This window comes from Phaethon aethereus (assembly GCF_964289735.1).
Source record: "Phaethon aethereus genome assembly, chromosome: 12".
NCBI lineage: Eukaryota > Metazoa > Chordata > Aves > Phaethontiformes > Phaethontidae > Phaethon > Phaethon aethereus.
In genome coordinates this window covers 18,860,908-19,149,265 of record NC_138588.1, presented here as the reverse complement: position 1 = coordinate 19,149,265, position 288,358 = coordinate 18,860,908, and the positions used below count along the sequence as shown (strand labels likewise).

The 288,358-nt window shown below is 38.9% G+C and overlaps 2 protein-coding genes across 2 annotated transcripts; both read left to right on the top strand.

Annotated features, from left to right (window-relative positions):
* Positions 1-92,429: 92,429 nt before the first annotated feature.
* LOC309409116 (C2 calcium-dependent domain-containing protein 4C-like) lies at positions 92,430-93,849 on the top strand (the record flags this gene model as incomplete). Its single annotated transcript, XM_082005179.1, has 1 exon — positions 92,430-93,849. The coding sequence occupies one exon, from the start codon at positions 92,430-92,432 to the stop codon at positions 93,738-93,740; it is 1,311 nt and encodes a 436-aa protein (XP_081861305.1). The 3' UTR covers positions 93,741-93,849.
* A 42,763-nt stretch (positions 93,850-136,612) lies between these two features.
* Positions 136,613-228,861, top strand: VPS13C (vacuolar protein sorting 13 homolog C; the record flags this gene model as incomplete). The annotated part of the gene is made up of 85 exons (XM_082005262.1): positions 136,613-136,712; positions 138,414-138,457; positions 142,455-142,497; positions 143,269-143,364; positions 144,135-144,236; positions 146,657-146,719; positions 148,892-148,957; positions 151,055-151,164; positions 152,023-152,082; positions 152,609-152,668; positions 153,380-153,460; positions 155,979-156,036; positions 156,367-156,494; positions 157,249-157,355; positions 158,014-158,185; positions 158,636-158,698; positions 159,912-160,047; positions 160,646-160,740; positions 162,542-162,684; positions 163,736-163,928; positions 164,077-164,191; positions 164,523-164,659; positions 165,376-165,502; positions 166,146-166,263; positions 166,611-166,740; positions 167,402-167,480; positions 168,472-168,611; positions 169,226-169,379; positions 169,803-169,879; positions 170,039-170,098; positions 170,753-170,906; positions 172,235-172,351; positions 173,678-173,781; positions 174,089-174,256; positions 175,060-175,364; positions 175,674-175,821; positions 176,622-176,730; positions 177,175-177,308; positions 178,397-178,553; positions 179,307-179,386; positions 180,227-180,286; positions 181,204-181,369; positions 182,362-182,478; positions 183,010-183,113; positions 183,573-183,740; positions 184,174-184,478; positions 184,872-185,016; positions 186,191-186,347; positions 187,205-187,335; positions 188,405-188,574; positions 189,119-189,357; positions 190,702-190,931; positions 191,696-191,788; positions 192,809-193,174; positions 194,464-194,553; positions 194,977-195,132; positions 196,174-196,438; positions 197,273-197,433; positions 197,943-198,064; positions 198,309-198,603; positions 200,025-200,414; positions 201,421-201,525; positions 202,260-202,424; positions 202,776-202,904; positions 203,368-203,501; positions 203,892-204,018; positions 205,437-205,672; positions 206,010-206,160; positions 207,195-207,335; positions 208,428-208,509; positions 208,613-208,682; positions 209,535-209,646; positions 210,642-210,755; positions 211,582-211,718; positions 211,954-212,035; positions 212,469-212,582; positions 212,827-212,902; positions 213,536-213,699; positions 214,949-214,994; positions 216,060-216,183; positions 216,930-217,044; positions 223,969-224,060; positions 225,370-225,493; positions 225,746-225,829; positions 228,760-228,861. 85 exons carry the CDS (start codon positions 136,613-136,615, stop codon positions 228,859-228,861), a joined length of 11,289 nt encoding a protein of 3,762 aa, XP_081861388.1.
* Positions 228,862-288,358: the final 59,497 nt, after the last annotated feature.

Here is a 288,358-nt window from a genome sequence, read left to right as displayed (position 1 = left end):
AATAAACAACAGTACACTTGCATCATCTTTATGAAAAAGTGTGAATTCAGCGGTCATAAGCAACTACTATATGAAAAAAAAATATGGGAGCTTCTACTTTCTCTTTACTGTTAAGTCATGAATCACTCAGGCCTCAAACACTTCTCCTAAGAAGCACCTTATACAGTAGGTTCACATTTCCTTTCAGACTTCTCAGCCAAGAAAGGTGTATCAGTGCATGATATAACACTGGAACACTGGTCCTGCTCCCAATCCCCAGTCAAGCTTTCTTCTTCAAGAAAACATACTTAACCTTCATTTGCATGCAAAGAAAAAATTAGCCTAGGCTTACAGTTGGATCAAAGAGGAATTCACAGCATAAGGCAATTAAGAAAAAATCCAAAGTCTTAGGCAATTAAGCCTATTACAATGGCTACCATTATGTTTCTTCTGAAAAAGTTAAAGAATATACATTAACAAGAACATTTTAAATAGCTTGACTATGTGCATGGTAGATTTTAACCCCATGTAAAATAAAACTATCACCAGATTGTGGTCTTACATTAAAATCCCTGCAGGAAGGGTAACAAAGGTGGCTGCTCCCAAGCACTGACAGTTAAGGCAACTGAAACAAAAAATCTAGTGTATTGCCAATATTAATCTAAATATGTCACTTTTAAAAGATACTACAAGGTTATAATCAAACTATGAGATTGTCTGTAATGTGAACAGTTCCATCCTGAATGATGACATGAAATTCATATAAAATTTTGGCTAACTACCCACAAATAATGTAATTAGCAAAATTAGTATTAGTTTTAGGAGTTGAGATTTCATGTCTAGGGTTGGTGCATGAGCTGAATAAGTAATAAAATAATAAAATTAATATTTCAATGGGCAGGTAAAAGGAAAAAAAAAAACCCATACCACCACAAGGTTTTCGTTGTTGGTACACTTTCTTCACAGTATGTTACCAAGACAGGACACCTGGCATTTTAATGATGTAATTCTGAAGCTGTCTATATTTAGCATAAAGTTTGCCAGCTAAATCTGTTCACAACAGAACTACAGTCCATTTACACTGTAGCAGACAAAGCACACAATTTACCTCTTTGGCATGACTAACAGGAAGTTTGCCAACTTTCCAAACATATTCCTCGAAAGCTGGGCTGCTCTACATTTGCATCCAAAGGGTTAGTATAGTAATGGTTCAGAGACTACAGATACAAAGTGTTGGAAATCCAACTTAAGTAGAAATAAAACTTGGCTTTTTCGTTTTTTTATTATCCTCACTGTTTAACTAGACTGAAGAGATTCTTTGTGAAGAATCTTTTGCTTATAAAATTTCCTTATTTTCAGAGCAAGTTAAGCAACACATTAACTATCCTGACAGTAAGAAAGGTACTGAATCACAAATATACTAAATATCTAAAGGTCATGTTAGCATATAAGTTTTTAATATTTGGAAAGAGAAGTTATTTTGAACTCAAACCAGAATGATCCAAACTCACCAAAACAAAAGAAACTTAAATTCCACCCAATCTTTTTGCTGGTATGCCAACAAACCTTTGATGCATCATCTTGTCCAGGTCTGTGTGCATTACAGAGATTCTCTCTATTTTCTATTGCATTTAAGGTAAACTCCAGCTTGAAAATCCAATCAGCAGTTAGGAAAAGACACAACTCTGGAACACCTTTCTTAAGGCCCAAAGAGAACATGGAGAATATCCAGTGAACCATTCCTGGGGGAGGTAAGTCTTTACAGTACTCAGCAGAAGGTGTACCTACTGTTTCTCCTATTTCAAAACAAACAGTTTAAGTTGGTTTTGCCAATGGTTGTAATTTCTCCCCTTCATATTATAAAGCAGGGAGTTAAAAGTCTCACTGTATTTTGAATTATATGCACTGTAAAAATACTCCAAGGTCTATGCATACAATTTAGATATTTCTAGAACAGAAGTCAGTCATAATGTTAGCTCCTTCTTACTAGAATACTGTGTTCATGTATTTTCCTATATATGGAAATATATACATATTATATACATATATATACACACATAATACATACATACATATACTGTGCCTAGGAAATTCAGCAGTTAAAATTCCATGGACATAATTCTAGCTATCATTCAGCTGCTAAAACTGCGTGTATTTCTAAAGACCTGGCAGTACACAGACCTATGTTGACAAATTCAGAGTGCTGAAGGAGGGAAAATGTGGAGTCAAACACAGTACTGGATTTTGTAGTACTGGGGAAAAACTTATGTCAAGATATACCAGCCTGCTAACCAACTCCACAGAGGTGCCCAAATTCAAGTAATGACTACAAAATGGATGCATTCCTCTATTCCATTCTTGTGCTCCAAAAAGCTATTCTTAAAATAGTAATTCCTTTAGAGAAAATAAAAAATTACATACCATACCTGATCTTTAGACTTCACAGCTTCTGATAATTTTTTTTTTAGGAGAAAATGGTATCTCAGCGAAAAGCCATTAATTTATCAAGACATCTTGAAAGTATTCTTACAATTTGCTTTCATATTGCACAAAAGAAAACTGTCTTCTGACAGACCACACAAGCAGAAGGCTGTCCAGAGCAATCAGGTACCAAAATGCAGTTCTGGAAAGCAAGTTACAACTTTCTCTGTATGTTTACTATTATAGCTTTATAACTTACAGTATGACATCTTAACACTAGTTATTTGTAATTGTTGTGACTACTTAAAAGTCTTGGAATTGACATTATTTCCCTCATAAAAAAAAGTTTTATTTTCAAAATTCAGTGGTAAATACAGTTCTGTCTCTCAATCTCTTCCTATAAAAGCAATCTTTGCAGATAAAGTTATCTACTTCTAGAGATGAAACTAATACCTAATATACCCCAAAGAATTAGGGGGCACACTACGATATCATTTAAGGTCAGAGTTTCACATCACTTTAGAACTAGAAGAGCTAAATTTCAGGAAGTCTCCACACTTACTTCTGCTACACAAACTATGCAGGTGTTCCCTATCTTAGTATTATATGTCTTTTCTCTCTATACATTTGACTAACCACATACAGAAACAAAGCTCAAACTTTCACCCCCAGGAAATAATTTCCATAAGTTTATTCTAGTAAGATGACAAAAGAAACATTATGTACTTGAAAATTAATTTGTTTTAGTCTGCTACTACCTCAGTAATCAGTAATGAAAAAGTAAACCCAAAACTGTTTTCTATAAAGAGTGACTGTTAATTCAACTAGTGTAATAGCTGTCAGGAGTCCAAAACGCAATCATAAGCAGCCACCTGAGGCCCATGGACATCTTCCATCAATGGAGGTTGTCACTCCAGTCAAGCTCTTAAGATTGTAGAAGCTGACATCAAAAACAACTGGCATTAAAAATTACACAGAGTGAATGCAGTTGACTAGAACTGAAATGAAGCACTTCCTGACCCACTGACGCTATTCTCCTACCTCAGAGTGAGCCCACAACCATCAGCAATTGTTCTAGATCTCTCCAAAGGAAGAAATGTGCTCCTCAGAGCAGATCACCAGTAATGAAGTTTTGTGAGAATTTCCAAGGTAGTACTTCTTCATTTTTTTGTGTGCTTGAAGCTCTTCTTCCCAGCACAATTACTTGATATAAAGTTTCCTATACAGTATTTCAACTTTATCAATCTATGATTTTTAAATTACTTTCCATGCACTTTCCTCTCCGAATAATAGCCATTTATGCAAGTGAGTGAATCCACATCAAACAGGTTAAGAAGCTGAGTGGCTATATCCTGAATTAAGGAGTTGTTTTCTTGTAGCAGGTATAAGTTTTTTTTATATGGCTGAAGGGGGAGGAATTTAAGAGGCACCTTTAATCATTACTACTTATTAGAATTCTCAGTGGTTGAAAATTTAGTAGTTCTACATAGCATACACATAACTATTGTACACTATACCAGATAAGCATAAAACAGTTCTCTTTCTGCCTGATTTGTCTTGGAGGACATTGAGTTAACATTTCAGAAAAAACAGCATATTTTTAACTATGCAGCTGCCAAATCAATTCTTTCTGATTAAAATATACTTTGAATTTCAAAAGGTCTTCCCACAGACACAAATCTTTCAGTCCCAATCACTTCCTGTCATTTTAATTGCTTCACTACAAGTTCCCCAAAGAACAAAAGTGATGCTTTGCAGTGTTCACAGACAGGTTGAACAGCACTCATTGTGTCTCGTGGGAGAACACTGTCTGAAATGCCTATTTAAATGGGGGAAGAAGGAGAAACAATGCTGAAAAACAGATACATAAGAAATACATGCTGTTTATACTCTTTATTGAAATCAAACATATCAGAGGCTCAACCTCCTCTTCACTCCCCCCTCTCAGTAAAAGGAAGAGAGATGTCTTCTCTTGACAGGACTAAGCTTTCCAAGCACGTGTTTCTGGACTGGGGCAATGTCCGAGATATGTAGGAGAATGTGAAACAGCGCTTTTCAAGATGCTTTCACTACTTCTATCTATGTAGTCTTAGACCATTTTATTTTTATATACATAATTATTTATTCAATAGGGTAAGGAACAAGTAAAACTCCATTACACTTCTACACTGAAACTGTCTTGAACCAAATCAGCCCTCCAATTGTGTACATGGGTTGTCTAACCCCAAGTACTACCCTTTTCAATCACTCCCCATACTGCAGCTGCTTCAATTTCAAATCTCCCTACCTCATTATGGTTCACCTTTGAAGTCAGCTCTCCTAAATTTCCTCTACATAGCAGCCCAAACTTCCATAATCTGTCAAGAAACTTAAATCAGGTCACCCTGAGGTATTTTGCTAGAGAAAAAGCATTGTTTGCTTTTGCTCTCAAATAAGCTACTTAAACACTGCAAAAACTTGAAGTACTCGATAATCCTAGTCACTCAGAGCTGGTTTCAGTTGTTTAACATGATTGTAGATCTGCAACACTGCTGCTGCAGATACAGACAATGCCCTTTACCTGCCACTGAGAAGTGCAGTTAGCATGGCTGCCACTGTACAGCTGCAGGGCGGCATGACTAAAAGCAAACCAAAGCAAACCAAACGCAGGAAACACCATGAAAAAAACCTACATTTCAGCAACAAGTCAAGCTTTTTTTATGGAAAAGTGGACTGACTCCTAATGCTTTCAGTAACAGAGACCCCAGAAAGATATATTTTCACTGATTTTTCCATTAATCGTCCTGGAGTCGAAGCCAAAACGTCCAAGTAAATCATGAAATTTTCTTATCTGATCTTTTTGAAACAGGTCACTGTGACACCGATCTGCACAGAACTAAGGCTTTAGAAAGGAAGAGGAAAAACATTGCATTTTTTAGCTCTAGCATGCATATAGCATTTCGGCAGAATATCATAGAGTTGATATCCAAAGTGAATTCCAAAGGTTTTTTTCATGCACTGTCTGCCCAAGGGATTGGTTCCTCTGCATTCAGAAAGCACATCTGAAGTGTTTATTGCTTCCAGATTTTGAAAGGAGAAATTACTGTTATAATTCAGCTAGGTTGTCTTAACAGCTCTGCTAAAGCCTCTCTGGTTTTCATCCCAGAGTCTCACTTCAGAATAAACACGTTTCCTGTGTACTAGTTCTACAAGTATACAAAGCTTGTATTCAAGGTTTAGGCAGAACAATCCATTAAACAAGGAAGGAGAACACAAAACAAAACTTACATTGCAGGCTGCCTGAAACACGTGCAAAGTATTTGGGAACTTGAGTTACTGCATATAATACTCCCTAACCTTTTTGCCATTCTCTGCCAAAAATCTGAAGAACTACATTCAGAATTTGCACTGAAAGCAAACTTTGAAAATCACGACCTACGTCCAATTCTGCACTTAATGGTTTTATTGGATCAAGTTAGCACTTAGGTGAATTATGTTATGTAACAAGAGCAACAGCTAACACAGGTCGACTCAAGTTAATGATAAATTAAGCTGATGTATAACATGCAGATCTCAAGGTCTAGCAATATAATAGCCCAGCTACCAGCTGGACCCTAGTAATCAGAGAACAGACACTAGTCATAGGTGCAGAAAGTCTGAAACTTTTACCCAGACAGCTTTTGCTCTCAGAAGTCACAGACTTAGAATTAAAATACAAGAGCAGTCTAAGAATACAACTGATCATTGAATGCAATAACTAAAATACCTGCTTAGGAACATTCATTTCGTTCACAGACCACAGGAATGTAAGAGGCAGCATTAAGTAAATGATTACCACAAAGCTATCCATAAGCCATCATAGAATCTTTGGGTTAGAAAGGACCTTTCAAGGTCACCCAGTCCATGACCCCTGCAATGAGCAGGGACATCTTCAACTAGACCAGGTTGCTCAGAGCCCCACCCAACCTGACCTTGAAAGTGTCCAGGAAAGGGGCGTCTACCACCTCTCTGGTCAACCTGTGCCTGTGCTTTGCCACCCTCCTTGGGAAAAATTTCTTCCTCATGTCTAGTCTAAATCTACCCGCTTTTACTTTAAAACCATTACCCCTTGGTCCTACTGCTACAGGCCCTGCTAAAAAGTCTGTCCCCATCTTTCTTATAAGCCCCCTTTAAGTACCAGAAGGCTGCAATAAGGTCTCCCTGGAGCCTTCTCTTCTCCAGGCTGAACAGCCCCAACTCTCTCAGCCTGTCCTCACAGGACAGGGCTTCTATGCCTCTGATCATTTCGTGACCTTCTTGATGATGAACAGAGAAGATGAGCATGTCCATGAAAACCAGTGATATAATGCAACTGTATTTTGGTAGGTAGCATTTAGCAGGTCAATGGGCCAAATAACACTGTCAGAATTCAACTTCCATCTTTATTGCTATGTTTCTTAATCTCCATTACATGGATTTTACCATGAAGACCTTTAAGTGCTCCTCATTATGCTTTTAAGTGATAGAATGTACTTCTGTCATAGTATACTTTAGAAGCAAAGCTCCTGACTTTTCTAAAAACTCAGAGCAGCCCAACTCAGGGTTACAGTGCATACAACTGGAGAAGCTAGCAATAATTCTGAGCTATTACTGAGCTGGGTATTAGACAATAATTATCTGCCAGGTAAACCACAACTAACAAGGTCATTTAAATGGTATGCAAGCTTTTTTGAGCTACTACCTTGAAAGCAAGCACTTTAAAGAGACATAAGCATTTCCAGAAATTAACTACCTTTTTATCAATTTAATCCAAAAGGAAGACAACTGCAAAATACCCTTTATCATCAAATTTTAGTTTGAGATAATTCAGATCTGTTTTCTGGATTGACTTTCACTCCAGCTGCTCTCACGAATGATTAACACTCAAGTCTCCTACAATTATGTGTTACTGGCTCCTTGGACAGCACTTAGCTGTATAAACAGATGGACAGCAAGCTTTTGGAAGCAATTCTAGCCAAGAACATCCAAGCCAAACCCTCTTTTTTTACTGGCATGGGGAGGGGAATGGGAGAACCACCACACTTCTGGTTGACATATTTACCACTTGGCATGTTGCCCTGAACTTGCAACTGGCAAGCATTTAGGAGAAGCAACTTTCTTTTTGGTGAGAAAGTGACAGGGAACACATCAGTCTGCTGAGGGTATGGAAGACAACAGACCAAGTCTTATACTTGGAAGTATCACTCTAGGATTAAACAGAAGACTAAATGCAGTGTGACCTTAGCGTAGCTTAAAGAAACACACACAATAGGTAAAGGAACAAAGTTTTATCAATGGAAAATAATAACGTCCAGGATATCCAATTCTTCTGAAACATTTCTCAATTGTTGGGGTGGTGGAATCTGACTGTCTGTCTCAGGGAAAAGACAAAGGATACAGTATTTTAAGTCTGAAGAAAACTCCAAAATTGCCTAGAACTTCCCCAGTACAATTGAGAAAAGGCTGACCTATCTTGGCACTGTGTTCTACTTCCTCGTATCTTTACAGCTGCACAAATTCTGCGAAGATAGAGAGTAGTTTCCTCTGATTGCAGAAGTCCGTAGGGACATGGATCCAGAAATGAAGGCTTAAGAAATGTGAGCAACAGAAAAGATTTTTCACAGCAACCAGATAGCTGGGAAGCAAGTAAAAAGCCCTGTGATGGACAGTCTGTGCCTCTCAGCTTTTACATCTATCCAAAGGACACACATGACTGAAGTGACTGAATTACTTTAATTAAACTATGATATTGAAATTCTAGCCACAGGGAAAGCAGTAAAAAAAGATGGAAGAAAAACAGCAAATTGAAGGTTTCACTTTTTTCCTCAATGATTATTCCCTAGACATATAAGTATAGATGTGTATATTCTTTACAATCTTAACCTGTTTGTGACACAGGCAGCAGAGAGGACATTCAACAAATGAAAAAAAAAAGTCATCTGACAAGTAATACTGACACAGTAAAAATGAAAGTTTAAAGGAAATGCTTCTGTACAAAGGAAGTGTGTATAAGGGTGCCATACAACTATGACCAAGTAGATTTGTAAAACAAATAGGATGCCGTTTACAACAAAATCAAGATTTCATAGAACACATGACATTAATAGCTATATCTGCAGAGAAATGCATCTGAAGAACTTTCTGCCTTGACAACTGTGGTTCAATTGAACTGACAGGTCACTTGCTGCTAGAATCCTTCACACAAATCAGGCTTCAGGGAACAAAGGGATACCTACCCATGCTCACCTGTCCAGCGGTTTTAATTCTGGGACAATAAAAGAGATCTTAATATTACAGAGATGGAGGGAAATGACACATGCAATACACTGAGCTACAAAGAGGGCCAGTGCAAAAAAACAGGACCTTGGCAATTTTAAGGTTTTTTCACTACAAGGGGGACAAATGTACCCTTGCAAATGTAACGCAGTAGCTCTCTTCAAGGTCATGAGGTGGCTTATCATTCTCCCAGAGACTTCTATGTCGCCTCTCTCCTGGAAGTCCAGTTTCCCTCCTCAGCTTGCAAAGGGATTTTTTTCCTCCCTCTAACTTCCATTTCCAGCAGCAACTGCTCCACAGTAACTTTCCAATTCCACACACCAGGCCCTCCTTTTAAACAACCAAGTCTCAAGGTCTCTCTCTCACTCTCCACAGGGATTTACAAGAACTCCCAGCTTTACCACTGGTCCAAGAAATAAGCAGTTGTTTCTGTCATATGGTCCATTTTTACTGCTTCCTGCAAGCAGTCATCCCTCCGAGGACTACAATTAGTAAGCTGTCAGCCTTTAAAAGTGCCGACAGTTACAGCTGAGATGCCCTGGCCCTAAACTACCCTTTGAAGAAGACAGCATATTTGCAACCAAGCAATACTACCTACTGCAGAATAAGGCTAAGCACTGACAATAAGTGACACCAGCAAAAAAATTACTGAAGTTACATTCTACCTTCATGTCTTCCTCTGTGTTTATAAAAGCTCTGCTTTAATCCAGTTCTCCTGAACAAACTTGCACTATAATTCCAAAGCTTTATTTCACAGAAGGAGATGCGCACAGCAATACGAGCTTGAGAATGAGAAGACATTGTCAACAACCAAAGCACCTTTCTGCCACATGGTCAAATTCCAGCTGTGACCTTAATCCAGTACACTGCAGTGGGGTGATATAAGCTAACACAAAACTTGAATTTAGCTCATAGAAGAAAATACATGTTTCTGTGGCTATTATCTCTAAAATTCAAAATTTTCAAAGGTCCCATACTCCTAATTAAATATTGCAGCAACAAGGAACCTCCAATAGTGAAACAGTTTGCAGAACAGTTCAGAAGACTACATGATCAGTCTCCCAAGGAATTCCTCCTCTCACACAAGCTGGAAGTTTGAACAATATTCAAAATAGTTGTTATTCTAGAATTTCTGCAACTAAAACTAAAAGTTGTAGACAATACTTAAGTCAGAATGTTCTTTAACAAATAGTCAAATTTACAAACAAAACTAAGTTTTAAAAACAAAAGTAGCAACTGCATGATAATTACTTACTGTGCTCCTTGATACCAGCTAAAGATAACTGGAAACTTAACTCCTTTTACTAAACAACCAGGCATCCTGCTCTCTCTCTCAAATTTATTTCTTAGGAATCTACGATGTTAGATTAGAACAAAGGCTGACCTAAGAAGTCCTCCATTGAAAAACTGTTTGTGAGGGTTTCTTTGCTGTTAGTTTTTGAAGGGGTTTGTTTCATTTCTTTTTCTTAAATAAAACGGTGATGAAAGATATTTCTTTCTTAGAAAAATACTTCTGAAAAAACAGGGTATTTTGAATCAGAAAATACAGTGTTGTTCACTTAACAGCTTAAGTCTAGATGCACCATGCAAGCATGGTAGTTTGTGTGCATGCTCAGAGAGTTAACTGTAGATAACCTGATTTAGCTTGGCCCACAATGTCCAAGAAGGGCATCAGAACTCCACCCTCTGACTATACAGCAGCTCTGCACTGTTAGCTGCATTTTCTACTTAAGTGTACATGTTTCTGGTCAAACAATGTTTTCATGCGGGGTTGGGCGGGAACCCTAAACTGGCATGCTCTATCAAAGATTAATGTAATTTTTTGTGCCTTTTAATATACTGTGCATGCTTTGTTATCATATTTTCAGATTCACTAGCAGGTAATTTGACAGCTGTATTGTTTAAAGCCACAGTTTAATCACTTCTGACTCCAGCGTGGTTTGATTTGCCCAGTTGCAGACTGAGCATCACGTGTTTGAGGTGAGGGAAAGTCAGTGGAACCCTCAGTAGATTTAATAAGGCTCATGTTTGTGCTTGTCCCTTACCACTACACTGAGCCACTATTTCAGCTAGCTTTTTAAAAAGTGCCTTAAAAACAGTTTCGACATAAACCCTGCCTGCAGTCTTAAACAGAAAAACAACTCTTCCACACTCTAGGAAGCTTTTGTACTTAATCAAAGGCTGGGATCAAAAGGTGCCATTGTTTTACATCTTTTAAGATTGAATTATGCATTGCAGAAACTCCTGTGTTACATAACAGGTCATCACAGGCCTCAACAATGGACTCCTGTGGCCTTTCTAAAAAAACAAAATATAAATGGAAGAGGACAGGTAGCATGCTAGACTTACCTACTGCCTTTTTGAACAAAATCCTTTTGGGTCATATCTTGCAATTTTTTCCTTTGATTGCACACACAACTGCACAGGCAATTACGAGCCTGCTTTTGTTGACCATCAATGCTGACCATCAAGACAAACCACCTCTGAAAACATACAACTGCTTTGGACTGCTAATTATTCTCAGCATCACAACCCATTTTGAAACCTTTCCAACAATGGCCACAGATTCCTCCATATATACTCTGGCACCTAATGTTTTACCTTGCCACATCTTTCAGTCCCATGTGCCCAGGGTAAGTTTCTCACAAGGCTTCCCATCAGCTTGCTTGATGCAGCTTAGGAAGAGCCTACAGAACTGGAATTACCAAAGTGAACAGGAGAAAGGTGAGTATCTACATTTTTAGCACTATTATCCAAGAGACCACTCCTTGGGCATACTTTCTTATTGTGTAAGTGATGGCCTAGCCAAGCAAATGGAAAGGTAGAACAGAATCAAAATGAGGACAGCACTGACAGTTGTTAGTATGATGAAAAGGCAGACAAGCACTAAAACCTAGACCATGAATACCACCTTATTTACATGCACAGGATTTCTGGAAAGGCATATGCTCTTGGAAAACAAAAGAGTTTACAGTTAATGAATCAAAAATCACCGATTCTTTCCTAGCATCCTCAAAAAGAAAAGGCAGTACTTTCAAACCACATGAACAACCAGTAAGCAAAAGACTCAACCAATATGGCTTTATATGATGCTCTCCATACGGTCAGTTTTCCAAATCTGACACCCATTTACTACTTCTAGTTGTCCTTAGCCAGAGAAATCTTGCTAAATGTTCTTAGCAACATTCAACTGTTTATCTGCATAATTTCTAACCTACCTGATAAACAACCTTGACTGCAAATAGCTTTATTCAAAATTATTTCTTTGAGTGGAAAACCAAAAACAACTTACACATGTCACAAGAGGAAGCTGGCATCCTATTCCTTTCCTATTTGCTGCCTCACAGAGATTACATCATTTCTGTACCAGCCCACTATTTCTTATAAACATCTGTAACTTTGCTAGAACTGCCTAGAAAAATGCTTGGCATCCAGGCCCATTTTTGGGATGTTGGTTTGCAACAGACAATATATAAGGGCATCTGCAATGCAGAAAAATCCAATAAAATGTAAAGTTTGCTGTCCAACCATCTAAAGTCATTTATGTTAATAACATGCTCAAATGGGCCTCATCTGTAAAATGCAGTTTGCAAAACTGCTTCTTGCTTTCTGGTTGTGTATCTCTCCTCAGTACAACATGTAACATGCTCAGAGTCAGGAGAATCCTACATGAAAACTGATACAGTTTAAAATCCAAGCACAATCCAGCTAACTAAGTCAGGTAATTTTCTTACCTCTGGAATACACCACCAGTTCAACTGTAGAATGATAATAGTGAAAACTTCAACAAAGAGAAGAGGCCAAACACCAATGTTTTTCATTTCCGCATTTAGGTATAAAATGCGCAAAATTCAATTGGGACCACTCAGGCTTTCTTAGGAGATTGCTTTTCCCCCATTCCACGTTTCTTATGACTAGACAAAATTGAACTGCTTCATTAGCATGTGACCCTTCATGCAATAATTATACAGAAATCCACACTGACCACGCATTTCCCCATTAACTTTCCACTAACACATTCCACTACAGAAGCTTCAATACAATTTCAACCATTTCTGCCATCAAATGGAATAGATTTTTTTTTTTAATTTTGCGTGTCTAGTGGCATTACATGACAAATGTGTCAGCCACCTACAGCTAGCTCAACTCTGACACCTTATTACTTAAGCATTTACATAGCCCCTGCAAACTAAACATTACCGTTTAGGCTAAAATTTATTTGCTTCACATTAACTTTATTATACCAACACCTATGTACCTAACAGTATCTCAGGAGAGCACATGAATAAATTAAAATTAAATTACACTACCACATGACAAATAACTGTTTACTTGGTGTAGCTATAAAAATATCAAACTCCTCCTTATTTGCAAAAACTAATTTCTGAATGCTGGACTTCTGGGCTATGCTGTAAGGATAAATTTAGCTGCTGGACTATAGCTCTCATCTCAGATTACACTACTATTTAAGTCTGAAAAGCAACACATGTGTTCATGAGAACCATTAAGTGTAAACATGCAAGTCCTCATGGAAAGTTCATGTGGACTAGGTTAAGCCACACAGGGATATAAAATTTAGGCATTATATGGGAGGACTCAGACATCTTGTTTGTCACACTTTTTAGCTCTCAAAGGTACCTGCACTAATTCCTCATTTGACGATGGGAATAGATTAATTGCTTTCCCTATTAACTGAGAAGAGCCTTTCCAAACCAGACTGAGATGGAAATAGGGACACCATACTCTCAACAAGTTCCAGATCACAGCTTACCCCTGTGGTTTCCAAGCCCTTTACCCTTGAAAGGGCAACAGGCCACACAAACCGCAAAAGGAAGAGGATCAGAACTGAGTGTTACTTTTGTGTGCCCAAGCTAAGAAATCTTTCACAGCCTAACACAGCTACTCAAGAGTTTGAGATTGGTTTAGCTGCCTCCGTTCTCTGGATGTGGAGAGGCACAACAGTGCCCTCTCCAAAGCAAACATACAACCTTTAAAAGGACCAGTAATAAACATGTAACCTGGAGGCCAAAGGGTACAAAACAGCAGGCTGAAGGGGAAAGACACAGGAATGAGTCTGGCAGCAATTCCTCCTTCTGTATAGTGCTTTTGAAAAGACTGTGGCATCCACATTTGGTGATAAGAATCTTGAGAACAACCACAGGAGGCTGAACAACTAGCAAACCACAGTTTGTGGCGGTCAAAACAATTGCCTTATGCAAGTCAATCCACCACAGAGCTATAGCTTTTGCTGCCTTATCACCAGAGCCCCTGCCCAGTTCTTTAATATACAGAAAAGTCACCAATTTGCTGACCCATGCTAAGAGGTCAGATTCTTGGTTGAGCCAACTTCATTTTGATGCAATGGGAAGAAATAAGGCACCTCACTTGTAGTTAAATGAATGTTAGCAGTACTAAGCAAACCCTACCTATGTTTAGCTCCCAAAAGAAAAATCAACCAAAACCAACATGTGACATTTAATCACTACCAACTCTAAGTAACAACAGGAAAAGTACTCTGAGCGTAGAAAACAGCTTACCAGATTTGAAAATGGAAAAGAGGAAAAAAATACTTAACAAAAAATTACAGAGTTGTCGTAGTAAAGAAGCTTGACATTTATGAAGTTGTTCCCTCAGAAGACTTCCTATAGCAAGCAGACAAAAAGTCAAGTCAGGCCATGCAGGCTGCAAAAAAGAAAAAGCTGACAGCACACAGGTGATGAACAAGCTAAGTGTGCTACATGTGGAAGCAGTAGTGGCTGCTGAAGACAACATCCAGGGTGACAATAGTTGCAGTGTTTATAAAGCAAAAGGTTGTATAGGCATCTGTAGCATTAACAGAATGAAAGCATCAGATCAAATCTGAGACACCTCAGCATCTCTTGTTCCAGTTAACTCCATTCACCTCAAACAAAACAAAATTCTTGTTCAAATGTGATCCAGGTATGGACGTCAACAATTAAAGAATTTGACATTAAAGCAACAATGGCAATGGAAATGCAGAGGTTGTTTTCTCTGCAGAAATGGAAGCCTGGCTGAACTTCCTGCCAAAATAAACAGAAGCACACAGTAATGAAATCAAGCCTCAGTTGCAGTCTGACAGTGACAAATCCCTATGGACTAGCTTCCAGACACCTTCCTTTAAACCATCTTCTCTGGGGGAAGAAAGAGTCTGAATAGGATCCCCAAAAGCTTGGAGAGAGTCCAAGTGAACAATTAAGGGGACGGCCTCTCACTGAACATAAACTGAATGAATGTAAAACTTAGTAAGTTTTCTCTCTGGTGAAGACTGGATTAGCTAGATCCCTCAGTACTTCTAATAGAGAAGAAAGGCTGCAGACACTTGCTTCTTCCTACTTTTCCACACTCAGCTCAACCACTGACAGGCATGCATCAGTGTTGGACCTTCAGTCCAACAGACCTTTACAGTCTTATCTTCATATGCTATACATCACCATGTTAGTTATCTTGACAGTAGCACAAGTCTAACAGCAAAGCTCAAGTTTTAGAAACATTGGGAGAAGTGCTACAGGCAGTGAAATTTGATTACAGAATTCTTACACTGTCAATGCAAAACTCACTTGTCAGAAATGGTATCTATTGGTTTTCCACACTAACATATCTGTGCTTTTTTACCCATTTCCTTCCTTGACCACTTCTAAATGAGTATGCATCACCCTGCTAACACCACTCACATAAACTTTTAATCATTTGATCAACTTTAATATAAGGTGAAGCAACAGCAGCATGCTTTGAAGTAGTTCAATTCACAGAAAAATGACCTAAATGCCCAAGAGAGTACCCTAGCTCATACTCCTGTTTCCTATGGAATCCACAAACAATTTTCATTTGAGTTCACTCACTCATTCTAATCACTTGCTAGAACTCTAAGGAGTCTTCATCCTGTCCCATGGCCATGCAATAAAAACACATAAGACAGTATGTACAGCACCTGGAGCAAGGAAATGCATATAGACACAAGGAAGTTACAGTGTTAGATAACCCAGAGAGCTTGAACTGCAATGGGCAGACCAAGGGATTAGCAGGACTGGGCAGGAGATGCAGCAGACCTTTCATCTGCTTCCCATAAATCCCCCATCTGTTTGGGCAATGACCACACAGTCACAAATTTTCAGAAGCTAAAAGCAACAACTCATTCACTTCTGAAGAAAAATCAACCTAAAAGCAGTAGTAGCGATGTGAGTTTAAGCAAAGCAAGCACTTTAAAGCTTCCTAGTTGCAACAAGCTCAAGACATAAAAGCAACAACAGATGAGGAAGTTACACTGCTGGATAAGCATTTGTTTCTTATCAACGCTTTTCTCAACTCAAAGACTTACACCTCCTGGATTTTTACTCTATACAGGCTACCTCATGCTACTTCTTTAACACAATACTGCTCTATGCTTTGTAATCAGTTTCCTGAACATGCTAGGGATTGGCATTGCCACTACAACTCAAGGAATTTACAGAAGGTCAACAGAAATGGCATACCTCTGGAAAACCAGTAATGTTCCCTTGCAGACTATGGTACAGTTTATATTAGTTTTAGTACTTGTCTAGAGCAGTATGCGAGGTCTTCCACATTTTGTCACTCACAACATTTACAAGACACTACACATCTAAAAGCATAGGATGAAGAAATTAGTTACTCAAGGCAACAGGCTGTTTATGAAACAGCATTTATAGTTAGTAAGTTCTTTACTGTGTTCTGCACAGGAGGATAGTTTCCAGAGGAACTTAGTTTACAGTAGTGATCTTACACTTCTTCACAAGCTGTAATTCAACAGACTTTGTAGCTTATTGCTCCCCAGAGTTTTTAGTCTTACACTCCAACAAAGTCATATCATCATTTTTGTATCATCTTTTTAGCTTTCCCTAGTAAACTGATACTTCTTTTATTCTGCCAGAGTAGCTCTCCTCAGCTCCCAAACAAAAGTAGGGGGGAGGAATTTTGTTTCAGATATTCTGGCAACAGGGAATGCTAACAGTATTGCAGACGAAAGATAAAGAGGACACCAATGTACATTCCAGTTATGAAAGCAGCTTCTGGAACTAGACCCTCTTAAGTCTACACATGCAATTCAAATTCAGTCTGGTATTTTATAGTCCTGTTCAAAATGAGAGATATCTAATCATTTAGTGAAAGCACAATAATTAAAATAAACTCATCACACAACACCTGCACACATCACTACTTAATAGGATACTTTCTTTGTTTTGCATAATTGCTTGTTAAATTGTATACTGGATTTTTGAGGTGGTGGCATCTTTAAATGCTTGACTGAAAATAAAATTAAGATTCACAAGTATCCAAAGGCAATCTGTTCCTCAATTTACACTGAGCTTCCTTGCAAGAACTTTACAAAAGTATATACTAGTTTGTTTAGCCAGGCAGGGAATGCATTTTTCTGATGACCAACAACATCCGTGGCCGCAATGCAGACTCTTGTAGAAAACTTTAAACGTGTAAGTTTCCAAAGATCTTGTAAGAATCTGATCACAGCAGCTCTTTATGAAGTTCCCACCCATCAAAGGAACAGTTGCATACACACTGAAAAAATCTTAAGCTGCAGAGCCCACTTCCAGAGCTTTTGCCCTTTTCAGCCAGCTGCCTCATATGCAAAGCAACAAGTCATTGACCTTGCAAAAGGATAAGAAACAGACTAGTTCTTGGACAGCAATCTAATCTGTGGTTGAAAAAGGGGGCAAAACGGCCTTTGCTACAGAGCTCTTTTGCACATGGTAAAGTTTGTTCTATAAATCTAAAAGGGAATATGCATAAAGTACTCCCATTTCTTGAAAATCTTTGAAGTTCTGAGTATTAAACTCCACTAATAGCTTCTTTATCTTACATAACTTCAGACAAAAGCCTATTTATATGATGTTGAACACTGAGTCAAGAAAGCACAATTTTAACTCTGTTCCTTTCTCTTATCTAAAGAAGATCTTTCTTTAAAGGACCCCTGATAAAAATGCCCTAAAATCATAGGTGCATGTGAGTAGTTCCTTTCTACCATTTCAAATATCACAGCCAATGACCTGAGTACTGGAAGCTGTTGTAAGTTTCCTCCTGTTAGCTTTGTTTCTAGTTCCTGTACACTTCAGATTCCAGGAAAAGAACTATGTTGTTATGGGAGTAGATGCAGTGACGATATAAAAAGAAATTTTTATTACACACTACGTATAATAATTTGGTACTGTAGTGCCAGCATACTTGGTGGGTCAGTGGCTCATGCACTTAAATAGCAGACTAAATTCCCATACAATTTTAATATTCCTGAAGGGGTAGATTAATTTAAAATGCAATTCAAGTTGCACTTTAAAATAAGATAATTTTTCTCCATCACAAAAATAAAATTCGACATAGAAGTTATCCATCTTGGAAGCATCAGGATATCATGCCTTTGGATTATATTATTCATTGCCACTACAATGTTTAAGTTTTCCTTCTGTCTCCTCTTAGCCATAAAATGCACCTTGTTAATTTATTTAACTTTGTCAAAGCAACTGTTTTCATCTCAATATTTCTTCATGCATTTTCAAAAGATAACTAACTTCTTATCTGCTTATGAAGATAACAGCTTCTGGCACATCCTGAAATTAACCTACCAGAAGTGCTTGTCTATTTATTTGAAGTATGGAAAGCATATACAAGGAAAAAATATTTAGTAGAACAAAATATTTAAACTGAAGTTCTCTCACAACTTAACAAAGTGAAATAAACACACTCTTTCCTATCTCTCAAAAAACAGCTTTTCTCCATAAGCCAGATCTCAGAATCATAAACATTTCTAGGAGAACATACAAATCTAAACCACTTGAACTGCTCTCCACTTAAAGTGGAAATCAGTGAGTCATTTAATGAACCATTAGCAAGCCCATCAACAGTTTAAACACAAGGTATATGCCCGGAAAGCTATCAGAATAAGCAGCCTGGACCTGCCGCAGAAAGTGTTGGAAGCCCACCCTATAAGGGGAAAAAAGAAGAAAGGGGAAAGTAATGGAGAAAGCCATCAGCTCAGAAAAACCACCACACCACCACCACAAAAAAAAAAAAAAAAAAAAAAAAACACCACACAGCAAAAACCATACCACACCAAACCAAGCAACAAATATTCTTTGCTGCGGCTGCCTCAGGAAGTAAGGGCCCTCTGGGACTGAACTCAAAAGCTGCTCTGAAGCAGTTTGTTACAGGGATTTTTGGTAAGGAGAAAGCAGGGAGAGACGGGGATACAAGCAGAATGCTAAGGCTATATTGAGCTATATAAAGATATATGTAAGTCTTCCGGCGGTTCTAGAACACACAAAAAATTACATCAGCAGTTTGCAAACTGCCCTCACCTTTGTGACACTGAGGTAAAAGCTGTACTGAAGAAACTGTTGATTTTGAGCAGTAAGACTAGCAAATGCGGTTTCCTGCAGACATAATACATTTCTCCTAACACTTCTCTCCCCCAATAATTATAATTCCTTCACACACCACTCTCCCCCCAATAAGGCTAATTCCTTCAGACCCTACACGCCTGTGACATCTTCCTCCTACTCCAACCAAATGCTTGGGAAGTGCTTCGAATAAGCTAAAGCTCCACATAGCATGATTAACCAGCTACAAATCATTTCAGATAATACACAAGAGTGAAAAGAAAATTTGCGATAATATCAACAACACTCAATAGATGGCACATGTCAAGACAAAAGAAAAAAGTGGCATTCAAACAAAATGAAAGGTATTTCCAGTTGCTTTCTCTAACAGAACTAAGAAAACATCAGAAAATTCTCCCGGTATTGCTATAATAATAATGAAGATGACTGATAAGCCAGATGCCCTGATTGCCAAGTCTCACAAAAAAGTCCAATATCCATTTCAAAGCCATATAAACTGGATTGGTTTTCTTTGAGAACACTGCACAGAGAAATCTAAGGGGAAAAAAGCAGAGGTAGACAACTCTGGAATAACAGAATAATGGGAATAGGAATAAGACCTCTGTTAAAATTTGGACAGATACAAAAGAAGTGTCAGGCCTTCCTAATTAAAAGTATATGAAGAACTAAGATGTTCAGAGAATGTGAACCTGTGTGCACACAGGTTAATTAAAAGGCATACTATTTAATACATGATTTACCTGTAATTATTATTTTTTTTTAATTAAAAAAAAGCAATACCTTGGCTTTAACTTCAGGACAAATAGTTCAGGGCCTATTCTGAGGGGTCTTTCTCCACTGACAGAAAAGGTAAAGGAAGACCCATTCAGCTTTACAACAGTCTGCACAATTTCTTACAAGCTTTACATTTCCTCAAGCATGAATTGATACGACTTCCTAAAACTCAGTCATAGTACTGAAGTTTTCTTTATCATGCTCTATAAACTGGCTTTGCATCTCAGAGTGCAATTTATTACAGCAACACTGAGCAGTTCTCACAAAAGTCCAATATGGCTTACAAAAACAACCTTTAGAATCATCATTGAACTACAGACCCCTTTTAACACACTTCATTATGATAGTCAACACAAAAATATTAACAAAAAGTTGCACATTTTCTAGTCATAACATCCAGCCAACTACTGTACTTGCAACAAGCTATGCTTGTCAGCAGTACACAAATACATAACCTGAGGCTATAGCAAGTTTTTGAAGAAGCTGAACAACAAAATATTGGCAACTTTCCTAGAATTAAATTTAAACAGAAATCAAGGGCACTTTGGCACCACTGCGGGATTAGTGATATAGCGCAAGGCCCACCTATAATGAAGAACGCAACTTGAACTTTGCTTATGATCAGTCTTTACAAGCCAAAAAGCCAAGTAACTTGTGAAGCTCTGCCTGAACAGCAACTTTATTGTTGGACTGATGCAGGTTGGCTAACTTTGGGGATGAACATTGCCTCCTCTCTGGGAGAGGCCATTTTGTAACTCTCTCCTCCTCCCTAAAAGTGGTTTTGTTTTCTTCAAGAACACCCACACCACAATGCAATAGAAAGTTAGCATGTAATTAAGACTTGTTACAGCCTAGTTAAAGAAATTAAAACTAGGGGCTTGTTAGAGTTAATCTACAAATAGTCACAGTGAGAGAAGGAAAGAAAGTAAACAGAGCAAGTAGAAGACACCATTTTCATTCTTTTGCAGTATTTTCATTGCCTTCAAATCTGGAAAATTTCAGCGTTTCTCTCAGTGTTCAGAGCATTTAAGAGTTTTAATCCATGGTTTCAACTTAATTTAAGGCTCACACTGCCAGTTATTTCCTATTTGCACAATAAATATAAACACCTGAAGATAATTTAGTGTCCATCTGCAAACTGAGCAGTGAGGCAGTTCAATCAAATAAGCCACTGACTTCACAGTCCAGTAGGAAGAAAAACTGAAGTTTTGAGTTCAGATACACAGCATGGGACATAGTAATTCACAAAAAAGGGATAACATGGCAACTATAACGTTCATTAGAAGCAAGTCAAAACTCACTATTTAACTGCTTCACTATCCAACATGAAGCATTTTTAAACACGTGTTTACATTCCCCGGAATAGAAGAGTCAAACCTTCCTTGCAATATCTGTGATCATTGACATATAAATAGTAACAGCCCCAAACATGAGGAATAAGTATCAGCAGGGCAGTAAGCGGCTAAGGCAATCTTTAGCAATTTTTTCTGGACATTCCAGACAAGTCTGAGTGTTCGTAATACAAAATCAGGTCAGTATCAACATCAAGTTAGTATTCAAACAATTAAACATAACTGACACTAAGAATCAACTGTATTGACACAAGAAAGCCAGGTCAATGGAGACAGGAATGTCAGTGGGAGAAAAAGGTGAATTTTATTCACACCTGAACTTTCTTGTGCCTAGAAATAGCCTTAAACAAAACACTGGGAAAGCTAGGTTACCATGACACTCTTCATTAAAAAGAAAAAAAAAAAAAAGGAAAGAAAAGAAAAGAGTCAAAATGCTTGTCACATGATGAAGAAATGCTTTTTTTCAGAGCAGGATAACTGATGAAGACATCAACAGATTCTCTCAAAGGCAGAAGTGCGGTTTCCAGTCACAACATTTGAACCACATTTTGACGGAAGTGTTTTCATCTTTCTGCCTCCACTCATAGTAAATTGAGTTGATGATAAAAAATAATCTAGCATTTCCCATTTTTGAACTGTCACAGTATGAAATCCTTGCAACAAAACCAGTTTTTCCTGTTCAGTTGTTTCTCTAGAACCCAATTATTCCTGGATGACAGGTGTAGTGTCTAGTATGGCATTGCCAGTTAGGAGCACCTGATGAACTGCGTTCAAGACAAACACTTTTTTCTTTTCCAGTTCTTGATAGAACATTTATTTCAGTAACCATTATCCTAATTTTCCTTTCCTCCACAGATAACACCATTTCCTCCAGAGTATTTGTTCAAATATGACATTCCATGTCTAGTCTTATCCATTGCTTTGCAATAACAAAGCAACACAAAGCAGCAAAGGCACCCAACTAGTCCCCAGAAGCTGCTCTTATTAGGGACCCAAACTAAGTTTTCTGAATAAGAGACATGAAACATTACAGCCAGCTGTTCGTTGAAGAAAATGCACTTTGAAGATTACACACTTTGTATACACCTAAACTAGAAAGGCCTTTTAGCATGCCTGCTAAAGCTCCAACAACAGAGGCAGTCAGGAGGGGAACCAGACAAGAATAAAGGCAACAGAACTTGCTGAGCATGAGATCAGTGAAGAAACCAAGTCAGCTGCTACAGTTCCTGAAGCCAGCCCAGGCATCTCGGCAGAAATACTTCATCTAATGGGGCAGTCCCTGGCCATTTAGAAAGAATGCTGCTTGGACAGCAAGACTTGTTTCCAAACTAAGCAAATGCAACAAAATCAACTACAAAGCAAATCTTTCTATACATTTACCATGTACCAGTATACTAATAACTTGACCAAATAATTCACATGCTGAGAACACTGACATGAGGTTAAACAACATATATACTACATGATGTCCTGTCAAAGATGAAAGCTCCTAGTAGCAAACTCCAGACTGTCGTCAAATCAAATCGTACCGTATTCAGTTATTTTGAATGCTTCCATGTATTTTCCCTCCTCCCATTGATACAATTTTATAGGTTATGCATTCAAATACTTTCCCTAAGATTGTAAGACTAAAATAACAACAGCCATTGAAGAGGCATACATTTTACCAGAATTTTCTCCTATCTTTTTTACATTTAATGTTTTCCTTAAGAGATAAAGATGTAAAATGCAGTTCTAAGACAGCAGCACCTGAACTTTGAATATTGATCAGCTGCATGTACTAATCACTAAGGGCAAAGTGGTATAAAAGAAATGCTGCGACTAACCACCTGTTTTGCAACGCTTCTTAAAGCACACACAACATCACACTAACTACTACTAGCTATCTTTGTGGTATGTAAAACTTTAAATGACAGTAAAATATCCCCCCATACCATTGTACTTACTGGTTCCTTCCTGCCAGTCTGGGATCTTAGAATACTGGAACAGGTCAACAGGACAGTCCAGCAGCAAGCAAGCAAGCCCTAGATGTTAACAAACAGCAGAGTGCCATTGCGGGGGAGGAAAAAAAAAAAAAGGCATGGGGAGAAAAAAACATTTTAAATATTCTACCTAAGCAAAGAATTTAGAGAAAGCAACAACATGTTATGACACTGCTCTTCAGAATGAGACACACCAAGCCAAATAACAAAAAAACCCCAACAACCTGAAATGTGGCAGAAAAGTGACACATACTCCAGTCCTTCAGAGTGAAGTTAGTAACAAACCGGGGTGGCTCATATTGCAGAATTCAGCTGGGGTGACCTGACAGCAGCAACTGCTATCCAATCATACATGAGCTACGGCAAATCTACACTGTTTGATCAATACTCCCAAGTATGTACATATTGGAGATGTGTAGAGAAAAAGGAAATTCTTGACAGGTTATTTTAAGATTTGCAGTGTCACTATTTCTATGACCCAACAGTTGTTTGTAGACAAACTACGGTTACTTGCATGATAATAACTGTGGTAAAATACTATGGCAAATCAGTGACTCCTCAGGCACCTAAAAGTTGTTTGTAAATCCAGTTTCTCTTTAAATGCCAGTCATTTGTCCCCACCGACATCTATGAATCTGAAGGTCACAGTCTGAGACTGTCAAAAACTACAATATTTTGGCCAAATAATAACAGAGTACCTTTAAGAAATGCAGAATTTTACACACCTTTTAAAAATCCCATATTTTATTCTCATGCAACTCATCCATTTAACATTGACACCTTTGGGCTAAAACTTCACATAGCAAACTAAGTAAAAAAAGTTACACTAGAACCAGTAAAGCAGTAAATGTTGCAATAAAAAGAAAAATTTTCAGTCTACATGAATGTTAGAACACTGATGCTAAGAGGTTCATTTGAGGAGAAATGCACCATCTACAACTAAAGTGCTTCTTCTTGGACCTCATCTTCCTTTCAAATAGCTGAAATTCAGAATACATGGGTCTAAGAAATAACTTTTCTTATTTTAATACTTGCCTTTGGAACTTGGAACATGCTCACCAAGTTTTTAAAAATTACTCGCAGTGTTTAAATAGAACTCAGAAGCTGCTGATGGCATTACCCAGTGATGCAAATACACATGCAACCATATATGTGCATGCAGGTATACAAGATACACAGCACACCTTTTACTCCTGACGGGTTTCATTACTCCCAAACTCAGTAATGAACATGCCACTACAATATGCTGTTTGAGGTTCCAAGCACTATTTTACAAGTGGTTATCTTTTCACACAAAAAAAATATTAAAATGTAGGAAATGAAGTAATTAGTTGGTCTTGAAACTATAGCAGCCATCATTACCATTCATTTTAGCACTGTTGCGCTTCTATGTAGTAAAGCTGGACATTTCAAAAGACATCAGTTATTCGCAGCTTGGGCTTGCCCTCCAATACAGAAGGGTATGAAAGTCAACTATTCTACAACTACCTAGGGTAACCTACAAAACTTATGAAAGCAATGTAAAATATTAGCTTTTTGCCTTTGATTAAAAAAATCTAAAGTGTATTAATAGCTTTTCTTCCATTCTAAGGCTCAGCAGAATTAGGTACTTCATAGACATGGACAGATTAATTTAAAGCCATTTCATCTCAAGAGCTTACTGATAAGGGCAATGATAATTTTATCTAAGAAAACTGAAAGCATGCCAGAAATAATTGGGGATTTAAAACAAATGGTCCCAGTGGGGTCCCCAGGGATCAATATTGGGCCCAATGGTGTTTAATATCTTCGTAAGTATCCGGATGATGGTATGAAGTATACTGTGATTAAGTTTGCTGATGATACCAAACTGAGTGGGGAAGTGGACACTTTGGAAGGGAGAGCCACCCTGCAGGGAAGACCTGGATAGGCTGGAAGAGTGGGCTAACTAAGAACCTTATGAAGCTCAACACGGACAAGTATACGGTCTTGTACCTGGGAAAACACAATCCAGGAGTGCAGCACAGCTGGGGAGCAGCTCTGTGGAAAGGGACATGGGGGTCCTGGTGGACAAGCAGCTCAACTTGAGTGAACAGTGTGCTGCTGCAGCAAAGAAAGCCAACAGGATGCTGGATGGCATCAACAAGGACATCACCAGCAGATATAAAGAACTCATTATCCCACTCTACTCAGCACTTGTCAGGCCACACTTGCAATACTGCATTCAGTTTTGGTCCCCACCATACAAAAAAAAAAAAAAAAAAAAAAAAAAGGATGTGGACAGGCTGGAAAGGGTCCAGAGAAGGGCCACAAAGATGGTTAAAGGATTGGGAAGCCTGCCATATGAGGAAAGGCTGAGAGAACTGTGTTTGTTCAGCCTTGAAAAAAAGAAGGCTTAGGGGAGACCTTATCACCATGTTCCAGTATTTAAAGGGTGGCTACAAAGAAGACAGAGACTCCCTTTTTACGAGGAGTTCCATGGAAAAGACAAGGAGTAATGAATAGAAGTTACTTTTGGGGAGTTCCTATCAGACACAAGAGGAAAATTGTTCACAGTGAGAACAATCAGCTTTTGGAATAATCTCCCCAGGGAAGTGATGGATTCCCTTTTAAGATTCAGCTGGACAGGGTGCTGGGCCATCTTGTCTAGATCTTGCTTTTGCCAAGAAAGGTTGGACCAGATGATCCCTGAGGTCCCTTCCAACCTAGTATTCTATGATTTTATGAACTATCTTACCTTTAGTCCTTACCGGAACCATCATATGCCGGATGACACCAGACAGCAACCTTACTTTATATCTTCTTGTATAAATTTCTCTGTTACATGGTTTAGAAACACAAATATGGGGTGGCACAAAGAAAGCCTAAACTAATCCTAAAAAATTGACTCTTATATACCAAATAAATATCTGCAATTGTAACCGAAAATTGCATGCGATTTGTCTACTAGAGTAATGCTAACTAGAGTTCAACCTACAGCTCATTGATTTGACATTTAGTATTATTTCCTCATGCATCCACAAAGACATTACACATCTTTTGATGACTTAAATGTTTAAGACAGACTGGATCATCCCTCACTTCTATACTCAACTCATGCAAATATTGAGCCAGTGCTCTAAATCCTTCTCTGCAACTGGGTTGATTATATAGATCAGCAGAAGCAGATCTCTCCTAGACGCATCGTCACTTATTTAGTTTCTGTTCTGGAGGAATAAATAATGATATGTTCTGAAGATATTTTTGGCACTACAAATCTGTACCATCCTAGAGCCCCAAAGGGAAATTGTCAGTGCATCCATTCTGTTAATATGACTGGGAATGAGAGAAGCTGTGGCATGGGGCACAGTCTAAAACAGACCGGAATGCCCAGACCCCCACATAAAGTGGCTCGACAGGAAGCTTGTCATTTAAAGGATGTTAAAGGTTAAGCCAACCCAATCATAGTTTGCCCTATATCTGCAATTACCTCCCTATTTTACTAAAATGAAATTGTTTTCTTTGAGTAACTCAACTACTAGTAAACTCCCCCTGAGCAGCCGAAAGTATTGTAAGGATTATCTTCCACTCTCACTGTGCTTTCATTTTCAGCATTTCACTGGTGCAGACAAAGGTCGCCAAGAAATGTCACAGCAGCAGTTGGTGCTGCTTCTCCTTTGCTCAGCCACACAGAGTAAAAGCTAACCACTCAAACTGAGCTGTACCACAGCTTCCCCCCTGGCCCCCTTGCCCTCAGCAGCCCACATATTCACATACATAATTGGTTCACACTAAAAAACATTTCTGCACCCGCTTGATCTTGACGTTGCCTTTCAGACCAGTCCGCTAATAACAAGTTAGGTGAAATTTTCAGTGCAACTTCTGAAGGGACTTTAACAGGGTATGTCACACTGAGATATCCCTTTTATCAATGCGAAATAAACTTTACATCTCCGTGTCACAAACAACAACATTATTCCAGGCACAGGAAATACATTTCTGTCATCTTCCAGGACTAGAATTCACGGCTTCACGTTTACTTAAAAAGAAAATGCTAAGTGATGAACTAATAAGGTTTTTTCCCCCCTAATGTGACAGCTAACAGCACAAATTACTGGCTTTTCTACTGCAGCAGAATCTTCTAGACTGCCAATAGCCAATCCTGAACACCTGCCTTGCAGGTTATTTGCTCAGACTGACAGCAGTAGGCACACCCACTTGAAAAACCTGCTGTAAATGTTCAATGCTCCAAAGACATTCCAGTCCAACCCTGGAGTTAGTCTATCTTTCCCCTGCCAAAAAATGCTTAGAGAAACAGCAGCTGCCATTTCCATCATCAACAGAGAAGACTCACAGTAACACCTCTGAGAAACTTTTCTGTAACATTCAGCTTGCAAATTTGGCCAGTTTGAATTCAAAATGTTAACAACAACATTCCAAAACCATGCTATTTGAGTTTGTCACTACCTTTAGCTACAGCTCAGGTAAATACTGCTGACCTGTCAGATACTGGTGAAATAGTACCTCAGAGCATCAAATGCCATGTTGAATTCTGAGGTCTCAGCACTACAACTGTAAGACTCCAAAAATCCACTGGATGAGAAAGTTGGATAATACAACACTGGCAGCACTGTTGCAGATTTGGGTGAACTCACTGCACTCTTGCGGAATTCTTACAAGACTGGTTACTCACAAAATGGGAAACCATGTATTTTTAAGATACAGGATGTACTGTTACACTACAAAATCCCACAATGAACATTCAGAGGTGCCGCCTTCTGTGTATGTAGTGCCCATCACAGATCAGGGAACAGTAAGGACTTGTAGTCTTTCTCTGCTTAGATGCTAGCAGCAGGCTGTAAATAGTACTGAAAGAATATTCAGATTCTTCTCTACGACAGCTGGGTTGTATTTAAAGATGCTCCAGTTTCTGCATGTCAAAGTCCTTGCAGTGTTGAGTAAAAACTACTGCTCAGACCCAGCTTTCAAACGGTTACACATTCAGAGCAAGAAAACATTGCCAAGGTACTGAATATCAATAAGCTAGTCACTCAAAAAATAATTAGATTCATCTTAGTGAAGTACAAAACTGATCACATTTACATGCAGTTCAGCTAGTTAATTATATTACACAAATCTTCCCAGACTGATATTTATACAAATAGTCCGATCTGTTTGCCATGTTCATCAATAACAAAAAAAATAGCTGATGATTGTTACTACTTCTAAATCTGATAACCCTAAATTACCCCAAAATTAATCTTGCCTCAAGAGATAGTTGATGCTCTGTCAAGATAATTATACATTACTAATGGGCCTACAATCTCCTGCAGTTTCACATAGGATGCATTAATCCTTGAAATACACAAATTATGCATGGTACATGTAAGCAATGGCCTTGGCTGCAACAGAATAGCTATACAAAGAAGAGATGAAGTTGAGTAGCTTCCTTCATGTATTTTAGAGACCACTGCTGAGCACTGAAAAACACATACAACTGTAGTTATTTCTTAATCTCAACAACCAAAAGTAGAAATATTCCTCTCCCCTTCACATCAGACAACAACCTTCTATCAGTGTAATGGATTTGACTTTCACGTGAGTCCAAGATTTTCTAGGACAGTCAAATGAAATCTCATGGCCAACTACCATGGTCAGCATTGCTGGAACACAATACAATAGAACACAAAGCTTCTGGGCTGTATGGGAACTTTAAAGAAACCTGCAAGCTGTAAGAGATGCTTTAGTTAGATTTCCTGCTATCATTTCAACCCTTCTCCCATGGCATCCAAGAATAACAACAAGGCCGGTAAGTGCACACCAGGAAAAGTAGGCAAGACTTTACATCCCTAGATACATGCACATACACATTTAAAGATGTAGTTGGCAAGCTGTTATCCAGCGATTTTAGGTTTATTAATATGCACTTCAAAGCACAATAGGTACTAGCATTAATGACACTGACTGTAAAGCACTTGCATATTATCTTCTTAGCCTCTAGTGGATTAGGTGTGTTAAAATAATGTGTCACAACACTGATCAATAGTGGATGACTTGTTTATTCTATTGACCTAAGGCTTGTACTAAAAGTATGTGTGTGAAATAGATATAAAAATAAATCATTGTTACTTTTTAAACAAAACTGGCCCTCAAGTACAGGAAATAATGCTTAACTAACTTTTAAATTACAAAGTTTAATTAGTACACTGGATGTTTCCAAATAACTTCAACAGAACAAAAGTCATTCTATATTTGCATGGCCTGATATATTGAAGTAGGTTGCACAGTAATTGTAGTTATTCAAGTTATTAAACACCTACTAGACACTTCAAAAGAATGCTACATGAAAGTTAAATTAGGTAGAAAATTCTGCCCATGAATGTGTGTCAACTGAGGTAACAAAACTCAATTTAAAAAAAAAAGCTAACTACTTGGAACTTTGATTGCATCAACAAATTTGCAGCCACTCAAATTCTGATGCACAATGCCAGTTGCAAAACCCTGCAGCAGTATCATTTGATCCTACCAAGTATGTCATACACAATTAACTAACTGCAAGACTATCAGCGAACTGGTACCTGGGATTGGTACTTAAACTATCATTTCTAACCTTGCCCAAATCAGAAGGCTAAGTTGTAATTGGTACCGTAACACTACCATCAGTATATACAGTAATCCATCGAGGTAGATCTTAAAACGCTCAGACAACTTCCCTGACAGTGGCCAGTATGAGTCCAGGCAACTAAATGCTCTTCAGAAGCATCAGCTCTTCAGGAGCAGACATTGGGTGACTGTCACAAGAAGATCCAGGGAACAAACTTTCAAATACAGAGTGCCCTGAGGCAGATACTTTAATAGCGATCTTCCTGTACAGCATAACTTTGAGGACCCAGAAACTCCAAACATAGCAATAAAGCTACTGTTACTGTGACACAAATCTTTTACACTCCCATGGGCAAGGTCTGCAGAATAAAATACAAGACTTGCTATTACTTCTACATGTTCTACTAACATCAAAGATCAGTAGGCTTCAAACAAACTCTTACAGTTCTCAGTGCTTCTTGCAGTTTCACTTCATACCCTTCTGCAGTTCTGCACATCTAATTGGCATTACCCTGCTCGTTTCTCTCAGTAGATAGTTTCTCTCTTCAGCACATAATAATACAACTTTTCAAAAACAGCACCATGCTTTTCACATCGATTTGGCTATGACTCAAAGAAAGCCCTTAAAACACATACAGGGTCGTTTGCTTGCTTCATGCCCATTTTCCTTTACGTGCATCAAGTGAACTCAGACAAGATAACAGCTCAACCAGTGCCTCAGTTAACAAGTCAGCCGATGGTATTTAAAAATTAATTCCATCAAAATCATTATTGTGGAAACTGTGGTGTAACAATGACTGCTAAGTCCCTTCCATTTATATTAGCACTCAAAACAGGTGCCTGAAGTCCACTCTTCCCACCTTCTCCTCTGCCTCTGTCTCTAGATGTGATAGAAGTGAAAAGCACAGAGATCCTCAGAGTTGCACTCAGAGCAGCAGCAGTCTGCCATCTCTATAGTTTTATGTAGGGTTACAAAAAACCCCAAACAATTTTTGTTTATTTCTCAGACACATGTCTAGTACTTTGTGATGATAACATTCATCACTGTTACAATGCCCATACAACTCAGCACAGGTCAGCAAGCTAGTGGAAGAAGGCTTACTCACAGTAAAGGATGACATTTGAAAGTTGTTTGTTATTCTCTTATTCAAATTGGCCAAGACAACAAAACAGATATGATACAATCTTCAAATCTTTGAAAGAGACAGCTTTTCTTCAGCTGAAAACAGATTTACCTTTTTGTAGGTAAAGGACCCTGTCCTTTCCAATGTTTACTGGGAGAGAGTCACGAAAAGAGGAAAAAAAAGCAATACTACAGAAATCAAGTGAAACAACCACTGATTCAGAAAGTCTAGTAATTATTTAAAAAAAGCCCACAAATTTATACAAGATACAAGGATGGCTAAGAAAGAAATAAATCTTTTCCCAATAAATTTGCTCCCACATGGGGTTTTTACTCCCCTTTAAATCTATCCACTCTCCCTTTCAACTTTTACTTGCTCAAGTTTTAGGAGAGATGCAAATGAATACCAGGAAACACATTAAAAGGAAACTATCTGTTATAGTGTTTAATTGCATATTACAACTTAGTTTAAAACAATCACACACGAAACTGAAGCATGTAAACTGAACTCTGCTCAAATAACTATTTCTCTCCCAGAGGTCCACTGCAACAAGCAAGACAGCCATACTAATAACCTGCATGGAAAACAAGAGTTGACTGATGCCAGCTGCAGTCAAGCAATGCTGCGTAACTTGAGCTCACTCAAAGGCAGTAAAGCAAATTTGGCATCCATAATTGCACTCCAGAAGAAAGCTTTTTAAGCAACCCAAACTAGAAGCTCATAATGTTGGGGGACATTAACAATCTCGCCCCTAGCAAGTGGACCACTTCTACTAAAAGAACTAGGCTCCCTGGGGTTGCAGTCCCATCTCAGTCAGCATTGCCACAATCCCATCCTTCCCTTTACCCCACTATCCAGGTTTTCCCATTCCTACCTTACACTGGTACTCAGCCTTGCCCATAGCAAGTAGGTGCAAGGAGCTAAACTATCCAACTTTGTCTCCCTCCCCACCCCCCTTCTCCACAATATTAGTTTTCAACTAGGCTGAAATTTCCAGTCTAGCTCTCTGCACAGTCAGGCCAATGCTAAGGTTGACCCAAGGGAAGAAGGGAAGAAGAGCAGGGCAGCACTAACTTTGGTTCAATCTAAACCAACCCACCTTGGAATTGCACCCTCAGAGAAGTGTTTCTACATCAGTAAACATTTATTATATACACTGTAGGCTTCCTTCCACACACAGTGCTTATCAGGACACAAGTTAGACCTGAGTGACTCATAACAGAAAAGGCAAAGGTGTTCTCTTCATAGCAGTCACAGTACCTGTTTCAACCACCAAGACAACATGGCCTAAATACAGGATGTCAACAGAAAAGCCAAACTTCTCTTTCTCTAGATGAGAGAGGAAGAGCATACCAGAATAGATTTTGCAGTCTAAGGGTAAAGGTACCAGGAAGGCCTGCACTGCTGGTCTAGCCTTTTAAATCCTTTATGAAAAGAAAATACCCAAGTACAGATGCTCCATAAATAGCAAGAAACAGTTCAAAAACGTTCTCCATCAGATTCAGTTACTGTTAAGAGTATATCAAGAATGAAGAAGTTCAAAGTTAGGCTATCTCTTTTGCTGTTTTCACTGTACTAGAAAAGGACAACTCTCATATGCATGTAATTTTGCACATGAACGAGCTTTGTCAGACAAAGATTTATGCAAATCTGCCTAATAAATAGGTTTCATTATCATAGCTTTTACAGCACAGCCAGCATTCAGTTTATGTTCCAAGTTAAGAACAACATTTATGACAACTTCTGTCGAAGGCAGATGGCACAAGGTTATGGCCTTTTTAAAGCAAATTATCATGCTTATTTACTCCCAAAATTCACTCATTTCACCCATTTCAGCACAAACCGTTTACACTGCATAGCTAATGGGATGAGAGGGTTAACATTTAATAATTAATTTATCTCAAGATTTCAGATACTTCATTGCAATGCTTGTAGGAGACTACAAGACACATGGAATGGAGTGTTTTAACAACATCAGGTTGGATATGACGGTCACCTCCACTTTCTACATTTGTGCCCAAGAATAATATTCCACAGCTAGGGAGACTGCATTTTATTTGTCAGCTGTAGAGCTGTAACCAAAGATAACCCTTCTATATTAGTGGCTAAAGCAGCTCTCTAAAATGTAGGGTAGCAAACGTTTCTCCACCCTGTCCTTAGAACATTTACTACGAAACATGTTCCCAGCATTGAAACAACTCTAATTTCCCAACTAGCTCAAGTTTGACTAAAAATTGGATTTATCATGTCTTACCAAGATGCTTTCTCATAGCTGAAAGAGCACTGAATATTCAGGTTCCCTACAAACACATGCACTATCTTCTAGTTTCACAGATGCTACAGATGTCAAAGCTCCTTGTGAACATAAGTTTGTAGTGCACGGTACAGTTCAACAGCACAGGCCTTCACAAACACAAGGAAACAAACAGCCTGGCTCATAACAAAACCAGCAATTTTTGCAAGTTACATTGTACTGGAATGATAGCTGGCTGTGTCCCACTCCCAATTCTCATTTAAGCCTTTACTCTTAATAAAGGCCATAGATATTGCAGCCTACTTTATTTAGCCACCATTCATTTTGAATGAATAGAGGCTTTATTTACAAGTTTGAAATACAGAAAGAAGGCCTACCCTACACACTTGACAAACAAGCAGTCTGGAATGCAACAGCACAAAGGTCTTCAACCATTAGTGACTTCACATTTACAAGATAGGAGTTTGTCAAGGAGCTGTCAAAGCTGAAGAGTTAATATATTAGCAGTTCTCCACCTTAAGTACTAGATATACCACAAATGTAGCACTAGCAGCATATAACAGATACTTTTAGTCTACCTGACTGTCAGATCAGACTGTCTTGCAGCCCAAAAAGCCAACTGTGTCCTGGGCAGCATAAAAAGAAGCACGGCCAAAATCGAGGGAGGTGATTCTCACCCTCTGCTCTGCACTCATGAGAGTGCCTGCAGTACTGAGCCCACCTCTGGGGTCCCCAGTACAAGACAAAGATAGACCTGTTAGAGCAGGTCCAGAGGAGGGCCACAAAAATGGTAAGAGAGCTGGAACAACACTCCTATGAAGAAAAGCTGAGAGTGTTGTTCAGCCTGGAGAAGTGAAGGCTCTGAAGAGCTGTTAGTGTGGCCTTTCAATACTTAAAGGGGGTGTATAAGAAAGACAGACAGAGACTTTTTACCGAGGCCTGCAGGGGCCACCGGACACAGGGCAACCATTTTAAACTAAAAAGAGGTTAAGTTTAGATTGGACATAAGTTTTTTGGGTTTTTTTTGTTTGTTTGTTTGTTTTTCACGATGAGGGTGGTGATACACTGGAACAGCTTGTCCAGAGAAGTTGTGGAAGTTTGAAAGACGGGTGGGGCTTTGAGCAACCTGATCTAGTGAAAGATGTCTCTGCCTATGGCAGGGGTGTTGGACTAGATCATCTTTAAAGGTGCCTTCCAACCCAAATCATTCTATGATTCTATAATTATTATTAATAGGCATGTTGAGACCAGCAACTTGCACTGCACTGCAAAGAATCAGAAAAGCATGAATACCTAAAATGTTGCATCATCTCCTGGTTTTTCCATGTTATTCTGATTACATCATAAGATTTAAAGGTTTTAGTCGTGTTTCCTCTGACCATCTCAAAATTCCCTCTAATAGTTCCTTAAGGAATTTATTTTCTGCAAAAAGTATAATTGAAAAAGACTATAGTTCAAATCTGAATCAAGCACACTTACCTGAAGTATGAAAGGCATCTCACTGCAGTACTCCAAATAACAAGAAGTGATCTGTTCCATTAATGCCAGCTCAATTTATTAGAGTGTTGCAGGTGAAATTCCCAAATACAAAGTCTGAAGAACCAACAGCCTCAATTTTTACAGAACTGCCACATTCAAACATATGTCACCAAAGAGGAGATAATGACTTTTGACCTTTTCTTATTTTCCTCACACAAGATATATGGGTTCAGGGTTTCTTTATCAAGTCATTTTACACTCACATTTGTTGTTCTCCTTTCTTTAATGGAAAATGTCAGTAGAAATAAGCTGAAAGTAGGGCAGAGATCACCAACAGAGATGGGAGAAGAGCAACAAGGTGAGCAACACAGCAGTTCATTTCCTTAATTAATATTTGCACTGAGCACTGCAGAAAGCCATCCCATCATGCTGAGCTAATACCACCTGCAGCACCACCACTTCACCAATCACGTTGTTTTGAATTACAGCTTATCTTAAGCTTAGGTCTATGATTTCAAAAACCACTTAGAAGGTGGTAAAATGTAATCAATGGAATTGTAGCTGTATGAAGCTGGAACAGCTGCTCTGCTGTCCAACTTGTAGCAACTAACCTGCGCTCCCCACGCACTATCTTTTGCCGTTAAGGCACTTGCTCTTCTTCAACCAAGAAACACACCTGGATTCTTGTGCCAGCACCACAGGGTAAACACCCTCATCTTCATCTACATAATACCTTTAAAATCCATAACCCTTTCTTGGAAAGATGAAGAGCCAAGATTTCATTGGGGAGAGCAAAGAATTGGCTTAGGAGAAGAGTGAAAAGAAAAGAACAGATTAGTTTCATTCAGCAAGTAACAGAGCTGCAAAGTGGCAAGTTAAAATAACAGTCCTGGCTTATTGGGAAACATCTATGTAAACACAGGCTCCACATGTTAACAGAAAAAAGTGAGGAGAATTTGACCTTGAAAGAGAATTTTGAGTGTCTGACAATCTTTCTGTTGAGGGCTATGTGGGTAATTCAAATTTCTGTAATACTTTTTGAAAACAGAGGCTGCTATTCAACTGAAAAAAAAACTTAGATGACTGAAATATTAAACATGGGTTAAGTCCACAAGTAAATCCAAAAAAGTTCATAACCACAAGACAAATTTATATTAATGTCATCCATTTGTCTGCATTTTGACCACATTCCAAGTGTTTAAACCTGAGGTGACAATTCAGGTGAAACAGACATTGGACGTCATCTTCCACCAGTGACCTGTGCATCAAAACCAAAGACTAATTGATAAGACTGCTATCTGGCACTGGCTAATACTGGGACCTGGCCCATCAATAGCTCTGACCAAAAATATTAAACATTTCCAGAGATCATTCTGCTGATTCTCTAGCTTTACTAGTGGGTATAAAAGTTGGCCTGACATCTGCCACCATAATCCCGGCTCATTATTTAGAGAGCATCATCTCTCCCTAGAAGTCCATTCCTTGTCAGTGCTTTAGACTTCTCATTTAACAGGCCCATTCACCTCACACTGCATGTAATTTTCTCACATCGTTCCCCTCTCATCTCTCAGACAGGGACGTCTGAGCAACCTCTCTTCTCATCACAGTCCTACCACAGATGGCTTCTGCACTGTGGTTCATACCTCACCTATGGTAGGTAGGAATCCAAGTGCATGCAAGGAGGAAAATGTAAACCTCCACTTTTGAGGTAACTTTTGCCAAGAGCAGCAGCTTCCTTTTTATTACACAACACCACTGACTTGATTCCTTACATTTCTGTCTTTAGGACACAAAAAACACCCAAACACAAACTTCTCCTGTTACATAGCTCTGAAGTATACAGTGTTTCCACCTTCATTCACACACTCAAGAAACACTTGTCAAGAAGATAAATCCATAGCTACCATATCAGTGCCAAGCTTGAGTTAGCGTATTACACTGACCATCCTGACATCATCCAGGGAGCCTGGTAGTGCCCGGAGAAGAAACAGAAGGAGCAAGTAGGTCCAGTTTGTCAAACTAACCTAGCTCTTTCACAGGGATTTCTGCAATTACAGCCTACAACTGCAGAGTAACAGCAGTCAGAGGATGCAGCAATTGCTTATTAGAGACAAGGTGTGTGCATGCACACGTATGTAAGGGAAAATTGTAAACACGTCTCTTCTGACCTTAAGGATCAGAAAAATAGGGACATGGGACTTTTCAAGCCACTTGAACTAACGTTTTCCCATTACATTTTCAAATATGCAGCAAGGGCTTCCCATCCAAGGAAAATTATTCAGTCTTCAAACCAATGGCTGATGCACAAAGAAGCTTAAGTTCTTCAAACTGATTGTATTGCAGGTGCATTACACATGACCGTGGACACAGGACCAGAACTGGCACAAGTTATTCTAGAAGAGAACAGCCAACAACAAAACCCCTCTTCCATGTTTCCGACACTCGAAATTGAGTTGATAACAAGTTAACTAAAGCATTAGCAGAATTTTAACAGCATGTTGCCTAGCAAGTTACAAAATAATGCCCACAGAGATATTCAAAGCTAAAGCTATTAAGTAGTGTATGGTTTCTGAGCAGGTCTATTCAGGTCCTAACGAGAAAGATTCTACAGTTTGCTTAGATCTACCATCGGCAAGTGTTTGGAAGGTTTTTTTAATTAAAAGCAGCACACATTCTCTAGGATGCATTCCTTAAAAATCAACTAGTTGTAAACTCCTTAGGGTTATTTTGGTTTTTAAAGGAGTGACACTGGTCAAGCAGCTGCCTGCATGAGGCATTACTGATTCATGAAGACTACATACAGTTGGAGTAAAATCCAAGGAACAATGACAGGAAAGATTCAAGGCTCCTGTTAACTGGAGTTTCTCCACTGAGAACCTTATTACTACAAATCATGTTTCACAAACCATACATGTATAGTAAAACCTGCAGAGATACTACTGCCTGCCTCACTACCCTAAAAATAACTTTGTTTAGGAAAGTCATCAGAACATCATACGTTATGCTAGATACTCACTTCCAGTACATACCCCCAGTTTTTCCCACACAAACCGAACTGAAGCCAAGTGGCAAACTTAATGAGAACTCACATCTGCTCAAAACTGAAGATATGCTCATTAACAAGACCTGAAAAATGAAAATTCTAGTTCTTGCCACACTAATACCTTTTTATGTGCTGAAGTTCTTTTGAAGCTGGCTGCACCAGCTTAGGGCTCCACTGAAAAAATGACATTCCCTCAGTATTACTCTCAAAATACAAGAAAAATGAGTTAAACTATTGAACAGAACAACAAGAACAGACAAAAAAAAAGCCATGTTTTAAGTCTAATAAACTGATAGAATTATCTCACTACTAGGAGGCAGTTTTCTCACTTGAAACAGAAATAGAGAGGTAACTTATTTTGAGCAAGGGTTGTCCCCTAGAAACAGAACCACCACCAGAAGTTACTGCCAGCACACCTTTGGGTAAAAATTATTATTGCTAGTTATCACTGACAGCATGAAAACCTAGAAACTATTTTGCAGGTAGAGTCACAGAATGAGAATAGACTACTTCAGTTGGAAGGGACCTACAGTCATGATCGAGTCCAACTGCCTGACCAATTCAGGGCTGACCAAAAGTTAATTCATGTCATTAAGGGCATTGTCCAAGTGCCTTTTAAACACTGGCAGGCTTGAGACATCAACCAACCTCACTAGGAAGCCTGTTCCAGTGTTTGACCACCTTCTCGGTACAGAAATGCTTCCTAATGTCCAGTCTGAACGTCACCTGGTGCAGCTTTCAACCACTCCCACTGGATACCAGGAAGAAGAGCTCAGCACCTCCCTCTCCACTTTCCCTCCTCAGGAAGCTGGAGAGAGCAATGAGATTGTCCTTCAACCTCCTTTTCTCCAAACTAGACAAACCCAAAGTCCTCAGCCACTCCTCACAGGACAGTCCTTCCAGCCCTTTCACCAGCTTTGTTGCCTTCCTCCGCACACATTCAAGGACCTTCACATCCTTCTTAAATTGTGGGGCCTAGAACTGCATACAACACTCCAGGTGAGGCCACACCAATGCTGAATACAGCAGGATAATCACCTCTTTTAACCAGCTGGTTATGCTGTGTTTAATGCACCCCATGATAACATTTGTCCTCTTGGCTACCAGGACATACTGCTGGCACATGGCCAACCAGCACCCCAGATCCCTTTCTGCAGAGCTGTTCTCCAGCCACTCCTCTCCCAGTTTATACTTGTGCTTGCCAACATTTGTTGCCAGGCTCAAGCATAAATTGGGAGAGGAGTGGCTGTTGTTGAATGAGTACTGAAGACAGTGGAAAGGAAGACATGAAACGAGGAACACATGTGAAAGACTGGTTCATCATTAGCTGTTTCAGTAGTCTTAGCTCCAGCATTTTGAATTAAATGACAAACGTCACAAAAATCCAAAGCTGTTAAATTATAAAAAGCCCAATCTCTAAAAAATAATTACAATACAATGAACAAATGGGCAGGGGAGGAACACAAGTGAGAGACATGCTGTGAAGAAACAATCAGCACTCATAACCTACTTGTGTCAATCACGGAAAGGCTGAACCAGACAAATGTGGTTTTGGTTTGTCCGATGGGAACAAAAGGCTGGAAGACGATTGACATGAGCCTATCTGCAGCTCATGCTTTTCATCCTAATTCTACATTCTCCCACAGTTTTGCTGTCCTGATTTGGGCAGTGACATAAAACTAATACTAATGTCAAATCAATTTAACTAGCGCTTCTATTAAGTCAGAAGCCAAGTTTAACTTAATTTTCCCTTTAAAACTACAGTGATGGACAAAATAATGGTATACCACTAATTCTGCACCTCACAGACACAGAGCATTTTACACTGTATTACAGGAGTTGAGTGTTTTTCATTCGATACACTAGAAATCACCGAATTAGGAATCACATTGTCCCAGCGGCATTACTTTCAAAATCAAGTATCAATCATAGAATCACATTTTAAGTAATCAGCTGCTCCCTCCCAACACACCAACACTTACTGCAAAGTCTTAGATATTAACAGTATGACTTGAAGGTGAGGTGTAAACTGAATGCCAGTACTAACCTACATTTGGCCAAGGATGTATTTTAGTAAGACAGTTGTTCAGCTAGTCAGCCACACAATATATGTAATTAAATGACTAAGAACAGTTAGCCCTACCAATATTTAATTACCTTAAGGGAATATTTTTACTAATGCTTCATATAACAATTTTTTTTTAAAAGAGGTTTAAATATGTCGTCTTAAAGAAAGAACACACACCAAAACATTACTAAGTTATTTTACCACTTATTTCAAGTGCTTAGCTTCCATAACAGCTACAGTCCCATAAGAGAAAGCCATATGAACAAAGAAAAAGTGTTGTCCTTTCGAGCTATCATATACACAAAATTTATTTTCTTCAAATTTCAGGCACAGTAGTGTTTCACCATTAACGGTTTCTTAACTGATAATTCAACATAGCTCAGATCAATGCATGAAGCACACAAAATAGCACATGGCGGTGAATATCAAAAGGGCATTGTTCCAGTAAATGTTGTGGCATCTGTAAATCTAACTCCCAGACAAAAAAAAGAAATAACCCACACTCATATCACAGCAACTTTACTTGCTCATGACCTCAAGTACATACTTGTTTGAATACAAGCAAATTCGTTGCAGCATGTTGAGGACTGGAAGTCAAAGTGTACTGTAAGACACGGTTTGAACTGAAACAGAAGGCCATGAATGGGGGTTGGCAGCAGGGGAATCCCCTTCCTTCTTGCTGCTATTTATAACTGAAGGCAAGTAAGGTCATATCCAATTTAACACTCAGTTCTCAAAGCAACTTTTTCTGCAGGGGACTGAAAAAGAAATGAAAGGAACAAGTATTTCAAACACAACATTCTAAGGCAATGACTGGAAAGCTTCATAAGCCAGCAAGACACACTTTCACCATTTCTACAATGTGAACGAGTCAAAGTGAACATTTAGTGTACTGCGTATAACATTTATTTTAATGCCAAATGCATTGAACTTGGACATATCTGGCATTGAAATGAGGAGCAAATAAGGAAAACTAATTCTAGCTTTGCTACAGCTTTTCAGCTGTAGGAAAGAATAGATTCTGCATTGATTGGGCTCTGATGAAAATTTGGTATGTCTGCAAGTCTCCTTTATAAAGCAGACTTCAATCTTTGGAAACAACTTCTTTCAAAGGGAATCTCCAGCTTCTAGCTCAGCCCAGAAACAGCAACATGAAATACATCATTATATGTCTCTCCACAACAAAAATATCAAAGCACACAGTTGATCAAGACTTCTGCCCTACTGTCAGGCAGAATCTGTCCTAACACTGTCACACTATTTTAAATTTTAAATTATGAACACAAGAATGCTTTTAATTTTGAAGGCTGAGGAGAGGAATCAATTTGCCAGGCACACTAAGTCATCTGTCAATACACTGCTCAAATATTTTTCTGCCCCATCTACATGAGGAAGCTAGGTATTGTACTACAGACCATGTATGCTACTAATTTCTTGAAAAACTGAATGGTGGCCAGCAATGTAGCTAATCACATCAGGAAGCTGGTTTGTAGATGCTTCTGCACAAAAGAGACTGTAAATCAGTTTGTTGCATTGTTGGAAGGGTCAAGAATTCTTCACAATCACTATATAATCAGCGGAGAGTTCTGCATTCTCTTTGATCACCTGAAGTAGGAAATAGGCTTTGGAACCTTGTTTAGCAGAGTGCTTAATATAGAACACTGATCAGAATTCTGTTCTTCAACATTGGCACAAGAAGTTTCACACCTCCTGATAAGCCGCTATCACAAACTGGTACCAACAGCAAACCAATATAACTTTCCTTGAAATTAAACAAAAGGGCTTCCAGAGAAAAACATGCATGAAATTATACTAAGCGTTGATGAGGTCCGCTTCAAAACATAGCTCAAAAAGTAGAATCCAGATTAAAGTACCATGAAGATTTACACTGGTTGAATCAACATCCTCCTGTGTGGATTTAACATGCTCAAAGTCTTTCAAAAACTGTATTTGAGAAAAAGATGACAAGTCACAGCCATTCACGTAATATAAACATCTCCAGCTTCACTCTACTTCCTGTGTGCACTACAGCAATGTGTTACCTCCACAGCAAGGTTAGAGTCCTCACTAGTTTGCAAACAACTATTGCATGCCGAAATCCCACACCTTAATACGATGATTTGACAGCAGCATTTCTGCAAGATTCAATACACGTCAATCCATTAATAAGATCCCTATCTTTACATAGAATATAGCAAACTGAGAAGAAAATGGTATTAACAACAATTTTTCAGTATGGATGGTGCACCTCTATGATGCTGGAATAACTTGGTAACAAGCATTTCTTACAAAGACTTGGAATGGGATATTCGTTGCTGAATCTAGCACGTAAAAACAAGTGTTAGCACCAGGCAACTGGAAGAGATCTTCCCTATTAAGAGTGGCTAAGGAAGAACCAAGGAAGAGCAAGTGTCTGTCCTGTGATCTGTCAATCCTTCAAAGAAAGAACTACTTCTTAAAGAGAAGAAGTGGTCTATCCTTGGTAACTGGACACAGGAAATTATTTTCATGGCATTCATCTGAAGTATTGAAGCCCAAACCTAGTTAGAGACACATTTTTCCTAAGTCTTAGCTTTAATAAAATAGGATTGGCTCTTTCCAAAATAGAAACATAGGATACCAATTCTATCAATGCATAGAACAATGAGTGCTTGTTATCTTACAGGGAATGTCCCCTTTATTGTCATAGGCTGCACTCCAATACACAGCTACTAAGTATTTCAGCAGTGCTTACCACAACAGCAGTTTGGGGGAAAAAAATTGCCCAAAAACCTGGGGAAGGGGGCACAAATTTAAAGAACCAAAATCCAAGAAGCTTATTTTCGAGTTTTGGGATAAAGAGTAACAGAGGGTAACTGAGAACGGATCCACTTTTACCTTAGGTATACATAATATTTACAGCGCATCAAAAATGGGCTGCTCACATTTGAGGTGCAAGTCAAGGTTGGCAAGATCTTACCAGTTCCTCTATTTTGCCGTTAGAAACAAGCAAGAAAGTTAAAAGCACACAATTAACAGTTCATCTTAATTTTAACCAAACTTGCAACATAAAAAATCCTAAACAAGGCACAACTAGAGAGCAAGTCAGATGCAAAAATCCTCCTTTACAAGTTCCTCAGCCAAAGTGGCACTAATGTTCAGGAAGCTGGAATAAACTATAAATTACATGTCACTGCAAGATGGGGTCAGTTCCATCACTGAGTACAAAGAGCAAAATATATCCTCAGGCAAAATGGATCAAGCACTTTTAACCTTTTCTGAATTGATGACTATCTCAAGACAAAATACCATTAGGTATGTAACCTAGCTCAAAAACATTAGGTTTGGTTGTTAATATTCACTTGTAAGAGATCGCAATTCACTCAAGGACAAAAAGTGCACTTTCATTATTAAAAATAACTGAATTTGTTGCTATACTTTATTGTCCAAAAAATACTGAAATAAGTGTTTTCAGAAGCGGTTTTCAGACTATGATGCCAGTACATTGGATATCCAAGCTTATAATAGAAGGACATGCTTCACATGTTCTTATCCTAAAACACAAACAGTGTTAAATACAAAAGCCTCACTCATCTACGCTGTTCGTTCATTTTTAATCTGCTAACTAATAGTTTTAGCAAAAAATGTTGCTACATTTTAATCATAAATGTTGGCAATTCCTGTTCAGTGATACTGTAAACAACACTGAATTCCAACTATGAGCTGTACATGAAACAAAATCCCTACAACAATAAGGTTAGGCATGTCATTTGTTGACTGCACTTGAAGTAGCATCTATCGATCAACCAGACTTCCAATAGGCCACCCCTGGAAGCTGCCTTTTTTTTTTTTTTTAAAGGTTTTTGTTTTTTTTTTTAATAATGCAACAATTTGAATATATTAGGTTTCCTGAAAAAGTTCATACTTTTTCAAATTAGGAAAAAATTTTTAACACTATTAACACTGATGAGAAACTCAGAGAGTAGATTTTGCACAAGTATCATCAGAATACAGCAATTCAGATTTGTTATTTCCATCATGCTCAGCACGTATATGAAAGATTACTGGAGAATGGGATAGGAAAGAAAGGATAATGGGATGCAAGTTTAATAAAGCTTCAGACTCAAGCTATAGGTCAAAATATGCCTGCCAAGTCAGTATTTCAATTTCTATTTTCAAATCCAAACCTGACATTTGGGCTCGGGAACTCAACTTGTTATGACACACATAGTTACTTCCCCCTTGCCCATCAAGGTCTCTGTCTTCACCTTTGACAGAGCAATTACATGCCTGTAATGCTTCTGAGAAGGGTAAAATCCTGATAACTCAGCCAACCTTGTAATATGCAATGCAAGGAAAAAAAGTGTTCCCCCTAGGCTCTCAACATAAATTGTGCTGTTTGTGGCTGAAGTTGAGGACCTCTATTGTAGCATGCATAACCACATCAGTCCTCCCCATATGGCTACCCAGCTACGACCCCCAAAAGTGTCACAGTCCACAGATTTGCTACGTGCTGTGTGAAGAGAATGAAGTATCAGATGACAGAACTTGGCCTTAAACTATCAAACGCACTTTTCTCTTAAGAGAGAAGGCAGAAACCAAAAATGGATGCCAGTAATTCACTGATACAGGGTACAGTACATCATCATTCTATGTAAGAGAATGCTGCAAAAATAGTTCCAGATTTCTATTCATGTCTAGACACTTTGGCAGCATAAGCACAAAGACTGGTCCTTGTCTCTGACTTACAATAACCATGTTAAAGCATGCAAAATTAATACCATGTACTCCTGAGTCTTTCTATTTATCCTTGAGAAGTCAAGGGAATCATCTTAAAGTTACATTATTTCCATTCTTCAAAATAAATAATATAGTTCTTTCTGGTCATCAACACTAATTACGTGGATTTATTCTGATGTGTAGGTTGAAATAGCATAAAGTAGTCAACTGCCAAGGCCACAGGCTGTATTGGTGCCCATTTAGACAGATTCAACACATCATATACATGTTTATTTTACACAAACATTCCCTCAGGGCCATTAGTCTCATGTACACATATTTCCATAGTGCTTCAAAGGCTTTGACTTGTGCCTCTGCGTATAATTGAAAATTTGTGTTTGGTAGATTAGAATATATCAAGTACATGCAATGGGAAGCACAACTTTCCCATCTCATTAATGACTTACGTTGTCTTCAAGTGCAGTAACTGTCATACAGCAAGGTTATTCATTTGACATTTGATGGAGACAGCCCAAACTACTATGCTTTTGGAGTAATTTATAAAGTGTAATTAATCTCTATAAACTTCCTCAAAAAACAGAAAACCTTTCTTTACTTGAACACTACCACAGTCCCTCTCTCTTTAGAAAACTGTGTTTGACATTTTTTATTGTATGTACAGTTTTCTACATTGCCTGAAGCAACTTTTCTAAGTTGTAAACCTAAACCCACAGGGCCTAGGCATAACCTAGGGCCCTAGGGAGTCAAATATATTTTCCGTAATTTTCAGGATCCTGTGATCACCTTGGAGATCTAAACAATAACTATCCCTATTTTGCATTTCCAGCTTATATGATTGTTAACACCTTAAAAAACACTATGTGTAGTCAAAGCAGTTGCATAGGTATCTCAGTGGGACAAGAATTTGAAACAGCATCTCAGAAGATGCAACCACACAGTTCAATGTGAGAAAGTACCAACATTAACACACACTTTGTATAGATCTAGAAGTGTGTAAACCTCTTCCTGTCTACACTTTGTTTTATGTAGGACTAAATGTAAGTTTCTATGTATATAGAATCATTAAACAGCAGACACTAAAGCAGGACAACAGAATGTGCATGGGAAAAGGAAAGCACATGTGGGAAAACAACATTTGTTCCGATTCAAGGATTTCAACGCTGAGTTACCGGGAAGTTCCTTTTCTCCACTACCTAGTAAGCACTGCCTATTGCCTATATATTATTTTTTTCTCAAAGACTCAAGAAACACTGCTTCATTGTTCAGTTGCAGAAGACAACTATTGCAAGACTTGCCCCCAAACAAGCCAAGAACATTCAGAAACCACTAGCTACCAGTATAAACAAACTGAAATTAAGGTTTATTATATTTGTAAGTTGCAGCACCCTGCAGACTTTTCCAGAGAATCTCAGAACAGCTTAACACATCAGCTTATTTCTTCCAGCTCAAAAATCAGACTCTTCTAAAGTAAATACTTGAAACAAGTGCTTTAGTTGTTTATTCATTCCACTAGGAAGATACAGCACTGTATCATTCATTTTGCAGTATAACATCTGGGTTAGAGAACCTTAAGCACACTCTGTCTTTATCCCCCTTGAGTGGAGATAGCAGCCAATGTCCACTGTGTATTGGACAGATAATTTAAAGCTTTGAATAACAGAGAAGTCTTCTTCGACAAAGCAGCTATTATTGTCAAAACCCTCCTAAGGGTATCCTCTTTACACAAAGAATCTTGATAGGTAGCTTTAGAGCACCATACCGATTCATCTATTCCACTGCAAAAGAGATAGGAAGCTTTTCCCTTGTGTGCCAAAAAAGCCTTTCAAAGTAGGTATACCCAAATACGTAGCAACAAAGCACCTTAACCTCTACATATCCAGCCACCTAAGCTGCAGTCTTGGAGCCATCCATGTCCCCTGACACCAGACTTAACTCCGAGGGTCAATGCTGCTCGATGGTGTCTTTGATCCCTACTTTGTTTCTTGAATAAGTAAACAAGCCTTCAATGGAAACAAAGGGACACTGGAAATGCACATTTTCAGTCTTCTAAGTTCTGCTCTAAGTCCACTCTTTAGTTAACTATTAGTTAGGATTTCTGTCTTGCACATGACACTAAAGCTTTTTTGCACGCCACTTGAGTTTCATTTTATTGTTCCCAAGACACCCATTACTGAACCAGAGTATGCCTAACAATAGCCCAGATCCACCCATTCCCATTCTTCACCAATTCTCATATTTTTGAATTTTTTCTGCAAACACTTCAGTTTTGCCCTATTTTGCATCAGTTGCATTCTGGAGAACCGAGCTGGTTTCACGCAAGCATTCCATAACTGTAGACACCAAGAAGCATTAGAGAGAAGCAAAGGCTAGCCTCTGTCCTACTTGCTGCAGCTCCTCTATCCTATGTGCAGTTGTTTCCCTAGCTAATGGTCACTGATACACTCACACTGATCAAAATATGAGATTGTTAACCACCACTGCCAAAAGACAGCATTCCACCAGCTACTAACATGACAGTCATAGTCCTCAAGCAAGCTTGATTATACAAATACTAGGTTTTCATTAGCTTATTACTTATGAAGAAGCATTTTCCTACTGCTTAGTTGAATATCCCCTGAATGTTGTCAGAAGAAAGCTTTTTTATTCTAAGCTACTTGGAGATATCTTAATTATGAATTGCTTAAATTTCAAATGGCAAGTTCCCAACAAGCACAACTATTTCAAACATCTATAGATTCACCAGGAAGAAAGAAAACAACTGACTTCTATTGAACACTAGAGGCCCAAAAGGAAGATAAATTTCACTTGCACAAGTCTCCAGCGTCCCAATTCACTTGTCATGTGTCATGGGAGAGTTAGGTCACACAGAATAAATGTAAAGAAAAGTGTTCCAAATAAAAGAAAGCTCAGCTGGAGACTCTTCCTACAGAATAACTTAATTCAAGAAGAAAAGGGGAAAAAAAAAACTATTAAACACATCAGAAATAATGTTGCTGCCAAATACAACTGTTCTAGAAAGTCTGTTTCTGTGAAGAGATGGCTTCTTTCTCTACCTGATCATGGTAGTACAAAGACTATTTCACAGGTAGTAATGCCATTTTAGTTTAAATAATGAAAAGTACACCATAAGCAAGAAATTTGAAACAGGTATATAGTCCAGAAACAAACAAACAAACAATTGGTCAATACCATGCTACTGCAACTCTTCAGTCTTTACAAAGCTAAAACTACAGTTTAAAAAAAAAAAAAAAAGCTTTTCTCATTTTTCTTTTTATTCTTTTATTGTCCATCTTCATTCTGTATTTTTTGCTTTGGTTTTAAGAAGTGTCTTGTAAACAATTTTCAAAAAACAACTCCCTGCTTTATCTTCCCTTTTTACCCAAAGGACTGTTATCTGCAATCCCACCTTGCTTTTGCATCTTCTTCAGGGGCTAAAGTTGTACTTAATTCCTTACAACTCACATGACAGCTACAGGAAACTGAGCTGTACATAAAGAGATACACTTATTGGGTGAGTACCAACACAGTACTGGTGCCTGATAGCAGATGTTTAGCTTGAAATTCATCTTTAAGGGAAGACACTGTAGCCTCAAGCAGGATGAGAACTACATTGTGTTTGTTGCTAAACAAACTGCATAAGAATTGCTGTCCCTTCTTAGAAGTCCCAGACAGAAGAAACACCCAACCAACTAAAACTCAAATAATTTAGAAATACTTATTTCTAAAAGTTTAACTAGCATGACCTAAGGCCACAATTCACAAAGGCATACTCAAAAATTTGCATGCTGTCACAACTCACGTGGGTCACATTATTAAATACCAAGTTTTAAAGCAGAATGTGAGCCAAGTGATGGCAAGGAATTATAACCAGGGAAATACACAAATGGTTTAGAGCCCTCTACAGTTGCAATCTTGCTCAAATAACCTCTGACCCTGAAGACTCTCAAGTGTTGTGTCAGATACACAGATGCCATGACAGTGCTTTTGCTTCAAAACCCATGTGCGTCAACTGATCTCCTACTCCCGGTACAAGCTCCTTCTCAGATTATAAGGTAAAATTAACAATCTAATCAGATCTGACAAAAAGTTGGTCAAAAAAATTTGAAATTATGAAACTGAAATATGGATTTACATCTGTGATCATTAATGATGACCCTCACCCTAAGTGTACCTTGAGGTATTAGCTAATGATAGTATGAAGCCATCATGATTAACAAGACATTTAAAAACTAAGCACCAAGAACGTGAGAACAAATCTCTACAATTTCTTCAGCACTGGTTTCAAGTCACACGATACTCAATATAGTACTTTACTAAAGAAAAAAAATAATTAAAAATCACTGAACTTAATGATAAATCTTCAGAAACCTCTTTTAAGGTTTCTTACTTAATAGCAAAAGAAACAAAGCCACATATCATTGGGGAAGCATTTGGTCTTCCTGCTGCAGTAAAAAATGGCTGAAATAACATGGAAAACAACATGGCATTCCTTCGTCAGCAAATACTGCTGCAAGACACAGCAGTAGAAGAAAACAGCCAAGATTTGAAGGAACAAGTATTAGAACAAATTATGCAGTGTGGGAGGTTTGCTACACTGTTGGCTGAAGGTACAGATGTTTCTAACATGTCTCAGCTTACAGTATAGCTCCATTGTTTCAATGATGAAATACACTGGGAACTACTTTTTTGCGAGTCACTATGGGAAAGATGAGAGAAAACACATTCTCAGCAGTGATATTTTTTTCTTTAATAGAAACAACATTTTATGGAAAAAAAATCCACAAATATAGTCACTGATGGAGTGACTGCTTTGACTGGAATTAAAACAAAACAAAACAAAAAAAAAAGAGAGGATTCCAGTGTAAAAGTTACAGGTAGAACCACATGTGAAATTCTTTCACTACATCATTCATAGGGAAGCTATTGCAGCAAAGTTGGAGCCAGAAGTGCACAAAGTGCTACAGGATGTCATTGATATGGTTAAATTTATAAAAACAAGATCTTTAAACAGCAGAATTTTTATGATACCTTGTAATGAGAAAGTCAGTCCCACACTGAGGTTTGCTGGGTATCTCATGGCAGTACTTACAAGAGTTGTCAAACTTAAAGATTCATTACACACTTTTTCCACAAAGACAACTGTTCAAAATTTGCTGACTTTTTCTGTGTTGAAAAGTGGCTATCAGTAGTATGCTACCTAGCAGGTATTTTTTTAAAAAATACACACTTAACGTGTCTCTTCAAGGTGAAGTCGATGTTTTAATGGTGAGCAAGAAAGTAACAGCTTTTCAAAAGAAACTCACTCCACAGAGATTGTTTTGGAAACAGATGTTTGGAAATGCTTCCATTGTTAGGTGATTTTGTTGCTGAAAATGATGCATCACCTATAAATCTGAAATCTGTACACTTAAAAGACTTTGAAACAGAATTTCCTAACCTGTTCAAAAATATTCCAAAAGAAGAGTTTCAGCGGGTTTTGAATGCATTTGTTAAAAACAGAAGAATGCAACACTTTCCCATTAGTTTGCAAGAACAACTGACTGATATCAGGGAAACTGAATACATGAATTCCAAGAAAAACTTTTGCATACATAGGGTATGGGAATAGAAGATGAGTATCATGATTTAGTAAGCACAATCAACAATGCACTTCTTCCATTTGCATCTATGTATCTTTGTGAGGTGTCTTTTTCAGCTATGACAGCCATTAAAACCAAGTATTGAAGTAAACTGAACTTAGAACCAGACTTTCAAATAGCTGTATCAAAGTGTTAAATCAAGATTTAAAAAAAAAATAGTTAGTGAAGCATATTCAATCACATAGCTCGCACTAAAAGATTTTTTTTCAAATGAGAGGAAAAAGGGTTTTTGTTAAGAAATAAAGCAATTTTTTTAAATAGTGTTTATCTCATCCTTTTTTAATGTCTATTTTTGGTATATGGTTTATAATATACACACATACTACTTACTAATATTATGTACAATTTATAAATATACATATTTCGGGGGTGCATACTCACAAATCTACTGATAATGGCATGAGATCGAAAAATCTTTGGAAACCACTGCCTTAAATGACCTGGTAGGCTGGTAATACTATTCCAAAGAAATTAAGGTCATTTCTGATTGTAATAAGATCCACATGAAACACAGTGTTTTGTTTTTAATTTCTAGATTTCAGCCCAAAGTAACAGGAGTTTTTTTCCCTCACACGTGGATGGCATTTTTAACGTTTCAGACTGAATTTATCTTTGGAAAGGAATGATAATAGCATTAGGTAGGAACACATTTTTTCTGCACAGGTATTCACAGTCATTACTGAATCACTTTCATAGTCTGGCCTTAGAGTTGCTTCAGTAGCTGTCTGCTTGGTTCCTTGGGGCACACCTACCCTTCTAACTGGTTGCAGGCTTTGTTTATCCATGTTAAATAATCTCCAACAACTGCTGCATAAGTAGCTCACCTTAACCACACACTTGTACCACAATCAAGATTACTTTTCTGCGTCATCTCTTTGCCACTAAAGCCCTGCCTTTCTGCTGGAGTGTTCTTACAGTCAGCCACAGTTCTGACATGAAATCTTTAAGAATATCTTTTCTGCCCAGGCCCTCCCAATATTTTAATGTTTTTTCTTGTGGGATTCCTTACAGGAAAACAAGAGAATTGTGAAATTTAAATCCCATGGTTTCTTATTTCATACATCTTGTTTTTTGTTAGGCCGAATGGATTAGAATTTGGCTAGCACCTTGATCATCGCAGCAATTAATACAAAAAGGCTATCGAAAGCCTTTGCTATCTTGAAAGCCTTTGCTTTCAAGAAGTATGCAAGAAGTAAAGAACTAGAATTTTAAAAGTACTGTTCAAGAAGTCACCTGAGAACAAATAGCACTTCCCTAAATCTTCTCATGGAGCAATTTCACTCAAAAAATGTATGCACTAGAGCTCAGGCAACCATCGACTGTTGGGATGGATGGGTCTGTGCTGCAAACCAAGGAGCAGCAAAAAAGTTGTTAGAGTAGCAAAACTGACACTTCTTCCCCCTAAAAAATACTACCAAGAAATTTGCATATTCGGGCTTCCTAACTATACCGTGCCACTAGGTGGTCACCTACTGAACATAGCTGTTCTTTTGCTCAAGATTGTCAGGTTTCAAACGATTATTTTCCATGGTACTAGAAGGCTTTGTGTTGATGTTGGATGGTAGCTGTGACTGCTATAATGGGATTTTTTGAAACTGGACCATTTTCTCCAGGAACAACAGCATTGGCTAAGCATCTCCCTGTAAGAGGTAAGTATCTGCATGTTTTGGAATGAGGTGGCTATTTTCAACAAAACAACAGGCAGTATACAAAAGCAGTTACCCACAGCTAGTGCAATGGATGGGTAGCACCACTAACAGACTATCTTCCTGCTCCTGGGAAATGTTCATTTTGTTTAACCTGGCCCTTGCTTTCATGGCTCTCTAAGGACGAAAGAGGACAAAACGTCATGGACCCATACAGCACCTGTGAACCAATTTGAACTGACTCCTCACATACCCACATCCCCTACATACAAAGGCCTCAGACAAGGCCCATTACATCCACTTGAAACACACCCTCTCTTGTGCCTGGGTTTGTTCTGTACTTAATCCATAGTCTGGTCTGTCCAATCTCACCAGGAAAAGTTTAGTTAACTACCCTTTTTTCACAGGTCTTCTCCGCAGCTGCTTTTAAGTCCAGTTAGTATCACAGTGCAGCTGAACAGGCAATGCAGCTACAATCAGGCTGATCTGATCCTTACAGGCAACTCCAAACACAGCCACTGAAATTTTTTAAAGTTAAAAAGCAAAGAAATACTTTTCATGGTTGGTACATACTACAAGATCTTGGGTTCTCATTTGAGGTCTGTACATACTTAGCTGTTGCACATAACATTTCCAAAGAGTACTTTAAACATCACAACAGAGTGATCTCATTTCCCACAGCTTTTGCTTTTTTAAACTGAGGTTGAACATTTATCTCTTCCTCTCCGTAATAGTGCCTTTAGTGATACCCTGACCCAGGAGACATGCCACTGGTTCCTTCTTCTTGACCCTGCATTCCTGCTATGCAGTACTGGCTCCCGCTTGATCCTCTCCCCGGATAGCTCAGATACCTCCTTGCCAACAGGAGATGTTTCCTTATACTGCAACAAAAATTAACCTAAGAAAATCTTTTAGTCAAAAATGGGAAAATTACACGGATAAATTACAAAACTTGCAGGCTACAGGGAACTGTAGCATTCAAGTTCGGCTTCCCGATCTTATTTATTCATATATTCACTTGTAGCCCCATTGCTAAATTTTGACTTGTCCAGGCATTTCAACATTTTTATTGTGTCCAAGCATTATGTGCCTCAGTCCTACACTACCACCATGTTCCTGCCACAGTCCCTCCCATTAGATTACCATAGGTCTTTTTCTTCAACAGGAATTATAATTTCTGTCAGACATTCATAACCTGTCTTGGCTGCTCCCATTCTCTCTGCCAAGGCCACCTTGCTGCTTCCTGCTACACAGCATTTGGCATGTTTAAACCAAACAACCGTAAAAGGTACTTGCTATAAATGCCTTTAAGGCTAATTAAGGTTTCCACCTGTACAAATCTGAGCCTGATTTTCATGATTAGTAAGTTTTTGAAATATTTTATGCTCACATATTTATATCATCTATACCTCAACTTTAAATCTCACATTCCAGAAAAATCACAGCTTTCCCACTGGTGCATACCACCACTGTAAACAAAGCACAGTACAATCTAGACTTGAGGTAGAGGAAACAACAGGTTATTTACCATATGGCAGATATCAACTCCCAAGAAAGGTAAGAGAGATCATTATATGAAAATAAACAAGAATATGTAATAAGAAAAGCATTACACAACTCTGAAGGCTTTTCCAAGCTGAAGGCAATCCTATTGTTTAAGAGGTTCTCACACCACTATGCCAAACACTTCAGCAAAACACTAAATATTTTTATATACTACAGTAACAGATCTCTCTACCACAGCTGACAAATGTAAATTGTTATTCAACTTGAAAAACTAAACAGCCCATGATTCTTTATCATCTCAGTTGTTATTTGCTGTGATTTAGAAGAGCGAGAGCCTCCTGCTTATTCCTGCGTTACATGTCACTTTTTCATGGAAATAAGAAATCTCAGGCTTACAAAAGCTGACAGATAGAAAGACACAAGGTTCATTTACAATTCACTTCAGTTCACACTTTACTCCTGCTGCCCCAACACAGAAAGATGAGCTACCTACTGAGAATGCAAGGAAGGCAGTTTCTAGTGCCAGCCTGACCCATCTTGGCAGAAATTCAACTGGTTGCTGCCAAGTAAAGGGACTACAAGTAAAAAGTCAGCACTGTAGTACTGTAAAGATATTTTAAGAGAAGACTTACTGTTGTATGGTTACCCTCACCTTGTTAAGTCAGTCAGTGCGTTTTCTAGCTTTATGAAGATGCTTAGGTAAAAAGGCGCTGGAGTTTTGAGAATTGAGGGGGTGGGTCTCTGGGGATGGAATCCCAGCTTGCAACTGGAAGCAGAAAATATCAAAATGTTATCACAATTGCTTCAAGTACGCAGGCTAATTCAAACTCAATTCCAAGATAAGCATGTGTGCACACAACACACCCAGGGAAATGGTTCTCCAACAGTACTGTGAAATGTCTTTTCACTAAATGTGAAATATTTTCAGCCACATTAGCAGGGACAGAAACCTAGAAAATTCAGTGTTCACAGTTACAAGTCCGGCATCAAAACTAACCACAGGCTCCTTGCCACCTTCTCATCCCCAGGCATATCAGGCTCACTCAAAGGGCATGTCTTTACTGCACCCAGAGACAGAAGGCCACAATTCTCTCCATAGTGATCAGACCCAGGATTTCAGCATCTCACTTACACATGTAAGTAGCTTCGGTTACCTTCAAGGCAACCAGACAGTATTTTTGAAAAGGAATGTATTGTTTAATCACAACAATAAAAATAAGGCATGAAAGAGCTTAAGACACAACAAAATGTCTGTAATCATAACAAACTCATTTACAGAGTTGCAAAAGCCTGGATTATTTTGCTTAACATAGCCTCTGGAACTTGGGAGCCAGGCTACCCTGGAAAAAAAACCCTCTGCTTTATCATTTGCATCTCTGCTGCTCCCGAAAGTCCTTCAGTTCAATTTAATTTCTATTCTTATAACCACGTCTGGTCAAAAGCAGAACCCCAGAACCAAAACCTGCACTCCCCTTCAGGTACCAACAGACAGGAAGACTACCTGAAACTACAATTTCTAGCTATATACCAGTAACATTTGTCCTGACACACTAAAATCCAAAAGTGAACAAATGAAACCTAATATGCAACGTACCACCTATTAAGACAGCCTCCCCCTATTTGCAACAACACCCAACCATTTTGTTTGCTGTTCTCAATTTGCATCAGCATTCTATTGTGTGCAGAAACATGCATAAGCAGACTTGCCAAGTCTTTTAAAGATTCAAAATCAGGGGAAAAAAAGAAGAATTTTTGAAAGATGGATACAGTGGTCTGTAAACACATTCACACTTCTTTCCTAATTATGGTCTGGTGCAAAGGCTGCATCTGGATAAAAACTTCTTAGCAAGAAAATCTGCATATTTCAAAAAATATCAGGATGCCTACACATTTGGCAGTTTATTGAAAGCTCTGAGGTTCAGACAGGACTAGGAGCTGGGAATTACTTCAAATGGTGTTTTCAGTACTTTAATGCTAAAATTATGGATTGGAACAATGCTTCAGCAAATGGTATTGCTCACATTTCATGAACATACAACACTGATATCCTAACAGCTATCTGACACTACAATGCCACAAGAAGGAATGGAGGCGGATGTCTGTACTACCGTCTAGCTGTGGCGACTAATTAAGTACTGGCATTTTTGGAAGCTGCCCAGGCCTTGCATTTGCAGAGATTTTATAGCTATATATTCTATAGCTAAGCATTTAAAGTGACACAATCCAAATATTAATGCTTCAGAACATCCTTGTTGTGCAGAGTCAAATCTTTGTAGAAACAATACCAAATAAGAGGTTTTCACAGCAAAAATTTTAAGTCATCATGAAGATTATGCAGTTCAAGCTATGCCACAGCCAGATAGTTCTTTCAAGCCCACTCGTCCCTCTCCAAAACAAGAGACTTGAATCTACTGTCGTAGTGTTTTGTACTAATCAGTTGTATTTGTAACTACAGATGCGCTTTCTAATGTAAGTAGAATTCAGTGATTAGATTAGCTGGCAAATGATGAAAGAAATCGAAGTAAAACTGTACAACAAACCAAGCTCAGAGTAAAATGACTTAATCTTTCGCAGTTCAAATGCAAGTTCATCTTTCTAAACATCATTTACTGCTAACCAATCTATCCATCACACATACACCAAAAAACCTTTTGCCCTCTCAGGCACTACTACAGCACAATGGCAACAGTTCAAATCAACTTAAATTAGGCTGTGCTACATTCCATTACATGATACCATGTAACAGATGTTACTCTAAGAACACAGAGGACAATTATTCAGGGTAAACTGCTATAATTTGAATAGTAAAATGGATGGGTATCCTCTATGAAATTGCTCTGGTCTTTATCAAATTCCATACTGAGATTCAGAACATAAATATCGCCCAGGTTTGTCACAGTTAACCCAGACTAGACTGGCAACCAAAAACAAGAAGCATTCTTATCTTACTTAAGCTCAAAAATTTTGCCACCAACAGATAAACTAGATGAAAATCCCACATAACACTTTAGTTCTGCAGTGACCAGTGAGTTAAATTAGGTGTTATGAAGCTCACATGAAATGCACTTCTCAGAGGCAAGAGGTGTCCCCACCAGCTGTGTGGTAACCTTCAATCTCAAGGCAGTGCCTTGAAAATTTCATGTTTTGAAAATTAAAGTGGAAAAGGTCATAGTTCAACTAACTAATTCATAGTTAACTTAGCTAACAGCTGTACTGTTGGAAGAATGGCTGACCATTATCTCAAACACATAAGAAAGCTTTTCATATACTACAATTTGTAAGGTATTTATAACCAACACTGGCAGCTTGCACTCATACTTGCAACACACTGCCATGCCCATATGAGTAAGTGATTTTTTACAAACACGAGCAAATCTCTGAAACGTGTTCCTTGTTTGCTTTTTAATCATACGGACATTTTTCCATAGCTATTGGACTCTCTTGATGCTGCAGAACTCCCAACACCTTAAAGTAACATACTTTCAAACCCAGAACTAGCTTTCTGGTTTGAAACTTGAAGTGGTTCAAACCTGTCTCTGAAATATAGGTCTGCAAAATAAACTTTTAAAAGATTTGGAGGGAAAGCAGGCATTTGTTTAATCTGACAGCATTTTTTCAATTTTCTATGAACATTCCAATGATCTTTCTAACTAGACACTGCAGCAGCGTTTTAACACACAAAAAGTAGAGCCTAAATAAATTGAAGTGGCTGGTCAGCACAACAAAAGCACTACAGAAGGTGAGCACAAAGACAATAGAGGCCTCAGTTCCCAGACAGGTGTTCCCACGCAGTGGCACTGCGTCGGGGCCCTCTAGTCACCCGAAGGCAAGACGGTGTCCTGCACCCCACAGCCATCTGCTAGGGTGGCACGGAAGAAGGATAGGTGCCAGGAAACGCAGGGGAACCCCAGCCCACAGGGTGGACAGGACCGCCTGGCACCAAGGGCAGTTCTACGCTTTGGCCAGCCGCGGGCATCAAGCTCTGCTGCAACGGGGCAGGTCGCCCAGCGCCGCTGGCCTCTCGTACGCCCGCAGGCCGTCCCGGGGAATGGGGAGGCCGTGGAGCAGCGCGGCTTGCTCATCCGCCCGCCCGCCCACCCACCCTCGTCGGCGCTGCGCAGGGGCGGACGCGTCCTTCCCTCCACTGCGAGGTGGCCCTGCGGGACAGGCCCGCCGCACGCTTCCAACCCGAGCCGTCCCACTGGTCTGGTGGGAAGAGAAGGACATGTACGCAGAGAGATGGACACAGATACACACGTATACAGACGCGGCACGATCGTCCTTGGGAGGTCCTCGCTTCGCAACGGGTTGCGAAAAGGGTTTTTTTTCCTCCATCGCGGTCGCCAGTAGCGCCCAACGTCGAACAGTTCCGTCGCTCGGGAAAACCCACGCCCCAACCCTGGCACACGAAGCTCCCCCAGACAGGCTTCGAGGGGCCGGTCGCCCCAGCACCTCCCTCACCAACCCCATACGGCACAGAGGGGAAATCCCACAGGACAGCGGTTTCCCTCCCACCCGGCCCGGCTCCCGACGACGGGAAGATGAGCCGGGGCCGCTCTACCCTTCCCGGAGCTCAGCCCGCCCGGCGGCGGAGCCGCCTACCGGGCCGCCGCAACCCGGCTCCCCGCACGACATTGCGCCGGGCTATTGCTGTCCTCCCTGGAATCGGCAACTTGTTGGGCGGGCGGCGTGCCGGGCGGGCGAGGCTGTGCCGGACAGAGGGCAGCTCCCGCCTCCCGCCGCGGGACCGGCGACCGGCAGCTGCCGCCTGCCTGCCTTGCTAGGAGCAAGGCAGTATCTACACGCGAAACCCAGTGGCAGCTGAGTCGCCGCGGACACGGAGCGGCTCCGCGCTCCCGCCGCTCAGCACTGCGCGGAGTCTTCCCCCTCTCGGCAGCTCAGCACGGACCAGACACTCCATGCAACGTGCAACGGCAGGGCAGGGCAAAGGGGTCCTCACGGGCTCCTACCGGGAAAGGCGTTACGGTAGCATCGCAAAGCGCCTAAGCCCCGCCGTTCGCTCGCTTCCTTCCTTCCCCCCCGCTCGCCTGCTGCCCGCTCCCGCCTGCTCCGCCGCCGCCCGCAGCTGCCGCCGCTGCGGACGCCAGGCGCAGACCCCCGCCGGGGAGGGCAGGAAGCGCGTCATCACTCCGGGACCGCTCCACCGCCCTTCGCCCGGCACGGCCCGCTCCGCCGCCGCCGGGCCCACGGCGCGGGAAGCCCGGGACGCCCACCCGCCCAGCCCGAGCGACTCGCGGCTCCCGTCCGCCCAGCCCTTCGCTGCGCCCGCAGGCCGGCGGCAGAGGAAACCCGCCTACAACTGGCTCGCCGGGCCGAGGGTTACAGGGCCCCCCTTACCAGGGCGTGAGGGAGCGGCACCTCCGCCGGCCGCGGCCCTCCGCGAGGCGATGAGGTAGCGTCGCTCCCGCTCTGCCCGACTAGGACCGTCGTTACCGGGGGGGCGGCGGCACCTCAGGGAGGAGGAGGAGGAAGAAGGAGGCCGGGAGAGCCCAGCATTTTTTACCGCGAGAAGGAAAATAAAGCTGTAGGGCGCAGCGACCGCGGGAGGGGGGTGCCTACCGCCCGGGCGGCGGCCGCTGGCCGCGCAAGGGCTGCTGCGGAGGCGCGAGGCGCCCGCCAGCCCCCTGAGGCAGCAGCGCGCGCGCGGCCTCGCGCCTGCCGACGCGGCGCGGCGCAGCGCTGCAGCCCTTGGCGGGCTCCCTGTCGCGCGCGGCTCACGGCGAAACGCCCAGGCCTGGCACGCGCGCGTGGAGCAAACCTCGGCTCGCAGCCCCAAGCCGTGCCCCGGCGCGGGCGGTTTTCGCGCCCAAACACCTGGCGCGCGCCGATTTCCGCCAGGCCCTGTCAGAGCTCCCCGGGTGCTCGCACCTCCTGCTCCTTGACCGCGGGCTTGGAGCAAAGCTCTGCGGGCAGAGAGGCTTTCCAAGTCACAGCAGCAGAGCAAGGCAGTGGGCGCGCTGTGAAAGGCGCCGACCCGCGCCGCCCGTGGGTTTTGTTGTATTAAGCGTTTAGAAGTAACACCGGCAAGAAACCGACTGCCGCAGCAGCAAAGGAAAATCGGGGCTTTCCTTACACAGCCTGATTCGTGTTACGGTAGTGTAAATGGCTCCCGTGCCAATGTATGGCTATCGATATGAGAAAAGAAGTAGTTGTGCAAACTTAAGTCCCTTACGTGAATTACTTTCATATATACTGGGGCCTCTATCAGTAAAACGGCAACACTTAAAAATCGGGCGGTTGAAATAGTTGGATCTGATCTAGCTGAAGTACAACCATTAGTAAATATTTTTACTTGCAACCAGACTAAAAAGCCGCACCACTCTACAGCCGGTTTTGCCTTGAAGGCTAATTTTGCTCCCACAAACTAACCTTAAGACAGTGAACTCACGTACAGTTGCGCTGTGACACAAGCCAACATGGTTACGCTTGTGGCAACACACTTCTTGGTGGGCATGTTTAAGAGAGTTTGTAGTTGCAAAAACTAACCAGGTCATCTCACACACCCACGCTGCAGAATTAAAAGCATCACACTGTTAACATCCGTAATAGTCACTCTGAGTGGTGTCAGCTTCAGCAAGGCGACAAGAAGTGTCTGCCCTGTTGAAAATAGAGACTACACAGGGTTTGCTTTATAACTCGCAAATACCGGGCGACATACCTGTTTTACAAATGTTACTGTTATCACAGTTGTTACTGAAGAGGTACTACCATGTCTGTTATTAAAAGAAGCGATAACTAAAGCACTTCTTGTGTTTTAGAGGTCGTTTTGCAGTTGTAAGTTACCTGTGAACAGCCACAACATTTTGCATAAAGAGCAGCTTTTTTTTTTTTTCCCCTGGCCTTTTACTCACAGTCATGCTAAACTTCCAACAACGCATCTTTCCCTCTTCAGCGTACAACTTAAACTCTCCTCTTACAAAACATATAATGGTCACTTCATTCTCTTTGTGCGATATTATCCTATTTTCTGGCTGCAATACTCCTTCAAAAGAAACTTCCTCTACTCCATTGCTACACTTCATTGCATTAGCTTTTCCTGCCTTACAAACTTCACTTTTAAACCTTTTCCTAGCCTATGTATTCTCTCAGGTAACAACATGCAAGGCCACAACTTCAGTCTCTATTACTCTTACTATTTCTGTGTTTTCCTGTTTCCTCTCAGTTCACAGGAAGGCCGTCCAAACCTCCGTCCTGCATTGCCCTCCAAACAGCACCTTTGAAATCTCTTTATCATGATGTCAGCAGAAATACCCCCAGTCCCAAAGACACCAAATTTTACTACGAAACGGAGTGCAATGGCGAGACCAGGCTCCCCTGTATCATTTCTGTGTCTTGCTACTCCCAATGCGTCTGTGTGTCTGGACACATCTACTATCTCCCTTTGTACCCAGCTAGTGACTTGCTTCGGGGCACAAACCAGCTTTTTTTTTTACCTCTGTTTGCATCATACCAAATACAAGGGGGTCTGAGCACACACCTGGGTTCTGCAGTAACAAACCCTGGCAATACTACTACAGTAATAAGTGAGGTATCCTGTCAATCTGTCACTTGAGGATCCAGCTTTTCTTATTTCAGTAATGAGAGGTATCCATATTTTTGCTGCAGTGCAGTGGATATAGAGAAGTATAACTTCCTGGTTCCTTTACATTACTTCAACTTATCAAAATTTACAGGTCGGTGCATTTCCCTTGGAAAAAAAAAATAGTCACAGTATAGATAAACCTGAAATTTATGCTTACATCAATGTACTCGCATAATCCAAAACTTCTTCAGCGCTTCTGCAGTAGTTCTGGCCTTTCATTTCTTTCCTATTCAGTCTGCCACTGTTTTCCTGGAGTATTGTTAAACTGATTTTACCGGTCATAGCTGCGGAGTTTGAGATACTAGTATCTGCATGGCATAATAATCTCCTGAGATTAGATCAGACTCCAGCTGCAGTTACCAGCCGTGATAGGTAATGTTTATGATTTGTTGTGATTGAGTGGAAAAATAACATTTTTTAAAAAGGAATATAACATTTCTAGGCTTTATTTGTATTCAGAGAACATTTTAAAATTGAGACATTCAATCGGGCGTCTGACGTCACTTCTGAGGTTACGTTTTCCTTCCATCCCAGCTGTTCTAACACTTTATCTTTCCATCTCCTAATTACTAAACCCCAGTGCTTTCAGGGTAAGTGTGCTTTGTCAGAGCAAGAACTACAACAACCCGATGTGCTGCTACGAAGCAAAATGGGACTGGCACGTGGACATCAGGGATGCTCTCTAGCAGTGTGCCAGATGGAACAGTAAGGTTGGGGACTTTTTTTTTTTTTCAGCTTGGGAGGCAGATGTTAAGCAATCCCCCCAAAATAGAGGCAAAAAACATCTACACAACCTATCCATAAATGCTGCCTTATTTGCTCATAGCCCTCTGTTAATCCTTGTATTTAAATTGTTTTGTGACTCTGGCACTTAAAATAGCCTGTGGGTGACAGCAACACTGGCATATTTACTGAAGTTTCAGGTGAACTGGAACTTCGTCAGGAGTGTGTGCAGGGGCCTTCAATGAAGTATGCTATAAACAGTTTTCTCATCTGTCGTTTCAAATACATTTTAAATCACCGCCTCAGAACAGGTCCATTAAAATGCAGCACAGATCATACCCCTGCATGTAAACTAGATTCTCTGGGTGTGTGTGACCAGACTACTTTAACAGCTACGTTAGAAGGCTTTGAAAGATAAATTTAAAACACACAGTTACAAAAATGGCATTTATAATGAGTCTAACTTATCCTTGATGACTAATGTTAGGCAAAAGTCAGCACTGTCATTATGGCTTTAGCATCAGCGAGCAGTAACATTTTCCGTTTCCGAATGAACTAATAGCCCTTAATTGCCCTGACCAACCTCACCTGGGGCCTCCACCCACACTCTCTGCCCATGGGCCCAGGAGCTCCATATAAGCTCAGCCATGGGTGTTTAGCCTCTGTGTGGGCTGGGTTGTAAGACTGTGTGTTTTTAGTGATGGCCTCTGCTGCTTTAGCGCCTGATCTGCAGACTAAGCTCCTGGTCTGACTTGAAACCTGCCTTGTATATGGACCTGCTGTGGAGATGCCTAGACCATATGTGACCCTGCTCACCTTTGCTAGGTATTATTCTGGTCTGTGGGCTGATTTCCTGGCTGCACCTTGGGACTGCTTTACTTATGTGAGCCTCTCTAGTGATCTGGGTTCTTGGTTGAACCTGTCATCCCAACACCTGTCTTGTTGTTCTTGCTTGGGTACTGTAGGATGGCTTCTGCTCTGCTGGCTCTGTTATTGTATGTGGCTCCTGATGTCTCATCCTGTAGTAAACAGCTAGCCTCTTGCTGTTCCCTGGCAGATACAGGCTGAGATACAAACTAATTTCTCAAACTGTTATGGTACTTCTGTATTCCGTATTGTTCTAATAATCTTCTTGTTGTTTGTGTTAACACTGTTGAAGGAGGCCTAATTTTGCTAGGTGTTAAGCAAACATGGAATAAAAGCTCACTCCTTGCCCTGAAGAGCTTACTATGTAACTACACTGTAAGGAACAGCAGGCTGAGTGAGGCAGATGGGGAGTGCAAGTAAAATGTTAGAGGTCAGTATCACATGCTGCTGTTTCCATGCATCAGCAGCCTAAGCTATTGTCTGTTATTTTAAGTGCTGTAGTAAAGGAAAGTTTGAAGGAGATGCAAAGGAGACCAAGCAAATGCCCTCAGAGATATCTGAGGTATTCCTCATAACATGCAGGGTGATGATGTATTATACAGTCATAAAAACAGAGTTGAGAGAAATCCAAGAAACCAACTCTCTGCACAATGGTAAGGTGTGTAGGTCCTCCAGGACTGCTCTTTGCTTAACCTCTTTCCTAAAATCATCAGGCCAGGACATGCTGTAGCTTCTTTAGGTAGGTGGTTCTGGTGTTCCACCAGCCTTACAAAGAAGTTTCTTTGAGGACCCAGTCCAGATTTGTGGTGATGAAATCACCACAAATCATCTAATTCGGATGATTTTTTTTTACTGTACTCCTCTCTGTAGTCGTGGTAAACAAATGGATCATGGTTTTGACTTTATATTTTTTGAAGTTTTAACTTCAATAATTGGAAGAACCAACTTTTTTCTTTCTTCTGCTTGACTAACAGCTATTTAGGTGTTCCTGAAAAGATTTCTAATTTCTTTGGGATTCCTGCACTCTCCTTTGTATCATTACAACTTTATGTATGCCTTCCAAAGTCTGGTGCAGCCCTCTGTGTTGGCTTTTTAGCTTTCATTTGTCAATCAACTTAGCTCTCTAGACAATTTCTGCTATTCCAATACTGAGATGATTATTTTCTGATTGATATATGTACACGGGCCTGTTCTTTCCTCTTTGAACCTCTCTCTACTGACTGAGTTTCTTGACATTGGGCCATTTCTTCCATTTGTTCCAGTCATCCTGGATTCTTAAGACTCTTCGCCAGGAGTACTCATAGGTGTTTTAATCTGCAGAGGTTATTTCTGCTAGTTTGAAGAATGCACAAAGGGTGTCTTTTTGATACCGTAGTGCCTGGCATTGTAGGCAGTTCATGAGCTTTATGAAGACTACTTAGGTAGCTCTGCTACCTTGAGTCATGCTTCTGCCACTTGCCTTTATCAGAGTCACCACCTTCTCCCCACCTTCCCTGGGCAACATTCCGAGACCTCCCTGAGCTGAGAGGCAATGGCAGCAAAAGGCCCTTGTGCTGCAGGTGGAAATGGCATAGAGGAAGGGGGATGGTTCTGTTTTCCTTCCCCATTATTCACCTCTACTTGTAGATGCAAGGAATCCACCAGTGAGTGTAAGATAGCATATGCCCCATCTTGTGTTAAATACGTTCAGTTAAGAGCCAGATATGTCAGGGGAAAGTGGGATTTTGGGTAACAATTTTGCTGCTTGCTTTGTGTAAACACTGCTCCTGTGTTTTTCATTTAGCCTATGTTCACCTTCCTTACCTATTCAATACCACTGCACTATACAAAAAGCACAGCATTACTGTGTTACAGCACCTGTGTTCTTATTTTGCACCAGCTTTTTCATTCTTGTCACAACTGGACTTTCCAGCAAACTTCTCACGGGTCCCACTTAATGTATAGAGATCCAATTCTGTAAGGGAGTAAGTTATTCTAAAGAGGCATTATATAGCATTGCCGAATCTTATTCTTCAGATTTGCACAGTAACTTCCAGAAACTAATTTATTAGAAAAAAAGGCTTTGGATTGCTGCCCTTAAAGAAATTAAGTAACTGAAGGGGTCATCTCCCTCTCATCTTATACTAGCAGGCTTACAGCACTGAAGGTCATGCACAGAGCTGTAGCAATCTTGTCATGACCTTACCAATTTTTCCCAGCTCTGCTAATTTTAGTCAAAGTAAAGACAAGGCACTGGCTGATGTCTGTCAATGCAGGATCAGAAGATATTATCAAACTTTTTTTAGCTCTGTAGTTACATTAAAGTTTAAAATACAAATTGCCTTTGAGATTGTGATATCACTTGTGTGATAGTAGCTGTATCTGCAGAAAATCAATCAGCCATTTCTAAAGGAGAGAATGAGTTTAGAGTTAAACTTTTTGGTAAGGAGCACTCAAGACCAAGACTGCAAGAAACAAAGAAGTTTTGGTACCTAATCTTAAAGGGAACAGCAGTTTCAAGAGCTCAAAGAAAATGAAGTTTAGGGTTGTAATTCAGATCTGGTTCCCATAGAAAATGTCAGTCCCAGCAAAGTTAATGGGACACAGATTTGGCAATGTGGGAGGTCAGGAGACTAAGAACAAGAGCAGCATCCCTCTCAGTCAGATCCCACATAGTACCCAGAGTGGAAGGGTCATAAATTGATCCCCCAGTCAATCAGTCTGGCTGCCTTCAAGCATGGTATTTTTACCATCAGAGAAATTGTAACTCCTAAACAGCGGTGTTTTCTGTAATGCTGTTCCTCAGACAGCAACACAAGTTGCCTTTTGATTACAAGCCCCCTGTGGCCTCTGACAAACATATTTTAACATTAATGTTTGCAACTGAACTACATTCTGGTCTGATGAACACTTCCAGGTTTTCAAAACTGCTGTGGGAAGAATCAGAAAGTAAACATGAGGACTGTTGTCCCCAAACCCACACATGTCTAGCTAAGTGATAATTCTCAATGTGAACAGTAAGTAATACAGAGTCTTTGGGCTCCAGATACTCCTGAGCAGAAATGCACACACTTTTCCTGTTTTTTTTTAAAAGCACCTACTAAATGAGCATTTATTTGTTAACATTTGGACCTTTATTTAATTTTTTCTTGTCCATATCCAAAGACAGAACATAGTTTGCTACACAAACTACACATGGAAATACTGTATTGCAGTTTTGAAAATAGGATTTAGTCTTCTAAACTGCTTGGGTAATACGTAGAGTGATCCAAATCAGATGTGACTTGTATGGAATTATGTTGAACTTTTTGCTTTGTCTGAAATTCATATCATGCAGCAATAATGGTGTTTCTTCAATTGCCTGTATTTTAAGGATGCTGATAAAGCACTGGAGCAATGCCAGGTATTTTAGGAAAAGCATTGCTGTTTCCTTGGCTCCCCAGATGTTACAATACATTAAGTTTGTTGCTGGAATGAAGAGTAATTTTTACTGTATTACTTTAAAGATGGTGATTCAGTGTTATAGAAAAATCTTCATCTTTAAAATAAGAGATGTTGTTAGCACCTTGTCTTAAAACTAATCATTTAGATAACTTGCCCTATAATGTGTGTAACTGTTTCCTTTATCTTTTACAACCTCCTTCAATGACTGGCAACAGCTGTGCCTCATTTTTATCATGCGGTTTTATTGTTCAGAATTACTGATTATTTGTTATGATTTATAACAGCAAAAGTCTTTGATGCTTTAAAACAATGAGACACAGACTTGGATGTATTTAAATGAATCCAACAGATGCATTGTCTGACCTTGTGCGGTACCGAAGGAGAGAGCTATAGTTGACACAGGATTATTTCCTGCTGGAGGCTTGCCAAAGAAAAATTGGCGGCAGTCACACTATTCTTTATTGCAAGTCTCCTCTAATGTGTGCGTTTAATAAAGCACTAACATCTGGGCCCACAGGGTAAACTTTATGTGTACAAAAAGTATAACTCTTCAGAATTGATATTTACTTGCAAACTTTTCATGCAAGAAAAAGCATCCCAGAGTATCAGCTTTGGGGCCACGTGCTACTTGTGTACTACTTTGGGTTTGTGGAGCATAAGTATTAGATAAGCTTTGTTCCTTCCTTGGCCTCCTGTTCGATTGCTGTATTCTCCTTATGGCCACGCAGGGGTTTCTGTGGCACGGCCCCAGGCTTCTGCAGGCAGCCAGCACTGCTGCAATTATTGATCTCCACTGGGGAGCCAAGGGATGAAATCACAGGAAAATGGAGCTGTGTCTTGGGATGGTTACCTCTAAGGTAAGGCACGTGGTGGGGCAGAGCACAGGAAGACATCAGTCATCCTGGCTGACAGGAAGCTGCCTACATCCATTCATCAGTCCATTTCTCCCTTCCCTGTTTCTTTCCGTCATCCTTGTACCTTACTTGATGCGTAGCAATTTGTGTGGGTGCTGTAAGCGGCTGTAACTTGAGCATGGAGCTGTGAGCACGGGCAGGTGGGCTTGTATGTTCTGCAAAGGCTTGTGATTCTGGCTTTTTCCACAGCAAGAGAGAAGCCCTGCTGAGTGCTTACTTCTGCTGTACCAGCTTGCTGGCCTTTTGAAATAGCTCTTCCCATACCCTGTGAGAATCTGGTTAGATTTCTTCCTAGAGCTTTGGATTCCTGTTGTGTCTCTCGTTGGTTTGGTTTTTTAGTATGTGAAGCAAATCCTGAGGCCTCCTCAAACAGGAGAAGGGGGAAGGTTCTCTTCCTTTCTCTTCTTGTTAAGCAGTATACCTACATACAAACATAGGCTATTGTGTGGTAGAAATGTGCTGCTGTATTTGCTCAACTGTATCTTACTGTATTACTGACAAACTCACCTAGTGTCTGAGAAAAAAGGGGGGTAGAAGGTAAGGGAAGGTCTTCCTTGTGGTTGGTGCCAATGCTTTGAATAGGCTGAGGAGCTCTGAAAGAGATCCCAATATGTGGATGGAATTTTTCTCCATAAACAAAGTGACTGCATAGAACTAGACAATCAGTAACCTGGCGGGGCAAAAGGTGTTACTATAAAGAGGGCAGTAAATTCTTCGTAGTCTGTCTCCCACAATAATGTCTTAAGTCAGTTTATCCAACTCTGTCCAAATGGGTGAAGAATGCAATATCAGAAAAACCTGATGAAGTAGATCAGCTTGTAGAAGGACTGTGTGCGAAGAAAAGAGCCACTCCTGACATTGAGTGGGAGAGCGTAGTTATACATAACTCAACTTTTGCATCACGTATCTTAAGGGTAAATGTGCAAGTGGAGTCCTTGTCTATCAGTGCTGAGCAAGCAACCTCTACCTGTGTGCATGTTCTTTGTGCATGTTGGGATGGCCTGTGTTTAACTTTTTAAATGATGTCTAGATCTTGTGATATTCTTCTTTGCAGAGGCATTTTATAGGTACTTGTGCTAGGGCAGTTATTTCTGCTTCCTCCTCTAATCAGAGCACATCTTGTTGTTTGTGCATACCCAACCAGGCTTATAAGCCTAACATTCTCAACCAAGTAATTAATCATTTCCGATTATCAAATTCATACATAATCAACTTTTCACCCATGGGAATAGCAAATTAAATCTTCCCTCAGTAAAATGAAAAATGTACACTCTTCATATGAAATAACTGACAGCACGTAATTACTATAAAAATGTAAATTGCATGGAATAATTTCTAAAAAAAATAGACGAGTGCATCCTTTATCTTGTTTCCTATGTATCCTTATCTTAGGCTGCTTCAAAAGTAAGCTGCCTTTTCTGTGACTTCATCGGTAAATCTCTTGACTGTTATGGTCTCCTGTTGATGTATTAAGTCAATAATTATTTAACAGCTTTTTTAAATGATAACAGCAGTTATTAATGAGAACTCCTACTCCTGGCATGCCTGAGGTCTGGAGGGAACAGAAACATAATAGCCCTGACCCTCTGTTAATTTTATGCTCAGCTGCAAGACAGATTTGTACTTTCTGTTTTTTTGGGACATTTGCATGTTCAGGGTTAGCCTTGTTAACTGCAGTTAACAGTTCAGTTGCCCTACCTCCTGCTGGGTGGTGGGAAACCAAGGATGGCTGGCATTGCTCCTTCTCCCATCCTCTGTTTCAAGCACATGTGCCTTGCATTTATTTCTATAGGAAGCCACACTGCCAACCGCCTGCTGCACATCAAACCCCTTCTCGGGACATTAGTCCCTGAAAGGACCATTTCAATCCCTTTTCCGCTGCCTGTGTGATGCAAATGAAGTGGGGTGCCCTGGGGCAGCTAAAGTACGGAGGCCGGGGCCGGGAGGTGGGAATGTAACTACATGCAATAGAACGGGGCTAAACATTCTCTAATCTTTTCCATTTTAAAGATTTCATAACAGAAGAATCTATTAATTCTACTAATTGTAATCAGGACTTGTGGATTTGGCAGTTTTCCCTTACTCCCTAACCAGCTTTACTATTTCTGCCAAGCCACCCCTTCCTTTCCAGAGCTGACCCAGCACTTTGCAAGGCTGGACCTGAGACAGCATGTCCCAACTCTGGAAAACAGACACATGAATTTCTTTCCACAAATGTAATGAATTCTGCAAAACGGCTTGTTCTTCTTTGATTGTATTCATCACCTCAACGGCAAAATTCTGTTTCAGTGCAGACTTGCATTCCTTCCAGAATGAGTTACTCTTGCATTATGTGCTCTCCCTCCTCATCTTGCAGGAAGGGGGAATGAGAGCACAGCAAAAGCATCAGCTCTACAACTTCTGTATGGATAAATCCTTGATGCTTTCCTTGCTGGAATATATGCATATGAACTATTACACATTTTGTAGTCAGTTGCTAAGAAAAAAGGTATCCCACCAGCAGGGGAGCAGTACAAGTCTCTTATATCACACCAGCCTTGTGCTCAGGGAGTGTGAGGGATTTTAAGTATAGTAAACCTCTCTTAATCAGGAAGCATGAGCATTCACTTCCCATTAGGATACATGCCCCAGTGAACTTGGCACATACTTAGGCCCTTATATCATTTGACACCATGCATTGTGCATATCTGGCTTTATAGTTTGTATTTTCAAGTGCCCCTGCAACAATTTGATCATTCAAATAAAGCACAAAACAAGTATATTCCCTTTTGAATGGAGTAGGTGTCTGTGTCAACATGTGTGTACATGTACATGCCTACCTAATTTATTTATCAGGGAGAAGCAATTAATAGTAGTGACCTTGGCAATTTGGGCAGAGGGTTTTTTAACATAATGGTGTAGATTTCATTAAGAGTTAGAATTCAGACAAGGTAGAAACTGGCACATACTGTATATAAAGATGCACATAATTTTCTGTTTCAACCTTGCAGGCAAGATTATTGATATGTAACTAATTTCTAGCGAGATGAAGATACATACATAGGTAGGAAGTATAGGCAAGGTTGAGGTTGTGATTTTTCTTTACTTTTGGATGAGGCTAATCTCTTGGTGCTTGGCAGGGCTAGATCTAGGCACAGCCAAAGGAGGCAGCAACTGGGCCCTGAAGGGGCCAGAATGGGCCCTGGCAGAGCCCTGAAAACCAAACTGGCAGCTGCTGCTGCCAGGAGAGGGGATGAGAACGTATGAAACAGCAGCTACTTTGGGAAAACGGGGCACGTGAGCCTTCTCTGGATCCTGCTCACTTCTCTGTGACAGCAACAAGCCCACTCAGGGTATAACCTAGGTGCTCCATCCTCAGGGCAGCACAACTTCGTTTGCTTATGCTGATAAGTTTTGAGCCAGCTCTGGTGGTTAGCTTGCGTTCGCTGTGCCTTCCAAATAAAATGTGTACAATTACTTATTAGCCACTTTACATAAATCAGATACTGTTTTTTTAAAAAAAACACAGCCTTCAGATAAAACTATTTTATGAATGGTGGCAGACATTCACAGATGTTTACAAACAGATGAAATACTTAAACCTACATGAAAGATTACATGAAAGTAGGAAAGATTATCAGAACAACTGAGGACAGACTTGGCTGTTCCAGCAGAGCAGCAAGCTGTGCACTCTTAGGAGGTCTGAAGACAGAAGTGTCAAGATGGAGAAATACAGGAGAGATGTTCCAGATGTCTAAGTTGCAGAGAAGGTTCTCTTGTTACTGTGAAGCTTTGTGAAAGGACCTAGAAGCAGCCAATTCTGAATTGGTGGAGGAAATGAGGGACAAAGATAGTCTATGAATAATCATCTCATTAATAAGTGTTGCTTTTACTTTTCCACAGTTCTATCCAGAAAGAGCTGTAATAATGTCTCCAATTGTTGCCGAGTCCAGTGAATAAGTTTCTCCAGTGGCACACATCCAACCATTTCTGTCTTCCGGGCTTTGTGAGACGGAATACTCAGAAGCGTGATCTCTTCTGTGGCCACTAAGCTGGCCAGAGATCTGAATTTCTGCATAGCAGTCCAGACTGCAGATTCTTCTAAATATCTAAATAAATGCAACAGAAGCTTATTTGCCCAGTTTTAGGTGCAGCCACCTCTGAGACAAATATGGATGGATTTGGGAGGAATGTTGCCATGCTGGGGCTAAAAATAAGTCCTCCTTCACTACTGCACTTTGAGGAACGACACTGAAGTGCCACAATGTACAGCACTCGGCATCTGGGGATAACTCATCCATGCAATCAAATGGGTACCAATCTGATTGATTGATCCACATGTTGCAATGCTAAAAAAAAAATCCACTTTCTTAAATGTATTTCTGCCAGAGTTTCAGTAACTATTGGCACCTTTAGATCCCTTTCCTGCCTGTCACAATTTCTTTGCGCTGCCTCTTTCTTCTGCTCCGACAGAGCACGGTGTGTCATTCTTTTTCTATGCCCGGGTTCAGCAGCTAGCAACAGGGTTGAATGCCTCAGCAATAGCATCATAGTTGGGAGCTGTGAATGTGGCAATAACGAAGAGGTAAAATCAGTTAGGTCTATAGTGGCATCCTTTTTCTTGGAGGAAAAAAAACCAATTCAGTGGGCAAGGACCAGTTTTCTAAAGGTACCTGTATTCTAAAAGGGCTGATAGAACCTTGTTGCAATTTTTAAAATTGGCACAAGTCCTGCTAATCTGCACCTTTATCTGTGAAAAATCTATCCTTTAGTGATTATTTGCACCTGCTGAAGTTGATGGCACAAGTCCCGGGGCAGCATTAGGCCTTACCGCAGCTTGCTTATGAGCACTAGCATCATTGCTTTCCTGACAAGGAGAAAGTACGTGACAAAGTGATGAGGCACAGCCCTGTTTTGTGGCTAAGCAGGCACTTGGAGGTGTTGCTGAGTTAAGGCCAGGAGATGCACTAGTATCTGAACCCTGGCCTGCCAGGCATCAACTCTTTGTGCAAGTGCTCAGGGAATGTTAAAAATGGCTGGTATGGTGCTGAAGCAATAGCTACATCACAGGATTAAGTGTTCTGTTTTATCAGGTATTTTTTAGAGAGCTGGGAACTGCAACCCGCATGACACAATGTGCTGGGCTATTCCATTCACTGCTGCTGAGGCTGCCAGGATCACTTTATAGAGTCAGGCAGTTGCAGTATTGCAGCAAGTGGTACGAGTCAGTACTATTAAATGTAACTGTTCTGCCTTAGGGATAATTTCAGCATTCCTTCAATAATATGTAACAGTGCCAAACTAGAGATATCATACAAATTAGAAACACAGTTTGCCCAGAAATGTTTTGTATCCCTTAAATATTTAATTCAGTTTTATCCTAATATGAATTCACCCTAGCAGTTCTACTTGAATTTTACTTGGTGCTACTTCACACTCATAAAATTGAAAAAGTTAAATATTTCTTAACCACCTAGGGAGGAAAAAGTTTCCCTCCTGCAGCAACAGAACAGGCTCTGTAGCGTGCTTTCCACTGTCAGTGCCAGCCTTTGCCCTCAGAGGCTGGCATGCAAGCTTTGGAGGTATCTCAATCTTTCCTGAAGAAACACGACTTCAGTTTCTTGTCTATCATGCATGTTTGGGGGTAGGGAACAAGTAGAAAGGGAAAAACAGATCTTTTCCTTAAATCCCTAGTTGAAGGTAATGACTCACTAAAAATGTGAGATTTCTCTGCTGCTTAACCTGCCCAAACTGAACTTTTTCATCATCGTCTACTGCAGCCCAAGAATAACAGATGGGGGGGAAAGCATTTGTAACTGCATTTCATCTACAGGTTTAGGAACCTGGAATCCATTTGGTAAATATTTTGATACTGCAGTCACCTTCCACAGTTTTGTTAACATAATGTAGTCTTGTGCACTTCTGTTGCACAGGCTGATTTGACATGGGGAGTTGGGCAGGGGAGGGAGGAGGAGGGGAAGGCTGTGCAGTGCAGCTTTGCAGCTACAACGTGGAGTCATCTGTGCCATAGTGGTAACCACAGATCGTTGTGCCCTAGCCACACAGCAGAAGGGACATCTGCCCCTTTGCCTAGGAGAGAGCAAAAGGGACATCGCTGACACCCTGTGAATTGGACATGGTTGGGCAGCATCTGTTGCGTATGTTTGCGATGGTTCTACCTCCTTTTTATGAGGCAGATATTGGCCTCAAAGAATTTGCCAAAACCAGAAAATAGAAGTTTGTATTTGTTCTACCAGTTCATCTGAGTAACTGCAGGAGTAAGCTGATACAGACATGTCTCTTTCTGGAACCCAGTCTTAAGTAATTGAGCATGTTAGCTGTAAGTAGGAGCAGCCTTTTTGCGTTATGAGTTACAATATGAAATCATCTTACACTTGATATACACCCCTGCTTTCCTCTCTCTTTATGCATTGCTCTTTGGTAAGGCAGATTTCCATTTACTCAGCTGAAAGCTCTCCAAAGCTGATACTTCAGTCTGCTGCGAGCTAATAAGAGCGCCCAGGGTCTTGCACGATCACGGTGCCCTTGTGTTGAGGCACTGCTGCGTATAGGGAAAACAATTCCAAAGTATTGAAATAATGCTGCCCTCAGACAGCAGGGGCATACACACAGCTCTCAACTGAATGTTTTAATGAGTGTCAGAAAATTAAGAATGACATGCAGCAAGGGGTCAACCCAGGATGCAGCCTGCCTCATGAAAAAAGCAGGGATCACCATCGCTTTCCTGTTTGTAAGGTAGGTAGCATGCCCTCAGCACAGCCATCTTAAATGGTACCCTGCTTCATTCCCCATCCTACAGACCCAGGATGAACATGAGGCCTCCAACGTGACTTGCTTTTCAGTTCTCTGGGAAAGCAAAAATACAACATCGATAGGCCATAAGTCAGATTTCAAGCTCCAACCCAGGTGGAAAAAAATGCTTCTTTCCAGTGGAAAAAAAGGGGAAATGAAGGCCAAAATAAAAATGCAGCACTTCGTAAGTGCCTGAATAAAACCAAGATACCTCTTAATATGTGAAGGACTAGTGTTAGTGAGGAAATTGGATTCCAAGGTGTCATCCTGTTGCATGCGTTAGAACTAATGGAACTGAAATGACGAACATAAATCATTTAGTCTTGATCAATAGAATAATTTTTAATTTCACCCCGAAGTTTAATTTTAGTTCAGCTCTGTGATGTTCTGTGTCAGTAACTGGTTTTCTCACTGGAGTTTAAGGAAAAAACCTAACCCTGTAACACTAGCCATTTCAGCAGTAAAGCAAAAATCTTTGACAGGGATTGCCCCTTTCAGTCTCTTTTCAAGTCAGAGTCCATGCGTGTGAACACATAGCTGTATCATGAGGTCTCAAAGGTTGTGCTGCTCATATACCAAGGGGTCCAAGGCCTAGGTTCTGAGGATTTTGTGGCTTTCCATACTTCCTGGTCAACGGCTGGAACTGGCAGTAGCTCATCTGGGATGTTTTGGTATCTTTTCAGTAAGTACTGATGTTCGCATTACAATATTCAGAGATGGAGGAGCTTGGGTGAGGTGCAACTCTGTCTAGAAGTCAGGGGAAAGGGTTGGAGATAGCTGGCTATTTGACTAGATGTATCTGGGGGCATGGCGTATGACTGAAATTAGTGTATGCTTCGCTACAGATTTTAGTGAGACCTGAACTGTTGAGGGGCTGAATTCAGGAAGGCATGTAACTGCGTATGTAGATAGACTTAGGTAGCGTGGACTGTAAAAGCACCTGAGCTATAAGTGCAAGCAACATAATTTAGATGCTGTTTAAAATCTCATTTAAAGAGTCTCTGTCAGGTGCCTGTGCACATCGCTGAGTGCCTAAATCCCTATGCAACCCTGTCACTAGGCTCTCAGTTCCTTTGTACTTTGCCTCCCCGAAAACAACCATAAGCACTTTTTATTGAGCTATATGGCTTAAATCTTACTGAAGAAGAGCAGAAGTCCCAATCAGCTTAGAGTCCACTCAGGTGTCAGAACCTCACCCCCGGTGCCCACCAGGTTGTCCCACTGCAGGGAAGAGGTCCAGCACTGTAGCACAGGTACAGCCCAGCCCGTCACAAGGTGCTCTACAGTCGTATGTGACTGGGGATGTGCAACAGCAGTGAGTGCTGGGGAAAACAGCTATAAATCGGTTACAGTTTGAAATAGCAAAGATATTAGACAAGGGGAGAAAAGGGAAGGGAGAGCACGGCATTAGATTTTCTGTGCATTAGTGACTCTGGAGGGAGTCAGTTACAACTTCAGAGTTTTGCAAGGAAATTTATACTGCTTCAGAAAACTTGGCCGCAGGGCAACAGTGCCTGCCAGTCTCACAACTCAAAACCCCTTTCTGGTCTTGGACAGGTTTTGCAGATGTTTCTTGTGTGCTTAGTTGCTGCTTCTGCCCAGCAATTCAATGAGGGAATAGTAAGTATTCTCCTGCCCAGCACTAAAGTACAGCCCTTCTAACAGGGGAGCTATACTGATCACCAATTCTGGTTTTTTTAACATAGAATATTTGAGAGGAAAACAGTCACAAAATAAAACCAAACAAATCCCATGAAGTAAGATGCTTTCTGGTTATACTTACTAGTTGGAACCATGGCAACAGTGGCCAGCTCTCAAGTTTTTGTGGACATTTTAGTGCCATGGTGCAGGCTGGGTTCTGCTGCCACAGCCCAGTTTGTACACTTCAAGTAAGCCTGTGTATTTCAGCATGCCTCCCCAAGAGGAAAGAGCCATTACTTCAGGGAGCATGGCCAGCTCCAGGCTTTTGCAGTAGCACCATTCATTTCCCCCCAGACAACTCAGAACTGTTTGTCACAGCATCAATTAGTAGTAGGAAGTTACGACTCTTACCTGCGTTTTTACAGCTGACTTGACGAAAGATGTTGAAATTAAGTTGACATGCATAAATGCTTCTGAGAAAATTATGCCCTACTAGTGAAAAATTCAAGGGCTGACTTATGGGTCAGTGAATTGAAACATGTGGAAATGATGCACTGTATGCCTTTGTCTCCCTCACTTTTAAATGAGGTATTCAAGATGGAGCAATGAGATTTTTCCACCTCACCTTTTGGCAGGTTTTTGATGCATTGGTTACTTTATCATTTCATATCTTATCTGTTGGTTTATAGAACTTCCAGCTGTTTGGTTTATTTTGTGCATGTTAAAATGAGAAGGTTCAAAAAACCCCCCTAGGGACAAACAGATGTGGCTGTGGGCCTATGTCATTTTGGGGCCTCCTTAAGTAAACTCCTTAAATGTTTACCATTTCACTAGCTAAACTTATGTAAAATATTATAAGTACCTATGATCTTAAATTTTCTTCAGAGTTTGTTACATGCTCTGATACCCTGCAGAAGAATTAAAGCATCTGCAAAAAAAAAAATTCCCTCTTCTTCACTCCGAATTTGCAAAAAATGAAACCAACAGCTGCTCCACAGCCAAAAAGAAATAAAAAGCATGTAGCAGGTGGTACCATGCATGTATGTCTAATTGCAATCTAACAATCTGCTAGTCAGTTGCCAAACAGTGAGGAATTTGGTCATGATTCAGGCAAAGAAGGGGAGCAAAGAGAATGGGAAAGTGAGAGAAAAAGTTTTGGCCCAGGAGATGAGCATCTTTATAGAGGAGAGTAATGAGTGTAACTAGGAGCAGTGAGTCATGATGTTCTCTTTTGAAATGTGCTCTTCTTGATTAGTCATGACCTAGAGAAACTGGCTATAGATGCTGAGAATACTGGTGAAATGATGGCATGTCCAGTATAGGGCTCAGTATAAGTGAACCGATGGACTTTGTCAGGTGACGTACAGCTCATGGTTCAGAGACTCATGCAAAGCAGTGGGGTGTGTGCTTCTAGGGCTCCTCTGACACAGCGTGCATCTCGACGTCTCTGCTCACACCTACCCTTTGAAGGATCAGTGATGTGAACACAACTTTTCATTTGCAAAATCCTGATGGCAATTCATTTCAGCTGTGTGAGGTGACTGTTTCCACAGAGCTTTCTGCAGCCTCTGTCCAGAAAATACATTTATTTCGGTTTCTGTTGATGACCAAAATCGAAGTATTCTGCCTCTCCCCTAACATAGAGAAAACACACTGTGTGGGAGGATCTGGATGAGGGTAGAGAAACTTTGCTCCTTTAAGACAAGGAAAAAAGCACTGTCCTCCTTGAGGTCCGAAGCAAAAGAAACCAGAAGAAGTTCAGAGCTGCAAAATGCACTGTCTTGCAATTAGGAGCAAGAACAAAACTCTCTCTGCACCAAAATGTCAGCCATTTGGGGGAGTGGCTTGGGCGTAACAGTCAATCATGAGATCACCATGAGCAGTCCTGAAAAATACATGTATTAGGAGATCTGTTTCCCTCAGATACAAGGAATGTTCCTGCTCTTACACAAAGCACTAGCGAGCTCTCCTATCACGGGGAAGGATAGGACTATTGTCTTCTACAAGAGGAAGCTAAAAGACTGTGACATTTATCTGCAGAAAGGACAAAATAACTGTCCTCTGTAGCACACCAGAGGGTGAACACGGGTGAGAAGGAAGAAGGAAAAGAATTGTCCGAGGTTCAGGAAAACGTCGGCTTAAGGACAGATGAGCCTGGACTGGCCAGGAATAAATTTAGCCTGGAAGGATCGCAGCAGTGGTTGGGGTCTGGAACAGCTTTCCTCTGGGAAAAGTAGCACTGAAACCTGACTTCCTCTCATGGTGCAGCAGGATAAGACAATGGTGGGGAATTGGATAATGCAATGTTTGCAATAGAGAGGGACCATGCTCAGAGACTGAGGAGGCCTCTTCCAGCCCTGCATTCCTTGTCCAAAAATGGCATCATCTGCAGACTTGCCTTGCATGAATAGTCTGGGCTTCAGAGAGAAACTCCAATACCTACAGTAGTTGCTGGTAACAGGAGAGGGATCTCTAGATCAGTCATACACAGCCAAAGACTTATTTGGACTTGGCTGCTGCTTCACTTCAAACATCTGCAAGAATGGTTTTAGAAAATGGATTTGATACATTAAGGTGGATTTGGAGATGGCAAGAAACCTGATGGGCGCTTGACTTCTAGAAAAGGAGGAAAATGGGATGCTGGGGTAAAATGTACTCCACAACAGGACAAAAGATAAAGGATGAAACAAATTGGAATGAGGCAATGCTATCTACTAAATGTTTTAATAAGATTTTGAGATGTAAATGTTCCAAGTCTGCTAGATTAGCTTTCTTTGGCCAATATTTCATGGTGTTTCAATTGCATAGAAATGGGAGTGAGAAGAACTCTGATAAATGGCTTTATATTCTGACTAATACCAGTATAGACAGAGAAATAAAAGGGTGGCATGAGAATTGTGCTCTGTAAAAGGACCAGTATTGAAGTAAAAAAAAAACCAACCTAGTAAAAATGAAAAGGACATGCAATCTGCTTTGAGAGCTCTGAAGAAGGAAGATGTTACTGTTCTTGACATTACAGATTTTAAGTGAGATGTTGATTCAAAAGAAACATAAAATAAACGAACAAGAATATACCAGCAATTCCCTCATAAAAGAACTTTCTTAAAGCACTGTGGGTTTTTTGTGTGGAGCTCAAGTGCCCCAGTGAAAAAGATGTTCAGGATGGATAGGAATGTTAATGTTGGAAACTCTGGAGTCACAATTGTTAAGTTGGGTCAAAGCTAGCATGGCATATATTTGGCATGTGATTCTCTTATTTGTGCAGTGAAAGTCTGAAGTCAGCAGGATTACACAGAGGTAAAGCCAGCATGACTGAGAGGAGGGAGCACCAGCCCGTTCCCAGCTGCTCTGTCTCCAGGGTCTGACGGTGATTTATTTTAATGCTGAGCTTTTCACTGACCCCCCTAAAGGTACAATTTGTTTGCGTTTCCTGTGATCAAATCAATCTTCCATCTTATTGTCAGTCATTCACTGATAGCAATCTCAGTTAATACTTTCTTTTAATGCTATCTTACCATATAAATAAACCATAAAGAATTTCTTTTCCTGCAGGACATGAAGTGCTGCTAACTTAAACTGATTTATGAAATGCTTTCCAGAGTTTCACTGGGCAGCACACTGAAGACACTTTTCAAAAATATTTAAACTCAAAGCATTCATTACAATAGCACAAGCCCAAGAGTGCTCTTTTCCCTTGTTTGCCGCTCTTTTCAGTGGGTGGAATGTGCCCCTGTATAGTCCCAATCAGATCATGTACCACTGAAACCATCCTTGAAGGGTTTGTATCACTGTAACTGTCAAAAAAACCCCAAAAAACTACAAACCTGTAGTTCATTTTTGCAAGTTACCTTTAGAAAACTTGACTCAAGCCCAGGGTTGCTAGGGTTCTCTAGGTTGCCCTGCAAAGGGGCTTTAACTCAGGTCTAACAGAAAGCAGAAGAGATTTGAATTATATTCTTAGAGGAGGGCAAATTGTTGACAGGTGAAGCGGGGCAGTTGTTAATGACTTTCAGCCTGCCTGAAATGGCTGATCTTTGAATGGACAATGTGAGTTATGTATTTGGGGACTGAAGCTCCTCTGGCCTGACAATCACTTTAGCTGCTGTTGAAAGCTATCACTTCATTGCTTTTCGGGAAAGTTGCTGAGCAGTAAATCACTGAGTATGATGTTTTAATTACTTAAGTTCAGTTGTTCTTCCCAACTTCAGCTAATCACAGTAAATGGCAAATAACAGCGAAGAGTGCACAGAGTGAAGGTGCTGCTGCTGTGTAGCTCAATGCTAGGAACAGCGGAAGCCAGAGTACTGTGCTTATTAGTGTCTGTGCAGTTTGCTGGCCTTCAGTTTGCTGATGAGTTCTGCTTAATTAAAAGCAGCAGGAACAAGTTGATGGCTTTCTGATCCTGGCCCTACTGTCTGAGGAGTGCTGATGAGGCAGACATTGCCCTGGCACAGAAATGAAAAGCAATCTCTGTCCTGGAGGCCAGAGATGGGGTTTTCTCAGTAAAACTGAAACAGCAGCTTTCAGGTGGTTTTAGCCCCAGAGACACTTGGGAGGGGCTGGCCCCTGCTCTCCCTGTATTTCCATGACTGACTATCTGCCTGTAAATGGATGAGGGCTAGAACAAGACTGCTGCCCAGGAAATCTTTGTCATTTATTCTGATGGGAGGAAAATACAGAACCTGCTGGATCACCTGACTGGTTTCACACTCAGCTCTGAGGATGGTGCTGCTGATCATGAAGGAAAAGCTGTGTTTCCCACAGCTATGGCCTGGAAAAGATATTCCCCAATATCTCTGCTTTCTTCTCAATGACCTGTCCATGCAGGTCCTTGTAAGACTGGTGCTAGAAGAAGCATTTTCCAGAGCTTTCATTGTATTTGTTACTTTAATTGAGGTAAATTAAGTGGCAAAAGATATTTGTAAGTGCTAGAAAACAGAGGAGAGCATCTTTTACTTTACATGCATGGGTAGCAAAAACCCACAAGTGTCCCAAGAGCTGAAGTATTGGGTTCTGCCTCTCTTTCGGGTAGGTAGTGCAAAGCCTCAAGTGAAATGTGCTGCAAGTAAACTGCAGCCTGTTTTCTCTTAAGTGTTTGGGGTGGAGGAGGTTCCCAGCACACCAGTGCCATGTGTTCCACATTGCCTGCTCCAGTGGGAGGCTGCTGGCCCTGGGGGATGAGGGAGGGAGGCTGAGGCTGGATTCAAACTTAAAGTTTGCCTAAAGGAGTGAAAAAGGATGTGATAGCTAAACAATGAAGGGTTTAATTTGGTCCTCCCCACTTAAGCAAAGCTCCTCGTCGTGTAACAATTTTTACAAAGTGCCAGAGAATCTGTTAGGGTCACGTGAGCCTATTTCTACTTTTCCCAGTGGGAATATGTGCGTGACAGCAATAACTTCAAATTGTTTTTCTTTCTATAGTAATATCTGGCCATATGTTTAAACTCTTTGTGTTTGGGAGCAGTAGTTAAAGTGTTTGTTTTCCCATGCCTATGGATTCCCTGACTTGGAAGGAATTTTGTCAAAGAAAATCCTTGCCTTTCTCACACTCATCCTGCTTGCTGCTGTGAGCCAGTGTTGTTCTCCAAGCACTTTTAATCTAGTTTGCTACACTTCTTTGGTTGTAAACCATTAATGGCAGGTATTTAATGCTGAGGGGGCGATCCACAAAATCCCCCAAATCTGCTTTTTTATGCCAGGGCATAATCACAGTATCCTCTGACGTTTCTTCTACTTTTCTTTTAAATTAAATTTCAGACAATCAATTTCCTCCTGATAAAGCAGACACTGTCTGCTTTCACCCTTTCTCTCTGCTCCCCAAGACCAAAATGAGCACCTCCACAAAATCCTGAGCCTTTTCCCAAAGTTGCCTGAAGTCTACAGGGCTCTTCACATTGGCTCTTGGAATCAGACTCTTCTTACTTGTATCAGTTCCGTTAATGGATTGGGTTTTTTCCCCACGACTGATATTCTAAATGACTTTTGTTCTCTAAATATTCTCTGGGCATAAGGAGCTCTGAGATGAGGGAGGTAATCACAGATCCATCTGTCTGAAGCTTTGCAGTGTCAGGTCCATAGCAGGCCGTGTTTTTTAAACGGAAAGTAAAAATGGGGAATGCTTTCTTATTTCAGAAAATACTTCTGCAGAAACACAACAGCTTAGTAGACAGAAAACTACAGCCTAGCTACTGAAATGCTGGGTCCTTCTAAAATGAAATTTTAGAAAGAACTGTCCCTCTTCTGCACGTAGAAATGCTCGGGACAGTGTCTATGGATGATGAGCCTAGCTTTGAGCTTTGCTTCAAATGTTGTACTTCAGTGTACCAAAAGCAACATCTGTTTCTTAATCAGGTGCTGCTGATTAGTGATATCACTCTGAAATGTATTCCACTTAAAGATGTAACTCTCTTGATTACATGTCCTACTCATCAAGATACTGAGGTCAATCCCATCAGTGTGCCACCTTCACGTAGAAGAAATGTTTAACTACATTTTACTGCTCATGCAATACTCTCTTGTTATTCATTAGTTTTCTTTTTAATATTTAATCTGCAATGACTAGATGAAGCTGCCTGGACTGGCTGGCTGTCTTAATTAGCTGCAAAGCAAGAATGTTTCCAAGTCAAATCTTAAGTCAAAGTCTAGGTGAAAACTGGTATACACAACTAGAGATTCACTGTATATGATCTGGAGAGGAAGAAGTCAGCTGGAGGCTGCTGTTCTAATGCGCTTCACCCACCCCCACGCATGCAGCATGGGATTTCTCTAACTGGCAGCTCCTGCAGCAGAATTCGGCACCTAGAAGTAGAGACTGGCTTCCTCCTACCTCCCGTTGCAGTGTCTGCCTGGGAATGGGGCTGGGCTGGGACCCAGGGAGGAACACCCGGCGGGCGTCCACACACGGCTCCTTGGGAGCTGTGCTACACTCGTGGGCTCTCACAGCCCACTGCAGTACGACGAAGTGTGGCCTGCAGGCAACTGCATTTGCTGTTCTCAGGGCTGAACCTAGAAACTTTCCGCCTTCAGTGACACTTCGGTCTTCGTAGTTCATGGCATGGGAAATACAGGGAAGTGATGTCTGCCAACACACCTGCTTAAAAAGTGCTAAATACTCTGAATCAAGATCTAGCATGTTTTGACAAGGTGAATTATCCTTTTTGAAATGTCCTTGGCTTGCTGCCTCATTCATTCTCACAAGCCTCGTTTGTACTAGCAGGTTGCTGCTTCAACACAGCAATGTCATCTGGTGCATTTAAGCTTCATGCATACTGTACCTGCGGAACATGCTGCAACCAGTTAGGAAGCCCCGAGAACATGTATTTCAGGTGCATTAGAGCATTAATTCTTCCTCTCTTTTCAGTGTAAGGTTGTTTCTGATCTGTACTCTTTGCGGAAGGACTCTCTTGCATGTGTGTCTGAGTGGGGGGAAAGGTTATTAAGAACTACTTGTTTAATAAAACCTGCCAGTAGGTGTTTCGCAGTGCACAGATCAACTCCGCCATACTTTTGGAAATCAGGATCACCTTGTTGCAGGTTTCTGCATGACTATCGGAGCGTGGTATGGAACAGGTGTAGAGGAAGCTCTCAAGCAATCATGGGCCATGGCATATGGTGTCTAACTCAATAGTTTTAGCCTTGTGTCTTGAATGAAGATGACAAGCAGATAAATCCTAGGAGTTACTCTTTGGAAGAATAACTAGTGACATTGTAACACCTGGTTAAAGTAGTAGTAGTAGTTAATTATCCATTTGCTGACTCATAGAATTTTTTTGAGGAATAAAACCATGTATATAATGACAAAAAACCAGCACACAGATCCCTAGCTGTTCTCAAATTTGACTTTTTGAGATTGATGCAAATGTAATTTATCAACTGTGGAAATATGTTCCTTATGTGGAGAAGTATAGTGCCAGGACTGTGTACCAGGGAACTAAATCCGTTTTCTTCTCTCTTTCTCTTTAGCCTTGTTAGAAGTGATCCTTACTGAATTTAAGTTTTGTGGAAACTTGTTTGCCTCACAAAGCCTCATTGTTGTTTGAAAAGAAAAATTTTATTTTTAATCTTTCATATTTAAACTTAGAGCACAAAGAGGATACAGCGAATAGCTTTTCTCAGTATGTGTGTTATTCACCTTACAGGTGTTGATGTAACCGTTATATGCAACAAATTTGTTTAGGAATTACCATGAAATTAGAATACATTAAGCATGAAACCAAGGTGCAGAAAATGTTCTTCTATCAAGGCTACCAGAACAGAGATAATTGCATGATGTACTTTGATATATATATACTTTTGTTTCTAAGCAGGGGATCTGAAGTGAACAATTCTTTGAGGATGAGGAGCAGCTAAGGACTTTGGATTTGTCTAGTTTGGAGAAAAGGAGGCTGAGGGGTGACCTCATTGCTCTCTACAGCTTCCTGAGGAGGGGAAGTGCTGAGCTCTTCTCTCTGGTATCTAGTGATAGCATGAGTGGGAATGGTTGAAAGCTGCGCCGGGGGAAGGTTCAGACTGGACATTAGGAAGCATTTCTTTACTGAGAAGGTGGTCAAACACTGGAACAGGCTTCCTAGAGAGGTGGTTGATGGCTCAAGCCTGTCAGTGTTTAAGAGGCATTTGGGCAATGCCCTTAATAACATGCTTTAACTGTTGGCCAGCCCTGGATTGGTCAGGCAGTTGGATTAGATGACGACTATAGGTCCCTTCCAACTGAAATAGTCTATACTATAAACTATAAAAGTTGCATTGCCTGATTTTATTTTTATTTTTACCCTGAGAAAAATATAAGCTATAATTTTCAAATTTCATTAGCTGCAGTATATCCTGCTACAAGCCACAGCACAGTAACTCTACAAAGCCATGAGATGAACGGTGGTCATTACTGCTGTAACACAGCACATGCCTGTGAAAAGTGCTGATCAGTTTGGTGGACTTTTTTTCAGGAAATCCTTAGAAGCATTTACCTGGCCTCCTGGAGAGAAGCCTGCCCTGAAATCAGGCTGGATATATGCATTGAGGGAACAAACAACGCAAAGTTGAGCTCAGTGCAAGACAAGGAATCCAGGTTTCGGGAAGGAAAGCTTTTTTATTACATTTAGAGATGTTGATCGCCTTGCAGTCACTTGAATCTACAATGTGCTGATGGGGTGGCATACAGCATGAGCTCTCCCACCCATGTCAGATTTCTATTTCCGGAAATCATGAAACGTGCATGTCTTACAGACCTAGCCTGATGGGTGAAAGCCCGGGCTGCTTGGCCAAACAAAAAGCCAGTCTTCCACAACAGAAGAGTCACCTGAAGACATCGGTCTGGGGACAGTTCTGGGTCTGGTTTTGCCATATCCCAGAATTCTTGAAAGAAACACAGTCTGCAATACCGAGCTGCAACTCCTGGGAAACTTCATGGGAATTTTTAGGTTTTCATCGTGTTCAACCCAATAAAACTTACATGAAACATCTGTTAACAAGACAGTTTATACACCAGTCCCTTGGATACGTGTTGTTTCTGTCTTGCTGCAAGGTTTGCTCCCACCCACATGTGCTTGTCCTCTAACGCTGTTCAGAAGAGTCAAATTTGGGGAGAAATTGCTAGGCTTTCTTCCCTTTTCAAGAGGAGACGTATCTACCCTTTAGGGAGAGTGTTTTTAAGTCCTTTTCACAGTTATATTTGCATGATGTCAAATCACAATCTTTTCCTTTTTCTTCTCCAGTTCTGCATTGACAGAACACACCAGAGGATCTTTTAAAAAGTTGGAGAAGCTGTGAAGACACTGTAAAATCAGTTGTACCCTAAATCTTACCAGACACCAGAGAGGAGAGAAAAGTATTTCACGCTTGCTTTCAGGGCTGCCAGTTCACGGCAGCATTGCCTCAATGCTGCTTTTTAAGGTAAGCTGCTGTGTCCTAAACCAGTACAACAGTGACTCATTTGTGCTCTCTAGTTCTAGCTACTGATGTTAAACTATCATGGCTAGAAGAACTATAGAATACCCCAGAATGCTCTGTGTCTCCTCACAACACATTGTTGCCTTCTCACTGTCTCTCCATGGCTTTGGTGTTCCAGGGTTTCTGACAGCCTGAATGCCTGGCCAACCTACAAACCTCTGCTGCTGCCATGGCTTCAAGAGTGTAGATTAAGGGCACTTGCAGAGTGATCTATAGAATGTAAATCTTCGTTTAGAGGACATTCAATTTCCATTCTTTGTGTCTGCGTCTGCATAACCTGGCTGTGATCTTATGACTGGCCTGTCAGAGTGAGTATAAGTCCATTACAAAACTGTGAAGTTATCTTCCTGATCAGACATCCTTTAACTGTACTGATGATATTAATTCACTGGAGGAAAATCAGACACTTTCCTGTCAACCTTTAGAATGGTGGCCTCACAGATACAGGGGGACCAGCAGTCTCCTTTTGAGTCCCTCAGTCCTTTTCCATTTTGAAGTTTAAGATTAAATCACAGAAAGTCACTGATGGGACAGCAATTTGCCAAGTCTTGACTGAGAGTCACGGATTCCTCTTACTTCCAAGTTGGAGCAGTGCAACATAACTCAAAATCCCACTTTTTTTTTCAGAAGAAAGCAGAACAGAGTCGTTCTGCCCATTGTTTTCCTTTCAATTAAATAATCTTCATCTCTTCTATTTTCTTCCTTTCTCATGCCAGTTCCAGCCTTCTTTAGGATCCTTTCATCAGCTTGCCTAAACTGCCCAGGCTAATCGGGCTTCTGTTAAACCCTCTGCTGGTGCTAGGAAATGCACTCTGCTGTTGAATTTTATCCTGGTTATCTGTGTGCAGAAGCTTGCTTTTCCAGGTAATTGGCTGAACTGAGCAGTGCAGCTCGTTTCACTCCAAGCATGGGAAATGTAGAATTACCTGTTGTGTGATCATGATAGCCTTTAAAATATTTTTCCAGTTCCATTCTTTCCTACAGTGTTACAAGTTCTGCTTGACAAAGTTATTGGCAGTTTTGAGTTCTTTATATGCCAGTCTTGTGAATGATGCATCTGTTTTTCCATTACTGTCTGAATGTTTCAGCTCTCTAGGCTGTTGTGCTGCTTATGAGTATCACGTTGGCCGTGGCATTGTAACTCCAGCTGAACAGTGAGCAGACACCCCCCCGCAATGATCCAATTAGAAACACTGCCATTAAAACAACAGAACACTGTAACATTACCAATAAGAGACTTGAACAACAAATACCCATTTGAATCTAGGTAATTCTGTAGATCCTAAGATAAGATAGTTGCAGCATTATGTTCTAGAAAAAAAAAATTGAGGCTTTTTCTCAGCAATATTGGTATACATCAAGCTGAGCTTCAGTTTCTTTTTGGCATTTTACAAGACTTTTCAATGTTTCCAGCTCTTACTAGGAATATTTCATAAAGATTTTCCCCTGATACATCATTTTTTACTTTCTCTGGACAAAGGCAAGCCTGATAACCTGCTATATTGCATATGCATATTGCTCCAGTTCATTGAATATTTGGCATTACATTTTTATTTGTTCCTGAGTAAAATCCATGAAGCTGCTATATATGTATAATGCTTTCTATGATGCGTGTGTTCTCTGTAACCCCGAAACCTTCTATTTCTTTGTTTTACCTGGATTCAGGTGTCATAACTCATCTGGCTGTTGTAAGAGTTATACAACTGACCTGCAGAAGAGAATATGCGTATCCAGAATCTGCTTATCCTGTTGGTCTAAATTTGTACTGACTTTGTAGATACATAGGAAATATTGGAAAACCTATTCACCCTCAAAAGTCACCCTGTTCCCCAGGCTTTGTTGACTGCAGGCACTTAAATCAGTGACGTTCTTTTAAGTCAAAACTTGCAAATCTTTCCCAAGGGGAAGGGCAATGATAAGCAAGAATTAATTTTATGATCCAGTGACATTACCTTCAGGTATTCAGTCAACCCAAACAAAGCCAGTGATCTGCTTTTCTTTGTGACCAGATCCTTTTTTTTTTTATGGTAGACGTTGCTCTATGCCAGGAATGCGCTGCCTTGTCAGTGCTGGTTATAGAAACTAAACTTACACAATAAAATAGTATATTGTTTTTTATGCTTCACAAGTAGGATAAAATCTAGGCAAAACATTTCTGATGGACGTTTAGAATTACTAACTGTTGATAAGTGAAGCAGGTGTATTTTGTGGGAGCTGTTGAGTATTTTTTGCCATTCAAGGTAAAACCAGTACTAAATCTCTCATACACTAGCAGCAATGTAATCAAACAAGCTGATTGAGTAGGTAATAAGGAATGAGGCTAATCAGAAATTTATATTATTGCCTGGTGAATGTTTATAGACAAATTCTTATTTGTGTGTGAGAGAATGGAATAAAATTCTTCCCATATGATGCTATTTAAGCTTTAAAGGAGATGACTGGTTTCAGAAAGGGTGTTAGTCATTACCAGTAGGTTGCTTGAACACAGAAAATGCAAGAAAGACTTAATTCCCCTTTTCATTAGAGCTGTTATCTCTTTTCTCACAGCTTTATACATATTCATGCCTGCTTAGAGGGTTCCTTTACACAGCTGAGCATGGGAATTGCTGTTAGTGAAAGTTAGACTCTACCTTCATGTTAAAATGTGACAGAAAACGCAGCAGCTCATCTACTCCTAGGCACCAAATTGTTGCAGGGGACAATATGTCTTTAACCGATTAAAATGCTAGGCTGGCTTTTCCATAACTAGCATCCGAATCTTATTGGCCTTGGACACCACCAGGCTTTATCTGAAGTACCTTTCATGCTGGAAGATGGCTTTTGCATTATGGGGTTTTAAAACCTGGAAAGCATGCAGGGAAAAGAAATTTAAAGTCATGTAGACAAAACAATGAAAATATGTTTTCAGATTTGAAATAGACATCAGGTAAATACTGCCTGGAATTGGGTGTATTTCAACTGTAAACATGTAAAGGCATTTAAAGCCAAATGCAGTTAGATCCCTGTATAGTCCTGTGCTTCAGACAGAGAGATCTTTTTGCTGACTTCAGTGGCGGTGGAATTAGGGACAGCATAACCTTCTTGGATTTTGCATGGCGAATGTCAGCTTCTCATCACAGGACCATGTAATATGCTAGAAGGAAGGAATTCTTTAGTTTGTACCTCTAGATTTTTACAGCTCATACTGCTGTTACACAAGGTACCTGAGATACTTTGTGTAAAGTCCCAAAGTGCCTGAAGGGCTCTGCCACTCCTATGCTCTTGCTGCCAAGCAGCACTCAGGCATCTGTTCTTTCATTTGTTCATTTGAAGGAGCATGGACATGTCTCATAAAGCTATGCAGAAATTTGCCTTTCTTGATGAGGTAAAATATAAGCTACTATACAACACAAAACAAGAGAAGAAAAATGAAGTTTTCGGATCATATTTGCTAAACCTCTGTGACTACTTTGTATTACTATGCAAGTGATGCAGAAGGACTTGATTTAGGCCAGAAGTGGTGAGCAGACTGCTAGTAGGTATCTTTGACCTTGGTCAAAATGACAGGAATGAATCAATGTGCTATAAATTTGCTCATGATCTCAATCCCTAATTAAAAAAAAAAAGGCTAAATACCTCTCAGTTGGTTGAAGTTTTTTTCAAGAAACTACAGCTGAATTGCTGCTGTTTGCTTTAGGAAAATAGAACTTAACAGGGTTAGTTATTCTCACAGAAGCATGTGGAAATTTTGTGTATTTTAGGTGGTATAATGCACTAAGCCATTTCTTTCGCTTTAAGAATGGCAAGCTGTTATGTGCTGTCTCATCCATGCCTCTCTTCCACACCTCCCCCTCTCACAGCAGGGCCAGAAGTTCTTCCTTTTTATCTTCCCGCTCATCTTGGCTGGAGGAGGGTTCCAGCCCCTCATGTGCACATCATCCAAAGGCTGTCAGCTCCTAAAGGCCTCCTGCCTCTACCCACTCTAAACCACCCACCCAAGTGAAAGCGTTCCCCTTGCACTTCCAGGCCCTTGAACCAGTCAGTGCTGTTGATGAAGACCTAGAAAACAGTTGTGAGTTTGTGTAATTATTCCCAGCAGAGATGTCTGTTACTGTAATAGCTGCACTGGGCTGTCCTTGCAGTGGTGCAGGATAACGATGTTCTCCTCCCTTTACGGAAATACGCTATGGTAGTTTGTGTACGTGTGTATGCGCACCATCCCCGTGCTCAGGAGCCTGTAGAACTAGCTTTTTTTTTTCCATCAATAACCAGGACATTGCTCATGTTTGCAGGAGAATGAACCAACTTGTAACTAAACACTGAATTAAGGACGTGAATCAGCGCAGTTAAACAGGAACGGACAGCTTGCTAAGGACCTGGCAGGCCAGGTTTCAAACGTATTCTGGCTGCTGCCGATCTCTTAACCTAAACACAGCGCTCCGGTACCGCAGCGCTGTCCCCGCGGCGGGGCCGGGGCCGCCACCGCCCCGCCCGCACGGCCGGCAGGTGACGGCCGACAGGTGGCGCCCGCGGCCCGCTCCGGCCCCCGCGCCCGGGCGGGCGGCGGAGCGGGGACGGCCGGACGCCTGCTGGGCCGGGCCGCTGTACCGAGGGAAGGCCCGCGGCGGCAGAGCAGTAACAGCGCAACGCGTGGAGGAAGGATGCAGGCTCGTGCTATGTTGCTCGGGTAGGGGATGGCCTTTTGCCACAGCTTCTCCAGCCCCTGGCCAGATCCCAGGGTTTCACCTGTTGCTTGGTGCAGGAGTTGTAATAAAGCCTTGCCACAAATTATCTCCCTTCCGGTTTAAAAGTGGTTTATTGCAGACACATATTTTTATAGCAACAGGAAGCCTTGTTGGCAGCGTACTTTAATTATCCTGTGAAGCTAATCAGGGAAAAGAGAAACTGCTTTGAACACAGGAAGCCAAACAGCTAATCATACCTTTGAGTGCCTCTTTGCACAGGGGATGTACAAGTACTGCAGTGCTGCTGAACTCCCAGCACATCAGCAATCTGTTAAATGGCTATAAAGCGCAGGCTTTATGAGGAAGGGGAAGGGGAGGGGGGGTACATACCACTCAGTGTTAGGCACCTGCTCCCTCTTTGCAGTCACCAAAGGGAGAGAGACAACCGAGATCAGGTGACCCTGAGTCACCCTCTGGAAAATCCTTTTTCACTCTTTTCACTCACTGCAGAGGAAGCCTAAAGAGACTAGTGGAAGTACCTAAAACAGGGTAGCTACTTTATTTCATCACTGCCTGATGCTAGCTGTGGACTTACTATACCTGAGGTTAATTGCCATGTGAACTGTTACTGGAGGTAATAAGGTTCCCACTAAAAAGCTCCATTTTCTTCACTTTTCTCTGTTTTTAGAGTAAAATCTTGCTTTGGTATTAAAAGCAGAGATGTATCTATTGGAACAAAGCTCACTTACTCTTTGGGAGCTATATGGCATGCAACGCATGATGTATAGTACTGTATTGCCTGGTCTGAACAGCTAACAGGTATGTGGCGCACGTTCTGCCTCCCAAAAAGCATCCCTAGCTCCTTTTACTGTGCTGCTAAAAAGTCACACTAGCTGGGGAAAGCGCAAACCCTCTCTTGAAGCCTCTAAATTATATTAGAGATTATTTGAACCAGACACTCAGCAAGTAAGTCCATTTAAGTAAACTGCCAAAGCACTGACAACTGGAATGTTACTAGGACATTTGGGGTGTCCTGAACCTCTTTACAAAGCATGGCACAAAGAATTGTCTCTCATTTGAATCGCTAGAGAGTTCTTATGAAAGTGAAGCTTAACTGGTGTAAAACAAGCAGGAGAGACGCAAGGCTCGGATCTGGAACATGTGTGTTCCCAGCTAAATCTTTCAGCAGGTTCAAAATGTTCCCTGCCCCTGTAACCCACATGATTTGTTTTCTCTGAGCACATCCAGTCTGTTTCAAGCAGTCAGTAAACATGCACTTTAGCTCTTCAGGGGAAAAGGAAAGACACAAAATTATTTGTCTACTACTGGTGTGTTACAGGCATACAGCTTCAACTGAGTATTTGGCCAACCTCTTTGGCAGGCCTTCCTTGCTTCGCAGTTAGGATTCCTGTTTGCAGCTTGCAGAATAATTATAGAGAGTTTGCAGAGGTCCGTTCAAGTTCTGCTGCAATGCAGAGCTGTGGTGAGAAAGTTCATGGATCCCACCTGGCTCTGTGCAGTGTCTGTTAAGTGTCACGTATGCCTGTGCTTTTGAGATACTCCGTTTCAAGGTGATTTGCCAAAGCATTTTCTGCCTTGTCTTTCTCCTCATTGCATCCGCATTCCCGTTTCTGTTGCTGCTCAGCATCAGTGATAGGACACTGGGTCAGGGCTCGGTTGTCTCATCTTCCTTGTGGATAATAGCGGGGGGGGGGGGGAGGGAGGGAAGGTGGGCGGCACACACCCAGATACAGAAAAGCAGCAAACATCTTTTCAAATGAGCTTGAAAAACCACAATCCCCACTTCCTACTGCTCTAACGCTGGAAACCTGCCAGGATCTCGAGAAGAAAAGAAGCACCGACACAATTCTGTCTTTGTCCCGGGTTTGTTAGTTAATTTCGGGACGCCTCCGTAGGTAAATGTTGATCGAGAAGAAGCTGGAAGCCGGGGAAGGACGAGGGGCTACCTGCCGTACGGGCGGCTGGAAGGCAGGCAGCGCGCCGAGCGTCGGTCAGAAAGCGCTTTCCCGCGACAGGCTCATTTTGCAAGGCAAGCATGGCGTCTCCCCATCGCTCTAGACACGTCCCCGGTGCTCAGCGTGGTGTCCCTCCTCCTCCTCTCTCCGCCTGAGAGCCCGGCAGCCCCCTCCACCGGCGGGTGGGAGGTGCCCGGCGCCGCTAGAAAAGGGCCGGCTCGGGGCGCGCGGCGCGTGCCCGCCCGCAGCCGCTCGCCCGCAGCCGCTCGCCCGCAGCCACCCAGGGTTCCCGAGGCCGTACCCGGCAGCGAGGGCTGCTGGAAGGAAGAAGTGGCTTGCACTTGACAAGGTACGTCCTCTGCTAAGGGAGAAAGACGGTGGGGTTGACCGGAGAGGGACGTTTTCCCTTGGTAGTGGCTCGGTACTGTTTAATCTCTTTAATTCTGTCCTTCCGGCGAAATCCATTTGACTTTGCTAAAGCTAGCGTGCTGCGCAGAGGCTGTTTGAACCTGTGGATGGACTGGGCTTGTGCCAGTCCTGCCTTGAACAGCATCTTCTGTGCCTCGCATGGCTGTAGTGTGTCCAAGAAGGATGTTCATGTACTTTTGCATCTCTGTGTGTCTGCAGGTGGGTTTGTACTTCAAGCTCTTCCCCTTTGAGGAACTCCTGCCCAGCTACAGCGATGTGGATCTTGGAAAAGATCAGAGCATCACAGGAAAGCGGAAACCACCCTAGCTCCTCCGTCCCGGGACTGCCACCTGGCCAAAATCTGCCTGAAAAACCCCGACTGGGGGCTACTGTTTTTCCTAATGTGCTCACACCTGACAGAATCCCCGAATTCTGCATTCCCCCCAGGCTGACCAGCTCTGGTCCTGTTAACGTCCCTGTTAGGGGCACTGGCTTCCACCAGAACTGCTGTTCTGAGGATGTGGATCTTAATTCGTCTGACTACAGCCCCAGCTCTTCTTTGCCACATCTCATTCAGGTGGAAAGTGCTGAAGAGATCCCAGCCCTGGAGGAAGAAAGCACCAACTCGGACCCCCAGTCCCAAGCAGCGCTCTCCCTGCCTCACTTTCTCAGAGCCCACACTTCCTATGGCTTCTGCACTTTGCTGGAGAGTCCCCACACCAGGAGAAAGGAGTCCATCTTCCATGGTGACCCACGTGGTGCTCTGCCCAGCCTGATGCTCTCTCGATCCAGAGCCAACACCTTCAGTGGCAAAGGGAGCATGTCTAATCCCATTGCTATCAGCTTTGCTTCTGTGAGGCTGCCTCCCAGGCATCTCTCCCTGCACAGGCAAGGCGCCTGTGACAGCGATACTGCCTCCTCCAGCGATTCCTCTCCTTTCAGTTCTCCACTTCTGAGCAGGTCACCTCCCAGATCCTGCTCCCTGATCAAAACACGAAGTCAGGAGGGATTGCTCTGCCGAGCGCTGAAAGCCAAGAACAAATCCAGCATGGCCAGAAACAATTCTCTCTCTACAGAGGAGAGCAGCTCCACTGATAACAGCCCCAGTGCCATCAGGCGGGCCTCCGAGGGGCTGCTTGCGACTCGGAGCTTTAGCATGTCCTGTTCTCCCATCTTTCCCCTGGACCTGACCAACCAGGAGAGACTAGTGGGAGAGAGCACTGTGGTAATGGACAAGGGAGGCATGTTGAGGCTGTCGGCTGAATACTGCGCAGAAAATGAAAGGCTGCGGATCCGCTTGATCAGCGCAGAGGGTTTATATGATGACTCTGTAGAGCCCAAAAACATAAAATGCTGTATCACCTTCTCCCTGGTGCCAGGGAAAACACAGAAGCAGAGAAGCACTGTTATAAAGAGAAGCAGAAATCCCATCTTCAATGAGGACTTCTTTTTTGATGGCATTGCAGAAGAGGAGCTTTACAGCCTCTCTATAAGGATGAAAGCAATGAATAAAGGGTGCAGTATGAAACGGGATTACATCTTAGGAGAACGGGAATTGTCTTTAATGAGTATGTTGTCAGTGTAATGCTTCAAACATTCAAACAGACTAATTTTGTCTTCTGAAAGTTTTCTACTAAATAAAGTTTTGGGTTGATTTTTTTCTTTTAAGGATACTTTAAAGCACTGCACTGCTTGGTATTACTGTCATGCTGTGGTGCCTTATTTTGCTGCTTAACACTTCAAACTCTGTGAGGCATTTGCTGTTAAATTAAAAGGCGGCCCTGGAGCAGACCTTCTGCCTGTTGAGTAGGCAGGAGGAGGAGGGCAGAAGGGTTATTTGTCTTCAGGATAAAGGATTAGGTAGTTGCCAAGTCAAATCTGTTCTTGTTTACAGCTTTCAGGGCGTGGAGGGTTGTTTTTCATTCACTGTGGTCCTAAGCGGGTACACAGCATGTGCGCGCAGTAGGCACTCTGCAGCTCCCAGGTACTGCATCAGTTAAACAGACCATTTTGACAGCACTCATATTTACAGAAATGAATATTGAAATGCATCCTGTGTTATGGAAGGGGGAGAGAGAGATACACAGTTTGTTTGGGAATCAGCCCTTCTCCTACGATGGGGATGGAGGATTTGGACTCCCAAAGCAGGTGTAAGCTTGTATTGAGGACAATAAGATCACCTTCTGCTGAGCAGCCACTGCAGGCTGGGCTCTCTTTCTCTCCACAGACCTATACAGTCAACACTGCTTGGAGTCACCATGGAGAGGGTGACTGCTGTAGCAGAGTTAGCATCTTCATCTAACCTTCCTTTCCATGGTTGATTTCACAGCTGTCAGGGTAAAGTTGCCAGGTAATTGTCTTTTGCCCAGGAATGTACCCTGGAGCTATAACCCTCAACAATTCAGCTATGGCAGCCTTTCTGAAACTGAAGCAGATAGGGTAAGATATCAATATGGCAAGGGCAAAGGACAGTTTGGGATCTCTGGTCTGAATTCCTGTTTCAGCTAATGACTTGCTGCATACCTTGTTCAAGTCATTATGATAGAAGTAGGATAATTTTCTCTGTCCTGCACCAGCAAATGGTGAGTGGCTAAGGCACTTGCTTTAACACCATGAGAAACACAAAGATGCTGAGCTTCTGCATGCTTGAGGCCACCTTCCCTTTTTTTTTTTTTTTTTTCCTGTTGAGGTGGACTGGTGGCTAAGTAAAACAAATAAACTTGTAGAAAGTGCAGCTGTGCAAGTGGGAGGAGGCAGAAGCTCTGTCTTGAAAGTCCGGGCCTGTTGCTGCCTCCCTTGATTAAGTTACAGGCTTCGTTATGTAAATGGTAGATAAGCCTTAATGGAGGAGCAGTCCACACAGGCGTGGGGCACAGAAAAGGAAGGTTTTCCTCTTTGTTCCCTGTGAGGCTGTAGAAACATGGCCTTGCTTGTGCCAAATCTACAGCTTGAAAATTCTTTCAAAAAGATTTCTAGCAGATCCTCTCCCTGCACTATTCTGGCAAGAGTATAACTGCCTGCAAATCATGGGACTATTCATGGGAGGTTCCCGTGTTGTTTGGCTATTGAATCATTTGATTCGCTTTCAGATTGAAGTACCCCAGGCAGGATTTTTTTTCCCTTCCGATAGCAGAAAAATCTCAAAGGATGTTAACTGTGACCACGAGTGCTCGGAAATGCCTCCTGTTAATCCTTGATCCAGCTCATGTGAGATGCTTCTAAAAACAGAATCCTCATACAAAGGACAACTTGCACAGGAGAATGCCAGGGTATATTCCCAGAAGCTGATTAAAAGCAAATGGAATAATAATCCCTTTTTGCTAAAAGGAAAGAATTAAATGTACTGACACACTGGGCAGCTGGAGGTGATGTGCTGACACTTCTATCCTTGAATCTGGGCAAACTGACTATAAGGGAAAACCTAAAGGAAGTGGGGAAAAGTGAAATTAAAAAATGTCACTTCAAGGAAGAATCAATAATGCTGCAAAAAATTAAGCCTATTTAATTGGTTATTGCATGGAGTCTCCTGAAGGAAGGCAGAGCCTCCCTCTTCAAGCTCATCACTCATCCACCATCATGTTTTTAGTTCTTGGGACTTAAGGTCTCTTCACAGGAGAAAGAGGATGAGATAATACAGAAAAGAACAGTACATGTGTCAGAGGATCACACACAGTCACACTACAGTGGGTGTCTCTCTGCCCTGTGATACCTGCTGTGCCAGTGCTGTACTGCAGGGACACAGAGTGACAGAATGGTTGAGTGGGAAGGTGCCTTTGGAGACTGTATCACCCGACTCCTGCTGAAAGCAGGGTCAGCTCCAGCAGGTTGCCCAGGACCATGTCCAGTTGGGTTTAGAGTGTCTTCAAGGACAGAGACGCCACAATCTGCTTGGGAACCCTACGCCAGTGTTTTACCCCCTAACAGTAAAAAAGTTTTTCTTTCTGCTTAAGTGCAATTTCCTGTATTTCAGTTTGCACTCATTGCCCCTTGTCCTGTCACTGGATACCCCTGAGAAGTGCCTGGCTCCATCTTCTTCACTCCCTCCCGTCAGATATTCATACACATCAATGGGATCTTCCCTGAGCCTTCTCTTCTGCAGGCTAATGGACATAGAGTAGTTACTGGCCTAAAAGAGAAGTGCTTGTAAAGTCTCATCCTTCATTAGGCAGGGAAAGAGTTAAGTCCTTGGAGAAAATCCTTCCTTCCTGCCATAGGAAAGTAAGTTTCCAGCTGGGCCCATCTAGCCAAGTATTTAAAGAGGTGAAGGCTGCATCTTTGGTTGGTTGAAAGGCTGCTTTAAAGGATCTTTAAACAATGACTTATTTCTGAGAAAGTCTCCTTACAGAAGTTTGATGATCATAGAATCATTAAGGTTGGAAAAGACCTTTAAGGTCATCAAATCCAGCCGCCAACCCAGCACCACCATGCCCACTAAACCATGTCCCAAAGTGCCATGTCTACATGTTTTCTGAACACAAAAAAATGACAGGCCTGCCTGCTAGAGGGTGACTTGCTCCTTCAGCTGAAAGCAGCAGCCGACTTGCAGACCTGATTCAAAGGGAGAGTTTAAGCTTGGGAAGGACAGCTGGACTTTGTGTTTCTCTGGTAAATAACCTAACTTCAGATTTTTCTTGATCATTTTCTTCTTTAATATAAGAACTTTGAATTAAGTACCTATTCAGCTGCATTAGTTGGACTCAGGACTAAGTATGACTGTAACACTAGATGGAAAACAGTTTTGGTGCCATCCCTCCCTCTCCCCATTTTAGTGTGCCTTTTTACATTTTGGGGTATTGCTTGTCAGGGTGGTGTTCTTACTGGCAATGCAAAGCCATAATACAATTTGAACACTTCAATTTGCTTGAATATTAGAGGGCGTAGGACTTGTTTTCTTGTGCTCTTACAGGTCAACTAAGCTGTAAGTGAACTACAACGCTGCCTATGCTGCAGCTGCTTTCCGAAAGCGTCAGCCTTATTGGGGCTATTACGTAAAACACCTGCATAAGCAAACAAGAAGGCAACTGGATACTTCAGCCTGGATAACCTCATGATGCCTCAATGCTTATGTGAGAGGCAACAGCAAGAAGAAAATCCACCTCCTGGTGTTAGCAAACAGCTACTCAGAGTTAAGAAATACTCTTTTCAGAACTTTTTTGAACTTCTGAAATACCATGAAAATACAGTAGCATAAATGACTCTCTCAAGAAAAACTCCTGTTCTGGGGTAGTCTGATCAACTGCATTCAGTGGTGCTCACTGGTTGGAAGATCACCTCTTAATTTCATTTTTAACAGCCCCCCCATCCCCAACAATTGTTTTCAGAAAAGAAGTTCTTTCTGCCAAGATCCTGGACTCATGTTTTGCTAAGCAAATATTATTTGTTTCAGCGGCACTGGAAGCACTACTTGTGCTGCCTTTTCAAACCCAGTTATTTTAAGCAGGCCTCTTCAATTCTAGACAAATGTTACTGTAAAGCAAGCCTGATGTTTTTCTTTCCAGAAATCCACACAGGTTATATTCAAATACAGTTTGTGGTGCAATGTACTGAAGTATGATAAGGTAAAATGCAATTCCTATAACTGTGCTGCTTTTCAGGTAAATTTCAGGAATAATACCAAGGGAAGCAAATATCTATGACCTAAAAAGCCTGACAGGACAGACATGTAGACTGGGGATTAGGCAGCACAGTGTCTGCAGTATCAAATTGTATTTATTGCGCCACTTGTTCTAAGCTGCTCCCGTTTCTCAGCGTGGGTCTGGAGGGGCACTGCTGAAAACAGCACCTGTGCCGCCTCCAGGTGCCTCCTGTTCCTGCGGCTTGGCCTCTCGGTCAGCCGTAGTGCCTGTGGTGAAAGACTGAACATATGATGTGGCCTAATGGGCAAAAAGTCTCCTAGTTTTCAGTCTGACTTAATTGCTGTGGGTAACTTTTAGTTTCCTCTGAGAAGTGAGGAAAGAACAGCTAGATGAATGTATAAATCTGCGAAAAGCCTATCTTTGGGTTGCCAAGCTACTTCCCCCAGGCTGGGGAAGCCATCCTGGAGAAATCTGTGTAAATCAGATTGTTCAGCATAAGGACCTCTCTGCAGGACCACTGGGGAGGGCATGCCACAGGCCGTGCGCTCGCTGAGCTGTCCCCATGCTCTCCGGTGACTGCTGCCTGCTTCAGAGGTGGGCAGTTGTCCTACATTTAGGTTAGAGACCTTCTAGCTTGCATAGGTGGCTGAATTCTTGGGCATGATATTTGGCCAAGGCAGGAAAGGTAATGAGTCACATCAATTGATAGCTTTTTGCAGCAGGATGTTTGATTAAAACAAACAGTAGCCTTATGCTTACAAAATGAATGGCATAATTAGGTGCTATCTCTTTTCCATTAGTATGTGCTATGTACAAAGCATGTACAATGAATCCACATATTTAAATTAGATAGCATTTCAATACAGACTTAATGCTGATGACTGTCACTGAAATGGACTCTAAAATTATTATTAATAGTGTCTTACAAGAAAAGACTAAAATTATGCTGAACAATCTGTCCTTACAGCAGAGGTAAACCAAAGTTTAATGTTGCAGAGTGTCTGAGAACTAACCTACTTTGAGTCAAGGTGATTGATATAAAACACAGGTGGCAGGAGGGGACAGAGCTGCAGATGCCCAAAACCAGACCTCAGCCTGGTCTGTGCACAGCATCATGCTGCCTGCAGAGCAGGGAAAAGGGGCTCCGTTCTTTGTGTCTTGGCCTGTTGTCCCTCCATCAGGAGTGCTAAGCAAGTCATGTGTTTTATGCTGCCAGTTCTTTGCATTTAGGGATCCTTAAGAGGAAAAGAGCTTCCAGTACTTTTTTGCTCCTGTCAGGAGCAGAAATAGCTACAGCCCAGGTTGCTGGTGGTATATGGCAGTTGGGGTGAGGTATCAGGAATTGAGCACAGTCCCAGAGATGACAGCAAGGGTCCAACAAACAGGAGTGAAAAGCAGTAACAGCCTCTTTTGCCTCGATACCACCACAGGTGACCAGACAGCTCTGTTTTCTGATTTCGTTATTCCTTCTGCTATTACTTTTCTATTTCTGGCTATAAATGTTCTAAAGCTACAAAATTAGCTATCCTGAGTGGTACAGTGAGAACCTGACCTTGTCAAGCATTGAATGTACTAGACAGGAAAGCATTGAACAAGACTTTCCAGCTTGTTTCCTTTCTGTTAAATCTTAGTGATTTTTCTAACTTGCATTTCTCAGCTTCTTCAGTGCAAAATCAGGAAGCATTTGAAGGAGCACAAGGTGAGGGAGAAAGATGGCTGAAAAGCCTTACAGTTGCTTCATTTTAGTGCAAGGGCCAGCCAAGGTTCCGGGTCTTCATTACATTGCTATATTGAAGAGCCACATAGGGGGAAGCAAGTCACAGCCCATCTCTTTAAGCTGTTGCTGTGAAGTACAGGCGGTCACACAAGTTTAATTTTTCAGAGCTTGCATCCCTATATGCTGTGAATTTCATATGGCTATGTCCCACCATGTTCCTCAGTTGCCTGTAAGGAAGAGCTCTTCCCTGTCTTGACATAATAGGTGAGAAAGGCACTGATAAAAGCACCCAGGTAAGAGGCTTATATTAAAGGTGCTCATTTTGTCATATGCAGAGGCAAAGGATGAGATGAGGTAGCTTAGAATGGCACTGCATATGAATTCTCACGATTATTTCTGTTGTCCCTTGAGGAAAGTGCGCAGTTCCAGAAGCTGAAACTACTTAACTTCAATCTTTGCTCTGTTTTGGGTGTGTTTTTATTGTTGCTGTTTTTTCTTTTTGTCAAACCTTCCTGTGCTAACTGTTAGCTGTTTCCAGTGAGCAATAAACCTGAACTTACATGAGTAGATCTAACAGCAGTAACAGACACTGTCTTGAAATGCCAGAGCCAACTTAAGTTTGTCCAAGGTTTTTCTGATTTCACCAGATTATTTAATTTATGTAATTGTGATTCTAGAAGATACCCTGGTTGTAAGCATGTGTTACTTGACACCTTCTGGCAGCTTAGGGCCCATACCAGAGCTGTACCTGCCAGAATTGCTTTCTGCTGGGATTCCAGCCATTAGATTTTGCAGAAGTTGGGCACTGGGCACAGCTGGCTTTTGCAGTGCTGAATTCCAGAGCTACAGCTGAGCTGAAGGCTCCTACATGTACTTAAACAGCATGACAAAGTTTTGGTGTTAAAGACAGGGTCAGCACAACCTGCTGCCCAGCCTGTAGGGACTGCTGTTCTGAAGCTGAGGCTATATCCTGGAGTGGAAGTCGGCGGGCGGGGGGATCGCATAGTAAAGCTAATGAAAGGCAAATAGCTCACGCAGAGTGCTGGCAAAAGAAATGGCACCAGTGATGAAAAAGCAACTGTGGTAAATGCTGACTTTCATGCCCCTAATTAGCTTGCCTGAAGTGTCAAATCTGATTAAAGCCAGTAATTCAGCTGTGCAGTCTTGGATCACTTGGTCTGGGGGGGAAGGAGGAGAGTCAAGCCTCCACAGATGATTTTTAAAAGATAGAAAAGTTATCTGAAATCATAGCTGAGGCTTTTCAGAGATGCGATCTAAGAGTGGTTAGCCCAGTTCTCTCTCTAAGTTGATACTCACTGCCGCAGATCCTGAAACAGCTAAACAGGCTTTGAGTTCATCCTTTGCAGAGACCAGGGCAGGGAGAGATCTGAACAGGCAGAAAGCATAAACCAGCAATGTGCATAGCGATGTACCCTGCCCCTCAGTGGGCTGCAGCCTCAAATCCACAGAGATAATACTCGGTCAGTGTCAAATGGTCTCTTGGCTTATTGCTGCGTGTAAGGAGAGTTACTTTTGCATGAGTAGCTCAGCAGTGCAAGATTGCCTCATTTGACGCCACAAGTGAGTGGTCCTTGGGACTCACACCCCTTGTCCGCTCTCAGGGCATAGGGCAGGTAGAAGTGAATGCCACCTCCAGCAGGGAGTGTGCCTTTCTGAGGGGCTCAGAAGGTGCCACCTGCAAGATTTGTCCTGAATTTTCCCAGACACAAGACCTGGATAACCTTGTTCTTAAAATAAGATTGGAGCGAAATATAACCTGGCTGCAAGGTGCATTTAGAGGGCTCCTATATACTGCAAGTTTGCCCAGTGGCTGTGTTTGTCCTGCTTGTATCTGTGAAATGATGCGATTTCCTGAAATTGTGTAACTGACTGTTTGAAATTCATTTTCTTTAACAGTACAGGTCAAAGTCTGGCTAAGGTTAGAAACACTGTTAGGAAACAGCATTATTTTCTGAGAAGCTGTATGCAGTGGCAATACTGAGAAAGGAGTGTATATATACAACAGAACTTAATTGTGCTTCCTAATTACCAAGTTTCCAGGTAAACACCTCTTTCCTCTCCCCTTGTCCAGAGGTAAGAGTCATCTTGTACCTATGAGAGCTGTGGAGTAATAGCTGATCTTGTTGTCAACTAAGACAACACAGTACTTGGCACTTCCAGGGGTAAGTGTTTGTCTGCCACATGTGCTCCATTGGTGACGGAGGACAGCTGGGTTGGGAGTGGGATGCTGTAAAGGAGAATATCCAGGTAGGTGCAACTGCCTCCAGAAACATCTCATCAGACAGGGTGATTATCCCTGTGCCCTGACAGGAGGTGTAATGCACCTGAGAAATCATTTTGCATGTTTATTTTTAAGAGAAAACTTCTGATTTCTGTTCAGAAAAGTTCCTAAACTATTCTACAGCTTTGTTGCTTATTAACCCAGCTCCTTTTGTAGCAGGATGCTTTGCTGGGGTATGTGCTTTATCCAGAGTAATCTGAAACAAAATCATTGATATGAAAAAGTTGGTAAAACTGAAAGCTATTCCTAACTCACTGGGAGCATCAGACATTATCCAAGTCTGCATAAAACTTAAGCACAATTCCAATTCAATAGTGAGTTTCCTAAGACTTGTCCTGAATATTTCTGTTGGAAAGGAGCAGGCACATCTAGTAAATGCAGACAAAAAGGTATGTGAAGCATCGGGGATATTTCTGCATTTTTATAAAAATGCACGTCTTCCTTTAGCCATCTGCTTTAAAGATACTCTACTAGGAATGAATGAGTTAAGGTTGCCTCAGGGATGGGACTGGATGGAAGTTACTGGACAACAGACATGTCCAGCTGGCAGGAATGATTTGTCACTCTTGGAAATTACTGCATGGGTACAGGAGAAGATGAGGCTTTCGTGTCGAGCGGCCCACGGGAGCAGAACACTTGAGAATTGCATGAATACGAAGGGAAACAAAGGGATATTTAATCTGTGGGACCTTTTTAAAGGTCAAAATGCAGCATACTCTCTGGGAAGTTACTGGAAGAAAAAAATGAAAACCAAAATGCGGAACTAAGAGTATCAATATGGACCTAATCTGCTCCACTTATTTATATTTCCACTCAGTGTTTGTGTTGTAAACAAATACTGTTTAAAGACTGGGTACCACTCACAGTTCACTTTTTCTTGATAAGAACTCTTTTTTTTTTCTAAAGAAAACCAGTCCTTGTTATGGCATTGGCCCATGACTTTTTGTCAACTTCAGAATCACAGAATAGGGTGGCAGGGACCCAGAGATCACCTAGTCCGACCCCTTGCTCAAAGCAGGTCAGCTACAGCAGGTTGCTCAGGACCATGTCCAGTCAGATTTTGAGTATCTTCAAAGGATGGAGGATCTACAACCTTTCTGGGCAACCTGTCCTAGTGCTTGACCACCCCCAGAGTAAAAAAAGTTGTGAAGTTTTTCTCCTCTTCCTCCTCTTGTGTTGTCTTATGTTCAAATGGAATTTCCCACGTTTCAGTCTGTGCCCAATTCCTCTTGTTCATTCTGATAGCACTGAGAAGAGTCTGGCTCCATCTTTGCTTCCTCAGATCACACTTGCTTTACTCCTTTTATTCAGTTTCACCTTCCAAATACAGGAGGCGACTTTCCTGGGTGTGTTTTGCTTATGTGTTTTGCTTATATGTTTTGCTAATACCAGAAATGTAATATAGGATGTCTCACCCATCTTGTCTTTCTTAAAGTACTACAAATATCTGTGGTCTGATCCTGCTTACATTACATGCAAAGGGAATCTTAGAAGAATGTCCTAAGTGCCGAGTTAAAAACTTTGACTATTCATGTGATTTGTAATGTCATCAGTGTAACATGCAAGTGTTGAAAAACTAAGCAAGACTTAAAACCTGAAGCATTACACATTTACTTGTAAGAAATATTGCAATATTAAAGCCTCCCCTTCCATTATTCGCCTGCAATGCAGAACTTGACATTTACAATGGAAATCCAAAATTAGTAAGGTGTGGCCCATCAGAGCAGTCTAAAGCAAGTAACGGTCCTCTTTCTTTTTGAAAACAGGCATCTTTCAACAATGGTGAACTAGAAAGTCTATAGGAAAAAGTACACAAATGGATTACCGCAGAGAGATGAATCAGACCGGCATTCAAACACTACTAAAAATCATTACTAATGTTTCTTTGCATTCCATAGGGATAAGTCAGCAAAGATCTTGAGCTGTTTGGACTGTGGATTGCAGAGAGTTAAAATATTCAGACCTGTGAGGGCAGGTGTTTCCAGTGATTAGCTGAAATGGATAATAAAAATAAATCTCACTAAGAAACTCCAAAACTCAGTGCATCTGCAGTGTTGGTATGGGGCAGGGTGGGATGTAAATTGCTTCAAGTTTTGAGCTTCTGACAGGTGTAAATACTTAATATGTGTGATGACAAAGACTGGGAGACTTACTATCAGTTTCTATGGAAAGGAAAGATCTATGTGCGTAGAGAATAAGGGTGGGGTGCAGGATTTGAATCAAACTTTGTTAGGAACCAATATGCTTGCAGCAAGTATGGACAAAATGCCTTAATGAGAAAGGTGTTAAACCAATACCCTGCCAAAAAAATAATGGGCAGTGTAGCATATTTATTACTAGATACTCAAATACTCTTTGTTATCTATGAGGAAACTAAGGCCCTGATCATCAAAGGTGTATAGCCTAGAAGGATTTGTACTTTTTGGGCTTTTGTGTCTAGGCTTAAAATAGTAAGTGTCTGAAAGCTATCAGTGATAATTGGTGTGCAGCTGGTCAGTAGCTGCCTTCTTGGGGGGATTTGCATAGTTTTGACAACCCCTTAAACTGAACTGATGGAGGTAAGTAGCAATTCATCTGGCACTTGAATTGAGTAAGTTTTATTATTCAAACTGCTAAAGCTGAATAGGCAATATATTTGTGCTGGGCTTTAGTAGTTTCTGACAGTAGCAAGTGCGAGTTCCCCTTCCTAGAAGTGCCTTGTTTTACTTGTAACCAAGAAGAAACCTGGCAATGTGGAGAACTTCAGGCAGCTATAACTGCTGCTGAATGCAGCGCAGCAAATATGCAAATTCTTGACAAGCTTTTTTAATCTCTGTGCAGTTTATCTGCATGCTGTATTCCCCTTTGGGGCAGACAACATGACTGGGTCAGGTACAGCACTGGTATTAGGAGTATAACCCTTTTGAAAGGCTGTAGGAGGGGATGTTCCCTGCCTTGGACACATGAGCAACATTCAATTTAGGGTGATAGATGCACAAAACCATCTTCCTGTGTAACTTTTATTTCTCACCTATACCAGTCAAACTACTTGGTAGCTTTCCTAACAACAAAAATAAATGGACTGACACATTGCTTAATGGAAATCTTGCCTACGTATAGCTTGATCTGCTAAATAAGATATTGTTATCTATGGTCTCCCCTCTTCTTGAATTGCAGATGAGGCTTAGAGGGGAAAGAGTGCAGGAAGCCAAAGACAGGAATAGTCCAAGAAGCCACACTTTGCTCTCATTCGTAAGGTTTCCCACCAGAATCTTAACAGAGGATGGATTGTCCTGTCTGTGTCCAGTCTTAGAGCCCAGCTAGGGGAGCTGAAACTGCCTGCAGTTTCAGGAGGGAACTGCTCCAGCGCAGTGTTTCTGTACATGGCAGAGGAGCCGTGCAGCTGTCGATAAGCAACAGCTCACCCTGATGCTGGGGAAAGGAAGCTCAACCTACACAAACTACTTCTTATTGTGCCTGTAATGGGGTACATAGCTAAAAGGTCTAGCTGGAATACAGGCAACTTAAATCAGAGGGAGTCATTTGGGAAAATAACATCTACATTGCTTATAATAACCCAGTAAAGCATCTCTTGAAGACACTGATGTGTGGGTTTTTTGGCTGTAGTTCTACAGCCTGCCGACATTTGTCACTGAATTACTGCCGAGAGAGAGAGAAACACAAGTCTAATCTGATTCAGGCTGTCTTTGTATTGGGAAGATAAATGCTGTCATTGGTTGTTAGATCAGTGTTGGAGGTGGCCCCAGCTGAAAGCTTGAAAATGAGGGTACAGCGCCCTGCTCAGTCCTGCCTATCCCTTTCATGTCGTCTTTGGGTGTTCTAGTACCTTTGAGATTACCTTGGGATAAAGGTTGTGCTGCAAATAATGCCGCTGAGAGAAACACAGTAATTTGTAACACAACTACAGGGAATTATGATTCTGGCCGTGAACCTCTTTTTAAAATACTGTTTTTAGGAAAAGATAAGAATATTCTCCTGAGAAGTACAGCTGCATTGGGATTGCTGCAGGGGGCTTTATGTTTCATCTGCTTGAAAAACTTGAAAACTAATTGCAGATTTTAATAATTGATGGTCTGTACATTAAAAAAACCCAAGCCTTTCTTAAAACTCCTCCACATTCACATCCTCTAGACAGCAAAGGTTATTCCAGGTGAGAGTCTAGAATCATGTAACTCTTCTTTGCACTCACTTTACAGAAAAGCGGAGAGCGTCACCCAAGGCACTGACATCTAGGAACTGCACAAAATGCATGGCAGTTCTTAACAAATGCACTAATGCAAAAAAAAAGTAGTGGGAAATAAATTAAATAGTTAAGTGTTGCCCTTGTGAAACCCACTGAACTGTGACCCCAACCTTTCTAAATCACTCAGTAAACTTTAAATCAAATTAACATTCCTTCAGTTGACTGTGTACTAAAACAAGATGGTGTATCGGTAGATTGGGGTGTTATCAAATGAAACTATGTGTTCTGCAGGCTATTAAAATATATGAATGTTTCTCTGCTTTGCTCCTTGCTTCCTCAGTTCTTCTTATTTGTGCTACTTAGAGAAGCTTTTTGCACTTGGAACACCTATCTGAATAGCTTAAAAGATATACATTTTTAAGGCTGACTTGCGTGTTTTAACATTGCATCTTTGCAGGCTGAAGTTGAGGTCAGTGTTCTAGGCCTGTGGACATTGTTTCAACACAAGTGGTTTGCGCAGTTCTTGTTGAAGAGCTCACAGGCATGAGTTATGCATAGGTTGAATTTATGAGAAAGTATTCTGATTTAATGCAGCTCTTCAGATGGTTCACTGTTTGCTGCTCATGCTTTGAGGTTAAGGGATTATTGCCCCTTTCCTTGCCATGTCTACTAGCTTGCTGGTGCATTTTTGATTTTTCAATATTGCAAAAACTGAAGCAGTAAAAGCTTAACTTAAATTAAAAGTATAAATCATGGCACAGGCAGAACAATTCTGGCTAACACAACAATATCCTCCCTAAAATACACCTCAGAGTACAACATGTTTAGAGTGTGTCCTGCTTATGGTTTAATCATACCATTTTGTGCCACCAATTCTGTGATTTGATGGTTCTAGGGAGAAAGGTGCTCTTTCAGTGAACACCCCATATACTGGGCTGTGGGCAATGCGTACTGACATTGGGAGAAGTCTTGTCTGGGCCGCCACCCCAGCGCTCTCCTGGGGACACTGAGTGCCTCCAAATTGTGATTGTTGCTGCCCTTCAGGATGTGGTGGGAGCTGCTGTTGAAGGATTAGCAAGGCAGGCTTACAAGCAACGGCTACTAAATCAAATAATTTATAATAAACAGAAAACACTGTTGACAAACTGGTAATTATTTCAAGGGTAAATTCTGTAATGACATAGCTGTGTTGCAGTGCAGAGTCTTACCTAATGTATTGTTAGCTGACACCTTGCTCTTTTATCAGCTGTCACTGTTTCAAAGGTAAGTCCCCCATAGTCTTTGTCTCAGAGTTTAAGCACGTCACTTCCCTATTTTTTTTCACTCTTCTCTCCTGTCAATTATTGTCTTTTTCCATCTCCCTCCTTTGCACACAGTAAATTCTTGTTTTCTTCCTGGTGTGTCCTCTGTCAAAAATCTTCTTCTGGTAAGGACGGAGCTGATCACCTGTCTTCCTTTACCTTTCTCCACATCTCCATTTCCCTGCCCTCTCCCAATGTTTTCTGCCTCTTTGCAAGGGCTTTATTTACCTTTGGCAATGTTGTCTCTGCTCCAGAACTACCAAGTTCAGAAAATGTATTTTTCCACCTGGACTACTAAAACTGGGTCATTTCCAACTGTGATATGAAACTGATGTCATGCCTTTTAAGTGGTACAGCTTAGCACCGACATCACTTATCTCCTGGTTCCAGTAGGCAATTTCATCCAAAGAATGGGCTGGTAATACCTGAGCACCTGGGGTAAAACTGAAAGCTTCAATTCAGATAATTGTTGTGTTATTTAAATCTAAAGTTACAGGACAAGGGCAATATTGGTACATAATACAGCCCAGTTACTACAGCTCTTGGAAACATCATACTTTTTACGTTGGAGATGATAGCCTCAAAAGTCAAAACATTATTCCCTTTACTAGTGGTTGGACTGATGTGCACACAAACTGAAAAAGTAATACTTTAGCATGCAGCCTGCTTCAAGCTATTATTTTGCATAATATTTCTGGACTTGTAAGTTGTTACACACAGACCCCGAACAAAATAAAAAGGCTGGCTACTATAGAAGAGGCGATTGCCTTCGGTGCTGATGTTACCTTCCCTGGGCTCTCCAGACCTCCCTGGGAAGGCTACAGCTCACAGCAGCTATTTTCTTCTGCTCCTGAGCCAGATAATGCTGCATGCTACTGTCATAGGCGCGTGTCTACTTTGGCTATGCCTTCAGCTAACTTTGACTCTATTAAGTATTTCCAGATCCAGTACTTGAACATTCATCTTTGATAGTACATCTTATTTTGTGTTTTAGTTGTAAAAATAAGAGAGATGGCCTCTTTCCTGATGGACCCTTTGACCCCCAGCATCTCCAAGCCTGGCATCTCCCCTGTTTAAAGTAATGTTGATGAAAATCATTTGGCAAGGCTGAAGGTTTGCCTCTTCGATAAATTGTGAGTGCACAGCATGGGATTCAGCCATGGTCCATTTCTCTGCTCATTACACTTAAATTAACATGATTTTTTGACTGCATGGGCTGCAGGGCTCAAAGGATGAAAAGACTTGCAGTATGTGATAAAAACACAGCTCAGGTAAAGTGGGATATATAATAAAATTAACCCATGTCTTACCTGCACTTAGAAATCATCGCTGTGTAAATAGAATATAATGGGTTTCAAAGCAAGAAAGGATATAAAAATGCTGCTGTATATAAAGACTGGGATGAGAAGTTGGATTTTTTTTAATATCAAGTGACCAAAACTGACTGTCCTTTGAAAGGTTGAGGGGGATAGACCCCATTTTTTAAACCTCTCTTCCTTATTTTCTTTATTCCATTATAGCAGAGTATAAACAGTTTTCATTGTAAACATGGTGCTGTTTATGATCCTGGTTACTGAATTTAATTTGCAATAAGGCCTTAGGAAGCAACTTGGAAAAAAGTCTTCTCTTGATTTTGAGCTTTTCTGTAGCTAGAACCTGTTAAATAGGTCAGTGTGTTTTGTATTTGATTTGAGGGTTCCATAATTACGTTCCTGTCAGTCAGATGCAAGAACAGAAAAGTGGTTGTTGTTTTTTGGCTTTTTTGTTTATTTTCTCCAGCACCTTCCTAAATTCAGTTTCTTTCTTCAAGGTATTTCCAAGTGCATAACCCAGAGTGACAGTATTTTAAAAGTGAAGACAGTTGTTTAATTTTTTTCTGAAGAGTGACTCTGAACCTTCATTGCAAGAGCAATTTACTAGATAAACATACATTATTATATTGCACATGTGATACAGCGAAGTCTGAAAAGAAGCTTTTGCCCAGAATGCATCAAAAGAGAAAATTATTTTTACCATGCTCTCAAATATACCAGGCCTAGAGCTACCATGTAAGTAACATTAAAAAAAAAAAAAAAGGCAGAACCGAGATAGTAGTAGTGGCATTAAGAACTATATTCCCATGTGTGACAGGAGAGCAAGTTTACCCCCTTCTCTCTGCTTTCAATCAGTCCCTCTTCCTCTGATACTGTACAGCCTTCTCCATTTGCCTCAGTGTGCCCCCTTCTTCATCCCCATTTCATTATGTGAGGGTTGTTCGAGGTGGCTGGACACTTCAGATGTGGGCTATATGCAGAAAAACAGAGCAATCTGAAGTTGACATCTGTGTATGTAGACTTAAGTGGATAAATCCCGCTGAGTAACCTGAAAATTATGCTATTTTCATCTATCATGTTTTACAGATTGAGAGACATGAGAAAAAGGGAAAGTAGTGTGTTATGTGCCATAGGTCTCACAAGAAAATGTGGGTACAATAGCAGCAACAAAAGAAACTGAGGTCTACTGAAGGGAGGCTTGGACCTTGAAACTAAACATGAAATATCTCCAAGTAAAATACTTCGGAACAATTTTATAAAACAGCTAATGAGAAAAAAGATTGTTTTCTAGTGGATACGTCAAAAGGAAAACTGGGGATCAACCCCAGTTTAATTCATGTTTAATGACATGAGCATTTTCGGCTCTGGAAAGCTACTGAATTGTTATAGAAGTGCTTCACATTGCCCTGGTGACTGATTTTGAAAAAGTGGGTAATGACTGTCTGCTTTAGGAAGAGCTGGCAACACACTGCAGCTTGGCTTGGTAGTGGTACTCTCGTACATTGAGTAGTGATAGGTGCTAGGAGACTTCTTAGCTACATAAGTGTGGTTAAACTAACACAGGCCTATGACACCAGAATTTCTGTAAACTACAAAAGAAGGAGAGGTAATAAGATGTAAAATAAAGGAAAGAGATCTCCAGCACATCAAGCAATACTCCTGTCCTACAGGTTTCTTCTATACCATGTCCACTTCAAACTCACAGAAATTTGAACATGTAACAGAATTCTACTCTGTACCTGTGAGTGGGAAGGATGCAGACAGGCTCTGCATCCATGCTCAGTGCGTATGGAAGCTGCTGAATAAGTGCAGGCACCAGTGCATTGTCATGATTAATTTAACAAAGCTTACTTAGAAATGACACCACAAGTGATAGCTAAGAGCATGTCGTTTCACTCTTTTAAGTGCACATTAGATGTTACTTTTAAGGAAGAACAAAGGAACAAAAGCCTATTTTTCTGAGTCAGTCTGACAGATAAAATGGGAGGTTGTATATTTCCGACTTTTCCCGTATTGGTACATAATTGCTCAGGTGCTGTGTCAGCTGCTTGAAGCAGCCTTGGCCTGCAAAGCAGAGGGTAACAGCTTTCCCCATGCAAGATCAGGGATTGAAGACCAGTATAATGTATAATCAGTATAAATGCTTATCTCATTCATGAGCCCAACGTGGTTACAGACATCACCTAGCCAGACTGCCAGCACCACCAGGCTTACTTGGGATGTTTTGGAATTAACCGTTGCATCACGCCTGGGACGGAGTATCCTGCCTCCACATCAAATGTGTTGAAGAACACTTCGCAACTGTAACTATGTGCCTGTCAGCCACTTAATTCCATGAACTGCTGATGTCTCTTGGTGCAGCTTTGACTTACCAAACAGGTTCTTGACGGAAGGTTGGCGAAACTGTTTGGTTCAGCAGCTCTGCAGTTAACATACTTCCCAGACTGCATCAAAACTGTCGGACCATTGGACCTGCCACGTAAACAGACGAACTTGATATAAAACTGCTCTTAACCTGTAATCTAATGTTTTTGTGGGGGAAATTGCCAAATCCTCATTTCACATAAACAGATATATGAGTCATTACAGTCGAGTATGTTTATTGTACATGGCAGTTCTTTTCAAAACACACACATTTAAACAGATGGCTTATGTTGACTATTAATGCAGTTCCTGCAATTAAGTTCAGTCTGAACAAAGTAGTCAGAGACTGACATTCTATTGACATCAAGGCTGGTGTATTGCATCCTCTCCTTATGAATGTTCAAATTCAGATCTGCTACTACAGCCTTATTGAAATGTCAACTGTGATAAGTCACGATGTAACTGAAGAGGAGAGATAAGGTACCTGGCATCTTGCTAATTTACTTTTTGACTGGGATTTGCTATTTGAAAATTCATGCTGTTGTGTTTTAATGGTGAAAGTCCATGTTTGAGCAAATTACTGTAAATAAACATAGCAGTAGGGTGGAACTTGGCACTCTGTCTCTATAGATGAGGTGGGCTCAACGCACAGGCAAGCTAACTTCCACCATAGAGGGAACCCAAATGCATGGTGGTGCTGTACTCTGCTCACCGTACTGCCCACTAAAGCAACTGCATGGCTCACAAATGGTGCTGTCAGAGTATGGTTCTGCAGGTGATACGGCTGTGCCAGAAAATAGGAAAGGCCATACACCTGGTGAAACCCAAAGCTCCTCTAGTGCAGCATTGTGTTGATGCAGGATATCACAATAGTGACTGGCGAAGAAGGAGTGTGAGCAGCTCAGGTGACACTGCACGGGCTACAGAACTGAGGCTGCTTTGGGGCTTCCTGACCTGCAGCCTATTTTGTTGTGTTTAATAGTGCCTGACAGGTTTCTTCTCTACAAATTTGTTGCAGAGCTTTTGGAATTGATGTAAACATTTATTTCTGCAGCAAAGTGTTTCATACTTCAGCTGTGTGTTTTGTGAGAAAGTGTCTCACTGTCTTCTGAACTTGCTACTATCTTCATGTGATGATTGGTAGGTTTTGCATTGGAAGAAACAGTGAACAATTGTTCCCTATTCACTGTCTTTGTGTCACCTGTGATTTTATAAGTCTATTCTATCATCTGATGTGTTTTGCAGCCTGAGGGGTTCTACGGTATTTCTGATATGGAGGGAGCTTTGTACCCTATCTCTACCACTTTGTCCTCTATTACCTCATCAGTATTTTACTTACCTGTCTTAGTCATTTCCAGATAAACTTCTGCAGCAGGTAATATGTTGGCCCTGAAGCTGGAGTCTAATGGCTGCATTTCAGCAAAGAGGGTCTCCAGCCCTGTGTGACCTGTTTAGGAGATGTTGATTGTAGTTTCTGGAGTGACATAGAAGAACAGGTATAGTTAGGCTTAGGAAGTAGAGTAGCTGTTTAAAACAGCTTAATAAGCATGTCATGTCATGTCTATTAGATACTGCTTACCTTTTCCTTCTTCCTTTGTACTATCCTAAAGCAAATACCATCTTCTGCTACTTCTATTATATTCTTCATTTAAATTTAGTAGTAGAAAAAACCACCACAACGTGCATTTCACATACATCTTTGGAAAGAGATGTTTTCAAATGTCCTTTCATCATTCAGTAGTAACTTTCTAAACATGCATGCATGGGAGTAGCCTTGTTACAGAACAAAGCTGCGTAGTAGTTATGCTACTTGGGAATCTGCTCAAGCAGGGCCTGTCACACACGTTCTTGGAAGACCTCCAAGTGTCACTGCATGATGCTGGACGAGGCTGAGGCTGAAGCAGAACAAGGTCCCTGTTATTTCCAAGTTTGGCACTTGGAAATAATCTTCGGCATTACAGGGCTGGCACTGCATGTCAGTGAAACACTGCCTCCATGCTGAAATACTACCGTCTGTTGGAGAAGAGAGCTCATTTTCAGCCACGCTAGTGCAAATACCCAGACAGCCATATTCAACAATCTAATTAAACCTGAAAAAGAGGAGAAACTTGATACCTACAGCCTAAAAAACAACTAATCATCCCTCTTTGAGTGGTCATTGCTGGAATTAAAAAAAACCCACAACATTTCTGGGAAAGCCCTAGGAAAGGTCTTTCAGGAACAACATGCAGTGCTTAAATTTCTTCTGATTTGTCTTTGACCAACTTCAACAGAATTTACACAACAAGAATAAAAAGGACAACTATATCTCCCATTACATAAAGTCTGTAAGCTTTCATTTCAGTGTATATACTAAAATAAATACGAACTTTACAGTGTTATTATTCCAGCACTGGAGAACTGTGTTCTATAGAAAACAAACAAACCAAGCAAAACCACACCCCCCTCAAATCCCCCAAACCCTAACCCAAGCACAACACCCTGCCCCCAAGCCCCCCAAACACCAACCCCACCATTTCAGAAAGCCAGTGAAATAGCCTGGCTAGAGTAGATCTACTCTCTAAAAAGCTCTAAGTTAGCATTTTAGTTGACATGAAGCTCCAGGAAGGAAGTCTTAGACCCAAAGGGACGAACAGCCTGAATGCTTTTCCAGTAAGGGGTAACTACAGCAACGACCAGGCACGGCTATTAGCTCTCTACAGAATGAGAGAAGTAAATTTAAGTCATGTTACAGCCTGATTAAATGTTTGTGAAGCCGATTTAACGTCCTTTCACCAAGCGAACATATAATAGTCTAAACAGTTGTGTAAAAATAACCTACGAAAACAGATTCTTTTTATAACTTCTGTTGAAAAATGGCTCCAGAACAGTACAGGTAATGCACAAATACCAGAAACATTAGGAGGCTGATTACAATTGGAGCTCATAACACTGGTTATTCAGGTTGCTTGACACTTCCTCTCGGAACTGGATTCCAGGCATTTGTAACTTTGTCAAATTGTAAGTGTTTGGCCTCATGTTTTCTAGCCTGAAGGTTGACCTCAGGCTGCATTTTAGTGAGAAACATTGATCAAAAGTCACAGCCTTCTCTAAGAATCGAATTTAGGAATGAGATCTTGGTTTTTAATTCTTGTCTTCAAAGTCTTGGAAAAATTATTCAAATACAGCATCGGCATAGCTCTTGCATCAGGGTTAAACCTCTTGATGTTCTCATGCAAGCTAGATAGCTTTGATGAATTGTAATTTGCACATGCTTTGTGCAGGCTTAGATCTTAGTTGGTAAATCTCGGTATGTCTTATCTGTTATTGTGCACGCTTGATAAAATTTTTTCTTGTTTCTGATCAAGCTGTGTGTGCATGGGCTCTGAAGAGTAATTAAGCCTGTTTCACCCATGAATACAAGTAGAGCCAGATACTTTCTTTTCAGATACTCTCTGAAAGAGCCAACTTTCCCCATCAAAGCTGCTCTGGCTCCAGCACAGAGCTTGTCTTTTTTATGTTTACATTGATCCTCCTGGTAGAACTTAATAGATGTATGAGAAGGAGGAGTGAAGGCCAAGGGGAGGGACGAGTCACCTCAGGGAGCTGGCAGGACATGACAGCCCTCTGCAGGAATGGGTAATAACACTGGTAAGATGGTGATGGCTGAACCCAGCTGGCCAGGGACTCAGCAGGAAAACAGCTCAAAGAACTGGGGCTTTGAGAAGACAAAAGAGGAGAAGAGGAACAGGGAAGAGAGTCAAACTAGGAGAAGAGGCAAAGCCGTGGAGACTTGAGACGCACCATAGCTGCACTGGTCAAGGTAAGGAAACAAACAATAGCAGCAGTTTCTCAAGCAGCAAAACCAGTTTATTGGTTTTGAGGATAAAATATCCCAGGTCGATAGAATTTATTTATTTTTCTAACGGGTGTTTTCTGAAAGTTAAGTTCTAAAACAAGCTATTTCAAAAGAAAAATATTAACCATAGCACGATTCCTGCCATAGCACGAAGCATCCAGATCCTTCCTGGAGCAGAATTTTCCCAAGTTACCTTGGAAGGATGTTGGGAGAGAGAAATGGTTGGTCAAAGTGCTGGGGGTGGGTGCGAGGAAGGCAACGCAGGTAAAGTCACTTTGAGTCGGAGATAATCTGATCAACACTGCCTGCTAGCAATGAATACCTGCAGGTAACATGCATTCATTTAAGAGTTTCTCAAATCCAAGTTACGGAAGAAAGTGAAAGAAAAATGATTACATTATGGCTGCCAGTATTTATTGAATTTTATGCCCTACTATGTTAAACAAATGATATAATTTTGCCAGTGCCTTATTTTCAACTTCCTGTTTCTAAGTTTATTGGCATTTTCTCATGCCATGAAAAGGTAAAACTAATTTACTGAGAGATTATAGAGTAGTTACTTTGTGTTGGTTTAGGCAGTGATTCAGCTTCTGTCTGACATTAAAGATCAATCTCTACTTCCTTTTGGCTCGCGGATAAATGCGACAAACTTTCCACAGCCACGCAGGTAAGTTAAGGAGCCTTACAGATAAAGCAAGCAAATAAGAGTGCTATTCTTTAAAAAGTTGTATCATGCTTCAAAACAGCAGCTATCAGTCTAACCTTGTGACTGCTGAGCATTGGTATAATTCCTGGTCTGTGCTTCCAGCTATTAGGAGGGGGTGTCTTCCTGGCAGTGGCCCTAATAAACTGGTAGGTCATAAAACTTCATACTCAGATAGAAATAGATCTGAATGGTAATCAGATGTTTGGCTTTGGTTTTGGTCTTCCTCTCCTCCAACATTTGCTACAAGTGACCAGATTTTGCTTTTTTCCACCTAGCAGCAATCTGTCTGCATCTAACAAAGCACCAACAGCTTTTTTTGCCTTGCTTGCATGCAGAGTATGAACCGTCATTCAGAGGAAGACATCTTGTCAGGCAGCCTCTCCATGCTGGCATTTTTGACATGCTGGAGGTGCCCTCCTTCTTCTCTATGTCATTTGGTTTTGGCAGCTCTTAGCACATACAAAGAGATGCTGAAGCAGGATATACACACCTTTAAGGTACAAAGCGATCATTTGTTGCCTTATGCACACAGTTGATAGGTGGGACTAACAAGTTCCCAGGCTAAGGAGAGCTGGCAGTGAGGGGGTGGGGGGACCGTGGGCCTACCTTGTTCCGTGGGACAGGCTCATTCTCAGAGTTGCTGAGCTGCCATCCTTGATTCCCTGTTTTTTCCTTAGGGCTTAATGCCCCATGAAGTGACCTTGCCCATCTCAATAATCTTGCTTCTGCCTGTGACTTTTGTCTTTCTTATTTTGTCCAGTTTTAGCTGACATACTGTCTCACAGCTCTTTCCCACAACAGCATTTTTTTCAGAAGCCTGAGTGAAGTTTATGCTGCTGTGCTGTGCAAAGCAGAACCTGAGATTATGGCAAGCTGAGCCAAAAGGAGGAGGGTAATGGTGGAGGCACTGCGAATTAAGTCTGTTTTTCCATGGTTGTGTCCTGAGCAGGTTGGTCTGGGAAATCTGGCACTTCCCCCCGCCACTGGTGTGCTGGCACAGAGCTAAGAGTCCATAGCTTTGATTAGGTGTGACTGCACAGAAACCGTTTCGGAGCATCAATAGTGATGGCCAAAATTAATTCTCTCAATTGTCTAATATTGAGACAGCCCTATTTATCAGGGTCTTAAAAAAAACCCTGGTACTGGACAGTTTCTGTTTGCATTAGCAAAAGAGTTAGTTATAAGTATCTTCCGAGAAAGTGCGTGTCCAGCATTCCTGATAGAGCAGAGAACAGAAAGTTTTCATGGTTAAGCACTGCAACTTAGGGACAAACCTGAGCTCACAGTGAAGGAAAGGCAATCAGAGGATGTTACAAAACTGTTAGGTATTGATGAGTACGTAAGGGTCTATGCCAAGCATTTCAAACTCTAGTTTTATGTTGCAAAAAACTGATGTTCTTGTGGGGTGTGTGGTTCTTTTTCTTCCTTTTGTTTTGTTTTGGGGTTTTTTGTGGCTTGTTTTGTTTTTTTAATGCTAAGTATGTCAGCACTGAAATCCAATGAATTGAAATGCTATGCTTGAAGTGAGGGGAGTTGAGGTAATATCATCCATCATAAAATCTGAATGGTGACCATGAAATGGTAACAGATCTGAGACTGAGAAACTCAAACTGCCTGGACATACTGAGTAAATGCCATGCTGGGACACAGGGCAGAGTAATTGTTTCGTTCTTCAAGTAGCCAGAGACCCACAGCATGTGAAGTGGGTCCTAACATACTTCTGACGAGTGTGCAAGACACATAACAATGAGTGAATAGTTGTGATTTGCAGTAGAGACCATCATGTGCTCAAATATCAACATTGTAGGAGGAAAGAACAGATTCGTTTACATATTACTACAGTAATACGTAACAGCAGAGAAATGAGGAGGCTTGCTAAAAGAACATTTAATTTAAGGTGTGCAGACAGCATTTAAAGAACTCTGATAAGAGTTTGCATTGGATGTATGCACCCCTATCTAACATGCTTTCAAAAGGATCAAATCACAAATAAAGCGGTATGGTAAAACAGGAAAGGAAGCCTTGTTGAAGTGAACAAATATCCTCCAAAAAAATCAAATCCAAATCACAAAACCAGAGAAGAGCATAAGCTCTGGTTTTAGAATTAACTTCCCCAAGAAAGGAAGCCATAAGAGCTAATAAAAATCCCCCATATACATCTAAAGTAAAAAACTTGCCAGAAGGTCTACAGGGTTCATTGAGGAAATGGTATATACAAGATGGCTCATGAAATAAATGGTTATATCAAAAACCATTACAAATGGCTTAGGCTGTATAGTGGAGGAGAAGGTCAAGGAGAGTCCTACATGAGGGTCGTTCTTTGCAGGGACAGTCTCAAATGACAGCCTCCAGAGGCAGTAACTTTTGAAACATGTCCATAAACTGAACTATATGAAACTGCCAGGATCACGCAGGATCTCAGTGCTCAGCTGATGACTGGAAGACTGGACAGCAGATTGCTTGGAATTACCATGTCCCATTTTCTGTCATGCCTCATGGCTGTTCTGTGCCTGTGCTCTCAAGTCTGACTTTTCAGACTTTTCATATCAGTCATGCAATTTAAAATTCTTACTCACTGGCTAGTCTAAACACTGCCTCTTTTTAAAGGAACTTGTTCTTTTCATAGTAGTTGCACATTTCTTAACAATTTCTGGTGAAGTAGAGCTCTTGCCAAGCTTCAGGGTAAGAGGTACGTTCATAAATTGCACTTATGTTATGAATTACATCATGTTGCTATGTACTTGAATCATTCAGGAAATATTCCCTTTTTTTTTGTAAAAGTCTGATCTGCTTCCTGGGAAAGGAAACAGTTTTTAAACTTTCTTTGTTGCAGAGTGAGACTTCTTTATTTTTAATTCAAATTAATTAAAAAGCATGGTAATTTATCTGGTATTTCCATGGAAATTTTTGGCTGCAAAAATTGCAAATCAGATTACCAGGTGCACAACACAGACACAATCAGTAGAGGAAAAACACATTGCTAAAGAGAAACTGTTCTTCAGAAACACCATAAAAATTTGGAACTGGGTTGTTGAGCACTCCCATTTTTGCAGGTTTCTAGGTCTTGTCCTATTATAAAGGTTGTCCAGAGCCTTACTCTCTGGATGAGTATGTTCCTTATCTTCAGCCAGAGTCAATCTCTGCTAGCATTGGCCTCACTAGCTCTTGTCCCTCTCACGTTTGTGACAGCTATGAAGAAAAGCTGTATCCCTATCATCCTTCAATTTGCTAGGCTACACAAGCTGAGCTCTGCTATTCTTCTGTAAGATATGCTCACCTGTCCTCTGATCACGCTAGTGGATACATTTTAATTCATCTTTCTTGACAAGGGGACCTACTCTAATAAAGGCCTTTGTTTTTAAAAGTCCTAACTTGTGTCACGTGAGAGACCCCCAAAGGGCTATTAAATATGAAGGTATAATCTAGTTCTGTGTGCTTTTTCTTATTTTATTATTTTAAATGAGAAAGGTAAATATTAACATCACAGAAGCACATTGCATAGGCTCAACTACAGTAAACGTAAAATGAACAATATTATAGTCAAACCAAAACGACAGTTGAGATTAGGTCATGTGTTACTGATTATATTGGCTTAGTTCACCAGTTTATGAAGTCATAAAGTTAGTACAGCATGTAATCAAAGTGTGTGCCCAACAAAGAAAAGAATTAATATTTGTTAATTTTGCATCGGGTGTTTGAAAGAGGCGTTGTTTCCATTTGGTAAAGGCCTATCTGTGATAGAGGACTTTAGCAACCTGGGGATTGCCAGTGCCAGGGTTCCCTGAACAAGGGACATTGCCTGGAAGAGAGGATAAAGCCTTTTTAGCCAGTCTTAAGGAAATACAGAGATCTAAGCAAGCCCTTTGCAGTTTTCTGCTTCAACACTTCCTCCTGAAAATTAGCTGGGGTTTGCTTTTCAGCTAATTATGGAGTTTCTCTACAAACCAGTGCTGTCTGATGTTCTGCACTGGCTGACAGTCAAGTTAGCTGTGCACTTTGGACACAATCTGTGTGACCCAGTCCTCTTCAAGTGGGAAATCGTTAAACTTAAGTCCTGTTCAGAGCTGATTGTCATCACTCTATGCTAAAGAAGAAAATCTCAGAAAATCTCAGGATCCATCTATCTTTTTTTAGGTTAGGTACTGAGAATAATACAACTGGAAACATTCTTTTTTTTAAATTTCATCTGAGAACATATAATAACTTATGTGCCAAATGTATATTTCAAGATAATTCTTCTGTGTCCACTGAAGTTTTCCAATTTCTAGGTAATCTGAACATTCATTTTCATTCATTAAAAAAAAAAAGTTCTAAAATGTTGGAAGTGTATCTTTCTAAGTTGTCATCTCTTGTCTTTACAGTACATAAATGGGTTGTATTTTGGAGTATGACCTATTTTAGATCCTAGTCTAACATTGTATGGTTATATATTCTTAGTGCTCCTTAAATATTCAATAAAAAGAAGTGTTTTTTCAAAATATTTCATAAGTGAAAAATATATTTTTATACAGCTTAATAGCATTAACTATGAAAGGTCAAATTTGGAAAAAAAAATTTTTTTAATCACAGCCTGAAAAATTCATTCATGATTGAACTGACTGATGTCATTATTAATTATAATATGCTTTTATCCTTTCCTGACTACACCAATTCCCAGAAATGTTGTAAGTGGTGCTTCTGCACACGGTTTAACTCCCTAGTAAACATACCCATCTGCTCAGTGTTTTCCTTCCTGCCTAACTTTTACCTCAGTGGTAAAAGCAGCTGACTGAGAGCATTAGGCAAGAAATATGTCTGTTCCTACAGATTGTCTTGTTATAACGAAATCGGAAATCAGGTGATGTTAGTTCTATCAGACAATACCTATGTTGACAAATGCCAGCTAGAGTTCAAAGATTTGGGTGACAAGAAGCTTCAGTGCCTAGTACCTTAAGTACCCAAGTGCCAAGGAACATTTTACTTCTGGAGAGCTCTACCTTGGAAAGTGTTTCAGTTTGAAACTGCTTTTCTCAAAATTGTATATTCTCAAAGTAAATAAAATTTGATGTGGTTATGGGCCAAATCGTTGTGTCACAGAAAGGGTTATGACTCCACTGATGTAAAATATTTTTCTTGTTCTCAGGAGAAGTAGCATCATCTTCAGATTTGACTATTTTAATGGCAGAGGTATACAAAGAGTGGTCATATGAAGTTTAGGATAGTGGAAAGATCTTTCTAAACTCTGTTAGAGACTGAAGGTGGGTTCCTTTTCATGTTGGTGACAAGTTTCAGAAGTAGGACGCTAGCAAAATTCAGCTCATCAAAGCTATGTATACTCACTGACTCTGTACTTTGCACATAAAAATCTCAAGCTCCCAATTTTGCCCCTGGGAATTTTCTGACAGCAACTATCAGTTTCACAGGCCCCACAGCCTCTAGAGGGAAGAAATCTCATTGCAGATCAGACAATTTCAACACCACAGTCATGGCTTGCATGTTACCTTGTGCTGTTATACTAAAATGCTGAATACAGAATCTGGTCTGCTGTTGCTGTAGTGGCAAATATTTGTTGTGCTTATATCATATCTCTTCTCATAAAGTGAAAACAGAAAAACTACAGAGAATGCATGTCACGTGGGCAATTGTACCCTACTTAGGTGTGCCAGCTGCCTTGATCCTCATTGGAGAGCACTGTCTCACCAGGGAGTTTGCCAGCTCACAAGCTGAATTTTGCTTGGAGGCTGTGCATCTCCATGCTGACTCCAGCTTCTCTATGAGAGAGCAAAAGACATTTTTCTTCAGTTCAGAGGATCAGGAGATATCTTCCATGTTTGTCAGTCCTTGGTTTTTAAAGTGAGGACTCGCTGTTCTGTTCTTACTAATTGCTTCCCGTTTAATGGGGAATATGATTTTGAAGCAAATAAGTGTCTAATTTAAAACCAGTGTAGATCTTATCCTGTGCATTTTAGAGGAGAGATAATAACAATAAAAAAATGAAATGACAAGGACTGCCTGCTTCTCAGAGTTGCAAAGAGAAATGTTTAATGTTGGGACAAAACACATATTTAACCAGGACAGAACTTGGTATTATGTAAAGGTGAATGAGTTGAATAAGGGCAGCATGGGCAGGCAGGCTACAAGATGTACTGGAGACTACCATTTAGAGGTTTCAGCTGCAGCAAAAACAGTTAGTTTGGTATTTTAAATGATTTTTAAACCGAGATTAAAATAGAGAAATGTTTGAACATGACACGTTTTCAATCTAGCAGTGAATTCAGATGAATCCCTGTGCCCATGCAGTTAACCCATTTCTGTGACTAGGATTTGGTATAATGTGCAAGGTAATAGGGCTCTTGATACGTGTCTGTAGTTCAGGATTGCTACTTTGAATTTATAAAACGCATAAACCAAGAGATTTGTCATTCAAATAGTCTGATTTCCACAGACTCCTGCAGCACAGCATGTGAGTGCTTACATCATGTACATGTTAATATTTAACAGAGTGCTGCTTTGTTATAGTAACAACAGGAAAAAAGTACATATGGTTCGCTTCTGTCAAAAATAAAGATGTAGAGGCACAGTAAGCAGAGTCTCTTAATTTCTTTCTCCTCTGCCAAGTACAACCTTTCACCTAAAAAAACCAATCAGCTCTAAAAGGTAGTGGCTATGCTATTATTTTTATTAGGTATTATTAAATAGCATTTGCCTCCTTCTGATAAGGGACAGCTTACAATACATACAACAAATTAAAATACAAGCCGTATCCACAAGCTTCAGCCTTTCCAAGTCACGTATGCTGACTGTTCAGAGGGTTTCATGAGAAAGGCAAGCTTATGAAATGAGGCTAAATCTATAAATAGCTTTATTATTGAATTCTGGTGTTTAGGGTTGTGGAATATGCTGAAAATGAAGGGTTTGTGTTTCCCAATATTTTGTACAAATAGTTAATAAATTATGTAGTCTAGTCCAGGTTGCCTTCACTGCTTCCTAAGCAGGATGCAAGAAGCTGTGCGGGCAATGCCCCTTTTACCTAAGTGGTCAGGAAGACCAGAATACAGCTAGAACTGACAAAACATCAACTTGAAATGGATGCTACCAAAGAACTTGATGTTTTGGGGTTTCTTTCTCTATCTTTTTATGGAAAGCTTTTTATTCATATCGTAATGAAGGACAAGAAGGAAGTGGCACTAGTTTGTAGGAGAGCTGTAACAAATAAGGAGCCCCTCTGCTGAGAAGGACAAAGGTAGGGAACAGAGCAGTAGAGATGGTTTCCCTGGGTTTTCTCTGGACAGAGCGATGTAGTTTGATGCTGAAGGCACATAATAAAGAGGAAACATGACAGCTGGCTTTGCACCACACCAGGCAAGGGGAGCAGAGATTGTTGTGTGCATGGTCTTCTTGGGACCACTGAGGCAGAGCTCAGGGAGATGCCATCGTTTGGCATGCTCTTCTTTCTCATAACAACCACTGGGATCAGTGATGCGCACCCAGGTTAGTGCTAGCATATTGGATAATTAGACTCTGTACAGATAGGACATCAATCTTTCCTAGACTACATTATCATCTAATCCTTCCTGAATGATAAAGTAGCCATTAGTGGTATTGGTCATACCATCCAGCTTTGGCTTATCTGCAAATTTCATAAATACCCAGGTTGTTCTGGAACTTTATCTCTCCCTACTATTAAATATTAAGCATAGTGGACATCAACAGCAATCCATGAGAACATTGTTAGTATGAAAAACTATCATTTATGTGATGAATTCTTTTTCCATCTACACAATTTCTCTTTGAATACCACCTGTTAAATTCTCCCCTTTATCCAGTTTATACTCATACTTGTTCTCTCTATTTTAATGCAATGATTTAAAAACAATTTCAATATTTTGAAAGCATAATCAAACTTTAAATAATATTTTAAAAATAGTGATTTGCCACTGGGTACTGTATCAAAAGCATTGCATACATTTACCTAATTAGGCCTACTAAATTTTTCTGGTGTGTGGAGCCTAGTTATCCAGTCAAAGAAAGATAGTAAGTAGTATGACATGATCTACTTTTGATAAATCTATGTTGCAAATTATGCCACTCCGGGGACTCAGGTTTAATTTCCTTGGATATCTACACTGCATTCTCAGCCTAGATGCTCCTCTCTAGCTCCCATCCACTCGTATCCTAGGCCAGGGCAATGTTCTAACCTATGGCCTGCATGGCTTCTAGTGCTGGAGGGGAACAACATGCCCAGGTAGGACTGAGTTTGGATTTTAATTTGATGTGGAGGGGTTATGAGAAGCAATGCTGTTAGCTACTGTTTGGGGGTTCCTCCTCGACTTCATTCCTGACTAAACCAAGCAGATGAGTTAAATAGGAGGTGTAATTTGAAGTTAAACCAGAGACAGAGGTGCCTAGCCAGCCAGGCACCAGGCTGTTGCAGGTGTCACCTCCACTGACAGAGGTAAGAGCAGGTGCTACTCCTCCTGCTTGAACTTGCCACCCACGTAATTTGGGCACCACAGAGTGCAATTTGACATAATCTGTGTGAGATATTCCTTAGAGCTGTTTTCAATTCTACAGGTGTTGTATCTACCTATATCACCTTTACCCTGGCATTTTGGTACTAGTTGTTCTGAGATTCACATTTGAACTGACAGCATAATTAAAAATCATTGCTGCAGGACTTACATTTTTTTGTTCTGGCTCTTTCAATATTCTGTCACGAAGATCACCAGGAACAGCTCATGTCTGGGCTTCTCCTGAAAAGCTGTGATTTCTACTTCTCTGTACTTGCTGCCTTAGGTACCCTAACATTATTCTCCTGCACAACCCTATCTTTACTAAAAACTGAAGTGAAGCTTCCCTTTAGAGTTTCGCCTGTATTTACATTGTCCACAGTCTCCTCCGTATCTGGCTGCCCACTTCTCCAGTCCATGTCCTCTTTTTAAATGATGTCAGCACTTGGAAGAGTTTGCTATTATAGTTCAGTTCATAATGTCCGATGGTTCTTGTATAGTGAAACATTTCCCTTGTTGACCCCAGGGCAAGGAAACAGTGTTTCTGCTTCAGTCACATTGCGCTGGCACGTGGCTTGGTCACACTGCAGCTACAGATTCCTGCGTGAGGTCATCAAACAGTCTGATGAGAGGTGAAGGCAGTCTTAACAACATGTGCAGCAATATGGGAAACTCCACAAGCTTTTGGGGAGCAAAAGACAAAGTAAAGCTGGTTTGTTTTATGTGGAACATGCCAGATAAAATTTATACCTGCAAGACAAGAATATATCATATCCCTGTTGCAAATGTAAACTGTTGTACCATTTCACACAGAGTTTTTCTTCTGTGCTCTTTCACTGAAGGATGCTCTTATGTTCTATGGAAAAATGAAAGGTGGTGATGGCTTAACAACCACGACACTTTAGTTGCACTTTCTGATTTGGCACAGTTATATTACAGCATTGAATTTAGCATGATCTGAGTGTCAAACTTGACATCTACAACAATTTTATGAACTATCACTTAAAGTTTCAATTGAAATGAAGTTTAAATTTCACTAAAGCACTATCAATATTTATATGCATCTGCTATTTGGGTGGTGGCAGTGTAGAACTGTTGCATTGCTGGTGGGGAGAAAAATTGCAATTCTTGGCTACACCTTTAAGTATCTGAATGTCACAAGAAGCCAAAGAGTAACAAGTTGTAGAGAAGAGTGGAAGGCCAAATATAAGAGTGAAAGCTGAGGCAATCTTTTGCTCTTAAAATCAGGCTTGAGCTGCTCAGTATCCATTGTCAGTTGAGAACAACAAAAAATAAAGAATTTAAGGGCAGATATTATGTGTTTGAGTTCAGGTACAGTGTTTGAGTATGTTATATGTTAAGACCTAACCTTCAAGAGTCTTACTTGTGAGGTAACTGATAACTTGCCACTTACATTCATGTACATACACACTTCTTATGTGAGAATCCTGGTATAATGAATACCCAGATTATGCATATAAAACAATAAAGTTGGAATGGTAAGTGTATTTATCGACAATGGATATTTAAATACGATAAACTCTGAAATTAGATAAGCTTTAAAAACACTACTCAAAGGTTTGTTCTCATATGAATAGTTAGTTTCAACAGTGAAGTGGAAATATAAATAAAGACCACGTTCTTCTGTAATGAGAGATTACAGAAACCCTCAGGCTGTCTTTGCACTCTTGCTGAGAATGTGTGGAAAGACGTATCTCTAAAACTATCAACTTACCTGCGCATGATTATGCCCTTGCAGAGCAGTGATGGATTGCCTTGCAGGGTCTGGAGAAATCATGACTCACTGGGCAGAAGTCTGCGTAAGTGCAGCTTTGAGTAATGGATTTTGCACCCCTTGAAACATGCAGTCTGTGTGCAAGAGGAACCACAGATGAACTTCATTACTAAGGGTAAAGGAGAAAAAGAACATATCTGCATTAAGAAGCATGGATTTGCAATAATGGAAGAAACAGAAAAATAAACCTGTAAAATACACTATTAGTACTAATAGTATTATAATTTATTGTAAGATGCCTCCTGTGTTGCACCTGTGCCTCAACTTGTTGAAATGGATGACATAACAAGTTGCTACAATCTATATTGAAGTTGGCATTTTCTGCAGGCTTCTAACTTTCTTGCTTTTACTGTCAAAGGTTCAACCACCAGAAGCAACCAAGATGGAAACCTTCTTAGTCCTTGAATGTAAGTAGCCCTTTTTTTTTCCTACCCTGTCCCTTCCCTCTTGCTTGCCTGTCCTTCCTTCCCTGTCATTAGAACTAGATCATCACATAGAAATATGGGAAATCACATCATATCCTTCCCCTTTTAGGTCATGTAGAATGACCTAACTGAGAATTTATTGTGTTGTGTAACTAGCACTGTTTTTTGGGGTTTTTTTTGGTTGACTTCTTCTTGCGGACTTTTGAAGACACTTTTGTGAAATTGTGCCCCTTTATACAATGAGAAATATCAAATGCAGAGTCTTCATGATATCCCCTCTGTCTCCAAGAACAGACAAGCTTTCCAGTAAACAGTGTCATAATGGCTAAGCTCAGTACATTTTCATGAACATCATGGACTACATTTTTGAAGTTTTTGAGGAACTTTCAACAAACAGTTATCTGAGCCACAATTTCTACCTGATTAGTTAACATAATAAATAGGATTAAAGAAGTTACCTGCATTGTTATACATATGGATACAATCAATGTATTGTATTAAAAATAGCATTGCTGAATCCACATTGAAAAATTGTGGAAGAAGCAAGATCCTCCAGTAATCTCTTTAACAATCTAGCAGTCTGACTATCAACCAGTATTATCACAGCTGACTTTTTGCTATTGCCCTAAATGCTTAATACCTGTTCTTTCCTTATGGTAACTATAATGTTAACTACTTATATATCATTGCTCTTTTCCAGGTCTATTCCTGCAGGAAAAACCTTCCTTTAGCAAATTCACCAGACCTGACACCTTGCTAAGACTGTACAGGCATCACGTCAGCACACTCCTATGGTACAGAGATAAAAGCCTCCCCAGGGAAAGGTGGGTCCTTGCAGCCTGGGACAGAGGGAACCATACCTAATTACAAGTGGTGACTAATGATGTGGAAGGAAGTGGAGTCCACCATTGCAAAACGGAGACACATCTCCACATCTGATTTTTAAAGTTAGTGAATTTGAACAAGATAGTAAAGAAATAAAATCTAAACCCAAATAATATTTAACTAGTGAAATTAATTATGGATGGAATGAAATGAAGTTTCAAGTGGACATAAGGAGAACTTCTACAGTGAGAGTGGTCAAGCACTGGAACAGGTAGATCAGAGGCACTGTGCAATCTCCGACCTTGAAGATTTTTGAAACTGAACTCAACAAGGCCTGAAGAAACCTTATTTCACTTTGAAGTTAGTCCTGCACTGAGCAGGAAGTAAGACTAGATGTTTCCAGAGATCCTTTCCAATCTATAATCATTCTGTGATTCTAAGTTTCCATTGAATGGCTGAAGTGGAATGGTGAGGGGCACTTGACAGGTTTCTCTTGGGATGTAGAGGAACATCTGTAAGTTTTTCTGGTGACACTAATTTGATCGTTGCTATCAAAAAATTGTAGCAATCATTTAATTTCTGTTGATTGACATGCTGATTTTTAAAAAACCTTTTAGAATGAAATGAAAAATGTAAAGAATTCAATTAATTTCTGTTGCAAATTAATTTTTTTTTTTTAGATAGTGCCTAATTCTAGCTCTTTTGGAGTTTGCTTCTGGAAGGAGAGCCATTTCCAACTTACACCATTTGGAAGGAACACTGAGGCAAGCATCCAAGTAGTCTTACTGTGAGAGTCTTATTTTGTGTTGCAATAATGGACAGCTCTCAAAGTCTGCTGCAGGCCTCCAGAAAATAAGAAGGTAAGAACGTATTTTCCTGATAGTGCACAGCCTCTATTGCTTCTCTGCAGAACCGCATTGCCTGCCACAGGAATGTGCTGCAAGTCCTACCTTAGCCTTGTTTCCAATAATTGACCATGTCTGATAGTTCTAAGCCAGGGCTTGCCACTTGCCGTAGGTTTTATTAAAGGTCGGGTTTTTTTTCTCTTGGACTTTATAAAACAGTATTGATATATCTATGCAAATGGTCAGGGCCTTGTGGTAGGACTACTCATTTTTAGGTTAAGTTAATAGCAAGTGCTTTGACCTGGATGCCTGTTACTCATGTTAACTGTATACTGCACATAGATTTTGGCGTGATAAATGTAATTCATACTGTGCAACAAAACATGAAAAGGTCAGAATTTCCAAAATTTGACATTTTCAGACATTACAGATGATGAAATATGCACAGAAAGTAAATGTTAGAAGATGAACATGGGGCTTTCAGTGGAAGGAACAGAGCCCCACAAGGCAATCATTTCAGACTGTGATACTGTTTATGGAAAACTGAGATCCCTTTAATTGTTTTTTTAGGTATTTCCCAAGTGTACTTGCATTACCTCTGATAATACTGCTATGACAACTATTGAGTACATGTCATCTGGATACCTTCGTATGAACGGTATTTCTCATTAGCCCTTCAGACATTATATTATAGACACTTTTATGTGTTCTGAAAGTCTTTTCTGAAGTCTTGCAAATGGTGCAAAGCTCAGCTGCCAGTGACAATTCAGGAACATACAAGAAAGGGTTTTGGTTTGCTGTTTGTTTTTTTGGGGGTAATGTGAAATGAATGTAAGTTACATACTGTGTTTTCGGTAAACATCAAGAGGTCCGAGCCAGCAATTGCTGAGAAGAATACTGTGATACACAAAATGGGAATAATTCTTAACATATGTTGACTTTGTATATTGTATCTATATTGATTCTAACAGAGTTAATACAGTTTTAAACTTACAGAAGAGACAAAAGAATCACGCATGGTGTTTGTTTTGTTGTGTAATGTACATGCATTGCCATGAGAGATAAATTTTGCCAAGAAGAAATGTCTGAAGACAATCGCTCTTTGGAATAATACCTGCTGTTTAAGATTTATTTTGGAAGCAGTTAGCCCATCTTTATTCAGAGATCTTTTTTTTTCAGAGTTTTTCCTGTGACTTAAATGGTGGCTTTGCTAGGTGACCTCCTGGCTGAATGCGGTTGGTGTAATGCATCAGCAAATAAGGTAACCTATATTAATGTTTTCAGCCTCCACTAAGATTTTGAAAATTGTAGAGCATCTTATAAATAGATACTGTAAAAAGGAGGTGACAGTAAATCTTTTCTATTTCCTGTTCCTTAGATTTTTTTTTTTAACTAAAAGCAACACTGTGTCATTCAGCAATGTCTGGAGTAAAGGTGACTTCTGTGAGAAGAAAGAAACTCTTACTTTTGATTTTTTTTTGAGTTCATAATAAGTGGGACATTCGGAATTTTTCTTTACTGTATTGTTTAAAGACTGACCTCCACATCTGAGAATTCATTAACTCTGTTAGTAAACAGTAATTGTGCAACATTCTACTGTTCTTAACTATTTCCAAATAAAACTTTGGCTGATAATAAATGATTGTGCTGCCTTTCAGCATCTAATTTCTTCAGTACAGTCAGTACTTTTCCAGAAAAGCCATTCAGAAAATTTATCATCTCGAACAATTCTATCATTTATGACTTAGTGGGTTTTGCTGGAGGACTGTTCCAAAGTCCAAGTGAATGTGCAAGTGACTGACATTTTTAGCAGGTCAGAGGGCTTGGCTTTGGATTAATAGATATTCACATGTGCTTTCATGATGAATAAGTTCAAGTTCCTATCAAGTGAATGAAATTACAGTTATAATTTAAGAGCAAATGTGTTTGGTCCAGGCTAGACTATTATTGCTTCCTTTCCCCACTCAAAGGCAACACATTCATTAAAACAATTACATTTTTACTTCAACCAATTTCTTACATAGCTAGTGGCTTTTTCATCTTCACAGCACATCACTGAAGAAAAAAGCCATGAATCTCAGAAATACCATCAAATAAAGCCGTCATGAAAAATTAAGTTAGATTCTTCTTATGACAGAACTTAGCTGTTTTTTGAAAATCCCCTGGCTCAGGATAAAAGATAGCAACATAATTTATATTTCAAATCTCAATTGGTATGACATGCATGTGATCAATACCGATCAGATAGACTAAGCCTCCTGGCTCAGAAATTTCAGGCAGAAATGCAGATTCCAATTAATAAATCTCTTAGATGCAGATAAGGTGCAGTAGATAAAGGAAATGACTCTTCAAACCCCCTTGAAATCCTGAGCCAGGGGATATGTCATAGCCAGATTGTCTATGGAGCTATCCTCATTTGTGGATACAGCATTATTTCTTACCATGTGGTATATTACCAACACTATGCTGTGCTTGTTTTTTGTAATCATCACATGAATGCTATAAAAATCTGCGGGTCTAGGCTTTTAATAAAGAACAGTCAGTGGAAATGCCATTTTTTATCCAGATTTCTCTGAAAAGTTATTCACAGTAGCCAATGAGAATAATTTTATTCAAGGTTTGTCCTGGAGGATAATGGGAAAGGGTGCACATTTATTTATTTAGAAACAGATGTGACATTTTTAATAGAGTGAAAATAAAACTATTGTGTTAGAATTTAGAAAATATATCTGGCTTAAAATTATCCTGAGAAACAAAACTGGGGTTTCTGCAGATGATTGGATTTATTTTTATGAAGATCAACTTTGTCCCTTTGTAAAATGGCTGTGCCTTGGTGTTAGTACCTGAAGTTTGAACCAGAAGCACTGGTTTCATATTCTGGCACGCTTCCATTTGCATATCACTTAGTTCTTGTGCCTCGGAAGTCCTTTATATTCTTCTGTTCCATCACACAGAGAGAGCACACACCCTGAAACAGTATGATAGCTTTTTGCAGATGTGAGTTCTTCAAGGCTCTCCGCTGAGAACTGAGAGTCTGCAGCTGTCACAGGGGAAAAGGGAAAGCAGATTGCTATGTGTTGGCATCTTCTTCAGACAGCTTACTATATCCTAACCTGTTGATTTTACTTATTGCTAATATAATTGACATGTGTTGCAAAAATTTCTAAGAATGGTCTTAATAATCAGCAGTTATTCTAACTATTCTGCTGTTCTAGTTCTTGTAATGTAATTTGTGTGTTTATTTTAGTATTTGACATAATTGTTGTGATACCTTTTGTTTTTCCTTATTTTTTGTAAATGCATTCAGCATTCATGAAATCTCCTGTGCACTACTTAGAAACAGGCTTAAAAACAGTGAAAAATTAAGTTACTATAAAAAATCTAAATAAAAACGTAGATAAAAGTTAAAACAATATCAAATACTATTTCTGCAGAATACTGAACTTTTCTTTAGAAAAGGCAATATGGCAAAATTATCAAAACTGATCTCTTCCACCTGTTAAGTCCAAAACTATGTGCCTTACATATATAGTTACTTCTGAGACTGTAACAATCAAAAATTGCAGCAAGGGAAATTCTCAATATCTGAGAGGAATAAAACACCCCTCATAATCATAGGGGGTAAGGAACAGGTTGCTCAGAGAGGCTGTGGCATAACCAGTTTTGGAGATTTTCAAAACGTGTCCAAACACGGCTCTTGGCAACCTAACTCATCACAAAGTCCTCTCATCTCTGTAGGCTTTGTGGTGAGAGTTGATGCCACATTAGCTGGCTGATTTCCCAACTGCTAATAGGCACACACTCTGTTTAGTGAGGTATAGTGGATAAAATTTACCATCTGTTCACTTGCCAACAGTCAGATGGTAGGAGATGGAGATTTTGTAATATTAACACAGTAAAATCGAGAAGAAAGCTTGGTTATTGAGCTATCAATCCATGTACCCACCTCAGATTAGCATTAGAATTGCTGTGACTATTATTTATTTATGCATGCAAGATTGTGTAACAAGCAACACTAAACAAGTATTTGTTGTTGCAAAGTGTCTTTCTATTAATAATACTGAAGCTTTAACTAATACTTTCAATGCAGATTTCCTGGTTTTTTTAGGCTTAATTTTTTGTAAAGGCTTCCCTAGGAGGTTTGAGCAAATCTTGCCACATAAATAGCAAACACACAAAGTTAAGTGTTACAGTGCTGTATTTATGTTTTCCTTTTAGTAAATTATTATGCAGTGATGGAATCATCAAATCCTCTTATTTAATGAAGTGCTACAATAATACACAAAGAGCCTCTATACATCAACTAGAACATGTTGTTCTGGATGACTTTCAGTTGAGTGAAACTACCAGTTCCATTCATATTTATCAAACCAGTCATGCCTATTCAATGTTGGTATTTAGAAAAAATGAGCAGAATGCATGGGTTTTTCTCTGAGACGAGTGAACATTATCTGCGTATTCAATGAATGGCAAACAAATACCAAAATTTGTTTGTCCTTTATCTGTTCTTCTAGACACAGAACTCATACATCATGTAACTGTGTATGAGGATTTTGGGGGGGGTTGTTTCCCCGCCCATTTTGGACTGTTTACCTTTTTCATTGAGAACACACAAGGAACGGTACCTACCAACAGACAGGAGCTGCGTTAATGCCGTTTTAAGTGGCATCCTAACTGCAAGGGAGGCTCAGGAAGACTACCAAAGGATTGTTTGGTAATAAAAGTGCAAAGATATGTATCTTTATTTTCAAGCAGTATCTCAATACTAAAAGTAACCACACATAGTTGATAAAATGTCTGTTAAAACTGCTGCCTTCACAGTTTTTCCATTCTTAATCCTGTTCCTTTTCCTTTTATTTTTCAAAATCTATGTAGGTTTTACAGAAACAGGATGTATGACACACACGTGGCTTGCTGGGGTTCGTTTCCAGGTGAAATCACATTACTTCAGGAGCAAGTTTTTGATCCACTAGGTCATATATATTTGTTTGTTAGGAAAGCATGTTTGTAAAGAGCAGTAGAAATTTCAGTTAGTCTAATACATGCTATAACAAGATGATTTTAAAAATTCATGGAGTTCTTCAAGTTCTTTAGGAAAACACTTTAGTCAGTTAGGAAATTATTTAACCACTACAAGCTGTTTTCGTATGTTTTTCAACACCCTTTATAGTTGTGATGATTAACTTCTCTTTGTTTTTTGCTGTGCAGAAATCATTATGACCGTTATAAAAAGCGAAGTAAAAAATGGATATATCATCCTCGCTATATTGTATAATTGTTACAGAGAACGTTTAATACAACTGGTTTGCATGATTGTTCTTATATTTACATACACTAAGAGCATGAGCTGCCACTGATTAGCCAGTACTTTTGCTCAAACCTTAGTTATTCAGCTGTGGTTTGTATATACAAAGGCATTATAAGCTAAAGTCTTTTAAAACGTCATTTAAAAAAATCACAAATGAAAGTTTGTTACCTAAGAGAATGGCAGCAAGATCTCTACTCACAATTCCCTGTGATATTTTCTTGCATTGCTGCTCCACTATGATACAAATGGCTTTGAACAGCCAATGCTGCACAAAAGAAGTAAACAAATAAATGAAATACAATTTGCCATTTTCTATAGTTTTGATAGTTTACCTAATTAGCAATTTGTCTTCCTGCATGAAGCTAAATAGTTCATAAAATGATAACTCAGTGATTTTTTACTAAAACTCTCTCCTCTACTTCAAACTCTAGAATACGCGGAAATCAAGTGGCAAAGAACTTTTATGGCATTGCGGAAGATAAGTTGTATTAACACGTTACTTAAGGTTAAAAAAATTGTCAGGAATGAATTTGACTTTGGAAAACACGAAAAAATGGCATGAAAGCACTTGTTCAATAAAATTAACGCTATGTTGCTCAGATATTGCAGGAAAAACTTCTGTAAGAGAGTTGCTTTACTCTAGGAGTCAGTGCAACCTCTTCTTGTAGTGGAAAGAAACAAACCTTCCTATGTAAGTTTGTATCTGTGACAAACATTACTGCTAAGTCACTAGCTCCACTACACATAGGATACAGTTAGGTATGTAGAGACCTCAGCTGTGGGGATACACACAATTGCAGTGGTCTTTGTGGCAGTTCTTAGCGTGAGATCAGAAATAAAGAGTTTTGGGTTGATGATTTTGGTTTTCAGCTCTGACTTAAAACCATAAAAACTTTTCATAATAACTGGTCTTTTCTTATTACATTGTTCCCATTTACTGGGGCAAAAGCGCGCTCAATTGGCAACCAACAATAACTCCTGTCTTCTAGGAAAAAGCTTGGCATTACTCCTTGGAAAGCTGAATTCTGCAGTCACAGAGAAGTTGCGTGGGTTGGTACCTGGCATTTACAATTCCCTTCTACCCCTTCCCTCCCTCACTTGAGGACTTATTAGAGAGGCTCTCGTCAATGCTGTTTTTTTATATAGGTTTATTTAAAATCATTTAAAGCATGCCTCATTCTTCCATAATTTCAGATTATTTAATGCCATCCATGAATAAAAAACCTGTTGTGTAATCTCATCTGTTAAAGTAATCATGTCAGAATCATAATGTGTTTAGTCTAAAGGTACAGAGACAGGCTTATGGTCCTTGAAATCACCTCTGGGTTGCCACAGTTCTCATACAGAACAAAAACGGCACTAGTAACTCAACATAAAACCAATCTATCTGCATTCAGGCATTCATCAGTTTTGCAAAAGGGCTAGAATGCATCACACTCAGAGGATTTTGAGCAATACTGCAACTGTCAATAAATAAAGCATCTGACAGTGCTTGTACAAAAACTGCCATAGTACCTGGGAGCAAAAAGGCTTCTCATGTGCGTTGCCACACCGTAGCCATTGCTAGTGGCTGCTTAGGGTAGAGCGCAAGGAGAGACTTCCCACTGACAAACCTCCCTAGCATTTCCGTGCTTCTCCAGCATTCAATAATACGACTTCCCCAGTCAAACCTGCAACTGGACCATTGTGTTTAACAGCCACTGCAGGCCTGAACTTTGGTCTTTGTGGCATAAGAGTCTGACTTGCCTGTTGAATCTTTGATGTTAAAAATGCTTGCAGGAAATGTAGGCATATATATGTATAGTAATGGGGTACAGGTGTGGCATTTGTCTCTTACAATGTGAAAAAAGTTGCTAAATAATGAATTTTCTTGTTCTGCTTGCATGCTCTGGACTGGACTCTATGGTTTAGCGTGTATTTAACAAACTGAAAATGCCTTTGACACGTCATTATTTGGATGAGGGTGATCTCATGTATGTGTCCACTGTGCAAATTAAGTCAAAAGAGATCCAAGCAGAGCTGTTTGGATTTACCTCAACTACAGCAAGAGGGAGCTTGCAAGCCTGAAACACAGACTGTAACAGAACGAGAAGGGTAACAGTCGCTGATGGACCTTTCCTTTATCCGCTTACTTACATCTTTCCCTTAAACTGCTTGTGATTTTGTAACATCGTCTTGCACCAAGCTCCACAATATATTTGTCTGCTGTTTAGAGCTGTACTCGTCTCACCCTGTTAACAGTCTGATCATGTTCATGTGGTCTTGATGTACTTTCATATATTTTTGAGGTTGAATCCTATTGCTAATACTAGTTTCCTTTCTCTGGAACACATTTTTAGATTGAATGTGTCATTCTGAGCTTCTAAGTGCTGTTCTTCCGTGAATAATGGAGCTCCTTTCAGTTCAGAATGACTTTGGACAACCGGTTTGAGACTGGTCCCCCTGAGATTTACTTATTCCAGTGTTGACATCGCTACCTGCAGGTTCACCACACAGAGTAGCATGCTCTTACTGGCTTTCTCTGCAGGGCTATGAACTCGCAAAAAATCCGGGTGTTACGATCGGCATTCTTATGCTTCTTGCCTCGCCTCCGAGTCTTCATGCCACCCGGATGCCCAGGTTCACCGCCGTGGTAGTTTTCTTAGGAAGCGTAAGCACAAGCCAGGTGCCGTCTTACCCCAGCTGAGCCGGGCGCTACAGGCTGCACTCAGCAGGCGCATACATCCTAAAGAGCCCAGTAGGAACGATCGCACTGCCGCTGAGCGCCTGCAAGTTGCGTAGTAAGAGTTATTAGGCTGTACCTCAGGTGTAAACACAGCTTTCGGCGGGAATCGCCTGAGGGGAGCCGGAGCGGTACCAGGCCGGGCGCCTTCCACGCCCCGCCCCGCCAGCGGGGTCAAGCCGATGCCTCTCCCGGGGCGGTGAGGTGGCGCGCGGGCGGCGCCGCTGAGAGGCGGGAAGGCTGCGCCTAGCTCGCGGCGGGCGCTGCTCCCCCGCGGAGCAGGGGGATCTCGGGCTGCAGCCGCGCGCCGGCGGGGGCGCCGCGCCGCCACCCTCCGCCGCGCGGGGGCGCCACCCTCCGCAGCGCCGGCCGCTCCCTCCGCCGCCACCGCCACGCGCCGTTTGCTGCCGCCGCCCGCTCTGAGGCGCCGCCGGCTCTGCCAGCCCGGGGACCCCGGCTCTTTCCTCGCGAAACGCACCCACGGGGCACCCCGTGCCCGGGGGCTGCCGCGCAACCGCTCTGAGCCCTTCCGCGGCGCGAGACCCTCGCCCCCTGCGCGGGCCCGGCGCGAGGAGGCGCGCGGCCCCGCTAACCCGTCAGGCGCTGGGCCGCTCCCCGCCCCGTCACCTGACCGCCGGGCACGCGCCCGCGCTGGTTTACGCCGCGCCCCGCCACCCCCTCCTCTCCTCTTCCCTCCCCTGCCCTGTCGGTGGGACGCGGCTGGCGTGCTGAGCGGCCCGCCTCCGCCATGGTGCTGGAGTCGGTGGTGGCGGACCTGCTGAACCGCTTCCTGGGCGACTATGTGGAGAACCTGAACAAGTCTCAGCTCAAGCTGGGCATATGGGGGGGTAAGGAGCCCCTTTCCTCCCGCCCGATCGCTGCGGGGCCGCCGCTGTCACGGGGGGGGGCGGGCGCTTCCTGGCGCCGCGGCGGGGAGCGGGTCTTCGTTGGCTGCGGTCCCCCGCGAGGCGTTGGCGGGCTGTGGGACCGCCGTCCCCTCTGAGGGGCGGTCGTTCTGCGGGTTTGCGGCCCGCTGTGAGGAGAGGGCGAGCTGCGGAGCGGCGGCCCTCCGTGAGGGACGCTGGGTCAGTCCGCGGCCGCGGATTTACCCCTCCTCCCCTTTCTCGCCGTAAGGGGCGGTCGGTCCGTGTGTGACCGCAGATGCGCCTCCACCTCGAGAGGGACCATCGGTGGTTTCTGTGCCCGTGGCCTGTGACCTGCTCTCCCTCCCTCCTCGTGAGGGGCGGGCGGCCGACCGGGTCGGTCTGTGGCGCCGCGGCTCCCCGCGGTGCCGGTGTGTCGTGTCCCGTCCCCCCGCCTCCCGGCGGCGGCCGCGGGCGCAGGCCCCGGCGGTTGCGCTGCCGTGAGGCGGGGGCCTGCCTGTGAAGGGAGCTGGGGCGAGACCCCCGCGCAGTTAGAGGGCAGCAGGTTGCGGGGGGAGAAAGAGCGAAGTTAGGGTCTCCCCGCAGACGAGGTGGGGGCCTGGGCGTGGGTGCCTGGGTAGCTTCCCAGCTGTGGCAGCTGCTCGGGAGGCGAGACGGGCTCACCTCGCTGGCGTCGGAGCGCTCTGAGGCAGTAAACCTTCGGTAAGGAAAAAAACATTTTTTTTCCCCTCTCTTTCTTGAGAGTATACGGGGTGGAAGCACGAGTGTGCTGTCGGGTCCGTCTGCGGTGCAGTGGAGCGTGGCGTGGCTCATGCATGGTGGCCCCAGGAGGAGCGGAGGCCTTAGTTGCAGTGTAGCTGCTGGGGTGTTTGGGGAGCTATGCCTTTCACATGCTAGTTTATTGGTATAAATAATGCGTATTAAACAGATAGTGCAATAACATGGAGTAGCTATTCTCAGTGAATATATCAGACGTTTCAGTTTGCTACCCTGTAGGCATGCAAAAAAACAGTTGGAAGTACTATCTAGAGAAGGTTGGCTATTTTGAATGCCTTCCATACATAAGGGACGAGACTTTTCTTGTCTTAATTTTGCTCTTTCCACGGTAGTAAGTATTTTAATATGTATAAATTATTAATACTTATATTAAAAATGGAATATAGCTGTAAGGAGCATTAAAGCACTAAGTTGCTGTGCTTTCGTCAGGTATAATTCTGTGTGCCAGCCTTCCCTTTGGAAATCCTGTTATGTTGCCTGTGTCAGAAAAAGTTAATGTGTTTGTGAAAATAGGCATGTGTTTTTGTGGCACTGTGTTTCATGATTTTTGTTGTGTAAAATCATCAAAACCAGGATACAATTTTCCTAGTCTTGATAGAACTGTAATTATTATTCACAAAGAAGTGAATAGTAAGAAAGATTTCCTATTATTGTAGGTGTATTTAATATAGTAGAAACATGCAGATGTCTAAGTTGGTCATATTTCTGTAATCTCTTCCACCATAAAATTTCGTCTGACTAATCAGTGTTTAATGACTTTTATCATGCTGTTTTGTAACTGGAGTAAATTTTTCAGATTTTATCCATGTGCACTTGGGAGGGTTGTAGTTGTGTACATTGTTCCAACTTAAGTCACTTGTTCTGTACTTGTCTTTTTCTTCTAAATAGGTAATGTGGCACTTGACAATTTACAGATAAAGGAGAATGCATTAGTAAGTATTCTAATAATTTAAAAGTTGTTTTTATGGGTCTAAAGACTAAATCATAGGATAAAATACTACTTCCTGTAGTCTAAAGTTACACAGTATGCCATCTTTACTACCTATTGGAAGTAAGTCCTTGGTTAATTGCTTCTAATTTTGCTCATGTTACTGGAACAGAAAGAAAAAATGCTATGGGTGAAAAGGTAAGCGTGCTTCTTCAGAAGAGAAAAATAACTTCTGAGAAGTTAGTATTAGGGTTTTAAAGTAAGTTTCTCAGTGTTTTATGCATATGTGCATGTACAACCTGTCCTAGTGTTTGAGGCTTGAAATGATAAAACTTTAAGATACTGGTGCATTTCTGTTACTATTTTGGTTATCCAGTACAACTTAAAGGATTTAATTTCTGCTGTGACTGCTACTGTATAATCATACTTCTGTTAAGTCTTAGCTTTTTCTCCTGACTTGTATGTCCATGCAGTAGATGTTTGTATGTTTCTGAATGACTTACTAGTTATAATGGGTTTGCATAGGCCTATGTATTTCTTTATTTTTTCCCTGAGCTTTGGTTGAATAAATGGATTTTCAAGCTCCGAGTTCTGCACATTGATTGATCTCATTGATGTCTTCTGAAAGACAGTGATTCATTTCTTAGTTGTTGATGTGGGGATGAAGGGGGAAAAGTTCATCCTTCTACATCAGTTGATGGGATTGAAGCTTATTTTTATGACTTACTGTGTAAATTGGTGCTTATTTAAAATTGGTAGGGAAGACATTTTTAAGGTGTGTACTCTCTGAAAGTAAATACTGTTCTTCAAATACTCCATTCTCTTCCTTTTAAAATAGGAATGACGGAGTGAAGGAAAACCAAGAAGTAACTTGCATTAAGTACCCATATTTTTGTCTGAAAAACAACTTGGCTGATCTTTATATTCTTTAATTGAGTTAATGAGCATCTGTGATACTGAGAGAATCTTACTGCAATCTTTAGTGTGCTTCAGACTTCACTGAAGAGAACTGTTACTCTTCTGTGAATTGAAAACATGTTGGATCTTTGTACGACCTCATCATTGGTGTCTCTTCATTGTTCTGAAGTTTCATATTTTACTTGCCTATTTCATCCATTCCTGATAACTTTGTTGTACTTTAAAACTCTCAATATGAATATCTTTGTAATCTGGTAGTTAAAAAAGGAAGGAAGTGTTATCTACTTTGTACACGTCTTTCCTTCTTATGACAGCAAGGTTGATTACGATTCTAGCAGTTCTGACTTAGAAAAAAATGCATGGTCATGTATGTGACTGACCAGAGCAGAAAGAGAGCTAAGACAAATTCAAGAACTGAAAACGGGATGTTACTGACTGCTTCACAATTGCATTAAGTTAGATTTCTACGCAAAAGTAGTTAATGGAAGGTCAATATTGAACCATTTTTAGAGAACTAGAGTATACCTTCTTGAAAAAGAAGTAACTAAATGAATTTGATATGGTCCAACTTTCCTTTTGTAGTTTGCTTGTCTGCTGCTGTCTGGATTGTTTTTGTTTCCTCTTAAGGTTTTCCACCAGAAAATAACTAGCTTTTAATTTCTGTATATAGATACAGTACTTCTCAAATGTAGGAAAAGTAAGTCCTTAGGAAAAGGGAGATGAGCAAATAGTTACTTTTAATGTTATGCTGGCTGACTATTTTTTTCCTTAGTCATAGTAAAAGAGCTTTTCATTAAAATGGGATTTTGTCAGACCTAGGTTAAAATTTAGACTTCAGCTCATGCAAAGTCAACTTGAGAAGATTAGTGTAAGATTTTTAAAATGAAATTGTACAAAACTATTTTACAAATGAATTCTTAGGCACCTTGAAAATGTAACCATTTTTTTCCCCAAAATATGTTAGAGAGAGAGTTTGCTGACACAAAATGCTGAAGTATCATTCTGTGAAATACATGCTTTGATCTTTTGAGGCTGTTGTTTTGTGTGCCTTTAGCTATAAAAATATGGAAGTATAATGGGGCAGTTGCTATTAATGTTCCTTTTTTACTTTGTTAAAAACTTGTAGTAGTGTGATAGTAATGAATTCTTTCTGATTGATTTCTTCAGCTTTATGCTATTTTTCAATCTTAATGAAAAATGACTGATGACAAACTATTACCTAAACTCTTCAGCAACCCATTACATGTTTCTTAGCTTATTACTAGAATAGTTACCATCAAAAATCTTGAACTCTGAGCTTCTTCATTCTTAATTTGTATCCAGACTCCAGCTGGTCACAGCTTTTAGTCTTAAAAGCTAATATTGCCTGTTCCTTCTCAGTTATAATCTTGAAGTATTTTCAGTAAATCATGTTTTTTCATGTTAACATCAAACCACAATGCTGTCAAAGTTTTTAATTTATCTTAATCTGTTCTCTGTACCCAATAACTTTATTAGATCTTTCATTTCTAGTCTTTCCTTCATTCCCCTGCCCCTGTCTGGAATTTAATCTAATGAAAACTAATTTTTCAAGGTCAAACTTATGTTCATGTCCTTTCAGCAGGCCAAACTGAGCTGGTCCCCCTTAGAGTTCACCTGTGAGTCATAAATGCAGTATTACATGGGGTGGATTTGGTTGCTGTTATCTGCTTCTACATGCATGCTTCTGGCTCTGTCAGAAGCAGAGATTTTTGCTCTCACAATTTGTTTCAGTCTCTTCTTATGCATGTTCTTACTACTAAAAAACAAAGCTTGGAGATCACACTATTTTAAGTGAGTCTATTTTCTCTTTCTCTCCAATGAAAAATAAAAACTGAGAAGAAAGCTTTCAGTTAAGCTTATTGACCAGATTTTTAACATGCAGCAGCCTGCATGAAGAAATATTTGGGAGGTGCTGAAGAGCAGTTGTCACTAGGAAGAATTTAAAGGAAAAGTTCCTAGGACTATGCGGTTATAACCAGACAAGGGTTAAAATATTTCATAGCTTTTGCTTTTTGATTGTTTCTTTGAGGCACTAAAAAAGAACAAGCCACAGAAATATTGTCACTAGTTTAGTCAATTAAAGTTGGTTGTTGTTAGGCTCTTAATTGCAGCTTGGAATGCTTTTTAAAAACTGTGGAAATCTGTCAGAGATGTTAATGTGGATATTACCCTTCTTTTTTGGAGAAGCCTTGTTAAATGTTTTTCAGTTTTTTGAAAAGTGGTAGTCAAGGTTGTTTTCTAGTACATGGGAAGAGAGAAGAGGTTAATATCTGTCGCATTTGGAAAAATGGGTTTGCTTTTTATAATCTTTGAAATTAAGACTTCTCTTCAGGTCTTTGAATTGTGGTTAACTTATCTGAAAAGAAAAAAACTGAAGCAGAAGACAGTTCTGGAATCTTGATGTTTTAACGTATTTTTTTTAATCTTTGATTTTATTAATTTCCTCCTAATTCCTCTGTACTTCGTCTCTCATGTTCTTGATATTCTTTTGGTTATATTCCTGTTTTTGCTGTACATTGTATAGGAGAGATACTTTGTGAGATTTTAATTGGTAGTAGTAATTGTTCACTTGTCACATGTTCCTTTTCTTCATTAGCCTATCTTGTTCTTGATGTTTGGCAGGCATTTTGCAAAGAACTTCTCATTATTGTTAGTGAGACTTTTTATATGTTTGTAAATGCTAAGTGCTATTATCAAAAAGAAAAGACAGATGTGGCAAATTAATAAAAAATTAAAATTAAATTCTTGTTACTAAAAAGTAAAATGTTATCTATATACCTTTGGAGTGAGGCATTATTATACTTGTAGGAGAGAATTGCCAGAAATGTGTAAATATTTTGTTTTAAGGCTTTCTACAAGCCTAACCGTATTTGTGAATTCCTGAGTTCATGTTGAGTATTGCTAAATAATTAAATCTCTGTCATATGGAGAACTGTTTCTGTTCTGGAACTTCAGTTCTGGGAAAACAGTTTTAACGGAAGTAAAGATAGTAATTTTGCTGTATAAACTAGCTTATCTTTAAAATACGTGGAACTGTTTAATACCTTTTTTTTTCTTTACAGAGTGAACTGGATGTACCTTTTAGAATAAAAGTTGGTCAAATAGGTAAGTTTTTATTTCAATGCAAGTATTGAAATGGAAATTTTAGTACAGGCCTCAAGGTCAGTCCTGCCTCTGGATTCCTTTTATCAAGTTTCTTAAATGATCTCTGTAATTGTACTTGCTGTTGAAACTAGCACAGAAGTCTAATGTGACTGCCCTGGATAAATGAAAAAATGTTATTTGGCAAACACTGTTTGTGTAGCTTTACAGGCTGATATGAAAAACATGTTTGAGAAGTTCTTTCCAGATACATGGATGATCAAGGGAGCTGTTTCGTATAGGCAGAATGTGTGTGGCTCTTTAAAGGACAGTTGAGGAATATGAAGAATTTAAGATTTCTGAAACTGATAAACATGCTAAGGGTTTAGTAACTCTTAGATACATGTTTTTAAAAATTCCTTTCCCTGGTGGTCAGCATTGCTTTCTCATGTGAAATGTTTGTTGGAGATGAATGTGAGTTGTATTTCTTCTTCTACTTCCCTGGGAAAATCACGTTCATCCCAGCAAATTAAACTCCGGTCATGATCTCAGGTTTTCATGTGAAGTTTTCTGAATCAAACTGCATCTTCTTGCTTAAATCTATGGTTTATATTTTCTCTGCATGTGTTTTATCACTTCAAGGGCTTTATAAAATGTTTAGGCCCATACAGTTTCTCTTTACCTAAGGTGTTTAGGACATCAAGAGGGCTAATGCTCTGTGATGCCCAAGGTGGTGTTTGGACAAAGCACAGAGTAGATTTTTTTTTTTAATGTAATTGTATCTGCTTTGTTTAGATAAACTTAGTCTGAAGATTCCTTGGAAGAATCTCTATGGCGAGGCAGTTGTTGCAACTCTAGAAGGCTTGTATCTTCTAATAGTTCCTGGAGCAAGTATGTAAACTCTTCAACAGCACAGTTAAATAATGAAAGAGAAAAGTATCTAAGGGTACCATGTAATTGAGTATATAATAGCAAGTGGTTCATGTAAGCTGCCATTTTTACATTCTGTTCCCTCAGGGAAATTTCTAGACAAACGCTGGCAAGTTAGTGGAAGAGGGGTGGGAGAAAACAGCACCTGTTGCTTTTATGGAAATCCTTGGTTGTATCCATTCCAAGTTCAACAGCCAAGTTTCCTCTGAAGAGTGCTTATCCTGAATCCACTTATCTGACATGGTTTAGGTCTTTTGGTTGTTGCATGATATAGTTCATCTGCTTCTAAATGACATCAATCAAAAGTAGTAATTCCGGTAGAACTGTTTTTAGGGAGAGGGAAGAGGATCAGGCAACTTGATGAGTTTTCTCTGAAATCAGAACCTCTGGTATATTACAAAAACTTGCAAGTTTCTGGAGCATCAAATATATGTGTAGTAGAACTTGGAAACCTGCATTATATTGCACAGACCACACTTAATGGTCTGAATTTCCACAGAAAGGTTCTCCTGTGAAGTAATGCTTAAACATTAGTATGATCCTTTTGTGTCTTACTGTGTAAAAATAACAGTTTCAGAGACTGGATGCAGGTTTCAGCAATTAAACCTAGAATAGCCTTTATCTCAAACAAGGTGTTTTCCAAAATAATGTTGAATATGGTGTGCATTGCTTGATTATGCATTTATGTAACTTGAAATTTAGGACTGAAGCTGTCCCAACTTGACTTACAGGCATTAAATATGATGCAGAGAAGGAAGAAAAATACTTGCAGGATAATAAACAAAAGGAACTCGCAAGAATTGAGGAAGCCTTGCAGAAAGCGGCAGAAAAAGGTACTAAGTTAATAATACAAATCTCCCTTGGAATTTGAGGATTTAGACTGTGCTATGAAAAAAAAAATCCTGTTTTGTGACTGACTTAATAAATTTTGTTTTTTCAAGTACCTAGCTAATCTTACTACAGTGCTTTGAAAAGCCTTTTTCCTCTAAAGCTTGAAAGAAATGTTATTTGTTTTGCTTTCTATTCATTTGCCTAGTCAGCTTCCATTGGAAATGGGAATTTGATAATCTGGTATGTTTTTTTTTTTTCTTGACATTCTAGTGAAACGGGAGCAAAGATAGACACTGCATTGCATGAGGCTAAGTTATTATCTTGCTTTAGAGCTTCAGTAATAGATATTTAATCATGTCTTTTAGAGGTATGTGTGACAGGTTGCTCTTTGCTTAAAGGAAACTTTAAGGAGAGGGGTAAGGTTTGTAAATTTTTATTTCCACAGTAATGCTTGTTTCAGTTTCTGCTGTCCTTTTACAATGTACTGTGTTTTAACTGGTATGAGAAATAAGACTCTTGAGCAGGAAATAATCCATGAAACAATTGAACATGAAGATAGGAAATTTCACTTACACTTTTGATCTAGGTCATTAAAAATTCTAAACTTTCAATTATAGGTTAAAATAATTGACAATTTCAGTCAGTTAACCTGATTTGTGGGTTGGTTTTTGGTTTGTTTTTTTTCTCTTAACAAATATCTAATAAAATTATGGTGTAAATTAGGCTTGTTCGGACAGAAACCAAGCTCAGAACTAATGACAGGTAACTACATATGGTAAAGGAAAAAGTTATTACTGAAGTTTTTTTCTGAAGTGAGACCTGTTTGTTGGGCAGTATAATGGTTCTTAAGATGCACCTCTAGAATAACTGTAATGCTGCAAGTCATTTGCCTTGGAAAAATTACTGAAAATGAAATGATGCTTAGGACACTTGGAAAAGATGGTTTGTAATCTCTTTACTTATTTAATTTCCAGTCACAGGACTCTCTTCTGCCTCGTTCCTGCTTTGCTAGTTTGAGATGTACATTTGCAGTTTTTCTTTGAACAGCAATCTGGCAATCAGTTTACAGTGAAGACAGAAGCCTTGCTTTATTTCTTGCCAAAAACTTTAATATGCCAGAAACTGTATGAGAGATAAGACAAATTCAGTGAGTGAATTTTGCAGCCATTACTTCATACTGGGGCAAAGGAGCGTTTGTAGAGGTTTAACCTTGGTTATGTAGGACTTATATACTGTAAATCAGCAGTATTTCAGCCATTATTCTTTGCACCAGAGGCAGTGGGATGAAGGGATAATAAAACAAGAAACCTGATGGGCACTGCTTGAGGAGTACCAGTTCTGACACTTCATAGTGTCAGAGAGTTCAGACTGTGCACCTGTGACACTTGTCTCTTTTTGAAATAAACTTACTACACCCAGCACTTGTAAGGCTTTTGGAAAAAAAAAAATCAGATAAAAATGATACCTCAGTAGCTCAACTCCTTATATAAAGAACTAGAATTAGATTTAGTCATGTTTTGCAGTTTTAAACTTTTAGACTTCTGAAGGAAAAAGTAGAGGAACATTCAAGTTGGATTATTTTAAACTGTAGTTATTCCGTCAGACATACTGCAGCATGATCCTTATGGGTCCCTTCCAACTTGAAATATTCTGTGATCATATCTCAGTGGTAGCTATTTGTGTTTCCGGTGTTGTACTAGAATATTCTACTCAGGAGGACTTGTGTAGTTCTTGCATGAGCAGATCCCTTGCTTTTGCTAAATATAGAAATCTTAGGGCCAAGTTGCTCTACTGCACTATAAACCTCTAAGAAATTCAGCTCTTTCTGTAGGCTTTTAATCTAGGAATTCCATTGAATAGAAAGTTATCAGGGTTCATGAATTCTCAGCTGTATTTGCTTTTTGTGATTAGTACTAAACTTATCTTAATGTGTTTAGAATCTTGATTCAGTACTTGCATTTATTTAAGAGTGTCTTAGCATAAACAGTCCTGGGGATATTTTCTTTAGACATGCAATTCAAATATTGAGCAAAATGGTGACGTTACTGTGTGGTTAGTGTAGCGTGATGGGGAAGTGATAACAAGCTGACAAAACATTTTCTGTTTTCTACGCTATTAAAATCTTTCAGTATCAAAACTCTTGTATGGAGACCAATGTGTGCAGATCTTGTCTTCTGCTGGTTTTGCCTATGTAGATAATCTTTGAAACTAGATATTCTGAAGTGACCCTGGCTGTCAGATACTTGTCCTGGTTTCAGCCAGGATAGAGTTGGTTTTCTTCACATTGTCACCACGACAATACTGTAATGGAAATACTAACGTGTCATACAAGTTTTATAAATTTAACATTAAATCAGGAGCTGATTGCCTTCCTCTAAACAAAATGCATTTTTTTTGGTTATTTGCTGCCATGTGGACCAAGGCACTCATTCACAAGATTCCTTGTATGGGTTGGAGAGTCTGATTTACAAGGACACCAAGCCTGGTGGGTATGCATGGTTACATTTTGCACATGCATGATAGGTATGCAGCTTATGTTTTTAAAAACAACACCCCACCCCAAAGCAGCCAAATACAGAAATGAGAAATTAATACCTGTTTGGTAAGCATCCACATATTGGTGGTTCTAGAAATAAGATTTTAATGACTGTGGATTCAAGTGGAAACTTACAGTGACCAGTCCTGTCTCTATTGAGTGGCTGTTCAAGAAGGCTAAGAGACCATTTAGAAAGATTTCAATCAGCCATGTTGAGCTCAAGAATATTATGAAATGCTGACAACATTCTACTGCATTCTACCGTAATTTTAAAACACTATCTTTAGGTGTTTTGAGAATAGAGGGTAATCACCCTTACTTGAAGTGTCTACGCTTAAGATACTGGAAGTTCAGGCTATCTTGAAACCATGGACAGGCAAAATGAAACATAGCAGACTGAAGACATTTTAGTATGCTTTTCCCTGGGTCCATTTATTTGGGTTGTTCTCAAGTTAGGCAAGGAAACAGTTTCCATTGAAATTCAGAGGAGCTGTTATGTTGCACCTGCTGTATTTTTTATCTTCCTGAACCAGACTTTCAGAAATTTCATTCTTAGACAAAATTACTTAGTGGGCTTTTATCTGAATGCAGGTTTAGAATTAGCTTAAAATCCTACATTTAGTTTCTCCGTAGTAATGGATGTGGGTAATAAAGAGGAAAAGCACGTTGCCTTAGTTTTGTCATACATGGGAGTGAAAGCCTGAGAACTACAAATTCAATAGTATGTGAAGGAAGCTGTCTTTTAAAAATATAATTTATAGAGGATTACTTGTACTGTTAAAAGGAACTATCCAAAAGAAAATGTTTGTATTTGGTGTGGTTTTTCCTTTTTGTTATTTGTAGGGTGATCACCTTACCTGCAAGACAGGTTGAAATCTTGGCAGGAAGGCATTTTCTCCTCCTTTGTTTGAACAAGCATGCCAATTAGATAAAAATAAAGTTGTTCCCCAGAGTTAAATACACTGTTGCACTTGCTTCCTTCTTGCTTTGGTGGGATACCACCATTCTCATGATACAATGTCTTAAAGTTAAGCACAGGCAACCCTATTGCTGAGTTCTTTTCCCCGCAAGTAGTGGCCAGAGAGGGGAGAGAAACAACGCAACGCACCAAACTGGTTTTCTTTAGAAATGTGGAGAAGATGTGAGCATTAATTTAATTCATGAAATGGTTGTGATTGTGTGGGTCATAATTTGTGTGTAAATAATAGAATTTCATTTCATATAAAGCTTTTAAAGAGTCATCATTTTTGTATGCCTCTTTTGCAGTTATTGATGGTGTTCTTTCAGATAGCTTTCATACCATACTGCTGATTAGCACGAGCATCGCATTGAAAAGTCTTCTTTGGGTTTCCATGTACATCTCAAATATCTTAACATGGAATTTATGCCCTTGTATGGTAGAAGCCTCTTCTGGATTTAAACTTCCATGTTTTCTTTCTCCTCCACATATGTATATTATTAACTGTTCAGTTACAATTATGCCTTTGCCTGAGATCATTAAATAAAAGACAAACACTTGGATTACAGAAAACCTTACTCACCAGGGTTTCTAATAAGCAGTCATGGCTCTGATTTTAGCTCTCTTTTGTACGTAAGTGAACTGGAATTATGTTATGCAATGTACTCATGAAGAAGTCTGGGGATGTATTTGCTGAGAAGCCTGGTGATCATTTGTGATTCCTCAAACTCTTGAGATGTTACATAAGGAATATATGAAAGTTGAACTAAATGCCTTGACCTTGCAATTGGCAGGACAATTGATCCAGTAGATATTTGGTTAAATAGTCTGAGGTTTTTACTGGCTACATAGTGTACTTGGGCTTTGAATTTGAATTACTTGTGCTTTTTTTTTTTTTAAAAAAAAGAGGTTTAGTTGCTTCTGTGAAAGTGAATTTGGATCTACATAAGTTATGAAAAATAAGGCTCTGTGGTATGATAAGTAGCCGATTGCTTCCTTAACGGACCTGAAATTCTTTAAAAGCTTTTAATGTGACCTTACTAAGGCATTCTGGTTTAAGACAAACTAACCTTTCTTTCATCTTTTTCTTGTGCTTTCTTTTGTTTCTGCTTTACTAATTTGAATTTTATCCTTTTCCCAAAAAATTGCTTGCGCTGAAAAAGGACGTAAGCGTAAAAAGTACAAAAAGCATTTTAAGAGACCCTTTAAAGGTCATGGTCATTCAAAAGGTGGGTAAAAGTTATGTTTTTTGACTTTTTTAAAGTCTTTTTTTGATTTCTGTTTGGATTCGTTTTTCTTAGTCTTGGATATGCGTTCACTGATATCTTTTTTTTCCTTCTGTTTGAAGGGGAGAGCTCTTTTTGCACTTTATCCATTCTCTGGGTCAAATAAGACTGAAGCGAATCCTTGTTTCTCTCTGCTTGGGTGCCTGTTTCTTCAACTTGAGCTATCTGTAGCATTTCAAACAAAAATGTACATGTTAGGCTGGTTAGTGGCACTTCACTGTGACTGTTGGAAAAACTGCATGTGGAAGAGATCTGTTAGTCTAATTTTTGCAATATTCCAGTAACAGCTATGTAAAGTAAATGTGATACTAATGGTATACCAGTAAACAGTCTTTTTCAGCACCTTTTAGCTTCTGTTCTAAATAACTAGCATAGTGTTATGACTGATATTTTGGCAGTAATGAAATAGAAGTTTTTCGCTAAAAGGATACGTGCAGATCTTAAGTATTAGCACGTGACCAAGAATGGATTGTCATATCCCATGTGGTTGTACTGTTACATATTTGAACTTGGAGGAAGCTGCAACATAGACTTGTAACTGGAGTAAAAACTTTGTGGGGACCATGCTTTGTAATGTATCAAAGTTTTATTGCTGCTGGTAGCTGCATCTGGCTGGAAAAATGTTAATAGGTTGCTTGCTTGCACTTGAAGGTCATGAAGCTTCGATAAGCACTTCTGCCTTTTTTTCTTTCAGTATTGTTTTGGTTTCTGTTAATAGGGAGTGGGAGTTGTGAAGAAATCATTAATAGGAGGAAATGTGAGTTGTATGTAAAAGTGATAGAATATTTTTGTTTATTCTGAGTTCCTGACTGATTTGTTTGCTTGAGATCAAATGCTTTCTTGTCTAAATTAGTGCTACATCACATTCAATAGAGAACTCTTAATTTTTAAAGGAATCTCCTGAACTTCTCTTAGAGCTTAAAAAAAAAAAATTATCCTAATTTTTATAGCAAGTGGTGGTGTTCAGTGTGCATTGCATATTTAAAGAGTTACAAACACTTAAAGTAAGCTGAGAGGTCAAACTTGGAATGCAACCCTACGCTTAGTCAAAACCTCTAGTCCTGATTTCTCTCTACTTGGATAGCCATGAGCGTTTCTTCAGCTTGAGCCACCTGTAGCATTTCCAACAAAAATGTACGAGCTTGGTAGTCTAATCAGTGGCATTTCACTGGGATAGCCTCTTTCGTAAGGTGGATGCTGAAAAAGACAAGTAAGCCTGTAAAGATAGCTAGAGAACAAGCAGCTCATCTAGCCATATTTTAGGTAAAATGTTAAGGCGCTTAGCCTGAGATAATATTTTTAGAGAATATTTAATTTCAAAAGGAAATTAAATAATGGGGGACTGTAAATATCCCCCCCGCCTCGGCATGTGTACATTTGTCTTGGGAGGAATACTGAACTTCTGTGGGTATGCAACTTCTTGTACTTCTGCTGAACAAGATAGGGTAGAAGTATTGCTACGTGGAATAGCAAAGTCTGATACGGACCTAGCCTAAATGGTCACAGTGCAAGTCCCATATGGAAGAAATTGAGTATTTCAGAGTAACTGTTTTCACTTATGCTATGCCATCTTTTTGAGTTTCTCAGACAGTGTTGTATGAAAGGCTTGTTGTGCAAGTATCATCTTTACGTGGTTATTCAATGGTATTTTGTGCTAAATTACAGTCTTACCTATTTGCTTGTTGAAGCCCTTAGTTAATTGCTGAGGGATTCTTAAGAGAGAACCTTTTACCTTGGAAGGAGTGGGGAGAAGTATATTAAACAAGAACTTGCTGTAAGCTAAACTGTTTTGACTGAAACTTACAACCATAAGAAAATTTATGTCTATTGTGTGCACATAGCTAACATCACATCTTCAGAATATGGATTTACGGAAAAGGAAAAAAATGCAAATATATAGTCTAAATAAGTGAAAATTTAAATGTTAAGTATTCATGTTAGAGTAAACATTAAATTTACATTAGTATAGCTGTTGGTGTGGTTAAACTCAAGATGCAACTACTACACTGAATCCTGACTTTTTTTTAATTATTGTTTTAGACAAACCAAAGGAGGAGAAGAAAGATACTTTCTTAGAAAAGCTTGCAACTCAAGTTATAAAAAATGTGCAAGTCAAAATCACAGGCATTCATGTTAAATACGAAGATGATGTAAGTATCTGGAACATATTCTCTTAATTTTAAATTGGATTCCAGTGCAGTCATGATTGTCTAGTCCATAGAGAGAAACTCTTATCTGCCACTTTGAAAAAGTTGCTGTGGTTTGTTCTGCACCTTTCAAATAAAGTACCCCAGATATGACTGAAAGCCGGAAATATTTTGGATATGTGAAATAGGTATTCTCTCTTTTGCCTTTTCCAGTGGTGCCTTGCTCACTACATGTGGATGGTGGCTGTTTGTCATATGTTAGTGTGTACAGTTGATGTACAGAGTTTTTCAGTTTCCTGAAAAAGTCCAGAATGGTAGAAACTGGTGGGGTTACAGATGAGTTGTAAAGCAATAGTTGTAAACACTTAATTGATAAATGAGAGTGTTTATATGAGCCAAACTGGTATTCTAGCCTGCTTGCAGCTTCCTTTAGGAAAATGATAAAGCAGTTTGTGATGACGTTACTGAATTTAAAAGAAAAGCATTGGTTATAGAGTATTTCTCAAACTTATTTTGGGACTATTTTCAGAGAAACTAAATTTAAAAAGGTGGGAGAAATGGAAGTCATAAAATAATACAGCTGACTGAGATGTGGTACTCTGTAGTTCTTAGTTCTCTCCTGTATGAAGATTTTGGAAGCCAAAAGGAAATTTTCAGCTTGCATTGAAGTCCTAAGTCTTTACACCTACAGCCATATTAGTTTTAGCCCAACTTAGGGTGTTCGAAGAATGCTTCAGCTAGAATAATTAAGCAAAGGAAGAGCCTCAAAGCAGCTCAGGATTTCAGTCAACTTTAATTAAATGATACGTCTCTGTTTGCAGCAAGAGAAATAAATAGCTGTTATTTTTCTATGTTTTGTAGATCACAGATCCACAGTGTCCGATTTCCTTGGGAATGACATTGGGCGAGCTTAGTTTACTGGTAATGTGTGTGTGCATGCATGTTTTTGATTTACTTGTCTTTGGAGTAGCAGAAAGGAAAAGTAACGTATTAAGACAATATAATGGAGGTATGCATGCAATTGGAAGTAAGACAATCTTTTATTCGCACAAATAGGACTTGAAGATTGTGCAAGCAGAAGGGAAGACAATTGAGGAACATCACACTTTGAGACTAGTGATTTGTTCTTATGATCCACATGATCTTCAAAACTGAGTATGGTTACTTTCATAGGGCACGTTATTCCAGGCCTAATAAATAAATTAGGGCAAACATTACATCATGCTGATAAAGAATGTGGTATTTTGCCAGGCCTTTTGAGAAATGGGGCAAAAAATTTCAGTGAACCCCTGTTTTCCTTAAATGTTAAGGATTTTATGGGTAGGGTAATGGCTTCTGTAATCAAGTAGCACCAAAATGATGCATTCTGTGCTTGAAAGTATAGGATAAGACCGCAAATATATCAACTAAGATGCACAGAATGACTTTTTTCGCTTTGAACTTTTAGACAACAAATGAGAACTGGACACCTTCTGTTCTGAATGAAGCTGCAAAAATAATATACAAGGTAATGTGGGTTGTTGTGTTTTGTTTGTTGTTTTTTTTTCTCCCCCCCCACGCAAGCGAATAGAGCAACTGATCTTGGAGAGAAGTAATCTGGGGTTCTAAATAAAAATTGGAAAAATAGTTTGCTTTGCAAATTCTCCTGTTTTCCTTAATTTTGCTGTGTGCTTAAACAGAAGTAGAGCACAAACATAGCTTTGAACTTCATGGTTTAAATAACTTCCCTTGAAGGCAAACACTGATCCCCTCGTTAAACGCATTATACAGCAAGTCTGCATGGTAACTATGATTTCACATAGGTTATCAAATTGCCATTTCCCACTCTAGTTTGTGTGCCTAATGTAACTGGGTTTCTGATAGCTAAGCAGAGTATGCAAAGATCTAAGAAATTATAGGAATGATATAAGAAGTGTTTAATAGTTCTGTCTTCTTTATTAAGCCAAATGTTGGGTTTGTGCACTCTTGCCCCTGCAATCCAGAGTCTTATTTAATGGATGTGCATGGACTTGTGTACTTTAAGAACTTGCTTTTCAGCAATTCAATTTTCACTTCAAAAATAGTATTATAAGATTAAATCCATCTCAGTGCTGATGGTGGATTTGCTGTCTAGTCTGCTGTCATTTGTTTTCCGTCTTTGCAAATGGAAAGCGAAGTTCATAGAATGGGTTGAATACTGAGAATGGAATCTGTTGAATGTTTTTTTTCCCCTCTGCAGCTTTTGTGCCTGGACAGCCTCAGTGCTTATTGGAATGTGCACAGCAAAATGTATTATCATGGCTCCCGTGAACAAATACTGGTAACATAGAAGAAACTGCATTAACCAGTACTATATTCTCTAGCTGTTGTAGTATTCAAAACTACACCATACGAATTTCTACCCCACTCCTCACACATATGGTCAACTGTATTCTGATACCAGAGTCGTATCTTAATCCATTGCGCCATGGATAGCTAATACTTTTTTGTGAAATGTGTATATTATCAACCCCTACAGGTTTTAGAAACTGTGTCTGTAAAATCATGTTCTGTTGGCATATCCATCTTGACTTCGTACTGTTTACTAAATATCTGGGCTATATGAGTTATTACATAGCTACTGTAATGAAAAAGGCAATATTGAGATAGTAAATGATCATAGAATTAATAAAAAATCAGAATATTAGGTCTTTATCAGAACAGGAATTTATATCACATGTTATCCAGATTACCTAAGCTGCATCGTTGAAATTAACCAATAGAGTGAAGCCAGATAGAAGAACAAGATGTTAAAACAAAAATTTTTTTGTTTTGTTTTTTAATAAACCAAAACTTAGGTAGGTAGGTATCATTGTCAGGCCTAAAGAAAGAAACAGAAAATTGCAGAGGGCATAATGTAGTAGTTCTTCAAGACAGCAACCCTTATTCTGGGAAATAGCTTTGGCAAAATTTTGAAGAGCTGTAGTAGAATAAGTTATGTGGATGGGTGAATGAGTATGCTGTGCCTGACAGACAGAAGATGGTCACAGCTTTAAATGTGGAATGTGCAGTAGGACTGAATAATGATGAACTTTGAGAATGAGGTTGGGTAGAACATAATTAACATAGACTGTATGGAAAAGATGGTACTGGAAATGCTTTTTTCCAACTTGATGAAGCTACTTCAGGTGGTGTAGAGACTAGAGAAATAGATGATGTGTTCCAGTGCAGATGAGAGACAGCATGAGGGCAGTGAGGGTGTATCAAGACAGAATGAGAGGCAGATATCTTAAAATGGTAATTACAGGTAAAGAATAGAATCAGATTGGGGCGGGGGGCTTCTGGGAGGCTATGTCTATTTTTTTTTTTTTCTGATTCATTCATGTTTTGAGTTGCTGCTGGCTAGATGGGTAGTGGAATACTGCAACTTGTAATACTGTATGAAGTACTTGTTTTGCTTTCATTTCATTGCTGTTATCTTCCAACTTACTTTCCCGGAAGAGGAACTGAGAACTTTGGCAGTATGAATAGGGGAGTGTTACAGACATGAATTGTGGCTGAGGGCACACATCCTCTTTCGTGGCACTTCGGGACATGGTTTAGTGGGCATGGTGGTATTGGGTTGATGGTTGGACTTGGTGATCTTGAAGGTCTTTTCCAACCTTAGTGATTCTGTGATTATATGTATTAAATGCCTGAATACCTTTTATATGTAATTTTTAGTGTAGCTTGTTTCCTGGAAAGCTAGATCTTTCAGCTGTTTTGGTCTTAATTTTAAGCATTGTCAGGAAATAAGATATATCATCGTAGCTAATTGGTCTATGTTGTAGTAAGAATAAGCTGTGTAATCTGTAGCAATCTGTTACTTCCGTACAACAGTCTTCATATTTAAATAACAGGAGTATAGGGCTGGTTGTGAGATTAGCTGTTTTATACTTAATCTCATTTAAATTTGGCTTTTATTAATATAGATCAGCAGTTAGGAAACGGGTTGAAATACAAATATTCCCAATGAGAAAGTGTACCTTTTATAAAATACAAATCACTTCTTAAATAAAGAACTGGGAAAAGGATTAGATTGAAGAAATTTGTAGTTACAAAATATTTTCCTTGTAAAAACAATACTTAATATTGATAGTCTTTGTGAAATATAATGGGAACAAACAGTTCATCTGCCTTCATGTAATAGCTAATACGTACATCTTCCTAAAAGCAGGCCTCCTGCTTTAACTGATTGTGCCATTGCAATCCTGAAACTACATAAAATGTTTGGACATGACTGTAGCATTCTTGATAAATTGCCAAAGAATTATAGCATCAGACAGACCTAATTTTGAATTAAGACTCGGTTCTAGCATGATATTTCTCAGGCCTGTTAGGTTGTTCTGTTGTTTTCCTGACTTCTTTCTGTCTTTACTTCCTCTTGCACCTGCAGAATACCAGAAGGCTAAAGTGGCCTCCTTATGTGCTAAAAATGAGGAAGGGTAGAATGTGAATAGACTTCTGGTACCTTCAAGGAATTTAAAAACAAATGCTTGATCTATTATGCTACATGTTTGAGTTTACGCGAGATATGTTTTTGAATGGATACACATTAGTCGTTGTTGCAAGATTTAAACAGAAGTTGAATAAAAACTGTGCTAATCTTCCACTTGATATGAGAAACTTGGAATTCTTTTAATCTGGTGTATTCAAACCCTTCACTCTTAAGTGCTTGTGCTACATTAGCTTTCCCATTTACAGGGAGGAGGTCCTTGCAAAATACAAGTGAACTTTAAGTTGGTGTACTCAAAGCTTAGAGAACTGTAAACAAGCAACACTCTTCATCAATTGCTAGACAGTATCATATTCCTTTACAGGACCAACTGAAAAGAGGAATTCCATGTAGTGGTAACCAGCCTCAAGACTACCAGTATAGTAAGTAAGCTAGGAATGAGTGAATATAAACTATTCTGAGCATGGTAGTATACAACAGCCTGACCTGATCCTGCAGGCAAGGCATGCCCATACTAACTGTATTTTACAAAAACCTAAAATAGAACACATGAGAGCTTGTATGCTTTTTTGACTACTGCTGGGCTATCTTTATTTTTGGTAAGAATTGCATCCTGATTCTGTGGGTCTTGAGCATACCCATTATCAGTACAAAGTGGCTGATGTATCAGGTGGTGGAAAGAAGTAGTTTAAGATTGCTTCCCATACTTTAATTGTAAACGTAAAATTAATCTCAGTTTTTTAATCTTTAAGTTTTTAGACCAATATCAGCCTCTGCAAGACTGTATATCAACCCTTACGCAGAAGTAGAACTAAAAACTCCCAAGCTTGATTGTAATGTAGAAGTACAGAGAATTGTCATTGAATTAACTAAGCCACAGGTAAGTTGGCTTAGTATCCGTTATCACTTATTTCAGTTTGTGATGAACTGTAGGAATTTTTTTTGTTGAAAAACATTGTTCTTTGGGAATTTTCTGCATATATGCAAGTAGACTGTCTAAACTGTTTAGCCGTAACTGTGGAAAAAGTGTAGGATCATTTTCCCTTTGTGTAACAAGCACTTCCTGGTGCTAGATCCTGACACTCTGACCCTGTTATCTACAGACCCTCTGGGGACCGTCTGATTTATATTCATCCCTTCCAGTAGCATTCCTTTGATGTCAGAGTGTAATCTGAGTTCAGAACAGTACCAATAAGGTTAACTAATGCAAGGGCAGTTCTAAAGTTGGGGAAACTGTGTATTGACAAATTAAGAGAATATAGTTGGTTTGAGAAGGCCTGAGACTTTGTGCTGAGCAGGCTAACAGAAATACAAATTGGTTTTGTTTTGCAAGGAAACCAGAAGTTTATATGGTGGTGTCCTTTGAGAGCAATGGACATAGTTGGTCCACTTTTATGGACTAATGAAAATGCATAGATTTAACATTTAAAATTATTAAATTTAATATACATTAAATGCAAATATTTTAAATATAATTTATTAAATTTAAAGTAAATATTTAAAATATAATTTAATATCCGTTAAATTTCTGTATAGTTTGGGGAATACTGAAGACCATGGTATACATGTACTCTTAAGTACCATGTGCAACAAAATCTGAACGTCTGCTAAGAAACTTGGTTTTCTGTGTTTAGTACCTCAGCATGATAGAACTTCTGGAGTCCATAGACTACATGGTTCGCAATGCACCCTACAGAAGATTTAGGCCAAATGTATCTCTTCATGAAAATGCCAGACAATGGTAAGCTGTGTACGTTCATGCATTCTTTGGGAGATGCTGGAGTCCTCTCCAGTCTCTTCATTCTCGTTTGTGGTTAAATGTAGTTTTAAAACTAGATCACATATATCATTATGATTTTTGCAGAGCTTTGCTTAGTCAAGTAGAAAAGGCTGGCAGAAGAGAACATGTGAAAGAACCAAGTGATGAAAATCTGACTTGCAAAAATCTCTGAATAAAATGCTGATGTCCTTTCTAGAGCTTAGAATATCGTTTTAGAAAGACTAGAGAAAAAATTTAGCAACTATATTAAAAGGGAAACATGTATGTCAACTGAAATTTTTAACATTTTGAGCTGATAAACATTTTTGTGGATTTTTTCCAAATCTAATGCGCTGATTATCGAAGTGCTGAAGTGCACTTAGTGCTTTTACAGCCCAAATTAGCAAATGTACATAAGTCAATAGAGAATGCAGATTTATAGTTCTTCAGGCATTAAATATAAGCCCTCAGTCCATTTTTCAAAAGTCATCTTGAAACCATTAAAAATTTTGTAAACCAAGTTACTCGGATAAGAAGTGGTAAACGTAATGTTTGCATATTAAGAAACTATCTCTGTAACTTCTAAGTTGTAATGCACAAGTGGAATGGGAAGTTGCTCACAAGTGTGGAACTATTGTAGGTGGAAATATGCAGGTAACAGTGTTCTTGAAGTTCACATCAAAAGACATACTCGAATGTGGTCATGGAGTAACATAAAACAACATAGGCAGCTTCTGAAGAGTTACAAAAATATGTACAAGAATAAGCTTACACAGAGTAAACTGTCAGAAGAAACACAGAAGCAAATTCAGGTATGTTTTTTTTCTCTTCGTAAAAAGTATGTTTCGGTCTCTTTATTAAATAATTCTTTAAATATACATGAAAGTAATCAAGGTTGGTGGTTTTACAAGAGCACAAAACTTTTGTGGAAGTACCATCTTAATCTGAGGTTCAGTGTAACCTGTTGTGGAAAGACAGAAAATGCTAATGAAGTGCCATTTAAATAAACCCTTTTTGGTTGCAGATTAATGAACTTGGATGCATTTAATGAAGTGCAAGACAAATCTATTAAAAAAAATTAGACTGCCTAACATGAGGTTTCATCTTTTAATGAACTTCAGCCGGGGGCATACCTTTGAAAGAAAGGAGTGGGTCTAGAAAGAAATTGGAGTGTAAATAAAAAGGAACTGGTAGAGAATTTGTAGTGGTGAGCCTTTCCTAAATGTGTTTGAGGCAAATGATCTCATCATACATTTTCACAGGACCTAGAAAGAAAGCTTGATGTCTTCAATATAATCTTAGCAAGACAACAAGCACAAGTTGAGGTAAGAAGTAATTTTTGTTCAATAATATCGTAACATTTCAAATAAGATGGTTTTGTCATGATAGTATCTTGAAAAAAGTTGTGCTGATGAGTATGATAGGATAGGGAGGTGGGAAGGCAAGTTTCCTATCCTTCCCAGACAAGAAGAAATCAATTTCCAAACTGGAAACCTGTTCCAAAAACCCACTGGTGTGTGTGCCCAATGTTACTGCTACCCACTTTGTACCATTCAGGCAATTGTCTAAAGGTGATGATTTAATAATTCTTTTCTTCCTTTGACTTCTGTTATTTCAAGACTGGTTCTGCAGCTGTTCAAGATCAAACATGTACATCTATTCTCATCCTACCTACACCTTTAGATACCCTCAAAAAGAGGGGACAGCCAATCTAATTAAAAGACAACTCTGAGAAAATTGTTAAAAGGTAGATGAAGTCTGTAGCTGTATTTTACTTTGTGAACTTGTGAACTTTGAAATAATTTGTGATGCTTAAGAAGGAGTTGCATATTACATTATGAAAATTTTGTATCTGCAGTTAAGATCAAAAACACCTAGAACACATAGGGCAAGCTCAGAATAATTGTCTTGTGAGAAGCATGCTAGTGGTAGCTATTTTCCTAACATGAAAATTAACCTCTGTGGTTGCATCATATAATTACTGTTCACGCCAATGTAGCCTCAGTGTTTGTCTATGCATCCAGAATATATGTAAAACAAAGATGAAAAAATAACAGTGATGTTTCTTATTTTTGAGATATTTGTGGTCAGACCTTGATTTTTAAAATGCAGTGTGAAAGCCTGACTACAAATTAAGTATTAAATACATGTAAAGGTACAGGGTCAGTCTTCAGGTTTGTTACTACTAGATTTAAGGGATGTAACTGCTTTTTGTATCCTCTTAAATACTGTCTTTTCATGTGGTTCCTGCCTTTTTGTAATCTACACGCTGGTGAAATCTGTAGGAAAAAAGATGACCAAAGTAAAAGTAATAGATGCTTGTTTCCACACCCCCTGCCCCCTCATCCACCCCTCATCTTCTTTTTGCTCCTGTCTGGTGAGTCAAAGTGCTCTTAATCCCTTGTGGGGTGGTGTTGCTGTCCATCGGTTAAATGTCTGTTCAACATGCATACATACATGTGTTATTTACAGGAAAAAAACCCCAACCAAACACCATAGTAATTCTTTTAATAATGTATTTTAATGTCTGGTTTGTAGACAATAAGATCAGGAAGAAAACTACTGAAGAAGAAAACCACTGAAGTAGAAAAAAAAAGTGGAGGATGGTTTGGTGGTTTCTGGAGTAAAAGAGAGTCTAGGAAAAAGGAAGATGAAGAATCACCTGTTCCTGAAAGTAGGTGTAGACTGTAGGCTGTAATGCACTAACTTCTATAGAGACTTGAAGTTTTTTATATCCATTAAGAAGAAATTTACAGTATGTTGTGTGTCTGACTATGCAGGAGGAGAGAGTATGGCATAAACAGTGCAACACATTATTGATCCCTTTTATAGTATTACTTACTGTTAATGAATATTCAGCTGGTAAATAAAGCATACTCCTGAAATGGCCTTAAGCATTTCAGAACCTTGGCAAGGAGAGGAGTATCGAGCTTATAGCTGTAGTGTAATAGGCAATGATTGGAATACTATGTTCTGGTGATTTGCTGTCTGGACCAGAGGTTTGTTCTAATAGTACTCCTCCACGTGATTTTCATCATTGGGAATTATGGGTACTCTTGTAATGTAAATTATATTGATTTCTACGCTACGTATGTAACGCCATATACAAAGACTGATGCTGTGTAAATTATTTTACAATATGGAACTTAGTGCAATATGAAGTATCAAAGGAATGTGTCAGTAGAACTTAAGTACAGTAGAAAACAAATGGGAGGAAAAATGCTTATCATTACTAACTAAAGTGTAGGTTTTTCTGGGTTTTTGGTTTTTAGCTATTGATGAACTAATGACACCAGAAGAGAAAGCTAAGCTTTTTACTGCTATTGGATATAGTGACAGCTCCCATCACCTTTCCTTACCAAATCAGGTAAGCAACTTCTTAAGGGGATGGCTTAAAAAAAAAAAAAAATTACAAAAAACCAACCAAACAAAAAAAACCTTTTCTGATGCATGTTAGCCTTAAGATAAGCACTAGAATGTGTGTCCGTGCAAGCCAAATCTATGTTGAATGTACAAACAAGATAAAAAAAAAAAAAATTCAGAAAACACAAAGAATGACTAGTGTTTTCTTTGGTGGTGTTCTGCCTTGTGCACAAGTCTAATCTGGAGTTATTTAGAAGTAACAGAAACTGGACAATAGATAACTATTTGCAACTTGGAAGAGAATTAAAAAAGCTAACTGTAAATCAAAAAAGATTCCATGTTAGCTTTTTCATTGCATCTAGTTCTTGCTATCTGTTGTGGTGACAACTATGTTAGTCTGTATAGTCTTTTTGTTTTGTTTTTCTTTTTTAAAAAAAAATCAAAGTCATTTTGGTTCTGATGATTGAATAGTTCTTGTTTATATAAAGATGAACATTAGCATGTGATTATTTCCTGTTTGACCCAATGTTTATAACTTTCAGGGATGCTTTTGTTAGAAGGATCATGTTACGTTTCTAGGAAAATGTTTGTAATGATTAATAGGAGATTTCAGTTGTAGTACTTCTTTTTCTGCTACACAAAGGAAAGCATAAAATTAAACATTTTTGTGACAGATTTTTTTGGCTTGTTCAGCAAAGGAATAAAAGATAAAACTTTACAGGTATAGTATTCTTGAAAGCTAGAAAGTAGACAACTAAGAAAATGGGAAATAGTAAGGTTTCTCTTAGTATACTTTCTGTGAGTGCTATTACATGGTTGTTTTAAATTCAACAGGACTGGTTGTTCTGCTTTACATTGCTCATCACTTACTGAAGCATTTTTTACATTAAGACTATTTCCTTCAAGGCGGATGTTGTCTCTTCTAACAGGCCTCCCCACTGCCCCACCCAACACCGACTTTCCACTCTGGTATATTTTTGCTAAATTTAATTTTTATAAGCTTACATATGCCTCACACAAGGAGGTTCAGAATTGTTTGAGCAGCAACATGGAGGCCTGTGCACTATTGTATGAACTTGTGTTCTTGTCAAATTGAAAAGAGCAGAGCTGCAGCAACAAAGAAGAGCCCAAACAGTGCCCCATACTGGTGCCTTTTTTTTTTTTTTACTTTCTGCTTCATGCTTTCCTTGCTTACCTGTGTAGAAAAACTTCCATTTTTAATTTGCACAAATTAAGTGTAAAGGTGCTTTCATCTCTCCCTGTATCCTGAAGAAAGGTGCAGGTTTTAAATTCAGTTAGGAAGTATTATTTGATTCTTAAGTTGCTGATTGACAGTGATAAAATGGTACATGTGTCAGGCAGCCAAAACCCTTTCTTGATAAGATCGAGAGATAACATTCAGCAGCAAGAACAACAAAGGCATATATGGAATGTCTTCTAAACTATAGTTATGTGATGGGATTATGATGATTTTGTTTGTTGATCTTGCCAGCTATCTACTGAGTATAGTTTAGCTACACTTGCTTTCACAATTCAAAAAAACCTTCTCTGAATCCTGAAGAGAGATACAGACTGTCTGCTCTGCATTTGTTGAAATATACTATTTTATGTTCAAGAAATGACTGATAAGGGTTGAAAGAAAGGAAAGACTGTATTTCGCTTCCTACATAGGTATATGTTTCTTACCTTAGCCAACTGGAAGAGCTTTAAATACCACATTTCATTAGATTTGTTGAAATTGTGAGGTCTGAAAAATTATTCATATTAAAATGACTAATTCCAATTTTCTCTGTCCTTCTTGCTAGTATGTGGCCCATGTTGTGACGCTGAAGCTGTTAAGCACTTCTCTTACAATTAAAGAAGACAAGAACGTGGCAGAAACTCTCAAAGTACAAATAATTGATCTGAGTACCAAAATATCACAGCGCCCGGGAGCACAAGCCATAAAGTAATTGGATTGGCATTTTCCTTTTGTAGAAACATCTTTTTCCCCTCCCCCATCCCAACCTTCTACATTTTTTCTTGTATAGTGCATTATGCTGTATATTGACTTTTCAATTTATGGGCATCCTGCAATTGCACTCTGACAAATTATGGTCATGTAATTTGGTGAATAACATAGACTGGAGTGAAGAAAGGAATAAGATCACTAGCTCAGCTGCTGACTCTTGAAATATTTTTGCTAAAACCATTTTGGGGTTTGTAAAAGGTGCAGCCTGAATGCTGCACAAAAATAAAAAGATCTTTGGGAATATTTTACATAAATGCGTGCCATATAATTTAGTTGGCAAGACCGAAGCAGTAGTTTTGTCAAATAGTTTTGACAAAACAGATAGTTTTGTCAATTTTAAGTTTCTGGAAAGATGTAATTAGGCTTTCTCAGTGGAGCCAGGCATGTGACACTGATGTCCAAACTGTGCTGCTTCTCGAAGTCAGGGATTCCAGTGGTGGAGACCCAGGACCCGAAAATCAGTTTCGTGTCTAATAGGTACTTCTGAGGATGAATGACGTTTGTGTGGTTTGATGGTGTTCCCATGGCTTGCTTTCAGAGGTATTTTTCTGCTGACTCAACACTATCGTCAGGGAAGCTGTCAGTAAAGAATACCCATTTGCACCAACACAAATCTGTAACTGATTTGAAATCAATATGTAATAGGTAACATTCCTATTCTTTTTCAACTGTAGTATAAATATTCTGCCTTTCTTTTCTCTTGCAACTGATTCTCTTAATAAACATGAGCTGCAAGTTATATTCAGTCCATCTTGCAGATAACAGAAGGTAAAAAGGAAATACCACCCTTGTATTGCTGTGAACAACTTGCCTCCTGTTTATTTTTCCAATTTATTGATGTAACAATTTCCTAACCACATGGTATGTTAGTCCTGTGAGGCTAATCATGTTTGACTTTATCAAAGGCTTTCTTACCTTGCTTGTCTTGCCAAGATGGAACTGTGTTCTGTATTCTAATTAAGTGTATTTAACTATTCATCCTCTTTAGGGTTGAAGCGAAGCTTGAAAACTGGTATGTTACAGGCCTGAGACAACAAAACATTATACCATCTCTTGTGGCTTCCATAGGGGATAGCAAGTCTTCTCTACTTAAGATAGAGTTTAATGTTAACCCAGAGGATAGTACTGCTGACCAGAGTCTTACTATTGAATCACAGCCTGTGGAAATAAAATATGATGCAGTGAGTAGTAACCAAAACTCTTACCTCTCTTTCTGATTCTTCTTTCTCTGCCGTTACTCTCTGCTCTGTCAAGATCTAGTTCTGAGTTTTTACTGAGTGACTTCTGTATATTCATAATTCTTGTTTGTCTTTTTTTTTCCCTAAAAAGAGAACAATAAATGCGATGGTAGAATTCTTTCAGACAAGTAAGGGAATGGATCTTGAAAGATTAACATCAGCCACATTAATGAAGCTGGAAGAAATCAAGGAGAGAACTGCTACAGGTAAGATAATGACAAATCTCACCTGAGGTGAACCCTTGAATGTCTTAATGTTTCAATATGATTTTTCTAAACACTTTGTTTATGTTTTGATTGCTGGCCAAATAGTATGATTGGATTTTTTCCTTGAGTTTTCGACTTTGAGGATTAGTGGATATTTTGTGGGGAGGAGCATTGAGTTCAGTGAGAAATCAGTAGAATGTTACAAAAGTAAATCTTTACTCAAGATGCAGCATCTTTTGGGTAGATAGAACCTTTTTATAATTTGACTGGCACTAATGTTTTACTTGTGTATAGCATTTCAATTTTAATGTCTTTTCCTTTTTTATTTAAGGATTAGTTCACATTATTGAAATGCGGAAAGTCCTTGACCTGAAGATTAATCTGAAACCTTCCTACCTTGTGGTTCCACAGACGGGTTTCTACCATGAAAAATCAGAGTTGCTGATTTTGGACTTCGGTACACTTCAGGTATATAAATGACCTCTCTTATAAGCTCAGAGGAAGAAAATATTCTTTTCTCTTAACATAGCTGTCATCTGAAACTGTCTTGTTTTTAGAAGGCAAAGACGATCTGTGTGAATGTGTTTTAACTTACTGTATTTCTTATCAAATAAATTTGGGTCAGCAATTTGATCAATATTCAGAGCTGTTAAGTTGTCTTTGATGTACTGGTATAAGTTAATCTCCCCAGGAAATGTTTTCACTTTGCAGTCATGATTGTAATAGCTTATAATTTAATCTTCCATTTCTTCAGCAAAACACATGAAATTTTGTTTCCTTTTTTGTAAAACTAAATGCCTTTTATTAATACAAAGGAATATAATTTTTCTCTTGGAGTTTGAAAGTTGGATCCCTTGTTCCTGTAAAATTGAAAGACTACAATAATTTAACTCTATTTGAGCTGACTGTTAAGATATTAATTTTAGTTGCACTCCAGCAGTAAACTTGTAAACTAATAAGAAAAATTATTTTGGCATAATGTGAGTTAAGCGGATGGACAGAAGTAACAAAAAAAAAGATCTACTACTTCTTGGTAAGTGGTGTGAAATGAATTAACATCTCTTCTCTGTAGGGACATTGTCCAAATGTCAATCATAAACTCCTATGAATCTCCATCTCCACTAGAATTAATAGCACATATATGTAAGTTTTAGACTTAATTTTGTCTTGTCCTTTGTGTTTAGCTCAACAGCATAAATCAAGGCAGTAGTCAAGCTTCTAGCTTTTCATCTTTGGAGGAGATAATGGACAAAGCTTATGACAAGTTTGATGTGGAAATAAAAAATGTGCAACTTCTTTTTGGAAGACCAGGTAACAAAACAACATAGTTGCCCTTTACTCAAAAGATTGATGAAGGCTACCTACATTTAATAAACAAACATGTCTTTTAAAGAAAAAAGGCAAACCAAACCAGTAGTTAACTAAAAGATAGGTTATAATATGCATCTGGTATTAAACTGTGAAAAAAATTTCTTAGTTTCTCTTCAAACAGCTGATGGCTTTTTGTTTGGACTTGTGTTATCACCTCTTTGATGTCAGCAAGCAACATAAATGCATAGAACTATTAAGTTTTCCATCATATGCAGGAAAATACAGCTGAAATTGGCCTTAATACTTCATTTGGACTTAAGTTTGTGCAGTCAACAGAATGCCGGGTTATTGTTTTATATTTATCTATCCGTGCACCTATTTTTTTTTTTAGGGTTCTATATTCAGACGCATCTTCTAGTGTAGAATTGGGCTTAAGGTTGCTAAGGCAATGTAGTGTTAAGAACTTTTGAAACTGGGTTCAAAAGCTCTTAAAATACTTTACCCAAATTGTTCTAGGTTTCTCTAGTTTGTGGGTGTGTTCTTTATACTTTCCTAGTGATGCCATTTGATTCCTTTAATGATACCTTAATTAAAGCAATTAGGAAGCGATGTTTTTGCATCTAAACTTACTCAGCATTTGCAGGTGAAGACTGGAAGAAGGCTCGTTTTCAACATCCATCAACTTTACACGTATTACAGCCTATGGATATTCATGTACAGTTGGCCAAATCAATGGTGGAAAGAGATACCAGGATGGCGAAGTAATATATTAATGTTGAAAGGATTTCTTTTTAATTACTTGGTGCTTACAGAAAACAAAATTGTATTTTCCCCAAAGGTTCAATTACACTTTATAATTTGAATGTATTAACTGAAGAAATAGAACTAGCTTACTACTTTTTACGAAACCTTTTTTGGCTAGTAGTTCCCCGGTCACCTTCATGGGTTACTAACTATATTGTTTAAACGGAGTCCAAGAATGCAGAACCATTAGCTTTACTGCAATGTGATCTTTATATATGAGTATAGATATTGGTAAGATTTAAATCAAGAATTGGTATGTACTTTTTTCGTCTTGGAGTTCAATCAAATTTTTTTTTTAAAAAAGGTTTAAAGTGTCAGGAGGACTTCCTTTGGTGCATATCAGACTCTCTGACCAGAAAATCAAGGCAATTTTTGATCTGATTGATAGCATTCCATTGCCTCAGAAGTCATCTGTGTCAACTCCAAGCACAAAGGTAAGCTGAGTATAATAGCTTACCTTTTTTTTTTTTTTTTACCAACTGAAGTAAAAACAATGACATCACTGAAGTGATGATTGTAATTGTGAATTCCTGCTAATGTCTGTGGTATTTTTTGCTTGAAATAAGAGATCTGTTGCCAAGCCAAGTTAGGCAAAGTGTCTTCCGTATGACTTCCTATCAGAACATGCTGGGCTTATTCAAACAAGGCTAGCTTAGCTCTTGTCATTATCCTGCTGGTTTCAATGTAAGTATTGGCAAAACTGACCTTTCTAAGAGGAAATGGCCTCAATTTGTGCCAGGGAAGGTATAGATTGGATATTAGGAAAAACTTATTCACTGAAAGAGTGGTCAAGCATTGGAACAGGTGCCCAGGGATGTGATGCAGTCACCATCACTGGAGGTGTTCAAGAAACATGTAGAGGTGGCACTTTGGGACGTGGTTTAGCGGGCATGGTGGTGTTGGGTTGATGGTTGGACTTGGTGACCTTAAAGGTCTTTTACAACCTTAATGATTCTGTGATCCTATGATTCTATAAGTAATATAGGGGAGGCAATGTGAAACATGCATCATCAGCAGAAAATATGACTGAACATATGGAGTTATACAAACTTTAAAATAGTGTGTTTGTTTTTCTTTTTTTTCCCCTCCCTCTAGGTACCAGCTATTCCCACAATTCCTGTTGTTAGTAAAGGGTTACTTAATACACCCCAGTTGTTAGCAGAAATAGTGTCAGGTAAGAAGCTACAGATATGCCTTTGTAAAAGTAGAAAGCCATCACTTACGGAATAGGTAACATTTTCAGGCTGCTATTGATCTTCAAACATGTTATAAGGACACCAGAGATGAGTATGACGGATCATCTCTAACTTCAAGTGCATAAGAAGATTTGATTAGGATGCTGATGTTAGCTCATAATGATAACCTTGCTTTTTTGAAAAAGCAAAAAAATATTTTTTTTATTAATTAGTATTATGCATAAGCAACCTCTTCAAATATAAGCGAGCTATTAATAACTGTATTAGGATGTCATTAGCAAAGCAATTTAATTATTCAGATGTCATGAGACATCTTTTTAGCAGATAGTATTAAGGAGCCTGTTATTTCAGAATTGACTTAGCTAAATCTGTTTTTAGACTTAAATCTTATCATCTGCTGCTGCTACTTCAGGACACATACTTTAGGGTGGGCACACCCTAAAGGTGAGTAACATGTCTAAAGGATGCATACACTTGCGTTAAGCAGCCAACATCTGGTAAAAATACACTGTTACAAAGATCAAGGGCGTACTGTCCTGAGTGTTTTGCATTTGCAAAGCTTTTCCTTTTCTGAAAATGTAGAACTAGATTAACAAATGGCAAATTACTGTATTGATGCTGTGGACTTGAACATTTACTTCAGTGGCTGTTGAACTTTCCTATAGTGGAACCTGGGAAACTTGTTTCCTGGAGCTTACTTTATAACTGGTTTTCCTTATATGTGTTCTTGAATGTCTAATGATACAGCTAAACTCTAGTGCTTTCTGTAATAGATAGGGCTTTAATTTTCTTCACTTCTCATCCGATGGGTAAGAAAGCAATGCAGATCTAAAAAACATAGTTTGTCAGATTAGGTTTAAACTGCTCATACAGTTTAAAAACCCCATTGGAATGGGAAAGAGAGAGTGGGATATTTATCCTTGTTTCTGGAAAATGTTTACTAAGGGGGAGGTCACTTTTCTTCTGTAGACTCCGAAGAAGAGTATTTTGATTTTGAGGAAAGTTCTGAATCAACTGACAGGTCACTACTTAAAGGAGAAGAAATAAGAAATAAGGAGCCTGCTAAAGAGGAACTGACAGATCTTCAGTTGAAGTTTGAAATTAAAGAGGTATGTCTCTTTAATTCTATTTTTACCTTCTACATAAGGAATATTAAAAAAAAAAAAAATCCAATATTCTATTATCAGTGTTCTCCAGATTTAGTGGATGCAAAAACATAGCCAGCAAACAAAAAAAATACATGTGTATATACATACATATTTCTACGGATGAGTTATTTATATATGGTATGCATATGGGTGTTTTTATATATGGTGTGTATATAAATAAAACACATACACACAGATGAAGTATTTATGTGTATTAAAAAAAATCTGGAAAAAAAACCCCTTACTGGAATATTTTTCATGAAAAATAATAGTACCAAGTCATAATTTGGGGATGGGGGGTGCAAAATTTGCACTGGAAGAATAAAGTAAATAGCCAGGCAGGTCACTTGCAAAGAGCAAATCTCAAAATAGTTACATGATATTTGTATCTCTCAACATCAAATGATCACTCTTTTGATTTTTATTTTTACACTTTAACTCTGTAATAAAAATAATATTTCCAGTAAAGCAGTCAAGGCATTAATTTTATGCCTTTTTTTTTTTACTTTTTGTTTGAATGGTTAGAATACTGCATGTGAAAAGATGGTATAACTATGTCTCTCGTGCTCATCCAGGTTTTAGTAGAATTCACCAGGCAAAAGAAAACTGAAGAAACTGTACTTTTTTTTGATGTAATGCATCTTGGGACAGAAGCTACTGTCAGAACCTATAATTTAGCAGCGGTATCTTACTTAAAGAAAATAAGCTTGGATTACTATGAAATTGGAGGTAATAAGCAATGCAAGAGAAGTATACTACTGTGTGTATATATTTATAGCAGTTAGTCTGAAACTGGGGCTTTCCTGCCTCTTGTGCTCACTGAAATCTAAATGTTGTTCTGGTTTTCCAGTTACAGTACTTAGCATACAACTGTCCATTGGCAGTGCTTGTCCCATTGGTACAGCAGATAAGCTGTGGACTCCAACTACAATGCTTATTAGATAGCTTAGTGCTCAGTCTTTGGATGGAGAAGGGGTACAGACTTGTCATTTTGGACTTAATGAAGAGAAGCCAGTGACTCATATGTGGTGGTGCAATGTATTTTAACAAACGGTATTGAAAGTTAATGCCTGTCTTTAAGACACAAAGTCTTTGGTTCTGAAAGAACAGAAATTACACTAATTCTTGCGTATTTCATGTGGTATGTTGCAGGTCATAAAGCACCCATTCATCTTATTAGTTCCTCAGATAAGCCTGGCTTAGACCTTCTGAAGGTGGAATATATCAAGGTACACATAAAGCTTTTAAAACTTATTTAAAAATGCTTTTATATATTATAATGTCTTAAACTTAACTGTTCAGAGCTAGTGGGTTGATTTGTGTTTTCTGAAGAGCACGCTGACTGGTTGGAATTTAATATTAACTTCGGTGCGAATCATTATTTTCAGGCTGACAGAAATGGGCCACACTTTCAGACAGTTTTTGACAACACTGAACAGATGATTCAAGTGAGTGCTTGCAGATTATATTGCTTATTTTCTTTGTTTCCTTGCTTAGAAGGGAGGAGTCAATAAGGGGCTTCTGGCTTTCCTGTTTCCTGGCCCTCTCAGCATTCCACCAGGGAGATTTCAAGAGTTAAAAAGTACTTGAAAGTTTTTATACAATTTAATAAGAGCAGTATGTTACTCTGTTTCTGAACTATGATGAAAAACTGTCTAGCTAGCTCATGTGGATAAAATTCAAAATAACCTAAGAATGCACATTCTTATGCATATGAGATCATGATGTTCAAATGTATAGGAAAATGTAGTGGGGTCTAGAAGTCTTTCCCTTCCTGTCAAATAATCTGTATTGTGGCCCACATAATCGGCACTCTTGGCTAAATTTACTACAAAGCCTAAATTTGAGGTTGGTTTTTTTTTTTTTTCCTGGTGGGGGGAGAGCAGAGATGAGCATGTTCTGATTCTTCAGTCTGAAATACCACTTTTCTTACCACTGTTTGGCTTTACAGAAAGCTTTTTTCCTTTATGATCTGTTGCTGGTAACACATGCAGCTTTTCTGTTTCTAAGAAATTGTTATATTCCATTGGGTGATTTTTGCACTTCAACTCTTACACTTCCAAGTTATTTTTTTGTCATATGGAGTCTCATATTTTCAACAGGTAGCTTTTTCATCATTGAACCTTCTACTCCATACAGAGGCCCTTATGTCTGCTCTCAGTTTCCTAACAGCTGTTAGTCCATCAGGCAATGAAAGTAGTGGAGACATACCAACTAAAGATGAAAAGCAAGAAGGTGACACTAGATTGAAGAAAGGTACATTCGTATTTCTCAAAATTATGGTTCTGAAAGGATGTGTTGCATGCTGGCAAAATGATCAAATCCAGGGAAACCTGATTAGCTTTGTAGTTTGGGGTGAAGACCAAAGCTCATGTGACTGTGACTCACCATGCTGGAGGAGTGATTTAAGAAAAAACAATAAATGAAACAATGATCATAAATGGTGCCTTCCAGTGAGATTTCTATTCTTGTGTTTCCTTGCCATTTCACAAACAGACTTGAAATCTCATTTATTCGAATTCTGTGAGCTTAGAGGACTCAAACAGCAGCATGATCTTAGTGTTCGTGGTAAAATAAAGGGGTTAGCATAATCATCGAAGCACTATTTGTTATTGATCTAGGCAACTTAAATATACTTTCAAAGTAGTCAAGTCTTTTGCTAGCCAAATGAAAATCTTGCTGCTGCTGTAGCACTGAAGCAAAAAATGACTTTGTATCAAAATAGGCTCAGAGGTGAGCAGCTGCCCTGTCTTTAATACTAAGTGCAAAACTCAAGCATCAGGTGAGCTGGAAATGAGATGTCTAGTGAAGAGTGTTCTCTCACTAAATGGCCTGGGTTTGAATTTGCAGGCTTAAAAACACACTGCTGTTGTGTACAGTTTTAAGAAAGTCCATAAGCACTTGAGGTCTTGGATTAACACTTTGCCACTCTTGGTTAGTGAAGGTGCAGACCATCAGTGAGGTCTGATGGCTTCTGGTCTTCCTCCATAGATAGTTTTTTGACACTTGTGCATGACTTCACCTTATTCTCCCCAGCCTTAACACTTGCTCTCGTAAAACCTGGGTGTTGGATGCCTGTAATAGGCTTCCAAGGTTTGCCATTTCTTATAAGCTTTAAGAGAAAACTTCCTACATTAGGATCTTGGAATATGAAATAATCTATAATAAGATAACCTGAAAAAAAAACACTACTGTGAACTTATTGAGATATTGACTTAATGTTAGGAATATGTATAGTGTGCAATTTATTTCCTCTTAACCCAGCAATTACCCTTCATTTTTAAAAAAGTAAAATTGTTCCAGTAGAGAGCCATCACTAGATGGGAGAAATATCAGACATAGAATGCAAATGTTGACATGTTTTACTGTTATCAGTAGAGTTGCCTTCAGATTAAGACTGTTGCTCTGAGATGGGATGTTACACACTTAATCATGATAGTGGTGATGAAAGAAACTGTAGGAAACAAAACTAAGTCATCTGAATGCCAAAAATCCCTAGACCAAAACAACCCTCAAATACTCTCAGGAGTTGGAGTGAAAATATGAATATGTACCTTGAAAATCCCTCCTTCTCTTATTTCTAGCGGGTAGACCTTCCAAGGATAAGGATGTCTTTGACTTCAAACTCTTTGCCAAGCTGGATGCCTTCTGTTTAAATATTTGTGATGAAAAAAAGAACATTGCAGAGATCAAGATACAAGGTATTAAATTCTTTGTTAGTAGTAACTGATCCAGTAGTTTAGTTTCAAAGCAACAGCTAATAATTGGACTAAAATGTATTTGAAGTGTAAATTTTTAGCATCAGACTTTTTTTTTATTGTTATCTGTACAGACATGGCTTGTGGTTTCAAAAAGTTTTCAAAGTCAGTCTTCTAGTCTGTCATAATTATTTAGTCTGTGGCTAGAAAAGTGTGATACATTATTCTTCAGGTAATTAGGTTCATGCTTTGAAACAGCTAGGGTATGGGTGGCTTCTCGTGTTGTACTAAGCTTTGGCTATTTTTCTGCTATACCTGAATTATTTAGGATTAAAAAAACCCCTTAAAACAGTTTTCTTTGGTTTTGAACTCCTAAGGTTTGTTTGGGTTTCTCGTTTTGATTTTGTTGGTTCTTTTTTACCCCTTGGAGGGGCTATCAATAATTCTGTGAGAGAGAGAGGGGCAGTGGGGGGAAGTTTAATTTCCAAGTTTGGCTATAGCTGCTGTCCTAATAGCTGCCGAAACTCTTAGTATGAATATTTAAGAATGTGTGATATACAAAAATATGTAATACTGTTCATAAGAAGTCTCTTACTTGTGCGCATCTTTAAATTGTATGATGTATTCACATACGATTTTGTATACAGAAATGTTGCATTCAAATACAGTATAGTAACATCTTTTTTGATAGAAAATCTCAGTAAACTTAGTAGCTTGGTTAAGAGATGGATTATTATTTGAATATTTCTTTCCCAAGATGACTGATATTGAGACAGTATCTGTACTAGAAATTTTTTCTATTTTATTAGAAATTTTTTCTATTTTATTTTGTTCAAATCTGTAGTATGGTCACATTCTCAGTTTAATAACAGACAGCATAGTGTATGGACTTGGGTTTGAGCTCTAGACAATATACGTATCTTCTTTGTCTGACTGAAAGTGCAAAAAGTCTATTTCCAGAGCTTAGCATACTTTTTTCTTGTTTTGGAGAAGTTTTGGTAGTTGGGGAATGTCTTCTAATTATTCTGATTTTAATACAGGGAGACTGAAATGCCTTGGATTGAATACAGCTCTTATTTACAGTCCCTTCAGCAAGGGATGTGGTAACTGACTTATTTCATTTGGAAACAGAGAATCAAGTGTGTTTAGGTATTTTTTTGTGGGTTTCTTAAAACCTTTGTTGAATTTAGCAAGTTATTAACAAAACAATTGTTTGTTGCAGTGTCTAATTTCTGTAACCTTTTCTTACCGCCCCTTCTGGTGTCATGTGTCCCCATCCTGAAAATGAGTGTTACTTTTTATGCAATACTACTGTTTATCTCTTCACAGGTCTTGATTCATCTCTTCTCCTTCAGCCAAGTCACACTGTATTCTTTGCCCGACTTAAAGACATAGTTGTCACAGATGTTGATTCACGGACCCTTCATAAAAAAGTACTCAACTACAAGATTTTAAATTTTACTTGATTCTTCGTTAGTTTTGTGTGTATAAAAGGGAAATGTAATACATATTCCGCTTTTTAAAGTATTTGATTCGTCATGAATACCTCTTTTCAAATAAGATACGTGGTAGAGCATAGTTTTCATACTAGAAGAATGGATGTCCAAAAAGATTTAAAGAAAGGAAAATTAAATCTGACTTGTACATCCAATAGGCTGACAATATATTCTGTTCTTCTTTGTGTTAAATATCTTTTTAGAAGCTGCTGATGGATGATAGGTAATGTTTCTCTCTTTTTAGGCTGTGTCTATAGTGGGAGATGAAGTTTTCAATTTCAATATGACATTAGATCCATATGCTACTGAGGGAGAAGCCTACACTGACATGTCAAAAGTGGATGGTACCATATCTTTGAAAGTAGGCTGTATTCAAATAGTATACCTTCACAAATTTCTCATGTCTCTTCTGGTAAGTCTGTTTTTCTTTTCTAGGTTTCTGCTGCATTCTCAAATTAGTCTTCCGTTTTTTGTGTCCTCAATACAAGTGATAACAAGTTTCAGAAAGAGAAAGGATAGGCTTAATTTTGTGTCCACTATTAAAAAACTTTGATAAATAAGCTTTAACTGGTTTGAATTTCAAAAACTAACACAGTGCAAGTGGGTCACTTCCTACCCTCTGCTTTGGAATAGAGAAAAACTTGGTGCTATTAAGGTATTTGAATGGGTTTTGTGTTTGCTGTCCTCTCCACCCTTGGAAAAACCTCAGTTCATCGCAAAGATACCTGAGCTGACACTAGAGGCAAAGCTTTCTGCAAGGTTAGATGCTATGAGGACTGCAAATTAATCACTGTAAATATTTGTACCTTCGTCAAGTATCCTCATGTTGTCCCTTTCAATAAGCCGCTAGTGGGCTTTCTGTCATTCAGTACTGGCTTTAATAGGAATTAGTATTCTCTGGGGGCAAAGTGGGCTCTAAAAATAGTATGTCCCCAAAAACTAATGAGGTGAAGGAATCTTGTATCTAATGAAGGAAGAAAAAGTAGGGATGGGTTTAAAATGAGTGGATTGTATCGGTTGGTACGTTTTTGACCCTCTATCAGAGGTCATGACAGAAGCCAATCGGTCATCTTTCCCCAGAGAAAATTTAACACAGTAGGCAACATAATTGGTAGTTGATGTTGGTTGTAGTTGATGTTGTAAAATAAGAGAGCAATTCAGATTAAAAAAACTGCTTACAGACATTTCTCCTTTCTCTTCAACTGCTTATTTTAGACCTTCCTGAACAACTTTCAGGCAGCTAAGGAGGCACTGAGTGCTGCTACAGTCCAAGCTGCAGAAAAGGCTGCTACCAGTGTAAAAGATCTGGCTCAAAGGAGTTTTCGACTTGCAATGGACATTCACTTGAAAGCACCAGTCATAGTCATTCCTCAGTCTTCCATTTCCCCCAATGCTATAGTAATAGATCTTGGCTTGATCAAGGTTCAGAACCAGTTTAGCTTGGTGTCTCCAGAAGACAGTGCACTCCCTCCAGTCATTGAGAAAATGGATGTGCAGCTGACAAAGCTAAAACTGTCTAGGTAAAGTGCACTTTACTAAGCAATGCCTCACCTACTTGGTAATATTAATACTCTATAGGGTATTAATCTACTTGCTTAGAAACCATGGTTGGTGACAATATCAAATATTTGGTGTTAAAATACCGATCTGTTATCTTAAGGGCAGATAAATCAGTAGTAAAATAAGATACAGTTCTGCTCAGGAAGCTGTTTAAGCCTAAGGAGATACTATACTTGACATTTTAAGATACTACTTGGAAAATGTAACGTGTTACTGAACGCATGGTGGGAAAGTTAGAAGTTTTGTTTTTATTTTCCCTTTGTTTTAAGGACCACTATGGAGACATGTTCGTCGCATCTGGACATTCAGATTCTTCACCCTATTAATTTAAGCCTGTCTGTGAAACGGAATCTATCTGCAGCTTGGTTTCACAAATTACCGGTATTGGAGATCACGGGGTATCTGGATACAATGAATGTAAGTCTTGTGAAAAGAAGGTGGTGAGAAGCTCGTGGTAATACTTAACGTAAGACTAACCTTTTACGTTATTTCTGGGCACAAAGATGCAACAAGCTGCAAATTTTTATTAGCCGTGGAGCGAGCTTGTGGGATGTCAACAGGGTTTAACTTAACCTGTGTGAATGTAGAGGTTTGAAAGGGTCATGTAAAACACACAAACTGCTCTGTACATTTATTAAACTGACAGAAAGAAAAGAGAAAACTGAAAGGCATGTCAACAAGTCTTGTTTATTCCCTGCCATAAGGCAGGACAAACTTAAATCAAATGTTTTTGTGACCAGTTCTCTAAGTGAGTCTTTTCAGTGCTTTTTTGTCTTTAAAAATGAAATCTTCTTGAGGGATTTAAATTTATGGAAATATTTGCCTATCTCCCTTGAATGACTTCAAGATAGTGTGTTTTGTGGCAATTTATATACTGTGAAAGAAAATACCAGGTACATCTTGGGTGAAACTGAAATTAAAATATCATGAAGTAGCATGTCATTTACAGGAAAGTATTAAAAGCATAGATATGCTAAATAAAGGCTGCAATATATATTGATACAGCTTTAGAAGTCACAACCTTCTTTAATCTCCTAATCCTTTAACAAAAAGCGGTTAAAAGAATTTAATTGTGTTATTTAAGGGACAATGCTGCTGACAAAATACCTGTAAATAAACACTCTTCTTTCCAGGTAACATTGTTCTGCTTTGCTAGCTGGTGATAAGTTTAAAGAACAATGTGTCTGTCCTGAGAATTGTGATCTGGAATTTTGTAGGTTGTGTTAAGTCAAGAGGATTTGAACGTCTTTCTCAAAGTGTTGGCAGAAAACCTTGGTGAGGCAGAGGAAAAACAAACCTATACAAAATCAGTACTGCAAAAGGAAGGTCAGAGTCCAAATTTGTTTGTCATGAATATTAAGTGTGTTAGCTTTAAGGAATGATGCAAGGCATTTATTATCTGTAAAGCAAGCTTAGATCTGGGAGTATGATGTGTAAGCCATAAAATCTTTTCTTTTTCATTTTGCAAGGACAGTGTTCGCAGTTTAATACTTAAAAAAAGTGGAAACATTACAAAGCAAAATTTGGTAATTGTGTTAGCTAATCTGTCATAGAACTAGCAAGGTATTGAGATGTCGGTCGTCTTATTGCCAGAACACCTTTCTATTTCCTTTGCCTGCTCTGAAGTTAAAGGCTCTGCTTATGGAAATGTTGCCAGCTTATCTTAGGTGAACGTAAGCTATCTAAATGAATTAAAGAATTGGATATGTTTCTTGAGCCAAACGAATGGTGGCAATTTCAAAAGTTAAGTGAATTTATTGAATGCTTCAGGTAAAATCAAAGAAATGGAGAAACTGGTTTTGACACAGGATAAGAGCGCTCCCGAAGGAATGATAACTGAAAAGAGAAAAATAACATTAAATGAAGATGTCATCAATATGCTACTTAATTTTGAAATCAAAGAGGTATGTATCCATCAGTAAAATTTATTGTTACTGAGTCCAGTACTCATCTGTTTCTTAGACGTAGTGGGCTATAAAGTCTGTTCTAGCTGTTTAAAGAAGATGGTACATACCAACAAAAACCTCACAGAACCCAGTTTCTTCAGCTGTTTCTTTAGCTGTTTTCATTTGTATTATGTGAGGTTTTATTTGTAGAATATTTAACATACAATACATCTAACAGTTTCACATGGAAATTTTTGCTAGGGTAGTGTCCACGTTGTCTGTGGACTATGTATGTTGGGTGATTAATGATAAAATACTAATTTGTTAGTGTACAAAGAGTATGTCACCTGATGCTGGCAAAGCATTGACAAACTTCATTTCTTTAAAAGCCTTATGTGGTAAATTGTTAGGTTGAGGCACTATTTTTAGTTCTGAAGAATGGAAGATAATTGCTTCATGAAATAATTGCATTGAAATTAACAATGTTCATTAATAACTATATCTAATTCTTCTACTTTAATTTCATCTACATTTAGAAACACAAGGTTTTTTCTCATTTTCAACATTCTAATCAATGAAATCCTTAAAGCCTTCTGTAAATGAAGAATTGTCATGTTGAGACATTGCTGTGTCCTTTTATTTGCATAGCATCAGATATTCAAAGATTGACTCATATTGCGATCTGTTCTCTACTGCCATTCTTTCCAGACCCAGTATGATTTGTAGTAACTGTTTTTTCCATATTCAAACTCTGTAGTAGCACTGTGTAGTGTCTGATTAGAAAACTAAAGTATAGCTTGACAAGGTAAAGAGGTACTGCTCGACCAAGAAAATTAAATTCTACCCAAATTAATAGACTTGGGATTTTTGGAGGAGGAGTTAAGTAGTGGTTGGTTACTTGGCCAAGAGGAACAGAGGCACGGGAGTGATGAAAAATAATCTTTAACAAACTGGTGTTGTAGGTTCTCTTTGTGAAAAGGTAAAATGTCTAGATTATACTACTTTTGAAGCTTATCTGAAGAGATAATGCCCAGTTATAACTGCATGCCATAATATCTGGACAGCTTTACTGAAACGGTGAACTTATTTCCCTTTCTGTATTCAAGGTTGTAATAACCTTGACGAAGCAGGTTCAGAAGGAGAGATATCCATTACATATTCTAACTGTGCTACAGCTTGGAACTGAAACCAAAATCAGAAATCATGAATTGACTGCAGCAGCCTATCTAAAAAAAATTATGATGAGATGCATTGAAATAAATGGTAAGTCTTCTAGAAAATTGGTATGTAGTCAGTACACTGTGTACGCAATCAGCTATTTGTAGCAAGAGTATAGCATGGTCAAAAATAGTAATTAGCGAGGTGGGGAAGGGCAGGATGTTGCATGCCAAATTGACTTAATGATGCTGTCCTGTGTGGTTTGGATTCAATTGATCTGTTTTAACTGATACCAGATTTTACTCCTGTTGCTAGAGTTAGCTTGAGTTAAGTTGAGTTAGTTGCCTACTCAAGGTAGGAATGATCATTCCTGAGAAGAATTCTACCTGTTCAGAGTGTTTTGATGAGCTTCTCAATCTGTGCTTTATAGCAGTTCTAGTGGCACTGGAAATCCAGCATGCTTCCTTGATTGTTCAGGTAACAATTCAAAGTTATATTGAAATAATAACTGAAATAGCCATGTATTCAAAGTAGAAAAGTATGGTTTTGAATATAAAAATCAAAAGATAGGAATTCAAAACTAATTATAGGAATGCAAATAACTTGCCAAATTTGAATCTTCTTCCAGGGCCAAGATAAGTTAATTTTGACTAGTTTAATTTTTTTAAAAAGTGAATACAGCATTTCACAAGGTAATGCTTAATCTGCAGCTTCTCAGTGAAAAGAGATGTCTGCCTTCACTATTTCATCAAGAATAGTACATAATTAGTATATAATGGAGAATTAACATGGAGGCATTCCATAGGTGGAGTAAAGCTTGTGAGTGGAAATACTTTAGTTTTATTTCTTTATTTGCAGACTCAAAAGGAGATCCTCTTTGCATTGTTAATTCTGCAAGTGAGACAGATGAACATCTTCTGAAAATGGAATACATTAAGGTTTCAATACCTTTTAACTAAGATTATATGGGGAGTAAAATAAGGCTTCCATACTTAGCCTGTGTTAGATTTATTTTTTGCTTGTTTTAAAACCTGTAGGATTTGTATCTAAAACTTATCTAGGTCTTCTCCCAAATACCTTATTTTCAACTGACGATTTCCTTTTGCTCTCCCCTGGTTCCATATAGTCCTTGCTTCATAAGTCAGCACAATGGTGAAGCCAACTATTTGTATTCATTCTTCTTTGTGAACAATATGGTTTAGTACCCTTGTGAAACTTGATAGGTGAGAGAGTCTTTGCCTACCTAAGTGATAGGTGGTAGAACTAGCGTTTGAGGAGTTATTTGTTGGTAGCTAGAGTTCTTGAGCTTTTATTAAAACAAAGCGCCCCTTAAAAACTGCACAAATACTTGGCAATCTGATGGGTTGTAGAACCAGTGGAGTACTTGTACTTTTATCTATAATGACATGGTTTTTATAGAGAAAAACAAGCTAATTTGTTCTGACAAAGTACTAAGCATAAATTGCTCCACTTTTAAATAAATCCTAGGTAAGAGAAATTTTTTTTTAGCTGGCCAGTTAAGCTTTAACAAAATATGTGCTATAAAATGTCACTGAGCAGAGAATTGTGAGTACCCCATTCTGGTTTTCTGATTGCCTTGATCGTGTGCTTTGTTTAGAGAACTTGTTTCTTCCCGCTTCATCACTTTCCTTTTGTTTTCTTTTGCAATGGGAATAATCCTTATGTGGGGGGGGGTAAATTCAATAAACTCAGTTAATGAATTTGGTTAATTCATGGAGACTGACTGTGTGCTTGGGCTTTTTTTCTTTTTCCTTTAGGCTGATGCTGATGGACCAGATTTTGTTACTACTTACGGAAGCATCAAGCAAAACATCAATGTAAGTACTGGATGTATTTAATTTTTTTTAAGCTTCTCAAATAGTAACAGCTGTGTAAATTTGTTAGTTGCTCACTTTTTCTCTTCTCATTGAAGAGGAAAAAAAAACCCCAAACTAACCAAAACTCAAACCCCTCACTCTTTTATCGATAAAGCTTACGGCTTTATATTTAACTACCTCAGAGAGAAATCCAGGAGGAAAAAGATAAATTTTAATTTTTTTTTTAAACTTTGTTTCTCCTGAAAGCTCCTATTCTTGTGTAGTTTTCTGTGGCTTCAGTGACTTCTGAAGTAAGCAGACCATTTTGTTTTTAAAATGTTTCCTTTAAAGTAGTAATGGTGGGTGGAGCTTGCTTCTTAACAGCCATATGTGGAATTTGAAGTGGCTGGATTATTTCAGAGGCAAGAAAGCTGACATCCCTTAATGTATCAGTGAAACTGGCATTTACCAAGAGTTGCTTTGGGCTTGGAAAAGCTGGCTAACTGATGCTAAGTTTCACTAAGTAATATTGGCTGCAGTAGTTGCTATTCATGTACTTTACGTTCGGATTGCAAATTTTGAATCTAGTTGTTTTGTTGTGTCATACCTACTAAAATATCTCTATACATGTTTCTGAAAATGTCCACAATGAAATACAGCAGACGTAAGAGAGCTTACTGAAAAAGCACAATCACATGAAGCATCAATTTTTAGATTGGCACAGTTCCTCTGTAGCTGTTTTAAGCTTCCCTTCCATAGGTCCCTCATCTGTTCTGGAGCTTGTGTGGTGTTAAGTTAATGGAAATAGAAAGGTGAGATACTTGTGAAATTGAGCAAGACTTTTTTTTCTCAATTCCATGACACAGTAACTCTGAGTTGTTAAGTAGTAGACTGCTATTAAATAACAATGTTACTTTGTCTCCTTGCCTTCATTTTAGGTCAACTTCTCGTGTTTGGATATAGTACTTCACACAGAGGCTTTGCTTTCTGTCATGAGTTTTCTCACATTCAGTGTTCCATCAGGTGGTCTTCCCAGTACTGATAAAGCATCAGACCATAAGCCTCAAATAAAAGAACAGGAGAAACAAGGTACTCTTAAACCAGGTAATGCGGTATTATAAAGGCCGTACTTGGGTTGCTTAACAGCATCTAGCCTTTGGTTTCAAAGGATACCATCTCAAGTGACAGCATTGCAGTCTCTTTGGTGGAAAAACAAGGCATGCACAACCATACATGGAGAGAAAATAATCTCATTTTAAAAAAGGCCAAATACTTTTGCTGTTGCTTAATTTTACAAATTCTCCTTACTCAATGTAACTTTTTCCTAGGTAGTAGTCTGACTTTTATAATAAAGGTCAAATAAATGGTGTTGCTGTGAACAGTACCAAAGTGTTTCCAAAGCTTCAGTGTCACATGTTGCTTTCCAGTTGGAAGGCTCTACAGAGTGCTTACATTGCTGTAAAAATAAACATTCTTGAACCCTGGGAAAGCAAAGAGAAGTTCTGAACTGAAGGGTGTTGTGCTTATGTTAATTGGTATCTGTAACCTTGAAATAGTATGAGTTTTTGTATGGAAGGTCCTTAAGAATGTTTTGTCAGGTGTGGTGGATTCTTGTGTTTGTAGTGTTGTTTGGTTTTCCAATCCTAAATTTATTAGGATTGAGTTTACAGTGTCTGGCTGTTACATTTTGTGTTCTGCAGGCACCTTCAGTTTTGCTGCAGAAACTTTTTTCACCTAATATGCCTAATTTAGCCTTGCTACTCTATACAGAAAGGAACATTTCTCATGTGAGATAGTGTTTCAAGTAATGAAATGTGCACTGTATTCAGCATATTGTTGTGTGAAAACTAGATATTAATGAGGAGAAAAAACATCATCTTGATTGCCATTTGCCTGTGTTAGTTGGTGGCTGTTCTTTGTGCCAGAAGAAAACTGTGTTAATAATTTCGTGTCTGGAATAATAATTAGCAGTAACTTTCGGGGAATAACTGCGGGTTGCTTTTTAAGTGGTTCAAGTATGGACAAAGCAAATAATGTAACATTTGTTTTAAAAAATTGACTTAAGGTCTTGTCTATTTCTTGTGTTTCCTATCCAGTGTCTAGTAATGCAGCCCATGATGATATCTGTGAATTAAAACTCACTGCAAAGCTAAATGCGTTCAGTATTACACTGTGTGATCAGACCTGTAGAATTGCAGATGTTAGAATACAAGGTAAGGGTTTTTCGTTTAAATATTAGATTGGTTGGTTGTAGCAAGAAATATGTTATGCCCCCATTCACTTCTGAAAAGCTAGTGTGTGCATTGTAGGTGTCTCTAACATGTTTGAATATATTTTGATTGTATGATATGATTGCAGTTAAGTATTTTAATAGCCAAAATGCCTGTGAGGGAAGAAAACGTTTGACTCTGAAAAAGAAGGCAATTAATGTCTAAGTGGAATAAAATTAAAAGAGATGAAGGCACTATGTTGTAAACAACAGAAGCTTCCTTTTTTTCATAGGTAGATCCTAGATAGTGTTGGGAATTTTTACTCTAGTCCTAGAGTCAATTTATGTTGGCAAATTTGTCATCTGTAGTAAGGTCACGACTTCTGTCTTGGGCATAGGTTGTTATATAGTACAATGCTGGATTCTAAGCTATTCTTATTCTTTATATTCAGTAATAAGTAATGCTTTTTTAAAAAGCGTTTACTTAATAAATGCACTTAAAACAAATTGTGATCTTCCTTTTGTCTCAAATCAGGAATGGATGCATCTGTAGCTATGAAAACTAAAAAGATTAAAGTCTTCTCCAGACTTCAGGACATTGTAATTACAAATGTTGATCCAAAAACAATCCACAAAAAGGTGATATGTTGTGCAGATTGTAAACAAACAAAAAGACCTAGTGCTTTAAGTTATTTAATGACAGTATTGTAGTTGTTTTACTGTGTTGTATGGTACTAAATATGATCTGATTTACCAAATATTAAGCAAAACTTCATTGGTTACTTCCCTGAAATAAAGGAAATTAAAGCATGCCTCTATTCAATATTTAATTCTTTTTAATCATGTTTGCACTGATGTGTTTAATTCTGAGTAGCATGAATTGAATATAAAATGAACTATAGATAACCAAGTGAGAAGAGACATGCCATGAAGTAGCTGATTCAATTTCCTTTTGTGCCTAGCTTATGTGCATCCAAGTATTGCTGATAAGTTGCCATTGTTCTTTTTGTGGAAATATTTCTGATTTGATAACTTAAGCAATAATTCTACCACAGATTACTGCCTGGGAGTATTAACTATATGGACTTAATCTTCTAGGCTGTCTCCATAATGGGAGATGAAGTGTTTAGATTTAACCTGTCACTTTATCCAGATGCTACTGCTGGGGAAGCCTATGCTGATATGTCAAAGGTGGATGGTAAAATGTCTCTGAAAGTGGGCTGCATCCAAATAATTTACCTACATAAATTCTTCATGTCTCTCTTGGTAAGACATTAGATCCAGTTCTTTTGTTGACATTAATAGTTTTTTTAATAAAATAAAATGTAATTAGCTCTTTGTGACCTGCACCTTGCAGTGAGCTGATGTACAAGCATATAGAAGTATTTTGCTGAAGAAGTGTCACTTAAGTTGCACTGCTTTATAGAAGAATAACAAAAAAGGAGAAGGATGGTAAAACAAGTAATGAGTTGATAGTTTTTAATAGTATCTTAAAAATTAAATAAGCAAGTAATGTCTTAGCTTGTGCATGATTTTAACGTTTTTCTCTTTTGAAACTTGCATGGCTGGATTAGAAGTTTCATATTTCTGCCACAGCTGTACTATTTTTCTTAAATTTATCTTTTGCCTGGGGATTGTCTTTTTTGCAAGGATTACTTGCTCTCATAGAACTCTTACTTTTTTCACTACCTATCAATAGAACTTCTTAAACAATTTCCAAATGGCACAAGAAGCCCTGACTGCAGTCACTGTCCAGGCAGCAGAAATGGCTGCTTCCAGCATGAAAGACTTTGCCAAAAAGAGCTTCCGTCTCTTAATGGATGTCAACTTGAAAGCTCCAGTTATAGTTGTTCCTGAATCTTCAACATCGTATAATGCCATGGTAGCTGATCTTGGCTTAATCAGAGTTCAGAATGAATTCAAGCTGGTGTATGCAGATGAATCTTCTCTTCCTCCAGTCATTGATAACATGGATGTGCAGCTAACTCATTTGAAATTATCAAGGTATCCATGGAGTGTTCTTCTGAGTTGAAAAGTGTTTGTAAAGAGAATAGGTCCATGTTCCATATGCACCATTGTTCTGTTATTTAAATGTGATAGGTGATGAAAACATACTAAAACCAAAGAAATGTCCCGTCCCTTCCCTTGCAAAGTTTAGGAGTGCTTTTAGATAGGGACACGTGTCTACAGTTTCTAAAGCTTCTTGGAAAGAAGGGAATGATAGGACAGTAACTGAGTTCATCTTAAGTGTATACCTGGGCATGTGTTCTTGTAAGCACACATTATTAGTAATTTAAAAATAAGTATACTGATAATTCTGCTAGATTAGTATGATATTATTTGGGATTCTGCAACTACTAAACATTTTTCCTCTGCTGCTTCCACTGTCTTTTGTAGGTGCATTATATCCACAGATTCTCAACCAGATTCTGAAATTCTGCATCCTGTGAGTTTGACTTTACTGGTCCAGAGAAATTTAGCAGCAAGTTGGTATCATAAGACCCCAACAATTGGTATCAAAGGAGACCTAAAACCAATGCAGGTAATATCATGGCAAATCAGAGCTACATCAAAAGTTACACATATTCCCAGAATAGTACTTAGTCTAGTTAAGAAGCTTGTAAACTTGTTTCAGTCTGTATTCTTTACAAAATGGTAAAAGACATTGAGCTTGACTGTCCAGTTTATAGATCTGTTAGAGTTTTGATATTGTATAATGAATAGTTTTGATGTAGCTGCATACAAATAGAATACAACCTATATATATATTTTCCAGGGCTCTGTTGGAGAGCTATACTTTCACTCAACAGTCAGTAAAGTCGTTGAGGTTACCTGTTGAGTTGGCATTTAAAATCTGGATTTAAGATTTTAAACTGTTTAATCTGTAATATTCATATTATTTGAGTGTTTAAGTAGATTTATTAGAAATCAAAGGGGTAGATGTGGATCTCTAATATACAACAGTTCAAAATTATGGTTGATATCTTTGCAAAGGGAGGGCTTTACTTTCTCTTTTCCTACGTTAACCATATGGATTTAAGTGCATAAAAACAGATGGGGGCCCGTTTAATTTTTTGAGCACACTATTTCATTCCTGTATCTGTGCTGTGGCCAAATGTAGCCCTGGTGAAGCACAGAGGAATAAGATATTGAAGGAGTACCGGTAAAAAAAAATATTTTTTATATGTAGAAAAAATATTTTAACACAACGTATTACGGGCTAAGCGACTGCATTTTGTCACTTATTACTGCTTATTTTTTTCCCTATCATGTTATGTTCTAATTGGATTCAAATTCATTAACTCTTTAAAGGCCTACTGAATGACAGTTGCTTTAGTGTATACAATGTAAATCTTGGCTTTCATGTTATTTCATTACGTTTCTAGATTAGTGAATTGTTAAGAAGTGCTTATGATCATCAATTACTCATTTTTTGGTTTTAGCAGCCTTTACAAGACTAGAAAGTGTTTATCATGCAAAGTGTTAGTTCTTGTTGTAACTCCTGTTCATAACAAGTAACAAATGATATTTTAGAAAAAATGGGAAAACTATTTAGGGTGTTTTGGCCAGGATCATTTTGACTAGGCAGCTTGCTTATGGTGGAAGCAGCATGTTGTTTCTTCTCAATATTTGCATACTATTGGTAAAGACAGGATTCTGTGTTAGAAAGAAATACTGTTACCAAAAACTAAGTTTGTGTGTTTATCGCTTTACAGATTGCACTCAGTGAAGATGATCTGACTGTTGTCATGAAAATTTTACTTGAAAACCTTGGAGGGGCTTCTTCCCAGCCAAATACTGTGCAAGAGAACATTGAAGATACACAGATACTTAAAAAAGGGAAAGTTCCAAATGAATCGGATTTCTGTGAGGGTATGTTCAATTCAAAAGCCAAATATGTTTCAACAGAGGGCTATTTGCAAATTCGAACATCATATTTATCTGAAGCAGTTACATGTGTGTACATAAATTCTTTTTCTTAATTGTTACATATGTATTGTGTACATGAAAAGTTAAAGATAAGAATGCACATACATGGAGTGTGACCTGTTGATGAACAAAAGTTTGTAGTGTGTTTTTTGCAATTCATCTTTTGTAGGATGGTATTCTTCAGTCTATATCAATGACTGTTATATGTTGCAGATGGTTTGAAAAAAGCCAAACCAACTACCCTAGAATGTTAATGCACAATTAAAACAATGAAGGATATTATTAGTATTGAAACAGTGTGTTAATGTAAACAGTGTATGTCTCTGGGTGAAATACTGTTCACACTTTGCCTAAATCCCATTTTTGTCCAAAACTTAACATTCTCAATGTCAAAAAATTACTGTTCAACCAACAATTGAATTGCTATACTGTGAGGAGAAACTGGAAGGAAGAGTAGTGCAGACTCCTTGAGCTGTCTTAATACTTCCTGTAGTTCTTCCTTAAAGCAAATGCAGAACTGCAGTAAATTAATGACAGCTTTTTTTGAGGTTCTTAAACCACTCTGTGCTAGGTAATTTTAGTATGCATTGAATAGAACAAAGAGATATTGGGTAAATAGAAGTGCAGATTTTTGAGTAGTCCTCTACATTTAGAGCTTTTCCTCTTTTGTGACGAGCTGATCTTAATTCTAAAAAACCAAACCAAAACAAAAACCAATAAAAAACCAACCCCAAACCTAGAAAACCATCCACCAGCCCAGTGTTCTAAAAACTGTAAAAATATTTTCTTTTCATTGACAGGTCCTCCTTTTGCTTTTGGACAAAAAAATGTTTCTACAGTTCAGTTTTCTGCGGAATGTTATACAACGCTTAAATTTGACTTTAATTTTGAGTCACTTTCAGTAACTCTCTACAATCGTGATATGAGTCAGGTTTGTGACAAAGCTTGTACCATACAAATGGGGTGGGGAACTTCACTTTCTCAGAGGGACAAAACTCAAGATAGTAAAACCAAGAGATTTCTTGGTTGTGTTGGCTTTGTAATGCTTGCCTTATGGAGCTTATGAAATTTATCCTGGAACTTTGAGGTTTTATGGGCAGAGAATGCCCTTAATTTGAAGGGTTTAAGTGCATTTCTAAAAATCACACTAAAAAAACAAACCAAAACAAACAAAAAAAACCCCACAAAACCACCCACCATTTGATTAGATTCATTCAAGCCTTGATTCCAGTTATGCAAAATAAAAATTTGAAAAGCAGGAATTGCTAGCCTAGATGATGCTAGTTCTATGCATGGTGCCTATATAGTCAGGAAGCAGATCCAAGCTGTACATGGACCATGCTTCCCTCTTACGTATATCCCTGAACATGAGCAATAATGAACATCCTTCCTGTGCTGAAAAGAGAAGAGAAAGATGTGCAATGTTTCCTTGTTTTATGACTTAGTATGTTTTGTCCAGATGTGAAGGTGCTTGCTTTGTAAGTCTTGGTGTATAGTGAACATGTGGTAGCTTTTCATTTAAAATAACTATAAGGCAGGAACTTGTGGTGCTTTTTGTATGAGAGGTGTGCAGTTTCAAAAGTTCTTGTGAAATGAGCATCCCTGGAAGAAATACACTGTAATGGGATTTTATTTTCATTTCCTCTTCGTATCCTTTCTGCTTATTGCTGGGGTCCTAGTTGTAAATGAATTCGTGTGATAGGAGTGGGGGGATCCTATCTGGTAGGAGATTCAGATTTCAGATGGATTATCCTTCAGGCACGCATTCTGAACAACCACTAGAAATGTGGCGAAGAAACAACTTTACTACAACTCAACTTGGTTTTTTGTTTTCTCAGTGAGTCTCTTTGGACTTACTTGTATGATAGGAGGACTGATGACAGCAACAGGCTAATCAGATCCTTCAATTCATGGATCAAAATGCATGTGGCTAGCAGCAAGGGAAACGTGCTTACTACTTTGTTCTGTGGTAATTAGTGGTACTGTTTCTCATTATGTAGAAGTCTCTGCTTTCGCTGCATAGCGACAAGTTACGCCTTGGTGAACTCCGACTGCATCTCATGGCATCATCAGGGAAGATGTTTTCAGATGGCTCAATAGACATTAATGTTAAATTCAAGGCATGTACCCTGGATGATCTCAGAGAAGGAGTTCAGAATGTGACTGCAAGGTAAGTTTGAGTCAGAAATGGGAAAACTCCATGCAATTTGTGAGGAAGACTGTTTTCTTGTTCTATACTTTGCTTCACATGGGATTGATAAAACTTAGTAGGGCTGTCAGTTGTTGCCTGTCATACTGTGCACTAAAGCAATGAATGATATAATTTTAATAGTGTTAAACAAGTTTCTTCTTGTATATGTTGATTTCCCAGGTTATCCAAAACAAAAAAACCCCACCTGGGAGGCTTGGGTATTACAGTAAACTGTGTAGAACTGCTGAGCAGAGAGCAATCGGCCTCAGATGGAGAGTTCTATGCACTGAAACTTTAGTCTGATTGTTACACTCTGCATACATAGTTCCAAAACACTAACAGAAAATTTGTGTGCTAGAGTAGTCTATATCCTCTTATTTCTGGAGGAAACACTGATTGCTTGTGTTATAATTCTTACTCATAAATGGCACGGGGAGAAAAATGGCACTACTTCCGCATCGTTATTTTTCTAGATGTATGTGTTATCATGTTTGAAATATTTCTTATTAAACTTGTTTTCCAGAATGATAGACAAGAAAGATGACAAAAACGACAGTTCTATGATAGATATAAGCTACAAGCAGGATAAAAATGGAACTGAAGTCATTGCTGTCCTTGACAAGCTGTACATATGTGCCAGTATGGAGTTTTTGTTGACAGTAGCAGATTTTTTCATTAACTCAATGCCAGCATCCTCAACTGAAAGATCTGCACAGTTCCAATTAAAGCATGCTGCTTCTGGGAAATCCAAGCCAGAAACAGGTCTGTAAAACTGATCTTTAACCCCCACCCCCACACCCCTCCTTTGCAGACTTCATACTGAAAATAAATCATCCGAAAGCTTTCAAGATGCTATCTTGCTATCAGACTTAAGAAATGAGTTTATTCTTCACAATGTGTAAATTGGCCACTGATACCATAGACGGTTTTAAGTAGTAGTAGCTCTAAAACTGCCGTGTTGTAGTGTAGTTGTACTGTTCAGCGGAGCTAAATATTGAAAATCACTCATGCTAAACAGGATTTTTACCTGTGTAATATCGCAAAGGAAGCGTCCTTTTTGGTTGAAGACTGAAGGTAAAACATGATGAAAGAAGGGTGAGAAAGACCACTTCTGAGGTGGTTTGTTTTTTTTGGTGTTTTTTTTTCAATTGGTTTTAAGTGATTGCTAGGCTTGCCTGAGTTGTGGTCAGACCTAGTCTGTGGGTTGTGTTGTCTAGCTGGTTCCCAGCGCACCCTTTCTTTTGGGGAACGTTGCAGGGTGCTAGGAGTGAGCCTTAGGTTTTATGAATTGCCCTAGTGATGTCAGCAGTTCGCTTTCTCTCCTCTTCCCTTGTTTGGAGATGTGCACAAAGTACTGTGATGAGGGAAAGATGGTACACGCTCCAGAAAAGTGGCGCTTGCAGGGGACTACTCAAATGTGTTGCTGGCGGCAACCCATGATGCTTAGCTTGCTTTGCTTTTCCTGTAGTGCACAGAGCCTCAACTTGGCACCTGTTCCATTGCATAGGTTTGGTATTCTGATACTTCCAGCAAGTATTAGGTGCAAGTAATCCAAATGAGTCCTACTGTGCAGGAGGGTCACACACCACTATACTGCCTATCATTGAGAACCAAAGTAACTTGATGCATCGCTAAGAGTGTCTTGCCTTTAACGGAGATAAATATAATATGATTCTCTCCTTCTTTTTGAAGCCTGAGTGGCTATTCAGACAAATTGTATGTTACTGCTTTGGCTTTAATTATTAAATCTTCCTTCTGAAGGAGTTAGTTACTTTAGGTATTGAGCCAGAAGATAACAATTTCCAGGTTGGCTTTGTAGAGCCAGTGCTTAGGTTGACTACGGTGTATAGAACTAATACTGTCTTTTTGCAATATTGAAACAAACAGTTTCTTTAAAACAAAACTTACAGCCAGTTTGCTGCTGATTTTTAGATGCTGTGTGATACTCAGTTTCAGCAAAATATACCTGTAAAAATTGAGACATTATTCGTTAAATTTGTACCCTTAAAATTATGTAGCGATTTTTATGTATGGTTTGGGTATTATGTATGTAATAATGCTTTAAAATCTTTCATGTTCAAGGGATTCTCTTACTTATTTTCACAGAAATATCTGTACGGCCAAATATGACAGTAAAAGCTGTGATCATGGATCCAGAAATCGTATTTGTTGCTAATTTGACTAATGCTGATGCCCCTGCCTTAAAAATTTCCTTCCAATGTGACTTTTCTCTGACATCTGGAAAGATTGCACAAAGGATGACCGCTCAAGTGAAGGGCTTCAAAGTGTTGGCCTGTGCCTTTCTCAAAGAAAAACATGACAAGAGTGTTACTACAGTAAGAAAATTTGTTTTTCATAATGAAAAAACGTAATGAAAACTGTTGGCAGGCATGTCCTTTAGTTGGCATACCCATAGCGCTCAGAAAATTCAGTTTTCATATCATTGATTATTATGAAGGTAGGAATGGACCATGCATCTTTGGTATGTCATTTAAAGGTGAACCTTTTATTAGCAGGTGCAAGACTTCATCACACCGGGCTCTGTCTAAAACCTGTCTAGTGTTCATAGACTGAATTAAAAGTTTCTTAGTGAAGAAATTGTATGAGGGGGTTTTGAAGACTGAGAATATCACTCTGCAGCTTTGTTTACTGCCTATTAGTTTACTTGTTGCAGTAAAGTATGCCGATCAGCATGTTGCCTGGCGTCTACTCATTCCTGACAGGGAGCATTGAGTGGCAAAGGTGACCTGTGTGGTTCATCTTGCATGTGCTGTCTTCCCTTATGCATGTAGTTTTCTTAAGGACCTAGTGTTTTTTTGACTATACAGTCAGTCTGTGTTGGGCTTTGGTTTTGTCTGGTTTTTAAGCTTTATGTCAAAACCTTTTATTTCACTAACTCTTAACCTTCCAGTACACAATTGCCTCTGTGCAAATTTGGATGCTGGAATGATGCTATAGAGAGAATGCTGTTACTCTGAAATGTGTTGTTGTTTTATGGGATCAGCATCTCCTTGCTCTATGGTATTAAAAAATACAGGACCGTTTGAAAAGGTTCCTTTCCAGGAGTTGCCTTGATAATCAAATTATGTTTTTCACTCAGGTGTTACAGCCATGTTCTTTGGTCATGGAAAATATGATTCACATCTCAGGGTTACAAACTGTGGTAGTAACAATAGAAGAACTTACTATAAAGGTAATATTATTAAAACTGTCTTTGGAAGAACAGGTGTGTTTCTCAAACCGTAGCTTGGGGTTTTTTAATTTACGTATTGCATTTTAAAATTTCCATTTTCCCCATTAGTTTAGTTCCAGAAATAGGTACTTATCCTTGTTTGAGCTGCTCTGTGGTGGAAAAAATTATTACGTGTTCCTTGTTCTGGCACTCTTTTGGCAAAAAAGGACTAATTTAAATACTTCAGACACTAGGATTCCTCCTACCAGTTTCTTCCAAACTTATGAAACAACCCTTCCCCCTGCCACCACCACCACTATTTTTCTCTTCGGAGAGACTTATAAGCAGGAGCATACACGCAAGTGCATGTAAATTTTTAAGGCTGTTAACATGATTTCCAGAATGATATATAATGTGAAATTCCTTGTTCTTAATAGGTAAATTAATAATTGTGTCTATAGTAAAGATCATTCTGAATGTAATTTGCTAAGTCTCCTATAAAAGGTTCACAAACTTGCATTTGTGATCTGAAAAGGTGGTCAGTGGTAAAATCTTAAAGTGTAAGCAACAGTACATTGTTCCTAAAGCATAAAGCTTTTGACAGATATACTGTACTGATAATTGAAATGATGGTATACATAACTCTGATAACATGCTTTTTTGAACACTTTGAAGATCTCTAAAAGTAAATTCACATTTTACAGTGTAGTAGGGAAAAGATTGATATTGACTGCTGTTATGGGAGTACCATGTATCAGTAAAAGTGAAATTTCAATTTGAGAGTTTTTTTCTTGAGCCTGTGGGATAGTGAGAGAGGAATTGGGAAATTTTGTAGGAAAGGAAAATAAGAGGAGGTCCATGAATGGATTCTATTTCTTTATCTTGGAATTCAAGTTGCATCTCTTCTAAGGGCCTTTAATGCTGTGTACCTGTATGAAGAACCCAAGAGTTATTTGCCATTTCCATTTATCATATATTTTGTACGCTAGCCAGTTTTAAAATATTTTGAGCTATAAAGGATTTTTTTTTTCTGTGTTCAAGATTTCGCCAATAATTCTGAATACTGTGATGACCATTATGGCTGCCATAAAACCCAAAACAACAGAGGAGGATTCTAAAGGAGCAACTGAAGTTTCTGAGAATTTGTGGCAAGTGAAGTCTATAGATCAGTGCAGTGCTTGGTTTCTTGGTGTTGATATAGCCACAGAAGCAACAGAAACTTTTAAGGACCGTGAGCATATTCTGAAACAAGAGAAGTTTGATGTTGTAGTGAAATCAGTTCAGATCACCTTAGAATGTGGTCTGGGACATCGTACAGTCCCTTTATTATTAGTAGAATCTGTGTTTTCAGGTGTCCTCAAAAACTGGTCGTCATTGATGGAGATCACTGCTGATATGTCACTGGAGGTATGTAGAATCAAACTGTTAGCAGTTTAAAACACTTCTGCATGCTTCATAATGTTCAAGTAACTTTTTAGTGCACTTTCTATAAGCTAAGTTAATAATAGGTTTAAACTGTAATGCCTTTAGGAGTTCTTTAGTAGTCAGACAAGTATGGCTAAGCATAATGTGGTTTTTACAGAAACTTTGCAATCAGTAGTAGATTTTAATCTACTATTGCTACTGTGGAATAATCTAGTCCTCTCTGTTTCTCTATTATTTTTCCATATTCACTTTTTTGCTGTATGAAGAATGAGCTTGACTTAGTTGAATGTTCATATTTAACTCTTATTGCCCACATTTTTTTGTTTGTTTCTCTAGTATTGTGTTTGTTGGTAAGATAGAAGTTACCAAAGTTAAAAAGTCTTTTCTCAAAGACTTCTCTGCATCTTGGATTGTAATCACACCATATTTGTTTTGCCAGCTGTTGCAACTCTTTTCCCTGAGATATGGTAAATTCTGAGATGGTATCAGATGGAGGCAGTATGTTAAAACTTCATACAACCAAATGTGCAGCTGCTCTGTGCAATAGGTTAACTACGTCTTAGTTATATTTTGTCAGTTTACCAGATGTGCCTCATACTCCATTCTGTACCGAGTATTACAAGTAGCCTTCTTTCATTGCTACATGTGCACACCATAATAGAGTATGGGAGATGCATGCCTAATCATACACAACTGGGGGGAGGCACTGAAGGTTCCAGAAGGGGGGAGGGATGAGGAAAACAGCTGAAAGGGAGCATCCAGAAATATTTCTTCCACAACTTCTGTTCGTATTTGCAGTGGCTGAAGGGAAGTAAAAACTTTGGTGTACGCTATGAGTTAAATGAGTTGTGCTGGTGGACCAGCTTCAGACTAAAGTTTGCCCAGACTAACTGTTATTTCATAGTACAATGAAGTACTTGAGGCGTTTTAAGTTTTTGATCTCGGTCATTCTCTTAAACAGTGTAGGAGAGGATAGAGTCTGCATTATAGTAAGTGAAGGTGTTAAAAAGATAAGGAGATATCAGGCTGTCTGCTCTAAACGCAAGCCACGTAGTCAATTCTTCAGAAATGATGTCATATACGAAAAATGTATGATGAATTACGCTTCTGTGTATTAATTTTTTGAAGCCATTAAAAGTTAATGCTAGATCTCCAAAATGTAAAATGAAGATTGATTGTTTTGTTATTCATGTTTTTTGTACTAAATGCTGTTGGAAGGAACACAGTCCTTTATTTTCAGATGCCTTACTTAATTTTGATTCTTTCTTTAGATTCATTATTACAATGAAACCTATGCAGTGTGGGAGCCACTTATTGAACGAATTGAAGGAGGAAAGAAGCAATGGAGTTTAAAGCTGGAAGTATGTAAACATACTTAAAACTATGTGAAATAGTTTGAATAGATAGCTATTTCTTAGAGGTTTTGTGTGATGGAACATTGACCTTTCGAATGCTGTTGCATTGAGGGAGCTATGCAATTTCACACAAAAAAAAATCAGTCTTTAGACATCCTAAGGTTTTTCTGAATAATGTTAGTTCTCCAGTGCATGGGCAAGAAGCAGTGTGTAACCACACACACAAAGAGGAAAGAAAATAACTTGCGTATCATCAACATTGGTATAAAATTTCTGTGTTTGTGTAAGGTGTCTTGAGATTTACAAGGTCAAGTAGGTTTTCCTTTGCTTGGTGAAATTTTCAAGTGTAGGTCACGTTTTTTCCTGTTTTAACATAAGAGAAAGTAATCTATGTGTTCGTAATTGTTCATGATGAAATTTTTCTTTTAGATGAAGACTAACCCTATCCAAGAGAGAAGTTTGATGCCTGGGGATGATTTCATTGTTCTACCTGAGCCACAAACTGCAGTTAACATCTCTTCGAAGGACACAATGAATATAACAATATCCAAATGTTGTCTTGCTGTTTTCAGTAATTTAGCCAAGGTAGTCCTAACAGGCAGCAGGTGCTGAATTATGTGGTTCTGTGGGAAGTTATGATTATTTCCTTTTAAAGAATGTTCTGTGCTGTGAGTCACAAGCCAGTGACTGTTCTACAGCCCTGACAAATGTAATCTAGCAGGATTGAGGATATTTACTCTGATTAGTCCTTTAGGGTTAACAAAAAGGTGATGCTAGCTTTTGAAAGAAGCGACTGCTGTGTTGAACAGATGTGCTTATGCAGGTCTTAAGGAACAGGCCTACAAACAGGCTGAATGAAAATAAAACCCTCCAATAAGCACAACTATTTCCTACAATCCTTTTTTCTGAAATACTTAGAAATTTACTTCCCTTCTATCTTTTCTCCTTAATAGAATACCTAGAAAAGTGTGCATTTTAGGATTGGCCTTCAAACTGTACAAGTAGAATGTCCAGTGTATTAAAAATACTTTTTCACTTACTTTTCTTGTGATAGTAGGTGTGCCTATGAATGTCCTAGGCTTTTTTTACAGAGGGGAAGAAATTTTGGTTATCAGATCAAGCTATTTTTACAGAATGTGACTTATGCCTATTTATTTTTTAATTCTGAATGAGCAACCATTCTCTAAGTTAGTACTTGTTTATACAGTCGGTTATCATGGCTTTTGTGTAATCAAACAAATGTTTTCAAGCATAAGTTGTGGTTGAATATGAAGTATGTACGTGGTGAATGTACTTGGGACTTCTGTGTCCCAGATCTTATTTTCCTCTTACAACCCAACAAATCAAAAAACCAAAAAAACCAAACCCCCCAAAAACCAACAAACCTGATGAGGAGCATGAATACTTATTGTAGCATCAACATTTGCTGCAAGTCACGGAATAATAATGACATTTTCTGGAGTTAACCTTTACTTCCCTGAAATACTACTATACCAAGTGTAGGTATTGCAATATATATTTTTTTTCTTTAAAATGGTAGTTGCTAGGAACTGTCTCTTACAGCCGTTATACAAATGTTATTGTGGCTATTTACATATGATGTATTATATGTGTTGTTCATTACAGGCATTTTCAGAAGGCACTGCATCCACGTTTGACTATTCCTTTAAAGAGACAGCACCTTTCATAGTGAAAAATGCTCTAGGCGTTCCTTTCAAAGTGCTTCCTAGCTCCAATTTTCGGATAGTTGGTTCAGTTGAAAAAGAAAACATGAACAATGTAGAAATTGGTCAGAACATGGAACTGGAATACTCCGCTTTTGAAGCGCCCCAACAAGGACAGTCGTCTGCATTGTACCGACAAGAAAGCTCTGTCTTCTCTTTAAATTTAGGTATTATGCTAGGGAACATTGTGCATTATGACATGTTGAAAATGGGAAGATGGGGGAGTCAACACGATTAAATTCAATGTGATCAAAATTCAGGTGAAGTACACCGTGTTGAAACTACTTTTGAATATTGATGGCAATTTTAAAAATATTAAACTATCTACTGGACTTCTTAGAAAGATGTAAAACTCCTTCTCTCCAGTCTTTCAGAGAGTGAAAAGTACAATTTTTTTTTTTTCTCCCCCTTTGGAAGAAATGAAAGGCATTCTAGTGGAGTAATTGATAGACCATCTTACAGACCTCTGGGACATAGGCCTGTGGGGTTCCAAGTCCTGTTAAACAGGATCTTCATTTCTCATATCCCTACTACCATCCAGCTTTCTGTAGTTACCCAGTTACTTGAGAGCAGTTATGATTTTTCTGTGTTTTTAGCTTTGTCCGAAAATGCTCCTAGGATATAATAACTATTAATAGATAATCTTCAGGTTTTTTTTTCCTTTCCATCCCATCCCATCCGAAGGTACTTGGCCATGATACAAAGATCATGTTCATGTTCTGCATTTTGTAAACTCACCCAACGAATACCTTCGTTTACTGTTTGGTGTATTTATTGTGCAAGGTATAAACCATAATCTAAAGTTACGGTCTTCAAGAGTATTCTGACCTTAAAGCTGTCCTTCAGTGGTGCCTTAAATACCATTTCAAGGTGCTTTTTCCAGAGAGTGTTTTAATTCTGGTTGTTGCTGAGTTTAGAGAAGCTAAAGTATTGTTCAAATAGAAAATGGTAATGTGATTTGTTTTGCCTAATTAAGACTTTTGTATATTTTTATGGATTAGAACTTCAAGGATATAACGAAGTGGTAAACATTCCCATAGCCAAACCAGGTCGACGACTGTACAACGTAAGAAACCTTCTTGTTGATCGCTCAGACTCAATCATTGTACAGACAGATGCTACAGAAGGAAATAAAGTTATTACTGTACGATCTCCTCTGCAGGTAAAAACACCAACCAAACAAGCCAAAAGCCTGAAAGTGGTGCTTTTCTCTGAATGACTTTGCTTTTCTTCCTTAATGCATTTTGAGATCATACTTTTCAGAAAAGTAACTTAAAGGCAATTGTTAAGTATTTGACTCTATTTGTAATGTGAATTTTTAGCTGTATTCTCTATATGTGTGTGTCTTAGTGATAAATGAAAAATTTGGGTTTTACTTTTAAGTTTGGGCTTTCTTAATTATCTCAACATTGAGGTTAGAATATGTACTTTTAATGTGACTTGGCATTTTAAGCATATTTTTCAATTCATGGAACTTAAACATAGTTTTCTCATATGTTTACATGTTGTTGTCCTTCAGAATTGTATTTCTTAGTAAAATGAATAGAACTCTGTTTTCCAGAGGAGTTTAGTTAAATCTACTAATGTTGTTTTTCCTTGTTACTATTCATACTTTTTCCTTTAGAAACTTGTACCATAGAAAATAATAAAAATTATGCATTTTGATCCTAGATCAAGAACCATTTCTCAGTCCCGTTTATAATCTATAAACTGGCTAGGAACTCCAAGTCGCTGGAGCCAATTGGCATATCCAAGCCAGAAGAGGAATTTCACGTTCCTTTACACTCGTACAGGTAGATTTTGGTTTTTTTTTTTTCTGGTCTGTAGGACTAATCTTTGTGAGACTGATGCACAAATACAGCATTAGTGTGGAAGCTTAAATTTGCACTTGGAAATCTTCCTGACTGGGCTAAAAACCCCAAATGCTGCCTTTATTAGGTAATTAGCCCTTCAGAATGTTAACTGTGACTTTAAAATTGGTGAAGTTACCTGTTGCTGGAAAGCTATTGTATACCATTACCTGTCTTCTTCCCATAGGTGTCATCTGTATGTTCGACCAACAGGAATGTTAGAGGGTCAGTTTAAAGAGTCCATGACTTATATTGCCTGGAGGGAAGAGCTACACAGGAGCAATGAAGTAAAGTGCCTGTTACAGTGCCCAGCCACCGAGACAAATTTCTTGCCTTTCATAATCAGCTCAACAGCTGTACCCGATGAACTAAATTTTATTTCGGCTTATGGAGAGGAGTGGGATCCTGCCTACATTATCCACCTTTACCCTACACTGACTGTGAGGAATCTTTTACCATACTCCTTGAGATACTTACTTGAGGTAAGTTATTTTATGGTTTTATTTGTAAATCCTTTACTTGCTTTTAACTTAAGACTCTATTTACTTAGAAGTGGAGGTGAATGTAGTGTGGAAGATACCTAATGCTGGTTTTTGTTTTCTGTTGTAAATGAGTGAGTCGGCTGCCGGACTGATTTTGTGAGTTTTGAGGATTAACTGTTTTTTATTTGGGTGTACCTGGCCAGTTCAGCCTTGATCCTTAAATATGAATCCTGTACTGGATTGGCCTTTCTCTTTTATGATGTTCTGAGATGTGGTTTGTGTTTTGCAAGATAGCTTGTGTTTCCAAGGAAGAGGTGTAAGAAAAAGCATCTGAGATTTCTGGAGCTTTTTTCTGTGTAGAAAACACAACTTCTCTCCATTCTGACACCTGATTCCGAGGACTATTCTGAAGTCTTCCTTGCACAAATTGGAAGATTTCTTTGTGGGATGCTACACAGACTTTTTCCTCCTCTTTCAGTATTTTCAGCATCTAGTATTTCTTCATGAAAGCTGAGTGATTTTAGTAAATAGAAAAGGTGTGAGGATTTAGAACTATGATCCTAGTTTGTTCTGTTTTGTCCTACTCACATAAGTGGCTGTGAGTTTGTAATGGCACTGTTTCCACTTTTCCTTACCCTCACTGTACTCGCAGTCACAGAATGTAGAATAGAGTGCCATTGCCTTGACTAAGGAGCTAGAAACTGGTAATTCAAATCTATTTCTGAAGTCACTGTACCTGTAGATGGCTGTGTGCTTATTTGTCTTCACATCCCTCAACCTACTGAGCCTGGCCACTGTTCCATTCAGTAAAATACAGTGTTTCTCAGTAAAAACTAGTAAAGCTGTTGTTGCGGGATGCTACTGCCTGAGGAAAGCTGTGCTACCAAAGAGCATGGCACAGCTGCTGGCTTTTTGCCTTGGGTGTTCTTTAATGTGAAAAGTCCTGGCTGTACATCTGCAGCACAGTCCAATTCAGTGTTGCACCCAGTATTGTAAGTATATGAATAAGAACTCGTTGCCAGAATCATAGAATCTTTGAGTTGAAAGGGACCTTTAAAGGTCATCTACTCCAACACCCCTGCAATGAGCAGGGACATCTTCAACTAGATAAGGTTGCTCAGAGCCCCATCCAGCCTGAAATCCTCTGGAAATCATGCAGGAGAGAGGGAACAGAAACAGGGGATACATTGGAACTAGTTTGCCTCCTTGAAATCCAGAATTAAACAGTCTTTATTGTCCTGCAACAAAAGTGCAATTGATCTCAAATTATTCATAGGATCAGGCTCAAATGAAAGTGATTGGACACTGGGACGTAGTACTGAGATGTGTGCATCCTGCAAGAGAAGAATAAAATGCTGTTTCTTGAATACCTAAATTTTATGTATTAAAAACTTAATTTACCCCTTTTAATTTTGCTACAGGGAACAGCAGAAGCCTCTGAATTGGTAGAAGGGAGTGCTGCAGATGTTTTTCATTCAAGAATCAACGGAGAAATAATGGAGCTTGTGTTGATAAAATATCAAGGCAAAGACTGGCATGGGCATCTTAAAATTTGTGATGGGATGCCTGAATTTTTTTCTGTGTGTTTCACATCCCATTCTGCGACAGTGATGACAGTGGATATTTACATACATACTAGGCAAATTGGAAGCCGTATGATCTTGTCTGTGTTCAGTCCTTATTGGATAATAAACAAGACTTCCCGTATTCTCCAATATCGAGCCGAAGACACTCATGTGAAGCATCCAGCAGACTACAGAGATATTGTTTTGTTCTCCTTTAAAAAGAAAAATATTTTCAGTAAAAATAAGGTAAAAATAAGGTTCTGGTGGCAGTGTTTCAAAATCCTGCTCTGAGGGGCAAAAAACACACACATATATTTTTGTCTAAGGAATTTTTTTGGTAGCATTTAAATCTATAGGCCTTCATTTGGTTGCTGCTTTCTTCTTGTTAATTATACTTTTTGGACTAATAAGTAGTCTATTGCAACTTTTTCCAGGTCTTGCACTGCATCCCATTGGCTAACTTTCATCCTGGCCAGAAGCTGGCTGATGGTATAGAGTGGTTAGGTCCTGAAAACTCAGTGGGTACCTTACCAGAAAACTGTTCCCTTGGGCAGAGAATTTTAATGTAGATACATAAATTAAGAGTGTGGACTCCCTTTATAGACCAAAGGAAGGCTGCTCTGAATCTTCCTGTGGAGGCATTTTCCACTGGATAAAGAGGAATCGCAGGCTTGTGTTTTACTCGGCTAGGTACTTTGACATTTCAAAGGCGCAATGTAAATATTCTGCCCTATGTGAAATGTATTTCTTCTGCTCTGATTTTGTTTTGACGAGATATTTGTGTAGTCAAATGAAGAGTCCTGTAATAGAGGATTTTTTTCTGAAGTGGCCCTTTCTTCTTTTTAAATATCTTTGGCCCAACAATAGTTGAAGAAATGGTTGAAGAAACAGTTTTGACAAGGTGTTCTTTTGATTATTTCCTCTGCTCTCTTCAAGTTCGTGAAGCACCACAAAATTGTAGCTTTTCTTGCCATCTCTGTGTGTGCTGTCATGAACATAAGAGTCAATAAGGATTCCTCTATTTTGTTACCTTTTACTGTAACATCTTTCCCAAAACTCAGGCACAGATGAATAAATCAGAATACTAATAGCGATACTACATGCATAAACTTATCTTAATTTATAGAAGGTTTTAAAAGCATTTGTGTTGTCTTTATACTGCTACATGTGATATAATTGCACTCCATAATGCATGAACTGTACATTAAAATTAATTTATTGAAGTACTTTCCATGTTCTTTTTTGTGTGTAGATCCAGTTATGTATTTCGACTAGCACTTGGTCCAGTAGCTTTTCCCTTGATACTGTAGGAAGCTATGGATGTGTCAAGTGTTCAGCTAATAACATGGACTATCTGGTAAGATAGGTTTCTGTCTTTTGTGGAGCTCTCCTGGGTTGGTGGTTTTTTTTTTGGCCTGATGTCTTTTTCTGCTTAAGGCCTTTGTTTCACGACTTACATTGTTTTTAAACTATGGAAATATTTAACATGTAGGGTAATAATTTTTATGCCCCAGCTATTCAGGTCTGGGCCTGGCAACAAGTAGTTTCACCAGCAGAAGTTTTGGTGTAATTCATGAAACGTGCTTTATGTAACAAGTGTGTAGTACTAGGCTGTTCAAAAATACAATAGTGAACTCTCATAGTGGAGGTAAGAGTTTACATTCAAAATTCATAATTGTTTGCAACTGTTTAGATCTTCACTTGGCAGCCTTGTATAAGACTGCATTTCCACAATGAAGCAGGATAAAGAATATACTTTGTAATAATATGGAGTATACTCTTTAACTGATCTCTGATGTGATCAGTTTAGGTTGTCTTGATTTACATTAGAGGGAATACTGTTAGATTTTCCCCACTAATGCTACAACTACAAAATGCTGCAGCTAAAACTCACTTCACCACTATGTTAATTGGTTGTATAGTTCGCGGATTTTACGGCATGCTGTTTGGTTCTTTTATTACAGCTGTTAAGAACAGGAGTGTTGAGTGATAACCTTTGTAATTAGACTAATGTTGGCTTTTCTCTTTTTTTTCATCCTGACTTTTCTCTTAAGCTTGTTGTTGACATTTGCTTAAATTGTCCTTCAACAGGTTGGAGTTAGCATCAAAATGAGCAGTTTTAACCTTACCAGGATAGTTACCTTCACCCCGTTCTACACAATAGCAAACAAGTCTTCTCTGGAACTAGAAGTTGGAGAAATTGGTCCTAATGGCTCTTTTCCAACTAATAAATGGAATTATATCTCAACTTCAGAGGTAATGTTTCAGTTTTTTTCCTTTGGATGTTACTGTAGACAAACATCTGGTCTTTAACGGTCACTGAGGGGAAAAAGCAGTGCTCTTTGAGAAGCTCTGTCACTTCTGATGGTATGATGTGGATACTTCGCATCTCAGGGCAACTTGAACAGCACAGGTTGCTTATGTTGGTAAATTAATCAAGTCCTGCAGTTTAGATAACTCACTAAATGTAGGTGAGATGTTAATCAGTAGGTACTGGGGTAAGAACTACTAAGGCATTTGAAATAGTTTTAGTCAGACAAGATGGATTGCTTTACTGCTGGCTTACTATATGAACTGTTTAAGTAGTGCATATTTCTTGTTCTACAGTGTCTTCCATTTTGGCCTGAAAACTCATCTGGTGAACTTTGTGTAAGAGTAGTTGGCTATGAAAACTCATCCAAGCCATTCCTATTTAAAGCCCAGGATAACGGTACTCTGCTGAGGCTGGAAGAATTGGTGAGACTGAGTTTGATCTGTTCTCAATACTCCATTTTAGCCTTATGGTATTGAACCTGGGAGAGCTTGACTCCCTAAGATCGTCAAGATTGAAACCTTGTGCCTTAAGGTATTGGTGCATTGCACTTTGGTTCTGTTGCATAAAGAAGATTGTGAATCAAGTTTGCAATGTTGTTAATGTTTTCATGGCTGTGTGAAGTGGTCTAGTTGATTTAGTTTTGACAAGCTTATAGGAAGCTGAACAGCTCTATTAAGTTAAAAATAGTATACTACATGATGTCTGTCTTAAGCTGGTGACCAATGTGTGTGAGCTAACTGTTACTAGATAAGGTAGAATACACTTCCTTTTTTCACATATAAGATGCTGGTGAAAGACTGATCTAAAAATAACAGTTTAGTCCTGTTCTAACTTGAATTTATGCATAGAACAAATACTGAACTTTCTGTCTAACTTCGTCTCCAGAATGGGGGCCTACTGGTAGATGTGAATGTTTCTGAGCATTCTACTGTCATAAGCTTCTCGGATTACCATGAGGGAGCTGCTCCAGCCCTTATTGTTAACCATACTTCATGGGACTCTCTCAGATATAAACAGAGGTATGTGAAAGAAACAATTCACCATTAGTTGTTTGACCACGGGGTATCCTTTGTGAAGAAAGTAATTCTCTCTTACCATTATGGTACCTTCAAAAATAGAAAAAAACCAACTTTTCTTTATTATTTCCCTTTAATGAAATGTTTTGTCTAATTTTAAGCAGTCTTCATAGTTTTAGAAAGTGGAGAGAATGAACTGGGAGTATAGACTGTAGTTCACCAAGAGCCTAGCTGCAGCTGGACTTGTTTGGAGTGGATAGCCAAGCTGTTCATGCCTCCCCCCAGGAGGCTGGAGGCGTGGAGTACATAGTGCCATGATCTGCTTGCATTGTTTCAATCAGTGGTCTTAACTAGCGAATGCTGTCACTTTACTCCTTTTCTTTGAAACTGCAGTGGATTACAAGAGGAAATGGAGTTGAAACCAAAGCAAGTATGCCTGTTTGCATGGACAGATCCAACAAAACCAAGAAAATTGACTTGGGGCTACTCCCAAAATTTTGGTGAACATGACCTGCTTAAGGTAAATTTCAGAAGGGGAGAAGTGAATGCTGAACCAATCTAGGACTATAACAAGTCTAAAATTATCCGTGAGAAAGCTTCTTCAGTAACTTTGCATCTGTCTTGTCCTGTAAGAGACTTCTGAGTTTTTTCTCAATTAGCAAGATTTTAGATGTTTATATTAATTGGGGGATTGGACACAAACTCCAGCCTGCATTTTCTCCGTGTTTTCTTGCGTATGAAAGAAGAATAAAGTGTATGAACTGTGGACGTATCTAAATAGTACAGAGGATGAATAATTCACCAATTTTATAGGAGTGCTGCATCTGGCTTGTTATCTCCCTAAAGATGGAGAAAACCCCTGACTATTGTGACTCTTTCTTCCTATGGGAAAAGCTTGCATGGAGCAGAAAATTCAAGTTGCTCACTGAAAGCTGTTCTGGTGTTAGTAACTCATGCAATATTAAAATAGGAAAACGTGTGAGGTGGGGGTGAAATAACAATGATCAAGATGGAAAATGAGTGGGGGGAAGAGAAACTATAATGAAAGCAGAGGTGAATCTAAGATAAGACTGGGCAAGTATTTTGTTAAAGAATGGGGAAACAAGCATTGATGGAGGAAGAATTTTTTCACTTAACTGGAATGTAGGTTAAATGAAGTCCTATGTATCTGTCTAAACAGCAGCCCTCTTGCACCTTTTACTAAACTCTGAATTCTTCAGAGGTGGCTTGGTTTTCTGTTGACTAGGCACAGAGTTAAGATAAGAAAACTGGAAATATTAGTAGCTAAAAGTAGGGATAGGAAAGAAATTTGTTTCAGTTATACTGGGAATGGATTTAGTTTCTCACAACTGAACTCTCTCAGTTAACCAATTACAGTGTGCTGTACTGTATAAGCACTTTTTTGGGTCAATTTTTTTACTCACTGTAAGTGGCTTTAGTTTGAAACTGATTTCCTTAATATATAATTATGGTTACATTCATGATTATTTTGGTATTTTGAGAAAATGTCAGTGTTGCCTCACAAATTAACAAATAAGGAATATCCACATTTGAAGAGCACAGATCTTGATGATTGTCTGGTTTTACTGCTTTGTGGTATATGATTTAATGTCTGCTTCCCCCATCACCTATGATTCTAAGTCTCTTCTTTTGCTGTGAAGGCCTTTGTTTTCTAATAATTTCCAATATTACCCTCATCCACAAATATTGCTGGAATGCCTACTTTTCAAAAGGAAAAAACAACAACAACAAACCACCCCCAGCTTCTTTCCAATGTTGGGATACAAGATGCCACCAAATCAGTATGATGCAGTAAACTGAACAAACTGCTGAGTTCTGGTTTGTATGTGTAAACGTGCTTGCTTATAAACATAGAGCATCATCATGGATTTACTCCTGCAATATACTTACCCATTTTTTTCTCCCCTCCAAATACAGGATGAATGTGGGCAATTCCCTTACAATGCAAATACTCAAATACACTGGGTATCTTTCCTGGATGGACGTCAACGAGTGCTGCTTTTCACAGATGATGTTGCATTAGTTTCTAAAGCACGACAAGCAGAGGAGTTGGAGCAACCTGATCAAGAAATAAACTTGTCAATCCATAGTCTTGGACTTTCTCTTGTTAACAATGAAAATAAAAAAGAAATCTCTTATATAGGAATTACTAGGTACTGCACATGGAAGCTTAAATATTCCTTTGAAGAATCAAAATTTGTCAGCATATTATATTTTTAGCTGTACAGTTTAGTTGAAGGGCACATCTTTCAAATTAAATAAATATAAGTGAAACCTTTTTAAGTAAAATTAAGTTCTGCCTTTATTCCTACTGTGCAATTTGAATAAATAGGATTTAGCTGTCTCCTTTCATAGCTTCTATTAAAGAAAAAGTAAACAACAGGGGTTTTTTTGAGCCTGAAAAATTAGGATAATATCTTTTTACATGTTGTGCATGCATAAGAAAGGATTAAGTACTTTAAATTGTTAACCTTGGTTTTTGTCTTGCAGTTCTGATGTTGTTTGGGAACTGAAACCAAGGCAAAAGTGGAAACCATTTAATCAAAAGCAAATAAACCTGTTGGAACAGGCCTATCAAAAGTATCTTTGTAAGAGTGCTTTCCAAGCTCCAGGCTGGCATAAACTAGACAGCAATACTGAGGTATGTTTTGAGGTTTCTGTGTTTAAATGATTGCAGAATGTGCAACAGTTAAAACGGACTTCTGTATTGTTAAAGACAGATGCTGTGTTAAGAGGAACACAAGCAAAACCCAAGCTTTTTGGGGGGAGTAGTTTCATATTTTATACAGTAGAATGTTTTTGCATTGAGGTATTATTTTGTACTGAGGCAGCATTGAGGTATTTTCCAGACTTGTATTATGAAGTAAGAATCTCAAAAAATGTTGCTTTTGTGTGGTAGAAAAGATTGCTTGGTATCTGCATGTTAGTTATGAACCTATATTCTCATTATTGTAACCTGAATTCTTTGCAGAAATCTTGGTTTTAGCCTCTTAGTAAGTTGCAGTTCCCATGACTAGATATGATAAAGGAGCCTATAGTGTTCAAAGACTTGAAATTAATTCACTTACCTGAGCTTTTTCAGACTTTAATTACACATGCCTGTATTCCGCACATAAATTTAATGTATTGAAATCTTAGGTAATGTACAGGTGTTTGATAATACTATAATCAAGCTTTTTTTCTATATCAGTCTTTCATTTGAAAAACATGCATACCCACAGCTATGTGAATACTTAGCTTTTGTACACTGCAGTAGTGCATTTAGAGTATGTGGTATAGACAACTTGTGTCTGTAAGTCGTTACATGTTACTCGGAATAAAAGACAGCTTTTTCCTTTTGCTTCTCGTAGCTTAAATGTTTCAGGATCAGGGTAAAAGCGTCAGCTGCATGTAAATGTCTTTAATTATGCCAGGGTAATATATAACTCAGGAAGAAATAGTTACTGAGATGATGTAGAGGTTCCCATTTAGGGCAACTAAAGTTGCAATGTAATGTCCCTACCAAACTAGTGGTTTTCACTACCTTTACAGATAATTGGATCGAGTAATTCAGTAGCCATGTGACCATGAAATAGGAAAAGGGTGTTTTATTTGCTAGTCTGTTTGCTAGTAACTTAATACTTTATTGTTCCTCTAATTAAACTGCACGTTAGCTCTGCTTTCTTATATCTCCAGGTGAATTTTAGTAAGGTTCCAATGGAAATGCGTCTCCCAGTCAGATGCAGTATCCGACGCAACTTCCTGTCAGGAATTCAGGTTGAGTTCAAACAGTCGCCTCACCAAAGAAGCTTACGGGCTCAATTGTATTGGCTACAGGTACCATCTTTCATCATGTTCTATAAACTAAACAGACACCTTAAGGCTTTTATTTTATTCATTTATTTGAAGAAGTATCTCCAAATCTTGCATATGTGGTGCTCAGCTCACTACATCAGAGTAGCAGAAGTGCTATGAGTGCTCCATTGATGGCACAGTACTGCAGAACGAACTGCCACCCCAGGATTTTTTAAGTAATATGGAAAAAAATGCCACAAAATTGTGGGTTAATATAAAGCAGAGTGCTATGATGGAAAGTTTATTTCTAAAGAAAGATGTTCTGGTGTTTTAAAACAAAGAAAAATCTCAACTTTTTTCAAAATTTGTTTAACATAGTTTGTATACAGACATGTAACATATTATTCTAGAGAGCATACTAGAGGTTCAGAGATCTTTAGTACAAAAACTACCTATCTAATGAAAAGTAAATAACAGCTATTTAAATACTTAAAAATAGTATGCAATAATGTATCTGCCTGTAAGCTTAACAGTGAATTAATATGCAACAGTTGCACCTGATTAGCATACTCCTGTCAGTACTAATAGTGTTGCTAAATAAACCAATAGAGCACTTGAGCAGGTACTAGTGAGAAGTGTTTAGTACTAGAGGAAAACAATGGTGAGAAATCATAATTGTCATTTTCATCTCTATTTGCTTCACTTCTGAATTCCTCAGAGGAGGGCACTCATTGAGGACTGTGATGCTTTTCCTGACCAGCTGGTGGGAAGGAGTTTCCTCTTTCCTGTTATCTTTGGCATTTTGTTTTTATTTTTGCCTGAAGGTAGCTTTCACTGTTACAGTCAATGTATGCCATCAGCTGCAGACCCTCTAAATGAATATTTGTGAGTGTGAACCTGTGTAATCATCCTTTGTGCAACACTTCCAACCATCTGACCTTTTATTACTAATTAGATAACGTTCCAAAATAATATCAGAGTAATCCTCTTCCTCTTTTCTCCTTCCCTCAAAGAAAGAATGACATTTTTCTTGAACATAGACTATAAATAAGTTTCTCAAGCCTTCTAAAATGGAAATGGTCTTTGATTATCGTGTCAGTAAAATACTCCTATAACTATGCAATAATTTCTTAGGTTGATAATCAATTACCAGGATCGATGTTTCCTGTTGTATTTCATCCTGTAGCCCCTCCCAAGTCAATTGCTTTGGATTCAGGTAAGAGAAAGCCTTTAGTAATATCAGATTTATTCAGCCTTGAAAATAGTAACTTGACAATTTATTTTTTACATATGCTTAGATTTTTTTTTTTTCTATTTAGAACCAAAACCCTTCATTGACATCAGCATCATCACTAGATTCAACGAATATAGCAAAGTACTGCAAGTCAAGTGAGTTTGGCAGCATGTTGTAATACAACTGTAGATATTTAATGCATTTTAGCAGTGAACCTTGTTTTAAAGTTCGCATTCTCCTATCCAAACAGTTCTTGTCTTTGGATTGAGTTTTTAAACATCTCCAGTGAAAAAACATAATTCTAAAAGAAACGTACTTTTAAAAAGTAAGGGCTGACCATGTTAAGGGGCTGTTATGCAAATTCCTTAGTAATCAGAATTATTTCCCTCTTGTATTACAATATCAGAGCTTCATGTCTGCCTGTTTGCTATACAGTGCTGCGTTTATTTGGTGCTCTAACAAAAGACAGCTCATGCAGTCTCTAATGTAGCCCAGTACAGTGTGTTCTATTGTGAAATGTATGTTCCTTAGTTAATATGTCTGTGTCTTGGGTTTTTGTACTAAAAATGAGAGAAAAACTTTATACTGATGGTTTCTAATGCAAGTATCTGTACTCAACTAGTGTGGATATAATATTTGAGGATGGTGTATTTTAATTAAAATATTTGGTCATATGACTTTTGGAGAGCGGCAGTTGGATAAGAGGAAGAAATACGTTCTTTAGGTGATGTCATCCATGGAGCACATGGAATCATAATGTATGAATATAAGAAGTATTTGGTGATGGTTAATATTTTTAGGTAAATTCTGAAAGTGTTAACATGTCCAGTAATCTATAGCTTTGTGGGGCTGGTAAGCCTTCCTAACTATAAATAGACAACTGATACTGTAGATTGTTAGTCTTAACATGCAATATGGCATGACAAAACTTCAGTTATGTAAGGTAAGCATGTGATATTTAAGTTAAACTTCTACAAGGATGCACTGTGTGTTTTTTCCCATTTTAGATACTTCATGGTTCTTATCCAGGAAATGGCACTGAAGATTGATCAAGGATTTTTAGGAGCTCTTAGTGAACTTTTCACTCCGTCTACAGACCCGGAAGCTGAAAGACAAAGGGTAACATCTGAGAGAAACTGATTTTTGCCCAAACTGGGCCTTTATGATAAGTGTGTTGTGATTTTCTGAATACTTCTGTTTAAATGAGTGAATATTGCATTTGACAATGGTGAATAAATTTTCAGTGAAGCAGTGGAATTTCTGTTGAACATTGGCAGTGAGTATTACTAAGTGACAAGTTTGAGCAACTGATACTTGGGTATGTGTAACTGTTTTCTGCTCTTTTAATGTTTCATTAAGAGATGACACAGTTGTTTCAACTGTGGCTACAAAGTGCTAAGGTTGGTAGATGAAATAATGTTAGGGTTGATAGAAGAGGCTTCTAATTGTTAGTCTACAGTGTCTTTTGTCTTTAGAGACAACAAGGAACAAGCTTTCATGTTTTAAAACTAAGTTTTATGTAGGTGGGTAGTATTCAGAAAGGTCAAGTTTGGCTCTAGTGTGCATAGGAGAGTCATTCTTACAACTTTTTTTTTTTATATCTTGAGATGTACTGTATAAAAACTCTAATTCTGTGAGGAAATACAAAAATGCAATCTCAGGAAGTTATTTTACTTATATAACAGTAAATAGGAACTATCAAGTGATACAGCATAAATTGGAAAAGTCATCCAGAAAGTGTTGTGGCTGGTTTGGGTTTTTTTGTTGTTGGTTGTGTGGGCTATTTTTGTTGGTTTGGGTTTTTAGGGTGTTTTTTCTTTTTTTTTTTTTGTGTCCTAGTTTAAAGAGGAGTATTAGTGCAGTTACAATCTGGTACACAAAAGTAATTAGTCTATTTGCAGTTTGGAGCTGTTGGCTATTTATCTAGTTAGTTAACTATTTTATTACATTTGGCTATGATTATTATTTTTGCTGTTTATATGTATGTATGTTTTTACATCTATTTATACATAATATTATTAACTATATTACACATACATAACTATGCTGTTTTATATGTTGATGAGAAACTTCTGTTCTATTTTTTCTTTTCTTTCTTTTTTTAATAAAACCAGGTTAAATTAATTCAGCAAGATGTAGATGCACTTAACACTGAGCTAATGGAGTCTTCCTTAACAGACGTGTCAATGCTCAGCTTCTTTGAGCATTTCCATATTTCTCCGATTAAGGTATGTGATAGAGATACTTTTGGTTAACAAAACACTTGATATCAATGATCTCTTAATTCATTATAGTAAATACGTCCTTAGATCAATTTTCTAGGTAATTGAGATCTTCCATACTGTCTTCCTAATGGGGATTTTTTTTATGTTCTCTAGAACTTAATACTTTGTTGGAAAGCTTTCTTAGTTTCCCATGAGTACAAACAGACCCTTAACCATTGCTAAGTGCAAAGAGCCAATGGGTATAATAACGAGGAAAGCTAGATAAAATGCTGGCCTGAAGGTATCCAAGTAATGTATGATAAATTGTAGCAGAATACACTTTCATGGGCTTGTATTCATGTCTCTCTCGAACCAGTTAGATTATTTTTTTTTTCAGAATCAGTTAGATTTTTCAGTAATTATACATTATTCTGAATCTATAGAATGCTCCCCATGGCTATCAGATTGCATAAGAATTTAGAGGAAATAAAATATTCGCATTCTTTTTCTTTTGACTGAACATGTAAAAGACCAAATTAAAAGTTTAACTTGTACTGGCAATTAACCTGTTACATATGTGGAGCTTATTTCTCACATTATTTACGCAGAAGTTGAGACGTAAACATAACAAAAGTTGAACTTCTAGGGTAATTTGACACTTTTCTGTGTGGGAATAGAAAAAAATTGTCAAGTAATACCATTGTGAGTTCAAGCATGTTTGTTGAAATTGTACATTTCCTCAGGATGAGTAAAAATACTTACCACTGTTTCACCACTGGTTTGTTTACATGTGCACCACACAACTTGTCTGGTGTGTGTCTTTTTTGTCTTACTAATTTTTTCTTGACAGTTGCATTTGAGTCTGTCTCTGGCTTCTGGTGGAGAAGCATCAGATAAGGAGGAAGAAATGATAGCAATCCATTCTCTAAATTTGCTGTTGAAAAGTATTGGAGCTACTCTAACAGATGTGGATGATCTTGTTTTCAAGTAAGCTAATAAATAGGGGGGTTTAAAATGTTTTGAATAAATTACTATGCATTTAATAATTAGGTCCATGGTAAAATTTGACTAGTATAAATGTAGACAGCCTTTGGGGAAAGGGAAGATGGGGTTTGGGCTCCTTTTAAAGAGGATAGGGCTTCAGGATTATCTGAAGGAAAAAGAGAACTACTTAGAAGGAAGAAGAGTATCTATAACTAATGTGTCATTACTTGTCTTTCAGGCTTGCTTTCTTTGAAATTAAGTATCAGTTCTACAAGAGAGACCAACTGATGAAGAGAGTTGTTAGACATTATAGTGAACAAGTAAGTTTATTTAGTCAAGCCTTTATGTAACATTTTGAGTATCTCACAGGATGCAGAAAATAGGAAAGGTGAATACCTCTAAAAGCTACTAACTTTTTATTTCATGGTACTGAAGTAGGAATCTGGTGGCATATTACAAAAATGTAAATACAAAAGTGTCCTGAAAATGTGTTAAGAATTTTAAGTGATGCTTCTGTTGTTTTTATTTATGTTTTTCTTCACCGAAGTATTCTAATAGTTATCCATACATATACTACATCTTTTGCCTAAGCCTGTCTTCTAGTAGGAATACATAGTTGAGTACTGTAACACCTTCCTTAGGTAGTAAATTAAAAATTTTACCTGCCTTGGGTTCTAATGTGGAACTATGTGTAACAACAGCTGGTAACACTGCTGCTCTTCTTGCCTTTTCTTTTTCTCCCTTGTTATTTAGCTCCTGAAACAGATGTATGTTCTTGTGCTTGGGTTAGACGTTCTTGGAAATCCATTTGGCTTAATCAGAGGCTTGTCTGAGGGAGTTGAAGCTTTCTTCTATGAGCCATTCCAGGTATGACTTCCTGATTCTTCAACTGTGTGTGAATAGCAGGCTGATTGAATATACTGGTAGGGTTGTAGTTCTGTGGTTGCTGTGCTCTACACCCAAACAGTTAAGAAAGCAGTAATTTTTTATGTTGATGTTAAAGAAATAACATGTCCTTACTTTCATCAGTTGTAAAAGAATTGCTAGTTTTTCTTGAAACATGTGCATAAATGTATAGTTTTCTGCTACTCATAAGAAACTTAACTTTTAGGGTGCTGTTCAGGGACCTGAAGAATTTGCGGAAGGCTTTGTGATTGGTGTTAGAAGTCTTCTTGGACACACAGTAGGTATGTATCATATTGTTACTGTTTTGATAAACTAGGTTAACTCATGGGTTGCATTTAGGCTTTTTATCTTATTATTTTGAAGGGAAAGCTATGTTTTTAAAATAGCTACATGGTAATTTTTTGATGAGTATTTAAGTTTGTCAGATACTATTGCCAATATTTGTGATACAGATCATACCTAACTTACTTCATGCTATCTACATGTCTGTTTTGTGGACTGAGCAAGCAAACTGAGAAACACTGCATTTGTAACATGCTTTGGATGAATAGGGAAAATAATTCTAATGGTCCTCAAATTTCTGAGAAGTGTTCTTATGACAAGCTACAGTTACCATTACCTTAGATTTTTATGTAGCCATGTGTTACAGTAATTAGAGAAAATATTATTCCATCCAATACGCTATATAACTTGTACTGAAGTGATTTAAGTGTTACCTTTTGCTGTATTTGTGGATTTCAGGCCAGATTCTGGAGTATTCTCATGGACAACACGTGGTAGTCACTCTGTGTAAATTTGTAATATCTAAACTGAATATGAAGGGAAATGGCTATGAATTTGGTGGCTTTTTCTGTGTTGTCTGCTGTTAAATTGTGAAATAACAGTAACTTTTGCTTTCTGTCCTGTTCTATCAGGTGGTGCAGCAGGGGTGGTGTCTAGGATCACTGGTTCTGTTGGGAAAGGCTTGGCTGCTATTACTATGGATAAAGAATTTCAGCAGAAACGGAGGGAGGAGATGGGTCGGCAGCCAAAAGACTTTGGTGACAGCCTGGCCAAAGGAGGAAAAGGCTTGTTACGGGTATGAATTTGAAGTTGAGGGTATAATGTGCCAACTCTTAATCCATGCTCGCAGATTATATGCGAGCAAGTTTGATAATGTCGTCCTTATCATTTCATGAACTAAACGGGAGAGACAAACAGGCAGTTGGTGTATAAAAGACTCAGTATAGTTTATCGACTTTAGTGTTTGGGGTAGTGTGTTTGGCCAACTTGAGGAATTGAAGCTAGGATCTCTGAAGGAAAAGTATAGGAAGTAAGATTTCTCCTGTGAGTTATATAAATAAACAAGTTACTCATGTTCAACAATGTGTTATGTAATTAAAATAACTGGGCTCTTACTTTATCTTGCAGTCAATTCTATCATTAAAGTCAGTTGGCTGTGAATTATGAGCTTTGGGCATGTGCTGCATAGTAAAAATGACTTTCTGTATGCTGAGGTCTTATAAAAACTGCTAGGTTTTCTTGACTTAAAAGAATGTGAGCAGAAAGCAAGTAGAATGTGTATAAAAGTCAGTACTACATTAGGTTGGAGAGATTTTTCTGAAATAGCTGTGTAACCCCTGTATTTTTAATAAGCTAAAATCGGGAAGCTTTTCTGGTTGCTGAAAGATCATGTCTATTTCTAGTTAACATGTTAAGTATGAGACAAACGTCATGTAAACACTTACTGAGAGATCTGTATTACCTGAATGCAAATTAAGTCTTCTCATAAATTCTATCATTTCCCATTCAAAATAAAAAGTCAACTTATTTCTAAGTAATTATAAGTAATAAACATTGCAGAGTGGTTTCTGATACTGTTTGCTGAAAATTTGGAAGTTACCTCAGTGGATTTTTATTCTTCTGCCTTAGTGACATTAAACTACTTGACTTTTAAATTCTTCCAGAGAGTTATTTGATGTTAATTTGTCTTGAATATTTGGTGTCACTCGCTCATTACTGGGATTTCTGGCGGCTTCCTATTAGTAGTGAAAGTGAAATAGTGGCTTTCTTAATTATTACAAGACTGATTACTGTGCAAAAGACTTGTTAGTCTTTCTTGCCAGCATAAATGTTGCTTCAGCTATTTTCCCTCCTTTTTCTTTCCTTCAGTTAGAATTTCCTTGAAAATTTAAAGAAAAAAAAATAGAAAAGCACACACCCAAAAACCTCAGCCAAACGAACTTCATTATAAAGTTTTAAAATTAAGGGTGAGAAACAACTGGTTGCCCAGTTGGACTAATAACATTCCTGTTTCTTTAATAGGAACTTAATTATCTTTGTTCTAGGGTGTTGTTGGAGGTGTGACGGGCATAATCACAAAACCTGTAGAAGGTAAGCACTAAGTGTGCACTGCACTGCTTAAATGGTTTCCCAATACTTTACAACTTATTTTGTAATTTTAAGAAATATCAATCTAAGTGTAGTGATGCTAAGGCATAGCAAGATTATATTTATAATTCAAATGTGACCTTATACGATGATTTACTCAAGTATATTTATAGCTGTTACTGGCTTACCACCTTTTCAGCCTTTGTATAAATTAAGGAATGGTTATCTTCATTATGTATTTTGTTAGGCCTGTTGTAGTACCCAATTTAATGTTTAAAGCCAGAGTAAAGATACAAAAGATAAAAATAAAAAAAAAATTAAAAGAAAACGCACCAATTCAAGAAAGCTTTTTGGGATGCCAAATTTGGAGAAATCTTAAAAGCAAATTTGGTTTTATGCCAGAGATGAGTATTTGCTTTTGTGAAGCCTCTCATTTTATGAGTGCGGTTGATGATGAAAAAAATCCAAGATAAAATGGTTCTTAGTAAAATTCCTGTCAAAGTGATTTAAATGTTGGAAGTTAATTGTTATTTTGTTGTACTTTATAGGTTATTGGCAGATACTTTGAGGTCTAGTCCGTATCTCATTGGTGTATGAACACACATGCTTTCTAAACACTGTCTTGGCTCTTCCATAGTTATGTATCACCAGAAACATGAAATTTTGAGATAGAAATAGCTAACTTCCATTATACTTGTGCATCTTAGAGTCTTGATGTTCTTTTGTTATTACTATCAACCTATAAAAACTGATATATTGACCTGCAGTCCAGACTGAAAGTGTGAGAAGGAGAATCAGTTAACATCTCAGTTACGCTGGCTTTGGAGGCTGGTAAGGTGTTAAGTGAACAGCAACATGTCTGAACAGACAAAGAAGCAATGTGTGACTTTTCACAGAGAACTTTTTTTTTTGTAAGCAGATTGTACATAATTGGTTGCTGGGTGTGGGCTGTTCCCGATACAAAATGGTTCTAGTGCAGCTTGGCACAGTACTGGTTTTAATTCTGTGGTTAATGTTTTCAAGTAGGTCATTAAAACCATTTATTTTTCTGTTCCCTTTCTTTTAAAGGGGCTAAAAAAGAAGGTGCAGCTGGATTCTTTAAAGGAATTGGAAAGGGACTTGTAGGAGTGGTAGCCCGCCCAACAGGTGGCATCGTAGATATGGCAAGCAGTACCTTCCAGGGAATTCAAAGGTAAAATGTCAAGAGGAAGTTTTGAAGTACTCTCCATATGTTGGATACCAGGTGGTAAAGTGGTCTACTAGTGACAGACAATTATTTGTGTTAAATACAATATGCAGTAGGATATATGGGGTTGAGAGGTGTCTAGTAGCCTGTAATGAATGTATTTTATGGGTATCTCTGGAAATTGATGCTTCAGAATACATCTTACAGTGTTGTAGTTCAAGTACATGATAACTAGTCCACTTTCTCCTTTCACTCCCTCCCCTGATCAGAAAGTAATTGAAAGATCATGTGTAAATTTTACTTTTGAGGTAGGTTTGTGTACTGCTGAATGCAGATATCGAAATGTCACTTTAAACTTACTGTAAAAAAAAGACCATTGAAATTTTTGGAGAAAAACTTGCCAGTCTGAAGTTTGGTTAGCAGGGCACATCAGGGGCTTTTGTGTTTTAAGGGAAGATTTGGAAAGTGTGTTAATAAATGTGAGAACCGTGACTTAGATTTACAGGGTTCTCACCCTGTAAATTATCCATGGTTGGGAGTAAACGCCTCCAAGTTATTCTGTAGCTGTGTAATTGGCTAATGTTACTTTGAATTTATTACTAGCAGTGTGTCTTCGCTGTTTACATCTGTACGGTATCCAGGAAGTGTAAGAGGGATATATGGCAAGTGAAAGGGTGACTTTTTGAAGATATGTTGGTGAGATTCAGAATTGTAGTAAGCTTATCAGAATACCGTTCCACTGTCTATGGCAGGGTGGCAGAATCAACTGAAGAAGTATCTAATCTCCGTCCTCCACGTTTCATTCGTGAAGATGGCATCATCCGGCCATACGATAGGGTGGAAGCTGAGGGTTATGACTTATTTGAGGTATGACTTGCATTTTAAATACAGTTAAAATTCTCTAACCTATGGGGTTCCATAAAGGATTATGTTACAAAAAGCTCACAGTGATCTGTGGCAGTCGTTATCTGCAGTGAAAATTTGCCCCAGCCTATTTCATAAGCCTGTATAGCAGAGAAGGTGCAACGCTTGTAGTAAGCTGAATGTGATAAGAAAACTGCAGCATTGCAGTTAAATGATTCGAATGTTATGTTCTGTAATTGCTTGTTCCATGCTCTGGAAGGAGGTGGTAGGATTACGAATTAGTAGGATTAAGATTTGAATATGTGGAAACAAGAAAAACTTTTTGATACTGAGTTATCATGTTTTGCTTAATAACAAAGCTGAGGCGGGTTTACAAACTAAGCAACTTTTAAATGGGATGAATAGATCTTGAATTTTTTGGCATATAATATAGCTACTGAAATTCTTTTTCTCTGGTGGTATCAGCTGAAAAAACTGTATGAACTCTCAAAATTACCACCATTTGGTATTTCCTTGTGTTGTTCTTAATGGCAACATGGCATAGCTACAGTCATTGTGTGGACGTTTAGCCTGCTTCTACATCGGGATGTGGCTAACATATGGAGGATGAATAACAGTTGTTTTCAAGTCCTAGATAATCGGAATCCAGTTGACTTTTATTTCAGCCTTCACGTTCTTAAAAGTTCTTAAAACTTACCTTAAAATGCTTATTTTGCTGCTAAAAGATTACAGTAAAATAACTGTCTACATTAACATTTTAAGACCAAAACTTGTATATTTGCTATTTCACTCTAGATGTTCGTTTAATCCTTATTTCCTACTCTATTTCTAATGTTTCTCTCCCTTCTCTTTCTCTCCTGGCATACGCAGCAAGAACTGGAATAATGGAGTAAACATTTTCCATATTTCTTCTCTATTTTGGTCATAGTCTTTTATCTGCCTTAAGTTTCTAGATTAAGGGTGTGATTGCATTTAACATGCCCTTTCCCTTTGAGTCTTGTAATTTCTGTGTAGCGGTTGAATAAAATGGTGTTTCATGTTGTCCAGGCTAAGAAAACAAACAAACTTGGATAACCATCTTAGGTAAGATTAGATGAGTGAGTAACACCAGAGAGACAGAGAGGGTTTTTCTTGTATTTGTTTTTCTAAAGCTGCATAGCTCTTGAATGGCAACAGAAGGGGAAAAAAAACTTGGGAAAAAAAAAAAGTCATGGTAGGGTAGATGCTGAGTTCATTCATTTATTAGCGTCTTATAACTAGGGCTGTGGATGAAGGGAGAAAAAAACATCTTGATGCTTGTGCAATATTTAAAATAGTGATGTTGAATGGAATTTTCTTCTGTGAAAATGCTTATAATTTCATGATACAGAAATACTGTTTCCATATAAATGCTAAGAGAACTTGTATTTGTTGTTTCTGTAATATGCCATAGGTCTGTCGTTTATACACCTGATGAACCACTATCACTTCAAGTGACTACCACTACTTCCATATGAAATGTTGTCAATGAAAAAACATAGCCAGCTCAGTTGACTCTGGTTTCATTCACAGAATCTTCTGGGGCTTTGCTGTTCAACATACTTAAATGTAATCTTTCAGTTGTTAACATGAATTTTTCAATATATATATATATTTTTTTTTATTTTGTGTGTGTGTGTGTATATATATTTCTAAACTAAGTGATGCTGTAAATTTAATTTCTAATACATCATCTCATAAGTTAACAAGCTAAGCTTAACAAGCTGTTTGCAGAGCAAATTGTTTGCCTATCATACGTGGAAAAAAAATTGAGCAGACACACCTCTCTGCTGCCAATGCCGTGTTAGAATTTAGTGGTCCTTAGTCAGATAACTTAATTTAAAATTGTTTAAAAAAAAAAAAACCCAAACAACAAACATTTAGTGAATTTTTACTTCAGTTAATTAAGTGAAATTAAGTTTTTATATACTAAGCAAGCCAAATTTCTTCATTTAGTGAGATATTTTTAATTTTTATTTTTTGCACTATTTCTAACAAAGGAGGAATCCTCTGTATACCTCACTAAATACAGTTTCTTCCTTTCAGAAGTCAGCTAATTGAATACTGGATGGAGGGGTTTGTTCGTTTTTAAACTATCTGATTTTGAATATTATTCTAGAGGTTAGTGTTGGGAAGGTTTTGTTTTCTAATGTAAATTAAACACAAGAGGGGAACAGTGAAATAAGGTATTTAACAAGTAAGATGAGTCAAAGTCAGTTTTATATGCATTTACAAATTTAATTACAAGTAACTTATCAGTACTAGTGCTGTTTATTTTTGGATCCCATTTTGACCCAATGTTATGAATAGTTTAACTACAATCCCCACCCTCTCATCTATTTTTAACTAACTTTAACCCATATGTCCCTTGAAAATAAATATACAGTCACAAGGTTGAATCTTTGTAAGGTTACCTTAAGGAATGGATGCCTCAATACTATCCAGTGGTTGGACAAAAAAAATGTTTCACTTAAATACGTGCTTGTGTTTGAAATACAGATATTGGTAGACATTAGAGCTTGACTTAGCAGGAGAATATATGTAGCTCTTAAAAGATATGTTACTTTTTTCCACTCAGAAGTGTTTTTTTTTCTTACAGAATGAGGGCAGTAGCCAGATGGAGTAGATAATTTCACTGTGGAAGCTTGTTTACACAGTGCATTTTCCCAGAAGTGCTGGATCCAATGTGTATGGGCTATATAGGGGTCTGCTAAGTCAGATTTGATGTCTTGCAGGCCATGTCTCTAGCTCATGGCTAGTTAGAGGCTTAATAGTATAGAATGTGTTTTATTAAACTAATGCACAGTATGTATAGCTGGAGAAATCAACAAACAAATAGGGCAACTCTAGGAGAACTGTTTTCCAAGGAATAAATTCTCATGAGAACTCGTCTGTCTATGAGGACTGTTTGTAGTTGATGAGATTTGCTAGAACAGGTAATGAATGCCTTTGGCTTTGTTAGTCTTTTGCCTTTTAATGTGCAGATATTGCTGCCTGTGCTGGGGAGGAGACTGTCTTCTAACCCCAGCACTTAAGGTCTGACATGATGCAATTCATACATTATTCAGGGTCTGTGGTGTTACTTTGTTTCATTTCCCAGTTAAAGCGTGGAGCTTTATGAAGAATGCAGAATACTTCATGAATAATTTGAGACATGATGCTGAGACGGTGGTGTGTGTAGGTTTCAAGAAACTGCAGATTCCATTTCTGGTTGAGTCACTGTTCTGCTGTGTAAATTTGCACGGGTTCTGTCATTTCCATGTAAAATAAGAGTGAGTGGAACTTCTTTAAACTGCTCGAGTATTCTCGTAAAAATAAAAGCCTTTGATAAAGATGCCTAAATTTTAATAGCTTGCAGATCATTGAGTAATTTGCATCAAGTGCAACCCCCTTTTTACATAATGCCACCACCATTGTGCTGATGTCTATCAGGTATATGGAGAACAGCTCTGAGAAATATTGCATCTCTTAGGCACAGAGCTCAGTGGGAACTCTTGCTTTAGTAACATATTGAATGTAAAAATCTAAAAATGCTATCAGGACTGTTTCTGAAGTTATGAGAAACAGGCATTCTCTCCAAAGCTTTGATTTGAAATAGGGGAATATGCTTATGAACAAATCTGTTTAAATATGTGGCACGTCTCATTTCTGCATGTCCACCAAAAGGATTCAGAATATGGACCTGCAACCTTTGAATTGCAGTCTTATGTGGCAGTGGGTTTTTCTATTTCTTTAATTTTAGTTCTTTTAAAAATAGCTACGGTTCAGGTATAAAACATGAGTTCATATTTTGATTTTAGTCATATGCTGCCATCTTTCTTCTGATACTTTGAGGAGACTTTGAGATAAGCAGTCTTTCTGGCATTCTTTCCTTTCATGTATGTTTTTGCAGTTTTAGAAATTTTTAAGATGGTCAGAAAGTGATATTTTTTTTGTGGAAGATGTGGACCCTATTTTTTTTGGCTGCTGGAAAATGCTGAAAGAAAATGTTTTTCAAAATGTCACATCACTACAGAGCAAATCCAGGAAAATACTTTGCTGCTGTTTTAAACTCATGAATATTAATCCACTTTTGAGCTTAAAGGATTTGGGGGGCCGGTTGCAGAGTATGATGATGCTTTAAGACATTTGTTGAACTTTCAAATATGTGAGAATAAAATGCAAATATAAATAAATATTGAAGCCTCTTTTGATTCTAATGTAAGCTGAGTTGATAAAAGATCTTTCCATTTTGGTTACTTAAACTGTTTAGAGTTCTTAGCCTGCGTGGTTGATCATAGACAGATGAATGTGGAGTCAAGTTTAGCTTCTGTTGTCATCTTACCAGTTTTATAGATTCAGCTATGGAAATACAGAGGAGATGTATTTTTTACAAGGAATAACCAAAAACATACTGGATTTTTAGTCCTTGCCCCTTAATTTGTTCTCATTAGTTTATCAGGAACAACTTGAGACATTTACTGTTATACAGAGGCTGAATTCCACAGTAACAGCTGTAAAGTGAACTGAAGGTAATCTTATTTTGCTATGAAGAACATCAAACCCATTTGGGAAATCCAGTTGCAGGAACTTGCTAAACGTTGATCTGAGGTGCATTCATTCTGCATCCAGGCAGAGCATGTATGGCCTTCATTCTTCCTTATGTTTCCTCATGTTCCTGCACAGGAGCTGCACATTTTCCTTTTGAAATAGATTATATGATAAAAAGGCTGTAGTACTGGTTTATAGAATACAGAACTAACTGCACTGATATTGTGCCTGGATAACTGTCTTTGTTCATTATTGCTAATGAAATGTTATTTACAAGTGGAATGTGTATTTTGTAAAGATTTTTTGCACTGGTTTAATGTTCTTGGTGGTAGAGGGTGGAGCAGATGTTTGAGATTCATGTACCATAGGTTAAATTTCAGATTCTCAGAGGTGATAGTTGAAAGCTCTTCATTTTAGGCAATAAATGTTAAGTTTCATTTTGTGACCTAGGAAGACTGTAGTAATTGGAGTTTCTGCGAAATCCTCTATTGATGACTGTTGTAATTTTTAAACATAAAGAGCTCATGCTTGTCAGAGAACATAACTAGGTTAGTGACCCTGACCAGGCTTTTGTGACTACTGTGCTGGAGCCCTGTGTTTGTTAGAAGCTTCTTGAGTAAAAATGGAATCCAGATGCTTTTGCTGGCTAGAGTCTTAGGGCAAAGTCCTAGGTATGCACATCCTCTGTCCAACACTTGTTTCCAAGGTTGAGACTATGTGATCCAACGGCTCTACTGTTACCAGTATTGCTGGTTTCTAAACATTGTCTAGTTGCTTATGGATAATTTCACAGAATTCTACCATCAGTGGCACTTTGATTTGCAGGTTCAGAGCCATGAGGTTATTGAAGTGTAGGAATGTATGTATTGCATATTACTACGATACTTAGCTTTACAGTCCAAAATAAATGTAGAACCAGCTTTAAACCTGATGAGTATATTCCATGTTCCAGTTTTTTCATGCTAACAGTTTTCATGTTTAAATTTAACAATGTATGACTTCCCCGAAGAGAACAGTAGGCATGGGTATTTTAGGGGCTTCCCAATTGAGTGTTCTGCTGCCGGTTAGCTTTAGATAAGATGTGTGTGATGTGACACTTACTGTGGTAGGTTTGCTGCCCAGAGAATTCGTGATCTCTGTATTTCATACAACCTGTGTACTGATAAGGTTCTTCAGTGGTTCTTTAGTAACAATTACATTTTTACCATGTACATGGCAATTACAGTCAAAACATGAATTCTAACAACCTTACAGCTACTAAATAGATACAGGATTATAACAGAAAAAATGTATTTAATTCTAGTAGACCACTTCTGTCCTGGAAACTAACGTTCATTCCCACTAGTAACCCAGGTATATTTACCTGTAACACATAAACTGTGTGTTATACTAGGTAATCCAGCAGGTGGCAAAGTAGGGTGGGCAGAAACAGATTGCATGCTTTCGGTCAAATTCATAGCAGGAGAACCAGTAGGTGGCACAGATTTATTCTCATACCCGGTTTGAGGTTGGATTCCCATTGGTAGTATATTTTTCATTTCACAATTTAATTTTTTTCTACATGATGTTTTGATGTGTATCTATTTCTCATAAATATGTTGATGTGTTGCTCTGAGTCTTGCTGCCTTTATGTTATTGTGAGCTTGACTTAGGGATGACTGTGAGATTGTCTTCTGTGCTGCTCTCTGTTGTTGATGGAATATTGTAAACTGGATGACATGCTCTAGAAAAGATTATACTTCAATTAAACAGCATGTTTCAGAGCAAATCTGAAAACTATGTCTTTAATGAAGAACTGGGAAAAAAAAAAGCTGGGAAGCACTTCAGTACTTTATTTCAAAACTTTTTTAACCTCTATATTCATAGTTTGTCACTTGAGTTGTAGCTGTCTAACAAATGTGACGAGTGATTTGATCTACACTTTCATATACCCTCTTATATTGGATGTTGAATAGGCATCTCTGTTCCATGCTTCAGAAGCCTGACCTTGAGGTGCGTTCAGTATTTGTAACTTGATAGTTTATTTCAAAGGGTCTGGGCTATCTGCTGCCTCCTTTAAAGGTACTGTTGCAGGATTTTCACTCTTGAATCAAGTCTACAGCATGGGCTATAGCAGAGTGAACATTACTAAACAATTCTTAGCACTGAAAAGAAATTAAAGGGGAAGAAATAGTCTGATACTGCGGTGTCAATGTTCCACCTTTTGAGTGGAATGGATCAGACCTTTCAGCGACACAGCTTCAGGAGTGAGAACAGTGTGAGAGCATGCATTTAAAGAACTAGCTCAACAAGGTAACTTTTTAAAAGGTGTTTGAATTGAAAACACTGCTTTGAGTGTTCTTTTTACGGACCAAAAACTATTTTCTATTTCTGTTTCAGAAATTGCACATCAGAAAGCTGGAAAAAGAGAGCTATCGATACCACTGTACACTTCCAAGAGGCAGAAGAGCAAATCTGATTGTTACCAATAGGTATTAAGTTTTGAAAACTTTCTAAGGGCTTGTCTTGGTTTCAACTTGAGGATTAGACATCTGGCTAAGTCTAAACTGATTGCTCTTCTCTGCATATGTACTTTCCTTATCCGTTTTCTTCTTGATTTTTTAAAAATAATTTTATTATTTTGTTTCCTTTATGGAAAATGTGATATGGTAATGATGTCAATACTAGTTACTAATTTAGGAAGATGGTTTACTCTGAGGTCAGTGACCCTTTCATCATACTGGAGGGAAATTTGGTTATAATTTTTCAAATTAGCTTGTAATAACTGTTTGTGGTCAAACCAACCTTTTGATAATAGACGTGTTTACAGTCTTGTTAATTTAAAGGATACTCGAAGTGGAGTCTTAAGGTTTTTTGTAGGAATATGAAAATTAATACTAAACTCATGAGACAATTTTTAGAATTCAAGATGTTACTAGTATTTGGATACACAGTTTGAGGACTCAAAACTTTCTAAATATATTTAGAGAATGAAAAGGAACCCATGGATTATGATCTCCACATCCCAAACATCACCAGTTTCTACCTTGCCTGAATGTATGAGAGGGACTCATCTATAATGAGGCGTGGGGAGGCATCCCATCATGTTTTTTTATAATGACTAGTACACCTTAAAATTCATGCTGCTGCTGATCAAGCTTTTTCAAGATACTGACAAAGTCCTTTAATGATAGTTAGGTGATTTAGTTGTTTGCAGCTTCAAATACATGTGCACTTCTCTCCCTATCCCAGTTCTTCTCTACATACATAGAAGTTCTTGTTTAACTCCATTCAAAACTACTGCCTGCTTTTGTCTTGGTGTGCTAGCTGATATTGGAGCTTTGAAGTAATTGAAGGGGCAGCTAGCTAGCAACTGTAAACAGTAGCAACTGATCATCTGTCAGTCTAGTAGTAATTGTGTCACCGTGTAGCTAGTATGTGGCTGTTTGACTACCTTCATCTGGTAGAGGCTCTCTTCGAGGAACTGGTTTGAATTAACTGATGATCCTCTGGTATCTAGTTCTAGTAAGTTGTTTGGATTTGGAGGGCTGGGTGGGTTTCGATTAGGTTGGCTTGTGCATAGTATGTGATATCATAGACAATCTGTGAGTCTGAAGGACAAAATTATTATCTCAGAATGTATATTAAGGAAATACGATTCCGCTGTGACTGAGGGGATACTTTTAATCCACGTTGAAAATGCCTCTCAAACAAATTTCTTTTTCTTCATTTTGTTTTGTTTTTCTGGTAAAGTGTTAGTCCAGGGAGAAATTGAGTATTAACTTTCTTTCTTTTGAACAGAAGAGTCATATATGTAAAAGAAGTGGAAGTCTTAGGTCATTTAACAACAGACTGGGATTACTTATTTGAAGATTTTACATGCTGCCCCTCCTATGAAGCAAATGTTTTGAAAATAACTGTTTTGGTAAGAAAAGCTTTTTTTTTTTTTATTTAATACTATTTAGAGGACCAAATTTGCTCTTAACTTACTTATGGTTCTAACTGCTAAGTATAGGACTATGAGACAGGATTTACTTAAGATTTCTTGAACGTATGAGTTGAGTTGGGCAGACACCACATTAAAATCTAACCTGAAGTTGACATTCAAGCCATTTAAGTATCAGATTCTGCATTTTGTGAGTCACCTTCAGTACTTTTTTATTCCCCTCTGCAACAGGATCAAAGGATGTTCCAAAGGAAGGACAGTACGGGTCATGAATGTGTAAAGACAGTTCAGCTTCAGGATGAAACTACAGCAAGGGTATATATATTTTTTTTTTCTTTCATCTTCTTTCCTTATGATATTGTTAACAGTTGTTGAAACTTACCGTGTAAAAAGGATGGTAATGTTCAGAGACCCCTTGTAGAATAGACTGCTGTGCCTGAGGACAGTTTACCATACTTTCATGTTGAAAAATTAGTTCAACCAGGAGAACGATGAGACAAGATAGTTTAAAGCATTCAAGACAGTATATGCAATAATAATTTAAGGTTGAAGGTGCATAGTCTTATGTTTTGTGTATTAAAACTCATTAAAGGAAAATAATTCAAATACCTAAAGTACTAGTTTAAGTTCATTATAGCCTCTAATATTCAACATACTGCTGAATTCTGCTACCTCCTCATTATTTCAAGATCACTGGACTAACCCAACAAGTGTACCTTGTGTGAAAAGGCTTACTTCAATTCCTCCCCCCTCTCACATTCCTGAAGCCTAGGTTTTCTACCATTTAACTCTAAATGTTTATTCATATTGATGCTGATTTAGTTTGGGAGCTTTTGTTCTGTGGCTGGTTGGGTCTCACAGCTGACTCACGTAAGCTAACTAACAATTTGTATAAATTCCAGGGTACTTAAACAATAGGAAAATTTACCTAGGAAACTATGCGTCTTACTGTAGTTTTGTATCAGGTGATGAGAGGGGAGCAGTTCTCCCTGATAGCAAAAGTGAAATCAATTCGATCCACAGCATCTTGGAAACACACTTGAAATTGTAGCTCTAGCAAATGGCAAGTCAGCAGCTAGAATGAGAACAGGGGCCAAATTGCTTCTATTAAATTGATCGAGCCTTCTAAAAGAATAGGTTAGACCAGGAAGGGGGGGGGGGGGGGGGTGGAAATTGCTATCATTTTGAGGCACTTTATCAACTGGAAGAGTCTATATTATTTCTTTACTGTCTGTTGTCTAAAGAAAAAGTTCCTTCAGCTCTTTCTCACAGCACGTCTTCCAAATCACTCCTTTGGTTAACTAATTTAAATCCTTTTAGTTTGCCTGTATCGTAGTATCTTAGTGTCATGGCCAAAGCTGGGACATTGTACAAAACACACAGGCCACATTAGAAGTATAATTCTTTGTGTTTCATTCTTTTTTTTTTTTCTGTTATTGCCTAACTGTGTGTTGCTTTACTAGTCTTTATGCTGCTATGTATACATTGAAAATAAATTTTTTTTTGTCCTGAAGTGCAACACTACCCATTGACCTTCTGTAGATTTTTGTTTCTTGAGTTTATCAGTATCAGTCTTCATTCTGGATCTCTCTTCTTTTGTATAGATTCCACTTGTAAAACTATATCAATTTGATACGAGGACACAAAATAGTACACTTCACAAATAATTGTCACTTCTTTGAAGACTTCTGTCGTGCCCTTTGTATGTGCATGAATCAAATGTCTTTAAGATCACATTACGGTTATCTGTAGCTTCCTCCTCCTTTCTGTCTCCCCTAAAAACAAACAAGCATTTTAGGTTTGTCCTTCCTTAGTCCTCTGAATCTTTCCCCAGCCTCCATGAGTTATCAGAAATACATAAATGTTTGAAATACTTGAAGTACACTTGATGCATGCTATTTGCCCATCCAGCTTAACTTATTCTTTATTTTTAATATTCATTGTTGTATAAATGAGTTTTATTTTCATTGAAATCATGAATAAAAACGTCCTTACAAGCATTTCAAACACTTCATCTCTCACTAAATGCTGGAATTACTCGGGTAGCATCAAAGCAACCATCCAAGCTACCCCAGCACATTTTGTTTTGTTTTTTCCCCTAGGCTTTTATGCATATCACACTCACATAAATTTTCTCAGACTAGAAATATATCACTATGTTAATATTATATATACACGTTTTATGCATAATATACGTTTAGTGTTAGACAGATGAGATGTGGGGTGTTTTTTAAAACCATGAGATTGTTTGGATTCAGGAATTAAATAAAGACGACTGGTTTAGTTGCACTGCTTTGTTCAGTTAAGTTGTGTCTAATTTTAGAATTATTCTTAGTTCTATTTTAATTTATCCTTTTGTGAATTTCAACTAACTATGCAGTTGTTTGCATACAACAGAGTTGTACTTGGTGGTTTGGCCTGAACACGAGGCCTCTTCTGAGGCTCTTTTACCTCAGAAGGAATCTAGTAGTTGTAGGCTTTCAATACTCTTCTATCCATTTTAGAAGAGACACAATACTTAATTTGATCTGATAATAAATTTTCCTCAGAAGACCTTATTCTTACGGCATTTAAACTTTCACTAAAATTAATGTGTAGCAACAGGAACAGATGTCAAGAGGTGACACATACTAGGTCAGTGGATCTAGTATGTTGCAGTACTTGATCAGTATATTTGAGACCTTCGATCCCATAATACTTAAAATTCAGCAAAGACAGTAGGAATGCGTCCTTATATTTGTGTTAGTGAATATTATGTATGTGAAATGGCTATTTAAATGCTAACTGCTGTTTTACAGTGTATGTGTGTTAATAGTACAGGCTGTAGTTCCCAGCTGCGTAGGCTGACTGGACATGAGCTTAATGCTGGGTCTGTAAATGGCCTGACTTTTGAAAGCCTCCAGAGTGTATAGTATGGAAATGTTGTTTGCTTGTTTGTTTAAAATTATTGATCACTTGTAATGGAGTGCTGCCTGTGGAAGGTTTATCTAGTTAAGTGTGAATAACATCATTAATGTTACTACTTGGAAAATCAGAGTAGACTGATAATATCACTGAAGCTTTTTCTGGGTTGAATATTATGCATGTGAATCAGAAGCTATGTATCTAATTTAAGGCTCATAAATTAGCCAGTGCATATATAGGTTTTGCAGTTTGTGGAATTACCTATTTTTATTAGTATCTTATGGAAGAAAACTGTAGATTGCGTACTTTAATTTTCTTTCTTTCAATATGTTGCTTTACAGAGGATTTGTTGTGCCATTCAGGAAGCCCAGGCAACAAGAAAACAACAAAAGTTGGTGAAGCAAGCATCATTGCAGTTGAAGAAACCACAAACACCATCTTGATAATGACAGGATTTGTCGGGTTTGACCTTTGGTATGCAATTTTATCCCTAAAATTGATTAGAAGCAACATGGAAACATTGTGCAGAAACTAAAGATAAAATACCTGAGGTCTTCCTTCAAAGTTAACAGCCATAAACACTTTATTTTAAGAAGCTATGTCACTTTCTAAAACTATTGGTTTCGTTATTCTAAAATACGCATTTAAGTTTAAAAATTAAAACTTGCTAAAATGTTTTACCACTCTGAAATTTTCTGCCCTTTTTCACACCAGGAGTTCTTGTAAATGGATTCTAAAATAAAGTGGTTATCTGATTTGCACTCTTAAGTTTATGGTTTACAGACAGGTTGTGGTAATTGTGGTTCTAGCATTTTGCAAAATAAAGTACTTGTGTTACTGATTGAAACGAATTAAAAACTCCTTTTTATTTTAGGCAGCATTCTCTTTAAATTAAGGAAGAAATATACATAATTTAGCTACTATAATTTCATCCCTGTCTGTTTAGTAGTAGAAAATACTGCACTGGAGCAACATAGGTATGAATACGTATGAAAGAAATAGGCTGTTGTTGTCTGGAAATGCTTGCTTTGGAATGTTGTCACTTTACCTTGTAAATGAAAACTTGCACTTTAAAAATGGAAAATATTATTCACCTATCATGTGTATGTATATTGTTTGGGTTGTATTGCTGTAGCTTGAAGACTTCTCCAGGAGGAGCAGCATGCTGGTTTTAGACAGCATTGTATGTCAAAAGCTTAAATCAAAGTAATTAGCTTTCCATCTTTCAGTGTATAGTTACTACACTGGAAGAGTGCCATCTCATTAAGCTAAAAGTCACTTTTGATATAATATTTTTGTTGCAGTTTCTCTTCCCAAAGACTGTTGTCATTCAGTTTAGCAAGATATTTAAGCACATTTAAAGTATATGTGTAGTTCTTAATGGTATAAATAATCCCATGAACTTCATTGAGACACGTTCCATTCTTAACACTAGGCACATACATAAGTAACTGTCTGGGTCAAGGACTGTATGAGCAAATAGATTTGAGTTCAGTGATCACTGAACTAAGAGCTCTTGCTGTCAGTCTTTGGCTCTCGAATAAGATATAAAATGTCATTGCAAACACTTGTGAAAATTTGCTCTTTCTACCTTCACTGGGAAAGAATGATTTCTGGTTTTTGATTTAATTTTGTACCATATAATAGCTATAGATACAAACTCAATGAATACAAATGGCAATATTCTTGCATAGATCTATTCAGTAAGTGGAGCAATCTTGAGAACTAAGCCTGGATTTTTAAACTCTTTTTATACTTAAGGGCTGCGGGATTCTATGAATGTGCTCTTAACCTGTACCTATGATCTCACCAAAACTAGAAAGCTTAAGATACTTGAAAGTAAGCTGCCAAACACAGACCTTTCAAGAGCATCTGCAGACATGATTTTATTGCTATTGTATGAGCATGGCTATTAATCCAGTTTGTTATGATGGAAAAAATGGGGTACAACCTTTAATTCTGTGATATCACTTATTTTCTAGAAAGCTCTGCTCAAACATTAACTAAATTAGCTGTCTAGGCTGTATGTATTTCAAGCTCATGTTTAAAAAAAAGACAAATTTTGATATGCAATTATTTGTGCTATGATTATAACCATTGCTGTTTCTAAAATACATTATATGCTGTTGCTTGACCACATATCACTGGTACTATACGTGAAAAAATTATTGGAGTGCTAGCATACTGCAGAAGAACTTTCTATAGCCCAGTGTTTCTTTCAGCCAGGTTTCTGGCAAGTAAGGGATAGTTGTATGTGTACTGTACAAGAGACCTGGGGGGTCTCTTGTCTAGTCCCTAAGTTTATGTCCAGCATAAGAACAACTACAGAATTAAATCCTCTGTAGATGAACTGCAGGAATGAGGCATTGTTTGGGTAGAGTGCATTTTCAGACAATCTTTAGTGGTGAATTTCAACCAGGTGCTGCAATGCAAAATAAAAGAGCTTTTTCAAAGATTCTGGCTTTTTTTTTTCTCTCTGGCAACAAGGTGATTTCCCATACCTTTTCTTACAATGAGCTCCCAGAAGTTTTTGCTGTCTCAAAAGCCAAGTTTTGTGAATCGATTACTAGTTTGTTAATTAGAACTCCAAGCATTTAGGTCAGACCTGGATCCTTGCTTTGCCTCAGTTACTCCATTGCTTTCTTGCTCACCATAGGTTTCTCCCCGCCCCTCCCCGGCCTGGATGGGTGTTTAGTCCATGCAGTTGTTTTCTCTGTCTCTTGCTTGAGCTGTACCCTTCTTTCTGAAACTTTCTCAGTCCTTTCTGTTGTGCCCTCACTCCCTGAGCATGCTCAGTTGCTTCCTAGGCAGAGAACAGTATGTCCTTCCTCAATGTAGATCTACCTCAACCTATTAACTATTTTAAAGGACGGCAGCAGAAGATGATAATAAAATTAAACTGTTTCATGTAAAAACATGTTAATATGCTTTTGCTTATGACTTTAGAACCACCTAATGCTTAAAAGAGAAGGGCATGAGAACTTTTGGAATAGATAATGGGTGTATGTGGTTCTTCACAGGGTGTTGCTATCAATTCCACTTAACTGTGGGCTTTTTTTTAGGGAGTATTTTACTTCAATAATTTTCATTTAATTTCTGTTAAATCTGGAGATTAGTAGGTCTTCACATGCTGAAATGTTGTATTTTGAAAATATTATCGGCTTCTTTACTAATTTATTACCTGAGCTTGGTCCATTTTGCTGTTAACTGTTCAGAGGGATTTTTAGGATCTCTTTTAATGGGAATTTCAGTTGGATTTTATTCAGACTTTCATTGTATATTGTTTACTAGTACCAGTCGTTCTGTACAGAACTACAATAAGCCAACCACTTAAAACTACTTAAGTGAACTTTTAAAAGAAGCAAATACTACCCACCCACCCACACTCTTAAAAACACTGAGACTGTGGAATCTCCATCCTCATAGATATTAACAACCCGAGTCGATATGGTCCTGGACAACCTGCTCTAGCTGACTATCGTTGGACTGTGCAATCCCAAGAGATTGGAACAGGCTGTCCAGGGAGGTGGTGGAGTCACCATCACTGGAAGTGTTCCAAAAACGTGTGGATGTGGCACTTCGGGACATGGTTTAGGGGCATGGGTGGTGTTGGGTTAACGGTTGGGCTTGGTGATCTCAAAGATCCTTTCCAACCTAATGATTTTGTGATTCTGAGACACCTTCCAGCTCCAGCTGCTCTGTGATTCTTTTGCAATAAGAAATCTGAAATACCCCCCTTTCCCCTCAAAAAGAAAGAAAACCCCCAAAGATGTGAGGTTCTCTGTTTCCTGGGTTAATGTAAATTGTATCGATCAAAACAACCTTACACCTTTCACCATCATGTTTAACCATTTTTTCTCAACACTTGCAGAGTCTGGAAGAATGTTTGGTTTATTATAGACACTGAATAGGGAGTGTTTTAGTAGTAAGAGATTAAACAGTTAAGATTATTTAATGCTAAAATAGACTCATAGTTAAGATTAAAGTAGTAAGAGATTAAATTGTGAAGTTGAAGGAGGGGATAAATTAAGTAATTCAGCTTCACATTCGAGGTACCAATATTTTTATTTCGTTGCTGGCAGTAAATATGGAGTGTTTTTTGTAGTAGAGTAACATAGGGATTACACTAGGTATATCCTAATCTTGGTCTTTGGTTGACAGTAAGGATTATTTATATAGGGGGATCTTGGGTCACTCAGGGTATTTATAAATAAAATTAAAAGGATTTAATCTTAAAAGTGTAAACTGACTTGTGAAACTTTTTGAAACTAGCAAGCATCTGTTTGACAAAATAATTCTTTCAACAGCTTATAAAGTCACGTTTAGTCAAACCTGAGTGTGAAGAGTTAATTTGGAATAGATGCCAGTGGACTGAAAACTTCAAGAGAAATCTTAATATAAGAAACAAGTGGAGGGATTTGAGAATCAACGTATACAACTTGAAAAATCAAAGCTTTAGTCTCTTTATTAAAATTTCCTGGACAAAGGTATGCTTTTGAGGGAGAGGGCAGTTACCAGTTACAATTCCACACAGCACATGAAGGGCAGATTGAAGGAAAGAAAAAAATTATTAGACATCTAGATGTAAAAGAAAATTTATTCCAAGTATATGAATATCGTTCAGTTTAGTAATGATCCTAATGCAATTCCCTTTCTGGGATTATGGATCTCAGTTGCAAAATCACTAAGTAACAATGATGCAAATACACAGATAGCCAGACTTAGACATTTATTATCTCAGTGCTGCCATTTGCTCCTGTTTTGGAGTTTTCAAGATCTTTGTCAGCAACTAAGATGGTAGCTTAATCCAGTAACCTGACTTGTCTGAAGGAGACATAACTCTAAAAAGGAAAGAGTTGACCTATCAGAAGGAATGTGTGAATTTAAAACTTGATTCAGTTCATTGTATCCTCACCCTTCCTACAGGTCAACAAGTAAACTTGTACTTCGAAATTATTTGATATAATTTGTTGTTTGTTTTGAGTGACAATGTTCATTGTCTATTCTGTTCTAGTCTTCAGATTGCATTGGGGTAGGGGGGTCGAGGGAGGTGGGAGGAACCCTGTAATATTGGCATGGTAGGTTGGGAGTGAAGGAAAGTGAAAGCAGGATGGTGATAAATCTGTAAAATGGCTCTTTAGAGGTAAAAAAATTGTAAAAAGCTAACTTGCTATATCGAAATCCTACTGCAAATTCCTTTTGCACCAGTAACTGGGAAAATACCTCACCTAATTATGAAGACAAACTGCACTACTTGAAAACAATAACTGTCTTGAATTTTAAGAAGAAAAAGAATTTTTTGTTTGGATTTCAGTCAGGGAGGCAGAGCCATTCCCAGGCACTTTACTGGAATCAGCAGATGGGACACTGAAAATTCTCTTTATTGCTAATATGGCAACACTCAAATTTGACTGTTCATCTTGTGTGTGTCCACACGGTTTCTAGACTCTGCTGTTTATCAAAGGTAAGCACAGTAAGGATGTATAATTCTGGAAAATGCTTGTCCAAACAAAGACTTGAAAAATAGGGAAGCTGCTTATACACTGTATATTGTAGCGTACCTCTAGGGGTTTGAAATGTTCCCCTATCAGGTATGACATAAATTCCTCTCATATATAATCAAAGCTTTACAGGTAAATCACTGAGCTGTGCAGGTCCTAGCCTCTGCTCTGATATAGGTGCCCCTGAATCTGCCCTTGTCTTAGTTTATGTATGAGGACTGTATTGTGCTTGTAAAGCTTTCTCTTGTGTTTATTGTTGTCTTCACCTCTGGCTGGTCTTTCCATTTCCCTACTGGAAGGAAATTTGCTGTTCAGTTTCTCAAGAGGTATGACATTGGGCTAAGATGCTGTTAGAGAGTCCAGAAAGACTTCTGCAACTGATGCCATAGGATTGTTGCAGGTTAATTATCAGTAAAAGCAGCACAGAAAGCATCTTGAAGTCAGTAACTTATTCTTAAGCAACCCAGGTTTAGATCTTATCCTGTCTTCAAAGGTATGTAATCACATAACAAGAGAAAATGAAAGTTTAGCATAATGATGTTCTGAAAAATGTATTGGGGAGTAATTGTACAATTGTTTTTAAATTAGAATAGTATCAGTAGGTTTGTCATGGGGGCAGTCCTGGAGATGCTTTTCTTTTAAGTTTAAACCCCAGTTAGCTAACTGTTTTTCTGTACACTGTTAAGACATTCTTCACACTTTTACAGAGTGCACCAACCTTGAGTAATCGATTACTGATGCTGATAAGCATCAAAAGAGTAGATGTTCTCTAATTTTTTGTGGAATTATAAAAATAAAACAGAGCATATTACTTAAATCAACTTTGAGTTAATTGCAAAGATTTTTTTGTTTGATTCACTGTGATATAGCAGAAAGCTATGTATGAAATTTGATAGATGAATATATGTCTTGATTGCAAATGATGAGATGCTACTGTAAATTGTTGTTTCAGTAGTTACCCACAAGGTGGGGGAATGAATCTTTATATTTCACTGCTGTTATCTTACAGCTTTCCTGCCCACCTTCCTCCTGCCAGGATACCATACTGTTAAAAACATCTAGTTGATATGGTCAATGCAGAGCATAGAGCTACAAATCAGAGGCTCTCAGAAGTTTTACAAACTGTAGATCCAAGCCTGGATTTTTAGAAGTGTTGAAAAAATATACTATGACGATTATTCACATGTTATTTTGTACTTGTACATGGTGTTATAGGAATTGGTGCATATTTCCATGTGTACAGATTTCTTTAGTGGGTAATGTTTTAGAGTAAAAGCCTTTCCATGTGGTTTTTAACACAAGTGCTCATTCTGTTAATGCTACTATTGAATTGCAGAAACTGATCTGAAGATGACTGTGTAACAGTGTTGTGTAAGGTATATCCTGTTTTTCTTCTCTGTATCTAATAAATTCAGAGAGATCTAAGGCAGCCCAAGAAGCCATCTTGGAACTGTTGGACAAGATTGCATACTGTTTAGCTAAAGTTAATAAAAACCTAGTTTTTCTAAACAGGAGAGCTTACTTTGTATATTCCAAATAGTACTTGATAACTACCTAAGACTAATACTTGCAAACAAAGCAAAAATTCAAAAATCAGCAATACTATTCTGTATTTGGGTCATGACTGCCACTTGTAATGGCAGTCTCTAAAGTAACAATCTGCTGCTGCGGAGAACTAGTCTTCACTCAACTTTTATAGTTCAATTGTAGGAGCCATTCTTACACTTGTGAACTTCCACGGCTGTGCAGGATATGACGTACGTTCCTTTGCGGTGTGCAAGAACTGAAGATGTATTAGCCCATTTGCACTTTTTATGTCTGTATTGTTGGTTGCAAGTGTCCTTTTCTTTGTCTGCTTTTAGGAACCTTTCCAGTTCCTATTTTCTAAAGATTCTCTTGCCAATTGCATGGAAAGAAATACTTAAAACAGGAAGTAGGTAAGACTATTTCAGTGATTGAAAATAATAATTTGGCCATATATTTTTACTGGCAAAGAATATTTAATGAGAGAGAATCTTGCTGGGAGGTCATATGGGAGAAAAGACCATCTTCACTGTAGGGGAATTACACATTTTCAAACAAGTGATTTCTAGTATTATCAGGCATGGAATGCTTTCTGTGCTAGCTTCTGGGGGCTGCTCAGTTCCTCCTGCAATCCCTCCCAGTTTCCTAACCCTGTAGCATCTAGGGATTGCAGGCAAGGGCTGAGAACTAAGGAGAAGAAAGGAAAGAGAGAAGGCACTTGCTTACTGCCAGCACTTGCAATAAGATTGCTGCCTTAACTCCTTTTCTAGTCTCTGCCTTGCTACTGTCATCCTATCCAGGAGAAGGCAAGACCTTGTGACTTTGTGTCCCATGTAGTATATCCTGGATAGCCAGCAAGTAAAATATGGATTGTTTTGTAGTTCCCAATTTGACCTATTTTTTCTTGGAATTCTAGACATTGTGTCCTGCATTAATATCAAGCCTTTTTCAAGGGACGCTTCATGGCTTCCACTGGCACAAAGGGCAAACTGAACTGGCTGTGGTGGCACTGACACACTTTAGATATGCTGGGTAACAAGTTCTGGATGGCCTGTCATTTCTGTGGCACCTGCCTGGCTAATCTAGAGCTATCTGAAGGACTTAAGAGCTTAGAACAAAGAAAGAATGAGGACTAAAGTGGAATGGAGAAACCTGGATAGGCCAGGAAACTCGAGAGTCACGTTCTGACTTGCTTACTGTAATCTGTAGTCACAAAGTTTAAAACCTTATGTAACAAGTAAGTACTTGCTTACTGTAATCTGTAGTCACAAAGTTTAAAACCTTATGTAACTTAGCTGTCTAACATTTAAAAGTTCTTTAAAAGACTGAGGTTACACTAATTTTTGTCATAGATAAGAGTATGTGGAGAATTTCTTCAAGTTTCCTCTGTAGATGTCTCATAACATGTTCTGCCTCTAATAGTTGTTTCATTTCTATTTGCACATTTGGAATTTTAAATGTAAATTCTACCTGTATATAGGGCATACATTCCTTAACGTTGCAGGTTATCTGCTTCAAGTCTTCAGAATTCTATGCACATGTCTTTGAAAATAGATACAACATATAATAATACAATGAAGTACTCACAGGGCTACTAACATAATTGTTTTGGGTGTTTTTTTTTGTGAGCACAAAACTTCATTTCTAGAGCTAACCATCTATTCTCTTGTATGCCCTCCTACATGGAGGCATATGCAGGAGCCCTCCCTAATCTAAGGACTTAAGCAAGCTTGTAGATCTGGGAAATACGTAACTTAGCCGAAAGCATGTTTAGGGCCATGTTTGCAAATAATAAATATTAAACAATATGGCTAAAGTGGCATTAAAGCCTGTTAGGCGGGCAGTCTTACTAGTGCTGCAGTTCTGGCAAGGAGGCACTGATACTCATCATGAGTCTGCCTTACTCCTTGTTTTGGTCCTTCTGTGGACTATGGCACATGGATCAGGCCGTTGTGTGAAAATATGAAGCATTTAGCAACAGTATTGGGTTGTGGAGGTCAAAGGCAGTCCAAGCCACTCACTGCTGTTTCTGTGCTGTGCCCTCAGTTGACTAAATCTGACTGCCTATTGAACCAAACTCTAAATCAGATCAGGAAACTCATGTGGCTTAACACCAGTGAAACCTGTCAGTGATGGGACTGAGCAGTCAGAACAAGTAGTGAGATTGCTACCAAATGATTTGTAGCATCAAATCACAGACTTGGCCTAAGTAGCTCTTGTTTTGTGCTTACTCTTCTGACATGCCATGCTTATGTACATCAGAATCACAATGGGGAGTTTTTAAAGGTTATTTCTGGTTTTAAGCACTAGGTGTACACAATTTATCCTATCCTGCTATGTCTTTTGGGAAAACTACTCAATTATCCATACACTTTAGGATTTTGGTTACTGCAATACAGTAGTTAACAACACATTGACAACCTTCCTTCTCTGTTCTGATCATTTGCAGCAATCAAAGCATCTATGCACCAAATGATTGCTTTTCCTCTGTTTTGGTTCAGCAAAATAGAAGGCAGCCTTATGTTTTTCACCGTGGCAAAAGTTGCACTGAAATTCATGTATCACTATATGGTATATGTATGTGTACAGTGTATACCACTACGTGGTTACAATCCAGTAGACAGTACTATGCTTGACACAGCCTATATTTGATTGATCACAAGGACAGCTGTAGAAGACTTCTGTGCTATAGCTGTTCTTCAGCTTCTTGTAACCTGCAGGGAACATAGATGTTGCATGTTCAAATACAGACTGCTTGTAAACTCATTTGAGTGGCATGATTTAATGTTGGGGAGAAACTAAGGAGTTACTAATTGTCTCTAACTTTGAGATCAAACAAACAATGGAAGAGTGGGAAATATACATGTTAAATATCTCTCTGCCTATATATTAAATACTGTGATACCAACACCTAAACACAATCAACAAAATTATCTGGACTGGATTAGTTTAGTAAAGGCATATTTCACTTTTCCTATGCTGGCTAAATTTTCTGCCAGTTAACAGTCAGCTGAGTACCTGCAGAGGGGAAGGAAAGGGAAAGAAGGGGAGTAAATGTTCCCTTTGGATGACGGCAAGCTGTTAGGTTGGCTCAGCTTCATCCCAAAAGTTAGCAGCGCTGAAGAATTAGTTGAAATTTTTCGACTGAGGCTACATGCTCAAGATGTGGAGTTTCATTTGAGCTAAGCTTTTCACTGAAAAGTGACAATTTCCCACAGTGTTTCCATTTTTGTTGTCATTGAAGAATTGAGTATTAGAACAGAAATTTTTAGAAATATTTTGTCCAGAAGCTGAAATACTCTAGTTTTCAAGTGTTAGAGTGTTGTCTGATATGAAGTGTTACTGTTCAGGTGGCTTCATCGCATCTGTTCTTTTCCATGTGCTATGGTGTCTAACCTGTTTCTGGAGCAGATGAATAATGCTTGCATTGGCAGAGTAGAGTCAACAAAATATCCCAAAACCAGAGGCAAGAAGTAAAGAAGGGAGTGTGGAACTGGCAAGAGAGGGTGTTGGCAGACAGGCAATTGGTTAATCCACCAACAGATAGATACATGAGTGTGTGACATTTTCAAAGGCCTATGCCAGATGAGCAATAAGTAGGCACTTAAACCTCCAAATTATTCCGATAACATTAGTCAAACAGATGTGAGTGTGCAATAAGTAGGGCGTGATTTAAGATTCGTTCACCAGTGTACCTAGAGAAGGTAAATTTGAAATAAAAGTTTTGCAGGATGAAGTCCATCAAAGGCGTGACCATACCTACACATCTGGGTCAGGGCAGCTATCCACTTACCACAAGATAATAGTGCTTTCCAAGCAGTTTTGGGAAGGAGGACCACTTAACATTTCAAGTTTATAAATATGCAGGGAAAATAGCATGAGAGCACAGCATGTGTCTGAGCTGGGGCCACCTGAATTTCTAGCAGTTCAGTCAGGAGACTTATTGTGCATTTTCAGTGGAACCTGAAATAGATTCAGTTCACAAGATACAACGCAATACAGAGCAGAATAATAGCACTGCCCTTTCAACACACATGAATGTTTCTACTACCAGTTTTTCTTAAGAAAACATGCTTCTTTTTAAACATCCATGTGGAGATCATAGCATAAGTGAATGCATGGATAATATATTATCAGCTGCTCCACCAGGCCTATTCTATTACAGGTGATAAAGGGCTTGGAAATACAGTCTTCAGGGGGAATGCATTTCCATTTGGGAAAAATCTTTATAATTAAAACAATTACAAATGCCGCTTTTAGCATTCACTCTGGACTAAAGTGGGATGGGGGGGAGCCCAATATAGTCTTGCATTTCTTCAGTAAAGTTACAATAAGTGTTGTAAGGCTGTATCAAAGGGGAAATTACTTTTATGTTGAAATTTTTATATGTTAAAAGATCATTTATGTGAGTGATGAAGGCGCTGTATGCTAGCGAGTACTACTTAGTGTGTATGGTCTGTATTAGACTATGGGTTACAGTGTTAGAATATGAAATTAAGAGAGTTCTATGTCTTTTACAATCCTATCAGCTTGTACAAGCTAAGTGACATACAGGATGAGTTAGCTGAGATCTCCAAAGAAATGCTGACAAGAATAGCCTATTATGGAGTGTTAAAAACACTTTCCGCTTGGAACATTGGAATGCCAGGAGAGTAGCAGACTTCTGCAACAAAACATATGGAAGTGATGGTCATTTAAAGGTATCTCAGCCCCTTCATAAGCAATATTCTAGCCACTGATCAAAATAATTTCAAGTTTCCTTTCACAGCTGGTTCACTGAGGCATTTGCTTTTCACTGAGAAAGGATGAGCTGGGGATTGCAATGCTAGTTTGGGATTGTTGTGCAGTTACTAATGCTGTCTATCTCTTTGTACACTCTGCCTTTCACTTCTGTAACAACTACTTGGAGAGTTCCTGTGGGGCACTGGAAAATATAATAAGAATTGCTGACCAATATTTTAATCAAAATATATGGGTTCACTGAAATCTTAAAAGTCACTGGATTATGTCAAATGAGACTTTTTTTTTTTTTCTGAAGAAATGGGTTTAGAAACAGACTGATCCTTTGCTATCCAGACCTCTTGCTCATTGCTTGATGAGATCTAGTTCCTTATTATGGCAGCACAGAACTCTTGGAAATGTTGTTTTTTGAAATGTGATGTGTTTTCAATCTTGGTGAAAACAAATGTTTAAAGCTTATGAATTTCTTGCAAAATTGAATGAATGCATTGAGCCAAAACACTGAGAGAACACACAAATTAAACACACTGGCTTGTTAGCCTTCTGAATAATGTTATGTGAAAAGGTTTAGGAAAGAGTTATTGCTGAATTTTCATAAATGGAATATTTTATTAATGGGAGGGAAAGCAGATTAATTAAAAGCATAGATATGTTGATGCATACTGACTTACAGGAAAGTTGCTCAGATTCAGTTAAAAACTGAAAGTAAACCAAGAGACTTCTCTCTCCCTCTTCTTCCCTCAGCTAAGAATAGTAACATGGTGGTTAGAGCACCAGTCTCCCACATTCCAGGTAACCCTATGCTGATGAAACTTTTTCCTTTCTTTGACTGTATCATGAAACCTTCAAGCCTTGGTGTGTTTGTCCTAATGAGGGATGAAGGAAAAAGGTAATAGTGGAACAGGAAAGCAGATATTCTCATAGCTGTGAATCTAAGCTGGATTTTAAATTCAACTTGGTACTGTTATGTTGTCCTATTAAGCCTTAGAAAAAAAATTGTCTGCTGAGTATATCAGTCTTGTCATGATACTGTGGAATGGAGAACACAAGACAATGCTGACTTCTCCTCAAGTTATCAGTATTCTAGAGAGGTTGGAGCTATATTTCTTCTGTGTGGGTGTTTGAGCGTTTGAGTTGGCCATCTGTAGGGACAGCAAACTGCTTAAACTTTATTTTCTTCTTTGCGAGATATTTCTGTAAGTCTGAGAATTAAACAAGAGTTCTAATCTACAGAGCAAATTCAGATGGCTGGCCATTTCTTAGAAAAGATATGCTTATCTGGAGGATTTTCCTAAGAACTTTAGAAGGACTGTAAATAAAAGCAGTGAATACTTTTAGATTATATTCAAATTCAGAAGTATTTGCTTTGTGTGTTCAGAAGTCTACATTGAGTTAGCTAAAATTGTAGCTCTATGATAATAAATAAATGCCTCAAAGATTTTCCATAAAGTTTTAAAAAAGCCTAAAACTTTGAAAACCAAAAATTAGCTGTTCTGTGTGTTTTACTTGTTTCTATCTTCACTAGTCAGTGCTGAACCAGTGAGCACTGTTTATAATACCACTAATCTGATTCTACTTGCTGAAATTAAATTTCTAAGACTTTCATTTCATATATGCTATATGAAAATTGGCTTTTGCTCTGATTAGGCATAGATTTCCCAAGACTCTGATTTCTAGTTTGCAATGAAGTTTATAGCATTTGTCTCATGTAAGGTTTCTAGAGATATATGCTCATTAGTGAGTTGTCATGATGTTTGAAATCTCAATAGCTTGCATAGCTGCTGGCTGACCTAAGTTCAAAAGTTTTCATGAAATACTCTAAATTACAAAGGTTTCTGCTTTTGACAATTCAGTATCTATCTCAATTTTCTCTACCTTTCCAAAGAGACAGTGATTTAAGATTCACTCTAAACATAATGTAAATGATCGATGGTAGCTGTCAGCTGCCATTGTTTGTTTGTCCAAACAGGTTATGTGTGCAGCAAAGTCTGAACAATTAGTCCTGGGTTCAGTTCTCCTTTGGGCTGAAGCTAATTTTGTACACAGTGTTTATTTTTCTTGTTGACCACATAGAAAAGTGTTTTTCAGTGGTTTAGAATCTAGGAAGTATCAGCACTGGCAGTTCTAAGAAAGAAGTTGTGATATAAAGTTGTAACTACCTTGCAAGAAATTAAAACATTTTCAGCCACAAGCCTGTGGAGGGACTGATACTGTTGATGATACCTGATGATAAAATTACTTTAAATACAAGTTTTCCTTGGTTTGGTGCTAAAATCCTACACACAAGATCCTTTTATTCTGTTTGTATTCTACTCTAGACCACAATGTCTTGGCAGTGGCTCATTTAAGGAAATCCAGAAACATTGAGAAAGCACACAGTTGTCTTTCCTTCTGGTCTTTTATTTAAAATTTAAGTACCATAGAGAAGCAACTGGTGAGTAGTTATTTTTGCCTTTGTGCTTCTTATGAGAAAATATGTTCCTTAGAATGTAAATTCTGTGTATTTGAAGGAAGCAACTAAGTAGAGGAACAAGCACATAGGTAGTTTTACATCGATGTTTGAGGTCAGGTGTTCTCTACGATTTCTAAAAACCAGGTTTCCAAGTCTATAGAACTAAATAAGAGGTCTGTGCCAATACCTGGAAGCTTCCATTTCTCATCTGAAAAGGATGATCACTACTTGTTTCTTAAACCCTTAATTTATGTGTCTTTTTTTAATTACATGTGGTTTTGGCCTTGTAATTTTCAATTTCATTTCACTTTTTTCCTTTTACTGCCTAATAATTAGATCAAGATCATTGGTACCAATATAATATGCCAGTTTGGGGAATTTTTTCTGAAAGGAAAAAAAAAATCAAAACATGCCCTCCCCCAACCAAAACAAAAAACCCCACCAACTGCGTAGCCTGAAGCAGTAAGAGATGGATAATGATTATGCTTAACATACAGCTGTTTCTTTTCATGGAAAATATTGTTTACAGACTATAGTGAAAAATTGAGACCATTCGTTAAGGTTGTTTGCCATGGCCCCATTTTAGCTGCTTTTCTTTCATTCCTTTCTTGTTTACCTGCCATTACATGAACTCTTTCTCTGCTAGTGGGTGTTCTGGAAAAAGACGAAGTAGAACTTCTATTGACATTGTGATGACAATGCCTACAGACTTTGGTAAAAGGCCTGTGTTGCTTTTATAACCTGTCATTTCCTGCACTATTCTCTAAACAGCTAGTTGAAATAGTCAAGATTTCTGACTGTGAGAAGATGGTAACACACAGTTGCGTGATTGTGTAGTTTTGGCCTGCCAGTCAAAATGAATATTTTGAAAAGTTAAGGTTGTCCTCCTCTGCAAGTGATTTATATCAGTTGTTTTAACATGGTGGCTCAAGTCACACACTGACTGAATCAAGCGACCAGTTTTAGTGCATAGGAAGTCAGAGTCTCAGGAGGGAAGAGATTGCCTGCTGCAGTTTCAAAGGGCATGACATGCATTTGTATAATGTACAGACCTGGTAGTAATACATTGCATAAAAAAATGGTTGAGTCTGCATAGTTTCAAAAAGCTAACAGGGTAAATGCAATGTCATAGTTGTCAAAGATAGAGGTTAGCAACTGCTCTGTAGCCCCGGGGCCAGAAAGTGTGCAAAAACCAGATAGAAGCATTGAGAATTGCTGGAGAAGAAATCTTGCTTTTTTGTGTTGAGACCTATGTGTGTCCATTGCATTAATGAATGCTGCCGGAAGCATCTGTCATCAGTAATGCTGCAGCGACCTGGGTGAAGGCTGCCAGCCTCACCGCATTTGTACTGATTTGATGATAGGTCCTTGAGGAGTGGAATGGACCACTGTTATGTGATGCTTGTGATATTTCAAGTGTGTGAGTGAGTATGCTTCGGTTAAATCAGCAAATGGTCATGGAACACCTGAAAAAGGCCCAACAAAAGGTTTTTGTGTGCATGTCTGGGATGTTTCTGTAGCTGTATGTGTCTATTAAAAGAAATAAATTCAATTTTGTCATTGAGTCCCTATAGTTTGTGACCTTTTCTGAAGAACATCTATTTTGTAACAAGTATCCACTTGAAAATGAACCAAGCCTTTTCTTGTCAAAAGTTCTTTGTTAGTGAGAATTCAAGTAAGGGCATTTAAATAAAGAATAGATATATAACTCTATTGCCTACATTCCTGTTAGATGAATGTTGGATTGTAGTAGAGTTTTCCTGCTTTCTTGCTAATGCTAATTTTCTCAATATTACCTGTCAGTGACACTGCCACCTGCCGTGTTTTTAAATGAAGATACAGTAAACACTGCCATCTTAACTCTAGAGAATTAATTCCTCAAAACTCTTTTGGACTGCTGAATCATTGGTGTGCTTCATTTATACTTCACAGCCATTCTGCATTTCTTTTCCTGGCAAGTACAAAGTAGAGCATATTTAAATGCCCCACTTTTGGACTCTCAGGTCTATTTTATTACTGCTTATTAGCTCAGCAAATAATTTCTGTAGTTTGTCCAGTAGTATTGTCAGAGAGAGGGATGCCCACTAGCTTTCAAGCTGAGGAATGCAACTAAGCTTCTTATATAAATCTAAATTTATTGAAGAGACTGTGGGTTTTTAAGTTGAGCACTACTTTTTTTTTCTCTCCCTTCTTTATGGCAAAATTCTCTAGGAAAAATATTTTACCTTGGCTGTGCTGGAGTTTGTCTGGAGAAGATGGCTAATAGAGCCTCTTACTCAAATCACAGCATCTTCAGTTCCTCCTTCATTGTGATACAGCAGAAACAATAGCTTTAATGCAAGCTCACTCACTGAAAATTTTGAGATGCTGTGTGCTTCACACAGACCTTTTGAGGAGAATGGCTTGTATTGATTTTGCTACAGTAAAATCCCTTATCCTGTATGATTCCGAGTATGGTGCAGTTGGCCGATAGTTTGAATTCAGGCAAAGCACTACATAGCTGGTTTGAGAAATAGTTGTGGTCATTTTATGTGAAGTGATGTGAAATACAGCGCTGTTTGTAAAGGTCCGCATTTGGGTTGAGTATAAGCAGCAGAGTGTATGCTGTCTTAGGGAGACAATGTTCTACATGGAATGATCTGACTGTAGAAAATATCTTCCAGGCTGGATCCTGCATTAGCCTCAGGAGAGGAACTAGCAATAAGGTGCCATTTACAGGGATTAAGGAATTAAGTTCTGGGTTGGGGTTTTTTGGTTTTTTGTTGGGGTTTTTTTTGATGTTTTGGTTTGGTTGTTTGGGGTTTTTTTAATGTTCATGTTTATTTCACAAAGTCCAATTAGTAGACTGTAACAATCTGATCGCAGTGAAATGAGTAGTTAATTTTATAGCAAATCTGTGAAAGCAGGACTACATACTAGCTGGATTCATATGAATATGAGCTTTTGAAAACCCATAAAGAATTCCCCTATTCTAAGAGCCAATTTTGTGAAAATGGCTTAAACCATTCTTTGTTACAGTGATGGCAGCTGAATTTTGTACAATAGAAGCACTGCACTGGTTTGGAGATTTCATTACTTAAAATGGAGGTGAACCTTAAAACCACTTTTCTTTGTGAATAATTGCTCTGTTTCTGGGAATCAAGATATACTGACAGCTTTAAAAAAAAAAACAACCAACAAACAAACCAAAACGAAAACCCCAAAAACCACAAACAAACAAAAAAAAACACCCCACACAAAAAAAAACAGAAAAGAGAAATCTTTTTAGGAAGACAGAAAGTCCTGCACGTACATTAAGCACATAAGAGCCATGACACTGCACCAGGTTAGGTATGAGTATACATTCATCACTGTACAAATCATTTCAAGTCACCTCAGAAACATGACTGAAGTGTTAAGCTAAACACTAAAGCAAACACACTACTTAAATTTCATGAGAGGTTTCAGTATTAGCTGATGCTTAATCTGTTTCAGAAAGAACTTTTGAATTTTCTGCTATATTGCAGCTAGGAGAAGCAAATGGTCAGAATTTTCACTGGTTTTGAGTACCTCCAAACTATTTGTATGGGGAACATAAAATGCCAGGTTCCGTTTGGCTTCTACCCAATATGTTTACAGCTCGATATGAAAAATAGTCTTGGGTTTGGATAAAAGTGAAAAGAGGTTCTATAGCTTCAGTGCAGTTTCCAGAATTATCTCAATTATGAAGGGATGTGTAGTGAGCTCAGTGGCTGACTAAACTTGAACATCTCCCAGTGCTGCTGAAGCTCTTGAAGATTGTTGAACTAATGCAAACACCTTTTTTCACCATGCTGTCCCCCCAGCATCTGAGCTACCATAAGCTGATCCAAGTCTGAGATCTGAAACTGCACTGCTAGCATTGTTTTCATGGTAGAGGGGAAGGACAGAAGTCAGGCATAATGTTAAACTGGAACCTGATTTTGGTGTTATACTTGAGGCCTTCCAGAACCTGAATTTCAAAATCCACAGCAGCTTTAGTGTCAGTAGAGGATCAGTATGAGTTGGGTTAACGTGTGCTTTGTACTTCATATAAAGAATCGTCTTTCCTTGGTCCTTACAGGCTGCTTTTGCTGCACAGTTCTGCTTTCTATTCACAGTTTTTTCCACTTCTCTACTTCCTAGTGTCCTCCTTGGACATTGCTTCATTCTCTGCTTCATGGGTATTCACTAGCTATTTCGCTAATTGTCAGAGGCAGTAATACACTAAAAAAACCCCCAGCAGCATTGCAGTGAAGTTTGAATTGATAGCAGATACCTGGCAATTACCAAATGTGCCAGTCACTGCTACGTGAAGGGCCATGTGAGTTAATTCTATGATTGCTTCAGTAAATAGTCATCCTGCTGCTGATGCTTAGCTGAATGTTTTCCCACATTATTCATTTTGTTGTAGCAGCACCACTGCTTGTGCAGCTATGCTTGTGAACAAAGTAAATAAATGCTAAAAAGAAAAAAGTACTTTTTAACCTGGGTCAATTTTCTTACCGATTCACAGTCTGGCCTTGCAGACAGTTGTATCAGCACAACCAAATGGGCAGCCTGAGGGCGGAAGCAAGCAGCCAGTTGGAACGCTTAAGTCAGTATGACTATGAAGGTGGTATCTGGAAGCATACCCTAAGCAAGACCAGTTAAAATGTTTTGGTTTCTGAACAAAGATACTTTCCAGTATGTGATGAGCAGTTTTCCTAATCAGCTATGATTAGGAACACAGGAGCTGTATGTATTCTTTGTAAGTGATGTCATGTATTAGAGAAATACCAGATTTGCTCTTGTTCTCTCCTAGTGGCAACAGATTGCAAGACCCCCCAAATGAATAAAAGCAAGAAGCCAGAGAAAAGAGCCAAAAAGATATGTCTGCAAACTTAAGGATCTAGTCAATGAACTGGAATTATTTTAGTAGATAGAGACATACCAGGGAAGCCAAACCATGACGTTTCTACCCACCAAAAAAATTACATTTTGCAGTGTGAAAATTTACAATATGTTACACCTTTTGTGGCAAAGAAATACGAATTTTGCCCCTCCAAACTCATGCATTCTTGTACAAGTTGAGATGAATATGGATTAGTGTAAATAATAAGACCAACAGAATTCACCATGAATTGCTACTTCTTTGCATAAGCTTGAAGTATGCTGTAAATATCACATTCAACAGCATTGACAATTCCAATAAGTTCAAACCCACTGTAAACCAAAGCTGAAGAGCACCAATGCTAAATGTCTTCTAACTGGTTTGTAAGGTAAGACAACGGATCATATAACTGTTGACTGGATGGAGAAACATAAGATCAGTAGGATGAAGGCTTATCAGCTACAGTGACAGCACCCCCAGTTGCCTTTCCAACACACAATTTCTTTGGGAAGCTTGCCATAGATGATTTTTTGAACTGATTTGCACACTGATGTGGGATCTGGCAAGAGACATGTCTGATTATAACAAAAATAGGTATTTGAGATATATGTAAAAAACTAGATTGATAGGATGACACAGGTGAATTATCTTGGAACCAGTATGATTTGTACCTGTGGTAATCTATTACTTAACTCATACTCCATCTTCTTGAGAAGCTATTTTTGTCTATGTAGAATTGATGCCTTTAGTGAAGGTCTTGTGCAGTGGTAGGATCCCAATGGCTTTTAGCCTTGCTGGCTTACAATGTGGTCATACCTGTGCCATAATTAATGTTTGGCTAGCTACTGAAAAAACAAGACTGAAGTTTTTGTCTGTGTTCAGCAGCAAATCAAACTCGGATGGCTATAGCAGTTACTGTCATCAGTTGCCCTCTCTGCTCCTTTTCTGCTTGTCACCACATGCAGCGAAAAAGCTGGTGAAGAGGTAGCATAAACACTCTTCCTCTCTGTTTAAAAGCCATTTCATTAATGGGGTTTTAAACTAGTATGTCAGATGCTAAGTATCTGTTAGAGCTGACGAGGGCTGTTTTCAGCTGTCCTGCTTGTGCTGTGGTTTAGATGCTAGTAAGAAAGCAAGCAAACTGACACCATTGATTTTCCGAGTCTAGCGGGGGAGATGTTGCTGAGCGCTACTTTACCAAAAGAGAAGGGATTTTGTCACTGTTGCTGTGACAGGAACCCATCGCAAAGATAATGTTTCAGTCACCCCACCTTAATCCACCCCCAGTGGAAGTCGTTACCCCACAGGGATACTGAAGTGTATGAATTTGTCATGATGACTAGAGACAGTTACAAACACGAACAAGGAAAAGCCGTCCCCTACCAAAAGGTATTGAAGGGGTTGACTTCACAGCTAATATCCCAGAAATTAGGTGATGCAAAGCTCCTTGGAAAGGACACTTATGAGAAAACAGTATTAAGATAGATATTAAGATGTGAGACTAAATATTTTGCTGTGGCAGAGAGCTGGTAATCTACTTATGATCTTACTGGGACTAAATGGTACCATCTTATGCACAAGGCAACACCAAGATTAAACCTTAAGGAGCCACATAGTGGTTTCGCATCTTGTCAGCGTGCATGCATGCACTCTCAAATACTGCTAATAGGAGTTAGGTGAAAAATCAAGAAAGACTGAAAAAATTAGTTGTCCTGATGTCTTAGCGCTCACACAGAAGCCGATCTTTTAAACCTAGTTTGGAGCCTAAACTCAATTCTGTTTCTCTGCATGTATATGAAGGCAGCAGAGTTGGATATAGAGAAATCACTGGAAGGAGCAGACATGTCCTTGCATTCACACTCCATGTAGCTTTACAAAATGTTCCCTTTTCTGAAAAGAAACAGGGGCGTAGAACACAAGGGGAAGGCTGCTTCGCACAGGTCTGAGGCATGTGTCGTAAGGCTTTCCCTTCTTTCTCTCTGTATTTAAGTAAAACACAGGGTCTCTCTTTGTGTTTGCGATGAGCAGGACCAATTAGTAATGCTGTCAGGCATTTCTTTGATATGGTCTTACTTGTTTACAAATATTGTATATGATTCTACTTCCTTGAGCAATGGAATCCAATTCGGTAAGGACTGCATGCACTATCAGCAGATACAAGTAGTGGTGCTATGGCCCTGTATATTCTTTTTACATTAAAATATGTTCAAAGAATTATTATGACCAGCTAGATAATGTTTGAAGAGAATAAGATGTTGTAAATGAAGTAATTATTAGTGACTGTTAATATAGTGTTCTGCCAAACACAACTAGAAAGACATCTCTTACTTTGATTGCACAACTGGGAAAGAGATGGTTTCCGCAAGTGGATGAGGGAAGAGCGCACTGTGTCCTAGAGCCTGACTTTTCTCGTAACTGTGTCAGTCTTAAAAGCAAAGCAGCAAAGTTCCTGAGGAACTGCGCTGGCCTGATAAGGATATTGAAGTGGACTTGCCTGTCCGTGAGGGATGTTACAATTCATTCACAGGTGAACCAGTGATTCCATTAAACTAAAAGCCAAAGTACGAGGTGATGCTACTTGCTGTGTTCTCATGCACATTAGAAGTAACCCACGCTGTAAAATCGCATGCCAGCAGTAGAGCACGTCATAGGAAGTTCTTATCCTTCGCTGTTTCAAATTGATAGATGTATTTTTTCTAAACTGTCAGAGCTGCTCCTTTACTATTTCCTGTCATCTGGCAGACAGCTGTAAGGATGCATTTGCTGCAGTAACGCGACTGATCCGGGAGGTGTTGCTAGGAGCCCTGGGGGGGGTTCTCTTTTCCTACTGGCAGAAACACTGTCCCAGGTAGAAGTTACTGGGGACATGTACGATGGAACACGCTGAGGGGGGTGTATTTGGTACACTGAAGTAACAAGAAACAGGAGATGGCCTGAGTCTGTGAGCTCAGAAGTATTTGTAAGGTATGTCAAGTGTTGTCACTACTGTAGTTGCAAAAGATGTGAATCAGACTTAACCAAGAAAGTAATTTTTAAAAGTCCCCAAACATCACCACTTTCAGGGAAGGCCACTAATCCAGAATAGTAACTCAGAGCTGAGGTGAATCAAGCCTCTTTTATGATTAATTTAAATAAAAATTCTTGTGGCCTGATTACACTAATCTCTTCACAGGCAAGCTACCTGTAGGATATTTTATTATGAAAAGATCTTAGACTGAGATCTAAAAATCAGTCTAATACGTGAATATTGTTACCATCTAGCAATGTATTTTGATTTCTGGGGTGTTTGTTAAACAACAATTCTGTGTATATATCTGTATCTATATTTTAAAAGTGAGTGAAAACATGATCAGATACCAAAATTGAAGAAGCTTCAGTCCTCACCTGACCAATTATTTTAATAATTCTAATAATTACAGTTCTTAAAAACATTATTTTGGCTCAGATTCAAAATGGATTAATATTTTAGATGTCATTCTTTAATGTGAGGGACCAGTGGTATAAAAATGGAGTGAAGTGGAAAAAAATGTTAATTAACTATGTGGCTTTGAATTTTGAACTTGCAAGTAGCCTAACTTTTTGAGCAAGAGTTGTCATTGATTTGTGTCCAGAAATATTCTTAGCAAGGGGAAATATACAGGAAATATGAGGAGTTTAAAACTTCTGATTTCTTAGCAGTTGAATCTTCATGTAGAATACCCAGAAGCCTTTTCCTCTACTGTATGATGGCAGTATATTAAATTGCATGGAAAAGGAAAACAACTTACCCAAGCTTTATGCTTCGTGACTGAGAATCTTGGGTGATTGAGAATCCTCCTGGTGATTCCAGTCACTATTTTGTAAACATTACTGTACAGTTTTCTCTCAAATATGCTCTGTGTTTTCAGATGCAATAAATTAAACATCTGCTATGCTCTGTTTTTAAGAAAATCTGTAAATCTGTATTAAATAATGCCCACAGCAAATTTATTTGCCTTTGGCTTAGCCTGTAGCTTGAAGACTGTACAAAATTTGATGTTACTCAAGGAGCACGGTTTTCAAGGGTCTTGCCATGTTAATGCTAAAACACTTTTTTACACAGTGCTTGGGCTTATTATAAACTTTAATTGTTTGTGACTATCCCAAACAGTTGATTTTCCTAGTAATGCTGAAATGGATTTCCCAACCAATGAGACTGCACGCATACTACAAGGGGATGCACAGCCTGACTGGTGTGTCATTTGTATAGTAATTTCTGACTTGGGATAATTTATCTACCTCTATGTCAGCTGACCGGCATAGATAATCTGAGTGAGAGTTTCCTATCTGGAAAGCTTGATTAGCAGGTATTGTCCAGTGGTGTTGAGGCGTCGCCTCAGTGGCATTGAGGGGAAAAAAAACCCAAACACAAACCTAAAAAAACCACACAACACAAAAACCCTCACCAAAAAAAAAAAAAAAACCAAACCAAAACAAAAAAAAACCCCACCAAAAAAACAACCCAAAAAAACCCCCCAAAAAAACCCCACAAAACAAAGTCCAACTCCCCCTCCCCAAAATACCCCAAACCAACACTGATTTCCCAGCCTGGGCTGTTGTGTTGGATTCTGCTATTTTGAGTCATCTTACATCTTCTGCCTTTGAATCACAATAACCGAGGAATTTTTCCTCTGAGCTGTGTTTCACACTATTTTAGTGGTCGTTGCTAAGTGAGATACTAAGGTGACATTTCATCTTAACTTTGGCATATTATGATCATAAATCTCTCTCTGTCCCAACTACTTTCATTCATTTGTCTAAAATTTGGCTTATTTTCACAAATGGGCATAATGACAGTCATTAGTATTGGTGAGACTCAGCAGCTGCAGGTTTCCTTAGAGCAAAGCCCCTACTAATGCTGGCTATTTTTCCAGTAGTGTGTGATCTTCATTAATGTAAGGTCACTGCCATTTCTTTCTTTCATTTCTCCCTGTCCGCTGCATCCCTCCACAGGTTGGCTTAAATAAATAAACTAAATTAAACAAATGATCTTTCCTTGTCAGCTGCACTTAATGTGCCATGATGCTATGTAATTTTAAAAGTGCCATTTCTAAGTGATGGCTGCAAACAGCAGGGAATCCTAATGCAAGGTCATCTCTGCCTATGTTTCTTTGAAAAGCCCTTATCCTAGAGCCTCTTCTCTTAAAGCATACCAGCCAAAGGCTTCCCTCCAGTGAAGCTGGAGCATGGGCGTGCATGTCACAGTGTGTTCTGCAGGCTAACAAATATGGTTTCCATTGAGCCAATGCAAAGATATTTGCAGAGGTATTCACAAAGGCTGTTTAGCCTTGGGAAGCTGTCTCCTGGGGTTTCTTTTATAGCTGATGAAGAGATCCAGCTGATAGTGATGCAAAGAAGGAAAGCAGCTGTTCTTCAAGGATGTGTTGTCCTTCAGTACCATCCAACTTGGGCAGGACCTGTGGCATTCTTGCAGGAAGGTTTTGGAGCTGGAGCATGCTATGTTCTACAGGCTCTGAGCCTGGGGCTGTAGGACTGCCTAGTGACCCACAGCCTAGTGGTGGGCTTTGGGCAGAAGGGGCAGCTGTGAAAAGGAACAAGATCTCTGAGGGTAGATTTTGACAGATAGTGAAGAACTGGGTATGACTTCAGCTACTTGGCCCTACTGAATGGGACCAAGTGTACCTATTGTAACCCGCTGGCCTCAGAAAGGAACTGCACTGATTACAAAAGTGGCCTTAGGTAGATTAGCCACCCTTGGCTGAAGTTAGATTCCTTAAATGTACAAACAATTTCTGCTTTGAAAGTTCAAATACAACTTAAAATGCATCTTTGCATTGCAGTTAAAAGGTAAGAGGCATGGCTTATTGGTCACATGTGTTAACCTGCATGGTGCCTGAACTACTATGAGCAGCTGTGTACCATGTGAAAAAACTCTCCCAGCTTGTTTTGGAGGAATAACATATGGAAGCAGGCTCATTTCAATAGTGGTAGGGATAGCATCCAAAAGCCAAAAAATGGCACCATATCCAGATTTTAAAATAGTGGTATGCAAGAGGGGCATTTCCCTGAGAACGCATGTAGTTGGTGTCTCTCTTCAAGTTAATACAGTTCTCTCTCAGCCTTTCTCTTCTGCTTGCCATTTCAGTCTGATGAAAGATATGGTCTTCACCTCTCCAACTGATTAGAATACGAGAAGGAGGTAAAAGTAGGAATTGTAGACACTTGGGCTGCCAGCTGTCACGCAGCCTCCCGATGCTTTGCTATACCACTTCAGCAAGAGAGGGGACTAAAACAGGCCTCTGTGGCATCCAGCCTGGGAGAGGCCAGTTAGCCAGGTTGTGACTCATCCAAGATATCAGGGCAGGTCCCAGTCTCTCCTGTGTTTTTCCTGCAGTGGACTACAGGCTTACCAGTGAAGTGGGCATGAACAGCGGTCTCAAAAGCAGCTTACAGAGCTATGCAGATTTCTGGAGATGGAAGGATGCATTGTCCTTTTCCTCAAGACCGTACCAAATATTGTATAATTTAGATGGAAGCACTAACTCACCCAGAGAATGTTTTTATCTCCTAGCATAGCTTCTCTACTGCATTCTGAAACCTGAAAGAAATTGACAGAGGTCAAGGAAATACCTGCCCCAGGGTTTCCAGCTATTTCAAACTTTTTGATGAAATCATTCAAAAAAAAGTCCTGTTAAAAATGGCAAGTTAGAATCAGTATGGGAACTGGTCTTCTTCAGAAATTACAAAGTAAGTGGCTGTTAATTCTTCCAGGTAAGCTGTACATTGTAGTGGCACTTCATGTAGTGTATTTCTTTTGTGTTTACAGACTATTTGGTTAAAATAGAAAAATCTAGTTAAAAGGGCACTGTTTTCTTTTGACTTACTATTGAGAGTTAAACTAGTTGAACAACTTTCTCATGAAACTCTCATAACTTTAATGCCCTGTTCAGGCATTGTTTACTCTGACAGGCTTGTAACAGCGACACTGCTTGAGCTCCTAGAAGACAAAATTTGTTTCTTACCTTGAGGGTGCAAAGTCCCAGGGCAGCAGATGGCCCTATGATTATTATTTCCAACCTGTCTTACCTGACCATTCCTTCCCTGTATGAACAGCTGTTTCATTCACTTCAGTGCAGCCCAGCCCGATCGGCTATTTTTCTTCTGCCCTTTTCTTTGCACATAACATAAATCTCTTCTTTCCTTTGACCTGGCCTGCAGTTCCATCCACCTGTGCATGCCTTAAGCAATGTCAAACTCTTGCCAGATCCACTTCCCTTTTTCTAGATAAATTCTTTTGAAACTAAACTTTTTTTGCAGCAGTGATGAATAGATAGAAACAGTCTGTTCACTTCTTAGATACTCACTTTTTGAGTGCTCAGTGGGTGTAAATTTAGTCAGCTTTCTCTGTTTCGGTGGACTCAGCCCATTGATTGAGTGGTGTCAGGCTGTTGGTGCTAACCGGTGAGTGGGCCCACATTCTGCAGCTTGCAGGTTTTCAGCTGTGCGAAGCACTTCTTATAAACCAGTGGAGTTAATTTCATCTCCAATATGGCAAAAGCAAATGTTCGAATCAGAAAATGTCAAAATTAAGGTGTTCCCATGGAACCTCAGTTTGGCCTCCTTATGTGCAGATGCACTTATGAGGTGCTTTTTAATTCTGTAGTTACATACCTTTTCTGCAGGACCTCATTTCATTCACTGTGCAGGATACTCAGTACTCAACAAATGAATTTGTTTTATCCTTATTGCACAGGCTATGGCTCATGTCTTCTTTACTGTGCAGTACTCGCACTGTGCTGAATATGGAAATACTGATTTCCGTAAGGACACTCATCATTCACATTTATGAATTTATTTTTGGAATGCCACTTGTCGACAAGGTAGAAGCATTCCTTCCACTTTATGAATGGACAGCTGGGGCAGATGAAAGTCTGATACGTACCCTGCTGAAGGATGCCATTTCTAGAACCTCAGTTACTGATGCATTTTTTTAACCCTAGCAAGAACTCTTGGAGTGATTAACAGTGCTTAGAGTCTGCAAATCAAATTACTCAAGCTGGACTCCCATGAAATGAAGAATAAACAGAAACCACAGAGCTTCTGCCTTACGTAATTTGCACAGCTTCACAGATTCCTGGGGACAGAGCCAGCAGCAGAATCCAGAGTAGAAAGCGCGACATGAGTTCTGTTCTTTTGCTTATGATATCTTCCTCCTCGAGCTCTGCAGATTCTCTCAGAAAGGAAGACGGGGCAAGGGGACACTACAGGCACGCTTTCTTCCTCCTGCTACTCTGTACATTACCTAGGCACTGTCCTTTCGCTCCCTGAAGTGAGACCGGGCTCCTGTGATAAAATGTAGCGACTGCCAGCTGATGGCTCACAAAGTGAACTTGCTGAAATTGCTCAGGCATTCTGAGTGGTAGCTTTTCTTGTCTTTGAGCACTTTGTGGATCTGATGCTCTTTCGATCTCGTTTTTCTGGCTTCAGTCCCAGAAGTGAATTATTCCCTATTATCACCTCCTTCGTTAGGTAAGAAGGATCATGCCATGGTACAGCGGAGTAACTTGTAGCACAGGAAATTTCTGTTGTTGTTGTGACTCCGTGTCTTTCTTTTATTACACGGATTCTTTTTTTTTCCCCTTAGTCAAAAAAAGATTCAGAACCAAGTGTCTGGCGCTATCCACTTTGAAACGCTGATAGCAGTTCCTTTTAGGTAATTTGAAATGCAAATAAGGATATATTTGATACAAACTAATCCCTAAAAGGACTTGATGAAATGCTGTAAGCTTATTTTTCTGAAAGCTGAATCAAGTCCCACTTAAACATCAAATTGTCTCCCAGCACGTTCTACACAAAATAATGAGTAAAGGACGCTCTAAAAAAGCATCACCAGATACATTTCTGATTTTGTTCTGTGATTATTTTTTAAGTAGAAAGTGTTTTACTAGATCTAATTCTCTATCACAAGTAAAAATATGTATTCCCAAAATAGCAATATTGTATGGCAATTTAAAGATCTAAGAGATAATAGCTTTAAAAAAGGATAAGTTCCTGAAGAAGTCTCTGTAGATCAGCCAGCTTAAACTAGTAGATAGATAGCTATAGGTATATTCTACCTGCAGATCTGCTTCTCTTTGAAGGCAGAAGTATTTACCAGGATCGTGAAACAGTTGTAAAAGTGAGGGGGTTTATGCAAATTTATTTGTGATATAACTGCAATTTGTTTATTCATTTCTCTGGAGGAGAAAAAACACATTTTTGCAGAGAAAACTGGAGAAGAAAAGGTGAATTTGCCTTTAGGTCTTAAGCAAAAGATCTGGACATCATTCAGTACCTGTGAATCTCTGGAAGACATAGTGGAGAAGATGATCAATTACACATATGTACCTTGTTTGTAGGAACAAATTTGGGTTTTTTTGATAAACATGTTAAATTGCAGAGTCAAAGATGTTGTACAAGAGTGGTAGGTGCATTTTAGTAATACTGTAAGGTGACATGGTGTATTCCTTCCTTCTTTCTGAAGCTATATGGTAGAAATAAAAGTTTATTTTGTTTCCTGTAATGACCTGGATTTTATTTCTTGTATAGTTATTATTTATAAATTCTTATATTTCTTGATATGCTCATCTTACATATGCAAGCACCTGTAAACTCTTGCAGATTCCTTAAATGCGAAGGGCACCACCTTTAGACCTATGGACATGAGAGTACATCTTGCATGTTATTTGAGTTCTGCTACTTTTTCTGGGAAGACAAAGTTAATTTCCTTTGTACTATTATACTGCAGAATCATAAATGGAAGAGTCATAAACAATGACCAGGTATTAAAATAATAACAAAACAAAAATCATGAACTTGTAAAAATAACTGAGTCAGGAAAACTGAAGTAAATTTTAAATGCTTCCACTGCATGTACAAAGTTGTTTTTTCAGGCTCAGCTGTTGAAATGCAAGAGCCCTTCAGTAATTCCACAGATATTTTTAATATAAAATAATTTACAATTAGAAATAATTTTTTGAACATAAACACTGATTTTTTTTCCCAGGAAGGACAAAGAAGGCTGAAGAGGTCATATCATGCACCCTGCCTGAACTTCATGCCATGAGGCAGTGAGAAACAATATGGTTTTTACTTGTAGAATTAACTGTGGAAATACTATGGAAAGCAGTAACATTTGAAAGTGAGAAAAAGAACACTTAAAACACTTCTCTTACTTAGCAAGTAGTATCAATTAATTTCCACATGAAATTTCATCTAGCCCGTAATTCATTTTCTTTTTAGGACCATTGATCAAAAGTTGCTTTTGCTTTTCTCAGGAAGTTAAAATATCAGGACATCAAATTCTGAGGGCCTGATACCGTCCCTAACACATTAATTTGGTATGCATATCTTAGGTTTTGAGGTAACTGTCTGTAGGCCACTACAGATACATAACTTGAGAATTCCTTGGCATTAAGGATATTCCTTGATACTATTCCTTAATATTTCTGAAGTTAAACATTTCACAGATAATAGGGCTATTTATTTAGTAAAATTTGGTATCCCATCTTGGGTATTTCTATGTATATCAACGGTGTGTTTCATCTGAAAGCTGATGGCAAAGTGTATATATGTGTATACCCTTTACAATATACTTCAGATAGTGAGTCTTGTTCTTCCAGTGTTGTCTGTAAATACTGATAAAAGTAGAAAATATTCTTCATAAGTGTCCCTTAGATTTTTTTTTTATGAACAGCTGTGACTTATTTAGTAATGCTTGAAAACTGAGAGAGGGAATGATAATGCTTATTCTGCATTTTTAGCTGGCAGAAATACAGAACACAGAGAACATGGACAGTGGATATGCTAAGCATCTTAAAAGCTACTGGTCTTGCATTTGTTGTGACTTTTCAGAGCTCAAAGAAATGTCTCAGGGAACAAAGCAGATAATAGAAGTTCTTTGATATAACTGTGAATGCCCAGATAAGGAAAAGTTAGATGAAGTACAGAGCTGATGACTTGGAAAGCAATGAGATTATTTTTTATTTACTAAATCACTTCTACAAGCAGAATGTATTGAGGCACTCAGCAATTCTTCAGTGGAGCTGTGTCACTTGGCTTGAAAGCGTGTCTTCTAACTAAACAAAACACGATTTGTTGCATCTAGATTTGAAAGCTGAGGGCTGATTAAAGTCTCTGTGACACTGGTGGTCACTTCCGAAGCTGCTAGAAGTGGTTGAAGCTGTAACAAAAGCATGCAGACAAGGTTTTGAAGGACTATTTGCTGGGAAGAGTTGGAGATGTGCTTTTCGTGCTTCTCTCTATTTCACAGTGAAATGCAGGCATTTCATTCTAGAGAGTAGATATAGTGATTGAAGTCAAACTGGGAGGAGCGCTCCTCTTCTATTTTACTCTCCACAATGCTCCGTCTTACTTGTTAGTAGATAGCAGAACCTTGTGTATAAGATGAAAGTTGTTCCATCTTGCATTTCTCTTGCTTTTTTTTAGCAGGCACATGCTCCCTCTTTTTGCTCTTTTCAATTAATTCTTTTAAGGCGGGAGCTTAAGGGTGTGCAGTTAAGTTGCAGTCTTATTTGTGAAGGAAGTGATTAATGTAGAGAGGATTTCTAGCAAGAAATTCCTAGTGTAGAGATAATAACTAAAAGTTTAGGCATGTCAGATGCTGTCTGCCTATATGTTGTCAGAGAAAGAGTCCCTCTTCAGAATACCATGTGCTGTGGAGCAACCCTTCCTTTTCCAGTTCACCTGTTCCATGAGAAAGTACATTGGGAAATCTCACTTGTAACCCTTTACAAAGGGGCTGGATGGATCCATATACCTTGTGATGAGTTTGTCATGTGTTATTCATGTGACAAAAGAACTGGAATGGTTTCACAGTGTGAAAAAGTGATTACCCTAAATAAAATCAATTTGGAATTCATTCACATGCTTCATACGGTCAGGCTCATGGGCAGAACTGACGAAGTGTGGGGGTTTTCTGCTCATCTGCTAAGCTAAACTACCAATCAGATATTTGTGCCTCCCAGAAGAAGAAAAGCCTATCCTTTTTGTTGATACAGTCATTTAATACAGTTTTATTTCATAAACCACATTGTCACTGGACAGCAATTAGGATAAAGAGAAACTCATAATTTAGGCTTACATGTGGAAGTCTCTCTTGAGATGCTTTTGAATTGTACCTAGGTCTACTGAAACTAAGCTAATCCTGATGCTTCTCATCTTGACTTTCATGAAATTATCTGTTTCCCAAGGATTTTGCTAATTTATGTTAGAAGTATCATGAACTATATAGAGGTAACACATAATGATACCAATATATTTAAGAGATCTGCAGTAACAAACTCTGAGCCAACTTTGTCTTTTGAAGGTGCAGCTAAAAACCAGAAAACAGAGGACTGAGTAGCAAAATGCCAAGCTGATGTTTGAATCAAAATGGATTTGTGTTAGTGGTTTAACTTTGAAGTATGAATTTAAACCTCTCTTGTATTATATTTATACTGCACGAATATGCTGGCATAAGGTTGTACGGTAAGAATATAGAAGGAAAACTTAAGTATGGTAGGATGTAAACTGCCAATGAATATAAATGGGAATTAGAAGAAGACTAATAAAACCAAGATAGCAAACTTTTAAAATTAGGGTTCTGATTTATTAAAAATAATTGATCTTAATGGAACAATGCATGTTCTGAATTTTTTGAGAGAAAGATTTTCCTTCTGAATTGAAGATCAGGGCGCTTGAGCTTTTAAACACCACCTCTGGCACTCTTTACTATTTTTAGCTTTTATTAAGTAGTGAAAAGGTACATTAAGAATGCCTCTGTTTCCCTAATTTAGTACTTTTAACAGGACTGAAAGTTAAAGGGGGAAGTAGCAAATCTACTTCTTAAACTTAGACCCGGAGCCTGTGTTGCCTTGAACAAATATGTTTCTAGGGACAACTAGTTAATTCTCTATACATGTTATTATCATATGGCGGAGGTTATAGAAAAGGACAGGGGGTGCAATACAACATCTGTTTAAAAACTGTCATCTTAGTAATGCCAAACGAATATTTGGTCTCGTGTATGCTAATAAAACCAGAAATAAACTTGTCTTCCAGAGAAACCTCTGTGTGAGACCATATATCAACTGCCTTTAGTTTGTAGTGGGTTTGTTGTTGTTTGTATTTTTCCCCCCAATGAATACCTCAAATAACTAAACAGAAGTTTAATTCTCCCCTAAACTTTCTTCTTAAGCATGTTTTTCACTTAAAAATATTATACAGAAGTTTCCTGGATCTGAATTCAACCAATATTCGACCTTACCTTCTCCTACTTGCAATAAAACATGTTCATAGCTCTGCCTTGAGCTCTGCATCTGTAGAATGAGTTAGTATTTCTCTGAGAAGGTGTGGTGGCTGACTAGATAGCCCTGTCACCCTGCTATCCTGATGTACGTGAGATGATACTGTTGACAACAGAGATGTGCGCGTTACAAAACATACATAATGTTTCCTATCATAGATGATTCTTCTAGATCCAGTTCTCTCCAATTAGCCCGTCTGTCTTCTTTCCTTATCTGAACATACAAAGGCACACAGAACATCAGAAGCCGATAAAACTGTGATAACAGTTGCATAATCATTTTAATCAAATAGCTTTTGCCATAGACATAGCTGTTCGTTATTGCTTTTGGGATATTTGAGTTTCTGATTCTTCTTGGGTCATTCTAATTTACTTGAGGTAGTTTTTGGAGACTTTTTTTTTTTTTTTCCTTTGGGCATAATGATAAACATTTTGGTACTCAAATGTGCAGATAAAATACAATTGATTACACGGTATTTTGTTATTCAGCTAGTTGCATATCGCTTATGGCTGCAGCACTAGACAGCTTTGAATCTCTTAGGGAGTTACTGAACAAGGTTAGTATTTTTTCTAATAAAAAAAAAAATTACAGTTCCAAAGAAATCCATGCAGCGGTAATACCCATGAGCTGTGTGAGTTTAAATGTCGTGCTGTTCCAGCCATATAACATGAGTGTGTTGTAAAACATACCTGACTGCTGGGTAATTGGTTATCAGGCAGGTTTAACTGCACGTATGCCTTGACTCTGGGAAGGGGTTTGCATGACCTTATTTCTTAATGTAAGCCCAGTCCCACCAAACAAAAAGTGACAAATTAAACTGTGATTTTCTGTTATCAGTTGTTGTCATGCTGATATAGATTAGAACATGTGTAACCCAAACTGTTAGTGGTTTAAGTTATCTTTGTGTTCATAGTAAGTCAACTGAGGCAGTACACTCCTTTTGCTGTATTTCTTCCCACATAAAATGTACCATTTCCCTTTAAAAAGTCTTGGTTTATAATCCTGGCTTGACTTTTTGTGATTGTCTCTTGACTACTGCACCTGCATGCAGAGGGAAGCTTGAGGAACTGTTTTTCTTGTGTTTGCACTAAGCATTGGGCTCTGGGTTTTTTGGTGTGTGTCTGAGGTTTTTTTTAAATATCTTATCCTTCATTAAAGCTGAGTACATTGGATTTGAATGGGGTTTTGGATGGAGTTTACACATCTCTTTTTTTTTTTTTTTTTTAGCTCAGTTCATACTTGTTTTAAATACAGAGAAAGTCAGCTTATCTACCGGTAGCCATACAGCATCTTGTGTTTTGGAGATTTTAACAGTTTCTGTGGGCTGTACACTAAAGCTTCTGCCAGCTTCTGGAAGTCTTCCCTGATGAACAATGCTGGTTCACACTGCTGCTTTTTACAGGCTTGTTTCTGTGTATCATCTTGAAACTACAGAAACTTCCACGTTGCCAGACATCATGAAGATGATTGCACTGCCAAAATCCCTAATTCCAGACATAGGTTTTCTTCACAGTATACTTAAAAATTACCCTTTCTTTTCAGTGCTTCTGATAGTCATCCAAGACCCAACTTCCTAAAGTACGAATGCCTTCTCTTCTCCTTAATGTACTGTATTGAATTTACACCAAAAAGTGCTTTTTGGTTAATGAATTATTAAGCTTTCTGACTTTTTATGAGCCTCTACTGGGATTGTGCTAGTGGAGTAAGCAAATAAACAGTGTGTTCACCTGTAGTTTGCACTGACAGCAGTTCTGGGAGCAACAGAACAATGTATTTTGTGCTGAAAATAGGAAAAAGGAGCAGCAAAGGCTGGCTGACGCTACCAGGCTTCTTGGAAGTTTAAATAAAACTAGTAAGCTTATTTGCAAAGGTGATTCCCCTTCCTTGACAGGAAGAAAGTATTAACCATATTTTCAAAAGCTCTGTCTTTTCTTGACAAAATGTACCTGTTTTTGAATTTTTATCAAAAATGCTAGTATAATTCCCATCTGCTCTTATTCCTTTTGCCTTTTCCATTTGTATACCAACCTATGTCTGTATAAACATAACCCACCTACTAACTCATCAGTCCTCTAGCTTGCCTCATAAATTGTAGCACTTAAATGATGATGTAACCTGCCAGCAGCTTCATCAAGAGTGGATTGTGACCTCGCTAAATTAATGGCTCCGGCTAGAAGGACATGCTGAGTAGGCATTGAATAGGAGTCAAACAGAAGTATGTCCATTTACAAAGGATGCAATGTATGGTTTGGGGAAAGGGATTTACGTATCTAAAGCTGTCTGCGTGCCTGCATTGGCCCATTGGGATAATCCTGACTAACATCTGCTATGGGGAGCATAAATATACAGAGGAGATTGGTGTCTTTATCACATCATGTTTCTAATGCAGACTATTTGTTAGATTTCCGAGAAAGGATTAAGTATGAACTCTGTTTTGAGCTTTGCAAGTTTCTGTTGGCTTTTCCTCTTCCTTATTTAAAGGAAAGCTAGTCTGAGCTATTCAGTTTCATATTTTGATGTTGAATGTTAAATTGATTTGCTTTATTCTTCACCACAGTCCCGGGTAACTGGAAATAAGTGTTCATTTTAAAACTCAGAATGCACCTGTGTTAAGTGTTCCTCATCTGTAGCAGAGGGATCACAAACGGGTGCAAATATGTGGCTTGACAGCAAGCCAATTTATGTGACCTAGGAACCTGGCTGCTCATTCCTTACGCCTTCCAACATTCATGTTTTATCTCTTTGTGGTCTTGCCACACTGTAAAATAACGGAAAATTATATGTATGGTACAAGTTACTGTTTTCATAAGGAGAAGGTTGGGGAAGGGTACAGTAAGTGTGTGCTGTACTCGGATCTGTTCCTACACTTGACTCACTGGTGTTTTCAGTAACTGATTTCATAATAGTATTGGTGTCTCTGGATCTGAGGTTGGAAAGTGTGTCATTGGCCGTGTCTAACCAGGACAGCAGTTTCAGGATGGTGCTTTGGAATCCATATTGAACCAAAACCTTAGCAGAGCACCTACAGGACCTCTAAAATAGATGCTTGTACCTGTGAAATAGATGCTTCTCATTTTTCCAGCTCACTAGGGCTACATCTCTCTGCTTGAGGGACTGAGGTTTTGTTGGTATCAGACATACTGTGTTCCTAATAAGAATATTGCAGGGGCCATGTAAATGGCTACTGAAATTGCCTACTTCTACTGGATGAACACCCTCTTGAATAAATCACATTCTGACTGAAGACATTTTACCTGTATCTTTTCCTTCCGATCTAAATTGAGGTGCAGTTCTTTTGGATGCTACTAAATGCCTGGCACCTACCGGTTTAACATGAGGTCAAGGGAATGGATTCCTCTAGACTTGAAATTAATCACACCAGGTTACTTGTATATGTAAAATATTATAGAAATAATTGGTGTGATGATATACCCCACTTCCACCACTAATCTTCCATTGATTCCCTTAGTTTCCTGCTGTTTTTCTTTAAGGTAAGGGTCCCAGTCTCTTCCTCGAGTTCAGTCTGCTCAGATTTGTCCGGTGATTGAATAAGAGACAGAGTAGCCAAAAGACTGGGCTAGCGCATCCAGAATCATTAATTCAGTCAGTCAAACAAATGGGAGGCAAGAGAACAAGAAACAGTGACCAATTGGTCACATGGCAGGGGATCTGCCCTGGAGCATGAAACACACTGAGTTCAGCCCCTAAGCTGGATGGTCACAAATGCCATAATGATTTCTTAGCATGGCCCTGGCGGTGGTAGCTCATGCCAGCCTGCTGAGCAAGCTTGGCCAGGCTTCTTGAGATTCGCAGATAAGATTTATTCCTGAAGCCTGACCTACATGAATGTGTATCTAAATGTGTGAAAGCTGTGATTTGATGGCAAGCAATGAAAGGTCATAGAAAAAGCAGGCAATGCATTTAAATCAAAATGATGAAGCTGGGTAATTTCATTAGCAACAGTTGTATTTACTGGAAGTCACAGATGGTGCAGTTTAGCTTATGGCCAATTTGTTAAGACAAAATAAGTATAAAGAAAGAAATATTCCAAGTGAGAGGTGGTTAAAAATTAAATAGGCACCAGATGGCTCAAGATTGTCCTTCATACAAATTTGGTGAAAGAAGACATAAACAATCCAAAAGCATTTCTGAATGGGACGCTTGCTGGCTGACTAGGCCTTTGTCAGAGCTACGTTTAAAGGCAGAGCAATTAAACATCCCTCACGTTGTAACATCTGACATCCCAGCAAAATGTTCTACATGAACTTCCAAATTATTTTCTGTCTGCTATGTTGTTTAAACTGAGAAGCAAGGTAAACGGAATAATCCATGAATGTGTCTACCTTCAGCTACCATTAAAGTAACCTCAGCTTCTATTTAAAACAAGGAGGAAAACTTTTACTGTGCAATGTATATTTATACATCTAGATGTATGCATGTAAAGGCAGTACACAAGCCTTAATGCTCAGAGAAATAGCATTATTTTAGATCTTGCTTGCTTTTTGAGAAATGTTAGCGATTGTTACAGATCACTGATGATCAGCCAAGGTTACAGCCCTAGACTCCATTCCAGGGCGTACAAGTTCCTTTCCCAGGCTGCATCACAAATATTTCCGTGGCCCTGGAAAAACTCACTTTCCACACTTCTGCGCTTCATCTATACACTAACTCCTATGGGAATTTTGGGGTCAGAAGCTATTAATATTTTTTGCATAGAGTCTAGAACTGCTAGAGCTGATTGTTAGTGCTGATGCCTTTGAATTCTCTTGCAAAAAGATTAACAATACTTACTCCCCATGTTTCCAGTTGCATAATATGATTTTATTATATATAGTGCCTGGATTCTGTTTTCTGCTGATGTGCGTAACATACATACTCTTTCTTACACAGGTAGTTGTTAGGGGATTTATAATGTTTTGTCCATATTAAAGTCACCCCTGTGCAACACTAGCAAATTTAACACACACAAAAAAGTAAAACCATTATAAATGCTTCTAAGGAAAAGGAGTCAGCATCATGTTTTATATGGAACACTATATATAGGTGATATCAGAGACACAGCAGAAATCTCTTTAAAGCAAGCTGCATGTACGGAGCTGGTTTCCTGGGGGTGGGGGGGAAGGGAAAAAAAGGCAGAGCAAAGGAAAACAGCCTTGAATGAGAGAGGCAGCTGGAGATTCTGTTGACTAATTAATGAGCAACATACACTTAAGAGCTTTTACTCATCGTGCACTAGCTTTGCACATTTTCTACTGCATGTTATATTCTCTGGGTATGAAAGCTCTGCAAATGGTGCCTGCTTGCAGGGAAAAGGCTACACTTGAAAAGATGGCTGTATTCACTGAAGGGAAATGAAAACATTTACAAATGTCCTGGAAAAGCCTGGACGAGTCCAGATGGGGAACATGATTTGAAGACTTTTACAATTAAATGAAAAAAAAAAAAATTTTACAAATCAGGATGATCAGGAATAATTTTCCCATGTGCCGAGGTAACAGTAATGCATATGTAGCAAGCACAGCCTTGCCAGGGAAATACATTCTTCCACAAGGAAGATTTTATGTCTCAGCTGCTAGAATTGCACCTGTGCACAGGAAGGTGATTCACAGTTAGGGCTTTGTGTTCAAAAAGACCATCCAAGTTAGGGTAATAATGATTTTTTTTTTTTTTTTTTTTTTAAAGACAAAAATACAAAAACGATTTTACTGACCTTGACTAGAAGTAGCGCAGATTCTTTATTGTATGTAACTGCAGTGCTTCCTGTGTGGAAAGAGAAAGGGGGAAGGGTGGAAAGCTGGGTTAGGAGGAAATTAGTCTCTTTAAAGTGTGCACTCTGAAAACTTTGTATTCAGCTACTGCCTTTTAGTTATTGCTGCCTTTTGCAAAATGGTTAAATCTCACTGCCCAGGCAGTGAGAATGTCATCTTCTGCCTGAAGTTAGACCTGCTCTGGTCGTACTCAAGCGAAAGTAGTAATGGTAAACCCCGGCAGTATCTATGCAGGTAAATTCTGACCCTCTCTGTTCCACACATACCACACCATCCTGCACACCTCTCATCACCCTTACTGTTCCAGCAGATGTTCCAAGTGCATAAGCGTGGTTCTCTTTCATGCTTATAGGCAAATGCAAGTTGTCCTGAACTCACCATTAGTGTGGTTACAGGGCTGAGGACTAACCCAGGTACAGAAACAGTGCTGAGCATGATTTGTAGTTCCTTATGGCTGAAGCTCATCATGGTCCATAGCCAGGCGGCCCCTTGCTGCTGATATCCTTTGTCAGCAAAGCATAGGGACAGTAGCATAGGTGGAAAAAGACGACGACTACTTATGGGTAATGAATGACGAGTTGAAGCTTTTTAGATAGTTGAGTAAATGCTGATGCTCTGAAATATATGCGAACTCCTTTTTAAATGTGGCAGAAACACTACAGGAGAGAAAGTATAGAGCTTGCAAATTACATAGCAAGAAACTTGTAAACGTAGTGAAGTTTCAACTCTATGCCCAATTTTCTACTGGGTCAGCTTGATGATTAAGCAGGTCAGATGTTTGTAAGTTTAAAAACAAATATTGTTGGAGGTGAATTTAAACTAATTTAGAACTCACGTGAATGACGTGTATCCGCAGAGAACAACTGAGGCTTATTGTTAAACTGCTGGTAAATGCTGTTATACAGTATGTAACTAAGTGGTATTAGAGGTGGTGTTATTGTCCTGGTCTTCATTCTGGTTACCTTCTGTATTTGAAATCATGCGTGGGTTGTTAACCCTTGGTGTCCAAAATAATGCAGATTCAAAAAACTTTACCTTACTGGTTTTATTGTGCTGTCTTGAAGAAGTTTGTTAGCTGAATATAATTTTTTTCTAGAAAACCTAGGCCTTTAAATATTTTCATTATAGAGGTTTTGTTTTGAAGTGTCTCTTGTCCATCCCAGTATGGCAATATAAAGTAGAACTCTCATTATAAAGACCAAAGACAGAGATAAATAGAGAACTTTGCATATTGCATTAAAAAAACTCTTCAGAGTTTGTAGATTTGTCTGCTAACGATAGTGTTTGGATTGTGCAGTCAAACCTTAAGAAAAAAGAAAACGGTGTCGTTGTAGTTGTTCAAACTGTCTTGTGGGTAGTATCATAACAAGTGCCATTATTTGCCAAGAGAATAGAACTCCATTTAAATCTGCTAAGCTGAAACCACCTGAAAAGAATTATTGGTCCAATTCATCATTCCCAGAGGTGCTTACAAGCAGCATGCTGTGGCAGAAGCTCTCCGTTACAGCCAGAAGAAGGTTCAGAAGCGTGACTGAGGAGCTCTATGTAAGTGAGTTATATGAAAGATTTTTTCTGATTACTTTGCTAGCATGTGGGATGTGTGCATGTAGCTGGAAACAACAGGGGATTTTGTATACATCTCATTTAGCAGGTGCTGCGTGGATTTTTGTTCGAGGAACGCCTTTCCTGGCTAATGTTGAGTCCTGCAATAATTGTTCTTCTGCTCAAATATTCACTTTGAAGACTTGGGGTTTTTTGGGGGGTTACTGACTCTGCCAATACCGATTAGAGCCAAGATGCGCAAGTTTTTCTTCCCAGGGTACAAATTTATCACAAGGTTTTTCCTGTTTTCTCAGCAGACTAGTTCTGATTCTATCGTCTGTGGTCTTCAAGTATCAGCTTTGATGAATGTTTCTACAGGGTTTGTGTGTCTGGAGTCTCAGTGTTACTGTGTCTACAGCTCAGTTTTACTGACCTGTAACTTACGGCTTTGTTCTGTCACTGATGCTCTACCTGTGTGCACATCAGCAGAGTAATCTGTAAAATTGAACACTTACCCTAATGGCAATTGTGTTAGTTTTGCATTAGTTGGTTAATTTTCACTAGCTTTGTGCTCAGTCTGTATTATTGATATATATATATAAAAAACAAGTATCAGGTTTAGTGTGCAAATTAGCATACAGGACTTCTGAAAACTTCACCATGAAAAGCTTGCAGTTCAAATTTTCCTCTGTAGGGATGACTTAAGACTCAGTTATAGCCCCCCATTCATTGATGAACACCTTAAAATTAGTAACCAGTTCAGAACTGGGGGAAATAGGTAGGAATCTATATGCTTGGCATTGAAAACTGTGATAAAAGAAGTTCACGATACATTTCATAAATAGAAGTGTATTGACAACATAAGAAATTTTCCATAGCCCATAGAATACAGTCTTTGAGGAATTACAGCAGCTCTTGGATGGAGTTAGATTGAAAATTTTATTTAGGAAAATAAAATTCTTATCAGTTGAAACTGGGTTGGAAGTTACAGGTAGGTAGAATAGGAAGTCAGTCCATCACACTCTTGCTCATGTATGCTCCTGTGAATCCTGCCTCTATCTCAGGAATGTTGATGGGTTAAAGGAGAAGAGCTTATGAAGAAGTGTCTGGATCCTAATTGTGGAGAGACCTTGTTTGCCCCTGGGTCACATGGAGGTTTGTGAAACCACCCAACTTAGAGCTCAGCATGAATCCCCAGGTTTATGTCACCCTTTCTGCACAACAGAAGAGGACATTTCTTCCTCCTCCCTGGAGATGTATGCATTTCAATAGCACACCACCATTTGATTTTTCTTTTTTCTCCAGTTAATTCTTTTGCAAGATGAGAAGATCAAATTCATAATAATAAACTATACAGAAAGAATTGTGGGGAGGTGTGTAAGCTGGTACATGCAACAGCAAGTACAGTGATATGTACAGCAACTCAGAACTGTCAGACGCCCATAGAGATTGACATACAATGCTTAGTACTTTAAGAGCAATTTACATCTTCTAAGGACTATACTGTATAAACACTAATTAATCCCTAATTAAGTTATCTATATGTATTAGCCAATTAATCTCTAATTAGTTTATTTGCAGATTCTTTCACGTGGGGAACTAATTTAGGTGAGGCTTAAACCCCTTGGGACTAGTTCTGATCTCTCAAAGAGGTGTAAGTCAGGAGGATGTATAAATCCATTCTAATGTAGTCATAGGGATACACCAGTGAAAAACTGCTCCAAGGAATGTATAAATAAGGCTCTTTGTGAGTTCAGAGAGATGCGCTATGCTATGGTGAGAAGCAACATCAAAATACTTGGAATTAATTAGCCAATGTTGATGGGGTTTGATTTTGGAGTTTTGTTATTTTTAAAATTTATTTCTTCACAGGGCCACATATTACTTGAAGAGTATTAGCAGGAGTGTGCCAACGTGGCTACCAAGCCTGAGCTGGCAAATGTTCTCCTAATGCACCTGTTCTGGGTAGAGCTCTCGGTGGTGGAAGGAGAGGGAGGAAGAATAAAACTTCACATTTTTAACACGGAAGCTTTGTTCTGTCTCCACTCTTGCCACTCATCATGACTGAAAATACCCTTCAGAGGGATAGTCTGACACATTTGGCCTAAGGATCCCAGATCTTAAGCTCACTTATCTTTTAAAATGGTCAAGATAAAAACATGTCTGGTTTTCAGGGTTGGCAAAGGCGCTGAATGTTTTACAGAGTCATCTTATTCTGCCTCTAGACTACTGTCTGGATAAACATAAGGGAAGGAGTTCCTTTCCCCAGCATTTGAAGAGACTGTAACTGGTTTGACTGCTTCAGTGATGTCCATTTCCAGTGTTCTCCTTTATCATGTATAGAATAGTTTAAACCATTCAGAAGCAAGCCCTCCATAGTGACGGCACTGCAAAGGCAGCCTGGCTTTGCCCCTAGGCAATGGGCTCCTTCCTGCTCCAAAGTGAACGGACATCCCAAGTGTGGAAGCAGAAGGGAGTAGGGTAATTCAGCTTTAGCTCCTGAGGACTTCCAGGACCGTATTGCTTCGTGCCTTTCCCATGTAGATCACTAAATATAAAATAGAAATATAAAGCCTGAGCCTGGGCAAAACTGTAATGTTACCAAATAGCTGTGCAGTTTTATTTGCTATGCCATTAGGGGAGAAAAACATGTTAGTTCTTAGCAAGTTATAAGGCTTCTTATACTTACTTTTACTGAATTAGTTAAATCATCTGAAGCAGCTGGACTACCACTTACAGAGTGTGCAGGAAGTAGACTGCCAAATGCTGACACTGGTCACGAAGCTGATATTTTATTTAGATGTCCTTGCAGCATAGAGCTATCTGACATCATGCTTATAGCCTCCATGCAATAGAAGTATAAGAAATCATACACATTTTGGAAGGTAGTGTTCAGATTCAGTTGTAATAATTCACAGTGTTGCTTCGGGGCTTCCGTATTGCTTTGGGCATAAAGCTGTATTATAAATTACAGCACACAAAGCCGAGTTTGACCTACCAGTTGATGCATAATAAACTGACTTAATTCTGAATATTAACTACATATTGTGGCCTAGAGGTTTTTTCTTCTCTAAGTGTAGTACTGAATTATACAAGAATCTTTTTCTCTTGGGTGAAACCTAAATATAAATACATTCCCAGTCTTAATACCACACAGAAAGGTACCAGTGGGAGAATATTTTCATCCTAAATATTTCTTGTGGCAGCAGAAAATAATTTCTGAATATTGCCAAGTACAGGAAGTAATTATTGAGACTTTTCATAAAGTAAGCATCAGGAGCTGATGAATATTTGAAGGATTTCAGTACTCATCATTGTGAGTAGAGAAATACTCTGGTTGCAGTGGCGTATTGTTATTCCTTGTTGTGTCCAGACCTGCCTTATGAACGTGTGTGTTAACGGATCCTAGCTCAGGTCTAAAATTTTGCCTTAGGCTGAAGTGTATGATAAACAATTTCAACCCTGGTGAAGATGTCTAAAATGAAGATATGGTCAAACCATCTTGGAATTTAAATTCCACTCAGAGTTTTTGCTGGGGGTCAATAGTGTACATTACTATAATCTGCAATATACTTGCCCACCGATACAACTAGAGATGTGTCTTCAGAGACTGAATCAAAATGTGCGTATTTTATATGAAAATATTGCTGCAGAAAGCTACAAACCTAGTTCGTTAAGTTACTTCATAACAATTTAACAAAACACAAAGGATCGTGAAAAATCACGGGCTCCTGTATCTTTTCATTTAAAAAAAGCCAAAATTCCTCACATTATACTCTAGGTAAATGCATAAGATTTATATAGCATTTTCTGTGAAACTCTTACACATTTGCAGGATTTTTTCCAACAGTACAACAAAATTATGAGGTACAGGTATATTACATCCTTTATGAATCGTATCTCTTACACAGCCAGGTTTCGGGGTTTTCTTTTGTCACTTTCAACTATGCATCAACATAATCAGACTTCCAAGAATCTTGGATGCAACAGTATCATTTAATGTAAAGACTGCAGCATATTTAAAGTGCTTTAACTAGCAGGGATGCAATGCCATGGCACCCAGCAGCGTTTTCCTCGGTTGTCACAGGAAGCAGTTGACTTTCTTCTTTTTTTTTATGTTGGATTTTGGTTTTTTTTTCATCCCATTTGTCTAGTGTTGCTGTTTAGAACCAGACACTTGCACTGTGTCTCTCTGCCAGCAGGAGGCAAAAACTGAGCTCTGAACTGCATTAACTATCAGGACCCATCTCATTGTACAGTACAGTCCCTAGGGAAGCTGTGACCTCTTTCCATGCCCACATCTACCAGGTGACAGGATCTTTGCAGGGGATCTTCTTTAAGCCATCAACTGTCCTAAAAAAACACCCTTGTGGCAGTATAAAATTCTCCAAAATGCTGGATGGAACATTAAAGATTTTCAGTGCATGTTTTTCTTTATAGCAGCTCAAAAGCAGAGAAGATGAGGAGACTGTTTTCACCTCTACTACCATCCTACCTTGGGGGAAAAGGGAATGGAGAAGAAGAACGTGGACTTGGTCTGCTTGGGATCTTCCCTTGCCCTCCCCTATCCTCATTGCTGAAGACGACCAAAAAATTCCAGATCCCCTAAGCCCTGCCCTCTACCAAGGTCTATGACTATGGTATCAGCCTGGATAGGCAATGACCAGCTTTAACAGTTTAATCAGAGGCAATCTAGCCATCATTTCTTTGCAGGTACTCTAGCGGTTATTAATATCACCCAGTTTTTCTTTATCCTTGCCTGAAATACTTCAGGTGGAACACAGCTGATGCAAATTCCTCCTGAATGCTAAAATGCATTTGAAAAGTTGTGATTCAAGAGTACTTTAAATACCAAGTCATCAGAAAATTGTTTTTAAGGAAAAAAAAAAAAAAGCTAATTCAAAATATTCTGAAAATAGTCTTGAATCAGCAATCACCTTTTAAGTACTTAGATTTATTTTTTTTTCCACAGTATTTCTATCTCTATGATTTCTTACAATATTTTATCCTGGAATTAAAACCTGTTGTGATATTACCTCATTTTCAGTAGAGACCTGGTGAGAAGCATATGACAAACAGCAGTACCCCCAATCATTTCCAGATACGTACTTCATCCATCATAAATATTTAAAATTCAATCATCAGTCAAAACAGCTGCATACTTCTTTCAAGTGATCAGCCACTAATAGCTTAAGAACTCTGATTTTTTTTTTGGGGGGGGGAACCCAAAACTACTGACAACGATACAACTGATTTTCATGGACTTCCCTCTGACCCAGCCCTTCTTTCTGTTTTGCAGAAGAGAGAATCACAGGATAGATAGCTCTATTTTCTAATAATCCTCCAAGTAGCAGCCAAGTTGACTTGAGAGTTGGAACTTCTTTCTAGGGTTTTCTCCCATTTGCAGCTACCTTTTGGAGGCTGGCTCTGGGTTTTCAACTTGAAAGTACTTGACTGTAAGGAATGATGCTACGTTTTTTCCAGTCAAGGAACACTAGGAGAACTTTTTGTTGTGTAGACGTAACCTTGAGGAATAGAAAAGCTGAAAAACAGGTTGTAGCCAAAGTTCTTTTTTAAGAAAAAACACCAAACTTCATGATTTATTTCTAGACTGAAAACTGAAAATCTCTATAAAGAACCCCAAAACTCTGCCCTAGGTGTGAGTACTTTAAACTCAGTGCAGCTAGTTTGCAAGAATGAAAGGTTCCTGGCTTTGCTTTAAATTCCAGCTTGCAGTCACTGTTATTTTAAACCTGAAGATTATGCCTGGCAAATTTTGACTGAAGCTCAGCAGTGGCAGCAGGATAAAACCGTAGTGATGAGTTCTTGTCTTGGCTGTTTCTTGCCTGGCAGGGTAGAGCGTTGGTTTGTTCTTTTGTTTATTATATGTTGGCAATTGCATTTATGAGAAAATAACAGCTGATATTTATGTGATATCTGAATATAAGTAGCTTGTTACAGTCAGATTTCATCTGTTTGTGCATTTATTTAAAAATGTATGCGAGACATCTGATGGTGTGACTCTTCTCTAGTCTGAGTGCATTGGAATAGGGTTGAGATTATCCGATATCCTGGATGGTGAAGAGACACAGACACCATCCTAGTGTTACACGATGTGTTGTCTTTTAGCTAGGATATCATGAGTCCCTACTTTTGCGCTGTTCAAATCCACAGCCTGCATTCAGTCCCAAGATTCATGCGATATTCTTTAGTTTCCAGCCATGTGATGGAGTTACTGAGGTATAAAGTGAGCTAATGTCTGAAGCGACCCCTTACCTTGTGCCTCCTCTCCTTCCGGAGAGGACTCGATAAATTACTGACACTGAGCAAGTCTGTACAAATAAAGACAACTTGGTGTTTGCAGGGCAAGGCTCTTTGCCTGCAGTTGTCTTTTCCCTGAGTCAAGAGTGTTGTGGACCACCTGCTGCCCTCACCACAGGTCCACGTATGCCCCTACCTGCTCTTCATGTGCTCTTCACATGCACAATGTATCATGAGAGTTAGTGGACTGCTAAGTCCTGGGTGAGACAAATGCAATATGGGTACTGTTTGGGGAGATAGTCTGTTCAGTGCCATTAGCTAGTACTGTGACTTGCACGGGTTTTAAAGTAATGTCCTAATAAACAGATAGTAGAGATAAATGACTGCCCTTTTCCCTTCTTTTCAGCTATTTTCCTTGGAAGTATTTTGGCATAAATGACTAGAACGTTTTTTTGAAACTCTCAACCTGACTGGACATAATTGGTTCCACGAACAAACACTGCCTAGTTCAGCTAAATAAAGCTATGTAGCTGATAGGAAAGAAATTTGATACTAGCATCCCATGTGGCTAATGGAGTGCTAGAACATCTTCATTTGTAAGCTGTCCATCTTTGGAGACTATTGCGTTCTGCCCTTCTTTCTTTCTGTGGATGATACAAGGAAGAGACAGAAAGCAATACCTGACACTACATAGGAGTTTCTTGTTCTTCTGTATTGAGGCAGAATCATGGCGATTGGTTGCGTTTTCTGTTTCAATAATTTGGGGGCGGGGGGGGGAGGCTGCTCTTAGCACGCTATACAGTTTGAATTGTATTTGGGTATATATATACACACACTGAACAGGTGTATGACAGTCTTGGGTAGTAAAAGATGATAGCCTTGTTGCAAGTCACCTCACTTGGCCTGGTTAACTGAATTTATTCAGTTGAGGAATAAATGCTGTAGTAGGTAGGTGGGGGTGAGGAGCCTAGCTAGTTACTTTGTTTTGGCTTTCTGGCCTGATTTGGGCACATGGGATAGTAGCTTCTCCAGCCAGATCAGCATGGTCCTAGATCTTAAATGAGGAGGAAGAGCCACCCTCTACAATGTTGGGGTACTCCTTGATCAAACTCCTGAAGCTTTCATTGCTTCTTGGCAGTCTTGGTAAGTTTGGTTGGTTTTTTTAACTCCTGCTTTGTCTTCAGATATCACGTCTGTTCCATTGCTGATGCTCTATTACATCAAGCACTACTTTGATGTCCAAAGACACAAAAAGAATTGTCCCAAATCCTGCTCCGATTCACAAAGGCTGTGGTCTCAAGGACAGTGTACCTTTGTTTGCAACACTAGCTGAGAGTATTCCTCCTCTTGCTTTTCTGCGTATTGCCTCCACAGTGGTCCCACTTTCCTGTTGACCAGATTTTATTTAAGCCAGATCGGTTCCTTGACTCAGTAGGCTAAGTACCTGTGCTGGCACAAGTAAAGGAGGAAGAAGAGCAAGCAATAAGGGGTGTGTGGAGGAAATTTAAGGAGATCCTGTTGCTAGGGAGAGCTGTCACCAAAGACTACCTGTTGTGAACTGTGGCCTAAATGTCTGTCGTCTTGCAGCCGCTTTAGCCGTGCTGAAGAATCATCTGCCTAATTCCCAGATTTGGAGTCAACAAACAGCAAGTGCTTCTTCAGATGCTATTCTCCGGTATCATTCAGCTGTTTTTTCTCTTCACGTAGTGTTTCCGTAAGAAGTATTGTGCGTGGCTCTGTACTGCGCTTACTTGTGTGTGACTGAAGTCTAGGCAGTGAGGAGGGGAAGGATGCTCTGATGAGAAGGACTTCTGTTGCTGCGACATGAAAAATGGTTACCCACCAGTTGCTTAGTGATGTCTGCCTACCTGGGTACTCCTAGTCTGAGACAAAAGAAAGAAATTAGTCTTATTTTTCAGCCTGAAATCGGCCTGCGGCAAGCTGCGCTGCACACCAAGAACGCACAGTTTGTCAGTTACAGTGGCTTGATGGATGTTTGGTAACTATTAGTCTCTGCAAATGAGATGATGTGCCATAGCCCTCAATCAGTGTAAGAGAGCCCATTTCATGAATGAGGGAGCTGACTTGTAAACAGAATCATGTTGTATCAACAGCAGAGCTAAAGACCAACTGTAATCCGGCTGTTACAGCTTAATGGTGCTGAACTCCGATGGTGCAGTGGCAGCTGTTTCTCCGGAGGGAGGAACTAAGTTCCTCTGGAGCAGAAAAGGACTTTTCAGCTGCAGTTTAGTTTCATAAACATGTCTTGTAACTCATGTTTGTTCCTAAGGCAGAAGAATATTCTGGACATGAACTCTGGTGATACCTTTGCTGCTCAAAGTAGGAATGAAGTATATTCCATCAAAATGGGATTTTATACTAGTATTTACATGTGCTTTTGTAACATGCCAGTAACCAGAACAACAGCTGAATTCAAATATTTCTCTTTCGTATCTTATGAAATTACACAATAAATATAGACTTTATGTTTGTAAGTTTGCCTGTTTGGCTGTCTTTAGAGGAACAGCTAAACCTCTTGTGTCAGGGCTTAAATCAACAGAAACTGACATTTTAAAAGCATTAACATCAGACTAAGAAAAAGTCAAAGGTGTGTGGCACTAAAAAAATTGATGTGCTATGTGGTACTCAAACCAGCAGAGTTATGTAGTATTTATCCTGCACAGTGGGACAGTGCTTCAATTATGGCCTTTGAGTAATACTCTAATGGAAATAATGATAGCAGTACATTCTTTTTTTAAAATGCGTGCTGGCACAGAATTCAAACAACTCTTTATATTTCCTACCTGAGGGGCAAGTTGGGGTGAGTCCTTATCGAGTGAAGGACTATCCACTATGAACGAAGACTGCCAATTCATTTTCCTTGTTTCCCCTAGACAAACACACTTCAGACTGAGGAAGCACATTTGGCATACGTCTGTAAAATATTCTCACTGCCTCTCAAACAGAAACCCTGCAATTTTCAAAAATTTTGCCAAGTTGCAAACTTTAAGTTTGCAGCATATATATGTGTATATATATGGCATGAAATATAGAATCAGAAGTTAATTCAAGCAAAATTACACACTTCCCGAAAAAGTAGTAGTAGGCATTAGCTCTTCATTCCTTCATGAGGTGCTGAAGATTCAGGAACTTCTCATTTGTAAATCTAACAGGAACTAGATTTCCATTCATTAAATTAAACTAATATCTGTTTTCAGTTTGAGAGCACCCAGAAGAAGTTTCTGTGAGACATTCTATATAGACATGTCCTTGGAGGTAGCCCTATCCTATCTGAACTCATGCTTAGCATAGAGAAGTAATATAGAGGCTGGAGAGGGGAGACACAGAACCAACCCTCTCAGCGCAACAGCGGTACTTTTGGGAAAATTGCTTTAAACCCCAGGCAAGTCCTCTGCCCACTAGATGGCACAGACCTAGTCTTAGAAATTTGATGGTTGTAAAAAGAAATATATTGGCTCTTCATGTAAAAGGCTTTGCTGTCTATATTGCTGCAACTGTGAAGTGAAATTTAGTTAGATTTTATCTAACTGGCATGTTGTTGTTAGCCCCAGGAGAGCTGTTGAGGTTGGAGTCTACCAGTACTGGTGTAAAACAGCCTTAACTTCTCTATCCCCTGTGAATAGTAACTGCCTAAACGGGGAAACCATTTCCACTGGTGTGTTTCATATGGAGCTGATGATGTAGAAAGTGTGAAAAACTTCAGAAATAGAATGAAGGAGAGCCTGGCACTGGCAGAAAATCAACTGAAGTTGACACAGATATTTCTGGGACTAAAATGTAAGAGACAGGAGTAGCTAAGGTCAAATCAAGGTGGTCTGAAAGAGGGGAAAAAGTCCTCCAATTCCTTCATGATCAACAAAATCCTGGTCCTTCTTTGCTTGCAGAAGGATCTGTATGATTCCTGCACACACTTGACCTAAGAATATTTGCAAAAAGCAAAGTAGTGCCCTCCACTTCGGCAGAACGAGCTGCTGGAATAGAAGCCAGGGTGACTGTTACAGCAGGATAACAAAACTAGCTGCATTCCTTAAAAAAACCCCAATCAATCAACAACAACAAAACCACAACTTTTTTGCCTCATGAATTGTAGCAAAATCCTGTAGCGGTCAAGTTTGTAATATATGTGCTGCCTCACGTTGCCTATATAGTAAAATATTTATAATGTATTGGATGAAAATTGTGTGTCCAGTGGCACTGCAGCTTCCACAGCCACTGACTCTAGTAATTGTCCAATAGGTCTGATTTACGGTCTGGTGCAGGAGACAAGCAAATCCCTTGTGCAGTGTAGGATTTACCTTTAGACTCCATGCTGTTCTTGTTCTATATCTTCATACTTTAGTTTCATCATCATGTAGATCTTTGTACTATGGTAGCCACTGAATGGGGAAGGAGGGCTCAGGTACACGTCCAGATACCGTCTAGTACAGTTCTAGGTAGCACCATATGCAGATTTTTCTGAAGCGACAACAGTTAATGGCCCAAGAGCCATTTGCCAGAATGTGGGTAACTGAGATTTCATATGGTTGCAAGTTTAACGTTTCTTCAGCTAAAATGATTCTTGCAGAGATTCATAGGTAGCTGGTGAATTCTCCAGATATAAACTCCCAGTAGTGATAATTTCTGCCAATTCTCATCCTTCCTGGTAAAGAAACATAATGCTCAAAATCAGCATTTGGTATTGAAGTGTAATCTCTTACCAGGAACTGGAATGAACATGTCTCTCAACCTCTTCCTGCTTGTCTCGCGGTGCTGTGGCAGATATACTCAGTGACCGAAGATGAGCGGTTGCCTGTTAATATTGACTATTCTGCCAGCTGGAGGCCGACACTGAACTTCACAGTGATAACAAATATTACGGGGGAAAGTGGTGGTGACCAATGCTTATAATGTCCAGACCCCTGTTCAGTCTGGTCGACACCTGAACGTGGCACAGAGCTTGTACTAGCAGAATGGTTGACTAATTCTCACCATGCTATCAGCAGAGAGATTTCGATGTATTTTTAATTATGTGTCTCAGCTGTTTTGCTGCTGACGCACTGCTTTGGAAAAGGCCACGGGTGCTAACAAGAAAAGCTGTGCTACACGGAAGTGGCTTGGCTTGTTGTAACATAGTCAGGATCTGGAGTTAGATTATGGGTATATGGTTTGAAGTACTCCAGCACTCTCCTGTGAGGCACTCTGTGCTCTGTCAGGGATGTCTTCTGCTTTCCATAAGACAGACAAAGCATCACTTTTGTTCAGATCTCTAGGTAAGCCACTGGGATAGTTATATAGCTTCAAAAATGCATATTAAGTTGAATTTGCTTTCTAAGTACAGTGGATAAGCAGCTCAGTGAATGAGTTTTCACTGTGATTAAACAATGTTTGGAGGGGAAAAGATGCTGAAAACAGCACATATACTGTTGAATCTGATCTACTAATGGTAAGAGACTGCTGTCTTCCAGATTCATCAAGACATTAAATGCAGGTAAAAAAAAATCTTTCACTCGAAAGACATTGAAATCAGAACTGGCCATATTTTTTTCCTGCAATATTATCCATTTAATAATAACAAGACTCTCACATGGAATGTTTGTGATGCAAATGTAAATTTACCTTTAAAAGACACTTATGTTTTGGGAAACTAGCCTGTCTGCACAGAGAAAAATCTATCTCATGAACCATCTCCCCAGCTATTTAAATGTAGAACTGGTATTTCTGAACTTTAAGAATACAGATTAAGTAAGGAATTCAAGGCTATGAAGGATATTAGATGCATTACATGCCTAATTAAAAAATAATACTGACAAATTCTGAAAGGAAAATTGGATCATAACAATGGGACATTCCTTGTAGGAGGGAAAGAAATTACCTTTTCCTTTTAGATGCACAGCATGGTTTTAGACCTGTAAGCCAGACTGCTGAACTACAAATTTAGATACACAGACATTGACAGAGATGACAGATTTTCACTTCTGGAAAACTCGATAAGAACAACAATTCAGTCCATGTAGGATGAAAATTATGCTTTCACTTCTGATGCATGGCATGAACTCTAGATGAGCAGATACAAATTTCAGTTTGTATGAGTTGACTATTTTAAAAAAACGAAAAAAAGAAATACTAGCTTGGAGAAACTGCCTTTTGGGGAGTTCTGAAAGAATTCTCATGACATGTCTAGATTTTTTCCCCCATGCTGTTTGCAACACACATCATCTATAGTGGAGTAAGTGATAGAATACCATCTGACTGAATGCTAATGTTTTTGAGCTATCAAGCAGTAGATTATCCAATTTGTTGTATACACTGCACATGTGCACCTGCTAATTTGAAATGCTGATGCACCAGAGAGAATCTAGGCTGCCCAAGGAGTCAGCTCTGACCCATTTCTTTGATATATGACTTGTTCTATCTTTGATATTAGCAAAGAAGTTTTCTATCCACTTGTAGTTTGAGCAATAATAGCTTAAGGCCTGAATACTACCTATGACTTCCACTCTATTGTGAGAATCTGTATACCACACAAACCCAAAACACAGGGAATAGACACACTTCAAAGGAAAAAGAAATAAGAAGATAGGAGAAGCATCTTTTCCTCACTCCTCTGAGGTTAGAACAAAAAGCAATCTACTAAAGATGAGCTCACAAAAAATGTCAGACTCTGTATATTTGAAATAGAAGAATGTGACATTTTTCCCAGATTAAAACATGTTAATGGGGAAAAATTGCAGCCATAATAAATATTGTATGAAAAGCTGCCAAGTAACAAAGCCTTGACAAACTCAGGAGAACAAGGAACTTCAGTTGATGCTGCCAGTTTATTTTTGTATAATATTCTATCTGCTCTTTCTGTGTATGCAGAACTCTTCAATATCTGTAGGAGTTTGTCATAAAGGGCAGATTAACTCAGACATCACATTGATATGTGCCTTCTAGGACGGTATGTGGCCCCTTGGTACTGTTACCATAAGATGCTACAGTCTTTGTAATTTCATGTGAGAACCTATATAGCCAAGGGTGATGGCTACATACATCTTTATAATTGACAGGGAATTTTGGGGCTGGCAGACCAAAAAGACTGGAAAAAATGCCCTGGAATTTACTGCCAATGATTAATCTTTTAAGAAGTAGCTTAAAAGTATGTATCAATTTTGAAATAAAAAGATTTTTTTTTTAACATATATGAAATGAAGCACTGTTATTGAGAGACATTAGAAGAGGTCAGACTTTGCAGAAAGATTTAAAAACCAAACCCTCTGAATTGTATCAGCTAAACTTAAACTGTTTCTCATAAAAGCAGAAAATCAGGACTAACACTTTGGACATTTGAATGTGGATAGGCGTAATTGACATCTTGTGTATGGGATATTAAAACCTTTCGCCTTACTGGAGTTTCAAGCTGGTTCCCTTTCTGTGGGCACGAGCATGCTATCACTGGTGGAGTTCAGCAGGCTGAGCACGTGGTCTGAAGAGAGAATTTCTGGCCTGCTCGTGACTTGGGCACGTGCAGGTTAGTAAAACAATCTGGGACGGATGCAAAAAGTAGGCATCTTAAAGATTTGGACACAGGCGTTTTGCAAGCATTCGGAATGCTACAGCTGTGGAATCTGCAGAGGCATTTACTGGTTTGTCCATTCTTGCTTGAATGCCCTTTCTCCCTGGTGATGAACCTCTGCCAGCATGTGATTATGTGCATCAGGATGCCTTGTTTGGGTCTGAAAATTTGAGACCTGTTTGGGATTTGTAAGGCTGTTTTCCCCAGCCACAGAAGATGGCAGCTTTGCCTCTTTCTTTCCTAGTACATCTTCTGTCATAGATAAAGTTGCGAGCAGCGGGTCCTCACAGCTTAGCTGCTCAAGAGGCAGTGTTGATCACCCAGATGTTTCAGGAGGGTAAACACTTGTTTTTCCTCAGGTTCCTTGGTGAGGCGATAGGTTTCTCATTTACTGTTGAGGCCATGTCTCCCCTCTTCCCATAGATTTCTGGCTTGAAAATTGCCTTGTATTCATTTGTGAAACCTAACCCATAAGTCCAGCAGAGCTGTTGTACAGGAGGCTGTACAAGTTTGTGGAAGAGAAATCCTGGGAAGCATGTTAAACGCATAGAAACTGCTCTACCTCAGGAAATCCCCGAGCTGCGAATAGTTGAGGATGTAGTTGCAGTAAGAGTGCTCAGAAGAAGCATCATATATGCCTGTTCTGCATTTATACTCTCCCTTAGGGACTTGCTTTTGGTCCCCGTTAAAAGCAGGATGCTGTGCGACATGGGTCTTTGGACTACGTGCAATTGCCTTATGACCAGTTATCTCTGCTGCAAGAATTCCTCTTGGCGTCCTCCCACCACATTCAAATCAATTTCAAGGCGAAATGTGAGGAAGGCAAAGCAACTGTTCAAAAGTGTATTTTCAGGAAGACACAAATGAAGCTGTCTAATTGTAAAAATAACTTGTAAGTTGGACAGAGGCAGTTTTGCAGTGATGGTAAGAAGCAATGCTATTAATAAAAAAACATTTTAGGCTATCCTTCCTATTCAGTGCCTTATTCTTATAAAAATATGCTGTGTTATTTTCACCTGAATCCTGATTACATTTGTAAGGATTGCAATATTTTGCCTGAAAGCTCTAAGATACAGGTGAATCTTAAGAAGTTTTCTTTCTCTTCAGTAATTTGCCTTTTGCTTTGTCCCTTATAAGAGCTGTTCTGGTGTTGTGCTCTAACCATAAAAGCTGACTAAAAATGCTTATTTTCCAAGCAGTGAACTGCAAAATGCAGTAATCCACTGGTTAGGAAATAACAAAGATATGGAGGTTCATTTTGAAAGCATAAAGAAATTGTGAACAAAGCAATGAGTATATTAGCGTAGTATAGTAAAATACAGAAATTTAATTTCAGACATATAAAAGGTCAGCTCGTTTTTAAGTTTTCTTTATGTAAGATAGGATAGGGGAGTTGAAGGGTAGAAGACAAGTGGCATAAAGTCTATTTATTCTTCATAGAAGTGTTTTTCTATAAATCATCCCACAGTGTGTGGAAATGCTGTATTCTATATATCTGTTACCAGAATAACTTTTCTTCTGATGCTTAGTAAGTGGTGATATCCACAGTGGTCTGAACTGTCCACGCTGCTTTCTTCTACACAGTGAACGTGCAAGCCACATTGAAGAATTCACTGTCTTTCTGAATTAAACGTGTAATAGTCTGCTCAGTGAAATGTAAAGCCATCGTAATAGTCTTAAAACCTAAGTGATCCAGATTCACCCCAGAATGGCTGAGTGAGCAATTGTAACAGCACTGTTCTTGTGTGTGAGGATTAGCTAAATTCTGCTAGTTTTATCCACAAAGCTGGATGAATCTGCAACGTTGCTGTCCACTGCCTTACTAGAAAGCGATCTGTCTTGCTCTCTGATTCTTATTTCTCTAGTGTACTGACCCATACCCTCTCAAAGTACCCTGTCAGAAACCCAGTGAAGTACCCAGAGCTGAATTTCAAAGTCTGTCTGTAAACATGGCCACCTCTACAACATGGAGAGCCAAATTACTCTCTGTGTATGACAGACCATTTGCATTGTCTTAATAGTGAGTAATTTCTGTAAGCAGGGATTCAGTCTTGCTATAGAAACAGGGTGCAAGTTTCACAGACCTGTACTTAGTGATCTTTATTTTCCTTCTGTTGGTGCGTAATGTAAGGTGGCGAAAACCAGACCGTAACAGGAAGAATTTACAAAAGAGTTGGAATCTGAAATGTGGATAATCTGTTCTGTATCTCATTGTGCATAGTTCAGCTCGTAACCCACAGAAACATTAAAAAGCTATATATTATGGCTACAAAGATAAAATAGGGAGGAGGAGAGTGGAGGGAGAGAGAGAGAGAAATTAAGCGGCACAGGCAAGGGAGCAAAGGCTTTTGATACTGTATTTTCAGACTCAAAACTCAGATTAATGAGGACTGAACTTCTTAGATTGCTTTGGATTGCTTTGCACATGAACTTCATCTGAAAGAAAAAGGACAGTTTCAATGTAACCTTCACTCTATAGTTCTGAACAAGCTGCTTGCTAATAACATAGAAAACTTCAAACCGTCCCTAAATATTAGAGCCTCAAGCCAAGCAAAGAAAGATTGACTTATTAAGGTGTTAGCACAATGTGCTAGCACACCTTCTTGATGTGACATTTGTTTGGCATAAAAACACCTCCAGCAGATGTTTAGCAGTTAAACCTATTTGAGAAGACTTTTCTGTGGAAGTAGATTATTTAAACAACGTACAACAGGCTCCCTGCCCACCCGGGTAGCAGCGAAGTAATTTTTGTGATGAGCGTGTATAAGGAAAAGGAGGTGCTCCCTGCGGTCAGAAGCGCGGTTGCAGGGCTCTTCTCTCCCGGCTCCCTCGCTTCCTGTATGGGCTTGGGGAAGTGTATTCTCTCTACCTCATTTCTCCTACCTGCAAACTGGGGGGGAGAGAGGGGTTCTGAGTTTTGTGGTGGTTTTTTTAACATCACATTCATTTTAAAATTTGTCTGTTGTCTCTGGAATGTTCGGAGCATCTCACTGAGAAATAAGGCCAGTCGTGCTGTTTGAGGACAAAAACCTGTTTGAGGACAAACAGCCTGTCCTTGTCTGAGGGCATTCTTGCCCAAAGTGATATTTTCTTTCCTATGTCAGGAGGATGACACAGCATACCCTTTATGTTGCCAGAAAGAAACTTGCCGAGGCACGTAGTTCAGAGCCGTGTAGGAAATGTATTTAGCCGTGATGATTTCAGATTTGGAAGTATCCCTCAGTGTCTCGGCAGAGGGGACCAAGCCTACCACCACTGCGCTCAGAAGAAGGGGAAGGACCCTGTGTCAGATCAGTTACTCTCATCCCACTGGCATCCCCCAGCAGGTGCCAGGCTGCTAGCGACTGGGGAGACAGAAGGACGGTTTTCACTTTGACCTGAAAATCCGCTGTGGACCCAAGAAACCCTTTCAGATTAGCATGTCTTTGAACTCGATACATTCTAATGAAAGCTCTTTGGTTTTTGACCAAAATCTGCTGCATTTGCATTTCCTGATGAGGAAACTAGAACTGATCAGGAATTTTTGTAAGTCTGGGTGCCCCGTACTTGATCAAACCCTTAAAAAGGGAAGGAGGGGAATGGATACAACTAAAACCCATTTAGTTTGCTGTCTTGATCAGAACATACCTTTAATGAATAGCTCGCTGGAGTCTTGTGTCTCGCAGGTTTTGCCAGTATCCTTGGGGCTATGCTGTTGCCTGACGTATTTGCATATGAAAGAATTTCAGTATTCTAGTAACACAGTAGATTTTTCCTCCCTGGCAGAAGAAAGAGCAGAATGCAGTTCACAAAATTCCATGCCCCGTAGCTATGGTACTTTCTTGAATTGAGTGCCTTGTCCAAAGGCTATATTACCAGGGTAATTACTAGTGTAGTCTCATTTCTGCTATAACTGGCTTGGTACTTTTCCAGTGATGATATGATTTAAGTTTTCCAAGGGTCTTTAGAGGGAGATCTGCTTTGACATACCTGATTTTCCTAGATTTATTTTACATTGTAGGCTCTTAAGGAGGGGGAAGACGCACTGCTGCTTCAATTTATAAATATTTTTCAAGAGAAAATTTCACGTGCAATACCCCATTCCTTTTTTTCCAAATGGTAAGTGGTGAAATGGCTTCAAAGTAGGAGGGGAAATGAGGAACTTTTTCTCCATGTAACAAAATGAAATTAAAACAACCTGCAGCACAAAGCAAATGTTGCTTTAACTTTTTAAAAAGCTCTCTTAGGGAAAGGGTTAATGCCTCTTAGCAAATCTGTGCAAAACATTTGTCTTTGCATTCCTCTATTAGGAAGGATGGGATACAGTAGTAGGGAAGTCTCAGAAAAACTAAGGCTGAGAATGCCACAAGTGACAAAAAAATCCTTCCAAACTGTTGCAGAAAATTAATTTCTAAAAGTTTGTTTTGGTATTGAGAATTCAGCCCTGATTTCCAACAATCGTTGGCAATTTTGATGATGTCTTTAAATGTCACTTAATGAAGCTACAAGGGAACTTTCTCTCCATCTGAAATTGAGAACAGTTGGGATTTGAAAGTCATGACCTGTACGGCTTACTAGCTCGGTTACACGCCTGTGGTTGGGACCGCAGGAAACTCATGCTGTCATGAGCGTTCTACATCTGAGTAACTCCACTAAAGAACATAAAATAATTTCAGCTAAAAATCTTTGAATAGTGCGAGCAGTATAGTGTGTATATAAAATATAAGGTTTGTTTGTCAAATCAGATGTTATCTATTCCCAGAGAGAGACACCCCTGTTTAAGGTCACTTGTCAGTGAAGAGCTACTATCAAGATCTCTTGCAAATGCCTGATGTCAGCAGAGAGCTGGTGTCACGTAAGACAGAAGGCTGAGGTATGCCTGTCTTGTGCATCCTCTCCTCCTTAGTGCAGCCCCTGTGGCAAGATTTGCTGCTTTACCCACGTGATTTCCAAGAGGGCTTTTTGCCCCTTTTGACCACAAACCATTTTGCTTGTAAGTGAACAGCTGGCTCTTGAAATAGCTGGTGTCTTGTTTGTAAATCCAAACATGACCTATGTCAAAATGGTCTGGTTCATGAGAACCATCAAAAATGTAAAAGGCCCTATCCAAATTGGTAATCTTTTCTACCTGAAGATGAGGTGGCTTTTGCTTGAATCCCTCAGCCTGTTAACTGGAAGAGGATCCTAGACCCTTGCAGACTGAGCCCATTGGCCACACCGGAGCCACAATTACAGTTAAAAATAAAGAAGTGACTGGGGAAGGAGGGGGACAGGTGTAGTATTGAAACAGAAAAGCATAGCATCCGTACGTGACAAATGTTTTTAACAATATTACTCTCTGTACTCAATTCACATGGCAAATATCTTGACTGATCCATTCTTGGTGTAGAGGACTGCCTCTGAACGAAGCCTCAGACTCTGTGATGCCTCCCAACACTTGCAGTCATCTTGTTATCGTTAAGTGTCCTTAGCTCCTGCATGGTGCACTTGTTCTGTTATACTGTCATTACAAACTTTCCAAAGCATTGTGTGTGGCAAAGTGGCAGTCATTATTCTTACAGCTTCCCTCTTAATACTGTTAAGATTATTTTTATTTTCCTAACAGAAAAACTTGAGGCACAGGGGCAGGAGAGTGATGAAAGAGACCTGTTGGCACAGGCAGAAACAGAGATTGTAGTCTGTGAAATCACTGGTGTAGGATGAGTAAAAAATCTGTCTCTAGCAGTAACGCTCAGGCTGCTTTAGCAATGTGTGTAACTGTCTGTTAGTGAAGCTGCTATATACTTGCCCGTGGCTGAAGCTGTCCTAAGCCAGGTCTGAAAACACCTTTCTTCAGAAATTTATTTTTTTTCCCCAGCATTGTGTCTCAGCCTGTTTGAATTTTGCTAAGTTCTTAGCCATCACCCTCTAGAAATACAATCTAATTGTAAACCAAAAAGAAAATTACACTCCTCTGACCATTTTGAAGAAATGTATTTCTGACAGGAAGTCTTCTTCCCAGACTGCTGTTTACTGTTGTCAAAGTAGTCATGTGTCTTTGCATTTAGGTTGTCTGCAGATTAAAACCCCCCACTCTTTCAGCTCCATACATGGCACGGATTTTCCAATGCTTCTGATCATTCTTAGTGTTTGCCACTCATAAAGCACTCCATCATGTCTTCCTACTTCTTTTCGAAGTGAAAAAAGCCAATCCAATAAGGGAAATTAGATTTCTGAATTACATACATGGAAGGAAAATTATTTTCCCAATTTATTTTTTGTATAATGTATTGTGCAGCTCAGTGGTTTTTATTAGTTTTTGTTTGGGATCATGTCTTCATTCAGTTGTCCACAATGATGTAATGCGGATCCTGTAAGATGCTGGTATGGTTCAGATTATTCCTTGCAGTGTAGAGTTATTTACTTGCATTCGGATCTCATGTT